The 288,358-nt window shown below is 47.2% G+C and overlaps 1 protein-coding gene and 1 long non-coding RNA gene across 2 annotated transcripts; one reads left to right on the top strand and one right to left on the bottom strand.

Moving 5' to 3' along the window:
• Positions 1-106,965: 106,965 nt before the first annotated feature.
• On the top strand, positions 106,966-221,418 carry TLCD3A (TLC domain containing 3A). The gene is made up of 5 exons (XM_075334217.1): positions 106,966-107,144; positions 193,931-194,014; positions 204,532-204,748; positions 214,212-214,307; positions 220,107-221,418. Exons 1-5 carry the CDS (start codon positions 107,023-107,025, stop codon positions 220,374-220,376), a joined length of 789 nt encoding a protein of 262 aa, XP_075190332.1. The 5' UTR covers positions 106,966-107,022; the 3' UTR covers positions 220,377-221,418.
• On the bottom strand, positions 193,912-200,327 carry LOC142290264 (uncharacterized). The gene is made up of 4 exons (XR_012750254.1): positions 200,161-200,327; positions 195,863-195,928; positions 194,262-194,436; positions 193,912-193,990 (listed from the first exon to the last, which is right to left on the bottom strand). It is a non-coding gene; the product is annotated as an uncharacterized LOC142290264 (long non-coding RNA).
• Positions 221,419-288,358: the final 66,940 nt, after the last annotated feature.

Here is a 288,358-nt window from a genome sequence, read left to right as displayed (position 1 = left end):
AAGGATCAGATTTCACCAGATTTAACTTCAGTCTTTAATGCGATCCTGGGAGGAGCAGAAATACCTAAAATTGCTAATATAGCATACATTAAATTAATACCTAAGGGAACTAATGATCTGGACGACCCTTCGAGTTATCGGCCCATCTCGCTCATCAACCAGGACTTAAAAATAATGTCTAAAATTATGGCTGACAGATTGGCCACAGTCTTACCTAGGATAATTTCAGAACACCAGGTAGGGTTTATAAAAGGGAGAAATGCAGTGAACAACATTAGGAAGACAATTTTAGTGGTTGATGCAGTTAGATTGGGGCGTACGGAGGGAAAGGCAAGCCCTGCGTTAGTCACACTCGACGCTGAGAAAGCGTTCGATAATGTTAACTGGAGCTGGTTGGACAAGGTGATGGAGGCCGCAGGGATCTTAGGTAGGATGAGACTCTACATTAACAATCTATATGCCAACTCGGGAGCAAGGATCCACACCCCGGGATTTTTGTCTGACGTGTTTCCCCTGATGAAAGGGACGAGGCAGGGATGCCCGCTATCCCCCTTACAATTTAACCTGGCAATTGAACCCCTATCAAGAGTGCTGCAGGGTAACAATAGTTTCAAAGGGATCAACATAAGGGGAATAGAGATGAAGTTAGCGCTTTTCGCCGATGACGTGATTTTATATATGGGGGACCCTGTTGCGGACCTGCCCTGGACACTTGACATGATTGAAAAATTTGGTGCCTTTTCAGGCTTTAAGTTAAACAAAAAGAAATGCGAGCTCTTATTTCTGAGCGGAGGTAAAGGGCCAACTGGGGGAAACCCAAGTGAGGGTCATGTAAATGGGATCCCTATAGCGCACTCATCGGTAAAGTATCTGGGAGTGTATATAGGGAGGACGGCGGAATCAATTTATAAACTGAACTATGGTCCACTGATCAGAAAAATCATTAATCAGTTGAGGGGCTGGAAGGGACTACCCCTGCCATTACTGGCAAGATGCCATCTCATAAAAATGATGAGCTTTCCTAGGCTGCTGTACCCCTTCCAAACGATCCCTCTATTGATAACATTAAAGGACGTTAACAGACTCAATTCAGCGTATGCAGATTTTGTTTGGAGGGGAAGGAAACCCAGAATAAAACTGCGCACGCTGATGAAGTCAGTGGAGGAGGGAGGAATAAATTTCCAGGATGTCAGAGGGTATAACATTGTGTGCATCATGAGACACGTAATTGACTGGTTGAGAGGAACGAGCAGGCACTCAGATTATGAAACGGAACTCAAGTATGCAGAACCATGGGACCTGAAGTCTATTCTACACTCCCCACTGTCCAAGGTTGAAGGTCATATAAGAAACTCGGTTATACTCCGAGACACAATGTTGGCCTGGAGATTGGTTAGACGGAAATTGGGACTTTCATGGAAGGTATCAAAATACCTAAATCCCTGGGCGTCACCAAACTTTCCCCAGGGGAGAGAGAATAAACTATTCCTCAAATGGAAAGAGAAGGGCATTAGGAGAATGATAGATGTCATGAATGTGGAAGAGAGAAGATGGATGACAGGTCGGGAAGTGCTTGATAAATACAATCTCAACGGCCTCCACATCATTCAGTACGAACAATTGAAGCATGGAATAATGAGAGAGCTTGGTGAGATTGGAAGGGAACTGAACAAGAGCATGATTGACGAGCTTATGGGATGTAGTGTAGCAAATGTAAATGTTTCTCGAATATACCAGACATTTAGAGGTGTGCTAATATCCAGGGAAGATAGTCGTACACTTCTAGCATGGGAAAAACAACTGAAAGGGCAAGAAGTGGTGGAGGTCATACTGAAAGGATGGGTTCAGATGAGGAAACAAGTCACTAACGAGAGCTGGAGAGACACCCAATTTAGGATATTACACAGGGCTGTTTTGGGCTTCAACATACCGGGCAGAGTGGCACAGTGTCCTAAGTGCCACAAAGAAAAAACAGACATGCTGCATGGTTTGTGGGAATGCAGGTCAATAAAGAGGTTTTGGAATCAAGTCAGCGCTTTAGTTCAGACAACATGGAGAATTTCCTGCAAACCAGAGTTAATGGTGTGGATCTTCCATTTTTTTGAGGGTGGAGTCAGAGGGGGATTGAACACTCAGGACAAAAAGACATTTGCAATCATACATGACATAGCCATGATAGCTAAAAGATGCATCCTAAGGCACTGGATACAGGAGGAGGCACCATCCACTGGGGAAGTCATTGGTGAACTACATAATCTTTTGAGGCTGGAGAAATTAGAAACAGAAAGGGACAAGGATAATATGACAACCAAGTTTTTTGGGAGGTGGAAAGCTTTTATAGAAGTTTATTTCAAACAGGAAGACATAAATCATTTAGTGACACCTTTCAGGCATACGGAGTGGTACCTCCTAAATGAAATCCAGGATAGCTTGGGAAAGCTGAGGATTACCTAGCGGGGACCCAGGTGAAGGACAAAGGTGAGATGGTATGGCATCATCAAGGCACGGCATCGACATTAGAAATATTAAAGAATGGCACAGGGGTTCAAGGGTTTGTTTCATGCATGTTACGTTCGGATTTTCTAATTCTAATTTACTATTTGTCAATGTAATCTGAAATGTGATTTGAGATAGAGAGGGGATTTTACCCCTTTCTTTGGTGCATATTGACAGCTGAATTCTTGTCTTTTGTAAATCATACTACTTTTGATACGATATTGAATAGAATCTGTAAAATCAATAAAAATTGTTTGGGAAAAAAAAAAAAAAATGGCACCGGAGTCTGCACATGCTCATACTGTGATCTCTGGCACCATTTTATTGAATATACTGCGGTGAAGACCATGAGAAGTATTGGCACTTGCACAGATAAATTTTTTTTACATCTGCGCACGCGCCAATGCTTCTCAGTTTTCACTGCAGTGTGTTCAATAAAATGGTGCCGGAGATCGCAGCACACGCATGCACAGACTCTGGCACCATTTTAATGAAGACCTGAGTGTTGTGGCAATGCTCACGTGTCGCCAACAACAGTAATGACGGTGAAATATTCAAATAAAGAAAAGAGGGCATGCCAGAGGATGCCAAAGGAAGAGGAATAAATGTGAGGACCGACCCACAAAGACCCACCCATGTTGCACATATCAATCAAAGTGCAATTTCTGCAACTTTGATTAAAGATATTTAATCAACCAAGCATGCGATATTTCTATAACAGGTATGCCTGGATTCAGCATCTTAGTGCCAGTATGGCACTGCCTTTACCTCATATAGCAAAATCCTGCTGATTGGTCCTCTTTAAAGGGGTTGTCCAGTTTTCTGATAAAAGCCTCCAGCCACTTCACGTGATAGCAGACTTATGAATCCTTACAGCATGTGCACATCGCACTCAATGGCCGAGCAAGTCTAGTTTCTATGTGGTTAGAAGTATGCAAATCATATATCTGAGTGTTCATTCACTCTGGTAGTACATAGAGTGATGGTGAACTTTTATCGGAAGACTGGACAACCCCTTTACTCTAAAATTCAGCTTACAAGTTGGAGACCATAAACACAAAACAGATCCATTGTTTTCTTTCATACCATAAGCAGAATGAGAGCTATCATAAAATATTGACTGCCAGCACATTTATACAATAATAAGGGAGATTTCGGGAAATTTCCCACTCTCTATTATAGTTTACTGATTAATATATGAAAGTGAACAAAAAATACTAAACAGGTTATCCATTATTTTCATATTATTTTCATATTCATCATTTCATATCCTTAGAAGTAGTGATCAATATCAGATTGGTGGACGTTTTGACATCCCGCAATCTTACTAATCAACTGTTATCACCTCCAGTGGCAATCTATCTGTCATGTGAAAAAATGCTATTAACCTGCAGATATGGGGTTAATCTGCAGGATGATAACGTTTGGAACCTGCCCAGTGCCTCCACTTCGAACTTCATAGCCAGGAGGAATAAAACTGAAACCCTCACGGTAGCATTCAGGTTTCAATCATAAGGGGGCCGCTGATGCAGGTACAGTCACCGCTCTGTGTATCAAGAGCAGCGGATGTAACCACACCCCCTGCACTGACTGACAGCCACTCAGTATTAGAGGAGAATATTATTCAGTGCGGTGGGCGTGGTTATAGCCACCGCTTTCCATACACAGAGCGATGACTGAACCCACGCCAGCGCCCCCCCTATGACTGAAACCCAAACGCTGCTGTAAGGATTAAAGTTCTTTTCCTCATGGCAGTGGGGTTAGAAGTGCAGGAGGTGGGCAGCTTCCAAACGCTATTAACCTACAGATTAACCTCATATCTTCAGGTTAATAGCATTTTTTCACGTGACAGGTTCCCGTTAGAGAGCATAACAGTTAATCTGCATTCACTTTTACACATTCAACAGAGCTGTGCTGTTGAGCTCTATTCACATTTACACACGGCCGCCACCTAAATTTGTCTGATTTGGCAAGATTTTTTTTTGCAAATTATGGCAGAAAATAAGTATTTGGTCAATAACAAAAGTTCATCTCAATATTTTGTTATATACCCTTTGTTGGCAATGACAGAGGTCAAATGTTTTCTATTAGTCTTCATAAGGTTGGCGCACACTTTTGGTGGCATGTTGGCCAATTGATCCATGCAGATCTCCTCTAGAGCAATGATGTTCTGGGCCTGTCACTGGGCAACAGGACTTTAAACTTCCTCCAAAGGTTTTCAATGGGGTTGAGATCTGGAGACTGGCTAGGCCACTCCAGAATTTTGATATGCTTCTTACGAAGCCACTCCTGGTGGTGTGTTTGTGATCATTATCATGCTGGAAGAACCAGCCATGTTTCATCTTCAATGCCCTTTCTGATGGAAGGAGGTTTGCACTCAAAATCTCACAATACATGGCCCCATTCATTCATGTACTGTACATGGATGTGTCGTCCTGGTCCTTTTGCAGAGAAACAACCCCACAGCATGATGTTGCCACTCCTATGCTTCACAATAGGTATAGTGTTTTTTGGATGGAACTCAGCATTCTGTCTCCTCCAAACACAACAAGTTGTGTTTCTACCAAACAGTTCTACTTTGGTTTCATCAGACCATATGACATTCTCCCAATACTCTTCTGGATAATCCAAATGCTCTCTAGCAAACTTCAGATGGGCACAGACATATACTGGCTTAAGCAGGGGGACACATCTGGCACTGCAGGATCTGAGTCCCTGGCGGCGTAGTGTGTTACTGATGGAAGCCTTTGTTACAGTGGACCCAGCTCTATGCAGGTCATTCACTAGGTCCCCCCATGTGGTTCTAGGATTTTTGTTCACTGTTCTTGGGATCATTTTGACCCCATGAGGTGAGTTCTTGCATAGAGCCCCAGAACAATGGAGATTATCAGTGGTCTTGCATGTCTTCCATTTTCTTATTATTACTCCCACAGTTGATTTCATCACACCAAGCTGCTTGCCTATTGCATATTCAATCTTCCCAGCCGGGTGCAGGACTACAATTTTGTTTCTGGTGTCCTTCGACAGCTCTTTGGTCTTCACCATAGTGGAGTTTGGAGTGTGACTGTTTGAGGTTATGGACATGTGTCTTTTATACTGATAACAAGTTCAAAAAGGTGCCATTACTACAGGTAATGAGTGGAGGACAGAGGAGCCTCTTAAAGAAGAAGTTACAGGTCTGTGAGAGCAAGAAATCTTGCATGTTTTTAGATGACTAAATATTTATTTTCCACCATAATTTAAAAAAAAATAAAAATCTTGCCATATCAGACAAGGTGATTTTTTGGATTTGTTTTCTCACTTTGTCTCTCATAGTTGTGCTCTACCTATGATGTCAGTTACAGGCCTCTCTCATCTTTTTAAGCAGGAGAACTTGCACAATTGGTGGCTGACTAAATACTTTTTTCCCCACTGTACCTGTCCCTGCTCCATTAAGGTCTGCTTTTCTTACCAATACATTTCTATGTGACATGGAAGATACGGCCAGAGCTTTCAACTTCATTTTTTTTTTTTTTAAATAATGGACAACCAACATATTTTACAGACTTATTGGAAAACCACAGTAAATCATGAAGATTTTAAGTGAAATACGTCTGTTGCCCATATTTCTTAAAGTAAGACATTACCTGCCTTCACCATCCAAGCTGACATGAGCATTTATAATAAATGATAATCAATCGTGTTTGATGTGTGCTTCTGTGCCAGTTGGGGTGCAGTTCCTTCATTTGTCTTTATATTTTTGTGGGAGCTAAGTGATCAGCTCAAGGCATCTATGAGAGTGCTGCCTATGCTGGTCTTGTCTATTGACTGCCTTTACTATGACCTGTAATGATGATAATTTCAGTAACAGTAACCGATACAAGTTGTGTCACCTTTAAAAAAAGTCACGCAAGTGTGGTGCCCCTGAGGCTTCAGTCGCCACAGGGTACTGCACCTCACTTAAGGTGCAGTATTCATCTTGGATGCAGAGGAGGTCGTCCCCGGTAACAACCACAACCAACACATAACACGGGGGTTCTGTCACTGGGACCAAGCTAGGGTAGGAGCTGGGGTAGCTATCATGAGGTATGTGACCTCATGCCCACTAGTCAAGAACCCAGGAGGCAGGGCTTCCACAAGAAGACGTTAGGAGCCATCCAACACACAATAGGCAGTCAGCACTGGACAGTGTCTGTGTGAGGTCGCAATTGGGAGGAACAGCAAACAACGAACAGTTCGGGGCTCGTGGTCTGGAGCTGGAGGCTCGACCCAGGTTCGTAGGAAAAGAAGGGGACTCCCAGGGTTCGTGGGAAGTGCAGCAGGCATCCATGACCCATTCCATGGCCCAGGAGCTGGGGTGGAGGGAGACCACAAAAAGGAGACTAACAAAAGTGACCGCAGGGTCACGACCACCGAAGTATCCAGGATCGGCTGGTGTCTATCACAGCGGGGATTGGCACTTTCCAACTGCTGCAGGAGTGAGCAGTGAGTAAAGAGACCTTGAACTGCACCACTTGTGTCGACCCGTTATTGCCGGCGCCCACACTATTGTGCCCCCAGCACTATCAGCGTCTGAGAGACTACCACCACCATCATCCTCCCTGGGGCACAGCTCTGCTTGTGGAGGGCTAAACTATCCGAGCTGCGCAGTCATCCTCCCTAGCTGGGAGAAGTCCCGCAGCGGCGGCTTATATTGGCCGCACACCACAGGTCGCTTCACAAACAATTACTACCCCCATCGTCCCCATCCCCAGCTATTTTATTGACACCCGGGGTCACGGAACTGGGCGAAGCCACCGTGGCGTCCCAGGAGATGCACCACGGCCGGGCGACAAGTAACTCCCGACCCCGTGGGCATGTCAAAAGCATCAAATGTTTTTTACGGACAGAGCAAAAATGTGCTCTATTTTACAGACTGTTGGGATGTTCGATAAATCTATGATTTATGTAAATGTAGGGAAGAGGGAATTGAGTTTCTGTCTATTACTTGTAATAAAACAAACTGAATTTTACTTATCCTCTATGGGTCCAGTGCTTGTGTAGGAGCTGGCGAACTACGTCCACGCCTACGTAAAATATATATATATATATATATATATATATATATATATATATGTATATATATATATACAGTACAGACCAAAAGTTTGGACATACCTTCTCATTCAAAGAGTTTTCTTTATTTTCATGACTCTAAAAATTGTAGATTCACATTGAAGACATCAAAACTATGAATGAAAACATGTGGAATGAAATACTTAAAAAAGTGTGAAACAACTGAAAATATGTCTTACATTCTAGGTTCTTCAAAGTAGCCACCTTTTGCTTTGAATACTGCTTTGCACACTCTTGGCATTCTCTTGATGAGCTTCAAGAGGTAGTCACCGGAAATGTTTTTCCAACAGTCTTGAAGGAGTTTCCAGAAATGCTTAGCACTTGTTGGCCCTTTTGTCTTCACTCTGCGGTACAGCTCACCCCAAACCATCTCGATTGGGTCCAGGTCTGGTGACTGTGGAGGCCAGGTCATCTGGCGTAACACCCCATCACTCTCCTTCTTAGTCAAATAGCCCTTACACAGCCTGGAGGTGTGTTTGGGGTCATTGTCCTGTTGAAAAATAAATGATGGTCCAACTAAACGCAAACCGGATGGAAAAGCATGCCGCTGCAAGATGCTGTGGTAGCCATGCTGGTTCAGTATGCCTTCAATTTTGAATAAATCCCCAACAGTGTCCCCAGCAAAGCACCCCCACACCGTCACACCTCCTCCTCCATGCTTCACAGTGGGAACCAGGCATGTAAAGTCCATCCGTTCACCTTTTCTACAAAGACACGGTGATTGGATCCAAAGATCTCAAATTTGGACTCATCAGACCAAAGCACAGATTTCCACTGGTCTAATGTCCATTCCTTGTGTTCTTTAGCCCAAACAAGTCTCTTCTGCTTGTTGCCTGTCCTTAGTAGTGGTTTACTAGCAGCTATTTTACCATGAAGGCCTGCTGCACAAAGTCTCCTCTTAATAGTTTAATAGTTGTTCTAGAGATGAGAAGGTGTGTCCAAACATTTGGTCTGTACTATATATATATAAATATATATATAAAATATAAGAGTAAAATATATATGTATATAACAGTGTATTGTATATAATGCAGGATGTAGCAGAGCTGAACATATTATCAGAGATGATGCTGTTCATAGGAGTGTTTCTGGACTCCGTCCGGTGACTAGTGCTGATTCTGCATCTGTCACTTAGACATGTGTTGGAGATGATTGCTGTTTCAGGAAGCCTATGGAGTCTAGCCTGGGGGGATATAGGAAGGCAGTCTCTGTCTAACCTTTGCCGGTGCTAATTGTTTCTGCTTCATGTGAAGATCTCCTGAATTTTGTCCTCCTGCCTTTAGGTTTTTGCCTTTTCCTTTAGGTTTTTGTTTTGCCTTTTTTGCGCCTTTTTGTATTCTCCAGGAATGATTTCTACAGCAGTTTTTCGTTCCTTTGCATCGGTTTGTTCCCATGTCATCCTGAGTCTGCAGCTATGTCTGATAAATATTTTGTTCTCTTAGTCTGGGCTTGGTTAAAGGCTGAATTTGCACTGAAGGGCGTTTCTGCTAAATCTATGTCTTTTTCTAAATCAGTGTTTGAGAATATTCCTTTTTGTTTCTTGTACGTGAATAAGTGCTCTTCCTGCTCTATTTTTGGAGGGTGATTTATTCCCAGCAAGAAAGGGAGTTTTTACTCCCTGTTTGATCAGGAGTTTTGTATTTTTGTATCTCATGTGTTTTTGTAGTTATCTTTTCTATTGTATTTGCATTTTCTATTTAAATGTATTTGCACAAGAGTTCTTGATATAGTGGAAGGAAAGATCGTGTGATCTTTAAGGGAATTTTTGATTATCAGGTGTTGGTAATATTCAGGGTTTTAACTGGCTGCAACCAGCAATCTATCCTATACTTTTGTATCCAGCTAGCAGGGTCTCACTTTGCTCATTTCTATATCTACCATCTGTGTGTTGTTTTTTCTTACATCACCGTCATTATATGTTGGGGGCTTTGACTTTCCTTTGGGGCTGCTCTGAGGCAAGTCAGGATTCCTCATTCCATCTTTGAGGTTAGTTATTTCTCCGGCGGTGACAAGGCATCTAGGTTTGTTAGGAACACTCCACCACTACTTCTAGTTGTGTTTGTGTAGTCAGTGGATTGCAGCCAACTAAGTTTCCAACTACTCTTGTGTATTATCATCAACCTTTTTTATGGGATTTTTGCAAGATCTTTTGCAGTCTTCTGACCATAACACGCGGTGTTCGGTTTCACCTAGCGGCCACAGGTATTATATGCGTTATAGTAAGAAAGTGTTTTTGATAATATACATGCTTAGAGTACTGTAAATAGTGTGTAAGGTGTAATTTAAGATGCTGGTCCCTCGTGCTGTGTCAGGTGGGGGACATGACGTGCAGAGCCAGGAGTATGGTAGAAAAAGGGTTAAGGATAAGATAGATATGGTATTAATAAGGTAGGATGCTTTAGTGTAGTGTAACTAGGGACCAAGTTTGCAGGAGTGGGGTGCAGTGGTAGTTACTTAGTTTGCTAGGATAGAGTAGGAACAGTGGAAAGTAGCAAAGTGGTTACCAGGGAGATGGAGACAAGAAGGGAGGAGTGAGCAGAACAGGATGAGAAACACAGGGAAGTGAGAAGTCAGCAAAGTGGCAGAAGTTCTTGTGTGCAGACAGGGCCAAGAGCTATGACCTGTCCAGGAAGGGAGGAATCATCCCCTGTGTCAAGACCTCACCTTGTGGACTGGCTGTAGATTGGTGGGACGTCGAAGTATAGAAACACTGCCGGTAGGACCCTGAACTGGTCGGGAACTGCTAAGTCGTTCAAGAGCCCGAGTGAGACATGGCAGCCACAAGGAAAGGTTACAGGGGGAGGAAGCATGTAGTGGACTCAGCTGCTGGAGGATAGTTCCTATCGTGAGTGCCAGCAAGATAACCCCCCCACACACACTCCCAGGAGAGGAGCAACAGCATGAGCAGCCTGAAGTAAGGGTACCTTCACACTTTAGCGATGCAGCAGCGATCCGACCAGCGATCTGACCTGGTCAGGATCGCTGCTGCATCGCTACATGGTCGCTGGTGAGCTGTCAAACAGGCAGATCTCACCAGTGACCAGCCCCCAGCCAGCAGCGACGTGCAAGCGACGCTGCGCTTGCACGGAGCCGGCGTCTGGAAGCTGCGGACACTGGTAACTAAGGTAAACATTGGGTATGGTTACCCGATGTTTACCTTAGTTACCAGCTCACACCGCTTAACTTAGCGTGTGCAGGGAGCAGGAGCCGGCACTGGCAGCGTGAGAGCTGCGGAGGCTGGTAACGAAGGTAAATATCGGGTAACCACCTTGGTTACCCGATGTTTACCTTGGTTACAGCTTACCGCAGGCTGTCAGACGCCGGCTCCTGCTCCCTGCACATTCAGGATTGTTGCTCTCTCGCTGTCACACACAGCGATGTGTGCTTATCAGCGGGAGAGCAACAATAAAAAAAGAAACCAGGGCTGTGTGTAACGAGCAGGGATCTCACAGCAGGGGCCAGTATCTCAGTAGCGATCTCGCTGTGTGTGAAGCACCCCTAAGAAAGAGGTGGTGACCTTCAATAAACTGGTTCCTGATTGTTTTACAAGAGACTTGTGTGTGCTTTGTGTCGTCCTCCCCGTCTATGACGAGGACCCAGCAAGTCAAGACGGAGGTAACACCAGATGTAATTAAAAGTGTTTCACGCTCTAATGGGAGCATCACACGGACATACTCATTTAATGAAGCAAGGGGAAGCGTTGCCGGCCATCACCTGGCTCCTCTCTTCACTTGTGTCTGCACCGCTGTCACTGTCGTTTGGTTGCAGGGGTGACATTACTTCAAATGTGCTGCATCCAATCACTAAGATCAACGGCTCTACTGTATATACATATAGTAGTACATAAAGTATATATAGAATAACCAACTGCAACTGAACCATAAGTCATCAATCTGCTCATCAAAAAAGATCAAAACAACCTCCTTATTGACTGGTCTGAGACAATAGAAGCCTCCCGAGAAAGAATAAATTAAAAGAAAAATAATCCATGAACAATAAAGCATAGCATGCAATATATTGTACAAAAGATAGTAAGGCTGAAGAAAGACAGCTGTGAGGCAAATCCCGGGATATGAAGATGAATTATGACTTCCAGTCATAATCGCTCATCACTCCCTGGCAGTGCCCCCCTCCCTTCTTGTTCTCAATGTCCAGCATCTGTGAAGGTGTTACACCTCCATGGCCATCTCCTGTGATATGGAGATGAGATGATGTGGGAACAATGGACACAGGAGGACTCCCTGCCGTGACCCTGTGGTAGGAGCTGCTATCTAATTAGCAAGCTTGGAAGTATCCAGACAGAACGACTCCAGTAAAAAATGGTTCATATCTCGCAAGCCATATTTCCGATAAATATGGCAACCATAAAAATGGTGTCTCCGCATGCGGACGATGCTGGCACACCCTTTTTATGGGAGCGGGAGCTTGGGAAATACCCCAGGCGTGATATCAGCCAATGTGGAACTAGTAGACAAGTCACGAGTCCTCTCATTCTGTAGCTAAATTCATAGCTGTCACAATGAGAGCGTTGGCGTCCGCCTACGACGCTCCCAGGCCAAGTTATGGCCATATTCCATGTTGTGGATTTTGTCCATAACTCCAGCCAGGGGTGGAGCAGTGCTCCCTCTGAGGTCACTAAGGTAGGAGGGGACCTGGATTTGCCCAGGTTGATAACCCTACTTCGGCCATTTTCCAGTGTTCTTTCGCTGGGGGTCACGTGCAGGAAACATCTGTGGGAGTTCCTAGAAACCTGGTCTACAGCGCCCCCCTGTGGCCAGACGCACAAGGTAACTGATTGAATTGCATACCTGTTTGTAAACCATGCTTTATCTGTAACTGTACTCTGACATATGTATATTCTGTAGATTCCCTATTGTATATATTGTAGTTTCTAGTGTGCTTTAGGCTGATTAAATTATATAATTAATCTTGGGCTGTTCTGTTATCTCGATCTTGAATCCCACGTCTGTGTGTTCGGCTAATAGTTACCGTAAATCGGTTGGTGGCAGCGAGTTTGTGCCAAGGATTATTGTGGGGAGGCCAGTGAGATTCGGGGAGGTTTTATATATTCCGCCCGCGGAGGTCGGGGGAATATATACCCTACTCTCACCGGGGACCCTTCAATAATCGGCATAAGTAGTATAGCGGCCTCCTTGCTTATTGTCGGGCAATTCCATAATTGGCCTGACTATAAGAGGGGCGCTAGAGAGCGCGTCACGTGCTCTGTCTGTCGGTCGGGAGGTATAAAGGAGGGGTGACCCCACTTGTTACCCCCCGATTGTGACGTACTGGTAGCCAGCGCGGGGGATTTCTGAGTGACCCCCCCGGTGGTTTGTGACATATTGGTGACATAGCGGTGGGATCGAGATAATAGTGTGTGTGAGTGTGAGACCCATACTCCCAGACACTAAAGACTGCCTGCAGCAGCTGTGGCTGCTGGGGTCTTCAGACTAGCTCAACACTAGAGTGTCAGAGTGCAGATACTGTAAGGTGTGTGGAGGCATCAGGTGTCAGTTCTGTGTCAGTGACCAAAAGTCTGCAAGAATGGCTGAGAGCACCAGGAGCAAAGCCAAAGGAATGGCCGATGCTAAGGCCAGAGACGATGAGGAGGTTGTCCACGAGTCCTCCAGGAGCCAGACGCCAGAGAACAGCTCTGCAGAGGACATCGCACAACCTGGCACTGCTGGACAAAATGAGGAGGAGCTCGCCCAAGGGTCCTCAACGAGCCAGATGCCAGCCCTCCGCTCTGAAATGGACAGTGAATCACCTGGCTCTGCAGCGTGCCGCAGATCACCACTTGCCAATCCCTCCGGCCTGAGAGGTGCAGAGGCCCTCCTTCAAGCTGCCTTGGCCAGGCTTATGGCTGGAGACCGGGATACCTACGAGATACTCATGGCCGAGCGTGGGCGACAGGCAGCGCGTGACGCTGAGGCTGCGGAGCGGCAAGCAGCGCGTGAGGCTGCGGAGCGGCAGGCAGCGTGTGAAGAGCGAGAGCGACAGGCAGACCGTGACTACCAGCTGCAGCTAGCTCAGCTCCGGCCCTCATCAGCCACATGTGACCTTCAAAACACCAAACTTCCAAAGGTCCGTGTTGAGGACTTCCCAGTGCTGGAGAAGGATGGAGACTTGGACTCTTTCCTGACTGCTTTTGAACGGACTTGCTTGCAGCACCATCTGGACAAGGATCAGTGGGCCAAATACCTGACCCCCCGTCTAAGGGGTAAGGCCCTGGATATCCTTGGGGACTTGCCTGCTGAGGCAGATCAGGGCTACGACACCATCAAGCGGGCCCTGATCCAACAGTACAACCTCACTCCAGAGTCCTACCGCAAGAAGTTCCGGACCCTGCAAAAGGGACCAAAGGACTCCTGGGCTGACCACCGGCGGGCACTTGCCCGAGCTGCCGACCACTGGACCCAAGGCCTGCAGCTTTCCACCGGACCGGAGATCCTGGACTTGTTCATCACGGAGCAATTCTTGTGGAACTGCCCTGAGGATCTCCGCCAGTTCATCCGAGACCAGAAGCCAAAGAGGTCCACGGCTACAGCTGCCCTGGCCGATGACTACACCAACAATCGGGCTCCTGAGGCCAGGAGAGCGGCCACCAGCAGCACCTGGAGAGGGGGTAAGATGAACTCTGCGACTGCCCCACCTGCCCCTAGACTGCAGGGGGTGTCCCCCTCAACTCCCCTCTCCAGGCCCGTGGCAGAACCAAGACGGTGCCACCAGTGCAACTTACCTGGACACTTCAAGGCCATGTGCCCTCAGCGTCCCAAGGCCCCGGCTCCGTCCCCGTCCCAAGGGCCGCCCAAGGTGTATTGTGTGGGTGGGGGTGGTGGTAGGTCCCTGGACAGCTTCCAACCTGTCACCGTCGGCCGGTCTGTGACCATAGGACTGCGAGACAGCGCCTCGGAGGTGACTCTGGTGCGGCCTGAGATGGTGTCCCCCCAAGACTTGATCCCTGGAAAAACCCTCGCTGTCTCCGGGATTGGAGGCATTGACCCGGCGCTGCCTGTTGCTGACATTTATGTGGACTGGGGCGCAGGGCGAGGGGTGAGGGAGGTGGGGGTAACTGATCGGATCCCCGCAAACGTGCTACTTGGGACAGATTTGGGGCAGATAACCTCCCAGTTTGGGCCCCCACCAAGGGCTGAACCTTCAGCCAGTACGGACATGACTCCTGACAATGTTAATGTGTTATCTATGAATGATGTGAGAGAGGGGGGAGTGAACTCTGATATTTCTGCTTGCACAGACACCATAGACACACACACAGCTGCAGCTGTGACAGGGGAGGGGGTCAGAGAAAGGTGTGACAATGCCTCTACAAGTAATCAGCCTGTGAGCTGGGATCTGTTGCCCTCTGCAGGGATAAGCAGAGAGCAGGGTGCTGCAGGGGGAGGACCAGTGTGTGGGGTGGGGGCTACCACAGCAAATGTGGGGTCCCCAGAGATTTCACAGCGGGGTTCTGTTGCTGCAGGAGGGGAACAGGCAGGTGAGATTGGGGCCAGTCCAGGAGCGGAAGTGCTCCCAGGTAAGATCTCGGTGCATGGTTCCCCCACAACCGGGGTGTCAGGAAGCCAGGTCGGTCTGCCTGAACCGGCGACTTGGTCAGGAACGGAGGAGGAGCAGGCACGACCCACGGTCGCAGCGGCTGTGGCCGCTGTCACCCGCAGTGGGAGTGCTGGAAGCCAAGGGGCCTCCCGGAGGTCCGATAGCTCTTCCCCTTCTGACCAAGTGGCAGCCGAGTCAGGTGGAGGCCAGGACACAGGTCCCGGGGTACTGACCGAAGATGTGACAGTCTCGTCGATTCTGGCCACATCTAGTCAGGGGTTTCAGGCAGCGTTAGAAGCTGACGACAGCCTGAAAGCTCTTAAGGAGCAGGCGGCACAGGCTCCCTCGGACTCGGACCCGGAGCGAGTGGTCTGGGACCAAGGACGGCTGTACCGGGCCACGGTCCAGCAGGGTTCACCGGAGGCGTGGCCCAGGGACCGACAGTTGGTGGTACCCTATCCGTTCCGGACGGAGTTGTTGCGGATCGCACATGAGATTCCGATGGCCGGACACCTAGGGATCGCTAAGACCAAGGCCAGGTTAAACCAGCATTTCTACTGGCCAAAAATGGGGGCCGATGTGGCTGCCTACTGCCGTTCGTGTGAAACCTGTCAGAGAGTGGGGAAGGCGGGGCCACGCCCCAAAGCCCCACTGGTATCTCTGCCCATCATCGATGAGCCTTTCAGGAGGGTGGCTGTGGATCTGGTCGGCCCGCTGGCCATCCCCAGCAGCTCCGGGAAACGCTTCATACTGACGGTAGTGGACTATGCCACCCGGTACCCAGAAGCAGTGGCCTTGTCGTCCATTCGGGCTGACAAGGTGGCCACCGCATTGCTGGAGATTTTCTCCCGAGTGGGTTTTCCCCAGGAAATGCTCACTGACCGGGGGACCCAATTCATGTCCCAGCTGATGGAGGCCCTCTGTAAGCAAGTCCAGGTGCGACATCTGGTGGCCAGCCCGTACCATCCACAGACTAATGGCCTGTGCGAGCGGTTTAATGGCACCTTAAAGCAGATGCTTAAGATGTTGGTCGACTCCCATGGGCGTGACTGGGAGCGGTATCTCCCACACCTGTTATTTGCTTACCGGGAGGTTCCACAGGCCTCAACAGGATTCTCACCGTTTGAGCTCCTGTACGGGCGACGTGTGCGGGGCCCCCTGGCTCTGGTGAAAGAGGCTTGGGAAGGGGATTTGGCCACCCCTGGAGTGTCGGTTATCGAGTATGTCATGCGCTTCCGGGACAAAATGCAGGCCTTGACGCAACTGGTACGCGACCATATGGCTCAAGCCCAGGCCGATCAGAAGCGTTGGTACGACCAGAACGCTTGTGAGAGGACCTACCAAGTGGGTCAAAAGGTGTGGGTACTGGTCCCCGTACCACAGGACAAGCTTCAGGCAGCCTGGGAAGGCCCATACCTCGTGTACCAGCAGCTCAACCCTGTGACGTACCTGGTCACCCTGGACCCTGCCCGTGGAAGGCGGAAGCCCTTCCATGTGAACATGATGAAGGCACATCATGAGCGGGAGGCATGTGCGCTCCCCGTGTGCAACCTGCCCGAGGAGGGAGAAGCGGAAACCCTCTTGGATATGCTAGCCCAGGTTAGGGCAGGCGGATCCATTGAGGATGTGGAGGTTGGCCACCAGCTCTTGGAGGACCAACGGTCCCAGCTGTGGGCCACCCTACACCCCTTCCGGGGGTTGTTTACCAACCAGCCCGGAAGGACTGACTTGGCTGTCCATCACGTGGACACTGGGGATCATCCCCCGATCCGGCGTTCAGCATATCGGGTCTCCCTGGAGGTGCAGCAACACATGCGCCAGGAGATTGACGAGATGCTGAAGCTGGGGGTGATCCAGGCATCCAACAGCGCTTGGGCCTCGCCTGTAGTCCTCGTCCCTAAGAAGGACCGAACCACTCGGTTCTGCGTGGACTACAGGGGGCTCAATGCTGTCACGGTCGCCGATGCGTACCCAATGCCACGCATCGATGACCTGCTCGATCAGTTGGCCGGGGCTCAGTACCTGACCATCATGGACCTGAGCCGAGGATATTGGCAGATCCCCCTGACTCGCAAGGCCAGGGAACGCTCTGCCTTTATTACCCCATTTGGACTATACGAGTCCACGGTGATGCCATTCGGGATGAGGAATGCCCCTGCCACTTTCCAGCGGATGGTCAACACCCTGCTCAAGGGACTTGAAGGGTACGCGGCCGCGTACCTGGATGACATTGCCGTCTTCAGTCCCACCTGGGAGGACCACCTAGAGCATCTAGCACAGGTGCTCAGGCGGATCCACTGGGCAGGTTTGACCATCAAGCCGGGAAAGTGTCAGCTGGCCATGAGCGAGGTCCAGTACCTCGGTCACCGGGTAGGCGGGAGAACACTGAAGCCCGAGCCTGAGAAAGTGGAGGCCATCGCATCCTGGCCCACCCCCAGGACCAAGAAGCAGGTGATGTCCTTCTTGGGGACCGCCGGGTACTATAGGAGGTTTGTTCCACGCTATAGTAGCCTGGCAAAGCCCTTGACGGACCTCACCAAGAAGAAGCTGCCCTCTGCAGTCGATTGGACAATGGACTGCGAGACAGCCTTCCAGGCCCTAAAGGACGCCCTGTCCAGCCCGCCCGTGCTACAGGCAGCCGACTTCACGCGGCCGTTTGTAGTACAGACCGACGCCAGTGACTTCGGCCTCGGTGCGGTGCTCAGCCAGGTGGACTCTGCGAGCCAAGAGCACCCAGTCTTGTACCTGAGCAGGAAGCTGTTACCAAGGGAAGTGGCCTATTCCACGATGGAGAAGGAGTGCCTGGCCATAGTGTGGGCCCTGCAGCGTCTGCAACCCTATCTATACGGGCGCCACTTCATCGTGGAGACGGACCACAATCCCCTCAGCTGGTTGCACACCGTCTCTGGGACGAATGGGCGATTGTTGCGATGGAGCCTTGCGCTCCAGCAATACAACTTCACCATTCGCCACAAAAGGGGCCGTGACCACGGTAACGCAGACGGGCTGTCCCGACAAGGAGAGGTCGCGGACGGGCGCACGGGGGAACACCGGAGTGTGCTGCCCCCTAGCGCCCTCAAAAGGGGGGAGGTGTGAGGCAAATCCCGGGATATGAAGATGAATTATGACTTCCAGTCATAATCGCTCATCACTCCCTGGCAGTGCCCCCCTCCCTTCTTGTTCTCAATGTCCAGCATCTGTGAAGGTGTTACACCTCCATGGCCATCTCCTGTGATATGGAGATGAGATGATGTGGGAACAATGGACACAGGAGGACTCCCTGCCGTGACCCTGTGGTAGGAGCTGCTATCTAATTAGCAAGCTTGGAAGTATCCAGACAGAACGACTCCAGTAAAAAATGGTTCATATCTCGCAAGCCATATTTCCGATAAATATGGCAACCATAAAAATGGTGTCTCCGCATGCGGACGATGCTGGCACACCCTTTTTATGGGAGCGGGAGCTTGGGAAATACCCCAGGCGTGATATCAGCCAATGTGGAACTAGTAGACAAGTCACGAGTCCTCTCATTCTGTAGCTAAATTCATAGCTGTCACAATGAGAGCGTTGGCGTCCGCCTACGACGCTCCCAGGCCAAGTTATGGCCATATTCCATGTTGTGGATTTTGTCCATAACTCCAGCCAGGGGTGGAGCAGTGCTCCCTCTGAGGTCACTAAGGTAGGAGGGGACCTGGATTTGCCCAGGTTGATAACCCTACTTCGGCCATTTTCCAGTGTTCTTTCGCTGGGGGTCACGTGCAGGAAACATCTGTGGGAGTTCCTAGAAACCTGGTCTACAGCGCCCCCCTGTGGCCAGACGCACAAGGTAACTGATTGAATTGCATACCTGTTTGTAAACCATGCTTTATCTGTAACTGTACTCTGACATATGTATATTCTGTAGATTCCCTATTGTATATATTGTAGTTTCTAGTGTGCTTTAGGCTGATTAAATTATATAATTAATCTTGGGCTGTTCTGTTATCTCGATCTTGAATCCCACGTCTGTGTGTTCGGCTAATAGTTACCGTAAATCGGTTGGTGGCAGCGAGTTTGTGCCAAGGATTATTGTGGGGAGGCCAGTGAGATTCGGGGAGGTTTTATATATTCCGCCCGCGGAGGTCGGGGGAATATATACCCTACTCTCACCGGGGACCCTTCAATAATCGGCATAAGTAGTATAGCGGCCTCCTTGCTTATTGTCGGGCAATTCCATAATTGGCCTGACTATAAGAGGGGCGCTAGAGAGCGCGTCACGTGCTCTGTCTGTCGGTCGGGAGGTATAAAGGAGGGGTGACCCCACTTGTTACCCCCCGATTGTGACGTACTGGTAGCCAGCGCGGGGGATTTCTGAGTGACCCCCCCGGTGGTTTGTGACAACAGCTAATTCACAAATACAACAGTGATAAAATAAAGCTGTATTAAAATCTTATGATAATCCTTGTACTTTGTTACTGCGGGAGTGCCACAAGGGACATGACAATAAATTCACACACTGTCCGTCCACTCAAGTATGTGTGGGGGATGAGAAATATTTGGACTGCACATTCCTAATGTAATGAGGGAGACTTGATTATAAGACAGTTATGCATATTTTGTTTCGCTGCACTGTATATCATCCTACATACATCTCTTCAGGCTCACAACACACAACACAAAAACAAAAGGAATAATAATATTCCTTGTTAAGCTTTATTTATCTTTTATAAAAAAATATCCTGGTACATATGAAGCATGGGCTGGTCACCCAGCAAGTATTTAAAGGGAAGGTATCGCAGTTTTTTATTTTTGTATTAAAAATAGTGATTATGAAATCAAGTATTTCTAATAGAAAATGAAAATCGCAGCTTATTTAGTTTTTATGTAATTCTTATTTTACTGGAGGCACTGGGGGCTGCCATGCTGGATTTGCTGTCTGTGTAACGACAGTAACTCCTTCCTTTATGGCAGCTGAGCTGTGTATCTAATCCTATCCTGTGTGATGTCTGCAAAGCTGTGTATCTAATCCTCTCCTGTGTGATACTGTCTGCTGAGCTGTGTATCTAATCCTATCGTGTAATACTGTCTGCAGGGCTGTGTATCTAATCCTTTCGTGTAATACTGTCTGCAGGGCTGTGTATCTAATCCTATTGTGTAATACTGTCTGCAGGGCTGTGTATCTAATCCTATGTTGTGTGATACTGTCTGCTGAGCCGTGTATCTAATCCTATGTTGTTTGATACTGTCTGCTGAGCCGTGTATCTAATCCTATCCTGTGTGATACTGTCTGCTGAGCTGTGTATCTAATTCTCTCCTGTGTGATACTCCTGCTGTCCTTGGTGACACTTTAGACATTTCTGGTCACCAGGAAAATGGCTCCGCACTGTGTCCCTACATGTCATTCTCTGTTATCTGTTGTAAACACTCAGATTGGCAGGGGGGAGGCGTGCCATCACACACAGGAGAGCAGACTCTGCCCACTTTTACTGCAAGCTGTAATCTGAGCTTTTTATACAGTGGAATTTCTGTAGGATTTCAGGAGCTGCTCCCCCTAATGTTTAACAATGGAAAATATCAAACTTTTTTATTTTTTTTTTATATTTTGCACAATTTAAAAAAAAAATTATATTTAAACAAAACATTTAAACATTAGTACTTTACATTTTTTCAGTTATTATTTTTATTTTATGACGATACCTTCCCTTTAAGTATTTGTGTATGTGCGGAAAAGTACAAGAAGTCTGGGAGATTCTGATGAATGAAATAATTAGCCTCTGAGGTATAATGTAGAAGAAAAGGAGTAAAAGGAGAAGTCTGGGAATGTCATATGTCTGCCTAAAAGATGTGTTTTTTAGATCACTCCTAAAACTGGATGTTGGGAATTAGCTTGATTCTCTAGGGTAGTGGATTTTAGTAAAGTATGCAAAAAATCTTGAATTACAGAAAATTTAAAGGGCCCTTCAAATTTTTTATCTGGCACACATTTGACAAAATGTGTGTACAATCAGCAGATATTTAACATGCAACCTATTCTAATGAATAGAACACAAGCAAGATTTCTACTGTACCGATCGTAAACTTGTCTCAGCGGTTGTGGGCGTTATAATGTAATTCTCACTGCTTGCCTCCAATGGGGAATTAAGCATATCCAGAAATTCCTTTTAAAAGGAGTTATAAGTATCCTCCCCAATCTCTACAGCTTCCATGTTGTTGCTTGTCTATTCCCCATGATCCTTGCTTTCTTCTCCCCTTCTTGACACACTATAAGTGGTCATAATTGCCTGCTTAGCCACCCATTGTTGTCAGCTCTGACTAACCAGTGGCATTGCTGGACATTTCCCATGTGGGCGAGGAAACAGAGACCAGGAAAGATCAGAATAGGAAATGTGGGGCATTGGGCCAGTATCAATGAACCAATAGCAATTTTGTATCTTTTTTCTTAAAGAATCTTTTCTTTGGCTTCTATACATGGCAGAATGAGTGCTTTGGAAGGCCTACAAATGCCATAGTTACCCACCGGCATGCTGAGATTGTGGCAATCGAGATGCTTAGATGACAAGGTTGAAATTGACGACAGAACATAAGAGGTTGAATTTCCAACAGCCGTCTCTCTTTGTTAATGGTCAACACTTGGGCCTGAGCCATGTGACCACCATAAATATAGGGCAGCAAGCGTGAAAGACTTTACCTTCTAGGACAAAAAGTATGAGATTGCTACTAGATAGTAGCGCATGAGTAGAAATGGAAAGAGCCACAAAGCAATAGTGTATGTAATGAACTTTGTAAGGGAATGTATAACATGGAATGCACAGTATTTTTCAAACAAGCGTTTTTAAATGCTAAATAAAAAAAAAATGTGAGTGCAGCGAATACAATTCTAGAATAAAATTGTGCATCATTTTTGTCTCTGGTGCCTCCGAGAAACTAATTGCAGTCATTGGTTTCTCTATGGAATGGAGGCAACAGTCTGGCTCATAACAGTTGACAAGCTGTAGGGAATCCCATGTGGCTTTTTAGCTTTTTATTCATATCTCTCCGATGGTTTGGGGCAGAGAGACACCTGCAATTACCATACAGTACATGCCAACCTTCAGATCCCTAAACGTAAGTTCAACATACTGTTTAGCAGCAGTAGTAGCGCACTGTGGCATTTTATAATTAAAGTATATTACAACTCATCATTATAGATTTGCTAAAGGGCTTCCATCCTAAACAAGTAGCCTGGGATTCTAAAATTGACAGCCATTTGTAAGACTGTGAGCATCTGTCAACCCATTGGCATCCCTGAGGAGAAAAGGTGGGGAGTCAATGGTTGTCATGACAACCACAGGTCAAATAATGAGGTCCAGGTCCGCCAAGTATGGTGGCCTAGGCTCCCCTTAAGCAGGGTCTAACAGGCGTTCTGTCAGTGAAATTGTGAAAAAAATTGCACTGAAAAATGCACATGTATTTGGAAAAATAGATTGTCACATTATTTAACCCCTCCAGTAAAACAAAAATGGCAAAACTGATGTATTTTCATCATCCCAACAAACAAAAAGCGAACTAAAACACTGTCAATTAGTTGTCTGGGAAAAAAAAATGGTATAACTGAAAACAACATATTGTGCCGCATAACACAAACCCCAACTCAGCTCTGTCAGTAGAAAAGTAAAAAAATGATAGGTCTTAGAATATAAGAATTAAAAACATTTTTTTCCCATAACATTGTTTTTAGTGTGCAACAATTGCAAAACATAAAAAAAAACTAACGTATTTTTCGGACTATAAGACGCTCCAGACTATAAGACGCACCCTTGTTTTAGAGGAGGAAAAAATAACAAGAAAAATTAAAGTAAAAAAATGTGGTCACGACACACTGTTATGGGGAGGGGGGGGTCTGCTGCTGACACTATTATGGAGGTAATAATATCCTCAAATTCTGTACTCATATCCCACATTCTGGGTCACTTCCAGGTATATATGGCCCCCATCGTGGAATATGTATGTTCCCCATCCTTATATGTGTGATCCTCCAACGTGTGTGTATATAAATACATATATGATCCAACCCCATCCAGGTGTACAGTAATGCCTTTATATACTATACTTATTTATTGCCTTAATTTTACAGATGTAATGCTCACCATGCTTCAGTTTGGCCTGCCTCTGCACTAGAAACAGTCTTCCATATCTCGAGGATCTGCAGTGATGTAATGAAGAGGTGGGGCACAGTGCTGTTCTATGCTGCTCTTGCCCATCTCTCTTCATTACATCACTACAGGTCCTGCTGTTACGGGAGACTTTGTTTCTAGAGCAGAGGCAGGAGTAAAGCAACGTGAGCACTCAGCACAGAGACTGCGGGCTGTGCTGTCATGGTATGCCATGCTCTGGCCCAGACACTGCAGTGATCTGCACTTCCTCCGGGCCAGACATGACTGCAGCAGCACCCTGATCCTGCCTCCTAAACAGCTGACACAGTCTTCTCAGCCGCTGCAGGAAGCCGGCGGCTGGAGCACCCACTGTTTAAATTAAACAAGCATTGATTTGCTGCTCCTCACACCCGCTTCTAGTCACTGACTGTAGAGAGCGGTGGGCGGGGAGCAGCTAATGAATATTCCTTTACTTGAAACAGCGGGCACACATGGTTTCTCCAGCCACCGGCTTCCTGCAGCTGCGACCCTCACTGCCTCTTGTGATCCCACTTCACAGCCGCTCCCTCCCCACAGCTCCGTAACCCGACATTCGGACTATAAGACGCACCCCACACTTTCCTCCCAAATTTGATGGAAAAAAAAGTGTGTCTAATAGTCCGAAAAATACGGTATATAAATGTGGTATCATTGTAATCGCACTGACCTGAAGAATAAAGCCGTCATGTGACTTTTATGACATAGTGAACGGTGTTTGAAAAAAATAAATTCCTAAATTGTTGCTTTTTGTTCATTCTGTCTTTCAAAAACCAGAATATAATAATTTCAGGAGAAGGAACCGGGTGTTATCACAACCAAGATGTAACTGAATTATTCCATGTCTTTATTCTTCATGCACAGGTCAACGCGTTTCTGAGGTCGCAGTCTCCTTCTTCAGGACAACAGGCAAGGACATAAATAATTGAGATTATTTACACTACAGTTCAAAAGTTTATGGTCACTTAGATATTTCCTTATTTTTTAATAAAAAGCACATTTTTTTTCAATGAAGCTAACATTAAATTAAACAGAAATACACTCTATACATTGCTAATGTGGTAAATGACTATTCTAGTTGCAGACGTCTGGTTTTGACTGTAATATCTACATAGGTGTATAGAGGCCCATTTCCAGCAACCACCACTCCAGTGTTGTAATGGTACGTTGTGTTTGCCAACTCTGTTAGAAGGATAATGGATGTTTAGAAATCCGCTTGAAAACCCTTGTACAAGTATGATAGCACAGCTGAAAACAGTTTTGCTGATTAGAGAAGCTATAAAACTGACCTTTCTTTGAGCTAGTTGAGAATCTGGAGCATTATATTTTTTGGTTCCATTAAACTCTCAAAATGGCTAGAAAAAGAGAACTTTCATGTGAAACTCGACAGTCTATTCTTGTTCTTAGAAATGAAGGATATTCCATGCAAGAAATTGCCAAGAAACTGAAGATTTCCTACAATGGTGTGTACTACTCCCTTCAGAGAAAAGCACAAACAGGCTCTAACCAGAGTAGAAAGAGAAGTGGGAGGCCCTGCTGCCCAACTGAGCAACAAGAAAAGTACATTAGAGTCTAGTTTGAGAAATCGACTCCTCACATGTCCTCAACTGGTAGCTTCTTTAAATAGTACCCGCAAAACGCCAGGGTCAACGTCTACAGTGAAGAGGTGACTCCGGGATACTGGCCTTCAGGGCAGAGTGGCAAAGAAAAAGCCATATCTGAGACGAATCAAAGTTTGAGGTGTTTGAATCACACAGAAAAACATTTGTGAGACACAGAACTACTGAAAAGATGCTGGAAGAGTTCCTGACACCATCTGTCAAGCATGGTGGAGGTAATGTAATGGTCTGGGGTTGCTTTGATGCTGGTAAAGTGGGAGATTTGTACAATGTAAAAGGCATTTTGAATAAGGAAGGCTATCACTCCATTTTGCAACACCACGCCATACCCTGTGGAAAGCGAATGATTGGAACCAATTTCATCCTACAACAGGACAATGACCCAAAGCACACCTCCAAATTATGCATGAACTATTTAGGGAAGAAGCAGACAGCTAGTATTCTATCTGTAATGGAGTGGCTAGCCCAGTCACCAGATCTCAACCCTATTGAGCTGTTGTGGGAGCAGTTTGACCGTATGGTACGCAAAAAGTGCCCATAAGCCAATCCACTCTCTCCCATGTAATGTGTAAACACCATCTGATGGAATGCATGCACCAGCCCCAGTGTCTCCCATGTAATCTATGCACCAGCTCCAGTGTCTCCCATGTAATATATGCACCAGTCCCAGTGTCTCCCATGTAATGTATGCACCAGTCCCAGTGTCTTTTACGTGATAGTATATGCACCAATCCCAGTGTCTACAATGTGATGTATACAGCAGTTTTGGTGTCTCCTTTGTGATATATACACCTGTCTCAGTGAATCATATGGGATGTATACACTGTATACCTCCCACTGCTTGAGTTCTACAATTGTTACTTGAACAATCATGAATTTCCCACTGGGAGGAGACATCCGGAGTAATATACATCTTTGTTTGAAACAACTTACTGCTGTGAGTTCTTTAAACCACTTATAGCAAAGAGTTGATTGTGTTCCAGACCAATGCAAAACTGGAATAGCAATTGTTAGTAGCGACATCATCAATACCACCTAACATTACACGCCTCCTGAAAGAAAAGCAGCACCAGCCATGACATTAGGAATGAGTTAGTTAATTGTTTGAGCAAATATAGCAGGGCAGGATCATTTTCAAGTTGATAATTTTGTATGGTCCCTGAATAATTTTAAAAATATCCATATGGCCCTTGGCAGAAAAAAGGTTCCCCACTACTGGAATATACAGAACTCCTGTGTATAATATTACTAGTATTCATTGCATTTATATACCTGTAAATTGTATATTATTTACAGCGCTCTTGTGTATAATATCACCAGTGGTAATATTAGTCTTATTAGTATTTTTTTTTATTCATGATCAATATAGTAGTAATATTCGTTCATTATGTGGTGGTAATATGTGGTCCAGTCATGGTGTGGCGGAATTTATCTCTTGTATGTGTTATTATTCAGTCACTGTGTGGTGATAATGTGGAGTCTGAACATGGTATGGTGGTATTTTGATATTATTTGGTTCCCAAATGGTGGTAGTCTGGTCATGGTGTAACTGTATTTATCCATTGTATGTAGCATTATTTTTTTTGGTATAGGGGATTGTGTTGCGTATGGCGTTAACTTGTTCTATGTGATATAAATAAGGAGAAGATTCTTTATTTCCATTTCAGATAAAATACTTGGAAGTTAAATCTCTCCCTGTCCTGGAACATACTGTTACACAGTGGCAGAGATGCATTTTTAAGCGTTCTCCGGTAAAAATAAATAATCACCTAACCATAAGATAAGTGATATTTTTTTGATTGGTGGGGGTCTGACTTCTGGGACCTGCACTGATCATTAAATGTGGAATTTTTATCCCCATTATAATGAAGCGGCATGTTTGACCACTTATCCATTAATATCCTAAATGGCTGCACTTGGCTTTTTCTGGCTCCCCAAAGAGGATGAATGGAGCTGCATTCAGACATCTGACCTGACACTCCATTTTAAAATGGTGATAAAAATCCCCTGTATGGATAAAAGTTTCCCATTGTTCTGTTTGGGGCAGTTTCCATTAATCGGATCCCTTCAATTAATTAGTTATTACCAAAGAATCCCTTTAATGCAAACTACCGTAATTGTACATTACAGTTGTGATGTGCGCACAGTAGATGTGCAGGGGCTACCTGTACTTTACAGTCTTAGCTCCAGGGATAATAGGGAACAGGGGTGCCCCTAGTGTTTATTCCTCCTTTCGTCCTCAGACACCCCAGTCCGACCCTGAAAACAATCCAGAGTTAGCACAGGGGCCCAATATGCACCACTTGCAAACAGACACTTAAAAATATTTATTATATTAGACTGCAAAGGGCTTATTTACAGTTCTTGCACAGGGGCATTTTCTGTCAGTGTCAGCCCTTGAATGTACATGTGGTGCGCAAACAAAGCTTAGGAGCTGGGTACTATCCATATTGTTCATTGTGAAACAACATCAATTTGTGTTTAAAAACCAATGTGTAACAGCTGCTAAGACGTCTGCAATTTATTCAGAATAAATTATTCTAAGTAAGGGAGGAGGTCTTACCCCCATTAAACACGATACAAAGACTTTTATTCTAAGACTATATGTGGCATACATATATTTTTGAAATATATATAGGCCCAGATTGATCAAAGCAATTTTGCCAGAATTCTGGTGTAAACTGCCATGAAAAGTTGCAAAACATTTGTGCAACTCCAAGTTGCTCAAAAATGTTTCAGCTTTTGACATTTCTTCACCACTTTCTCACAACCAAAATGGGTGGTAATAGGGCTCGATGGCGGCTCTGCAGAGTGTGATGCAGCAGATCTTCTAATTCATAATTAGTGAGGAGTGTCTGACTCCTACATGCGCCCTCATCAAGGCAAGCAAAATAAAATCTGTTGGTCTTGATGAATCTCGGCTATAGTGTATTCAGGATGCTAGATCACTAAGGAACTATAAAATGGACAACCATCTTTAGCATAGATGTCAAGACCATTGGACCCTATGTGTTCCAGGAAGGGGTAGAGTCGATATACAACTCCCAGCCACCAATAGTACAATAATTTGTCCTTTGGATTTTACTGTTATTCCATGACCTTACTTGTATTCTATCTCTGGGTGCTGGATTACTTTTTCTTCATATTCCTTTGATGTTCTGTTCATCCCAATCAAGCACCTTTTAAAACTAAGTCTACACCAGCGATCTCCAGTTTTGGTTGTTAGATTGTTTGAAAGTCAAACTGACCCCTAGGTATGATAGTCTACATGGCGTCTACAATCTATTCCAGCCAAATTTGTGGTCCAAGGGTCAAATAGTATCCAAGTTCTGCTGTGTGGTCAAACAGAAGTTTCTGACCACTGTGAAGTAGCAGCGTTGCTTGGGCAAAAACGTGAGGCAGTGAGGCAGCAGCGTGTTCACGCCAACAGTCTATTTATTGTTGCAGCATAAATAGATCCAATTTCTCACAGTCAATTAAAGTCTCTTCCGGATAACAGCCAGTGCATATAGACAAATCCTTTGTATCAAAAGTCTTGTTACCTTAGGACCCCGTTAACGGCAGGGATCTGTTTAGGTTCTCCTAGGCTCACACTCTTGGCCTGTGTTCACTGCACACAGAGCCAGCTCAGCTCACACAGCATGTGTTAGCTTCAACAAGCCTGGCTCTCAACTGAGACACACCCTGATGTGCTCTGCAAGTGTTGCGGGCGGGGAGGGCGCCGCCGCTGCTGGTCGCTCGCCAACGCTCGGGTCCGGCGCTGCTGCGCTCCTCGCCTGTGAGTGAAAGGGGTGGTTGGTTTGGGGGATTTAGTCCGTGACGCCACCCACGGGTTGTGGTGAAGATGGGCACCACCGCTGCTGGTGACGGGGATCCCGGGAGCGATGGTAGGGAGCAGCTGGGATGTTGTTTTCCCCCTCCGTGGGTAGGAGTCGGTGGTCCTGGGGCCCGGTGGAGTGACGGGGAGGCAGGGTCGGTGAGGTGCAGGGTTGCAGGGACAGCGCTGCGCGGTGCCGGATGGCACGGGTGTACTCACTCAGTAAGAGATGCACAAACTCCTCGGTAAACCAAACGGCTGGATGAACGGGTCCTGCAGCTGGCTGCAGTGTCTCTCCCCGGACAGGTGATGGCGGCTGTCTTTCCCTGCACCTTGATGTACTTGTTTAACTACTATGGATCCCCAACAGTAGTCCGCTCCCCGGTGTATGGATGCCGGAGGAGCCAGTTTGCCCGCAGGCTAGGCCCTTGGGTCTCTAGCCTTAGGCGGTAGCTGTATACCCTCACGGTGTGGGCGGTTGCCTTCTATCGGGTCTTTGGTTATTAGAAAACCCCTGGGGTTCCGGTCACACTGGGATTTGACTATTGTCGGCGGCTCCAAGCCTGGTTGGGGTCTGATGGCCCTGCCTGTGTGTGCTGGCTTCACTTCGCTCCCCGGTCGGTACCGGCGGGCCAACGACCGACCCCGGTCCTATGGTTCCGCGTTTCTTCACCACTCCTGCAGACGGCCACCACCGTCTGCCAACCTTGCTGTCAGTGCCTGGGCCACAAACCCAGACACCCAAGTGTTTACTCCTCACTCTTCAAACTCCAACACTTAACTGCGACTTTTCCCGCCTCCAGGCCTGTGAACTCCTCGGTGGGTGGGGCCAACCACTTGGCTCCGCCCCACCTGGTGTGGACATCAGACCCTGGAGGGAGGCAACAAGGGTTTTGTGTTTGGCTAATGTTACTGTCTAATGGGGGTGGTGGGTGTTTGTGTGTTATCTGTGACGACCTGGCTAGTCCAGGGCGCCACATTCCCCCTTGGTGAAATGCAGACCGTCCGCGGGCTGCCCGTCCATCACTGGTTTTATTTTTTTTTTTCAAAAGCTGTAGAAATATAAATAACATGTAAACATTTTAAACATATAAGCATTTTTGTTAGGACACTTGAACGTTGCACATATAAAACAATTTTAATAATGACGGACGGACGGATGTCTTCCGCTCTCCCACCCAAGCAACCTAGCCCTGATGCTGCCCCTAAGAAGTGGGCAGCACCCCTTGACCCCAGTCCAGGTTCAGGCTGCCCGAGCGGGAACCGGTACGGTTACTCGCACCAGGCTGTCACTTCAGGGGACCCCACGTCCAGGGGGACCCCTGACCCCCGGAGGATGGCCACCGGTCCTGGCGGTGGCCGGGACCCAGCCTCCTCTGCTGCGGGCCCTTCCTCCAACCTGCCTCTCCGGAGGCGGCAACGGTTTCCATCCCATAAAACTATTTACATGCCCACCAGTTCGTGGGTGGCCTGCCAGTTCTCGGGCCATGTTCATGAGTAGATCATCATGTGGGTAGTAAAACACACAGAGTCCCTCCGGGGACAACTTGCCGGCAACGGCCGGTATAATCACTGTCGCTAATCAGATGATCTTCGGTTGATTTTTGTCATTCATTTAAACTGCTGAAGGTCCCAACGGGGGACAACTTGCTTGCAACGGAGGACTGCTGCCATTATTGCTCACTTCCGTACTCCTCACCTGGCTCCAGGTGAAGAAGCACGGGTTCCAGCCCCTCCAGCGCATGGCAGGCGCGACAAGGGAGAGCTCCCCGGTATCCATTATTTCTGCTCCGAGGGATGTAAGTGGCCTCCATGTCATACAAGCCGAAGACTCCCTCCTCCTCCGAGACAGGCTCCGTGTCAGCCCCTGAGCCGCTGTCATCTGACTCCAGGGGGTTAATGGTGGGACCTGGAAGGTCGGTAACAGTTTCTAGCTGAGCCCAGACTCGTGGCTCCTCAGTGGCAGGTGACCCATTGTCAGCCGGGGTACAGAAGCCTACCCTCGGTATTTCCAAGTCAACCGCTCCAGCCATTGGTGGGCGGGCGTCGTCTCTGGCCTCTGGGCACTGGCGGGGCAACACGGACTCCGACACCTCCATCGGGGACGGCGGTCTGAGCGGGGTTGTACGGGCGGTCAGCACAGGCGATGGGTCGGGCCCTGCTGGGCCAGGGGTAGACCAGATCCTTCAGCTGCAGCGGACGGTCCTTTAGGGACACAAGGGCGTGGGTCACTCACCAGCTCCTCTAGCATGGCCTCTATTTCATGCGCCCGCACGACCGCAGCCAGCTCCTCCATCTCAGCGGTCTAGCGATCCAGCAGGTCCCGTACTTGGGCCCGGGTACGGCAGCACAGCAGCATCACTTGGGTATTCAGCCAAGCTGCCGTCCCGGGGGCAGGCTCCGGTGACTCGGGCCTCTCAGGTGGTGCGGACATGTTGCAAGCTGCTTTCAGGAACCGGGTATATTTGCAGAGTCCTGGCGTCCCCGCTTCTTTAGCCACGGCTACATTAGGCAGACATACACCCGCCCCCCCTTGGTTCTCTTCAGCACTTCCGTTTGTTGGGGACGGGGCTTCGCTTTCGTGCCTTCCCTGCTCGGAGAAGACGCTCGAGCGGGAGATTTTCGCGCCAAGATGGCGGCGCTTCAAAATTTTTGGCCGGACACCGCCGGCGGAGATCACAAGGCGCACTTCTACTAGTAAGTAGATGGGTTCAATCCTGTTCGTGACGCCAAGTTGTCGCGGGCGGGGAGGGCGCCGCCGCTGCTGGTCGCTCGCCAACGCTTGGGTCCGGCGCTGCTGCGGCTGCTTGTTGGCTCAAGCGGTGGGCCGGATCCGGGAACTCGAGCGGCGCTCCTCGCCCGTTAGTGAAAGGGGTGGTTGGTTTGGGGAATTTAGTCCGTGACACCACCCACGGGTTGTGGTGAAGATGGGCACCACCGCTGCTGGTGACGGGGATCCCGGGAGCGATGGTAGGGAGCAGCTGGGATGTTGTTTTCCCCCTCCGTGGGTAGGGGTCCGGTGGAGTGACGGGGAGGCAGGGTTAGTGAGGTGCAGGGTTGCAGGGACAGTGCAGCGCGGTGCCGGATGGCACGGGTATACTCACTCAGTAAGAGATGCACAAAGTCCTCGGTAAACCAAACGGCTGGATGGACGGGTCCTGCAGCTGGCTGCAGTGTCTCTCCCCGGACAGGTGATGGCGGCTGTCTTTCCCTGCACCTTGATGTACTTGTTTGACTACTATGGATCCCCAACGGTAGTCCGCTCCCCGGTGTATGGATGCCGGAGGAGCCCGTTTACCCGCAGGCGCTGGCCCTTGGGTCTCTAGCCTTAGGCGGTAGCTGTATACCCTCACGGTGTGGGCGGTTGCCTTCTATCGGGTCTTTGGTTGTTAGGAAACCCCTGGGCTTCCGGTCACACTCGGATTTGACTATTATCGGCGGCTCCAAGCCTGGTCGGGGTCCGATGGCCCTGCCTGTGTGTGCTGGCTTCACTTCGCTCCCCGGTCGGTACCGGCGGGCCAACGCCCGACCCCGGTCCTACGGTTCCGCGTTGCTTCACCACTCCTGCAGACAGCCACCACCATGTGCCAACCTTGCTGTCAGTGCCTGGGCCACAAACCCAGACACCCAAGTGTTTACTCCTCACTCTTCAAACTCCAACACTCAACTGCCACTTTTCCCGCCTCCAGGCCTGTGAACTCCTCGGTGGGTGGGGCCAACCACTTGGCTCCGTCCCACCTGGTGTGGACATCAAATCAAACCCTGGAGGGAGGCAACAAGGGTTTTGTGTTTGGCTAATGTTACTGTCTAATGGGGGTGGAGGGTGTTTGTGTGTTATCTGTGACGACCTGGCTAGTCCAGGGCACCACACAAGATTTAAACTAAAATGCTGGACATGAGGATTGCTACAAAACCTGGACTGGGAGGAGGGATCTGTCTCCCTGTTACCCTTTGTGCTATACTCCCCGTAATAGCTATAGCAAACGCAGAGGGTTTCCAGACACATTCTGGGGGACACATAGCGGTCTTCAAATATTTACCCCTGTCACTGCCTCACACCACATAAAAAGTATTTACATATTTAAGAGAATTTATAAAACAAATTGTGGGTTTCATTTTCTCATTTTACCCCTTGTGAAAATGAGAAACTAATTGCAGATAAATTTAATTAACATTTTAATGGAAAAAAAACAAAATTTTTAATTTTTTCATTCCACTTTATGCTATCCCCTGTGAAGTACCCGAAGGGTTAAAAATGTTTTGAAAGTAATTTTGGATACTTTGACGTTTGTAGTTTTTAAAATGGTGTCACTTTTGCTGTTTTTCAATATATAGGCCCATCAAAGTCACATTAAAAGTGAATAGGTCCCTAATAAAATTGATTAAAACATTCTCACAAATTAAAATGTTTGAAAAATTATGCTGGCGTAGAGTAAACATATGGTTAATGTTATCTGTTAACTATTTTCTGTGGAATTACTTTATTTTAAGGGCATAAAAATTAAAAATTTGAAAATTGCTAGTTTTTTTACATTTTCTTCAAATTTCAGATATTTTTACAAGTGCAAATCATATTAACCTAAATTTACCACTAACAGAGTAAAACATGTCACAAAAAGAAAAAAAAAGTCTCAGAATTGTTGGGATCAGAAGGATTCTAAAGTAAAAGGTAATCTGTCAGTAGGATTTCATATCCAAAACTAATCCAGTAATACCTTTACATAGCCAGTCTAACCTCTGTTAATGAAAAATCAGTGTTTGAATTGCTATCCAAATGAGTCTGAAATACTAATTGCAGATCTGAAACCTCTGTCACTCCAGCTCTATTTCTCTCCCAGTGCAGCCTCTTCCTGCTTGACTGACACGGATTCCTTTGCCTGAAGTCACATAGCATAGAGGGTGTCACTAAAGTAGGAGATGGTGGGCATAGAGCTGGAGTGACAGATGCTTTAGCTCTACAAAGCAATCTTCAAGTCTCATTTGAATATCAATTCAATTGCTGATTTCTCAAGGTGTTACTGGATTTGTCTTTGAAAAAGCTACATGCCCATTTAACACTAGAAGTCCCAGAAATTTCGAGCTCCCCCTGAAGTCCCGAAAGAGGGTCAAATGACCTACAATAAACTGAATAGAACTAACTAGAAACTAAATGGCTAAACTCAATGGAAAACAGCAACCTCCTGTGGTGCAACAGTAATGGCCTTAATTACAGAACAAAAGACGGTGATTATAGGATGTTAGCTAAAATCCTTCAGGTTATTCGACCCGTCTCTGGGTTCCAAAGGTAGAAATATTAAATGAACCCTCTCTGGCACTTCTAGTGTTAAATCATTCCTTTTAATATCACATAAACTGACATATCAGATATGAAAAATGGGGCTTAGTCAAGGAGGTCAAAATTGTCTAAAGGCCACTTTACACGCTGCGATCTCGCTAGCGAGATCGCTAGTGTGCGTACCCGCCCCCGTCGGTTGTGGGTCACGGGCAAATCACTGCCCGTGGCGCACAACATCGCTCTAACCCGTCACACTTTTTACCTGCCTAGCGATGTCGCTGTGACCGGCGAACCGCCTCCTTTCTAAGGGGGTGATTCGTTCGGCGCCACAGCGACGTCACTATGCGGCCGCCCAATCGAAGCAGAGGGGCGAAGATGAGCGGGACGAACATCCCGCCCACCTCCTTCCTTCCTCATTGCGGGCGGCCACAGGTAAGGTGAGGTTCCTCGTTCCTGCGGTGTCACACATAGTGATGTGTGCTGCCACAGGAACGACGAACAACCTGTGTCCTGCAACAGCAACGATATTTGGGAATGGAGCACCGTGTCAACGAGCAATGATAAGGTGAGTATTTTTGCTCGTTAGCGGTCGCTCGTATGTTTCACACGCAACAACGTCGCTAACGAGGCCAGATGTGCGTCACGAATTCCGTGACCCCAACGACATCGCTTTAGCGATGTTGCTGCGTGTAAAGCGGCCTTTAGACTGTAAAGGACTAAGAAATTATTCACAAACCCTTTATTCACTTTAACAAGGGGAGATCCTAAAACCCTTGGAAAGTGGTACTCAAAAGGCCGCTTTACACGCAACGACATCGCTAACGCGATGTCGTTGGGGTCACAGAATTCGCGACACACATCCGTTCTCGTTAGCGACGTTGTTGCATGTGACACGTACGAGCCACCGCTAACAATCAAAAATACTTGTCGCGGGCGGAGGAGGGAACGCTGCGCTCTCCCACTGCTCGGGTCCGGCTGCTGCTGCTACTGCTGCTCAGTGGTGGCTCGAGCGGTGGGCCGGATCCTGGGGACTCGAGTGGCGTTCCTCGCCCGTGAGTGAAAAGGGGTTTGGTTTTGGGGATTTATTGTCCGTGACGCCACCCACGGTTGTGGTGAGATTGGTGACACCACCGCTGCTCTGGACGGGGATCCCGGGAGCGATGACAGGGAGCAGCCTGGATGTTAGTTCTCCCCTCCGTGGGTAGGGGGTTGGTTGTCCCGGGGCCCGGTGAGGGGGTAGGAATGGATTGCAGGCGGGTTACGGGGCCTGGTGAGGTGCAGGGTCGCGGGGGCAGCGCTGTGCCGCACGGCACGGTGGTACTCACTCGGCCAATGATGAACACAGAGTCTCCGGTAAAACAAATGGCTGGATGGACGGGTCCCACAGACGGCTGTGGTGTTTCTCCTCCCGGCAGGTTGATGGTGACTACCTTTCCCTGCACCTGTGTAGTGTGTACGGTTCCAATGGGTTCCCACCGGTAACCCGCTCCCCAGCTTGGATATGTGCTGAAGGAGCCCCTTTTGCCCGCAGGCTCTGGCCCTGGGAACTTTAGCCTTGGCGGTGACTGTGTTTCCCTCTCTCGGTTGGACTGTTGCCTTCTGTCGGGACTTGGCTGCTGGGAAACCCAGGAGGTTCCCTTCGCTAACGGATTTGACAAATTGCACGGCGACTCCTAGCCTTGTCGGGGTCCGTAAGCCCCTGCCAGATGGTGCTGGCTTCTCTTTGCGTACCGGTCCGGTACCGCCGGGCCACCGCCTGTCCACGGTCCTTATGGCTAGCTCCAATAGGCCTCTCCTGCAGACGGTCACCACCGTCTGCCAACCTTGCTGTTCCGTCCGGGCCACACACCCGGACCAACTTCAGACTCCTCAACTGCCACTTCACTTCTCCTTCCACTTCAAACTCTAAAACTAATCTCTGAACTCTTTTCCCACCTCCAGGACTGTGAACTCCTCGGTGGGCGGGACCAACCGCCTGGCCCGCCCCCTGGTGTGAACATCAGCCCCTGAAGGGAGGCAACAAGGGTTTTTGTTTGACTTAGGTGTGCCTGACCGGGGCTGTGGGGTGTGTTGGTGTAGTGCTTGTGACGTCCTGGCTTGTCCAGGGCACCACATTCCCCCTTAGTAAAATGCAGACCGTCCGCGGGCTGCCCGTCCATCACCGGTTTTATTTTCACAACTGAAAAAGATAAACGGTAAAACATATAAAAACATTTTGCAATCTTCCCACATCGGGAGGCACATTCTTAAACGTCGCTAACGGTAACGGCTTCCGCTCTCTCCCACCCAAGCAACCTGGCCCTGATGCTGCCCCTAAGCAAATGGGCAGCACCCCTTGACCCCAGTCCAGCACAAGTTACCCAAGCGGGTTCTGTCCTTTTCAGGGAACCCACGTCTATGGGGAACCCCTGAAACCCCCGGAGGATCGCCACCGGTTGCGGTAGTGGCGGGCCTGGGTCATCACTTCCCTCCAGGCCCATCCTCCAAATCAGCCTCTCCGGAGGCGGTAACGGTTCAGCCATAAAACATTTTCATTTACACACCACAAGTTCGTGGTTGCCCTGCCAGTTCTCGGGCTTGTCTGTAGTAGTTTCTACGCATAACTTTTAAACAGTCCCCACGGGGACAACAGTTGCCGGCAACGACCGGTTCTAATCAGGGTTTGTCAATTAGGTGAACTTCTCGGTTAATTCTTTTCTTATCATTCTTTAAAACTTTCACAACGGTACTTTGGTAGTCCCAACGGGGACAACTTGCAGCGGGGCTCCACTGACTTTGGAGCGGCTACCACCGCAGGGGGTCGGCCCAATTGGGGACCGGTCGGTACATCGGGTTCTCCTTCCACAGGCAGTTCAGTCCAGAACCACTGACGGCCGTTAAGAACGGTGGCGGGGGCAGCGTGGTCGGAACCCCCTCCTCCATCAGCAACATTCTCTCTGGACCTCCGGCTGCGGTGCCGGCCCCCGGCTCCCATGCAATAAGGGCTGGTTCTGGGGTTTGGGTGGACTGGTCGCGACGCGGCACGGCCGCAGCGGCCCCTTGCTCACGGGCCCCCACTACGGCAACCATCCTGCGCATCTCCGCCTTCCAGTCCAGCAGCTGCTGCAGGCTCTGCGCCCTCACCTTCAAGCAGAACCGGCCCAGCTCCCGTTCCAGCCATGCAGCGGTCCCGGCGGGGAGCTCACCCGGGCCGCAGTCTTCAAAGGCTACTCCTCCTCGGTTCCCCCAGAGCTTGGACGCTCCAGTAGCGGGTACTCCCGCGCTCCAATTTGAGGACGCCACCATCTCTCCATCCGTGTCCCCCTTAGTCTCTTTCCGGCTCCTCTTCTACAGGGGCGGGGTTTTGGCCTTCGCGCCTCTACTGCTCGAGGAGACGCTCGAGCGGGAATTTTTCGCGCCCAAGATGGCGGCTTCTCAAATTTTTCGGCCGGACACCTCTGGCGGTCACAAGGCGCACCTCTACCAGACGGCAGAGCGGTAAGATCCTGTTCGTGACGCCGAGTTGTCGCGGGCGGAGGAGGGGACGCAGCTCTCTCCCACTGCTTGGGTCCGGCTGCTGCTGCTACTGCTGCTCGGTGGTGGGCTCCTCAACTGCCACTTCACTTCTCCTTCCACTTCAAACTCTAAAACTAATCTCTGAACTCTTTTCCCGCCTCCAGGACTGTGAACTCCTCGGTGGGCGGGACCAACCGCCTGGCCCACCCCCTCGTGTGAACATCAGCCCCTGGAGGGAGGCAACAAGGGTTTTTGTTTGACTTAGGTGTGCCTGACCGAGGGTGTGGGGTGTGTTGGTGTAGTGCTTGTGACGTCCTGGCTTGTCCAGGGCGCCACATACTCACCTTATCGTTGATTGTTGACACGCTGTCCAGTTCCCAAATATCGTTGTTGTTGCAGGACGCTGGTTGTTCGTCGTTCCTGCGGCAGCACACATTGCTATGTGTGACACCGAAGGAACGAGGAACCACATTTTACCTGCGGCCACCCGCAATGAGGAAGGAAGAGGGTGGGCGGGATGTTCGTCCCGCTCATCTCCGCCCACTCCACTTCTATTGGGCGGCCGCTTAATGACGTCGCTGTGACGCCGAACGAACCGCCCCCTTAGAGAGGAGGCGGTTCGCCGGTCACAGCGACGTCACTAGGCAGGTAAGAAGTGTGACGGGTCCGACCGATGTTGTGCACCACGGGCGGCGATTTGCCCGTGACGCTCAACCGACAGGGGCGGGTACGCACGCTAGCGATCTCGCAAGCGAGATCGCAGCATGTAAAGCAGCCTAAAGTGTAATAGAAGGTTATAAAAGTTTTCACTATACAAAGAATATATTAGAGTTATTTGTCTATCAGCAGTCTCAAAGCCTCGAGGAAGAAGCCGTGATAAAACGTGTGCCTTCTTGCTTAGATGTTCAATACTATGGTGAGCTCTTCTACATTCAAAACTATGTCTGTTATAGAAAATGTCATTAGTGCGTGAGATAAATCCTCAATATTGATGACTGTTATATATATTTTTTTTTAAACAATGTCAACCTCAACCAGTTACCGTATTTTTCGGACCATAAGACGCACTTTTTTTCCCCCCAAATGTTGGGGGAAAGTGGGGGGTGCATCTTATGGTCTGAATGTGGCTGCGGGGAATGTGGGTGCTGCTGTGGAGCGGGTCATCGGGGGCACGAGCAGGCTGTAGCAGCCTGCCATTACCACGTGGACCCGCTCATTTAATATGCACGCCCATCCCCCGCCCATCATCCCTCAGCGCTGAAGCCGGCACTGACAGGTGGGCGGGATGATGGGCGGGGGATAAACAGCCGGCTCGTATGATCACCCTTGGCAACTACGGCCTGGAGTGATCATGTGCGGCTGTATTCACTGCACCCCGTGCATCATCATCAGCGCGGGGAGCAGTGAATCCGTGTACAGTACTCACCGTTCCCCTGCAGCATCGCTTGTCCTCCCGTCTGTGTCAGCGGCAGCGCCGCTGATTGAAGCCGTCCCCATTACCCTGCTGGATCGCGATAATCTCCTGTGTTTGTGCCGGCGGCCGAGTGGAGACTAGTGGCGCGCACAGCGATGACGTCATCGCTGTGCGCACGTGTCCACACGCAGCCGCCGGGACACTGGCACAGACACAGGAGATGATCGCGATCCAGCAGGGTAATGGGGACGGCTTCAATCAGCGGCGCTGCCGCTGACACAGACGGGAGGACGAGCGATGCTGCAGGGAGTGAGGTAAAGTGAGGTGAGTATGAACGTTTATTTTTTTTATGTGCCACAGGATGCGGCCATACACCAGGATGGGGGCATATTATGAGCCGGATGGGGGCATATTATGAGCCGGATGGGGGCATATTATGAACCGGATGGGGGCATATTATGAGCCAGATGGGGGCATATTATGAGCCAGATGGGGGCATATTATGAGCCAGATGGGGGCATATTATGAGCCAGATGGGGGCATATTATGAGCCAGATGGGGGCATATTATGAACCAGATGGGGGCATATTATGAGCCAGATGGGGGCATATTATGAGCCGGATGGGGGCATATTATGAGCCAGATGGGGGCATATTATGAACCAGATGGGGGCATATTATGAGCCGGATGGGGGCATATTATGAGCCAGATGGGGGCATATTATGAGCCAGATGGGGGCATATTATGAGCCGGATGGGGGCATATTATGAGCCAGATGGGGGCATATTATGAACCAGATGGGGGCATATTATGAACTAGATGGGGGCATATTATGAGCCAGATGGGGCCATATGCCATGATGGGTTATATAGCAGGATGCGGCCACATGCCAGTATATAGCAGGATGCGGCCATATGGCAGGATTACGGCATATAGCAGGATGAGGGACATATACTGTATATACCAGGCAGGGAGGATCATTACCAGGATGCGGCACCTTAGTAGAGAATTTGGGGACATTACCCCCATAACAGTGTAAGCAGCAGATCCTCGCCCCATGACAGTGTGTCATGACCACATTTTTTGCTTAAAATTTTATTTTCCTATTTTCCTCCTCTAAAACCAGGGTGCGTCTTATAGTCCGGTGCGTCTTATAGTCCGAAAAATACGGTATGTAGGAAGAAGAGGATATAGCTATGTTTCAGTCCTTACAATAGAACATTATTATAACAAAAAAAGTTATAATCAGTCCTGGAATTCGAAACATCATAGGCCCTCATGTTTGAGGTGGTGCAGTGGTTAATCTGCTACTTATGAGATCATGAATGTTATGAATGTTTATTCTCTGTGCTGTGACTCCTTGTTATCTCTTTTCTGGTGTATCACTATGCGGCTTTTTTTTTTTTTTAATTATTATTATTATTTAAAAAGGTTCTCAAGGCCTCAGACATTTCTCTTCTCCTCTTTCTGTTCTCTATGCTTAGTGTGGTACACACAGACACACAATGAAAAGATTGAGTCAACTTCTCTCCTTTTATCTTTCAGGTGTGATTTTCATATTGCCCACACCTGTTACCGTACTTGCCGCATTTGAGTTTGAACGAGCATCTCATGCTTGAAACAAAGTTGTTTATCCATAATTTTGTCAAAGTGCCAACAATTTTGCAATTTTGAAGATTTTGTGCGAGATTATGTCCAATTTGCCTTTTTTCCCCCCCTCTGTTTTTTTCTGTTGTACCAATACATACATAGGAAAGAGAAATATTTAATTTTCTGTAAGAATTTCAAGGGTGCCAAAACTTTTGGCCATGACAGAATATTTTTTACACTTTCATAAACAACAGTTGATGCACTTCCCCCCATAAATGCAATTAAAAACCATGACTGCCCTACTGCAGAGGCTTCCCCAACCGGCTTGTTAAACCCCCAAACCATAAAACTCCCTTTCCTCATCCGATAATAAACACTTAACACCATTAGTTGGATAAATTGGGCAGATTGGCCCCTTTTATTAACAAACAACACAAATAAATAACCATTTGTATAAACGCAAGGGAGGTTCACCGTTGCCGGAAAACCTTGTCCCTAACCGACACTCAGGGGACCCCACCCTGGAGAGCCCCCTAGTCCGTCAGGCAATTACCATTCCAGAATAAATGAAGGGGGTGGTCCCCATCTATCCGATGTACCAACCCCCCCACCCCAACATTTCCACCAACTCCAAGAACCCCCCTCGCCACCACTTGCCGAAATGACCCGAACACAACACAGTAAATTACAGTTACCCCAACTCCTTCCCCCCCCCACAAAAGATGGAGCATAGGGCGGGAAAGTGGGACTTTGCACTATTGGTACCTCGCGCCGAAGTGGTGGCCCCCCCTCTTCCAGGACATATATTTGTCATCCCACCCCTTTTAGCCTTCCCTTGCCCTATTAACTCACCCACTAAACTTTTGACCCCACAAAAAAAACACCCTTTCCCTGCAGCTAGAATTAACCCCTTGGTTGCCCTGCAAAGGAGAGTCATCTGTCACTATGCCCATGGCTCTGCCTTGGCTCTGCTCTGCTTATATTAGCACTAAATGGTAACAATGACAACTAGAGCTCAACACTTATAAAACAAGCCCTCGTAAAGCTCCGCCATCTAAAAAATAGAAAAGCTACAGTTCTTTCAAAAGTTTTTTTTACAATTTTTTTCATTAACTTTTTTGTAAAACACTACAAGTTTGTTATCGCTATATTTATAATAACCTGAAGAATCATGCTACTGAGTAAATTTTACCGACTGTGAATGCCGTTAAAACGAAATAAAAAAAAAACAATGACTTTTCTTAGCAGTTTCATTGTATTTTAGAAAGTTAAAATGTATAATAATAACATCAGCAAATAGTTCAATTAGAAAAATAGTATAGTTCTCTTGATTAGCTTTGTTGCTTACCTCATATTCAGGGCATTGCAGTAGCTTAGGTATCTATGATATGACCAAACACAAAGGGGTATTAGTTAATACTATTCTTATTACACCTACGGTACTACACAATTGAGATAGGTTAGGTTAGGTTTTTGGAGATAGTAAAACCCTTTTAACCCCTTTTACCACCCGTCGATTTTCTGTTTTTCATTTTCATTTTTTTCCTCCGCTTCTTCCAAGAACCATAACTTTTTTAGTTTTTCATTCCATATAGTCATATGAGGGCTTGTTTTTTGTGGGATGACTTGTACTTTTGAATGACATTAATCATTCTGCCCCATAATGTACTGGAAAACATGAAAAAAAAATTCCAAGTGCGACGAAATTGCAAAAAAGTACAATTCCACGATTGTTTTGGGGAATCTTTATTTACCATGTTCACTATATGGTAAAACTGACCGGCAATATGATTCCTCAGGTCAGTGCAAGTTTGGAGATACCAAACATACAGTTTTTTTAAAATGAAATTTTTAAATGAAAAAAATTATTGTGCTTTTGTTGTCATATTTCGAGACCCATAGCGTTATCATTTTTCAGGATCTGGAACTCAGTTACAGCTAATTTTTTGGGTCCTGAGATGATGTTTTTAACCATACTATTCCTGGGTAGATGTGATGTTTTGATCGCCTGTTATTCTGTTATTGCATTTTATTACAATGTTACAACAAGTAAAAAAACTTAATTCAGGCATTTCCGAACTGGGCGACATCAATTATGTCCATTTTTTTAATTGTTTTATTTTCAATGTTGGAATAGGGGGATAATTTGAAATTTTGTGTTTTTTTATGTTTTTAAAAACTTTATTTTTTCACTTTATCTTGTTTTCACTTGTCCTCTTATGGGATTTGAAACTCATCCACTCTCATCGCTTCTGCTGTACAGAGTAGTGCTTCAGCTTCGCTCTAAGGCTGAACTCACACGAAAATATAGCATCCGATGCAACAGTATCGGATGCGATATGCTAATGACCCCCGGCTCAGGCTCTACTGCGAGCGTGATCCGAGTGTCATGCGACTGTGACCCGATCTTGCAATCAGGTCACAGCTGCGAAGGAGAGGGAGGAGTTAATCCCCGCATCTCCTCCATTGTCAGCCTGTGCGTATATCACACTGCACTGGGATAACAGCCAAGTACAGTCCAATGTTTCTCTTGCACCCATACACTTGAATGGGTGTGAGAGATACGTTTCTCACATAAAATCGCAGCATGCTGCTACTTTTCTCGCATCCAGAATTTGGATGTGAGAAAAGCTGACCAACTGCTCTCCCTCATTGACTAAAATTGATCAGATTGCAATGCGAGATTTTCTTGCATTGCACTCATCCGATTTCAGTGCTCGTGTGACCGTACCCTAATGCTGATCTTCTGTGAACGCTGGAAGTTCGTCATGATAGTGACAGGGGTCATCAGAGGACCCCCAGCTTTCATGATAACCCATTGGTTATCGCTGTCCCTCCCATGTGGCTCCACAGTCTGCCTGATGTGACACTGTGGATGGAAGGGATCAGCTGCTCAGCTCTTGGCTTCGCTGTTGACTGCAGGGCCGGGGTGAGGACTTCTGCACCTAACCTGCCTGCAGTTCAGCGCCCATTGCTATCTCATAGGAGTCAGCGTTCCTGCTGCAGGAGCATAGTGGTGCCCTCTCGGAGACAATACCGGATCAGGGCACTTCTTTATGCAGGTCTTATAACCCAGCTATGATTTCAACAATCAGTTCGAGAGACCGATAAGAACTGTCTGAATCCCACCATTGAGTCATATGCCTCTCAATGATGCTGGTTCCTATCAAAAACTTTTGTTCAACTAATTCATGAACCTCATTTACTTAACACCCGCCATGTTTTATTTCTTTTAGGCTATGTGCGCACGTTGCGTTCAATTCTGCAGCGTGTGCGTCTCAGAACGCAGCCGAAAAAGCTGCATTCTGAGACGCATTGAAAAACATCCAGAACGCACATTATTGACAGTGCAGTCCCACTCGGCTCTGCTGCTTCCCAATAGACTTTCAGCTGAGCCGAGTGGGACCGCACTGTCAAAAAGAGCATGGCTGGCTGCGAGACAGTGCCGTGCGATCAGAATGAACTCGGATGAACTTCACCCGACATAATTGTGATCGCGCGACTCTGTGCACCGCGGCTTGATTTGCGATCACAGGTGAAGGACTCACCTGTGATCGCAAATCCCCTGAGTGACTGCAGTGAGCCGTGCGATCAGCTGTGCTTTCACTCCGGTTACTCGCGGCCACAGCTGCACTCCTCCACCTGAGAGCGGTGGCCGCGAGTAACCTCATTGACAGCACAGCTGATTGAGCGACTCACTTCAGTTGCTACATGGAGCTGACAGGAGCGGCGGTGTTCTACTGCCGCTCCTGTCAGCTTCCGATGTAGCAGAGCTGAAAGTGTCGTGGGACCTTGCATGGATTACATCGGACCTGGAGGTGTTTTTGAGGGGTTAATAAAGTGGTTAAAGACAGTGTTTTTTTGTCTTTCATTACAAATAAAGGATTTTTTGGGTGTATGTGTTTATTTTCTTTAACTTACAGGTTAATCATGGAAGGTATCTCGGGTGACACCTACCATGATTAACCTAGGACTTAGTGGCAGCTATGGGCTGCGTCCATTAACTCCTTATTACCCCATTTGCCACCGCACCAGGGCTATTCGGGATGAGCCGGGTAGAGTCCTGGGACTGTCGCATCTAATGAATGTGGCAATTCCGGGCGGCTGCTGGCTGATATTGTTAGGCTGGGGGCTCCCCATAAAGTGGAGCTCCCCATCCTGAGAATACCAGCCTTCAGCCATGTGGCGTTATCCTGGCTGGTATCCAAATTGGGGGGACCGCACGTCGTTTTTTTTAACTATTTATTTTTTTTACTGCTCGATATAGACCCGCCCACCGGCGGCTGTGATTGGTTGCAGTGAGACAGCTGTTACTCGGCGTGGGGGCGTGTCTGACTGAAACCAATCATAGGCGCCGGTGGGCAGGGGAAGCAGGGAATACGAGATGGATTAATGAGTGGGAAAAAAGAGGAGAAGCCGCCACAGTGTGAACGCCGTGCAGCGCCGCGCCGGTGATCGGGGATCGGTGAGTATGAGAGAGGGGGTGGGAGGGAGAGACCGACATGGACAGAGAGAGAGACCGAAAGACCTGCATTTGTTATGTCAAAAAAACATGCGGATCGCAACCAAAAAGCAGTGCAAACGCACTGTTTAGCATTTTGGTAGCGTTTTACAACAACTCATTGATTTCAATGGGTGTAGAACGTTGCCAAAACGCTCAAAAGAATTGACATGCTGCTTTTCTAAATGCAGAGATTTTGTCAAATTTTTGACAATCAAAATGCTGCGTTTTAAAAATGCATTGTGCGCACGGATTTTGCATGATTCTCATAGACTTTGCTGGGGAAGAAGAACGCATGAATTTTGACACTGTAACACTGCAGCTCAAAACGCTGCAAATACGCAAAAAAACAACGCACCGTGCGCACACAGCCTTACTGTTATTTCCCTTTATCTACCTTCCCTAAGCATCCAGTATGATAATATTGTACAAGTGCTTGAGCAAACAATGTTTTTCATATCTGCTTCTTCTTTATATTGTTTATTATGGTGAAATAGGAACACATTGGTATTGTTAACCTCTAATCATTTCTTACTTTAACACTAAACTGTAATAATATTACCAGATTTTTAATAGGCATGCTTAGATGTTACATGCACCCTGAGGCTATGCATATTTAGTATATTTGAAATACCACAGAGTCCCCTGCATTTTACTATGAGAATATTTCTACATTGAGCATTACAGATAACAAGACATTAGGGAATGAATATATGGATATGGATCTTTGGAGGCATTACGTTTTCTGATTGCAAGGTCAGAAGTAGTCAGTTTATTACTCTTAAGGCCCCGTTACATGCAACGACATCGCTAACGAGATATCGCTGGGGTCACGGAATTCGTGGCGCACATCTGGCCTCGTTAGCGACATTGTTGCGTGTGACACTTACGACTGACCGCTAACGATCCCAAATACTCACCAAATCGTTGATTGTTGACACGTCATTCATTTTTAAAATATCGTTGCTCGTTTGGGACGCAGGTTGTTCGTCGTTCCTGAGGCAGCACACACCGCTACGTGTGACACCCCGGGAACTACAAACAGCAGCATTCCTGCCTCCTCCGGCAACGAGGTGGGAGTGACGTTTATTCGGCTGCTCTCCGCCCCTCCGCTTCTATTGGTGGCCTGCTGTGTGACGTCGCTGTGACTCCGCACGAACCGCCCCCTTAAAAGAGAGGTTGTTCGCCGGCCACAGTGATGTCGTTAGGAAGGCAAGTTCATGTGATGCGTACCGGCGATATTGTTAGCCACGGGCAGCGATTTGCCCATGACGCGCAAACGACGGGGGTGGGTGCTATCGCTAGCGACATTGCTAGCGATGTCGCTGCGTGTAAAGCAGCCTTTAAGCTATGTGCGCACGTTGTGTAGTGTTCATGTTGAAAGATCTGCAGCAATTTGGCAGTGCATATGTGCTTCAAATCGCTGCAGAAACACTGCATAATGGATGCAGTGTTTCTACAGAATAGATGTCGATGTCATGCGCTCTGGATGCTGCCTCTCCCATAGACAGATTGGGAGCAGCTTCCAAAGCGCACCAAATAAGGGACATGTAACTTTTTTGAGCACAGCGATTTGGATCAAAATTTCAGCATGCAAATCGCTGCACTCTCAAACTCAACGTGCGGATGAATTATGTACAATCTTCATAGATTGTGCTGGGGACGCAGGACACATGTGTTTACGTTGCAGTACAATATGCAGTGTAAACGCATGAAATTACGCAACGCGCGCACACGGCCTTAAATGGAACCAGTTATGTCCACAAACACTATTAGGCTATGTGCGCATGTTGCGTAATTTAATGCGTTTACGCTGTGTCTAGCACTGCAACATAAACGCATGCGTGCGGTGTTTTAGAACGCTATTAACCTGTAGATTAATCCCATAGTGTTTGGGGATATGACTTAATTGCTTTAATTAATTTTCACTCCTTCCATGAGTATATTGCTGCATTTTCCTTTTTTTAAATATACCATATAGTTCCAAAGATATGGGCTTTTTTTTAATTCAGTGCAAATTTTTATGGTCTTTACCAAAGGGGTGTTACTCACAGGGTTATTTTGCAGAGCAGCCTAGAGACATACCTCCAAAGAATTCTTTGTACAACGGCCCCTTTATAAAGACCATACAAATTAGCATATTGGGTGGACTAAAAAAGAAAGGCCTACGGCTTTGGATTCGTATGGCAGTTTTGGAAAAGAAAAACAATGGAAAATAAGAGCAACACTTGCCATTTTTGGCATAGTGAGAGGTCCTCTTCAAATGCATGTATTTTTTTTAATAAAAATTATTTTTGCAATTGAGTTTTTTTTTTATTTAAATAGTTTGCCTTGTAGCCTGAGTGTTGTATTTTCTATTGCTGGTTGTACAATTACTTAAAGGCAGGGCTGTGGAGCTATTTAGATAGAACATAAAATATATTTATTGGAATACAACTTTAGAACACAGAAAATACATTGTAAATATGCAATACACTATTTCAACAACAACAATAACAGATTTCAACAAAAACATACTGAATAACAATTGTTCAGTCTATGACTTTGTTCCAAGAAAGCAGTAGCAGTTCTAAGCTGAGTGCTGGCATTCCTTCCTTCCCAATGCCTCTGATCTGTAGAGGAGGCTACTGAGCTTGTACATAAAGTGCAGGAGCACACCGGTTCATCTCGACTAAAAGCATAGATCCTAAACAGGAATAGAAGAGACATTTATAGGACATTTCATAACTTTTTCAAATTCTTATGAAAAATATTCAGCATATACTACATTAAACTACTATACTTAACCCCTTCACGACCACGGGCAGTAAAGTTACGTCCTATTTTTACGTGACTTAACGACCAGGGACGTAACTTTACTGCCTAAAGTTCATTTGATTGCCATGGCCTTAGCAACGGCTTCAAATGATGTTCCCTGCTGTTTCTTACAGCAGGGGACCTTTGCTTGACCTCAGGGGCGGTGGCATCGCCACCCCCCATCGACGATTGTTGTGATTGGCTGTTCAAATCTGAACTGCCAACCACATCGATCGTACTGCTTTCGGCTAAAACAATGCCTGAATCCGTGCGATCCTGTGAGATCCTGCCATGAGGTGCTGCAGCAGCTGCAGCAGATCATAGCAGGAGATCAAACATGGCGCCCCCGAATCCCTGCAGCACTGATTGGAGGGATCGTGCTATGACAGACAATCGCTCCAATCAGCATGCAGTGGGGCAGTCTGATCTGGAGGTGACCGCCCTCCCCAGGCTTGTGTTGGCCTGGGGAGCCCTCCCACAGCATGTCTGCAGTGTGAACCGGCGCTGCTGCCACCGATGCTGCTGCTGCTTTCTGGTTGCCGCTCCTGCTCCCCCACTGAGTATTGCGCACTCCCCTGATGCCCGTGCGCGCTTCCGTGATGCCCCTGCCCATGCCGATGTGTCCCCTGCCGATGTGCCCCCCCCCTCACGATCTGCCCTCCTGCGATCTCCATTCTGCTTCCATTCTTTTGCCTCTGCTTTTCCGGTTTCCCCGCCCCCTCTCCATCTGCTTTTCCTATGACGTCCCCTACCTGCTGTCACCGGGTCGTCCGAGATCTTCATTGGTTCGATCACATCTGCCTTCATCGCTGGGTCCTTCCTGGATCCTTCCTAGGTCTTCAGACATAAGCTGTCCAACTTCCTGCCTGCTGCTCCTGTAATAAGCTGTCCACTTGTTGCCTTCTATTCCTCCTGCAGTTCCTCTGGTGAGTGATCCTCCTGCTAATCCTCTGGGTACTGTTAGAATAACTTTTTTTTGTGTATCCCCTGTCCCTTTATACACCTCATTTGTCCGTGCGTCCCGCCGAGCGCTGATCAGTGATGCAGATAACGAATCTGCATCTGTGCTCAATTTTCAGCGGGACTTTTTTTTTTGTCCGTATCTTGCGTAGTTTTTTTGCACCTCATCCGTGTGTACGTCCTGCAGCGGCCGAGCGCTGATCAAGGATGCACATAACGGATCTGCATTCGTGCTCAATTTTCGGCGTGACTTTTTTTTTACGTATTCCCGGTCGCTTTTCATATCTCATCCGTCTGTGCATCCTGCAGCAGCCAATCAGTGATGCACGGCGTCTGTGCATTTGAAAAGTCAAATGGCGCTCAATCTCTTCCAAGCCCTGCCGTGCGCCCAAACAATTGATTTCAACCAAGATATGAGGTATCTGCGTACTCAGGAGAAATTGTACAATACGTTTTATGGTGCATTTTTTCCTCATACCCTTGTAGAAAAAAAAGCTACCTGGTTGAAGGAAAAAGTTTGTGTTAAAAAAATAATGATTTTCATGGCTCAACATTATCAACTTCTGTGGAGCCCCTGGGGGCTCAAGGGGTCACCAAACATCTAGATAAATTCCTTGAGGGGTCTAGTTTCCAAAATGGGGTCACTTGTGGGGGAGCTCCACTGTTTAGGCAACTCAGGGGGTCTCCAAATGAAACATAACGTCCGCTAATGATTCCAACCAATTTTGCTGTCAAATGGTGCTCCTTCCCTTCTGAGCCCTGCCATGTGCCCAAACAGTTACTTTCCACCACATAAGAGGTATCTGCGTACTCAGGAGAAATTGCACCATACGTTTTATGGTTTATTTTTTCCTGATATCCTTGTGAAAAAAAAGCTACCTAGTTCAAGTAACAGTTTTGTGGTAAAAAAAAATAAATATATATATATATATATATATTTTCATGGCTCAATATTATCAGCTTCTTTGAAGCCCCCGGGGGTTCAAAAGGCTCACCAACATCTAGATAAATTTCTTGAGGGGTCTAGTTTCCAAAATGGGGTCACTTGTGGGGGAGTGCCATTGTTTAGGTGCCTCAAGGGGGTCTCCAAACCTGACATGGCGTCCACTAATGAGGCCAGCTAATTTTGCGTTCAAAAATTCGAATGGCACTCCTTCCCTTCCGAGCCCTGCCGTGAGCCCAAACAATTGATTTTTACCACATATAGGGTATTGTCGTATCAGGAGAAAATGCACAATACATTTTATGTTGCTTTTTTTCCTGATACCCTTGTGAAAAAAAAGCTAACTGGTTGAAGCAACAGTTTTGTGGTAATTTTTTTTTTTCTTTTCGTGGCTCAACATTATAACCATCTGTGAAGCCCCCAGGGGTTCAAAGTGCTCAACAAACATCTAGATAAATTCTTTGAGGGGTCTAGTTTCCAAAATGGGATCACTTGTGGGGGAGCTCTATTGTTTAGGTACCTCAAGGGGTCTCCAAACTCGACATGGTGTCTGCTAATGAGTCCAGCTAATTTTGCGTTCAAAAATTATCTTCCGAGCTCTGCCGTGCGCCCAAACAATTAATTTATAACATGTATGAGGTATCAGCGTACTCAGGAGAAATTGCACAATAAATTGTATAGTGCACTTTCTCTTTTCTCTCTTGTGAAAATGTAAAGTTTTATGGCTAAAGTAACATTTTTGTGTAAAAAAGTAAAATTTTCATTTTTTCCTTCCACATGGCTTTGGTTCCTGTGAAGCACCTAAAGGGTTAATAAACTTCTTAGATTTGTTTTTTAGCAGTGTGAGGGGTGCAGTTTTTAGAATGGGTCACTTTTGGATATTTTCTGTCCCTTAGGCCTCTCAAAGTCACTTCAAATGTGATGTGGTCCCTAAAAAAATGGTTTTGTAAATTTTATTGGAAAAATGAGAAATTGCTGATGACATTTGACCTCTTCTAACTTCCTAACGAAAAAAATGTTTCAAAAATTGCGCTGGTGTAAAGTAGACAAGTGAGAAATGTTATTTAGCAATTATTTTGCGTGACATATCTCTCAGATTTATAGGCATAAAATTTCAAAGTTTAAAAATTGCAAAATTTTCAAACTTTTCGCCAAATTTCCGAAATTTTTACAAATAAAACGCAAAAACTATGGGCCTAAATTTACCACTATCACAAAGTACAATATGTCACGAAAAAACAATGTCAGAATTGCCGAGATCTGTGGAAGCGTTCCAGAGTTATAACTTGTCATCAAAGTGACACTGGTCAGAATTGCAAAAAATGGCCCGGTCATTAGGGTGTTTTAACGGCCGGGGGTGAAGGAGTTAATTTAGTATATATTTTAAGGGTCGGGCTATCTTATACCGACTCCGACTTCACATTTCTGTTTCACAGGACTGCTTAAAGGGACTCTGTCAGCACAAAATGACAGTTCAAATCAAGTACAGGCGCTGGGTACATCATGGCGTGGACAAACATTTAAATACACCTTCTCACCTGCTAAGTTTTCTTCTATCTTCTCTCTTCTCTGGCTCTATGGAGCCAGAGCTATCAGTAAAAGTAGAGGGGAAGATGCAGATTGAGGGAAAACAAGCAAGTGAGAAGGTGCACTTAAATGTTTGGCCACGTCATGATGCAATTAGGGCCTGTACTTGGTTTGAACAGACATTTTGTGCTGACAGTGTCCCTTTAACTGAAAATCTGTCAATGAATTAATTCTGGGGGGAGAGTTTATAGCTCATAAGGCCACGTGCACACATTAAGTCAGGGGTCTAAAACTCGGCTGGGTATATGGGCCACACATAGAAAAAATAATAATTTGGGGTCCACATTATTTGCAGGTCAAAGTGACATTTTTAGTGATACAATATTTTTTCTATACGCCTTTGGATCACCTTTTTTTTTTACATTTTTCGCTATTTATTTAAATAATATTCTTAATATTTATTCATAGAGCACCATTGATTCCATGGTGCTGTACATGAGAGGGGGTTAGATACAAAATACATATTCAAGTTACAATAGACTGGTGCAGAGGGGAAAGGACCCTGGACTTGCGGGCTTACATTCTATAGGATAATGGGGAGGAGACAGTAAGTGGGGTGGTGGTGAGGCGGCAGCTCCGGCGGTGGTGAGGTGGCAGCTGTGGCAGTGGTGGGGTGGCGGGGTCTTGGAAACCGTAGGCACTTTTGAACAGATGGGTTTTCAAGTTCCGTTTGAACTTGCAATTGTAGCAGATAATCTGATATGTTGAGGCAGCGAATTCCAGAACACAGGGGATACTCGGGAGACGTCTTGGAGGCGGTTGGGTGAGAAGCGGATAAGTGTGGAGGAGATAAGTAGATCTTGAGAGGACCAGGGATTACGTGTTGGAGTATGGATTTCATTGTATGGGTTATGGTACTGTCTTATAGCTTGGGTTGTTATTTGTTACATATGTGGAGATAACAAACTTGCATTTTTTATGTTTATTTTAGTTTATATATTAAAAGCATTTTTCATAGTAAAAAAAGTCATGCTTTATTTTGAGGTTTGTTTTTTTTAATTTTTTTTTTCATTTTATCCCATTCTTGTAAGTAATATTGTCTTACCATTAGAACCACATAGTAATTTTGGCAAACATTCTGTAGTGATGTGCTCCATCCTGGTCCTCATCTTGTAGTAATGTGCCCATCCTTGTCCCCATCCTGTAGTAATGTGCTCCATCCTTGTCCCTATCCTATAGAAATGTACCCATCCTGGTCCTCATCCTGTAGTAATGTGCCCATCTTTGTCCCCATCCTTCAGTAATGTGCCCTATTCTTGTCCCCATCGCATAGTATTTTGTCCATCCTTGTCCCTTTCCTGTAGTAATGTGCACTCTTTCCTGTCTGGCTGCTGTCTACAGCTTTACTCTCAGGTGCAACTCTTTTGCTGTCGCTCCCTTTGCTATATAAAGTCACGAGTCGTATCATCTGATGCCGGTAATAAAATCTGAATCCTCATTTTGATGCAGTCCACTTTGGAAGATGCCAGGCTCTGGAAGAAGATTTTGTTTAATGTTGTTTGCAGCTGTGGTGTTAGCTGTATTGTAGCTGCTTGAAGTGTTTTCCTTTTTATTTTTAATTTTTTTCCACTGTCTGTTATACTACCGTTGTATTCTCACTGGCCTGCTCACTGGCCAGGGAGAATTTAGGGCAAGCAATGGCTTAGGTATGTGATCGGCGACGGGGTGACATAACCCGTATAGGGAGTGCAGGGTACAGCCTCAAGTAAGTGCAGGTAGTGACCTTGTTCCCCTCCCCTAGTGCCATGGTCTTCTGTTGTATTGTGGCCCTTGAGTACCCTGTGTGTTGCTGCACCTGCTTGGAGTTTTCCTGGTACCTGGCAAAACCCCGTTTTTCACTACGTGTTGTAATGTCATCCTGGTGTAATGTGCCCATCCTTGTCCCCATCCTGTAGTAATTTGCCCCATCTTGGTCCTCATCCTGTAGTAATGTTCCCATCCTTGTCCCCATCATGTAGTAATGTGCACATCCTTGTCCCCATGCTGTAGTAATGTGCCTATCCTTGTCCCCTTGTAGTAATGTCCCCTTTCCTAGTTCCCTTCTTGTAGCAATGTCCCATCCCTGTTGTGCCATTCTTCACATTAGAAAAGATTCTTCTTACCTGTCCTCCATTTGCTCGGTGTCCTCTTTTCTGCTTCTTGCAGCCTGCAGGCATGTAGACCGCCTGATGATCGTGACCAGTGCAGTAGGCCGCCGCAGTCAGCATTTTATTGCGGTTGAAAGAATTGCAGGTGCTGTGCAGAGAAGCTCTCAGCACAGCTATACCAATAGAAACTGCTGGCCAATCAGAGGCCGACAGTTGACGTCATACACTGACGTCAGCTGCCGGCCTCTGATTGGTTGGTGTCTGCCATTGGTATAGCTGTGCAGAGAGCTTCTCTGTGCAACGCTGCCAATACATTCAACTGAAGTAAAGCGCTGATGGCGGTGACCCTCTGCATCGACTGCAATCGTCAGGAGATTTATGTGCCTGTGGGCCACAAGAAGCAGCTTCAGGGGTCAGCAGCCCATGTGTTTGAGACCCCTATGTTAAGTATTTGGTCAGTATTTTACCTCAGTATATGTAAGCTAAAATGAAAAGTGGAACAGTCAGAGGAAAAGTATAATAGAAACACAAGCACCTCTTCTGCATGTTTTACCCACTCCTAGCATTAAGCTTACAAATACTGAGGGAAAACACTCACCAAATACTCAATGTATGCACATGGCCTAAGGGGCACTTTGCACACTACGACATCGCAAGCCGATGCTGCGATGCCAAGCGCGATAGTCCCCGCCCTCATCGCAGCTGCGATATCATGGTGGTAGCTGCCGTACCGAACATTATCGCTACGGCAGCTTCACATGCAGTCACCTGCCCTGCGACGTCGCTCTGGCCGGCGAACTGCCTCCTTATTAAGGGGGCGAGTCGTGCGGCGTCGTGTCGACATCACACGGCAGGCGGCCAATAGAAGCAGAGGGGCGGAGATGAGCGAGACGTAAATATCCCGCCCACCTCCTTCCTTCCTCATTGCAGCCATGACGCAGGTAGGAGATGTTCCTCGCTCCTGCGGCTTCACACACAGCGATGTGTGCTGCCGCAGGAATAAGGAACAACATCGTAACATCGGTCTTTCCCAATTCATGGAAATGACCGACGCTACACCGATGATACGATTACGACGCTTTTGCGCTCGTTAATCGTATCAAAAAGGCTTTACACACTACGATGTCGACAGCGATGCCAGATGTGCGTCACTTTCGATTTGACCCCACCGACATCGCACCTACGATGTCGTAGTGTGCAAAGTGTCCCTTAGACTCATTCAATCATCAGTGAATGAAGTAGCCACAGATGTCATGACCCAAACTCACCAGCCTCATATATGTCTATCAGGCTCCAAATATGAAAAGGATTGTAGGCACTCACCATCATAGCAAGTAGATGCCTTAATCAGACTTCAGACTCCATGGACCCGTTGAAGCACCACAGCTGGTGCAAATCGGCATGCGTAGTCCGGATGTGCTTTGCACTCCCTCCCTCCCTCCCCTGATGAATAAAGTGTGAATAAAGCATCTACTTGCTATGACGGTGAGTGCCTCCAATCCTTTTCATATTTGTAATTTATCGTTTGCTAGTGGTGGGAAGAGCACCGCCTGTCTTTGCATACTACAAAAAATAGAGCGATTTAATTATACTACTCCCGCTAACATTGCGGTGAAAAATACTCTGTCATATGAGAGGACAGTGAGAAAAGTGAGGTGCCCAAAACTTCACGCTTTATATATGGACATTATGTCTATCAGGCTGCCGAGTTCAGGTCCAGAGACCTATAGCCAATCTGTGCATCGTGGTTTGTGCGCAAACCAATTTATTTTTAACGGACGGCAAAATGGTCCATTAATTTAAAGGCCAACTAAGCCACATCGCTAGCGACATCGCTGCTGAGTCACGTTTTTTGTGACGCAACAGCGATCTTGCTAGTGATGTCGCTGTGTGTGACATCCAGCAAAGACCTGGCCCCTGCTGTGAGGTCGCCGGTCGTTGCTGAATGTCCTGGACCATTTTTTGGTCGTTTCTCTCCCGCTGTGAAGCACACATTGCTCTGTTTGACAGCGAGAGAGCAACGATCTGAATGTGCAGGGAGCAGGGAGCCGGCTTCTGTGCTTTGCTTGGTTACCCGATATTTATCTTGGTTACCAGCATCCGCAGCTTCTAGAAGCCGGCTCCCTGCTCCCTGTACACATAGCCAAGGTACACATCGGGTAACTATAAGCAAAGCGCTTTGCTTAGTAACCCGATGAGTACTATGGTTACCAAGCACAGCGTCGTTACACGGGTCGCTGGTGGCTGGTGGCTGATCTCTGATCGCTGTGGAGATCTGCCTGATTGACAGCTCACCAGCAATCCCTGCCAGGTCAGATCACTGGTGGGATCGCTGGAGCGTCGCTAAGTGTGACGGCACCTTTAGTTTCTACAATGAGTTTTCGACACTGTATATTGCCTGCGCAAAAAAATGCAGCATCTTACAGGTACCTCGCCGCCTTACAGATACCACCGAAGGCCAAGCTAGCAGAGAAGATCCAGCTCGCCGACAGTCCGGAAGACGTCCCCTGGATGCAGCGGAGAAGAAACAACAACAACCGGTATGGACAGCCTGTCTGCTACAAGTGCAACAAGACTGGTCATTATTCCCGCCGGTGTCCTTTAAACGAGCAACCCCTGAGGCCACGGGCCAATCCTCAGGAATAGATCCTCAAGGCCCAGCTGATTGGCGTGATCGGTATGTTGGAGGTCGCCCCATCATCTCCCTTGCTGTGGATGGTATCCCGACATCCACCCTCCTGGGCACCGGCTCGCAGGTAACAACTATGCCTTGTGTATTGTACAAACGTTATTGGTCTGACAGTGAGCTCACCCCACCTGATGCCAGCTTTACCATCATTGCGGCCAATGGACTCCCTATGACCCAAGTAGGGTTTAAGGAGGTAACCTTGAAGGTGGGACGTGTAGAGCTGAAGCATCAAGGACTTATTGTAGTACAGAATGACCCCAGTGACCGTAACCCAAAGATGGTCCTAGGGACAAACGTGATTGAAAATTGCATGGGCGAAGTGCTGCTTCCATTGCAGCAACTTTCTTCCACCGCAGGAGTAGGCCGACAAAGGGCTCTGCAACGTGAGATCTGGGCTCTCCTGCAGCGGCAACAGGTGAATATGTCACGTGGAGAAATTGGTAGCGTGCGGGTGATGGATGTAGCGCCTCTTGTGGTGCCTCCGTGGAGTGAGATGATGATTTGGTGCAGGGCAGCAGTAGGTCCCCGTGGAAAGGATTACCCGGCAGTGGTGGAGCCTCTGCCTTCAGAACATTGTCCCACAGTAATGGCATCCAGAGGGGTGATTGATGTCAAGAAGGGGAGCGTGCCTGTGAGAGTGATCAATTGCAGAGAGGAAGAGGTTAGGCTAGCCTGTTACGCCACCATTGCTAAACTATTCACCGTAGACACTAATGCCATCCAAGCAGTAGCCTCCACTATCACTGCATTACAGCCAAACAGTGACAACTCACCAAAGCAGTTAGAAGAATGGTGTCAAGAATTACACGTAGGCACCGACTCCACACCTGCACACCGCAAGGGAGGGGTGTACAGGGTAGTGCGAGAGTATGAGCAGGTATTCAGTAAACACCCGTTAGATTTCGGGAGCATCAAGGTGGTCCAACACCACATTCTCACCGGTACACATCAACCCATCAAGGAAAGATACAGGCCGATTCCACCTGCGCATTACCAGTGCGCCAAGGACATGTTGAGGAGCATGAAGGAGGCAGGGGTCATTTGTGATAGTTGCAGTCCCTGGGCAGCTCCGTTGGTCCTAGTGAAGAAAAAGGACGGCACTATGAGGATGTGTGTGGATTATCGAAAAATTAACCAGATAACTCACAAGGATGCATACCCTCTTCCCCGTATTGAGAGTCGTTAGCTGCACTGAGAACAGCAAATTACTTCTCAACTCTTGACCTTACCAGCGGTTACTGGCAGGTGTCCGTCGCAGAAGAAGACCAGGAGAAGACTGCTTTCGCTACCCCGATGGGTCTCTGCGAGTTCAACAGCATGCCTTTTGGGCTGTGCAATGTGCCAGGAACCTTCCAAAGGCTGATGCAGTGCTGTTTGGGGCATCGGAATTTTGAAACTGTCCTGTTATATTTGGATGACGTCATCGTCTACTCCAGGACATATGAGGCCCATTTGGAACACCTTGCTGAAGTGTTTGAAGCTCTCTCCAAATACGGGATGAAACTGAAGCCCACTGTAAGGTCCAGGAGGTGGATCCACTGGACCGTGCACCCCACCGGAGGTCTGGGTACACGGTAGCCGGAGCACTAGCGTGGCCGGGACGGGGACAGCGTCCCACAGGGGACGGGTAGAACAAAGTCAACGGGGTCACGGAGTTCCTTAGGACAATACGGAATACTGGTACAGGTGCCGGGTAGTAATGGCAAGCAGTAGTACTGGTAACGGAACACGGCACAAGGGGACCTGAGCACCTAGCTTTCAAAACTAAGCTTCTAAACACGTTGATCAGGCCCTGCCCACATGGAAAGGCCAGTCTTATATACCCAGCACAGCCTTATGTCATATCCTGCTTCAGGTGTGCTGGGCCTATAAGACCAGAAGAGTGGGCGCGGCCCGGTCCTATACAGAAGCATGAGCCTCAGAATCAGAGCCAAACAACTCAGAGTCAGACCACTCAGAGTCAGACACAAGGGAGCAGGACGCAGGAGAGCACGAGCGGGGGCGGCAGCCGTGACCGGTGGGCACGTGGACTGGATCAGTGGTTAAGGAGCGGTGCCGCAACGGCGAGATCGGATCAGTGGGTACAGAGCGGTGTCGGGATGGTGCGACTGGATCAGTGGGTAAGGAGCGGTGCTGGGACATTGGGAGCGTGACACCCTCCAAGTGCCATCTGTTGAAGCCCAAAGTGCAGTACCTCGGGCATGTGGTGAGTGCTGAAGGTGTGGCACCGGACGCCGAGAAAATCACAGCCATCCAGAGTTGGCCGAAGCCTACCACAGCTAAAGAAGTGAGGCAGTTCCTGGGCCCCCATACAAGAGCTCCTAGTGGGGCAAACTAAGAATGGCAGGACTCCTGGGCCCCCGCTTGCCTGGGGTGAGAAGCACGAAGAGTCCTTTTAGCAGCTGAAGTTGGTCTTAACCGGAGAAGAGATCCTGGCCTACCCTGACTATGGTCTCCCGTTCATTCTTTACACGGACGCCAGCAATGTGGGCTTGGGTGCTGTCCTGTCCCAGACGCAAGATGGCAGGGAGAAGGTGATTGCTTATGCAAGCAGGAAGCTCTGGCCGAAGGAAAGAAATCCCGAGAATTACAGCTCCTTCAAGTTGGAGTTCTTGGCACTCATCTGGGCGATAACGGAGAGGTTTACGCATTACCTAGCATCCACGAAGTTCACGACCTATACGGACAATAACCCTCTGACTCACCTCGACACGGTGAAGCTAGGAGCCCTGGTACAATGCTGGGTCACCCGACTAGCGAACTATGACTTCACCATCAAGTACAGAGCCGGCCGCAAGAATACCAATGCGGACGCGTTGTCCCGGATGCCGCACCTACCTGATGGAGGGTTGGATGAAGATGAACTGGAAGAAATCGAACTACCCACGTTCCATCAGTTTGAGGACAGAAAAGATGAAAAAACGTACGTTGGCCAGCAGCAAGCAACCTTCGACCCGTTACCCCGCCATGGGTGGCAAGAGGCCCAAGACCAGGAGCCTGCGGTCCATTAGTCAAGATGATGATCTCTCAAAATGGTTCCAGGTTAGCACCCACTGCCCCTGCGGAAGCACAGCGGCTGTGGAAGGAAAGAGACCGCCTGTACCTGCAACAGGGCAAGCTGTACAGAGGGCTAACTAACCCGAAGACACACGAGAAAGTCTGCCAGCTCGTGGTACCACAAGCGTATGTACCTGTGGTCTTGAAGGCTTATCACGATGGGGCTGGACATTTTGGCTGGAAGAAGTTGGAGATGATACTGAGGGAGCGCTTCTACGCACACTCGAGGCGTGGTGCAGGGAGTGTGGTCCCTGCGCGTTAAGAAGACAGGATGGAACCAGTCAGAAGGCCCCGTTACAGCCAATCGTTACCCGTCAGCTGTTGGAGCTGGTTGACTTGGACCAAGTCAAGCTCACACCCAGCCGGAGCGGCTACACGTATGCCCTTACCAAAGGTTCACCATTACTCCAGGTTCATGGTAGTGGTGTCCGTCAAGGACTTAACAGCTCATACCGCAGCAAGGGTCTTTCATGCATACTTCTGCCGACCGCATGGTTAACTGAAGAAGGTGCTTACAGACCGGGGCCCTGCCTTTGAAGTGGAGATCTTCCAAGAATTCTGCAACTTATATGGATGTAAGAAGATCCGGACCACGCCCCATCATACTCAGACTAATGGGATGTGCGAGAAAATGAACCATCTGGTCCTCAACCTTTTCAAGACCCTGCCCCTTGAGAAGCGGAACCTGTGGCCTGAAAAGCTGCCCGACTTGGTGGACATGTACAACAATATGCCTAGCAGTTCCACTAAATGCACACCTGCATACTTGATGAGGGCAAGGCCCGGGAGGTTGCCGGTGCATCAGGAATTGGATGTTGAAGTGACTGAGACTATTTCCCCAACTGCCAATTGGGATGCCAAGCGCCAGAAACAGTACCGGCAGATCCAAGAATACATAGAAAGGAACCTGCGCCAGAGCAGGGAGAGGCAGGAGCAGCGTGTCAACAAACGGGCCCAGGCTGCCCCCTTTGAACCTGGAGATGTAATACTGAAGAGGTAGAGAAGACTGCACAAGCTGGATGACCAGTGGGAGAACACCATCCTCACCTAGGTTACATACAGCCGACCTGAAACCCTAGTCATCCAACTCAGGGCAAGACAGGCACACCAGTGAGCGGGACCAGGCGGTTAGGGAACGCCCACCTAGGGGTCTAGACAGCCCGGGGCGGGAAAGCAAGTAGTCAAGTTGAAGTCAAGTCGGAGTTCAGTTGAGTGGAGTTGAGAGGAGTGAGGCTGGGGCTAGGTGTAGCTCCAGCGGAGGAGAAGCTCAAGTTGAACGGTGCCAGGGTTGGATCCCTGGTACCTTGGCTAGGTGGCAGACGGTGGTCCCTGTCAGCAGTCGACGGGAAGATGGCAGCCGGAGCTCCAAGGTGGACCAGGACAGGGTTGTAGCCCACCGGTACCGACACCAGAGACCCGACCCGGAAACCGTGCACAGAGTGGGTACTCGGACCCTGAAGCCAGGACCGGAACCAACGGCCTAGGTAATCAACCGATTGAGGGCAGGATTTTAGGTCCTGTCCCAACCAAAGTCCCACAAGCAGACAACCACCCACAGAGAGGGATAGGGCAACCACCAGGGCCCATAGATCCCACGAGTCAGCGTCAGCAGGCACGGCTCCTCAGGTACACAAAAAAAGCCGGGAGCAGACTCCTGTGTTCCATACCAGGAAGTCCAAACAAACAACTAAACTAGTGCAGAGGAAAAGACGGCTACTACCAGCCCGGCCGCGGCGGCCGGCCACCAGCACCTTGTTTACCAAAAGACTTGTGTTATTCATTTAATTGTGAGTAAGCAAACACCCCCTGGTACGTTCGGGCGCGCAGGCCCCCTGCCATTGCCATACCCTGCACAGAGACACTAGGTCCCGGGGCAACCATCCCTACCCACGGAGGGGTTAACATCCAGCTGCCACTACATCTCCCCCGGGTGTCCCACAACAGCAGCGGTGGTGTCGCACTTCACCACACACTGTGGGTGGCGTCACTGACTGAATACGGCCAAGCCCATACAACTACGTTCCCTTTTTATTTGGCGTTTCCGCGTGACCCCCGGGTCCGGAGGATCCCTCGAGCCACACAGCGGGTCCGAATCCGAGCAGCTCAGCTGCTACAGGCGTGGGGGCGGCACATCCACAACCCGTTTCCTCCATACATCTGTGCCCTTGTCTCCCAGTACCTACCTGCACGCAACCTCCGATCCTCACAAGATCTCCTTCTCTCCTCTCCTCTTATCTCCTCTTCCTACAGTCACATACAAGATTTCTCCTGTGCCTCCTCCATACTGTGGAACTCTCTACCACAACATATCAGACTCTCACTTACCATGGAAACCTTGAAAAGGAACCTGAAGACCCACTTCTTCCAACAAGCCTACAACCCACAATAACCCTCAGTCCACTATATCACTGCACAACCAGCTCTATCTTCAACTTCTTTATTCGCACCCATCCCCTGTACACTGTGAGCCCTTGTGGGCAGGGTCCTCTCTCCTCTTGTACTGATCAGTGTTTTGTATTGTTCATGATTATTGTACTTTTCTCTATTATAAGTATCAAAAAGCCTTTAAAAGAGAAGCCAAAACTGGTTCAAAATAAAGGGGATTGTGATCATTTCATGATAAAATAATATTTTTTTTAAATTGTTAAAAATAACATATATTGCATATTCATAGAAAATATAAGACTGGATCAGACTCCCAAAACTGTTAGCAGCGATTTGTCAGGTTACAAAAGTGCCCAGTGCAATGACCAATTATATATAAATATCAGTTGATTATATATAACATATAAATAATAAAGTGCCAAGTGCAAAATTATATTACAATAAGGCGTAGTTATATATAATATTAGATGAAAGGTATAAAAAAATATAGTCTAATAGTATAAAGTGCTTATGAAGTGCAAATTTGATTAGGGATTTAGTATACCTTTAAATTGAGCAGAGGTGTCCTGCGTGCCGCTATGCCCCGATGCGCGTTTCAAGCGTTCTTTACCTCATGGGGTGCTGAAGCTGAGTGAAGTTGATGGCTCTTTAATACCCTGTATGATTTTAAAATTACCACCCTTGATTACAATCATGTGTTATTTCCGGTCACGGAGTTCTCGGCGCATATATCAAATGACAACCTTCACTTCATGTGACACCCGCCCGCCAGTCACAAGGCGCAGAACAAACCACGTCGTTATAGTAACAGACGCCACGGAGTGTCAGCGTGTCGATTCGCTGGCAGCAAGCGGAGGTCAGTGAATGGAGCATGTGGATAATGCGCTCCTCTGCGTTTAGAAATAAAGTGCATTAGTAGTTCGTATTCTATGTGTTGCCCATATAAAATTAGTAATGTGATGAGGTCATGATATTTTAAAATGAATCTTGGTGTAGTGAAAATATGATATTATTGAAGCGCATGCGAATTATTAAGAATAGTGTAAAAGTAAAAGAATGATATTATGAATAAATACTATTGAAAAATAACACTGAGTGCAATGATTATATACGATGGTAAAAAGTGAACTAACATTAATTAATAGTGTATGATCATATGAAATTAATATATAATATATATAATAAATATAATTCTAAATATTAAATATGAAAACAATGTGCAGAGAAAGGGAAAAAAAAATTATAATGAATAAAGTGGTGTGTAAATATCCATAAAAAAATATACAAATCCAATTTAATATGGAATATCAAAGAATACGAATGAGAAGAGGGAGATATATATATATATATATATATATATATATATATATTTATACAGTTAGGTCCAGAAATATTTGGACAGTGACACAAGTTTTGTTATTTTAGCTGTTTACAAAAACATGTTCAGAAATACAATTATATATATATAATATGGGCTGAAAGTGCACACTCCCAGCTGCAATATGAGAGTTTTCACATCCAAATCGGAGAAAGGGTTTAGGAATCATAGCTCTGTAATGCATAGCCTCCTCTTTTTAAAGGGACCAAAAGTAATTGGACAAGGGACTCTAAGGGCTGCAATTAACTCTGAAGGCGTCTCCCTCGTTAACCTGTAATCAATGAAGTAGTTAAAAGGTCTGGGGTTGATTACAGGTGTGTGGTTTTGCATTTGGAAGCTGTTGCTGTGACCAGACAACATGCGGTCTAAGGAACTCTCAATTGAGGTGAAGCAGAACATCCTGAGGCTGAAAAAAAAGAAAAAATCCATCAGAGAGATAGCAGACATGCTTGGAGTAGCAAAATCAACAGTCGGGTACATTCTGAGAAAAAAGGAATTGACTGGTGAGCTTGCGAACTCAAAAAGGCCTGGGCGTCCACGGATGACAACAGTGGTGGATGATCGCCGCATACTTTCTTTGGTGAAGAAGAACCCGTTCACAACATCAACTGAAGTCCAGAACACTCTCAGTGAAGTAGGTGTATCTGTCTCTAAGTCAACAGTAAAGAGAAGACTCCATGAAAGTAAATACAAAGGGTTCACATCTAGATGCAAACCATTCATCAATTCCAAAAATAGACAGGCCAGAGTTAAATTTGCTGAAAGACACCTCATGAAGCCAGCTCAGTTCTGGAAAAGTATTCTATGGACAGATGAGACAAAGATCAACCTGTACCAGAATGATGGGAAGAAAAAAGTTTGGAGAAGAAAGGGAACGGCACATGATCCAAGGCACACCACATCCTCTGTAAAACATGGTGGAGGCAACGTGATGGCATGGGCATGCAGGGCTTTCAATGGCACTGGGTCACTTGTGTTTATTGATGACATAACTGCAGACAAGAGTAGCCAGATGAATTCTGAAGTGTACCGGGATATACTTTCAGCCCAGATTCAGCCAAATGCCGCAAAGTTGATCGGACGGCGCTTCATAGTACAGATGGACAATGACCCCAAGCATACAGCCAAAGCTACCCAGGAGTTCATGAGTGCAAAAAAGTGGAACATTCTGCAATGGCCAAGTCAATCACCAGATCTTAACCCAATTGAGCATGCATTTCACTTGCTCAAATCCAGACTTAAGACGGAAAGACCCACAAACAAGCAAGACCTGAAGGTTGCGGCTGTAAAGGCCTGGCAAAGCATTAAGAAGGAGGAAACCCAGCGTTTGGTGATGTCCATGGGTTCCAGACTTAAGGCAGTGATTGCCTCCCAAGGATTCGCAAGAAAATATTGAAAATAAAAATATTTTGTTTGGGTTTGGTTTATTTGTCCAATTACTTTTGACCTCCTAAAATGTGGAGTGTTTGTAAAGAAATGTGTACAATTCCTACAATTTCTATCAGATATTTTTGTTCAAACCTTCAAATTAAACGTTACAATCTGCACTTGAATTCTATTGTAGAGGTTTCATTTCAAATCCAATGTGGTGGCATGCAGAGCCCAACTCACGAAAATTGTGTCACTGTCCAAATATTTCTGGACCTAACTGTATATATATATATATATATATATATATATTGCCTTATTCTGTCTGTCTGTCTGTCTTGCTCCAAAATTATGTCGTTACAGTGACAACCGTCGCATTGGCCGCTCGCCTCGGCTCCGCCCCCCGCATGGATTGGCCGCTCGAAAAGGTTATGCCCCCGCACGGATTGGCCGCTCGCCCCGGCCCCCTGCACGCGTTGGCCGCTTGCCCTGGCCCCGCCCCCCTTACGCATTCCCCGAACCGACACGCAGTCCCGACTCCCAAGTGCCTGCTGAGAAGCCGGATGTGTGAAACCACTAGCTTACCCCGGCTCCCGGCACACGTGTGCCGGAGCCGGCGTAGGCTGGTAACCATGGTACACATCGGGTAACTATAGAAACCGCTTTCCTAGTTACCCGATGTGTAACATGGTTACTAACTTACCCCGCCTCCCGGCACACGTCAGCACTGTCGCTTTGAATAGTTACTTACCTTTTCTCCACTTTGTGGGATCCGGCGCGCTCCCGTGCACTGTATACACTACAGTGGCCGCGCAACAAGCTCCGATCACGTGTTGTCATGTGACTGGAGCATGTGACCAGAAGGTTGCGGCACGGCCACTGTACTGTACTGTACTGTACACAGTGTATGGCTGATTTCAGACGTCCGTGTTTAATCAGGTACCAGTCACACGCATGGTTATGGTCATACGTGTGACATCCGTGTTTGCATGCAAGTGACAGGTACCGGAGGAAACACGGGTCTATGAAATAAAAATATTTTTCATATTTACCTGCTTTCTCCGGCTCTGCTGCCTCCCGCTCCTGACTGGATATCAACACACACACACACACACACTGAGCACATATACACACATAGCAGACACACATGGATACACCGTGCGCATACACACATAGCGCACATGCATGTATACACACAGCGCACATGCATGTACACACACACACACACATAGCAGACACACATGGATACACCGAGTGCATACACACATAGCGCACATGCATGTATACACACACACACACTGAGCACATATACACACATAGCAGACACACATGGATACACCGAGTGCATACACACATAGCGCACATGCATGTACACACACACACACACCGAGGACATATATACACCGAGCACACACACACTGAGCACACACACATAGCAGACAGACAGACAGACACACATAGCAAACACACATGGATACACCGTGCGCATACACACATAGTGCACGTGCATGTATACACACAAACACACACACACACACACACTGAGCACATATACACACACATAGCAGACACACATGGATACACCGAGCGCATACACACATAGTGCACATGCATGTATACACACACACACACACTGAGCACATATACACACATAGCAGACACACATGGATACACCGAGCGCATACACACATAGCGCACATGCATGTACGTACACACACACACACACACACACACTGCTGTATACTCACCCAGCGATGCGGTCCCCGGCACTGAAGTCCCCAGCGCTGCTCCCGCTTCCAGCTCGACAGGGCACTGAATATTCAGTGAGTATAATGAGCGGCGATAAGGAGCGGGAGGCAGCAGAGCCGGAGACAGCATCACTGAAGAGAAGTAAATATAGAAAATATTTTTATTAAAAAGACCCATATTTTCTCCGGTATGTTTTACACTGATGTCACACGGATCACATCAGTGTGCGATCCGTGTGACATCGGTGCTGCCGGAGATGCCTGCGTGTGTGCATGCGGGGTCATGCAAAGTCACACGGTCCATGTGCAAACATGGACGTGTGAGGCACATCATAGAATAACATGGGTACATGTGACATCCGTGTTAAAAACGTTTGTCACACGTACCTAAAACACGGACGTCTGAAACCAGCCTACGGCAGCGCGCCGAATCCGACAAAGTGGAGAAAAGCCGGATGTGTGAAACCACTAGCTTACCCCGGCTCCCGGCACACGGGTGCCGGAGCCGGCGTAGGCTGGTAACCATGGTACACATCGGGTAACTATAGAAACCACTTTGCTTAGTTACCCAATGTGTAACATGGTTACTAGCTTACCCCGGCTTTCGGCACACGTGTGCCGGAGCCGGCGTACGCTGTTAACCAGCGAACACATCGGGTAACTATGGAAACCACTTTGCATAGTTACTCGATGTGTACCATGGTTACTAGCTTACCCCGGCTCCCTGCCCGTTCAGATCGTTGGTCTCCCACTGTCAAACACGCCGATGCGTGCTGCACAGCAGGAGACCAACGAGCAAAAAAAGAACCATCATTATTCAAGACTTACTGATTATCTGATTATATTATTATTCAATCTGCTAACCTACGTACACATTCTAGACTACCCGATACGTTAGAATCGGGCCACCTTCTAGTATATATATATATACTAGAAGGTGGCCCGATATATATTTAATAAAATTGGTTTCTGAAAGTTCATAAAATATTTTACTTTACTTTTCTTTTTGTTCCCCTTTTCTCTTAATCACTTTTCTTCTTATTTTTTTCTTTTTTTGTTTCTCTATTTTTTATAGCCGGAACGAAAACATTTTTGATGGGGTCATCCATCTTGGAAGGGCGGAAATACCATCTCAGGATCCAAGGCATCAATAACCGGGTTAAGAAAGTGAGTAACACCTGTAAGTGAATGTAAAATAATTAATTTTTATTCAAAACAATTTTTTCTTTTTTTTTTTTTTTTATTAAATCTTCAAATTAAAAACAATAAGACGTTTAGACCAGCTAACTTTGACAGAAAACATGATTTTGGTTACAGCTGATATTGAGGCACTTTACACCTCTATACAACATCATGATGGCCTCAAAGCAATTGCTTGGTTCCTTAACAGTAGCAACATGGATCCTGGTATGTCAGAACTGATTCTATTACTTTTGGAGTTCATTCTGACACACAATTGTTTTTATTTTCACAAACAGGTTTATTTACAAAAACAGGGTACCGCGATGGGTGCTGCATGTGCATCGTCATATGCAAATTTGTTTTGGGGGGCCTGGAAAAGAGAAATCTTTGCCAGTGAACCTATACAGGGCATTGAACAAGTTCATCAATGGATGATATACATTGATGACGTTCTATTTGTCTGGGAGGGCACAGTCTTTGATTTGGAGAAATTAATGAAAAATCTAAATAACAATACTATCAACATGAAACTCACTTATAGTTTTGGAAAGAAAATTGATTTTTTGGATATAGGTATATTCATTATGGATAATGGTGATATCTATACTGAGATATTTTGTAAGCCAACAGCCACTAACTCCTTCAGATTCCTGACATCCTTCGGCCACCATTAGAGGAATACCTACCGGACAGTTTTTATGGGCTAGAAGAATCTGCTCAAATTATCAATCTTTTGAACAACATTCAGAGTCATTGCAACAAAGATTTGAAGAAAGAGGTTATGGTAAAAAATGCATCAAAGAGGCATATTTCAGAGCAAAAAGAACAAACAGAAATGATTTATTATACAAGCAAATCCATAAAGCCAAAACACCCGGAAATGAAGTAAGACTGATAATGGATTATAACAAACAATGGAGGGATTTCAGCTCAATAATCAAAAAGCACTGGCCTATTCTACTCAGTGATCCCACACTGAACAAATGTCTTTCTCATTATCCACAGATCACGGGACGTAGATCTAAAAACTTTCGCAACATTTTGGTACATAGCCATTTTGATTCCAAACAAAAGTAAGAAACAGGATAATTGGTTGGCAACAAAAGGTTTCTATCCTTGTGGCCATTGTAAAGCCTGCCCTAATATGATGAAAAGTAATGAATTTTTCAACGCTGACCATTCTAAAACCTTTCAAATCAGACACTTGCTCAATTGTTCTTCAAAGGGTGTGATTTATATGGCAGAATGCCCTTGCCAAAAGATTTATATTGGCCTCACTTCCAGAGAGCTTCGAATTCGTATACGGGAGCATATAAGAGACATCGAGAAAGGTAGAACATCAGAAGATCCATCCCAGCTAAAAACAATTGCCAAACATTTTTTCTATCATCAGAATTCGGACTCTAGTCTCCTCAAAGCAAGAGGGATTGACCAGGTCAATGTGGGAATCAGAGGGGGCTGTTTGAAATTTTTTTTAGCCCGCACTGAAAGCAAATGTATCTATAGGCTTGGTAGCATAGCCCCTTCCGGCTTAAATGAAAACTTTGGATTTGGGGCTTTTCTATAATATAAGGTTATATATGCCACTATTTTCCTTTTTATATGCATAAATAGATTTTTTAAGATTTAAAGTATATTTTACTATAAATAAAAATAGGAGCAATTAATCTTAATATAATATTTTTTCCTTAAGATGAGACATTCTTTTAGGGGGGGTTTAGTTGTTGTGGTTTTTCATTTTTTCTTATTGTTTTTAATTTGAAGATTTAAAAAAAAAATTAGTTTTGAATAAAAATTAATTCTTTTACATTCACTTATAGATGTTACTCACTTTCTTAACCCGGTTATTGATGCCTTGGGTCCTGAGATGGTATTTCCGCCCTTCCAAGATGGATGACCCCATCTTTCCGAAAAAAAATAAATAATTTCAGCTATAAAAAATAGAGAAACAAAAAAAGAAAAAAATAAGAAGAAAAGTGATTAAGAGAAAAAAGGAACAAAAAGAAAAGAAAGTAAAGAGGAAAATATTTTATGAACTTTCAGAAACAAATTTGATTAATTATATATATTAATTATATCTATATCTAATTGCCTTATTCTGTCTGTCTGTCTGGCTCCAAAATGACGTCATTACAGTGACAACTGTCTCATTGGCCGCTCGGCTCGGCCCGGCCCCGCCCCTCGCACGGATTGGCCGCTCGGCTTGGCCTGGCCCCCCGCACGCATTGGCCGCTCGGCCTAGCCCCGCCCCTCGCACGCATTCCCCGAACCCACATGGAGCCCCGACTCCCAGGTGACTGCTGCACCCCCGGGAGCCCACACCGGCAACCCAGCCGACACATACCCTTGCGTTGCTGGGATCGTGCCGGAGCCGGCGTACACTAGTAACCATGGTACACATCGGGTAACTATGGAAACCACTTTGCTTAGTTACCCGATTGTGTACCATGGTTACCAGCGTATGCCGGCTCCCTGCCTATTCAGATAGTTGGTCTCCCGCTGTCAAACACGCTGATGTGTGCTGCACAGCAGGAGACCAACAAGCAAAAAATGAACCAGCACTGTCGCTTTGCATAGTTACCCGATGTGTACCATGGTTACTAGCTTACCCTGGCTCCCAGCACACGTGTGCTGTAGCCGGCGTACACTGGTAACCATGGTACACATTGGGTAACTATGGAAACCGCTTTGCATAGTTACTCAAGGTGTACCACGGTTACTAGCTTACCCCGGCTCCCGACACACGTGTGCCGGGAGCTGGCGTGCGCTGGTAACCATGGTACACAATTGGGTAACTATGGAAAGAGATTTCCATAGGTACCCAATGTGTACCATAGTTACTAGCCTACCCCGGCTCCTGGCACATGTGTGCCGGGACCCGGCATACGCTGGTAACCATGGTACACAATCGTGTAACTATGGAAACAGCTTTGCTTAGTTACCTGATGTGTACCATGTTAAAACAGAAAGGCAGAAGTGTGCGAACAGGAGGGATACACCAAATTATATGAAAAAGGCAATCTTTATTACAAAAAGGACACGGGATCACACACAATTAAAATCATTTAAAAGGCATACAGCCACATATTCAAACCAATCCAATCCTCTGTTAAGGTTGGATAACCCCTTTGTTATAAATGTATAAATTTAATCAATAAACCACACCAAAGACAAGTGCAAAATTAAAATACATTGATACATATGTTATGGTTGGAGGAGGGTTTTTGGGTTTTTCCCTATTCTCCCCCTTCCTAACCATGGGGGTCGGCACCCTATGACGTCACGCCAAGGTGCCCCCACTCTACGTCGACTGGCCCTTTATAGCCCTCTGCTTCACACTAATTAGTGCTGCTATTCTAAATGAGGGGCTCTTTCAGGTTACAGTGATTCCCATTCATGCCTAAACAGTGAGATAATGTTGACCTGCATTTGGCCAACAATCTCTCTTATTTATTAATTCCAGTATTCACAGTTAATCTGGAACAAACTAATTTCTATACTCAAAGAGGGTTTAGGACACAGTCTTGGGTTTATGCATCAATTCCAGGATATTATCAAAAAAATGGATGGATCGACATAGTAGCCCGTCCTTATTTTTGCCCAACGCGTTTCCCCTCCAGGACTTGCAATCAAAGGAGGTTCTTCAGGGGCTTGTCCAGATTAGAATCACATATATGGTGAACTGTAACAACAATTTGTCTCAATTAATCAAAAAACCTAGTCATAATTCCACCAGCCCTATACATGACTAAAACTCCCTAATCAGTCCATACTTACTAAATATTCCACACATCAAGATATACATCCATCCTTCAAGGAGGAATCCTTGATTGCTGAAAAATATACATATATATGTAGACATTTTATTCCAGGGTCTCCTCTCTATATTCCAACATTTCTCACCCTCAATAGTACTTACTTGCAGACAAGGGTGCGTGGATGAAAAGGGCATCTGTCTATGAACCACCAATGGATAGGCGCTTGCTTAAGCTAATCACCCATAGGGTATACTCTTCCCTCCAATGTGGGGTTGTTAGTGACTGCAAAACATATACACATATCAGTTTTTAGTGTCCCTCCAACATTACAAAAATGGGATTAGTTCCCCATCAGATGAAAGTACTTACTATTGGGTGAAGCGGCATCAATATGCTGGACGTTTTGCTGGGAATGCAGGTAGTACACGCCTGCTTGTTATGGCCACCCGTGGGGTTTAAATATCCCTCCAGCCACCCGTAGTTTCCGGTACCTCATGTGGGAGTATTGATTGTCACTCCCCCCAGCCTATCGGGCTGTAAGGTTCCCATGAGGTCACTTCCGGTTACCATATTTGGTTCTCCGGGACTGAAGCGACACGTCACTTCCGTTTCGGTATTTCATACTATTCTATATCAAACGGAGTCTAATAGTTAAAAATAGCATATTCCACCAGTTATTCGGGGTCTATAATATAAGTGGCCACTTGTATCGATTGTCTCCTATGCACTCATATGCGGTAACAGGTAGCGATACGTCACTTCCGGTCCTGATCGTATCTAATGAAGTTTATATACCAGTGCGTCGTTTCCTGTTTCTATGGTAACTGCTGTTTACCCATATGTTATGAGTGGGGCGGTGTGTCCATGTGACTCCACTGGGCTACATCCATCCATATTTAGTATGTATAGGCAATTATTGTTTGGCTGTCAAAAACAACTTTCTATAACTCCACCTCCACTCATATATCTTCCGAATAGATCGCATAAAGGTACCTGGAATCCCAGTACTATGGATTTTAAATTAATAAATCAACAAGGATGGTTTGATATTATTAATCATTTAGGACTAAATAATGGAGTGTTTTATTAAAGGGAGACTTTGGTGGATTAGATCATGGTTTTATGTACAATTTCTTGAATTTCACTCCCACCTTATTTGTTATGGTAATCAATCTCAATCACATTGTTAAACTGCTATACAGTCTTTAGCAGCCCCTATTTTCCGACACTCTCCTTCTCTTGGAAGGTACCTTATGTGTCTGCTGGATTTTTCTAGCATTTTGACCTATATAAAGCTCACAAAGCTGAGCTGCTCATTCAACCCCTTTGGATGGGTGGACTGTAGCCAAAAAATCCATCGTGTCTCCCTCTGTAAGATGATCTTATCCCAATCCCCCCTCCTTATAGATTTTGGCACTGTTTCAATGATTCTGAATTGCATTGCTATTGCATATCTAATTTCAGCTGTATGCCTTATGTACCATCTCTATTTGTATTTTTGTATGACTCTGCATGGTGTATATCTTATATCTAAAAACTGTTTGGTTTAATCCCTACATATATTATGTTGCCCTGTTTCACACCATTGCCTTCCCTTTGGGGAGCAGGGGTTATCCAACCTTAACAGAGGATTGGATTGGTTTGGATATGTGGCTGTATGCCTTTTAAATGATTTTAATTGTGTGTGATCCCGTGTCCTTTTTGTAATAAAGATTGCCTTTTTTCATATAATTTGGTGTATCCCTCTTGTTCGCACACTTCTGCCTTTCTGTTTTAATGTTGTATTAAGTGTGCTGAGGTGAACCCATTGACTCATATAGGGTATAATTAACCCTGATAGGTGGTGCCCTCCCAATTCTTTGCTACCTGATGTGTACCATGGTTACTAGCTTACCCCGCCTCCTGGCACACGTGTGCTGGGAGCCGGCGTGCGCTGGTATCAATGGTACACAATCGGGTAACTATGGAAACCGCTTTGCTTAGTTATCCGATTGTGTACCATGGTTACCAGCGTATGCTGACTCCCTGCCCATTCAGATCGTTGGTCTCCCGCTGTCAAACACGCCGATGCGTGCTGCACAGCAGGAGACCAACAAGCAAAAAATGAACCAGCACTGTCGCTTTGCATAGTTACCCGATGTGTACTATGGTTACCAGCTTACCGACGTACGCTGATAGCCATGGTACACAATCCTGTAACTATGGAAAGTGCTTTGCTTAGTTACCCAATGTGTACCATGGTTACCAGCTTACCCCGGCCCCCCGCACACTTTGGCCGCTCGGCCCCGCCCCCGCACACTTTGGTCACTTGGCCACACCCCCTGCACACTTTGCCCGCTCGGCGCCCTGCCCCCGCACACGTTGGCCTCTTGACCCCGCCCCCCGCACACGTTGGTCGCTCGACCCCGCCCCCCGCACACATTGAGCACCTATACACCTCCCCCCGCACACATTGGGCACCTATACACCTCCCCCCACGACTACTCCACCTATTAGACACCTCCCCCAGGACTACTCCACCTATTAGACACCTCCCCCCCAGGACTACTCCACCTATTAGACACCTCCCCCCCAGGACTACTCCTCCTATTATACTCCTCTTCTCACCCCAGGACTACTCCTCCTATTATCCTCCTCTCCCCCCAGGACTACTCCTCAAACACACACACTGCACAAAACATACCACCCCCCAAAACACACACACGCATCCCACACACACTCGCACCCCACACACACGCACCCACACAAACCGCGCAATACACACAGCACAACACATACACAACGCTACAGACACACATCGCTCCACAAACAACGCAATACACACAACACCGCTCTCACACACCCAGACAATACCCAGAACATTTACAGCGCCCTACACAAACACTTGGCAACTACACACAACAACATCTATATATACATATATATACGATATATATATATATATATATATATATATATATATATATTTATATATATATATATATAAAGCAAAAATCATACATTAACTACACAATAAATTCTAGAATACCCGATGCGTTAGAATCGGGCCACCTTCTAGCATACATATACAGTATTTTCTCTGCTCTCATTCATATTCTTTGATATTCAACATGAATTGGATTTGTATACTTTTTTATGGATATTTATACACCAATTTATTCATTGTAATTTTATTTTTTTTCACTTTCTCTGTACATTGTTTTCATATTTAATATTTAGAATTATATTTAGTATATTTATTATATATTTATTTCATATGATCATACACTATATTAATGTTAGTTCACTTTTATCAACATATATTACCATTGCACTCAGTGTTATTTTTCATATTTTTCAATAGGATTTATTCATAATATCATTATTTTACTTTTACACTATTCTTAATAATTTGCATGCACTTCAATAATATCATATTTTCACTACACCAAGATTCTTTTTAAAATATCATGACCCCATCACATTACTAAATTTATATGGGCAACACAGAATACGAACTACTAATGCACTTTATTTCTAAGCGCAGAGCAGCGCATTATCCACATGCTCCATTCACTGACCTCCACTTGGAAATAGACACGCTAAAGGCCGCTTTACACACTGCGATATCGGTACCGATGCCAGCGTGCGTTCCCGCCCCCATCGGTTGTGCGACACGGGCCAATCGCTGCCCGTGTCGCACAACATCGCCCAGACCCGTCACATGGACTTACCTTCCCTGCTACGTCGGTGTGACCGGCGAACCGCCTCCTTTCTAAGGGGGCGGTTCGTTCAGTGTCACAGCGACATCACAGCAGCGTCACTGAACCGCCACCCTATAGAAGCGGAAGGGCGGAGATGAGCGGAACATAACATCCCGCCCACCTCCTTCCTTCCGCATTGTGGCCGGGACGTAGGTAAGGTGAGGTTCCTCGTTCCTGTGGTGTCACACAGAGCGATGTGTGCTGCCGCAGGAACGAGGAACAACTTCGTTACTGCTGCTGTAACGATATTTGAGAATGGACCCCCATGTCACCGATGAGCGATTTTTCACGTCTTTGCGAAAATGAAAAATTGCTCATAGGTGTCACATGCAACGGCATCGCTACAGCGACCGGATGTGCGTCACAAATTCCGTGACCCCAACGAGATCACTTGAGCGATGTCGTAGCGTGTAAAGCCCGCTTAACACTCTGTGGCGTCTGTTACTATGATGACGCAGTCTGTTATGCGTCTCGTGATCGGTGGGCAGGGGTCACATAAAGTGAAGGTTGTCATGTGATATATGCACCGAGAACTCCGTGACCAGAAATAACACATGATTGTAATCATGGGCGGTAATTTTAAAATCAGACAGGGTATTAAAGGGCCATCAACTTCACTCCCCTTCAGCACCCCCTGAGGAATAGAATGCTTGAAACGCGCGTCGGGGCATAGCGGCACACAGGACACCTCTGACCAATTTACAGGTACACTAAATTCCTAATCAAATTTGCACTTTATAAGCACTTTATACTATTAGGCTATATTTTTTATACCTTTCATCTAATATTATATATAACTACACCTTATTTTAATATAATTTTGCACTTGGCACTTTATTATTTATATGTTATATATAATCAACTGATATTTATATATGATTGGTCATTGCACTAGGCATTTTTATAATTTTGTAACCTGACAAATGGCCCTTTTCACTTGAAAAATGGCATGGAATAAATGGCGCTATAACAATAATAATTAGATGCAGATATTTGCAGGTATAAAATGCATGTGTTTTTAGTGAGTTTCTTCTACTGAAACACACTAAAAACACGTGAGCACATATGACTATCAATAAAGTTTTGTCAAAGCCAAATACCAGAAGTATCACAAACAATGCAGCTTTATTTAAACATGAGATACATGAGACAAAAAACGCATTTAAAAAAAACAAAAAACATTGAAAAACATCATGAAAAAAAATGCAGCCCAATTTAACTTATAGATGCAGATATGCTGCAACATCAAATACTCACCAAACACTCATTATGGGAACATAGCCTTAGGTTATGTGCACGCGGTGCTTTTTTGCGGCGGTACGCACCGGTACGGCGTACCAGAAAATATGAAGAGCACCTCTGGCTCTGTCCACATGGCTAATTTGTAAAGTATACAAATTAGCCATGTGTGGAGCAGAGGCACAAGCCAGAGGCGTATGTAGGAAGGAGCTGGTGGGGCGTTGTCGGGCTGCATGATACGGCGGTGTGGAAGGCTGCCGGGGTGGGAGTCGACTATTCTCTGAGCATGGCTGTCACGCTGACAGCCGCACTCATAGAAAGTGCAGCGCGCGGCTCCCACTGCTCAATTGTCCTTGTATCTGTCTGACGCGAAGACAATTGAAGCGGTGATCCCTGGCGCTGACTTCCGGGTCAGTGCGACGGATTTCATGTGATCAGGTCAGCTGATCACACTGCTGACCCGGAAGCCAGCGCTGCAGCGCGAAGGCGGTAGAGAAACACTGATATGTGCTCCACTGTGGAGCTGAAGAAGACACGGAGGAGGAACATTATGGGGTGAGAGGGGAGAATTTATGAAACAGTATGGGGGAGAAAGGGTAGGGGAGGGAACTATCTGTGGACACACTATGAGGGGGACAGAGGGTGGGGAATGGGAAACATCTGTGGACACACTTTAGGGGGACACAGGGTGGGGAGGGGCAATATCTATGTACACAGTATGGGTGGGGGAGGGAACTATCTGTGAACACAGTATGGTGGGAAGAGAGGATGGGGAGGGGGAAGTATCTTTGGACACAGTATGGGGAGAGAGAGGATGAGGTTTCATGCATGGGGAGAGAGAGGATGAGGTTTCATGCATGGGGAGAGAGAGGATGAGGTTTCATGCATGGGGACAGAGAGGATGAGGGGTGATGAATGGGGACAGAGAGGATGAGGGGTGATGCATGGGACAGAGAGGATGAGGGGTGATGCATGGGAACAGAGAGGATGAGGGGTGATGCATGGGGACAGAGAGGATGTGGAGCGAACTGGAAAGAAATTTTGAGGGCACAGAATAAAGAGTGACATGGTATGAGGAGCAAGTGGGCAGGATGGGGAGTGAGGTGGAAAAGTATATGGACTGACAGGAGGTAGTGAGGAGACAGTAAGGGATGAGAAGAATGTGAGGGGCACAGAATAAAGACTGGGTAGTGGAGGGGGATGGTATGGAGAGGGGGCAGAATGGGAGGACAGTGTGAGGTTATAGCAAGGAAGGGGAGTGTGATGAAGGCACAGTATAAAGACTGGGCAGTATAAGGGGACACAGTGTAAAGGACACTGTAAACAGTAGGCTCAGTTTGGAAAGAGGGAATATGAAGGGCATGTACCATAAGAGGGACAGTGTGGGTCATATTTTGTGCAGAGAATACTGTGAGGGGCCATTATTTATTCTGGGGCACAGTGTAGGGCAGATATTTATAAGTAGAAGTATTATAATCATTCTGCTGCTTTTAGGGGCATCGTGTCGGGATGTGCTGCAGAAGACCGGAGAAGATGGAAATCTGCAGAGACGAGATGTGAATGTGAAAAAGCATCATTGCATCAGGACAAGATGAAGAATAGAAAGAAATGACTAGAGACAACATCATCTATAAGGTACCTGAATGTAAATGTTTATTTGTGATACTGACAATGTCTTATCATAAGGCCTTGGTCCCACTTGCGCATTGCTTCTGATGTGAGCACACTGGGACCCCCACTGATCAGCTGATTATGGTGCAGGTGGCCGGAAATGCTTATTTCTGGATCTGCTCCGTCCTCTGATGGTGTCCGCGGCCGGGTACTGCACATCCACCTCATTGATTTTAATAGGAGAAACTCTTTAATAGTTGCCACTATTAAAAGACGGAGCAGATCCAGAACTGAGTACTTCCGGCCACCTGCCACCACTGACACCTAAAGTAAGGAATTGGTGGGGTTGCCAGGTGCCGGACCCTGGCCAGTCAGACATTGGTGACCTATCCTAAGGAAAGATCATTAATGTTAAAGTAGTGGACAATACCTTTAATAAAGTCTTGTGCCGTCTGACAAGTTAAGGGTTACTATGTTTTTATTTAAGTTGTTAGGCGCATTAAAGAGGTTGTCCAAATTTGTGATGAGTCTGCAGCCACTCTGTGTCACTCTTTGACTGCAGCCTTCTGGATTCTCACAGTGTGCACACTGCATGCGGTCAGGATTCTCTGTTGCCGACAGTGAGAGTGGGAGGTTATGAAGCTGCAAGTATGCGATTTACATAGATGTGGTCACGTGCTGAACAGACATGCTCAATGAAAATGAATTGACTGAGGCTGGACACATCAAATCAGAATGTAGCCAGAAGTGTACAAATCTCATACTTGTGCTCACATGATTGTCCACTCTCTCCACTGGCACAGACACCCCCCCCTCCTCAATGTCGGCCGGCAGCGCCTGACAGCACCCCCCCCCCCCGCTACAAAAAAGCACTGTGTGCACACAATGTCTTTTTTAGGCGGGTTCATTGTGAGGAGCCGTACATACTGCCCCATTCCCTTTTGAAGACACCAATCATGTTCTGATTGCATAATGTGTATTGTCTGCTATGTTAATGTGTAATGTGAATTGTGATAAGGGTTTTGCCAGAGAAAAAGGCAAGAGAGAGTTAAATGTTGGGACTAGCCCACACTGGGAGGGTTTAGAATGCAGAAACAGTGACTCTTTCCTGTTAGAACATCATAGGGCCTAATGTGTTACAGAGTGCAGAACCCAGGAGGGATAGAACGACATTCCGGAATGTACTTTAATGTTGAACTGGGTGGTGGTGAAACAAATGTGACGCCCTGGCAAAACCAGGTAGTCACACAGTTAAGGCCCCCGCATAACACCATCCCACACAGGGTTAAACACAGCCGACCAGAAACCCTAGTCACCCCCCCAGGGAAAGGAAAGACACACCAGTGGGTGGGACCAGGTGGATGGAGAATGCCCACCTAGGGGTCTGGAGAACCCGGGGCGGGACAAACAGTTAGTGAAGCTTTGGTAGTCCAAGTTGAAGTTCAAGGAAAGTGGAGTGGAGTAGTTGAGGAGGAGAAACTTAAGACTGAAACAGAAAGGAAAGGCATCGGGGTTGGAGCCCCGGCATGCTGGCTAGGTGGCAGACGGTGGTCCGTGTCTGTCAAGAGACGGGAAGACGGCTGCTGGAGATCCGAGGTGGATCGAGACAGGGTTGGAGCCCGCCGGTACTAACACCGGAGAACCGACCCGGAAACCGTGCACAGAGGGGGTACTTGGACCCTGAAGCCAGGACTGGAACCAACGGCCTAGCTAATTAACCAATTGAGGGCAGGATTATAGGTCCTGTCCCAACAAAGTCCCAAAAGCAGACAACCACACACCGCAGGGGATGGGGCATCCGCCAGGTCCCAGTAGATACCACGGGCCAGCGTCAGCGAGCTGGCTCCCAACAAAAGGACCGGGAGCGGACTCCCGTGTTTCACACCGGGAAGTCCACCACACCAAACACAGAGTGCAGAGGAAAGTGATACAGACCACCAGCCCGGGTGTGGGACCAGATACACCCGAACACGGTGGCTGGCCACCAGCACCTTGGTTTACCATTGAACTTGTGTGATTCATTTAATCGTGAGTAAACGAACATCCCCCGATCTGACCGGGCGCGCCGGCCCCTGCAGTCATCATCCTCAGCATAAGAGACACTGGACCCCGGGGCATCCAACCCTACTCACAGAGGGGTTAACATGCAGCTGCCATCCCATCATCCCCCGGGTGCCCCACAACAGCAGCGGTGGTGCCACATCTCACCACACACTGTGAGTGGCGTCACAGACAGTTTACAGCAAATCCCGTACAAATACGTCCTCTTTTATTTGAAGTGTACGCGACCCCCAGGTCCGGTAGCATCCCTCGAGCCACACTGCGGATCCGTATCCGAGCCGCCCAACTGCTGGCACGTGGGCGGCACACCTCAAAAACTGGTGTCACAAACAAGATTGTAACCCATCCACCTACCTGGTGGAAGTGCGCCTTGTTCCGGACTGTCAGCGGTGCTCCGCTGCAAAATTTTGAAAAGCTGCAATTTTTGCCTCCATTTTTGGGCGCAAAAAAACCGACAACCCAGGGTCTTCTTCCCCGAGAAAGGGCACAAAGTTGAAGTCCCGTCCCCTGGGAACATGGCCGGAAGGAAGTAACACCCTGAGGCCGAGAATGAAACTAGAGAGCCGTGTCTGCAGACTGCTCCCGAAAAACCAGGGGGGCGGGCGAAAAACTGCGGCATGTGACCCAAGGAGATAAGAGGCAGGGACACCAGGACACTGACATCTTCTGTTCCTGGACACCACCTCGAGAGGATGTCTGACCGGTCCGGCAACCCGAAGATGGAGGAACCTGCTCCCGGGACTGCCGACTGGGTGGAAGCCCAGACCGCGAAAATGTGGCGCAAGATCCAGGCCCAAGCAAATTTCCTGCTGGCAAGATGGACGTTCGAGATGAGGGAACTGGCTGCAGCCGTCCGGGCGCGCGAAGAGGAAATGGCCTCGGAGGAGCGGGTAAGCGACCCATGCCCCTATGTTCCACCGGAACCGGCCCAACTGGCTGAGGAGCTTGGTCTGCCCCCGTCCGCCACGTCGCCTCCCTCGCTGCCCGTACCTGTAGCTAGTGCCCCACTCGGTCCGCTGCCCCAAGTAACGGCAGCGGTACCTGTTACATCTGCCTGCGAGGACCCAGCAACGAAGTCCTCGGGCCATGAGCACGCCACCGCTCCGGCCCCCGTACCAGCCCCGCGCCAGACCAAAGCCTGGAAGAAATCCACTCCGGCGCCGAGCCCGGCCGCACCTAAGATAACATCATCCCCGGTCCCGAAGATGGCTGCGCACTTGATGACGTTGGCCGCGGCAGTCCACCTGGACGCACCAGAGGTGACGCCCGACCGGAAGTCGGCCCCAGCAAAGACGCCGACCGCTCCCCAGTACCCGGTCCCGGCTGAGGCGCAGCCGGGAAGCACCTGTAGGGCGGCAGAGCAGGCCGCGGAACATCGGAGCCCTCCACTTCAAAGGGGGCCGGTTGTAGCCGCCAGCAAAGGTATCCAGATGGGCCAAGCCCCTGCACAGGAAGAAGCGGAGCATGAAACCAGTGCCCCGTACTGGGAGCGGCAATGGCAGCAGCTGAAGACCGAGATCGCTGCCCGCTAAAAGCAGAAGACAAAGGTGTTAACCCGTACCTACCGGGAAAAGGACAATCTCCGGCAGTCAACCTTCCGGGTGCGGGGCCCGACCTACCAAGGACAGGTCCGGCATTTCAATGCCCAAAAAGGATGGGGCTTCATCTATGACCCGGGCATGGATGCCGAGATATTTGTTTCCTGGAAATGAAACCCCACACCTGCCCCACACCTGTCTACGGGCCACCCGGATCGAGACCTGGAGCCCGGAGAGCTGGTCTCTTACACCCGACACTGCGGAGAGAGGGGTGGTTCGCCCTTAATGTGAGAAAGTGGGTGAACATTGATGGGAAGTTGTGCCTCCACCCCCCTCCGCCATTTCCAACCACAGAAGATGAGTAAGGTAGCGGTTCCCGGCTACCCCAGTTGTTGACCCCGTTGGAGTTTCTTCAGTTTTAAAAATGGACCACGGCCGAGAACTGGCAGGCCAACCCAAAAACATTTGGGCTTCGTAAATACCCCTCAACCTACCTTCTTGTTGCTCGCCGCAGTCTCTGGAGAGGCTGATTGGAGGAAGGGCCTGCGGTAGAGTAGGCCGAGGCCCAGTCACCACTGCAACCGGTGACAACCCTCTAGGCCAGGGGTCCCCAGACGTGGGGCCCATGATAAGGACTGCCAGGTAAGGAACTTTTTACCTGGCCCGTGTGGGCATCACCCGGACCCGTTCCTGGACTTGGGAAAAGGGGTGTGCACCAGTGTTAGCGGTGGCACCAGTGAACATGTTGTTTTGGGTGGGGGCGATGAGAAGGTGGTCCGTCCTGTTCCGGTTTGCAACATTTAAGAATTGTGCCTCCCGTAAAGGGAAGAAATATGTTTTTACTTGTTTGAAATGTTATTATTGTTACGCCTTTTCTATTTTCATAGTTTCGGTTACAATAAATGTTGCTGGTCGGATAGCCCACGGACAGTCTGTATTTAACAAAGGGGGAATGTGACGCCCTGGCAAAACCAGGTAGTCACACAGTTAAGGCCCCCGCATAACACCATCCCACACAGGGTTACACACAGCCGACCAGAAACCCTAGTCACCCCCCACCAGGGTGGAAAAGACACACCAGTGGGTGGGACCAGGCAGATGGAGAATGCCCACCTAGGGGTCTGGAGAACCCGAGGCGGGAAAAACAGTTAGTGAAGCTTTGGTAGTCTAAGTTGAAGTTCAAGGAGAGTGGAGTGGAGTAGTTGAGGAGGAGAAACTTAAGACTGAAACAGAAAGGAAAGGCGTCGGGGTTGGAGCCCTGGCGTGCTGGCTAAGTGGCAGATGGTGGTCCGTGTCTGTCAGGAGATGGGAAGATGGCTGCCGGAGATCCAAGGTGGACCGGGACAGGGTTGGAGCCCGCCGGTACCGACACCGGAGAACTGACCCGGAAACTGTGCACAGAGGGGGTACCTGGACCCTGAAGCCAGGACTGGAACCAACAGCCTAGCTAATTAACCAATTCAGGGCAGGATTATAGGTCCTGTCCCAACCAAAGTCCCAAAAGCAGACAACAACCCACCGCTGGGGATAGGGCATCCACCAGGGCCCGGTAGATACCACAAGCCAGCGTCAACGGGCAGGCTCCCAACAAAAGGACACACCGAGAAGTCCACCACACCAAACACAGAGTGCAGAGGAAAGTGATACAGACCACCAGCCCGGGTGTGGGATCAGATACACCCGACCGCGGCGGCCGGCCACCAGCACCTTGGTTTACCATTGGACTTGTGTGATTCATTTAATCGTGAGTAAACTAACATCCCCCGGTCTGACCGGGCGCACCGGCCCCTGCAGTCATCATCCTCAGCATAAGAGACACTTCGGCCTCCAGGCCCGGTTCATATATAAACCCATAGCCCCGGCGGACAACAAACCACCTCACCTGCCCCTCGTACAGCGGGCCCCGGACACGGAATGTGGCCTGGCGGAGATTCTCCTTCTCCCTAATTGCTCGGGCCACCAGCTCGGCCTTCTTCCTCTCTCTTTCACCGATCTCCAGGCCCAGCGGTACCGGCTCCCTATCCCAATACGGCGCTGCTGCGAGCTCCGGCGCACGGGTTGGGCCCCGCGGGACATTCTGGACGCTGCCCACTGTCAGGGATCTGGGCGGCGGGTCCCGCGGTGTCTTGGCCTTGGGCGCCGCCTTGCAGCGACAACCCGGCGCTACCTCAGTCGAGGTGTGGGGGATGGGCACAGGGGCTTTCCGCAGCTGGGCCTTCGGCTCGGAACGGGTCATCAGCTCCGGCTCAGGGGACTTCTCGGGGGATGCCTCCGGTGCAGACTTTGGGGGCTTCCATGGCAGCACCTCCGACTTGCTACAGGCTCTGGCTACAGGTCGGCCCGCCGGGGCGGGCATGCTGGGTATCGCTACCGGTTGCGGTGGTAGCGGACCTAGTGGCGGGGTCACGGCTTCCGAGACGGGTGGCGAGGGAGGCAGCGGGGGGAGAGGGCTTGGACCGGGTCCCGCAGCCGCGATGACCGGCCCTTCAAGGGCATCGGGGCGTGGGTCACTCACCCTCCCTTCCTCCGCTTCCTCCTCGCGTCTCCGCACGGCTGCTATAACGTCCGCCATGTCGGCCTCCCACTCCTCCATGAGGAGCTGCATCCTGACCTGCAGCCGTTGGTAGAGCTGCGCGGTCCGGATCTCCACCCACGCCGCGGTTCCAGACGCGGGGGCTACGGTGTCGCGGGACGGCATCCACATGCTGCTGGCGGCTTTTCCCAGGAACAAGATGTCTGCAGAGTCCTGGCGTCCCTGCTTTTATAGCTGCGCTCACATGCAGCCAGCCGCCATCGCGTCCCCCTTAGCTTCTTTCCGGCCCCTCCTCTATTGGGGCGGGGTTTTTGGCCTTCGCGCCTTTGCTACTCGAGAAGACGCTCGAGCGGGAACTTTTCGCGCCAAAGATGGCGACTTCTGAAATTTTTCAGCCGGATACCTCCGGCGGTCACAAGGCGCACCTCTACCCAACGGCAGAGCGGTAAGATCCTGTTCGTGACGAGAAGTTGTCGCGGGCGGAGGAGGGGACGCCGCGCTCTCCCTACTGCTCGGGTCCGGCTGCCGCGGCTGCTGCGGCCTGCTGCTGCTCGGTGGCTCGAGCGATGAGCCGGATCCCGGGGACTCTAGCGGCGCTCCTCGCCCGTGAGTGAAAGGGGATTGGGTTTTGGGATATAGTTTATTGTCCGTGACGCCACCCACGGTTGTGGTGATTTGTTGACACCACCGCTGCTCTGTATGGGGATTCCGGGAATGATGGTATGGAGCAGCAAGTTGTTGTGTTGCCCCTCCGTGGGTAGGGGTTGGTGATCCCGGGGCCCAGTGATGAGGTGGGAGATGCAGGGCTTGATGGGCGCAGGGATGCGGGGGCAGCGCTGTGCCTTGCGGCACTGTGGTACTCACTCAGCCTGAGACGATGACACAGTTCTCGGTAAAACACACGGCTGGAAAGACGGTTCCCACGGACGGCTGCACTTGCTTTTCCCCAGTAGTTGACGGTGACGGTCCCTTTGTCCTGCACCTAAGATGATGATGGTTGCGATGGGTTCCCACCGGTAACCCGCTCCCCGGCTTGGATATGGGCCGGAGGAGCCCTACTTTGCCCGCAGGCGCTGGCCCTGAGAAACTGGTGCCCTGGCGGTGGCGGTGTCTCTCCGTTACGGTTGGACTGTTGCCTTCTATCGGGACTTGGTTGTTGGGAGACAGTCGTCCCCTTCACTGACGGATTTGGCAAATTATGGCGACTCCTAGCCTTGCCGGGATCCGAAAGGCCCCTGCCCTGGTGCTGACTGTTCCTTGTACACTGCTCCAGACCGCCGAGTCACCACCCGTCCGCGGTCCTTCCAGCAACCTCCGAGCAGTCACCCCTGCGGACAATCACCGCCGTCTGCTGACCTTGCTGTCTCTCAGCCCGGGGCACACACCCAGACCAACTTCAGGCTTTACAAACTGTCACTTTTCACTTTACTTCAGCTTCTCTCCTAAGCTCCACTACTACTTCACTTCCTTCTACTTTCACTTCCTTAACTGTTCTCTAGCTCTTCCCTGAGCTGACTGCCTGGTTCTTCCCGCCTCCAGGGCTGTGAACTCCTCAGTGGGCGGAGCCAACCGCCTGGCCCACCCCCTGGTGTGAACACCAGCTCCTGGAGGAAGGCAACAAGGATTTTTGGTTAGCTTAGATGTTCCTAACTGGGGTGTAGGGTGTGGTGGTGTGATGACCTGTGACCCCTGGCTTGCCCAGGGCGTCACATTAGTATTCCAGACACTTTTAGGATGGCAAAAAAAGTGTCAGCTCTTTGGGCAAATAAAATAGAGTGGCAAAAATGGGCAGGTGGGTAGAATGCAGGGGTGCTGTGGGTCAGTGGACAGCAAAGGAACACTAACTTAGTATTCCAGACACTTTTAGGATGGCACAAAAAGTGTCAGCTATTGGGGCAAATAAAATAGAGTGGCAAAAATGGGCAGGTGGGTATAATGCACGGGTGCTGTGGGTCAGTGGACAGCAAAGGAACACTAACTTAGTATTCCAGACACTTTTAGGATGGCACAAAAAGTGTCAGCTATTGGGGCAAATAAAATAGAGTGGCAACAATGGGCAGGTGGGTACAATGCCCAGGTGCTGTTGGTCAGTGGACAGCAAAGGAAGCCTCACTTTCTATCCCTGCTAATGAAAAAATGCAGCAAGGAATTTCCTGAGCTGAGGTAGGCAGACGCTGTTATCTAAAGCCCTACACAGCGTTTGCACGGACCTGCCTAGCAGCTATGGCTATGAACGCCTATAAATCAGCTCTAAAAAGGGCTGAAATAACCAGCAGTTCCTAATCCCTAAAGCGCTGTGTAGATTGCACTGTATCTCTATAGCGCACACAGCAGGAGCAGCAGCAACAGCGTGAGCGGTGACTGTCACCCACACGCAGAAGACAGATAATGGCGGCGAAGGGGAAAATGGCCGCATCTTATAAGGCAAGGACATGTGACATGCACAGCCTATGACACATGCCCTTGCTTGTCTGGAAAAAAAATCACTTAGCTGTGTGTGTGTCTGTGATTGGCTGACATCCTGGCCTGCCCCACTGCACGCGCGGTTAGGGGAAAAAAAAAAATGGCGATCGGCATTATCTCAGCACTCAGCAGCAGCACAGATCTAAACCCCATCCCCCCCGCACACTATACACTGAAATTTGGTAATAGCGTGATTCACATTGACTCACACTATTACAGTAAAAAGCCAGCTAGTAACTAGCTAGGCTTTTTGGTGATCAAACCGTTCTCGAACGCAACTCGAACTGTCAAGCTTTTAGCAAAACGCTCGAGTTCGAGCTCGAGCTCAAACACCCCCCAAAATCACTCGAACATGAAATTGTCAAACCTCGAACCTCGAACATCGCTCAACTCTAATTGTAATGCACTAAAAGGTGCTAAGAAGATTAGGATAAAAGGTCCATGCATGTGACTTCTTTTTCAGGTGGGCAAACCTGCCAAATTTTTAAGAAGGGGCTTTTACTTAATGAACTTAAGTCTACCATCAACCTTAAAAAACTATGCAACTATGAAACAACCTTCGTAAAATGAAATGCTGACGCTTTTTCCTGAAGTATCTTTTTTTTAACATATTTTTTTAGTATCCTGAGTGTTTTTTTCAACATTTTTTAGCACCTGTGTTTTATTTCTTTTGAGCATTTTTCAGTATTTTTGTGGCATTTTTTGTACTGCCATTTTCTGGATTTTTTTTTTTTGTTAAATATATCTAATAATGAAGAAACCTGTAGTGGGTTTTCAAACAAAAATGCTGGCAAAACACTGAAAAATTTGCCCGGGCAGCTTCTTGGTGTCTTTTGAGCCTTCCTACTGACTTCTACTGTAAAGTATAGAGTGTCATCAGAGCTGAAAACACTGAAGAATGGTCAGCTCACGTCTTTTAACCTTTTCACATCTTTGGAAGCCTGAAGAGGTTAAAAACCTATCAAAAGACTGAATATACTGTATGCGCTATAAGTCATTTAAAATAGAAATGCATGCGCTTATTTTCAGCATTTTCTGGGCCCTTTTTAACAGTGGTGTAGCATGGCATGAGGTTGTAGTCGTGGGCTTGGAACAGTTTTCTTACGCCCCAGCATGATACATGAAACATAGGGCTTTGGCTGGTTGTGTGGACTTTCATGCAGGAGGCAATACGCCTTGGCAGGCTGTGTGCTGCCATTGACCTCAGCTGGCCAGGACCAGATGTTAACCAGTTCACTGAAGGATACCACCAGTTCTTTAAAATAATGCCTTTACTTAACAACCAAACTATATAAATGATCATCATTTTTCGCACATACCTTCACCAGCACAGAATATCTCCATAAACAGTATCTCTACTCCTTCCATCTCACTTGTCCTATCTTTACAAGTCCTGCTTGTCTCACCACCAGTCAGCTCAACAGCACAATATTGTCTGTGAGAGTCTCTCTTTCCATCCTGTGGTACCACATTCTCTTCTCCTTGTAAAGGAGCTGTATTGCCAATATGGCTGGACTTTAGCTTGAAGCTTACTGACGACTATAGAATTTCGGCTCAGTACAACCCACTTCGTCTCACATTCTATTCCGTCTGGGAGTTGTATACTGCTTAGGGCTGTGGTGCAAGGCATCCTGTCTCAGGACTCATCTCCACTCCACCCCTGGTCAGTGCTCTGACCCGTTTCCAATAGATAACTCTGCAACTCGGTAACACCTCGTTACTTGTCGCCAATAGATAACTCTGCAACTCGGTAACATCTCGTTACTCCGGATCTCGCTATCTCTGGCTTTAGGTCTCACTCTGTCACATGCTGGGCCCTATCTGATGTTCCAACAGGAAACAGTCATTGTCCCTGCATTCTAGCCCCTCCCACTGTCAGGTAGTCCCAACACTTAACTCTTTCACTTTTGTCTTACAAAACCTATTCAACACTTCACAATTCACATTACACAATACATTACACTTCTCGCTGGGGCTGCACTGCTGCAGGAGATATTCCAGTCTCTGGTCTTCTTCTGGTGATCACTACCACGAGCCACCCTCTTGGCCCATCATCCTCAAGGAACTGAACCCACTCTCCAGGCTGTAAACTGAGATTACGGCAAAGAGAGTTGACGTTTATATAGACTTTTTTCCAGGTGCTCTTCTTTACCCAGAAGCCAAAGCCCCTTCCATGGTCATTGAAGATCTCCTGAGTCATCCACAGTACAAACTATACTCCTTAGAACCTGTTCATCTGGGACCGTACCCACTCTTCTTTCCTCTTCTTATTTTGAACCACGCCCATGATCCATTCTGCCCTAGTGATAAAGGGCTCCCCTTTGGGGGTAGGTGTCTCCCTAAAAGTTAGGACCTCCAGTGCAATCAGGACTTGTATTGGGGTCGGAACCTCCAGGTTTTCAGTCGCTTTTCCTTTCCATTGACCATGGACCTGGCCAACGTCCACAGGTTGGCTTCCATGCCACTTCTGGCCCCTCCTACAGGGGGCCTAGTTACTTTCTAAACCAAGCAACGTGGCCTCTCCTTTTCCTCTTTTAAGGCAGCCAACCACAGCACCTTCGCACGCCCTATCTTAGGGCCTCATTGAGCCATCGTCAACTCCTTCCTGCGTCATCATGTATCTCTGCTCCTTCCTCATCCTCCTACAGGAAAATAGCACCATCTAACTCAACCCTTGGCGTTTTGCAACACCATTCTGCCTCACACTGGGTGGGGCCCTCTTCTGGCTCAGCATTCTGTTTATCCAGCATTTCAACCTGTTCTCTAGTGTCACTGCAATGGGCAGGTCTTCTCCTTCTAGTTCATGCTAGGAGAGCAGGCACCTCTTATAGCGGGCTGGCATTTCCAGGTTTGACACTCCTTCCAATAGGTGTAATATTACGTCACCACCGGAGTCCGCTCCAGCGACTTCTACTCCGATCGCCAGGCGATGCCGTATTCCTGCCGTGGATGGTGCTGGTGATGGGAGAGGAGTCGATGCCAGCGGCATCGGTGGGCGCAGGCTCCGATCATCCACTGGGCTGGGTTATCTTTGGATCTGCAGTACCACTGGCTGACTAAAGGTGGCATGTGTCTTCCAGCTGAAGTTGCCATCATTCAGCTACAGCTAATGGGAAGACACCACACCCTTCTTAATTCCCCTCCTGTCTGCTGACCTCTGCCAGAGATAGTTCTGATATTCTGGCTCCTGTTCTGTTTTGTGATTCTGGTGTTCTGACTTTTGCTTGTGTTCTGACTACATCTCCTGCCTGCTGTTTTTGTACCTCACTGCCCAATCCGGTTTTAACCTCTGCTTGTTTCTGATTACGTCCTACCGATTCTGTCCCTGTTCTGCAATTCCTGGTTTGACTCTGCCTGTCGACTACTCTCTTGGACTGCTGCCTTCTACAGGTAGTGAACTCTAGGGCCCTGTGTAATTCCAAATCCCTGTAAAGGGTTTCAGGGTTCTGGGGGTCCTGCTTGGTGAGTGGCTTCCCTCGATCCTGTCCATTACAGCCCATCTGAGTCTGTGGATCCAGGCAGGCGTTACATGTAACCTCTGGAGGGCTGAACTTATCTTTGCGCCCATTTGTGTTGTTGTCGATGCCAATGATGGGCGGAACTTTCTTCTGTAGCCTCACAACTAACCACCATTTTAAAATTCTTGCTATGTGCCAGTTTAGACCGCATAAGGGTCGCTGTCTTTCACATAACGTGACCCTTCCCCACATCATTTAGATCTTATGGTGGCAAGATTTAATCTTCCCGACTATGCCACGTGTATAGTGGCATGGCGCAGTAGTCATGGATAGGGTGTAGTTCTATAAAACCCCAGTATGCTACATGGAAGATGGGGTCCTGGCTGCGTGTTCGGACTTTCGTTCAGGAGGCGATACACCTTGAAATGCCACGTACTGTCGTTGACCTTAGATGGCCAGGACCAGATGTTAGCCAGTTCACTGAAGGAGACCACCAGTTATTTAAAAATATTTCTTTACTCAACAGCCTTTTGATGACAACTATGTATATAACAGGTACATACTGTAACATCTTGCACATTTCTTCACCAACACAGATTATCTGTGATGCTAGGTATGGGGAAGTACCAAGTGAATGGTGAAAGGGAATGGAAGGCCTGTGTCTAGGGAAGGGGGAGATGGTGACCCCTGACTAAACCTACCACTGGGCCCTGGGTTCTCTCACTGCGATAGATAGGTTCCGACACTGTGCGACGAGCTGGATACCTGGCCCTAGGCTGACCCTGATCTAGACCCTAGGTAGGAATCAGATGGGATGAACTCTTCATCAACTTCACTAAGCGCTAAAGGCAACACAGGGATAACTAATAGGGTTGATCGAATATCACAAATATTCGGCAATATTCGGCTTCGCAAATATCCGACGAATAGGTCGCCGCTATGCGAATATTCGATGTGCGATGTAAGTCTATGGGAAGCAACTATTCAGGTTTCCCATAGACTTACATTGCGCATCGAATATTCGCAAATAGTCGAATAACGGCAACCTATTCGGCGAATATGGGCGTTGCCGAATATTTGCGGTATTCGATCATCCCTAATAACTAACAAGGGAAATTAACAAATAACTTATCTCCAAGAAGATACAGGCAGAGGGACTGCAAAATGCAACAATGTTACTCCAGATAATTGCAAGCCAACTGCTTGCACTCTGGATCTGTAGGTAGTTAGAGCTATCACCAGAACAGATCAGAAAGAAATTAGGGAATTTAAGAACACATATGGAAGTACTGATGGAAACAGCTGAAAGGATGAGGAACTCCGCAGGGTCGTAAAGGGAAAAAGATGAACCCTAAGCAGAGGAGAGACATATGGTTCAATATACATAAAGCAGAAAAAATAGAAAGTCAGGGAGCAGATTGCACAGGCAAACGCTACGACCATCTATGGCCGGACACCACATGACTGCCTGTCACCGGTGACAGTATCTCCATAAATAGTCTTTCTTGAGGCCATACTGGTATTATTAGTGGGGAAAGAATGGGCCATACTGGTGTTATTAGTGCGGAAAGAATGGGTCATACTGCTATTAATACCAGCATGGCCCATTCCTTCCCGAGTAGTAACACCAGTGTGACCCTTTTCTTACTTAGTAGTAACACCAGTATAGCCATTCCTTCCCCAGTAGTAACACCAGTATGGCACATTCTTTCTAACACCAGTATGGCACATTCCTTTCCCAGTAATAACACCAGTATGGCACATTCTTTCTAACACCAGTATGGCTCATTCTTTTCCCAGTGGTAATACCAGTATGGCTCATTCCTTCTCCAGTAGTAACACCAGTGTGGCGCCCTGGACTAGCCAGGTCGTCACAGGTAACATACACAAACCCCCACCCACACTAGACAGTAACATTAGCCAAACACAAAACCCTTGTTGCCTCCCTCTAGGGTCTGATGTCCACACCTGGTGGGGCGGAGCCAAGCGGTTGGCCCCACCCACCGAGGAGTTCACAGGCCTGGAGGCGGGAAAAAGAGCAGAACAGTTGAGGAGGTTGAAGTGAGAGGAGTGAAGTGGAGAGTGTCTGGGTTTGTGGCTCAGGCACTGACAACAAGGTTGGCAGACGGTGGTGGCTGTCTGCAGGAGTGGTGAATCAACGTGGAACCGTAGGACCGGGGTCGGGCAGTGGCCCGCCGGTACCGACCGGGGAGCGAAGTGAAGCCAGCACACACAGGCAGGGCCATCGGACCCCGACTAGGCTTGGAGTCGCCGTCAACAGTCAAATCCGAGTGTGACAGGAACCCCAGGGGTTTCCTAACAGCCAAAGACCCGTTAGAAGGCAACCGTCTGCACCGTGAGGGTATACAGCTACCGCCTAAGGCTAGAGACCCAAGGGCCAGCACCTGCGGGCAAACGGGCTCCTCCGGCATCCATACACTGGGGAGCGGACTACCGTTGGGGACCCATCGTAGTCAAAACAGTACACAAAGGTGCAGGGAAAGACAGCCGCCATCACCTGTCCGGGGAGAGACACTGCAGCCGGCTGTGCCATCCAGCTGTTTGGTTTACCGAGGACTTTGTGCATCTCTTGCTGAGTGAGTACACCCGTGCCATCCGGCACCGTGCCGCGCTGTCCCTGCAACCCTGCACCTCACCTACCCTGCCTCCCCGTCACACCACCGGACCCCGGGAACACCAACCCCTACCCACGGAGGGGGAAAACAACATCCCAGCTGCTCCCTACCATCGCTCCCGGGATCCCCGTCACCAGCAGCGGTGGTGCCCATCTTCACCACAACCCGTGGGTGGCGTCACGGACTAAATCCCCAAACAAACCAACCACCCTTTTCACTCACGGGCGAGGAGCGCCACTCGAGTCCCCGGATCCGGCCCACCGCTCAAGCCACCGAGCAGCAGCCGCAGCAGCGCCGGACCCGAGTGTTAGCGAGCGCAGCGGCGTCCCCTCTGCCCGCGGCAACTTGGCGTCACGAACAGGATTGAACCCATCTACTTATCAGTAGAAGTGCGCCTTGTGGTCCCCGCCGGCGGCGTCCGGCCGAAAATTTTGAAGCGCCGCCATCTTTGGCGCGAAAATCTCCCGCTCGAGCGTCTTCCCCGAGCAGGGAAGGCGCGAACACGAAGCCCCGCCCCCAACAAGCGGAAGTGCTGAAGAAAACCAAGGGGGACGGGAAAAAGATGTCTGCGCCCGACGGAGCTGTTGGAGGAGCGCAACTAGCGCTGCAGCGTGCAGGGACGCCAGGGAACACGATCCTGGATCCAGCTGCAAGATGTGCCAGGAGCTCCAGGCCCAAGTCCACTTCATGCTGGCGAAGTGGACGTCGGAGATGAAGGGCCTGGCCGCAACCGTTTGGGCATCCGAAGTGGAGGTGGTCTCAGAGGAGCGGGTAAGCGAGCCACGCCCCTATGTCCCCGAGGGATCGGTCGATACGGCTGAGGGGCCCGGCCTGCTGCCGTCCACCACGCTACCTCCCTCACTGCCCATGCCCGCGGCCAACGCCCCGATCGACCAGTTACCCCTGTCACTGGTAGTGGAGCACGCAGTTTCTGAGGGAGAGGGCCCGGACCTGCGACCCCTGGGCCTTACCTTTGTCATCGCCCTGGCACCCGTCCCGGCTTCCATCCCGACTGCGACGGAGATGACGACGGCCCCGGCAGTCCGCCCGGCCGCAGCGGAGGCAATCCTCGACCAGAGGCCAGCACCGCAAGTCCCGTCAACCGCTCCCAGACTCCGGGCCTCGGCTAAGGCACAGCGGGGATGCAGCTGCCAGGAGGCAGTGCAGGCCACGTCACAGCTGGGTCCCTCATTATCGAAGGTACCGGTCGTAGCCGGCATGGAGGGACTCTGTCTGGGCCCATCTCCCACACCACCTGAACCGGAGCAAGCAGAAGGTGCTCCACACCGGGAGCGGCAGCAACGGCAGCTGTGCCGCGGGATTGCTGTTTAAAGATGAGGAAAAGAGCAGTTGTTCCCGTTGGGACCTTTAGCACTGTTACTGATGTGAGTGAATGAAAATTAATCAATCCGAAAAATCACCAGATTACTGACTTTGTGCATCTCTTGCTGAGTACACCCATGCCATCCGGCACCGCGCCGCGCTGTCCCTGCAACCCTGCACCTCACCTACCCTGCCTCCCCGTCACAACACCGGGCCCCGGGACCACCAACCCCTACCCACGGAGGGGGAAAACAACATCCCAGCTGCTTCCTACCATCGCTCCCGGGATCCCCATCACCAGCAGCGGTGGTGCCCATCTTCACCACAACCCGTGGGTGGTGTCACGGACTAAATCCCCAAACAAACCAACCACCCTTTTCACTCATGGGCGAGGAGCGCCGCTTGAGTCCCTGAATCCGGCCACCGCTCGAGCCACCGAGCAGCAGCCGCAGCAGCACCGGACCCGAGCGTTAGCGAGCGCAGCGGCGTCCCCTCCACCCGTGACACCAGTATGGCTCATTCTTTCCCCAGTGGTAACACCAGTATGGCCCCCATCTCCACATGTATTTCTGCTCTATTATTTGGACATGACATGTATCCAACCTACACACATCATATGGCGTACTATCCGGTGACAATATGGAGCCACTGTTGCCGGGATTATACTGCTGCCCATGGACTCTTATGGCAGCATTATTTCCAGGTACACTATTGGGTAAAAATTTTAATGCCTTTACCAAATGACTTGCAGATAGAGGTAATGTGCAAATCCTGATAAGCCCATTCTGCCTCACACTCATGCTCTGCCTCACAGACATCCTCCGCCTCACAGACATCCTCCGCCTCACAGACATCCTCCGCCTCACAGACATCCTCCGCCTCACAGACATCCTCCGCCTCACAGACATCCTCCACCTCACAGACATCCTCCACCTCACAGACATCCTCCGCCTCACAGACATCCTCCGCCGCGGCCTCACAGACATCCTCCGCCCCACAGACATCCTCCGCCTCACAGACATCCTCCGCCTCACAGACATCCTCCGCCCCACAGACCGCCTCACAGACATCCTCCGCCCCACAGACATCCTCCGCCTCACAGACATCCTCCGCCTCACAGACATCCTCCGCCCCACAGACATCCTCCGCCTCACAGACATCCTCCACCTCACAGACATCCTCCACCTCACAGACATCCTCTGCCTCACAGACATCCTCCGCCTCACAGACATCCTCCGCCTCACAGACATCCTCCGCCTCACAGACATCCTCCGCCTCACAGATATTTTCCGCCCCACAGACATCCTCCGCCTCACAGACATCCTCCGCCTCACAGACATCCTCTGCCTCACAGACATCCTCCGCCTCACAGACATCCTCCGCCTCACAGACATCCTCCGCCTCACAGATATTTTCCGCCCCACAGACATCCTCCGCCTTAGACTGCTTTCACATATCCGTATTTTGCAGTGCAACTCAATCTGGCTCAAAAACCTATGCAACGGATGCGGTGAAAAAACGGATCCGTTGCAGAAGTTTTTCCATGCAGCCCGTCCGTTTTTTGACGGATGCGGCTTGATACTAAGCATGCGCAGTTCAAAAAAACGCATCCGGCGTCCATAGGCTTGCATTGTAAATCGCACCGCATCGGCGCAATGCATTTATTTCGCCGCACAAAAAAACATGCCAGGCAACGATCCATCCGGCCGCCGCATCCGGCAAAAAACGGACGCAACACAAGGCCATGCGGCACAATATGGCGCTAATGCAAGTCTATGCAGAAAAACCGCAACCGGCGGCAAACAAAAACGGTTGCGTTTTTTTCTGCAAAGAGCCGTATTGTGCCGCTCAGCAAAAATCGGATGTGTGAAAGTAGCCATACAGACATCCTCTGCCTCACACTCATCCTCTGCCCACACACTCATCCTCTGCTTCACACACATCCTCTGCCCTTACACTCGTCCTCTGCCCTCACACTCGTCCTCTGCCCTCACACTCGTCCTCTGCCCTCATTCTCATCCTCTACTCTGGATGTGTGTGAGGCAGAGGATATGTGTGAAAGCAGAGGATGAGTATGAGGCAGAGGATGAGTGTGAGGGCAGAGGATGAGAGTGAGGGCAGAGGATGAGAGTGAGGGCAGAGGATGCGTGTGAGGCAGAGGATGCGCGTGAGGGCAGAGGATGAGAGTGAGGCAGAGGATGAGTGTGAGGGCAGACAATGAGTGTGAGGGCAGAGGATGTGTGTGAGGGTAGACAATGAGTGTGAGGGCAGAGGATGTGTGTGAGGCAGAGGATGTGTGTGAGGCAGAGGATGTGTGTGAGGCAGAGGATAAGTGTGAGGGCAGAGGATGAGTGTGAGGGCAGAGGATGAGTGTGAGGGCAGAGATTGAGTGTGAGAGCAGAGGATGAGTGTGAGTGCAGAGGATGAGAGTAAAGGCAGAGGATGAGTGTGAGGCAGATGATGTGTGTGACTGAGGGCAGAGATTGAGTGTGAGGTAAAGGATGAGTGTGAGACAGAAGATGTGTGTGAGGTAGAGGATGCGTGTGAGGCAGAGGATGAGAGTGAGGGCAGAGGATGTGTGTGAGGCAGAGGATGAGAGTGAGGGCAGAGGATGAGAGTGAGGGCAGAGGATGAGAGTGAGGGCAGAGGAAGAGAGTGAGGCAGAGGATGCACGTGAGGCAGAGGATGCGCGTGAGGCAGAGGATGCGCATGGGGCAGAAGATGCGTGTGAGGGCAGATGATGAGTGTGAGGGCAGAGGACGAGAGTGAGGCCCTCACACACATCCTTTGCCTCATACACATCCTTGGCCCTCACACAAATCCTCTGCTCTCACACACATCCTCTGCCTCACACACAGCCTTTGCCTCACACACATCCACTGCCCTCGCACTCATCCTCTGTCCTCGCACTCATCCTCTGTCTCACACGCATCCTCTGCCTCATACGCATCCTCTACCTCACACTCATCCTTTGCCTCACACTCAATCTCTGCCTTTACTCTCATCCTCTGCCTTTACTCTCATCCTCTGCCTCACTCTCATCATCTGCCCTCACACTCATCCTCTGCCCTCACACTCATCCACTGCCCTCACACTCATCCTCTGCCCTCACACTCATCCTCTGCCCTCACACTCATCCTCTGCCCTCACACTCATCCTCTGCCCTCACACTCATCCTCTGTCCTCACACTCATCCTCTGTCCTCACACTCATCCTCTGCCCTCACACTCATCCTCTGCCCTCACACTCATCCTCTGTTCTCAAACTCATCCTCTGCCCTCACACTCATCCTCTGCCCTCACACTCATCCTCTGCCCTCACACTCATCCTCTGCCTCACACACATCCTCTGCCTCACACACATCCTCTACCTCACTCTCATCCTCTGCCCTCACACGCATCTTCTGCCTCACAAGCATCCTCTGCCTCACACGCATCCTCTACCTCACACTCATTCTTTGCCTCACACTCAATCTCTGCCCTCAGTCACACACATCATCTGCCTCACACTCATCCTCTACCTTTACTCTTATCCTCTGCCTTTACTCTCATCCTCTGCCTCACTCTCATCCTCTGCCTTTACTCTCATCCTCTGCTTTTACTCTCATCCTCTGCCTTTACTCTCATCCTCTGCCTTTACTCTCATCCTTTGCCTTTACTCTCATCCTCTGCCCTCACACTCATCCTCTGCCTCATACTCATCCTCTGCCCTCACACACATCCTCTGCCTCACACACATCCTCTGCCTCACACACATCCTCTGCCTCACACACATCCTCTGCGTCACATACATTCCCTGCCTCACACACATCCTCTACCTCACACACATCCTCTGCCTCACACACATCCTCTGCCCTCAAACACATCCTCTGCCCTCACACACATCCTCTGCCCTCACACACATCCTCTGCCTCACACACATCCTCTGCCCTCGCACTCATCCTCTGTCCTCACACAAATCCTCTGCCCTCTCTCTCATCCTCTGCCCTCACACTCATCCTCTGCCCTCACACTCATCCTCTGCCCTCACACACATCCTTTGCCCTCACACACATCCTTTGCCCTCACACACATCCTCTGCCCTCACACAAATCCTCTGCCCTCACACAAATCCTCTGCCCTCTCTCTCATCCTCTGCCCTCACACTGATCCTCTGCCCTCACACTCATCCTCTGCCCTCACACTCATCCTCTGCCCTCACTCATCCTCTGACTTCACTCATCCTCTGCCCTCACACTCATCCTCTGCCTCATACTCATCCTCTGCCCTCACACACATCCTCTGCCCTCACACACATCCTCTGCCCTCACACACATCCCTCACCCTCACACACATCCTTTGCCCTCAAACACATCCTCTGCCCTCACACAAATCCTCTGCCCTCACACAAATTCTCTGCCCTCACAAAAATCCTCTGCCCTCTCTCTCATCCTCTGCCCTCACACTCATCCTCTGCCCTCACTCATCCTCTGCCCTCACACACATCCTCTGCCCTCACACACATCCTCTGCCCTCACACACATCCTCTGCCTCACTCATATCCTCTGCCTCACACACATCCTCTGCCTCACACACATCCTCTACCTCACACACATCCTCTACCTCACACACATCCTCTACCTCACACACATCCTCTGCCTCACACACATCCTCTGCACTCACACACATCCTCTGCCCTCACACTCATCCTCTGCCCTCACACACATCCTCTGCCCTCACACACATCGTCTGCCCTCACACACATCCTCTGCCCTCACACACATCCTCTGCCCTCACACACATCCTTTGCCCTCACACACATCCTCTGCCCTCACACACATCCTCTGCCCTCACACACATCCTCTGCCCTCACACACATCCTCTGCCCTTACACAAATCCTCTGCCCTCACACAAATCCTCTGCCCTCTCTCTCATCCTCTGCCCTCACACTCATCCTCTGCCCTCACACAAATCCTCTGCCCTCTCTCTCATCCTCTGCCCTCACACTCATCCTCTGCCCTCACACTCATCCTCTGCCTCATAGTCATCCTCTGCCCTCACACACATCCTCTGCCCTCACACACATCCTCTGCCTCACACACATCCTCTGCCTCACACACATCCTCTGCCTCACACATCGTCTGCCTCACACTCATCCTCTGCCTCACACTCATCCTCTGCCTCACACTCATCCTCTGCCTCACACTCATCCTCTGCCTCACACACATCCTCATACTCATTTTCTACCCTCACACTCGTCCATTGCCCTCACACGCATCCTCTGCCCTCACGCGCATCCTCTGCCCTCACGCGCATCCTCTGCCCTCACGCGCATCCTCTTGCCTCACACACATCCTCTGCCCTCACACTCATCCTCTGCCCTTACACACATCCTCTGCCCTTACACACATCCTCTGCCCTTACACACATCCTCTGCCCTTACACACATCCTCTGCCCTTACACACATCCTCTGCCCTTACACACATCCTCTGCCCTTACACACATCCTCTGCCCTCACACAAATCCTCTGCCCTCACACAAATCCTCTGCCCTCACACAAATCCTCTGCCCTCACACAAATCCTCTGCCCTCACACGCATTCTCTGCCTCACACGCATCCTCTGCCTCACACGCATCCTCTGCCTCACACGCATCCTCTGCCTCATACGCATCCTCTGCCTCATACGCATCCTCTACCTCACACTCAATCTCTGCCTTTACTCTCATCCTCTGCTTTTACTCTAATCCTCTGCCTTTACTCTCATCCTCTGCCTTTACTCTCATTCTCTGCCTTTACTCTCAGCCTCTGCCTTTACTCTCATCCTCTGCCCTCACACTCATCCTCTGCCCTCACACTCATCCTCTGCCTCATACTCATCATCTGCCCTTACACACATCCTCTGCCTCACTCATATCCTCTGCCTCACTCATATCCTCTGCCTCACATACATCCTCGGCCTCACACATCCTCTACCACACACTCATCCTCTGCCCTCACACTCATCCTCTGCCCTCACACTCATCCTCTGCCCTCACACTCATCCTCTGCCCTCACACAAATCCTCTGCTTCACACACATCCTCTGCCCTCACACACATCCTCTGCCCTCACACACATCTTCTGCCCTCACACACATCCTCTGCCCTCACACACATCCTTTGCCCTCACACACATCCTTTGCCCTCACACACATCCTTTGCCCTCACACAAGTCTTCTGCCCTCACACAAATCCTCTGCCCTCTCTCTTATCCTCTGCCCTCACACTCATCCTCTGCCCTCACACTCATCCTCTGCCCTCACATTCATCCTCTGCCCTCACATTCATCCTCTGCCCTCACTCATCCTCTGCCCTCACACTCATCCTCTGCCTCATACTCATCCTCTGCCCTCACACACAACCTCTGCCCTCACACACATCCTCTGCCCTCACACACATCCTCTGCCCTCACACACATCCTCTGCCCTCACACACATCCTCTGCCCTCACACACATCCTTTGCCCTCACACACATCCTCTGCCCTCACACAAATCCTCTGCCCTCTCTCTCATCCTCTGCCCTCACACACATCCTCTGCCCTCGCACACATCCTCTGCCCTCACACACATCCTCTGCCCTCGCACACATACTCTGCCCTCACACTCATCCTCTGCCCTCACTCATCCTCTGCTCTCACACTCATCCTCTGCTCTCACTCATCCTCTGCCTCATACTCTGCCCTCACACACATCCTCTGCCCTCACATACATCCTCTGCCTCACTCATATCCTCTGCCTAACACACATCCTCTGCCTCACATACATCCTCTGCCTCACACACATCCTCTACCTCACACACATCCTCTGCCTCACACACATCCTCTGCCCCCACACACATCCTCTGCCCTCACACACATCCTCTGCCCTCACACACATCCTCTGCCCTCACACACATCCTCTGCCCTCAGTCACACACATCATCTGGCTCACACTCATCCTCTGCCTTTACTCTCATCCTCTGCCTTTACTCTCATCCTCTGCCTTTACTCTCATCCTCTGCCTTTACACTCATCCTCTGCCCTCACACTCATCCTCTGCCCTCACACTCATCCTCTTCCCTCTCTCTCATCCTCGGCCTCACACACATCCTCTGCCTCACACACATCCTTTGCCTCACACACATCCTCTGCCCTCGCACTCATCCTCTGCCCTCACACAAATCCTCTGCCCTCACACAAATCCTCTGCCCTCACACACATTCTCTGCCTCACACGCATCATCTGCCTCACACGCATCCTCTGCCTCATACGCATCCTCTACCTCACACTCAATCTCTGCCTTTACTCTCATCCTCTGCTTTTACTCTCATCCGCTGCCTTTACTCTCATCCTCTGCCTTTACTCTCATCCTCTGCCTTTACTCTCATCCTCTGCCTTTACTCTCATCCTCTGCCTTTACTCTCATCCTCTGCCTTTACTCTCATCCTCTGCCCTCACACTCATCCTCTGCCTCACACACATCCTCTGCCTCACACACATCCTCTGCCTCACACACATCCCCTGCCTCACACACATCCTCTACCTCACACACATCCTCTGCCTCAGACACATCCTCTGCCCTCACACACATCCTCTGCCCTCACACACATCCTCTGCCCTCACACACATCCTCTGCTCTCACACACATCCTCTGCCTCACACACATCCTCTGCCCTCGCACTCATCCTCTGTCCTCACACAAATCCTCTGCCCTCACACACATCCTCTGCCCTCACACACATCCTCTGCCCTCACACACATCCTCTGCCCTCACACTCATCCTCTGCCCTCAAAACACATCCTTTGCCCTCACACACATCCTCTGCCCTCACACACATCCTCTGCCCTCACACAAATCCTCTGCCCTCTCTCTCATCCTCTGCCCTCACACTCATCCTCTGCTCTCACACTCATCCTCTGCCCTCACACTCATCCTCTGCCCTCACACTCATCCTCTGCCCTCACACTCATCTTCTGCCCTCACACTCATCCTCTGCCCTCACTCATCCTCTGCCTTCACTCATCCTCTGCCTTCACTCATCCTCTGCCCTCACACTCATCTTCCGCCTCATACTCATCCTCTGCCCTCACACACATCCTCTGCCCTCACACACATCCTCTGCCCTCTCTCTCATCCTCTGCCCTCACACTCATCCTCTGCCCTCACACTCATCCTCTGCCCTCACACTCATCCTCTGCCCTCACACTCATCTTCTGCCCTCACACTCATCCTCTGCCCTCACTCATCCTCTGCCTTCACTCATCCTCTGCCTTCACTCATCCTCTGCCCTCACACTCATCTTCCGCCTCATACTCATCCTCTGCCCTCACACACATCCTCTGCCCTCACACACATCCTCTGCCCTCACACACATCCTTTGCCCTCACACACATCCTTTGCCCTCACACACATCCTTTGCCCTCACACACATCTGCCCTCACACAAATCCTCTGCCCTCACACAAGTCCTCTGCCCTCACACAAATCCTCTGCCCTCTCTCTCATCCTCTGCCCTCACACTCATCCTCTGCCCTCACACTCATCCTCTGCCCTCACTCATCCTCTGCTCTCACACTCATCCTCTGCTCTCACACTCATCCTCTGCCTCATCCTCTGGCCTCACACACATCCTCTGCCTCACACACATCCTCTGCCTCACATACATCCTCTGCCTCACACACATCCTCTGCCTCACACACATCCTCTGCACTCACACACATCCTCTGCCCTCACACTCATCCCCTGCCCTCAAACTCATCCTCTGCCCTCACACAAATCCTCTGCTCTCACACACATCCTCTGCCTCACACACATCCTCTGCCCTCACACACATCCTCTGCCCCCACACACATCCTCTGCCCTCACACACATCCTTTGCCCTCACACACATCCTCTGCCCTCACAAACATCCTCTGCCCTCACATACATCCTCTTCCCTTACACAAATCCTCTGCCCTCTCTCATCCTCTGCCCTCACACTCATCCTCTGCCCTCACACTCATCCTCTGCCCTCACTCATCCTCTGCCTCATAGTCATCCTCTGCCCTCACACACATCCTCTGCCCTCACACACATCCTCTGCCCTCACACACATCCTCTGCCCTCACACACATCCTCTGCCCTCACACACATCCTCTGCCTCACACTCATCGTCTGCCTCACACACATCCTCTGCCCTCACAAACATCCTCTGACCTCACATACATCCTCTTCCCTTACACAAATCCTCTGCCCTCACACAAATCTTCTGCCCTCTCTCTCATCCTCTGCCCTCACACTCATCCTCTGCCCTCACACTCATCCTCTGCCCTCACTCATCCTCTGCTCTCACTCATCCTCTGCCTCATAGTCATCCTCTGCCCTCACACACATCCTCTGCCCTCACACACATCCTCTGCCTCACACACATCCTCTGCCCCACACATCCTCTGCCCCACACACATCCTCTGCCTCACACACATCCTCTGCCTCACTCATATCCTCTGCCTCACACACATCCTCTGCCTCACATACATCCTCTGCCTCCCACACATCCTCTGCACTCACACACATCCTCTGCCCTCACACTCATCCTCTGCCCTCACACTCATCCTCTGCCCTCACACTCATCCTCTGCCCTCACACTCATCCTCTGCCCTCACACAAATCCTCTGCTCTCACACACATCCTCTGCCTCACACACATCCTTTGCCTCACACACATCCTCTGCCCTCACACACATCCTCTGCCCTCACACACATCCTCTGCCCTCACATACATCCTCTGCCCTCACATACATCCTCTGCCCTCACACACATCCTCTGCCCTCACACACATCCTTTGCCCTCACACACATCCTCTGCCCTCACACACATCCTCTGCCCTCACACACATCCTCTGCCCTTAGACAAATCCTCTGCCCTCTCTCTCATCCTCTGCCCTCACACTCATCCTCTGCCCTCACACTCATCCTCTGCCCTCACACTCATCCTCTGCCCTCACACTCATCCTCTGCCCTCACTCATCCTCTGCCCTCACTCATCCTCTGCCTCATAGTCATCCTCTACCCTCACACACATCCTCTGCCCTCACACACATCCTCTGCCCTCACATACATCCTCTGCCCTCACATACATCCTCTGCCCTCACACACATCCTCTGCCCTCACACACATCCTTTGCCCTCACACACATCCTCTGCCCTCACACACATCCTCTGCCCTCACACACATCCTCTGCCCTTAGACAAATCCTCTGCCCTCTCTCTCATCCTCTGCCCTCACACTCATCCTCTGCCCTCACACTCATCCTCTGCCCTCACACTCATCCTCTGCCCTCACACTCATCCTCTGCCCTCACTCATCCTCTGCCCTCACTCATCCTCTGCCTCATAGTCATCCTCTACCCTCACACACATCCTCTGCCCTCACACACATCCTCTGCCTCACACACATCCTCTGCCTCACACACATCCTCTGCCTCACACACATCCTCTGCCTCACACTCATCTTCTGCCTTTATACACATCCTCTGCCCTTACACACATCATCTACCCTCACACACATCCTCTGCCCTTACACACATCCTCTGCCCCCACACACATCCTCTGCCCTCACACACATCCTTTGCCCTCACGCACATCCTCTGCCCTCACGCGCATCCTCTGCCCTCACGCGCATCCTCTTGCCTTACACGCATCCTCTTGCCTTACACACATCCTCTGCCCTTACACACATCCTCTGCCCTTACACACATCCTCTGCCCTTACACACATCCTCTGCCCTTACACACATCCTCTGCCCTTACACACATCCTCTGCCCTTACAAACATCCTCTGCCCTTACACACATCCTCTGCCCTTACACACATCCTCTGCCCTTACACACATCCTCTGCCCTTACACACATCCTCTGCCCTTACACACATCCTCTGCCCTTACACACATCCTCTGCCCTTACACACATCCTCTGCCCTTACACACATCCTCTGCCCTTACACACATCCTCTGCCCTTACACACATCCTCTGCCCTCACACACATCCTCTGCCCTCACACACATCCTCTGCCCTCACACATCCTCTGCCTCACTCATATCCTCTGCCTCACACACATCCTCTGCCTCACATACATCCTCTGCCTCACACACATCCTCTGCCTCACACACATCCTCTGCCTCACACACATCCTCTGCCCTCACACACATCCTCTGCCCTCACACTCATCCTCTGCACTCACACTCATCCTCTGCCCTCACACAAATCCTCTGCTCTCACACACATCCTCTGCCTCACACACATCCATTGCCTCACACACATCCTCTGCCCTCATACACATCCTCTGCCCTCGCCCTTACACACATCCTCTGCCCTTACACATATCCTCTGCCCTTACACACATCCTCTGCCCTTACACACATCCTCTGCCCTTACACACATCCTTTTGCCTTACACACATCCTCTGCCCTCACACTCATCCTCTGCCCTCACACACATCCTCTGCCCTCACACACATCCTCTGCCCTCACACACACCCCCTGCCCTCACACACACCCCCTGCCCTCACACACATCCTCAGCCCTCCCACTCATCCTCTGCCCTCACACACATCCTCTGCCCTCACACACATCCTCTGCCCTCACACACACCCCCTGCCCTCACACACATCCTCAGCCCTCCCACACATCCTCTGCCCTCACACACATCCTTTGCCCTCACACACATCATCTACCCTCACACACATCCTCTGCCCTTACACACATCCTCTGCCCCCACACACATCCTCTGCCCCCACACACATCCTCTGCCCTCACACTCATCCTCTGCCCTCACACACATCCTCTGCCCTCATACACATCCTCTGCTCTCACACTCGTCCTCTGCCCTTACACACATCCTCTGCCCTTACACACATCCTCTGCCCTCACACACATCCTCTGCCCTCACACACATCCTCTGCCCTCACACACACCCCCTGCCCTCACACACATCCTCAGCCCTCCCACACATCCTCTGCCCTCACACACATCCTTTGCCCTCACACACATCCTCTACCCTCACACACATCCTCTGCCCTTACACACATCCTCTGCCCCCACACACATCCTCTGCCCCCACACACATCCTCTGCCCTCACACTCATCCTCTGCCCTCACACTCATCCTCTGCCCTCATACACATCCTCTGCTCTCACACTCGTCCTCTGCCCTTACACACATCCTCTGCCCTTACACACATCCTCTGCCCTTACACACATCCTCTGCCCTTACACACATCCTCTGCCCTTACACACATCCTCTGCCCTTACACACATCCTCTGCCCTTACACACATCCTCTGCCCTTACACACATCCTCTGCCCTTACACACATCCTCTGCCCTTACACACATCCTCTGCCCTCACACACATCCTCTGCCCTCACACACATCCTCTGCCCTCACACACATCCTCTGCCCTCACACACATCCTCTGCCCTCACACACATCCTCTGCCCTCACACACATCCTCTGCCTCACTCATATCCTCTGCCTCACACACATCCTCTGCCTCACATACATCCTCTGCCTCACACACATCCTCTGCCTCACACAAATCCTCTGCTCTCACACACATCCTCTGCCTCACACACATCCATTACCTCACACACATCCTCTGCCCTCATACACATCCTCTGCCCTCGCCCTTACACACATCCTCTGCCCTTACACACATCCTCTGCCCTTACACACATCCTCTGCCCTTACACACATCCTTTTGCCTTTAACACATCCTCTGCCCTCACACTCATCCTCTGCCCTCACACACATCCTCTGCCCTCACACACATCCTCTGCCCTCACACACACCCCCTGCCCTCACACACATCCTCAGCCCTCACACACATCCTCTGCCCTCACACACATCCTTTGCCCTCACACACATCCTCTGTCCTCACACACATCTACCCTCACACACATCCTCTGCCCTCACACTCATCCTCTGTCCTCACACACATCTACCCTCATACACATCCTCTGCTCTCACACTCGTCCTCTGCCTCACACGCATCCTCTGCCCTCACACGCATCCTCTGCCCTCACACGCATCCTCTGCCCCAATCTCATCCTCTGCCCCACTCTCATCCTCTGCCCTCAGTCACACTCATCCTCTGCTGTGCCGGGTCACTAGCTTGTTTCTAGATTCTGAGGGCTATTCTAACACACGGATCTGTATAAACTTGATTTGTTTCCCTCGGAATCTACTTCACCGCCATTAGTCATACAGATACGTCATAGGTGAGCATACGAGGCGACTGCCTGCACCGTGGCGTGAACTGATGCAAAAGATAAAGCACTATAGTTGGTGAGTGGGCGTGGCCGCAGACTGGAGGCCGGTGATTGACAATTTGTGGGCGTGACCAAATACTATGTATGGGCGGTGCCTTAGGCTGGTGACGTCGGTGTAGGCGGGCTTTGGCGTTGGCAGGCGGCTCCCGGACTTGGGCATTAGTCGAGGTATTAGCGGGCACGATGTGGCACGTCGTGACCGCCGGATTTCTCTTCTTCCCCGGGCTTTACCACCTGTGTGCTCGGTGTGCCCGCGGCGTCCTGCCGGGATGGTCGGAGGCTGATTACTCCCTCATCAGCTCCAGGTAAGTGACTGACGAAACAACTGTCTCCTCAGGGAGCGAACATCTGGAGCTTGTCATGTGTGCAGCTGGGGAAGGGATGGAGGAGGCCGTCATGTATCATCACCTCCTGCAGTCCTAGAGCTGTCTGCCCCCATCATGTATCATCACCTCCCGCAGTCCTAGAGCTGTCTGCCCCCATCATGTATCATCACCTCCTGCAGTCCTAGAGCTGTCTGCCCCCATCATGTATCATCACCTCCTGCAGTCCTAGAGCTGTCTGCCCCCATCATGTATCATCACCTCCTGCAGTCCTAGAGCTGTCTGCCCCCATCATGTATCATCACCTCCCGCAGTCCTAGAGCTGTCTGCCCCCATCATGTATCATCACCTCCCGCAGTTCTAGAGCTGTCTGCCCCCATCATGTATCATCACCTCCCGCAGTTCTTGGGCTGTCTGCCCCCATCATGTATCATCACCTCCCGCAGTCCTAGAGCTGTCTGCCCCCATCATGTATCATCACCTCCTGCAGTTCTAGGGCTGTCTGCCCCCATCATGTATCATCACCTCCTGCAGTCCTAGAGCTGTCTGCCCCCATCATGTATCATCACCTCCCGCAGTCCTAGAGCTGTCTGCCCCCATCATGTATCATCACCTCCTGCAGTCCTAGAGCTGTCTGCCCCCATCATGTATCATCACCTCCTGCAGTCCTAGAGCTGTCTGCCCCCATCATGTATCATCACCTCCTGCAGTCCTAGAGCTGTCTGCCCCCATCATGTATCATCACCTCCTGCAGTCCTAGAGCTGTCTGCCCCCATCATGTATCATCACCTCCCGCAGTTCTAGAGCTGTCTGCCCCCATCATGTATCATCACCTCCCGCAGTTCTTGGGCTGTCTGCCCCCATCATGTATCATCACCTCCCGCAGTCCTAGAGCTGTCTGCCCCCATCATGTATCATCACCTCCTGCAGTTCTAGGGCTGTCTGCCCCCATCATGTATCATCACCTCCTGCAGTCCTAGAGCTGTCTGCCCCCATCATGTATCATCACCTCCTGCAGTCCTAGAGCTGTCTGCCCCCATCATGTATCATCACCTCCTGCAGTCCTAGAGCTGTCTGCCCCCATCATGTATCATCACCTCCCGCAGTCCTAGAGCTGTCTGCCCCCATCATGTATCATCACCTCCTGCAGTCCTAGAGCTGTCTGCCCCCATCATGTATCATCACCTCCCGCAGTTCTAGAGCTGTCTGCCCCCATCATGTATCATCACCTCCCGCAGTTCTTGGGCTGTCTGCCCCCATCATGTATCATCACCTCCCGCAGTCCTAGAGCTGTCTGCCCCCATCATGTATCATCACCTCCTGCAGTTCTAGGGCTGTCTGCCCCCATCATGTATCATCACCTCCTGCAGTCCTAGAGCTGTCTGCCCCCATCATGTATCATCACCTCCTGCAGTCCTAGAGCTGTCTGCCCCCATCATGTATCATCACCTCCTGCAGTCCTAGAGCTGTCTGCCCCCATCATGTATCATCACCTCCCGCAGTTCTTGGGCTGTCTGCCCCCATCATGTATCATCACCTCCCGCAGTCCTAGAGCTGTCTGCCCCCATCATGTATCATCACCTCCTGCAGTTCTAGAGCTGTCTGCCCCCATCATGTATCATCACCTCCTGCAGTCCTAGAGCTGTCTGCCCCCATCATGTATCATCACCTCCTGCAGTCCTAGAGCTGTCTGCCCCCATCATGTATCATCACCTCCTGCAGTTCTAGAGCTGTCTGCCCCCATCATGTATCATCACCTCCTGCAGTCCTAGAGCTGTCTGCCCCCATCATGTATCATCACCTCCCGCAGTTCTAGAGCTGTCTGCCCCCATCATGTATCATCACCTCCTGCAGTTCTAGAGCTGTCTGCCCCCATCATGTATCATCACCTCCTGCAGTCCTAGAGCTGTCTGCCCCCATCATGTATCATCACCTCCCGCAGTTCTAGAGCTGTCTGCCCCCATCATGTATCATCACCTCCTGCAGTCCTAGAGCTGTCTGCCCCCATCATGTATCATCACCTCCCGCAGTCCTAGAGCTGTCTGCCCCCATCATGTATCATCACCTCCTGCAGTCCTAGAGCTGTCTGCCCCCATCATGTATCATCACCTCCTGCAGTCCTAGAGCTGTCTGCCCCCATCATGTATCATCACCTCCTGCAGTCCTAGAGCTGTCTGCCCCCATCATGTATCATCACCTCCCGCAGTTCTTGGGCTGTCTGCCCCCATCATGTATCATCACCTCCCGCAGTCCTAGAGCTGTCTGCCCCCATCATGTATCATCACCTCCTGCAGTCCTAGAGCTGTCTGCCCCCATCATGTATCATCACCTCCCGCAGTTCTTGGGCTGTCTGCCCCCATCATGTATCATCACCTCCTGCAGTCCTAGAGCTGTCTGCCCCCATCATGTATCATCACCTCCCGCAGTTCTTGGGCTGTCTGCCCCCATCATGTATCATCACCTCCTGCAGTCCTAGAGCTGTCTGCCCCCATCATGTATCATCACTCCCTGCAGTCCTAGAGCTGTCTGCCCTCATCATGTATCATCACCTCCTGCAGTCCTAGAGCTGTCTGCCCCCATCATGTATCATCACCTCCCGCAGTTCTAGGGCTGTCTGCCCCCATCATGTATCATCACCTCCCGCAGTTCTAGAGCTGTCTTCCCCCATCATGTATCATCACCTCCCGCAGTTCTAGAGCTGTCTTCCCCCATCATGTATCATCACCTCCCGCAGTCCTAGAGCTGTCTGCCCCCATCATGTATCATCACCTCCTGCAGTCCTAGAGCTGTCTGCCCCCATCATGTATCATCACATCCAACAGTTCTAGAGCTGTCTGCCCCCATCATGTATCATCACCTCCTGCAGTTCTAGAGCTGTCTGCCCCCATCATGTATCATCACCTCCTGCAGTCCTAGAGCTGTCTGCCCCCATCATGTATCATCACCTCTTGCAGTCCTAGAGCTGTCTGCCCCCATCATGTATCATCACCTCCTGCAGTCCTAGAGCTGTCTGCCCCCATCATGTATCATCACCTCCCGCAGTCCTAGAGCTGTCTGCCCCCATCATGTATCATCACCTCCCGCAGTCCTAGAGCTGTCTACCCCATCATGTATCATCACCTCTTGCAGTCCTAGAGCTGTCTACCCCATCATGTATCATCACCTCTTGCAGTCCTAGAGCTGTCTGCCCCCATCATGTATCATCACCTCCTGCAGTCCTAGAGCTGTCTACCCCATCATGTATCATCACCTCTTGCAGTCCTAGAGCTGTCTGCCCCCATCATGTATCATCACCTCCTGCAGTCCTAGAGCTGTCTGCCCCCATCATGTATCATCACCTCCCGCAGTCCTAGAGCTGTCTGCCCCCATCATGTATCATCACCTCCCGCAGTCCTAGAGCTGTCTGCCCCCATCATGTATCATCACCTCCTGCAGTCCTAGAGCTGTCTGCCCCCATCATGTATCATCACTCTCAGCAGTCCTAGAGCTGTCTGCCCCCATCATGTATCATCACCTCCCGCAGTCCTAGGGCTGTCTGCCCCCATCATGTATCATCACCTCCTGCAGTTCTAGAGCTGTCTGCCCCCATCATGTATCATCACCTCCCGCAGTCCTAGAGCTGTCTGCCCCCATCATGTATCATCACCTCCTGCAGTCCTAGAGCTGTCTGCCCCCATCATGTATCATCACCTCCTGCAGTCCTAGAGCTGTCTGCCCCCATCATGTATCATCACCTCCCGCAGTTCTAGAGCTGTCTTCCCCCATCATGTATCATCACCTCCCGCAGTTCTAGGGCTGTCTGTCCCATCATGTATCATCACATCCAACAGTTCTAGAGCTGTCTGCCCCCATCATGTATCATCACCTCCCGCAGTTCTAGAGCTGTCTTCCCCCATCATGTATCATCACCTCCCGCAGTTCTAGAGCTGTCTTCCCCCATCATGTATCATCACCTCCCGCAGTCCTAGAGCTGTCTGCCCCCATCATGTATCATCACCTCCCGCAGTCCTAGAGCTGTCTGCCCCCATCATGTATCATCACCTCCCGCAGTTCTAGGGCTGTCTGCCCCCATCATGTATCATCACATCCAACAGTTCTAGAGCTGTCTTCCCCCATCATGTATCATCACCTCCCGCAGTTCTTGGGCTGTCTGCCCCCATCATGTATCATCACCTCCTGCAGTTCTAGAGCTGTCTTCCCCCATCATGTATCATCACCTCCTGCAGTTCTTGGGCTGTCTGCCCCCATCATGTATCATCACCTCCCGCAGTTCTAGAGCTGTCTTCCCCCATCATGTATCATCACCTCCCGCAGTTCTAGAGCTGTCTTCCCCCATCATGTATCATCACCTCCCGCAGTCCTAGAGCTGTCTGCCCCCATCATGTATCATCACATCCAACAGTTCTAGAGCTGTCTGCCCCCATCATGTATCATCACCTCCTGCAGTTCTAGAGCTGTCTGCCCCCATCATGTATCATCACCTCCTGCAGTCCTAGAGCTGTCTGCCCCCATCATGTATCATCACCTCTTGCAGTCCTAGAGCTGTCTGCCCCCATCATGTATCATCACCTCCTGCAGTCCTAGAGCTGTCTGCCCCCATCATGTATCATCACCTCCCGCAGTCCTAGAGCTGTCTGCCCCCATCATGTATCATCACCTCCCGCAGTCCTAGAGCTGTCTACCCCATCATGTATCATCACCTCTTGCAGTCCTAGAGCTGTCTACCCCATCATGTATCATCACCTCTTGCAGTCCTAGAGCTGTCTGCCCCCATCATGTATCATCACCTCCTGCAGTCCTAGAGCTGTCTACCCCATCATGTATCATCACCTCTTGCAGTCCTAGAGCTGTCTGCCCCCATCATGTATCATCACCTCCTGCAGTCCTAGAGCTGTCTGCCCCCATCATGTATCATCACCTCCCGCAGTCCTAGAGCTGTCTGCCCCCATCATGTATCATCACCTCCTGCAGTCCTAGAGCTGTCTGCCCCCATCATGTATCATCACCTCCCGCAGTTCTAGAGCTGTCTGCCCCCATCATGTATCATCACCTCCCGCAGTTCTTGGGCTGTCTGCCCCCATCATGTATCATCACCTCCCGCAGTCCTAGAGCTGTCTGCCCCCATCATGTATCATCACCTCCTGCAGTTCTAGGGCTGTCTGCCCCCATCATGTATCATCACCTCCTGCAGTCCTAGAGCTGTCTGCCCCCATCATGTATCATCACCTCCTGCAGTCCTAGAGCTGTCTGCCCCCATCATGTATCATCACCTCCTGCAGTCCTAGAGCTGTCTGCCCCCATCATGTATCATCACCTCCCGCAGTTCTTGGGCTGTCTGCCCCCATCATGTATCATCACCTCCCGCAGTCCTAGAGCTGTCTGCCCCCATCATGTATCATCACCTCCTGCAGTTCTAGAGCTGTCTGCCCCCATCATGTATCATCACCTCCTGCAGTCCTAGAGCTGTCTGCCCCCATCATGTATCATCACCTCCTGCAGTCCTAGAGCTGTCTGCCCCCATCATGTATCATCACCTCCTGCAGTTCTAGAGCTGTCTGCCCCCATCATGTATCATCACCTCCTGCAGTCCTAGAGCTGTCTGCCCCCATCATGTATCATCACCTCCCGCAGTTCTAGAGCTGTCTGCCCCCATCATGTATCATCACCTCCTGCAGTTCTAGAGCTGTCTGCCCCCATCATGTATCATCACCTCCTGCAGTCCTAGAGCTGTCTGCCCCCATCATGTATCATCACCTCCCGCAGTTCTAGAGCTGTCTGCCCCCATCATGTATCATCACCTCCTGCAGTCCTAGAGCTGTCTGCCCCCATCATGTATCATCACCTCCCGCAGTCCTAGAGCTGTCTGCCCCCATCATGTATCATCACCTCCTGCAGTCCTAGAGCTGTCTGCCCCCATCATGTATCATCACCTCCTGCAGTCCTAGAGCTGTCTGCCCCCATCATGTATCATCACCTCCTGCAGTCCTAGAGCTGTCTGCCCCCATCATGTATCATCACCTCCCGCAGTTCTTGGGCTGTCTGCCCCCATCATGTATCATCACCTCCCGCAGTCCTAGAGCTGTCTGCCCCCATCATGTATCATCACCTCCTGCAGTCCTAGAGCTGTCTGCCCCCATCATGTATCATCACCTCCCGCAGTTCTTGGGCTGTCTGCCCCCATCATGTATCATCACCTCCTGCAGTCCTAGAGCTGTCTGCCCCCATCATGTATCATCACCTCCCGCAGTTCTTGGGCTGTCTGCCCCCATCATGTATCATCACCTCCTGCAGTCCTAGAGCTGTCTGCCCCCATCATGTATCATCACCCCCTGCAGTCCTAGAGCTGTCTGCCCTCATCATGTATCATCACCTCCTGCAGTCCTAGAGCTGTCTGCCCCCATCATGTATCATCACCTCCCGCAGTTCTAGGGCTGTCTGCCCCCATCATGTATCATCACCTCCCGCAGTTCTAGAGCTGTCTTCCCCCATCATGTATCATCACCTCCCGCAGTTCTAGAGCTGTCTTCCCCCATCATGTATCATCACCTCCCGCAGTCCTAGAGCTGTCTGCCCCCATCATGTATCATCACCTCCTGCAGTCCTAGAGCTGTCTGCCCCCATCATGTATCATCACATCCAACAGTTCTAGAGCTGTCTGCCCCCATCATGTATCATCACCTCCTGCAGTTCTAGAGCTGTCTGCCCCCATCATGTATCATCACCTCCTGCAGTCCTAGAGCTGTCTGCCCCCATCATGTATCATCACCTCTTGCAGTCCTAGAGCTGTCTGCCCCCATCATGTATCATCACCTCCTGCAGTCCTAGAGCTGTCTGCCCCCATCATGTATCATCACCTCCCGCAGTCCTAGAGCTGTCTGCCCCCATCATGTATCATCACCTCCCGCAGTCCTAGAGCTGTCTACCCCATCATGTATCATCACCTCTTGCAGTCCTAGAGCTGTCTACCCCATCATGTATCATCACCTCTTGCAGTCCTAGAGCTGTCTGCCCCCATCATGTATCATCACCTCCTGCAGTCCTAGAGCTGTCTACCCCATCATGTATCATCACCTCTTGCAGTCCTAGAGCTGTCTGCCCCCATCATGTATCATCACCTCCTGCAGTCCTAGAGCTGTCTGCCCCCATCATGTATCATCACCTCCCGCAGTCCTAGAGCTGTCTGCCCCCATCATGTATCATCACCTCCCGCAGTCCTAGAGCTGTCTGCCCCCATCATGTATCATCACCTCCTGCAGTCCTAGAGCTGTCTGCCCCCATCATGTATCATCACTCTCAGCAGTCCTAGAGCTGTCTGCCCCCATCATGTATCATCACCTCCCGCAGTCCTAGGGCTGTCTGCCCCCATCATGTATCATCACCTCCTGCAGTTCTAGAGCTGTCTGCCCCCATCATGTATCATCACCTCCCGCAGTCCTAGAGCTGTCTGCCCCCATCATGTATCATCACCTCCTGCAGTCCTAGAGCTGTCTGCCCCCATCATGTATCATCACCTCCTGCAGTCCTAGAGCTGTCTGCCCCCATCATGTATCATCACCTCCCGCAGTTCTAGAGCTGTCTTCCCCCATCATGTATCATCACCTCCCGCAGTTCTAGGGCTGTCTGTCCCATCATGTATCATCACATCCAACAGTTCTAGAGCTGTCTGCCCCCATCATGTATCATCACCTCCCGCAGTTCTAGAGCTGTCTTCCCCCATCATGTATCATCACCTCCCGCAGTTCTAGAGCTGTCTTCCCCCATCATGTATCATCACCTCCCGCAGTCCTAGAGCTGTCTGCCCCCATCATGTATCATCACCTCCCGCAGTCCTAGAGCTGTCTGCCCCCATCATGTATCATCACCTCCCGCAGTTCTAGGGCTGTCTGCCCCCATCATGTATCATCACATCCAACAGTTCTAGAGCTGTCTTCCCCCATCATGTATCATCACCTCCCGCAGTTCTTGGGCTGTCTGCCCCCATCATGTATCATCACCTCCTGCAGTTCTAGAGCTGTCTTCCCCCATCATGTATCATCACCTCCTGCAGTTCTTGGGCTGTCTGCCCCCATCATGTATCATCACCTCCCGCAGTTCTAGAGCTGTCTTCCCCCATCATGTATCATCACCTCCCGCAGTTCTAGAGCTGTCTTCCCCCATCATGTATCATCACCTCCCGCAGTCCTAGAGCTGTCTGCCCCCATCATGTATCATCACATCCAACAGTTCTAGAGCTGTCTGCCGCCATCATGTATCATCACCTCCTGCAGTTCTAGAGCTGTCTGCCCCCATCATGTATCATCACCTCCTGCAGTCCTAGAGCTGTCTGCCCCCATCATGTATCATCACCTCTTGCAGTCCTAGAGCTGTCTGCCCCCATCATGTATCATCACCTCCTGCAGTCCTAGAGCTGTCTGCCCCCATCATGTATCATCACCTCCCGCAGTCCTAGAGCTGTCTGCCCCCATCATGTATCATCACCTCCCGCAGTCCTAGAGCTGTCTACCCCATCATGTATCATCACCTCTTGCAGTCCTAGAGCTGTCTACCCCATCATGTATCATCACCTCTTGCAGTCCTAGAGCTGTCTGCCCCCATCATGTATCATCACCTCCTGCAGTCCTAGAGCTGTCTACCCCATCATGTATCATCACCTCTTGCAGTCCTAGAGCTGTCTGCCCCCATCATGTATCATCACCTCCTGCAGTCCTAGAGCTGTCTGCCCCCATCATGTATCATCACCTCCCGCAGTCCTAGAGCTGTCTGCCCCCATCATGTATCATCACCTCCCGCAGTCCTAGAGCTGTCTGCCCCCATCATGTATCATCACCTCCTGCAGTCCTAGAGCTGTCTGCCCCCATCATGTATCATCACTCTCAGCAGTCCTAGAGCTGTCTGCCCCCATCATGTATCATCACCTCCCGCAGTCCTAGGGCTGTCTGCCCCCATCATGTATCATCACCTCCTGCAGTTCTAGAGCTGTCTGCCCCCATCATGTATCATCACCTCCCGCAGTCCTAGAGCTGTCTGCCCCCATCATGTATCATCACCTCCTGCAGTCCTAGAGCTGTCTGCCCCCATCATGTATCATCACCTCCTGCAGTCCTAGAGCTGTCTGCCCCCATCATGTATCATCACCTCCCGCAGTTCTAGAGCTGTCTTCCCCCATCATGTATCATCACCTCCCGCAGTTCTAGGGCTGTCTGTCCCATCATGTATCATCACATCCAACAGTTCTAGAGCTGTCTGCCCCCATCATGTATCATCACCTCCCGCAGTTCTAGAGCTGTCTTCCCCCATCATGTATCATCACCTCCCGCAGTTCTAGAGCTGTCTTCCCCCATCATGTATCATCACCTCCCGCAGTCCTAGAGCTGTCTGCCCCCATCATGTATCATCACCTCCCGCAGTCCTAGAGCTGTCTGCCCCCATCATGTATCATCACCTCCCGCAGTTCTAGGGCTGTCTGCCCCCATCATGTATCATCACATCCAACAGTTCTAGAGCTGTCTTCCCCCATCATGTATCATCACCTCCCGCAGTTCTTGGGCTGTCTGCCCCCATCATGTATCATCACCTCCTGCAGTTCTAGAGCTGTCTTCCCCCATCATGTATCATCACCTCCTGCAGTTCTTGGGCTGTCTGCCCCCATCATGTATCATCACCTCCCGCAGTTCTAGAGCTGTCTTCCCCCATCATGTATCATCACCTCCCGCAGTTCTAGAGCTGTCTTCCCCCATCATGTATCATCACCTCCCGCAGTCCTAGAGCTGTCTGCCCCCATCATGTATCATCACATCCAACAGTTCTAGAGCTGTCTGCCCCCATCATGTATCATCACCTCCTGCAGTTCTAGAGCTGTCTGCCCCCATCATGTATCATCACCTCCTGCAGTCCTAGAGCTGTCTGCCCCCATCATGTATCATCACCTCTTGCAGTCCTAGAGCTGTCTGCCCCCATCATGTATCATCACCTCCTGCAGTCCTAGAGCTGTCTGCCCCCATCATGTATCATCACCTCCCGCAGTCCTAGAGCTGTCTGCCCCCATCATGTATCATCACCTCCCGCAGTCCTAGAGCTGTCTGCCCCCATCATGTATCATCACCTCCTGCAGTCCTAGAGCTGTCTGCCCCCATCATGTATCATCACTCTCAGCAGTCCTAGAGCTGTCTGCCCCCATCATGTATCATCACCTCCCGCAGTCCTAGGGCTGTCTGCCCCCATCATGTATCATCACCTCCTGCAGTTCTAGAGCTGTCTGCCCCCATCATGTATCATCACCTCCCGCAGTCCTAGAGCTGTCTGCCCCCATCATGTATCATCACCTCCTGCAGTCCTAGAGCTGTCTGCCCCCATCATGTATCATCACCTCCTGCAGTCCTAGAGCTGTCTGCCCCCATCATGTATCATCACCTCCCGCAGTTCTAGAGCTGTCTTCCCCCATCATGTATCATCACCTCCCGCAGTTCTAGGGCTGTCTGTCCCATCATGTATCATCACATCCAACAGTTCTAGAGCTGTCTGCCCCCATCATGTATCATCACCTCCCGCAGTTCTAGAGCTGTCTTCCCCCATCATGTATCATCACCTCCCGCAGTTCTAGAGCTGTCTTCCCCCATCATGTATCATCACCTCCCGCAGTCCTAGAGCTGTCTGCCCCCATCATGTATCATCACCTCCCGCAGTCCTAGAGCTGTCTGCCCCCATCATGTATCATCACCTCCCGCAGTTCTAGGGCTGTCTGCCCCCATCATGTATCATCACATCCAACAGTTCTAGAGCTGTCTTCCCCCATCATGTATCATCACCTCCCGCAGTTCTTGGGCTGTCTGCCCCCATCATGTATCATCACCTCCTGCAGTTCTAGAGCTGTCTTCCCCCATCATGTATCATCACCTCCTGCAGTTCTTGGGCTGTCTGCCCCCATCATGTATCATCACATCCAACAGTTCTAGAGCTGTCTGCCCCCATCATGTATCATCACCTCCAGCAGTCCTAGAGCTGTCTGCCCCCATCATGTATCATCACCTCCTGCAGTCCTAGAGCTGTCTGCCCCATCTTGTATCATCACCTCCCGCAGTTCTAGAGCTGTCTGCCCCCATCATGTATCGTCACCTCCCGCAGTCCTAGAGCTGTCTGCCCCCATCATGTATCATCACTCTCAGCAGTCCTAGAGCTGTCTGCCCCCATCATGTATCATCACCTCCTGCAGTCCTAGAGCTGTCTGCCCCCATCATGTATCATCACCTTCAGCAGTCCTAGAGCTTTCTGCCCCCATCATGTATCATCACCTCCTGCAGTCCTAGAGCTGTCTGCCCCCATCATGTATCATCACCTCCCGCAGTCCTAGAGCTGTCTGCCCCCATCATGTATCATCACCTCCTGCAGTCCTAGAGCTGTCTGCCCCCATCATGTATCGTCACCTCCCGCAGTCCTAGAGCTGTCTGCCCCCATCATGTATCATCACTCTCAGCAGTCCTAGAGCTGTCTGCCCCCATCATGTATCATCACCTCCCGCAGTCCTAGGGCTGTCTGCCCCCATCATGTATCATCACCTCCCGCAGTTCTAGAGCTGTCTGCCCCCATCATGTATCATCACCTCCCGCAGTCCTAGTGCTGTCTGCCCCCATCATGTATCATCACCTCCCGCAGTCCTAGAGCTGTCTGCCCCCATCATGTATCATCACCTCCTGCAGTCCTAGAGCTGTCTGCCCCCATCATGTATCATCACCTCCCGCAGTCCTAGAGCTGTCTGCCCCCATCATGTATCATCACCTCTTGCAGTCCTAGAGCTGTCTGCCCCCATCATGTATCATCACCTCCTGCAGTCCTAGAGCTGTCTGCCCCCATCATGTATCATCACCTCCCGCAGTCCTAGAGCTGTCTGCCCCCATCATGTATCATCACCTCCCGCAGTCCTAGAGCTGTCTGCCCCCATCATGTATCATCACCTCCTGCAGTCCTAGAGCTGTCTGCCCCCATCATGTATCATCACTCTCAGCAGTCCTAGAGCTGTCTGCCCCCATCATGTATCATCACCTCCCGCAGTCCTAGGGCTGTCTGCCCCCATCATGTATCATCACCTCCTGCAGTTCTAGAGCTGTCTGCCCCCATCATGTATCATCACCTCCCGCAGTCCTAGAGCTGTCTGCCCCCATCATGTATCATCACCTCCTGCAGTCCTAGAGCTGTCTGCCCCCATCATGTATCATCACCTCCTGCAGTCCTAGAGCTGTCTGCCCCCATCATGTATCATCACCTCCCGCAGTTCTAGAGCTGTCTGCCCCCATCATGTATCGTCACCTCCCGCAGTCCTAGAGCTGTCTGCCCCCATCATGTATCATCACTCTCAGCAGTCCTAGAGCTGTCTGCCCCCATCATGTATCATCACCTCCTGCAGTCCTAGAGCTGTCTGCCCCCATCATGTATCATCACCTTCAGCAGTCCTAGAGCTTTCTGCCCCCATCATGTATCATCACCTCCTGCAGTCCTAGAGCTGTCTGCCCCCATCATGTATCATCACCTCCCGCAGTCCTAGAGCTGTCTGCCCCCATCATGTATCATCACCTCCTGCAGTCCTAGAGCTGTCTTCCCCCATCATGTATCATCACCTCCCGCAGTTCTAGGGCTGTCTGTCCCATCATGTATCATCACATCCAACAGTTCTAGAGCTGTCTGCCCCCATCATGTATCATCACCTCCCGCAGTTCTAGAGCTGTCTTCCCCCATCATGTATCATCACCTCCCGCAGTTCTAGAGCTGTCTTCCCCCATCATGTATCATCACCTCCCGCAGTCCTAGAGCTGTCTGCCCCCATCATGTATCATCACCTCCCGCAGTCCTAGAGCTGTCTGCCCCCATCATGTATCATCACCTCCCGCAGTTCTAGGGCTGTCTGCCCCCATCATGTATCATCACATCCAACAGTTCTAGAGCTGTCTTCCCCCATCATGTATCATCACCTCCCGCAGTTCTTGGGCTGTCTGCCCCCATCATGTATCATCACCTCCTGCAGTTCTAGAGCTGTCTTCCCCCATCATGTATCATCACCTCCTGCAGTTCTTGGGCTGTCTGCCCCCATCATGTATCATCACATCCAACAGTTCTAGAGCTGTCTGCCCCCATCATGTATCATCACCTCCAGCAGTCCTAGAGCTGTCTGCCCCCATCATGTATCATCACCTCCTGCAGTCCTAGAGCTGTCTGCCCCATCATGTATCATCACCTCCCGCAGTTCTAGAGCTGTCTGCCCCCATCATGTATCGTCACCTCCCGCAGTCCTAGAGCTGTCTGCCCCCATCATGTATCATCACTCTCAGCAGTCCTAGAGCTGTCTGCCCCCATCATGTATCATCACCTCCTGCAGTCCTAGAGCTGTCTGCCCCCATCATGTATCATCACCTTCAGCAGTCCTAGAGCTTTCTGCCCCCATCATGTATCATCACCTCCTGCAGTCCTAGAGCTGTCTGCCCCCATCATGTATCATCACCTCCCGCAGTCCTAGAGCTGTCTGCCCCCATCATGTATCATCACCTCCTGCAGTCCTAGAGCTGTCTGCCCCCATCATGTATCGTCACCTCCCGCAGTCCTAGAGCTGTCTGCCCCCATCATGTATCATCACCTCCCGCAGTCCTAGGGCTGTCTGCCCCCATCATGTATCATCACCTCCCGCAGTTCTAGAGCTGTCTGCCCCCATCATGTATCATCACCTCCCGCAGTCCTAGAGCTGTCTGCCCCCATCATGTATCATCACCTCCCGCAGTCCTAGAGCTGTCTGCCCCCATCATGTATCATCACCTCCTGCAGTCCTAGAGCTGTCTGCCCCCATCATGTATCATCACCTCCCGCAGTCCTAGAGCTGTCTGCCCCCATCATGTATCATCACCTCCTGCAGTCCTAGAGCTGTCTGCCCCCATCATGTATCATCACCTCCCGCAGTTCTAGAGCTGTCTGCCCCCATCATGTATCATCACATCCAACAGTTCTAGAGCTGTCTGCCCCCATCATGTATCATCACCTCCCGCAGTTCTAGAGCTGTCTTCCCCCATCATGTATCATCACCTCCCGCAGTTCTAGAGCTGTCTTCCCCCATCATGTATCATCACCTCCCGCAGTCCTAGAGCTGTCTGCCCCCATCATGTATCATCACCTCCCGCAGTCCTAGAGCTGTCTGCCCCCATCATGTATCATCACATCCAACAGTTCTAGAGCTGTCTGCCCCCATCATGTATCATCACCTCCCGCAGTTCTAGAGCTGTCTTCCCCCATCATGTATCATCACCTCCCGCAGTTCTAGGGCTGTCTGCCCCCATCATGTATCATCACATCCAACAGTTCTAGAGCTGTCTGCCCCCATCATGTATCATCACCTCCCGCAGTTCTAGAGCTGTCTTCCCCCATCATGTATCATCACCTCCCGCAGTCCTAGAGCTGTCTGCCCCCATCATGTATCATCACCTCCCGCAGTCCTAGAGCTGTCTGCCCCCATCATGTATCATCACCTCCCGCAGTTCTAGGGCTGTCTGCCCCATCATGTATCATCACATCCAACAGTTCTAGAGCTGTCTTCCCCCATCATGTATCATCACCTCCCGCAGTTCTAGAGCTGTCTTCCCCCATCATGTATCATCACCTCCCGCAGTTCTAGAGCTGTCTTCCCCCATCATGTATCATCACCTCCCGCAGTTCTAGAGCTGTCTTCCCCCATCATGTATCATCACCTCCCGCAGTCCTAGAGCTGTCTGCCCCCATCATGTATCATCACCTCCCGCAGTCCTAGAGCTGTCTGCCCCCATCATGTATCATCACCTCCCGCAGTTCTAGGGCTGTCTGCCCCCATCATGTATCATCACATCCAACAGTTCTAGAGCTGTCTTCCCCCATCATGTATCATCACCTCCCGCAGTTCTTGGGCTGTCTGCCCCCATCATGTATCATCACCTCCTGCAGTCCTAGAGCTGTCTGCTCCATCATGTATCATCACCTCCAGCAGTCCTAGAGCTGTCTGCCCCCATCATGTATCATCACCTCCTGCAGTCCTAGAGCTGTCTGCCCCCATCATGTATCATCACCTCCTGCAGTCCTAGAGCTGTCTGCCCCCATCATGTATCATCACCTTCAGCAGCTCCAGAGGTGTCTGCCCCCATCATGTATCATCACCTCCTGCAGTCCTAGAGCTGTCTGCCCCCATCATGTATCATCACCTCCTGCAGTCCTAGGGCTGTCTGCCCCCATCATGTATCATCACCCTCAGCAGTCCTAGAGCTGTCTGCCCTCATCATGTATCATCACATCCAACAGTTCTGGAGCTGTCTGCCCCCATCATGTATTATCACCTCCTGCAGTTCTAGAGCTGTCTACCCCCATCATGTATCATCACCTCCTGCAGTTCTAGAGCTGTCTGCCCCCATCATGTATCATCACCTCCTGCAGTCTTAGAGCTGTCTGCCCCCATCATGTATCATCACCTCCCGCAGTTCTAGAGCTGTCTGCCCCCATCATGTATCATCACCTCCCGCAGTCCTAGAGCTGTCTGCCCCCATCATGTATCATCACCTTCAGCAGTCCTAGAGCTGTCTGCCCCCATCATGTATCATCACCTTCAGCAGTCCTAGAGCTGTCTGCCCCATCAAGTATCATCACCTTCAGCAGTCCTAGAGCTGTCTGCCCCCCACATATATCATCACCTCCTGCAGTTCTAGGGCTGTCTGCCCCCATCATGTATCATCACCTCCTGCAGTCCTAGAGCTGTCTGCCCCCATCATGTATCATCACCTCCTGCAGTTCTAGAGCTGTCTGCCCTCATCATGTATCATCACCTCCCGCAGTTCTTGGGCTGTCTGCCCCCATCATGTATCATCACCTCCTGCAGTTCTAGAGCTGTCTGCCCTCATCATGTATCATCACCTCCTGCAGTTCTTGGGCTGTCTGCCCCCATCATGTGTCATCACCTCCTGCAGTTCTAGAGCTGTCTGCCCCCATCATGTATCATCACCTCCTGCAGTCCTAGAGCTGTCTACCCCTATCATGTATCATCACCTCCCGCAGTTCTGGGGCTGTCTGCCCCCATCATGTATCATCACCTCCTGCAGTTCTAGAGCTGTCTGCCCCCATCATGTATCATCACCTCCTGCAGTCCTAGAGCTGTCTGCCCCCATCATGTATCATCACCTCCTGCAGTTCTAGAGCTGTCTGCCCTCATCATGTATCATCACCTCCCGCAGTTCTTGGGCTGTCTGCCCCCATCATGTATCATCACCTCCTGCAGTTCTAGAGCTGTCTGCCCTCATCATGTATCATCACCTCCTGCAGTTCTTGGGCTGTCTGCCCCCATCATGTGTCATCACCTCCTGCAGTTCTAGAGCTGTCTGCCCCCATCATGTATCATCACCTCCTGCAGTCCTAGAGCTGTCTACCCCTATCATGTATCATCACCTCCCGCAGTTCTGGGGCTGTCTGCCCCCATCTTGTATCATCACCTCCTGCAGTTCTAGAGCTGTCTGCCCCCATCATGTATCATCACCTCCTGCAGTCCTAGAGCTGTCTGCCCCCATCATGTATCATCACCTCCTGCAGTTCTAGAGCTGTCTGCCCTCATCATGTATCATCACCTCCTGCAGTCCTAGAGCTGTCTGCCCCCATCATGTATCATCACCTCCTGCAGTTCTAGGGCTGTCTGCCCCCATCATGTATCATCACCTCCAGCAGCTCCAGAGCTGTCTGCCCCCATCATGTATCATCACCTCCTGCAGTTCTAGAGCTGTCTGCCCCCATCATGTATCATCACCTCCTGCAGTCCTAGAGCTGTCTACCCCCATCATGTATCATCACCTCCTGCAGTTCTAGAGCTGTCTGCCCCCATCATGTATCATCACCTCCCGCAGTTCTGGGGCTGTCTGCCCCCATCATGTATCATCACCTCCTGCAGTTCTAGAGCTGTCTGCCCCCATCATGTATCATCACCTCCTGCAGTTCTAGAGCTGTCTGCCCCCATCATGTATCATCACCTCCAGCAGCTCCAGAGGTGTCTGCCCCCATCATGTATCATCACCTCCTGCAGTTCTAGGGCTGTCTGCCCCCATCATGTATCATCACCTCCAGCAGCTCCAGAGCTGTCTGCCCCCATCATGTATCATCACCTCCCGCAGTTCTAGAACTGTCTGCCCCCATCATGTATCATCACCTCCCGCAGTTCTAGAACTGTCTGCCCCCATCATGTATCATCACCTTCAGCAGTCCTAGGGCTGTCGGAAAGAACTCCGGCACTCTTAGTAACCCCATAAGAGACTTAAGCAGTAGTGATGTTCAAATAGAATTTTTTATTCAGAGAAAAAGTCCATAAATAAACGTTTTCGACCTAATTCGGTCTTCCTCAGAAAGGACTTATCTATGGAGATGCAGGGTAAAATTATGATCTTCCTTTGTAAGATCCTCCTTTATGGATCCACAGATTCAGAACAGACCTGTTAGGGTATGTGCGCACGTTGCTTTTTACCTGCTTTTTACCTGCTTTTTTGCTGCTTTTTCTTCTGCGCTGTTTAATGCCATAATGGATGTGTTCTTCTATTCAAGCAAAGTCTATGGGAATTTGGGTTTCTTGTTCACACTATGTTGTTCAAAATGCAGCCTTTTTGTGGCAGAACTTTGGTCAAAAACTCAGCTTTTCAAAGAAGCAACATGTCAATTGTTTTTGCCATTTGGGTTTTGCACTGCAAAGCTGAGTTTTTGACCAAAGTTCTGCCACAAAAAGGCTGCATTTTGAACAACATAGTGTGAACAAGAAACCCAAATTCCCATAGACTTTGCTTGAATAGAAGAACACATCCATTTTGGCATTAAACAGCGCAGAAGAAAAAGCAGCAAAAAAGCAGGTAAAAAGCAGGTAAAAAGCAACGTGCGCACATACCCTTATAATGAAAAAGCGTTCTTTGAATAAGGGTTTTTTTAATATTTCTATCTGACGTCTTAATAGTTTCACGGGGAAATGACCTTACCACGTGTTTAGGCCGATCAGTTCATCATTACGGTATGAAAACAGATGTAAAAATCAGCTGCCTATAGGACCATTCAATAGCATATATTCAGAATATCGTCCTATAAATTGGATATCTTAAATGAGGTTGGATTGGACAATATACTGAACAAAAGAGGAAAGCCCTCACGATTATGTTACAAAGTGGACATATGTGTGTGGGGAACCGCTCCGTGGACTTCACAGTGAAGTCCACGGAGCGGTTCCCCACACACATATGTCCACTTTGTAACATAATCGTGAGGGCTTTCCTCTTTTGTTCAGTATATTGTCCAATCCAACCTCATTTAAGATATCCAATTTATAGGACGATATTCTGAATATATGCTATTGAATGGTCCTATAGGCAGCTGATTTTTACATCTGTTTTCATACCGTAATGATGAACTGATCGGCCTAAACACGTGGTAAGGTCATTTCCCCGTGAAACTATTAAGACGTCAGATAGAAATATTAAAAAAACCCTTATTCAAAGAACGCTTTTTCATTATAACAGGTCTGTTCTGAATCTGTGGATCCATAAAGGAGGATCTTACAAAGGAAGATCATAATTTTACCCTGCATCTCCATAGATAAGTCCTTTCTGAGGAAGACCGAATTAGGTCGAAAACGTTTATTTATGGACTTTTTCTCTGAATAAAAAATTCTATTTGAACATCACTACTGCTTAAGTCTCTTATTGGGGTTACTAAGAGTGCCGGAGTTCTTTCCTACATATATATATTTTTCTCCAGAGCACCTAATTGGTGAAGCAGGGTCCTAACCTACTTGTCCTAGGGCTGTCTGCCCCCATCATGTATCATCACCTCCCGCAGTTCTTGGGCTGTCTGCCCCCATCATGTATCATCACCTCCTGCAGTCCTAGAGCTGTATGCCCCCATCATGTATCATCACCTCCCGCAGTTCTAGGGCTGTCTGCCCCCATCATGTATCATCACCCTCAGCAGTCCTAGAGCTGTCTGCCCCATCATGTATCATCACCTCCTGCAGTCCTAGAGCTGTCTGCCCCATCATGTATCATCACCTCCTGCAGTCCTAGAGCTGTCTGCCCCCATCATGTATCATCACCTCCTGCAGTTCTTGGGCTGTCTGCCCCCATCATGTGTCATCACCTCCTGCAGTCCTAGAGCTGTATGCCCCCATCATGTATCATCACCTCCCGCAGTTCTAGGGCTGTCTGCCCCCATCATGTATCATCACCCTCAGCAGTCCTAGAGCTGTCTGCCCCATCATGTATCATCACCTCCCGCAGTTCTTGGGCTGTCTGCCCCCATCATGTATCATCACCTCCTGCAGTCCTAGAGCTGTCTGCCCCCATCATGTATCATCACCTCCTGCAGTTCTAGAGCTGTCTGCCCTCATCATGTATCATCACCTCCCGCAGTTCTTGGGCTGTCTGCCCCCATCATGTATCATCACCTCCTGCAGTCCTAGAGCTGTCTGCCCCCATCATGTATCATCACCTCCTGCAGTTCTTGGGCTGTCTGCCCCCATCATGTGTCATCACCTCCTGCAGTTCTAGAGCTGTCTGCCCCCATCATGTATCATCACTCTCAGCAGTCCTAGAGCTGTCTGCCCCCATCATGTATCATCACCTCCCGCAGTTCTTGGGCTGTCTGCCCCCATCATGTATCATCACCTCCTGCAGTTCTAGAGCTGTCTGCCCCCCATCATGTATCATCACCTCCTGCAGTCCAAGAGCTGTCTGCCCCCATCATGTATCATCACTTCCTGCAGTTCTAGAGCTGTCTGCCCTCATCATGTATCATCACCTCCCGCAGTTCTTGGGCTGTCTGCCCCCATCATGTATCATCACCTCCTGCAGTTCTAGGGCTGTCTGCCCCCATCATGTATCATCACCTCCTGCAGTCCTAGAGCTGTCTGCCCCCATCATGTATCATCACCTCCAGCAGCTCCAGAGCTGTCTGCCCCCATCATGTATCATCACCTCCCGCAGTTCTAGAACTGTCTGCCCCCATCATGTATCATCACCTTCAGCAGTCCTAGGGCTGTCTGCCCCCATCATGTATCATCACCTCCCGCAGTTCTTGGGCTGTCTGCCCCATCATGTATTATCACCTCCTGCAGTTCTAGAGCTGTCTGCCCCCATCATGTATCATCACCTCCTGCAGTCCTAGAGCTGTATGCCCCCATCATGTATCATCACCTCCCGCAGTTCTAGGGCTGTCTGCCCCCATCATGTATCATCACCCTCAACAGTCCTAGAGCTGTCTGCCCTCATCATGTATCATCACATCCAACAGTTCTGGAGCTGTCTGCCCCATCATGTATCATCACCTCCTGTAGTTCTAGAGCCGTCTACCCCCATCATGTATCATCACCTCCTGCAGTTCTAGAGCTGTCTGCCCCCATCATGTATCATCACCTCCTGCAGTCCTAGAGCTGTCTGCCCCCATCATGTATCATCACCTCCCGCAGTTCTAGAGCTGTCTTCCCCCATCATGTATCATCACCTCCCACAGTTCTTGGGCTGTCTGCCCCCATCATGTATCATCACCTCCTGCAGTTCTAGAGCTGTCTACCCCCATCATGTATCATCACCTCCTGCAGTCCTAGAGCTGTCTGCCCCCATCATGTATCATCACCTCCCGCAGTTCTAGAGCTGTCTACCCCCATCATGTATCATCACCTCCTGCAGTCCTAGAGCTGTCTGCCCCCATCATGTATCATCACCTCCCGCAGTTCTAGGGCTGTCTGCCCCCATCATGTATCATCACCTCCTTCAGTTCTAGAGCTGTCTGCCCCCATCGTGTATCATCACCTCCTGCAGTTCTAGAGCTGTCTACCCCCATCATGTATCATCACCTCCCGCAGTTCTTGGGCTGTCTGCCCCCATCATGTATCATCACCCCCCACAGTTCTAGGGCTGTCTGCCCCCATCATGTATCATCACCTCCCGCAGTTCTAGAGCTGTCTACCCCCATCATGTATCATCACCTCCTGCAGTTCTAGAGCTGTCTTCCCCCATCATGTATCATCACCTCCTGCAGTTCTAGAGCTGTCTTCCCCCATCATGTATCATCACCTCCTGCAGTTCTAGAGCTGTCTTCCCCCATCATGTATCATCACCTCCTGCAGTTCTAGAGCCGTCTACCCCCATCATGTATCATCACCTCCTGCAGTTCTAGAGCTGTCTTCCCCCATCATGTATCATCACCTCCTGCAGTCCTAGAGCTGTCTACCCCCATCATGTATCATCACCTCCTGCAGTTCTAGAGCTGTCTTCCCCCATCATGTATCATCACCTCCTGCAGTTCTAGAGCTGTCTGCCCTCATCATGTATCATCACCTCCTGCAGTTCTAGAGCTGTCTGCCCTCATCATGTATCATCACCTCCTGCAGTTCTAGAGCTGTCTTCCCCCATCATGTATCATCACCTCCTGCAGTTCTAGAGCTGTCTTCCCCCATCATGTATCATCACCTCCTGCAGTTCTAGAGCTGTCTACCCCCATCATGTATCATCACCTCCCACAGTTCTAGGGCTGTCTGCCCCCATCATGTAATGTTCTAGAGCTGTCTGCCCCCATCATGTATCATCACCCTCAGCAGTCCTAGAGCTGTCTACCCCCATCATGTATCATCACCTCCTGCAGTCCTAGAGCTGTCTACCCCCATCATGTATCATCACCTCCTGCAGTCCTAGAGCTGTCTGCCCCCATCATGTATCATCACCTCCCGCAGTTCTAGGGCTGTCTGCCCCCATCATGTATCATCACCTCCTTCAGTTCTAGAGCTGTCTGCCCCCATCATGTATCATCACCTCCTGCAGTTCTAGAGCTGTCTACCCCCATCATGTATCATCACCTCCCGCAGTTCTTGGGCTGTCTGCCCCCATCATGTATCATCACCCCCCACAGTTCTAGGGCTGTCTGCCCCCATCATGTATCATCACCTCCCGCAGTTCTAGAGCTGTCTACCCCCATCATGTATCATCACCTCCTGCAGTTCTTGAGCTGTCTTCCCCCATCATGTATCATCACCTCCTGCAGTTCTAGAGCTGTCTTCCCCCATCATGTATCATCACCTCCTGCAGTTCTAGAGCTGTCTTCCCCCATCATGTATCATCACCTCCTGCAGTTCTAGAGCCGTCTACCCCCATCATGTATCGTCACCTCCTGCAGTTCTAGAGCTGTCTTCCCCCATCATGTATCATCACCTCCTGCAGTCCTAGAGCTGTCTACCCCCATCATGTATCATCACCTCCTGCAGTTCTAGAGTGGTCTGCCCCCATCATGTATCATCACCCCCCACAGTTCTAGGGCTGTCTGCCCCCATCATGTATCATCACCTCCTGCAGTTCTAGAGCTGTCTACCCCCATCATGTATCATCACCTCCTGCAGTTCTAGAGCTGTTTTCCCCCATCATGTATCATCACCTCCTGCAGTTCTAGAGCTGTCTTCCCCCATCATGTATCATCACCTCCTGCAGTTCTAGAGCAGTCTGCCCTCATCATGTATCATCACCTCCTGCAGTTCTAGAGCTGTCTACCCCCATCATGTATCATCACCTCCTGCAGTTCTAGAGCTGTCTACCCCCATCATGTATCATCACCTCCCACAGTTCTAGGGCTGTCTGCCCCCATCATGTAATGTTCTAGAGCTGTCTGCCCCCATCATGTATCATCACCCTCAGCAGTCCTAGAGCTGTCTACCCCCATCATTTATCATCACCTCCTGCAGTTCTAGAGCTGTCTACCCCCATCATGTATCATCACCTCCCACAGTTCTAGGGCTGTCTGCCCCCATCATGTAATGTTCTAGAGCTGTCTGCCCCCATCATGTATCATCACCCTCAGCAGTCCTAGAGCTGTCTACCCCATCATGTATCATCACCTCCTGCAGTTCTAGGGCTGTCTACCCCCATCATGTATCTTGTCCGCACATCCAGCGGCATCATCAGATGAATAATTGTTTGTCACCTCGTATGAATACATAGACATATATATATATATATATGTGTCTGTACATCCAGCAAGCAGTGTCCATTCATGTAATTCCAGGTATGTAAGTAACACTACTCATAAAAAGTTGGGGATATTTGGCTTTTGGATGAAATTTATGTAAAACGTATGCTCACCCTACAGTGATATTTTATCATGAGTAGGGCATTTAAAGGGAAGGTGTCAAAAAAGAAAAATTTCAATAAGTGAAAAAATGTAAAGTATTAATGTTTTGGTTAAATATTATTATTTGTTTTTAATTGAGCAAAATTTTAAAAAATAAATTAAAAAGTTGATATTTTCCTCTCTTAAACACTAGGAGAAGCAGCTGCTGAAATCCTACTGTAGAACTAGCCTGGATTACAGCTGCAGTAAAATGGGCAGAATCTGCTCTCCTGTGTGCGATGTCACAGCTCCCCCTCCCAATCTGGGTGTTTCCAAAAAGATAAGGGAAGATGAAATGTAGGGACACAGTGCAAAGCCATTTTGATGGTGACCACAAAGTGATCCTAATGTCTAAAGTGTCCCCAAGAACAGCTGCATAGTGCTCCCCACATTGTGCTCTGCACACCCTGGTCCAGCAATGCTCTGCCGCATGCACGCCCACCCGCATGCTCTGCTGCATGCACGCACGCCCGCATGCAATGCTCTGCCTCACGCCCGCCCGCCATGCTTTACCACGCACACACACAATGCTCTGCCGCACGCACACAAAGCTCTGCCGCACGCACACCTGCCTGCAATGCTCTGCCACATGCACGCCCGCAATGCTCTGCCACATGCACGCCCGCAATGCTCTGCCACATACACGCCCGCAATGCTCTGCCACATACACGCTCGCAATGCTCTGCCACATACACGCTCGCAATGCTCTGCCACATACACGCTCGCAATGCTCTGCCACATACACGCTCGCAATGCTCTGCCACATAAACGCTCGCAATGCTCTGCCACATATACGCTCGCAATGCTCTGCCACATGCATGCTCGCAATGCTCTGCCACACGCACACACACACAATGTTCTGCTGCATGCACGCCCGCAGTGGTGGAGGTAGGGAGAGCAGGGGGGAGGATAGCGGTGTGGGGGGGGTAGTGGGGGGTGAGAGTAGGGGTGTCATTTGAGACAGTAGTGGTGGCCCGGCGCCAGTACTCACATGCCGAATGGGTGACAGGGGGAAAGTTCAGCACACAGCATATGCTGTGAGCTCCACAAAAATGGCGCCGATCTCCTCCCTCTGCTGTGATCTGGACAGCCCAGGGGGCAGGTCCAGATGACAGCAGGGAGCTGTCCTGTGTTAAGTCTAGGTGTCGGAGTCCGTCTATCGGACCCAATGCCCTGGGCTCTGCCATAAAGGAGGTGAGTAACTGTTAGGGCTCATGCGCACGCAACTGCTGAATATTCTGCAGCGATTTGACAGCACATGTGCTCGTCAAATCGCTGCAGAAACACTGCGTAATGAATGCAGTTTGTTTGTTTGTTAAAAAAGCCGATTTCATGCGCTCTGGCTGCTGCCCCCACCATAGACAGAGTGGGAGCTGCATCTATAGCGCACAAATAATTGACATGCTCATTTTATGAATGCACGGATTTGTGTCAAAATTTTAGCACCCAAATCGCTGCGTTCATAAAAGCAACGTGCGCACGTCTCATGCACAATCTTCATAGACTGTGCAAGGGACGCAGGACGCATGCATTTATGCTGCAGTGCTAGACGCAGCGTAAATACATGTAAGTACGCAACGTGCGCATGAGCCCTTACACACAGCAAATCCAAGATGGCAGCGCCCAGTATTTCAGTAAAACTATAATTAAATAAAAACTAAATACGCAGTGAGTTTAATTTTGTATTAAAAATACTTGATTTCATAATCACTAGTACCATATTAATACAAAAATAAAAAAATGCGACACCTTCCCTAGTATTGGTGATTTCCTTATCTCAAACAATTTATTGAAACAAAAGCAAACAGCAGTGGTTATTCCCCCCAAAAAATGTCAGTGTCTCAATAACTTGTCATGTGGCCTTGAGCATCAACTAGTGCTTGACAACGACGTCACCTGTTGTTCACCAGCGGAGTTGCCTGCTGAGGTATGGTATCCCACTCTTCTTGAAGGGCGGCCCTCAGATCATTGAGGTTCTGGTGTACAGAGTTATGAGCCTCTACACTGCAACTCATCTAATCCCATATAGGTTTTCTATGGGATTCAGGTCTGGAGAAAGTGCAGACCGCTACATTGGAGGTGCCTCAGCCTCTAGCATTCATTCCCTAATGATGCGACCTCAATGAGCTGGAGCATTCTCATCCATGAAGATGGAATTAGGCCTGTGTTCATGGAGAGCCACAATAAGTAGGTTAATGATGTTATTCAAGTACTAAGGGCTTGTCATTGTACCATTCACAAAGTGTAGGCAGCTCTGTACTGACTAGACACATCTACCCACACTGTTATACCACCAAAGGCTCATCTGGTGACAACATTGGCTGATGCACAGTGCTCGACTTGACGTCTCCAACATCATTGGCTGCCTTCATTTCTGCTCAGTGTGAATTGACTTTCATCAGTGAACAGCACTGAGCTCCACTGGTGCCTTGTCCAGAAAAACAATGGCACCTGTGACTGATGGTGTGGTCAGGTAGCCTTGCAGGTCATTAGCACGCAGACCACACTGATGTAAACAGTTTTAGGCTGGTTTTAGACGTCCGTGTTTAATCAGGTACCAGTCACATGCATGGTTATGGTCATACGTGTGTCATACGTGTGTCATACGTGTGTTACGTGTGTGTCACATGTGTTACGTCCGTGTTTAAATACGTGTGACACGTACCGGGTAAAATACATGTCTCTGTAATGAAAAGATGTTCTATATTTACCTGTATCCAGCGATGCTGTCTCCGGCTCTGCTGCGTCCCGCTCCTGATCCCCGCCCATTATTTTCATTAATTATTCACTGCCTGAGGATCTGGAAGCCGGTACATCGCGGGGACAGGCTGGGTACAGCACAGGCGAGGACAGCATCGCCGGGGACATCGCCGGTGACAGGTGAGTATACAGCAGTTTGTGCAGTGACATCCAGGGACTCATCAGGGTTCCCAATGAACTCTCATGAACCCCTGGAAGTCACCATCGTGATACTTGCTGTAGCGCAGTTGTCGCAGGGGTGTCATCAGGAGGTCATCAGAGTTCATTGGGAAATCCGATGACCTCCTGGACGTCCCTGCACACACTGCTGGCAGGATACTCACCTGTCACTAGCGATGTCCCCAGCGATGCTGTCCTCGGCAATGCTGTCTCCAGCGCTGTCACCGCGATGCCCCTGCTCTCAGCTGCTCAACGCGGTGAATAATAATCAATGAAAATAATGAGCGGGGGTCAGGAGCGGGACGCAGCAGAGCCGGAGACAGCATCGCTGGATACAGGTAAATATAGAAAATCTTTTTATTTAAAAACCCGTGTTTTCTCCGGTCCGTGTCACACTGATGTCACACGGATCACATCAGTGTGCGGTTCGTGTGACACTCGTGCTGCCGGAGAAAAAACGGACATGTCGCCGTGTGAAATAGCAGGGCCACACGGTCCGTGTGAAAACACGGCCGTGTGAGAGTGCACAATAGGGTAACATGGGTACGTGTGACATCCGTGTAAAATACGGATGTCACACGTACCTAAAACACGGACGTCTGAAACCTGCCTTAAATTGTCTGACTTGACACTTTGGTGCCTCTCACCTGGCTCAAATGTACCTGGAGTTGTGTGGCATTCATCATTCAGTTCCAAAGGGCATTGTTCATGCTGAAGCAGTAATCAGAGTGGGATGTGGATGGACAATGGACATCCACTTTTCTGCCTTTCTGTATCTCTGTTGCAACCTGCTGATGACACTCTAAGCTCAGTTTCCAGTTCTGAGAACATCCTACTTGAAGCCTCACAATGGCGAGGTACTGCTGATTAATTGTTAGGTGTTGTCTTGGTCTCATGATGTCAGAATGTGAACAGCATGATGAGGACTGTGTAATACCAATTCTAATTAAACCTTGAAATGTATTGGGCAATTCATGGAGCAAAAACCTGTTGTGAATTTTGCCCTTATGCTCCTTGTTAGAGAACAGCAAGTTGTGCAAAAAGTCCTGAAACACTGAAAGGTTGGACATGTTCATTCAAAATATTAGAGAAGGTGACATTACGTTCTCCTGAAAAGGATAGAGGGCATTTTAGGATCATGCTGAAATTTCACCCAAAAGCCAAATGTCCCTAAGTTTTGTGAGTACTGTAGTATATATTGATGGACATGCATTTCTTATTAAATATTTGTTATTGTTAGACGGAAATTACCTTTGAAACAAATCTCATTGCATTGCTATACAGACTACTTAAAGGGATTGCCTGGAACTTTTACATTGTTGACCTATTCTTTTTCTTAAAAGGGTATACTGATAACGTGTTTATTTTCTATTGTGAGTATATGAATGAACAGGGAAATAGCTTGTGAAGTCAAGAAAGTCCTACACAGATAGTGAAACCTCTTACAAGTGTGTATTGTCCTACTAACAAGGTCAAACATAGTCTGACCTTACAATGACTACCCCAATCTGTATGTTATCATGGCAAAGTAACAGCCCCTGCCCAAACAATGTGATAACAGTCCAACTGCAAACAAGATACTAGCATACATAAAAGTATGTGATCTACCACATTACAAATCCCAACTGTGATGATCCATACACAGTGTACAGGGGGTAAGGGGTGCTTCACACACAGCGAGCTCACTGCCGAGATCGCTGCTGAGTCACGCTTTTTGTGACGCAGCAGTGACCTCATTAGCGATCTCGCTGTGTGTGACAATGAGCAGCGATCTGGCCCCTGCTGCGAGATCGCTGCTCGTTACACACAGCCCTGGTTCGTTTTCTTCAAAGGCGCTCTCCCACTGTGACACACAGATCGCTGTGTGTGACAGCGAGAGAGCGACAAATGAAGCGAGCAGGGAGCAGGAGCCGGCGTCTGACAGCTGAGGTAAGCTGTAACCAAGATAAACATCGGGTAACCAAGGTGGTTACCCGATATTTACCTTAGTTACCAGCCTCTGCAGCTCTCACGCTGCCTGTGCTGCCGGCTCCAGCTCTCTGCACATGTAGCTGCTGTACACATCGGGTTAATTAACCCGATGTGTACAGCAGCTAGGAGAGCAAGGAGCCAGCGCTCAGTGTGCGCGGCTCCCTGCTCCCTGCACACACAGCTAAGCGGTGTGCGCTGGTAACTAATGTAAACATCGGGTAACCATACCCGATGTTTACCTTAGTTACCAGTCTCCGCAGCTTCCAGACGGCGGCTCCGTGCAAGCGCAGCGTCGCTTGCACGTCGCTGCTGGCTGGGGGCTGTTCACTGGTCGCTGGTGAGATCTGCCTGTTTGACAGCTCACCAGCGACCATGTAGCGATGCAGCAGCGATCCTGACCAGGTCAGATCGCTGGTCGGATCGCTGCTGCATCGCTAAAGTGTGAAGGTACCCTAAGCACTAAAGGCCCAGTCACACACAACGACTTACCAGCGATCCCGAAAACGATGCGACCTGATAGGGATCGCAGGTAAAGGCCCAGTCACACTAAACAACTTACCAGCGATCCCAACAACGATCCAACCTGATAGGGATCGCTGGTAAGTTGCTAGGAGGTTGCTGGTGAGATGTCACACTGCGACGCTCCAGCAATCCCACCAGCAACCTGCCCTGGCAGGGATCGCTGGAGCGTGGCTGCACGAGTTGCTGGTGAGCTCACCAGCAACCAGTGACCAACCCCCAGCCAGCAGCGCCGCGTGGAAGCGATGCTGCGCTTGGTAACTAAGGTAAATATCGGGTAACCAACCCGATATTTACCTTGGTTACCAGCTCACACCGCTTAGCGCTGGCTCCCTGCTCTCCTAGCTACAGTACACATGGGGTTAATTATCCGATGTGTACTGCAGCTACATGTGCAGAGAGCAGGGAGCCGCGCACACTGCTTAGCGCTGGCTCCCTGCTCTCCTAGCTACAGTACACATGAGGTTAATTACCCGATGTGTACTGCAGCTACATGTGCACAGAGCAGGAGCCGGCACTGGCAGCGTGAGAGCAGCAGGAGCCAGGTTGTTGCTGGATGTCACACACAGCAACATCGCTAGCAACATCGCTGTTACGTCACAAAAGTTGTTCGTTAGCAGCGATGTTGTTTAGTGTGACTGGGCCTTTAGTCGCTGGGAGGTCGCAAGGGAGATGTCACACAGTCAGATCTTACCAGCGATGCAGGAACAATACAGGTCGCAGTAGCGACCTGTATAACGATCTCAGCAGTCACTGTGACCCTGTCACACAGTGTCAAACACAGCGATGTGTCCTGCCCAGCAGGACATCGCCTTTGAAGAAAATGGCCTGGACCATTCTGCAATGACTAGAGATATCACAGCAGGGGCCTGATCGCTGGTAGGTGTCACACATAACAAGATCGCTAACTGGAAACCATGACTCAGCTGCGATCTTGCTAGCGATCTCGTTATGTGTGACGGTACCTTAATAGGGTAAGTTCACACATTTTTTTTGACGCTGCGTTTTTGTGCGTTTTTTGCGGCAAAAACGCCCAGAAACACACCTGCGGCAAAAACGCATGCGTTTTACCGAGTTTTTGTGCGTTTTTTGCTGCGTTTTTGCTCCCTGCGTTTTTATGCGTTTTTTTTATCAGTGAACAATACCATTAAAGATTGATGAAAAAAAAAGGTCTGATGTAATTTCCTCCTTCAATATGTTCTTCATTCTCCACTAGTGTATGCAGGACAGCAGACAGCTGCAGAACTACAAGGCTCAGCATGCTCCATCCAGGACTGTATGCTGGAGGGAGAGGCAGGGGGAGAAGAACTACAAGGCTCAGCATACTTCATCCAATAGTGTATGCAGGAGAGCAGACAGCAGCTGCAGAATTACAAGGCTCAGCATCCTCCATCCAGGACTGTATGCAGGAGTTTTTTGCCCCCCCCCCCCAAAAAATGACGTGGGCTTCGCCATATTTTTTTATGCTAGCCAGGTACAGCAGGCAGGTACGGGCTGCCCCCAACCCCCAGCTGCCTGTTTGTACCCGGCTGTTAACCAAAAATATAGGGAAGCCCTTTTTTTTTTTTTTTTAATTATTTCATGAATTTCATGAAATAATAGAAAAAAAAAAAATTACATGGTTTTCGCCCAATTTTTGAGTCCAGCCAGGTACAACTATGCAGCTGGGGATTGGAATCCGCAGTGCAGAGTGCCCAAGCTTTCTGGGCACCCCCGCTGCGAATTGCAGTCTGCAGCCAACCCAGAAAATGGCACTTTCATAGAAGCGCCATCTTCTGGCGCTGTATCCAACTCTTCCAGCTGCCCTGATGACGGGTGGCTCGCTGGGTAATGATGGGGTTAGGGCTAGCTGTATATTATCAGCTGGCCCTAAGCCCGAAATTCATGGTGTCACGCCAATATTAGACATGGCCACCATGAATTTCTAGTAAAGATAAAAAAAACACAGCACACAGAAAAATATTTTTATTAGAAATAAAACACAACACAATTAGTGACTTCATCTTTATTGAAATAAAGAAACACCCCTCTACAGTAATCCTGGGTCAAGGGTCCCGCGCCGTCCAATCCAAATCCAATATCATCTGATTGGTTTGCTGGAAGGCATACCGATCAATTGATGTGTCAGGTTCAAGGGCCTGAATCACATCACACATCAGCTGATTGTATAAACTGCGTTTATACAATCAGCTGATGCATCAGTGAAAAAAAAAAAACTACACACGTCTGTGCTAATTCCTGTCCGATCGCTGCAAGAGCTGCTGGTAATCAGCTGATGAAGTCTCCTGACGGCATCAGCTGATCGATTAAGCTGGCCGGGCAGTAAAAAGCCGGCGTCACCGCGAGACTTACGATCAGCTGATGCGTCAGGTGCTGCATCAGGTTATCACCGCCAGGTCCTGCAGCCATTGGACGTGTCCTGGAAGTCTGCACACAGCCGGAGCAGGGGTGGCGGTACCGGGAAGAGGAGCTGGGAGCGGACATGGCATCGGGAGTCTGCAGACAGGTGAGTATGACATTTTTTTTTCTCTACTGTTCACTTTTGATTTCGCAGCTGCTTCCACCTCCCGGGCTGGGTGGGAGGTGGCAGCAGCGGTGGCGGTACCGGGAGGATTCACGCTTCTGTGTTGACTGACAGAAGGAATCCTCTTCCTGTATATGTCACTTTACTACCCACCCCTTGCGTTTATAGCTGCATTTTTAGTCAGAAACGCACTAAAACGCAGCTATATTTGCAATTTGCTGTTTTCATTGCGTTTTTGAACATCTCATTGAACTCAATGGGTGGAAAACGCAGTGAAAAACGCAAAAATAATTGACATGCTGCGTTTTTGTGGGCACCACAAAAACGCAGCTAGAAAAAAATGCTGTGTGCAGACAGCAAAAATGAAAACTCATAGACTTTGCTGGGGAAGCAAAGTCATGCAGTTTCTGAGCAAAAACGCACGCGAAAAACTCGCAAAAACGCACTGTGTGCACATAGCCATACTGTGTTCTGTAGTTCTCAGAGCTACATATTAATAAGCTCATAGTAAAATTTAAAATCATAAAGTGAAATTACATCTGATAATAAAGCCATGAAGCAGCTGTAGCAGCCAAGGGTTTGGATCATTTTGCATTGCAAATTAATTGCGTTCATTGATTAAAACCAACTAACTCATAGCCTGCATTTATAATGCTTCCTTGTGTGTATCTTCAATTGATAATGAATCCCTAAGCAATTTTATTTTGTTTTATCTTTGAGCAAATTCATTCAATAAGATGTTCCCTACTAGGACAACCCCTTCTGATTCCACTTGTTTCCTCCAGTTAAAGGACCCTGCACTGTCCTCCTGTTCTGGCAAAAATCCAGCGCTGGTGGTAATTGCTCTTCGGTACTCATGTGACATTGTGACATCACGGGAGCCCCACATCCAATCACCGCCAGCCTCTCCCCGCCTTCAGACCAAATGAGCAATCAACAGGAAGTGAGTGGCAGCCGCAGGGTCACTTTCTGTTGATTAACTCATGTGAGCCCCAAACCGTGATAACCGACAGTGCTGGAATGGCGCCAGAACTGGAAGTGAGTATAGGTTTTTTTATTTTAACTGGGGGAAACAAGTCAAATCAGATGGAGTTGTCCTAATAGTGGACAACACCTTTAAAGCACAACTTCGGAATTTTTTTTATTGCGCCACTGGAGTGGCGCTTTAAATGTATGTCCCCTCATCTTCCAGTGGCTTTACTTCTATCTTTTCTGTCCCTGTCGGTCTCCTGCAGTATCATAGAATCAGAGACTGGTAAGGGTTGGAAGGGACCTCTAGAACCATTGGGTCTAACCCCTTGTGAGTGCAGGTTTTCTTAAATCATCCCATCTATATGTTTATCCAGCTTCCCATTGAAGATTTCCATTGATGGAGAGCTCACCACCTCCCGTGGTAGCCTGTTTCACTCTCTGACTGCCCTCATTGTCAGAAAGTTTTTCCAAATGTCTAATCTGAATTTCCTTCCTTTTAGTTTCATCCCATTGCTTCTTGTACTTCCTTGTGCTAATAAGAATAGGGTCGTTCCTTCTGCACTGTGACTTAGCTTACATTCACACGACCGTCCCGTTTTTGCAGTCCGCAGAAAACAGTCCTGTTTTTCCACAGATGCATCTGTGTGATATCCGTATCCGTTCCATTCCGTTCCGTATACGGTCTGTGTGTCATCCGTGTGCCTTCCATTTTTTTTGCGGACTGCAGAATAAACGGAAGCAGTTGGATAGATAGAGAGATAGATAGATAGATAGATAGAGGGATAGATAGATAGATAGAGGGATAGATAGATCTATAGATAGAGAGATAAGCGGGCTTTACACGCTACAACAAATCTAACGATGTGTCGGCGGGGTCACGTCGTAAGTGACGCACATCCGGCATCGTTAGTGGTGTTGTAGCGTGTGACAGCTACGTGCGATTGAACGTAAAACCGTTAATCGCATACACGTCGTTCATTTCCTTAAAATTGCACGTCGGGTTGTTCAATGTTCCCGAGGCAGCACACATCGCAGTGTGTGACACCCCAGGAACGATGAACAGATCTTACCTGCGTCCTGCGGCTCCCGCCGACAATGCGGAAGGAAGGAGGTGGGCGGGATGTTTACGTCCCGCTCATCTCCGCCCCTCCGCTTCTATTGGCCGGCTGCTGTGTGACGTCGATGTGACGCCAAATGTCCCTCCCACTCCAGGAAGTGGATGTTCGCCGCCCACATCGAGGTCGTATGGAAGGGTAAGTACGTGTGACGGGAAATAATCGTTTGTGCGACACGGTCAACAAATTGAACGCGCCGCACATACGATGGGGGCGGGTACGATCGCATACGATATCGTATGCTTAATTGTAAGGTGTAAAGCAGGCTTTAGATAGAGAGATTGATAGATAGAGGGATAGATAGATAGATAGATAGAGGGATAGAAGGATGGATAGATAGATGGAGGGATAGATAGATAATGAGAATGACATATATAATGTCCCACTCCCCAGCATTTTGTAATCTTGCACCCTTTAGTGCCTTTCATGTGGCATTAAAGGGTGTTTAGCCTTATATTTAGCCAAAAAATGAATAATTTAAAAAAACAACGTGGTGTCCCCCTTATTTTTTGTAGCCAACTCGGGTAAAGCAGACGGCTGCAGCCTGCAGATGATCAAAGCTGGCAGCTTCACCTTGGCTGGTAATCCAAAACAGAGGGCACCCCACCCTGTTATTTTAAAGGAAATAAATAATTTAAAACAAAAACGTGGGGTCCCCTCCAAATTGGATAACCAGCCAAGGTAAAGCATATTGCATTGAGCATTGCAGGGGACTATAGAAACCAAGTAAACAATTGCCATGCTGCTTCTATTTCCGCAACAAAACCTGCAAGGAAAAAAGAAGCAGCGTGTGCACAGCAAGTCCGCATTCTCATAGACTTTGCTGGGATGCTTTTTCCTTGCTTTTAATTATTAAAATAAGCAGGGAAAAACACAAGATAAACCACCACGTATGCACATAGACTAAAGGCCACTTTAGGCCTCTGCCACACATCCGTGCCTCCGGCACGTGTTTGGCATTTTTTACACGTACCGGCGGCACGGAGACATGTACAGCAATGCTACCCTATGGTAGCAGGCACACACACGTAAAACCACACGGAACGTGTGTCCGTGTGCGTTTGTACGTGTGTGCGATTTTCAAAGCGCTGACATGTCAGTGTTTTCTCCGGCAGCACGGGTGTTACACGGCCCGCACCCGTACCACACGGGTGTAGTGTGGATGCGGTCCCGTGTGACACGCGCCGGAGTAAACACACATGTCAGGGAAAAAAATAAAAAACATTAACTCACCTTCTCCAGCCCTCCTGTCTCTGCCGCTGCTGCCTCTTGCTGCCGACCGCCGCTCATTATTCTCATTGAATATTCACTTGACTGCCTGGCAGCAGCAGCAGCGGGGAGACGGGAGGGCTGGAGACCGAGGATCAGCACCGCGGACATCAGGAAGGACCAGGTGAGTATAATAATTACTGATTCTACGTGTGCTATCGCGGATAGCACACGTAGAACACACGTGTCACGCACGTACCAGAGACACGTACTTACCTGCACGCAACACGCAGGGAAAATACGTGTCTCTCGGCACGTGCGTGAAATTCACGTGAGTGTGGCAGAGGCCTTACACACAGAGATAAATCTTTGGCAGATCTGTGGTTGCAGTGAAATCATGGACATATTGTTCCATTTGTACACAGCCACAAACCTGGCACTGATTGTCCACAATTCACTGCAACCACAGATCTGCCAAAGATTTATCTCTGTGTGTGACAGGGCCTTTAGTTTTTGTTTGTTGTTTTTTTTTGCTTAAAAATAATGTCATTTCCAAAATCACACATTCCTTTAAGGCTGGTTTCACACTACGTCTTTTTAACATCCGCTGAAAACGTTTTTTTAGCGGAAGTACGGATCCTGCTTTTACAGCAAATAACGTATGCAAACGCATATGTTATTTTGCAGGATCCTGCACTGGATGTTTAGGGGCGGGCATTGGAGTCATGTGATCGGGAGTGAGGGGAACTAGACTGGGAGGAGGCTTCTGACAGCTGCAGACACTGGTAACCAAGGTAAACATCGGCCTTGGATACCCGATATTTATCTTGGTTACGAGTGTCTGCAGCTGCTAGGAGCAGGGCTGCCTGCACGCGTAACCAACGTAAACATCGGGTAACTAAGATAAGTGGTTACCCGATATTTACCTTGGTTACGAGTGTCCGCAGCTCTCAGGTGGGAGAGAGAGGAAGGGGGAAAGACAGAGATAGAGAGAGAGAGGGTGAGGGAGGGAGTAGAGAGATAGACAGATCACGCGAGACTGGTTCTGGGCATGCTCAGTACTTTCTGGGCATGCTCAGTACAAAAGCAGGATCCTGTCTATCAGCACGCCAGCGTTCACCTGCGTTTGCGTGCGTTATAGTCAGGATCCAGCAATTTGCAGTATTTGGACGGAGCTCAAAAACGCTACAAGTAGCGTTTTTGAAACATGTTAAAAAACTGCAAGTCACTGGATCCTCACTATAATGCAGGCAAACGCAGGTGAACGGATGTTAACGCGAGTCCATTGCAAATGCATTGAAATGAAAACGCATTTGCACTGGATCCGCTTGTCCGCTAAAATAACGTTAAGGACGGATGTTAAAAAGACGTAGTGTGAAACCAGCCTAAGTATCACTGTAGCTGGAGATTTCCCCAGTGGATCAGTAGTAAAATACTATTGCCATAATGGGACATTTTTCCACGTCACTTTCAGATATTTGTGAAATGCAAACTGCCGTGGACTGGATTTGAAGTACAGCAATACAAAAATGTAACTTGTGGTCGCTAATGATTGTTTTCATGAGGATGTGATTTGTTTAATGGTTTTTCTGGTTTTTATCAATTTTACTTAGATGATATTTACTTGTTACGGTCAAACTGTCGTAGAAAACACAGGTTTCCAACTTAGTATCTAGTCTACAAAAAGAAATATCTAATAGTTTAAACGTTACAAGTAAATATCATCTAAGATTATGCTCAAAGTCTGGTTATGAATATATCCAAGATTAGCGGTATAACTTCTAATATGCAGTTGCATTGTTTATTATCACAAATATACAACTTTTGTTCTTTCCATATCTATATGATCATTTCCACAGACTACTGAGAAAAAACAATGGGTGATTTATACCAGCAGAGTGATAAATGGAACCAAATAATAAAAATGCTGCCTCTGGATGTTTGACTGCATGGCTCATTTACATGACAACATTGAAAGCGTACCTGTAACAGTATACATGCCGCTCTCATCTACAGGCAGCAAGTTATAGGCACGAGGAACTGAGCAGATGGAAAGAAAGGTATGGGAAAACCAGCCACCAAGTTACATCTCTGTACCCTGTGGGCTCAGAATCTAATGGTGGTCTGACTCAGTGTTTGACAGTAATATCTGTGTGAGCATGACCACCTAAGGTTGCTTTCACACATCCGGTTTTAGCAGTGCGGCACAATACGGGTTTTTTTTGCCGCCGGTTGCGTTTTTTTTGCATAGACTTACATTAGTGCCGTATTGTGCCGCATGGGCTTGCATTCCGTTCGTTTTTTGCCGGATGCGGCATATTTAGCCGATGCGGCGGCCGGATGGAACGTTGCCTGGCACGTTTTTTTGTCCGGCAAAAAAAAAAACGCATCGCGCTGCATCCGGACGATGCGGTGCAATTTGCAATGCATGCCTATGGACGCCGCATGCGGCGTCCTGCCGCAAACACCGCATCCGGCTGCCACATACGGTTTTTTCCACTGCGCATGCTCAGTAGCGTGCCGCAAGCGGCAAAAACTGGACGGGACGCATGTCAAAAAGTTATGCAAACGATGCGGTTTTGTCGCCGCACCCATTGCATAGGTTTTAGAGCCGGATTGGCCGGCTCTGCTAAAACCGGATGTGTGAAAGCAGCCTTAATGGCCTCTACTTAATTGCCATAATATGTCATGTCTTTCCTTACAAAATATTCACTTAAAGAGGTTGTCCACTACAAAGCATAGTGGCCACATCGATGTAAAGCTCAAACAGAAGGCTTTTTCTAAATACCTTCTGTTGTCAATTCTGCCTCTGAGGGGCGCTATCGCTGTCCTCTCACCTCCCATCACATGACCCCCAGCTGCAGTGACCTCTGATGTGCGGTGATGTCACGCCAACTTCCAGAATTGGAAGTTGACCTGGCATCACAGAGGTGGGACTCTGTGCCCGTGACTGGGCTGTGGGCAGAGTTTCATCACACATCACAGCCCAGCGTTGTTCTTACTTGCGGCCCCCTGTGCTGATGGAGACAATGCGTGAAATTATGGGGCTGTGACGTGCGATGAAACTCCGCATGTCGCAGCCCATAACGCAGATTTAGAAGGTGTCTCTTTTTGTTTTGGGTAAATAGAGTAATAAAAGTCATGTAGAGTAGTGATTCCTAAAATTCTTTTTAGCCCTAAATATATAAGGGCAGTAGCTAAGTATTTTCAGCCCCAGCACAGCTACATAGAGTTAAGGCCAGAAATATTTGGAGAGTGACACAATTTTTGGCTTTTTAGCGGTTACCAAAACATATTTAAGATACAGTTATATAATCATTATGGGCTTAAAGTGCAGACTGTCAGCTTTAATTTAGGTTATTCACATCCTAATTGGAGGAAGAGTTTAGGCATTACAGCTCTTTAATATGTAGCTGCCTCAAGGGACCTAAAGTAATTGGACAATTATCTCAAAAGCTCTTTAATTGGTTGGATATTCTCTCTTTAATTCATCATCAATTTAGCAGGGAAAAGGTCTGGAGCTGATTTCAGGTGTTGCATTTGTATTTGGAAGCCGTTGCTGTGAACTCACAATATGCGGTCAAAGGAACTCAATGGAAGAGAAACAGAGCATCATTAGACTGAAAACCTGAAGAAATCCATCAGAGAGATAGCAGTTTTGTTCATTCTGCAAAAAGAAAAGGAATGGGCACTGGTGAGCTTGGGAAATCAAAAAGGCTTAGATGTCCATGGAAGACAGCAGTGGTGGATGATCACAGAATCCTTTCCATGGTGAAGAAAACGTCTTCACAACATCCACCCAGGTGAAGAACACTCTCCCGGAAGTAGGTGTTTCAGTGTCTAAGTCTACCCTAAAGAGAATACTTAATGAGAGCAAATACAGAGGGTTCACCACAAAGTGCAAACCATTAATTAGCCTTAAAAATAGACAGATTAGCCTTTGTAAAAATAAAAACCCAAAACATCTAAAGAAGCAAGCCCAGTTCTGGAAAAGCAGACAGGACAAATGAAACTAAGACCAACCTGTACCAGAATAATGGGAAGAAGAAAGTATGGAGAAGGCTTGGAACAGCTCATGATCCAAAGCACACCACATCCTCTATAAAACATGGTAGAGGCAGTGTGATGGTAAGGATATGCATGGCTTCCAATTGTAGTGGATCTCTAGTGATTATTGATGATGTGACTGAAGACAGAAGCAGCTGGATGAATTCTGAAGTGTACAGGGCTATACTTTCTGCTCAGATTCAAGCAAACGTAGCAAAATTAATTGGATGGCGCTTCACAGCATAGATGGACAATGACCCAAAACATAAAGAGAATACAACCAAGGAGTTTTTGAAGTCAAGAAGTGGAGTTTTCGGCAATAACCAAATCAGTCACCAGATCTCACCGCCATGGAGCTGCATGTCACATGCTTAAAGGGAACCTATCAGGTCAAAAAGCGTTATAACCTACAAGCAGGAGCATGTGTGAGCTAGTAACCCCTTCCTACCCATCCCTGTGTTGTAATATTGTTGAATATGAAAGTAATAAAATATGTTTTATTACTTTCATATGTCCTATGTAAATGAGCAGGTCTCTAGCCCCATGGGTGTCGCATCGCCCTGTGGGCGTTTGCATGCTTTCCATGGTATCACTCCCCTGTGGGCGCGATACCATGGATTTACATGAGCGACGGTAACGTCTGCTCCTTCAGAATCCCACGTGTGTACGCTTACCATTCTCGCCGCCTTCTAATCCTGGTGTTTGCTTGTTGGCTTCAGACGCTCACTGCACATGCTCAGAAGACTTCTGCGGTTCCGGTCATGCGCAGTGCGTGTCTGAATCCGGCAAGTCAACACCAGGATGAGAAGAAAAAAAAAAGCATAAAGCTATCCCACCAAACGTCAAGGTGTACCCAGTTGGGATAGTACCTACACTCTCTAATATTAAAACCTTACCATGGGTCTAAAATAGGCCTCAGTGTGGCTAAGGGCTGAGAGCGACCGAGTCCCAACAGGACACACACAGTCAGGGGGATTCACAGAATGAAATGTCCAGCTCGCTGAGAAGGGGGCCACTCCCTGTTTGTACTGAATACAAAAAAACTACATAAAAACAAAAAAGTGAGCCGGAGTATGAGATGGTATACATGGAACTTGTGAGACCATGTTCACACTGGCCATGAGACAAAGAGAAACCAAGGAAAAAATTGTGAAAACATACCCTGCTGTAACTAAATAAAAGCATAGTGCATATAAACATAGGGTACTTAGTAAACACTGTTTTTGATCAAAAAAAGCATAAAGCTATCCCACCAAACGTCAAGGTGTACCCAGTTGGGATAGTACCTACACTCTCTAATATTAAAACCTTACCATGGGTCTAAAATAGGCCTCAATGTGGCTAAGGGCAGAGAGCGACCGGGTCCCAACAGGACACACAGTCAGGGGGATTCACAGAATGAAATGTCCAGCTCGCTGAGAAGGGATGAGAAGGCAGCGAAAATGGTAAGTGTGCACGCGCAAGATTCTGAAGGAGCAGACGTGACATCGCTCATGTAAATCAATGGTATCACACCCAGAGGGGTGTGATACCATAGAAAGCATGCATACGACCACGGGGTGATACGACGCCCATGGGGCTAGAGACCTGCTCATTTACATAGGGAATATGTAAGTAATAAAACGTATTTTATTACTTTAATATTACACAATATTACAACACAGGGATGGGTAGGAAGGGCTTACTAGCTCACACATGTTCCTGCTTATAGGTTATAATACTTTTTTGACCTGACAGGTTCCCTTTAAGACAAACCTTAAGGCAGAAAAATCCACAAACAAGCAACAACTGAAGTCAGCTACAGTAAGGCTATGTGCGCACGTTGCGTATTTGCATGCAGTTACACTGAGATGTGCACCGCAGCGTAACTGCATGCGTCCTGCGTCCCCAGCATAATCTATGAAGATTATGCAGGAGACGTGTGCACGTGGCGTCTTAGAGCGCAGCGCTTTGGCTGCTGCCCGAAGCACGCATTCTAAGAAGTGACAGGTCACTTCTTTCTTGCGCTCTGCATGCAGTCCCCGCTCTGTCTATGGGAGGGGCTGCAGTCAGAGCGCATGGAATCGGCTTTTTTTTTTTTTCACTACAGACTCTTTCTACAGCGATTTGAAGCGCACGTGTGCTGTTCAAATCGCTGCAGAGGTTTCTGCAGGGCCAGTATGCAACGTGCGCCCATAGCCTAAAGGACGGACAAAGCATCACAAAGGAGGAAACCCAGTGTTTGGTAACGTCCATGGCTTCCAGACTTCAGACAGTCATTGTCTACAAAGGATTCCCTATAAAGTATTAAAAATGAACATTTTATTTATGATAAATTAAATTTGTCCAATTAGGTTTGAGCCCCTTAAATGATAAGGCTTTGTAGAAAAATGGTTGTTTCATATTTTTCAAACTTATCTTTATTAATTTGCAAAGGAAACAACACACCTGTATGTGTCGATATTAAAAGATAACCAAAAGCAAGAAAGTATCAATGTAGTCTGTCATGTAGTGTAAGGAAAGGAGTACTGACTTCCATGACGACATAATCTGAATAAAATATCAGATTCATAATATGAAAAGAAAGAAAAAGGACATAGACTCACAAGGGAAAGAGGGGGAAGGGAGGAGAAAAGGAGGGAAAAATGTTCATGCCAGGGGTCCTATGATTACAGACTCTGTTTTCCCCAATTAGAGCCCAGTATTCAGTTGATCTAAATTCCAACCAGTAGAACCGAGTTTTATAAAAACGGTCATAGGAATTATTCACGGTGGAGGAGAGTTCCTCCATTAACATTACTTCATTCATTTTGGAAAACCAGAGGCAGTTGCGATTAAGTACCTAAGTATAGAATGCCTGTATATTTTTAGGGGAATGTCGCAGAGAAGGACAAGGGTTCAAGTCATATGTGGGATCTGTGATCTTACGTATCACTTGTTGCACTTTTTTCCAAAAAGGGTGAAAAGTCTGCAGGACCAAAAAATATGTGACAGGTACTTATCTCTACATCTCCAACACATGGGATTGGCTTCAGGGAAAATTGAGTGTAAGCGAGTTGGGACTATGTACCACTGAGATAGCAATTTATCACTTACCTCATGGAAACGAGAGAAAATCGTTGCTTTATGTGTTAAAGTGAAAATGTGCCTCCACTGAACTTTTGATAGGGAGAGAGACAAATCACCCCCGCGTTGGGTTTGGAAATAATGGCTGTTTCATAGGCAATAAGAAATAGTGTCATGCTGAGCCCAAATCACAAAGATTTGGTCACTGTCCAAACAGTTCTGGACCTTCTTGTACAGTGCCTTGCGAAAGTATTCGGCCCCCTTCAATTTTTCAACCTTTTCCCACATTTAGGCTTCAAACATAAAGATAAAAATTTTAATGTTATGGTAAAGAATCAACAACAAGTGGGACACAATTGTGAAGTTGAATGAAATTTATTGCTTATTTTAAACTTTTGTAAAAAATAAAAAACTGAAAAGTGGGGCGTGCAATATTATTCGTCCCCTTTACGGTACTTTCAGTGCAGCAAACTCACTCCAGACGTTCATTAACCCCTTAACGACCGCCGATACGCCTTTTAACGGCGACAAATTAGGGTACTTCTTCCAAACCGCCGCTTTTTAACAGCGGTCGGAAAAATGGGTCTAGCGCCCCCCAGAGTCAGAAAATTTCCTGGGTCTCAGCTGCCGGGGGTAGCTGAGACCCTGGAGATCATGATTCTGGACGTTTTTTCCGGTCTCCGCTCACGTGATCACCGGTACACACCGTTTACCGATGATCACCTTACAGTAAATGACCGCGCCGGTAAAAAATCATTTATCTCCCATCTGGCATAAACAAACATGTCAGATGGGAGATAAATCTCATCCCCCGGTCCTCTCCGGTCCCCCGGTGTCGCCAAAGTGTCCCCCCACCCCCCTTCCTCCCGAAAATCTAACATGGCGCCGCGCACACCGGCGCGCACAGCAGCGCGCCGGCCGCATTTACCCTGTTCCTCTGGTTTCTGTCGCATGTGCTATGACACATACGACAGAAACCTGCTCCCCAGGCCCTGCCAGGTCACCCCCTATTCCCACCCCGGTGTTCCCCGGTGTCCCCGTACCTGTCTCAGCTCTGATCCCCCGCGGACCCCTCCTCCTTCACAGTGCACGCCGGTCACACGTGCAGAGCGCGGCTGTCAGCTCAGCTTCCTGGTTTGCTTTCAGAGACGCTGGCTCACTGCTCGCACTCTACAGCTGTGACCCGGGGAGGGTGGGTGCAAATTCTTTGCACCCACTTTCCTCAAATGGAGGGTCTGCACTCCTAGAAAATGGGGGATACGTTCCCTGAATGTGCCCCCCATATTCTAGACGGTCCAGAATTGCCGTGGGACTTTCGCAATGGATTACAGCAGGGACCCGATTTTTTTTTTTTTTTTTTTTTTTTTTTTCTTTTCAATAAATTGGTCAAAGAGGGAATGCTTTTGGGGAGTGTTTTTTCAAATACATTTTTTTTTTGTTGTCAATTTTTTTTTTTATTACTGTCAATTAGTTATGTCTGGTATCAAATAGACGCCGTGACATAACTAATTGCTGGGCTTGATGCAGGTGACATTACACATCTGGTATCAACCCCATTTATTACCCCGTTTGCCACCGCACCAGGGCAACGGGATGAGTTGGGGCGAAGCACCAGGATTGGCACATCTAATGGATGCGCCACTTCTGGGGCGGCTGCGGCCTGCTATTTTTAGGCTGGGAAGAGTCCAATAACCATGGCTCTTCCCACCCTGAGAATACCAGACCCCAGCTGTCAGCTTCACCTTGGCTGGTGATCTAATTTGGGGGGACCCTACGTTTGTTTGTTTTTTTTTAATTATTTATAAATAATTAAAAAAAAAAAACAGCTTGGGGAGCCCACCAAATTGATCACCAGCCAAGGTGAAGCTGTCAGCTGTGGTTTGCAGGCTACAGCTGTCTGCTTTACCCTAGCTGGCTATCAAAAATAGGGGGGACCCCACGCCATTTATTTTAATTATTTTTTTTTCTTTTTGGGCTAAATACAAGGCTAGGTATCCTTTAGTGCCACATGAAAGGCACTAAAGGGCGCCAGCTTAGAATATGCAGGGGGTGGGACGTTATATATGTTTGACATCTATCCATTCATCCATTGTAGCATTTTACGCTGTGTGCCCACAATCATGGTTTGCAGTGTTTTGGGCGCAGAGTGTTTTCCCTGCATCCATAACGCTGCGTTGTGCAGTAGAAGCACAGTGGAAGGATTTTTAGAAATCCCATGCCCACTGGGCTTCTTTTCTCCGCAGCATAAACCGACCTGTGGTGCAGCTTCCCGAGCCTCAGCATGTCAATTTATGCTGCGGAGATGAGTGTTCTCTGCAGGTAGAATAGAACTAAAGTCCACAGCAGCCTGAACCCAAATCGTGGGCATGGGCAGCTGCGTTCTCCCGTGGACAACACTCACATCTCTGCAGGAAGGCTGACACTGTGTACTAGACGCCGTTTCGCTGGATCATGGCCACATAGCCTAAAGGGGGCTTTACACGCTGCGACATCGCTAATGCGGAGTCATTGGGGTCACGGAATTTGTGACGCACATCCGGCCGCATTAGCGATGTTGCTGCGTGTGACACCGATGAGCGATTTTGCACCGTTGCAAAAACGTGCAAAATCACTCATCGGTGACATGGGGGTCCATTCTCGATTATCGTTACTGCAGCAGTAACGATGTAGTTCGTCGCTCCTGCGGCAGCACACATCGCTATGTGTGACGCCGCAGGAGCGCGGAAGCTCTCCTTACCTGCCTCCCGGCCGCTATGAGGAAGGAAGGAGTTGGGCGGGATGTTCCAGCCACTCATCTCCGCCCCTCCGCTTCTATTGGGCAGCCGCTCAGTGACGTCGCTGTGACGCCGCACGGACCGCCCCCTTAGAGAGGAGGCGGTTCGCCGGTCACAGCGACGTCGCCGGGCAGGTAAGTATGTGTGACGGGTCTGCGCGATGTTGTGCGGCACGGGCAGCAACTTGCCCGTGTCGCACAACAGATGGGGGCGGGTACCCACGCTAGCGATATCGGCACCGATATCGCAGCATGTAAAGTAGCCTTAACAGTGAGAATATTGTTGCTACAGCAACATTTTTGTGAAGTACCTGTGGATTCAAAATGCTTACTATACTCTTGAATAAAATCCTTGAGGGGTCCAGTTTCCAAATGGGGTCACTTGTGGGGGGTTTCTAATGTATAGGTACCCAAGAGGCCCTGCTAATGTGACATGGTGCGCGCAATTTATTTCAACTTTTCCAAAATTCAAATGGTGCTCCTTCCATTCCAAGCCCTCCCATTTATCCAAACAGAGGTTTTTGGCCACATATGGGGTATCCCTGCGCTCACAAGAAATTGGATAACAACCTGTGGGGTCCACGTTTTGTTGTTGCCTCTTGAAAAAGTGAGAAATGTGATGCCAAAGAAATATTTTTGTGAAAAAAATGAAAATTTTCAATATGGCAACCTAAGCTTATCAAATTCTGTGAAGTATTCGTGGATTTAAAATGCTCAATATACACCTAGATAAAAGCCTTGAGGAGTCTTGTTTCCAGAATGGGGTCACTTGTGGGGGACGTCCACTGTTTAGGCACTTTAGGGGCTTTCCAAATGCTACATAGTGTCCACTAATTATTCCAGCCAAATGTTCAGTCAAATGGCACTTTTTCCCTTCTGAGCCCTGCTGTACACCCAAACAGTTGATTTCCACCACACATAAGGTATCAGCATACTCAGGAGAAATTGCACAATACATTTTATGCTGCTTTTTTTCCTTTTACTCTTGTTAAAAAAAAAGCTATGTGGTTGAAGTAACAATTTTGTGGTAAAAATGTATTTTTTTTTATTTTTACAGCTCAACATTATAAACTTCTGTGAAGCACCTGGGGGTTCAGGGTACTCACCAAACATCTAGATAAATTCCTTGAGGGGTCTATTTTCCAGAATGGGGTCACTTGTGGGGGACCTCCACTGCTTAGGCACCTCGGGGGCTCTCCTAATGCAACATGGTGTCCGCTATTGATTCCAGCCAATTTTGCAGTCAAATTGCACTCCTTCCCTTCCAAGACCTGCCGTGTGCCCAAACAGTTGATTTCCACCACATATAAGATATCACCAAACTCAGGAGAAATTGCACAATAAATTTCATGGTGATTTTTTTCCTGTTACCCTTGTGAAAAAAAAGCTACCTGGTTGAAGTAACAATTTTGTGGTAAAATTGTATTTTTTTATTTTCATGGCTCAACGTTATAAACTTCTGCAAAGCACCTGGGGGTTCAGGGTACTCACCAAACATCTAGATAAATTCCTTGAGAGGCCTAGTTTCCAATATGGGGTCACTTGTGGTGGTTTTTTGCTGTTTACGTACCTTAGGGGTCCTCCAAATGCGACAATCTTTTTCAGCCAAATTTCCTTTCCAAAATTCAAATATTGCTCCTTTTGTTCCAAGCCCTCCCATTTGTCCATACAAAGGTTTCAGACCACATGTGAGGTATCACCGTGCTCATAAAAAAGTGGGTAACAAACATTTGGGTCAAATTTTTGGAATTACCTCTTGAAAAAGTGAGAGAATTGATGCTAAAGCAACATTTTTGAGAAAAAAACGACAATTTTCAATATGACAACATAACGTTATCAAAATCTGTGAAGTACCTGTGGGTCCAAAATGCTCACTATACCCCTAGATAGAAGCCTTAAGGGGTCTAGTTTCCAAAATGGGGTCACTTGAGGGGGGTTTCTGCTGTTTAGGTATCTTAGGGGATCTGTAAAAGCAACATGGTGCCCGCAATCTGTTTCAGCCAACTTTGCTTTCCAAAATTCAAATATTGCTCCTTTCGTTCCAAGCCCTCCCATTTACCCAAACAAATGTTTCTGACCACATGTGGGGTATCGGCAGGGCCGTATTTGCCATTAGGCACTTGAGGGCACGTGCCTAGGGCGGCGCCTTCCAGGGGGGCGGCGCCCAAACCAAAATTTAAAAAAAAAAAAAAAAAAAAAATTTTTTTAAATCTTCCTCCCTCCCTCCTCCAAACTCTTTATTAAATCCGGCGGCTTTTTGGAGGAGGGAGGGAGCACACAGTCATTTATAGTCACGTCTATAACACGCGAATATAAATGACACTGTGAGCGTGCCGGCACTTACTTCCGGGGTCAGAGGAGCTGTAATCAGCTCCCCGCCCCGACGTGCTGCCGTGCGCTCACTGTGCAGAGGTCACAGCAGCGTGAGGCCGCGCAGAGGAGGACGGGAGCCGCCGCCGGAGATGGAGCCGCCGCTGGAGATGGAACCGCCGCCGAGCAAGATGTCAGATGCCGCCACCGCCACCGCCACCGTGGAGAACGGGAGATGCAGCCTGGAGCAGGTAAGCGCTTTACAGCCGAAGACAGCGCCGAACAAGCAACCCGGGGGGGCGCAACATGGAGGATGGGGGGATGGAACATGATATGGGGGCGCAACATGGAGGATGGGGGGATGGAACATGATATGGGGGCGCAACATGGAGGATGGGGGGGGATGGAACATGATATGGGGGCGCAACATGGAGGATGGGGGGGATGGAACATGATATGGGGGCGCAACATGGAGGATGGGGGGGATGGAACATGATATGGGGGCGCAACATGGAGGATGGGGGGATGGAACATGATATGGGGGCGCAACATGGAGGATGGGGGGGGATGCAGCATGATGTGGGGGCGCAACATGGAGGATGGAGGGGATGCAGCATGATGTGGGGGCGCAACATGGAGGATGGAGGGGATGCAGCATGATGTGGGGGTGCAACATGGAGGCTGGGGGGGGATGCCGCATGATATGGGGGCGCAACATGGAGGATGGGGGATGGAACATGATATGGGGGCGCAACATGGAGGATGGGGGAATGGAACATGATATGGGGGCGCAACATGGAGGATGGGGGAATGGAACATGATATGGGGGCGCAACATGGAGGATGGGGGGATGGAACATGATATGGGGGCGCAACATGGAGGATGGGGGGATGGAACATGATATGGGGGCGCAACATGGAGGATGGGGGGGATGGAACATGATATGGGGGCGCAACATGGAGGATGGGGGGGATGGAACATGATGTGGGGCGCAACATGGAGGATGGGGGGGATGGAACATGATGTGGGGGCGCAACATGGAGGATGGGGGGGGATGCAGCATGATGTGGGGGCGCAACATGGAGGATGGGGGGGGATGCAGCATGATGTGGGGGCGCAACATGGAGGATGGGGGGGGATGCAGCATGATGTGGGGGTGCAACATGGAGGATGGGGGGATGGAACATGATGTGGGGGTGCAACATGGAGGATGGGGGGATGGAACATGATGTGGGGGTGCAACATGGAGGATGGGGGGATGGAACATGATGTGGGGGCGCAACATGGAGGATGGGGGGATGGAACATGATGTGGGGGCGCAACATGGAGGATGGGGGGATGCAGCATGATGTGGGGGTGCAACATGGAGGCTGGGGGGGATGCCGCATGATATGGGGGCGCAACATGGGGGATGGAACATGATGTGGGGGCGCAACATGGAGGATGTGGGGGCGCAACATGGAGGATGGGGGGGATGTAGCATGATGTGGGGCGCAACATGGAGGATGGGGGGGATGAAGCATGATGTGGGGGCGCAGCATGGAGGATGGGGGGGATGAAGCATGATGTAGGGGCGCAGCATGGAGGATGGGGGGGATGAAGCATGATGTGGGGGCGCAACATGGAGGATGGGGGGGATGAAGCATGATGTGGGGGCGCAACATGGAGGATGTGGGGGCGCAACATGGGGATGGAGCATGATGTGGGGGCGCAGCATGGGGGATGGAGCAGAATGGGAAAATGAGGGAGGGTGGTGGACAGTATAGCAAATGGGAGTTACAGTATGGAGAATGAGAGGCATGGTATGGAGAATGGGGTAGCACGGGGGGAGGCATGGTATGGAGAATGGGGTAGCACGGGGGGAGGCATGGTATGGTGAATGGGGTAGAATGGGGGGGAGGCATGGTATGGTGAATGGGGTAGCACGGGGGGGGGGCATGGTATGGAGAATGGGAAAGCATGGGGGGTACTCTGTATGGAAGGGGAACCATGGTGGGCTTGGTATGGAGGGGGCTTGATATGGAGAAGGGGCAGCATGGGGAGCGCTCAGTTAGGAGCCTGGGAGGGCTCGGTATACATAATGCGAAGCATAAGGCTCATTATAGAGTGGGGACATCATGAGGGGGACAGTGAAGTGGGGGCTGCATGGAGAGGTGGGGACAGTGGAGGTCATAGTTCATAAGTGAGGAAGGTCTGGAGGGTATAATTCAGTGGGGAGGACAGTGGGGGTTTCATGTGAGGGGGCAGTGTAGTGGAAATGTTATAGGAGAGAATGTGGAGGCTGTATACTGTAAGTGACACGGTGTGGGGTCATTCTTTGTGCTGTGAGCTCAGTGATGGGCAGTTATTTATTCTTGGGCTTACTTAGGGTGGTTACTCTTTAGTGAGAATTATGAGTCTGTCACCAGGTTTTTGCCACCTAATTTGAGAGCAGCATAATGTAGGGGCAGAGATCCTGATTCCAGTGTTGTCACTTACTGGGCTGCTTAGTGTAGTTTTGATAACATCACTGTTTAATCAGCAGTAGTTATCATTACAGGACTACTTGGTGTGCTGCAGGTAGTCCAGCATATTCATGTATAAGGGTACGCTCACACGAGCGTATAACTCGCATGAGTATCGGACCGCATCACCCGGCGCGCCTAGCTTCTCTGCTGACAGGAGCGGCTCAGCTGCATGTATTTCTATGCGGCTGACATGCTCCTGTCCAGAGAGTGTGCGGCCGCACCGAGTGATGCGGTCCGATACTCATGCGAGTTATACGCTCGTGTGAGCGTACCCTAACTGCGAGATCTGCAGCAGAGAAAACGACAGCAAACAGCTCAGTAAGTGACACATCGCTGGAATCAGGGGCTCTGTCTCTACATTATGCTGCTCTCAGATGGGGGAGCAAAACCTGGTGACAGATTCCCTATACGGGCACCATTGCAGTATGTGCTGCAGCAGACCAGACAAGAGGGGAGTCTTGGGAGACGCAGGACAATGTGTTGCTAAGAGCGATGACATTTTACTTTTACTCCCAAAATGGCAATTAATCTGCAGACACATTTATATAGGGGACGTCGCTCTGGCATGTACAGTTTTACCTTAATATTATATATATGCAAACTGTTCTGTCCCCCCTGGTGCGGCCGATGTCTTGGTGCAGATGTGCACCGTCCTATTTGCATATTAAAGACAGTCCCTCGTCCTTAGGTGAGAGTCAGTGCTGTTTAAAATCACTTAGCAATTCTGCACGTGTCCTGACACTGGAGGAGCAGAGTAGCACTCCAAGTGTCAGTGTGTGCGCACGCAATGTGACTGCAGTGTCCGCGTGGGTGCGCCTGCAATGTGACTGCAGTGTCCGCGTGGGTGCGCCTGCAATGTGACTGCAGTGTCCGCGTGGGTGCGCCTGCAATGTGACTGCAGTGTCCGCGTGGGTGCGCCTGCAATGTGACTGCAGTGTCCGCGTGGGTGCGCCTGCAATGTGACTGCAGTGTCCGCGTGGGTGCGCCTGCAATGTGACTGCAGTGTCCGCGTGGGTGCGCCTGCAATGTGACTGCAGGTACGTTCTGACACCTGGTTGCTGCCTGTATTTGACTGCCGATTCAATGAGGAAGGTTGTTGAAGTGAGCAGACAGCACATCACAGCGCCGTGTGCCCCTCCTCACTGTGCTCCTCCTGTGTTGGATGCACACATGCACTGACGCTTGGTGTGTGCCGCTGTGCTCCTCCTGTGTTGGATGCACACATGCACTGACGCTTGGAGTGTGCCGCTGTGCTCCTCCTGTGTTGGATGCACACATGCACTGACGCTTGGCGTGTGCCGCTGTGCTCCTCCTGTGTTGGATGCACACATGCACTGACGCTTGGTGTGTGCCGCTGTGCTCCTCCTGTGTTGGATGCACACATGCACTGACGCTTGGTGTGTGCCGCTGTGCTCCTCCTGTGTTGGATGCACACATGCACTGATGCTTGGAGTGTGCCACTGTGCTCCTTCTGTTTTGTGTGCACACCCGCACTGACGCTTGGAGTGTGCCGCTGTGCTCCTCCTGTGTTGTGTGCACACCCGCACTGACGCTTGGAGTGTGCCGCAGTGTTGGGTGCGGTGCAGTCAGGAGATCTGGTGTTACGGTGCTCACTCTCACCAATGGATCACTATTAATCAAGACAAAGGCCTGGCTAGTATTTTCCTATATTAGGTGGTAATGGTGCACCCAGGCTTAGGCCGCGCAGAAATGTCCTCATTTTCATATCAAATGTGGCTTTTTCAGTGAACATTAAAGGGAACCTGTTACACCCTTTTTCAATTTTAAACTGCCCCCCCCTCTTGTTAGTGATGCAATGTAAGTGATGCACATTTTCTGACTAACAAGACAATGGAGCAGTTTAATATTAAAGGTCGTGACCAGTTCCTTTTAAGCTGAACTATATGGGGGGATTATTTCTCCACAGATCATGTCCCCCATATAAATATTTCCGCAGTCTAGGTGTCATTTTGGGGTGACAGATTCCCTTTAAGTCAGCTTAAAAATCATCTCACATGACGAATGAAAGTTTTTTGCTCAGGCATCGGGTGATGGACACTGTTTAGATAAATCAGGTTCCCATCTTTGGCTGCAGTGTGAATGCTGCTTTTAAAGGGGTTTTCTCACATTGGGAACTTGCCCCCTATCCTTGGGATGGGGAATAACTTTCCAATCGCTGGGGGTCCGACTACCGTGGCCCCGAGTGTTTCCCAGAACCAGAACATGCAGACAGAATGGATTCCGGGAGTAAAATTTCATAGTCCTGTCTCCTGAGCTGTGCACTTAAGAGGTCTTTTGAGCAATTGGTGGGGGTCTCAAGTCCCACCCCATGATGCCCCTTCTCCCTACTGAGCCCACCTCTGCCCTACTAATCTCCTCAGAATTAATGGACCTAAACCTATAAGATCTCGTCCAAAAGTTAAGTCTACTGCCTGGGACTAATCAGTATTGTGGTTCTTATATGGTCCACAGTCTAATGATGGCTGGTAACAACTACCAGCATCTCCTTACCATTGTTAAGGACATACTGAGAGTTGTACGTTAATGCAATACATAGATGTATATGGGTCTAACCTGACACTGCACTTGATTGCTGTGTGAATTTGGCATTGTATTCATGTACTGATGGTGGTTTTGGCGATGTATTGTCTTCAGGGTGGGTTTGGTGATGTTATTGTGTTTAGGGTGGTTTTGGTGATATTACTGTATTGACAGTAGTTCTGTTGATGTATTACTGTACTAACTGTGGTTTTGGTTACGTATTATAGTATGTAGTGTGGTTTTAGTTATGTATTACTGTACTGATGGTGGTTCTGGTGATAGTCATGTGGCTGTTGTAATCTTTACCTTATCAGTCTTGATCCTAAAACATAGGGTCAGCGTGCTGGACTAAAAATACAGCTATCTGCATGTCTGTCAGCCGAATAAGTAATAGACTAAAGCCCCCATACACTATAGTCTGATTTTTAGGCCGGCAGCTATCTTGCTCGGCTCTCCCATATACAGGAGCACTCATTCTGCCAATTGTTTCTGTGTTCTTTATTAGAGCCGCTGCTGGACATCTCCGACAGCAGCTTATCATTTAGAGGATAATAGGATCTACACTCCGTAATTGGACATGCTGGATCCTTATTCCCCTGACAATCAGAATTGAGAGCCCCTGTTCACATTGGGCTATCAGCAGAACCTGTCGATATTGGCGGGTTTAGACCACTTTAGGTTAATGTGTATGGAGGTCTTAACTACTATCTGAAGGCTATGGGCTCTATCAGGGAATGTGCACACGTCTTGTAGATGTCTGTGAACCCCCGGAATTATTCAGACAGAATACACTTCAGGACAGTCATCATTTTATCCTGAAGCAAATATTTATTTTTTTTGCTGTGGCTTCTTGGTTGTTTTTTCCAACATCTTTTAGCTACTGGATTTTACTTATTTTTTTAAATGAATTAGTAAGCGGCATCCAAGCAGCAGGCGCCATATAATGGCCGGTCACAACTAGTAAGCGGCATCCAAGCAGCAGGCGCCATATAATGGACCGGTCACAACTAGTAACCAGCATCCAAGCAGCAGCCGCCATATAATGGCCGGTCACAACTAGTAAGCGGCATCCAAGCAGCAGGCGCCATATAATGGCCGGTCACAACTAGTAAGCGGCATCCAAGCAGCAGGCGCCATATAATGGCCGGTCACAACTAGTAACCAGCATCCAAGCAGCAGGCGCCATATAATGGCCGGTCACAACTAGTAAGCGGCATCCAAGCAGCAGCCGCCATATAATGGCCGGTCACAACTAGTAACCAGCATCCAAGCAGCAGCCGCCATATAATGGACCGGTCACTGTCAGCCGCTTCATGTCTGAGGAAACCTGACGCGCTTAAAAAAACTCCAAAGACTGAACATATGGACAGCAAGTCGTTTTACATTGCAGTGTATGAGTTCATTTCTTTAATATTTAGAGTTTGGGTTTTTTGGGCGGGTTATAGGGCGGATCTGTCTGAAAAAAAAAAAAAGCTGTGTGCATATAACCGTAATCTGACTGATCAGAAGGGGGCGCCACCACTGACAGTGCCTAGGGCAGCAAAAACCCCAAATACGGCCCTGGGTATCGGCGCGCTCATAAGAAAGTGGGTAACAAAGTGTGAGGTCCAATTTTTGCTGTTACCTCTTGAAAAAGTAAGAAAATTAGTGCTAAAGCAACATTTTTAGGTAAAATGTTAATTTTTATTTTTTTTCATTCCACATTTCTTTAGTTCCTGTGAAGCACCTGAAGGGTTAATAAACTTCTTGGATGTGGTTTTGAGTATCTTGAGGGGTGCAGGTTTTAGAATGGTGTCACTTTTGGGTATTTTCTGTCACCTAGGCCTCTCAAAGTCACTTCAAATGGGATGTGGTCCCTAAAAAAATGGTTTTGTAAATTTTGTTGAAAAAATGGGAAATTGCTGATGAACTTTGAACCCTTCTAACTTCCTAACCCCAAAAAAATTTGTTTCAAAAATTGTGCTAATCTAAAGTAGACAAGTGGGAAATGTTATTTATTAACTATTTTGTGTGACGTAACTCTCTGGTTTATGGGCATAAAAATTAAAAGTTTGAAAATTGCAAAAATTTTAATTTTTTTTGTCAAATTTCAGATTTTTTCACAAATAAAATAAAAAAAATCATCCTAAATTTACCTCTAACATAAAGCCCAATATGTCACGAAAAAACAGTCTCAGAATCACCGGGATCCATTGAAGCATTCCAGAGATATAACTTTATAAAGTGACACTGGTCAAAATTGCAAAAAATGGCCTGGGCATTAAGTGGCTTCGTCCTTAAGGGGTTAAGAATCTCTGAATGATCCAATGTTGTCCTAAATGACTGATGATGATAAATATAAGCCACCTGTGTGTAATCAAGTCTCCATATACAGTCATATGAAAAAGTTTGGGCACCCCTATTAATGTTAACCTTTTTTCTTTATAACAATTTGGGTTTTTGCAACAGCTATTTCAGTTTCATATATCTAATAACTGATGGACTCAGTAATATTTCTGGATTGAAATGAGGTTTATTGTACTAACAGAAAATGTGCAATCTGCATTTAAACAAAAATTGACCAATGCCAAAGTATGGGCACCCTTATCAATTTCTTGATTTGAACACTCCTAACTACTTTTTATAGACTTACTAAAGCACTAAATTGGTTTTGTAACCTCATTGAGCTTTGAACTTCATAGGCAGGTGTATCCAATTATGAGAAAAGGTATTTAAGGTGGCCACTTGCAAGTAGTTCTCCTATTTGAATCTCCTATGAAGAGTGGCATCATGGGCTCCACAAAACAACTCTCAAATGATCTGAAAACAATGATTATTCAACATAGTTGTTCAGGGGAAGGATACAAAAAGTTGTCTCAGAGATTTAAACTGTCAGTTTCCACTGTGAGGAACATAGTAAGGAAATGGAAGAACACAGGTACAGTTCTTGTTAAGCCCACACGTGGCAGGCCAAGAAAAATATCAGAAAGGCAGAGAAGAAGAATGGTGAGAACAGTCAAGGACAATCCACAGACCACCTCCAAAGACCTGCAGTATCATCTTGCTGCAGATGGTGTCAATGTGCATCGGTCAACAATACAGCGCACGTTGCACAAGGAGAAGCTGTATGGGAGAGTGATGCGAAAGAAGCCGTTTCTGCAAGCACACCACAAACAGAGTCGCCTGAGGTATGCAAAAGCACATTTGGACAATCCAGTTACATTTTGGAAGAAGATCCTGTGGACTGATGAAACAAAGATTGAGTTGTTTGGTCATGCAAAAAGGTGTTATGCATGGAGGCAAAAGAACACGGCATTCCAAGAAAAGCACTTGCTACCCACAGTAACATTTGGTGGAGGTTCCATCATGCTTTGGGGCTGTGTGGCCAATGCCGGCACCGGGAATCTTGTTAAAGTTGAGGGTCGCATGGATTCAACTCAGTATCAGCAGATTCTTGAAAATAATGTGCAAGAATCAGTGACGAAGTTGAAGTTACGCAGGGGATGGATATTTCAGCAAGACAATGATCCAAAACACTGCTCCAAATCTACTCAGGCATTCATGCAGAGGAACAACTACAATGTTCTGGAATGGCCATCCTAGTCCCCAGACCTGAATATCATTGAAAATCTGTGGGATGATTTGAAGCGTGCTGTCCATGCTCGGCGACCATCAAACTTAACTGAACTGGAATTGTTTTGTAAACAGGAATGTCAAATATTCCTTCATCCAGGATCCATGAACTCATTAAAAGCTACAGGAAGCGACTAGAGGCTGTTATTTTTGCAAAAGGAGGATCTACAAAATATTAATGTCACTGTTATGTTGAGGTGCCCATACTTTTGCAGCGGTCAAATTTAGTTTAAATGCGGATTGCACATTTTCTGTTAGTACAATAAACCTCATTTCAATCCAGAAATATTACTCAGTCCATCAGTTATTAGATATATGAAACTGAAATAGCTGTTGCAAAAACCCAAATTGTTATAAAGAAAAAAGGTTAACATTAATAGGGGTGCCCAAACATTTTCATATGACTGTAAATGCACCTGTTCTTTGATAGTCTCAGTGTTCTGTTTAAACTGCAGATAGCATCAAGAAGACCAAGGAACACAACAGGCAGGTCCGTGATACTGTTGTGAAGACGTTTAAAGCCGGATTTGGTTGCAAAAAGATTTCCAAGACTTTAAACATCCCAAGAAGCACTGTGCAAGTGATCATATTGAAATGGAAGGAGTATCATGCCACTGCAAATCTACCAAGACCCGTCCATCCCTCAAAACTTTCACCTCAAACAAGGAAAAGATCACTCTGGATGAACTGCAGAGATCTACAGCTGAGGTGGGAGAGTCTGTCCATAGGACAACAATCAGTCGTACACTGCACAAATCTGGCCTTTATGGAAGAGTGGTAAGAAGAAAGCCATTTCTCAAAGATATCCATAAAAGGTGTCATTTAAAGTTTGCCACAAGCCACCTGGGAGACACACCAAACATCTGGAAGACGTTGCTCTGGTCAGATGAAACCAAAATCGAACTTTTTGGGCACAATGCCAAACGATATGTTTGGCGTAAAAGCAACACAGCTCATCACCCTGAACACACCATCCCCACTGTTAAACATGGTGGTGGCAGCATAATGGTTTGGGCCTGCTTTTCTTCAGCAGGGACAGGTAAGAAGGTTAAAATTGATGGGAAGATGGATGGAGCCAAATACAGGACCATTCTTGAAGAAAACCTGTTGGAGTCTGCAAAAGACCTGAGACTGGGACAGAGATTTGTCTTTCAACAAGACAATGATCCCAAATATTAATCAAAATCTACAATGGAATGGTTCACAAATAAACGTATCTAGGTGTTAGAATGGGCAAGTCAAAGTCCAGACCTGAATCCAATCGAGAATCTGTGGAAAGAGCTGAAAACTGCTGTTCACAAACGCTCTCCATCCAACCTCACTCAGCTCCAGCTATTTGCAAAGGAAGAATGGGCAAGAATTTCAGTCTCTCGATGTGCAAAACTGATAGACACATACCCCAAGCGACTTGCAGCTGTAATCGCAGCAAAAGGTGGCACTACAAAGTATTAACTTAAAAAGGAGGAATAATATTGCACGCCCCAATTTTCAGTTTATTATTAAATTTAAAATTTTTACCTTTATTCTTGAAGCCTGAAATGTGGGAAAAAGTTGAAAAAGTCAAGGGGGCCGAATACTTTCGCAAGGCACGGTATATTTACTGTACTGTCAATAGCACTATGAGCTAAATAAACATGAACATACTTTTTTTTTTGTTTCATACCCACATGATGCCAACCTCATCACCAGATCAGTCTGTATTTTGAACTTTCACCAAGTACTCTTGGTGATTATATACGAGGGGGTGCTGAAAAGTCTTTGGCTTTACCGAGAAAGAAATGAGATAGGGTGATGAAACTTTACATTTATTCCACATACTCTCCACTGATGTCAAACACTTCTTATACGGATCGGTATTCCAAGTTCTGTAAGTCTAGCACAAAAACTGATTTCGGGGTTGTACCTCAAACCAGACATCCGTAGCAGCCATGGCATCAGAAATGGTGTGAAATTTGGTACCCTTGAGGTGTTTCTTCAGGTTTGGAAACAGATGATAGTCGGAAGGTGCTAGATCAGGTGAATAACGTGGGTGGTCAACCAGCTGGAAGCCCAGCTCTGCTAGTTTTGCCATTGTCGCTTGTGCAGTGCGAGCAGAGGCATTGTCTTGCCGGAACAAGATTCCTTTTGACAGCTTGCTGCGCCTTTTGGCCTTCAGAGCTACCTTCAATTGGTCCAGAAGTTCAATGTAATATCTTGCATTGATGGTGGAACCCTTTTGACGGTAGTCCACTAGCAGCTCACCCTCCTTATCCCAGAACAAAGACGCCATCACCTTAGTGGCTGATTTTTGCACCCTGAACTTTTTTGGACGAGGAGAACCAGTGTGCCTCCACTCTTTTGACTGCTCCTTGTTTTCAGGGTCATACAAATAATTCCAGGTCTCATCCATAGTGACCAGTCCATCCAGGAAGTTCTTATCAGTTCAAAAATGCTGACAAATAGACTGGGAAGATTTCACTCACATGCTTCTTTGATCAATCAAACATTTGGGGACGCGCTTTGCAGATAGCTTCTTTATGTCCAAATGTTCATGGATAATGACACAATCACGTTCACGGGAAATACCCATGATGTCTGCTATTGCTTTAGCTGAAAATCATCGATTCTCCAGTATGAGGTTGTGCACAACATCGACGATCTCCGGAACAATAACCACTCTCGGTCATCCAGGACGGTTCTCATCATTGGTGCTGAAGTGGCCCGTTTTAAATTCGGCAACCTAGTTCTTAACTGTGGAATATGAAGGGCATTGATCCTCCAATGTCTGCGACATATAACCATGAATATCCTTTGCGGACTTTCCTTATAGAAACAAGAATTTTATAACTCCTCTGCTCTCAGTTGCTGTGAATATCGCATTAGACTCCTCCATTTTCTTTTCTCGTGTGCATAGAACACTGTTGCCATAAGCAACAACACAACATTTTGAAAACATATATCAGACACATAAGGCTTTCATGTGATGTAACATTCGTTACCATAGAAACAAAAAAGATCAGGAAGCCAAAGACTTATCAGCAGCCCTTTGTGTATATGTGTTTGTGTGTGTGTGTGTGTGTGTGTGTGTGTTTGTGTGTGTGTGTGTGTGTCTATATATATATATATATATATATATATATATATATATATATATATATATATATATATATAGTGCAGACCAAAAGTTTGGACACACCTCATTCAATGAGGGGTTTTTTTTTCCATGCCTCTGAAAATTGTAGATTCACATTGAAGGCATCAGAACTATGAATTACCACATGTGGAATGAAATACTTAACAAAAAAGTGTGAAACAACTGAGAATATGTCTTATATTCTAGGTTCTTCAAAGTAGTCACCTTTTGCTTTGATTACTGCTTTGCACACTCTTGGCATTCTCTTGATGAGCTTCAAGGTGTAGTCACTGGAAATGGTCTTCCAACAGTCTTGAAGGAGTTCCCAGAGATGCTTAGCACTTGTTGGCCCTTTTGCCTTCACTCTGCGGTCCAGCTCACCCCAAACCATCTCGATTGGGTTCAGGTCTGGTGACTGTGGAGGCCAGGTCATCTGGTGTAGCACCCCATCACTCTCCTTTAGTCAAATAGCCCTTACACAGCCTAGAGGTGTGTTTGGGGTCATTGTCCTGTTGAAAAATAAATGATGGTCCAACTAAACGCAAACCGCATGGAATAGCATGCCGCTGCAAGATGCTGTGGTAGCCATGCTGGTTCAGTATGCCTTTAATTTTGAATAAATCCCCAACAGTGTCACCAGCAAAGCACCCCCACACCATCACACCTCCTCCTCAATGCTTCACGGTGGGAACCAGCCATGTATAGTCCATCCGTTCACCTTTTCTGCGTCGCACAAAGACACGGTGGTTGGATCCAAAGATCTCAAATTTGGACTCATCAGACCAAAGCACAGATTTCCACTGGTCTAATGTCCATTCCTTGTGTTCTTTAGCCCAAACAAGTCTCTTCTGCTTGTTGCCTGTCCTTAGCAGTGGTTTCCTAGCAGCTATTTTACCATGAAGGCCTGCTGCACAAAGTCTCCTCTTAGCAGTTGTTCTAGAGATGTGTCTGCTGCTAGAACTCTGAGATGCTGTTAACCTGTGATTTCTAAGGCTTGTGACTTGGATAAACTTATCCTCCGCAGCAGAGGTGACTCTTGGTCTTCCTTTCCTGGGGCGGTCCTCATGTGAGACAGTTTCTTTGTAGCATTTGATGGTTTTTGCCACTGCACTTGGGGACACTTTCAAAGTTTTCCCAATTTTTTGGACTGACTGACCTTCATTTCTTAAAGTAATTTCTTTACTTAGCTGCTTTTTTCTTGCCATAATAAAAATTCTAACAGTCTATTCAGTAGGACTATCAGCTGTGTATCCACCAGACGTCTGCACAACACAATTGATGGTCCCTACCCCATTTATAGGGCAAGAAATCCCACTTATTAAACCTGACAGGGCACACAAGTGAAGTGAAAACCATTTCCGGTGACTACCTCTTGAAGCCCATCAAGAGAATGCCAACAGTGTGCAAAGCAGTAATAAAAGCAAAAGGTGGCTACTTTGAAGAACCTAGAATATCAGACATATTTTCAGTTGTTTCACACTTTTTTGTTATTTCATTCCACATGTGCTAATTCATAGTGTTGATGCCCTCAATGTGAATCTATAATTTGAAAACTCTTTGAAGGAGAAGGTGTGTCCAAACTTTTGGTCTGTACTGTATGTGTATATATATATATATATATATATATATATATATATATACTTATATTTAGTACTGCGCAAACGTTCTAATTGGGCATTAGAAAAATTGCTGCAAAACTAAAATGCTCTAATGCACCACTCCTGTGTTTTGTTTTTATTCTACCGCTGGAGTGGTGCTTTGAACCTGAGGTTCCTGCCCTTTCTCTTATACTCGCCTGCCACCGTCTTCACATTCTGCCCGCATCAGTCATCTGCAGTTTGTAACCTACCAACTTGTACCAGTGTATCATGAAGCAAGTTGGAGGTCCCTCTTCAGTGCAAGTCTATAAGAGCCTTGTTCTGGCTTTCATAGACTTGCATTGGGAGCTTGTAACGTAACTTCTGACTTCCAGACAGTCGGAAATTGCAGTCACAAGATGGTGCTACAGGATCGGAGCGGCGGAAAAAAGTGCAGATGCCGAAAGGGGGAATATAAGACCAGGAGCAAGGGATTTAGATTAAAAGCACCACGAGATGCCGAAGGGTGAGTATAAGACCGGGGGCACGGGACTTAGATTAAAAGCACCACTCTAGCGGTGAATAAATAAGCTGGCGTGGTGCTTTAAAAAAAGATGTTAATAGCTTATTTTTATTAGCAAACAAAATATAAAACGAATGACCGATCCCAGACAGACTCAATGTTGTTGAGATCAGGGCTCTGTGGTGGCCATACCATCACTTTCAATTCTTCTTTTCACTGAAGATAGTTATTATTGACATTGACTGTATGTTTGGGGCTGTCCTGCTGCAGAATACATTTGGAGCCAATCAGACGTCTCCCTGATAATACTGTATTAATCTTGACAAAATCCCCAACTCCATTTAGTTAAATGCTACTCCATGCTTCACTGTTACCTGCAGACACTTCTTATTGTACTGCTCCTGAGCTCTTTATCAAAAATGGAAAAAACAACCAAGTGTTACAGGCAAATATTTAGTATTTTGTCTCATCAGCCCATAGTAGATGCTGTCATTTCTCTGTACCCTGCTTGCCATGTTTTTGTATGTTGTCTAGTCACTTGGTCTTTTTTACATGTCGAAGGTATAGTTTTTGACTGCATTTCTTCCATCCAGACCATTTCTGGTCAGACTTTTCCCAATATTAGATGGGTGTAGCTGGTTCCCACTGTTTGCCAGTTCTAAAATGATGGCACTGCTGATGTGCCTCATCTACTGCAGTTTCCTTCGCTGACTATTATGTCTACAGTCTTGAAAATTGCCATTTGTTGGTGTCCTGAATACTGCAATATACAGGCAGATACTTCTCAATCATGCATTACCATCAGGGAGGCGTCTGATTGGATCCAAATTTATTGTGCAGCAGGAGAACGACCCCAAACACACAAGCAATGTCATTAAGAGCTATCTTCAGTGAAAGGAAGGACAAGGAGTCCTGGAAGTTATGATACAGCCTACATAGAGCCCTGATCTCAATATCATCGATTTACCCAAACCTTTCCTTACCTTTGACTCTACAAAAACTTTTATGGTTGCTCTTAGTGATTCTCGTCTGGACTATTGCAACTTACTATTAGCCGGTCTCCTTTCTAAACAATCTTCTCACCAATCCATCCTAAATCAACAGCTAGGACCATATTCCTGTGCAACAGCTACATCAATGCCTCCACCAGTCATTGCACTGGCTGTCCATGCACTACAGAGTACAATACATACCGTACTTATCACGCTAACCCACAAAGCTCTCCACAGTTCTGCACTGCCCTAGATCTCATCCCTCATTAATGTTTATCCCCCTCAATGCTCTCCATTCCACTAGTGACCGAAGACTAACATCCTCAATAAACAGAACCTCCCACTCCCATCTCCAAGACTTTTCTCGTGCTGCAGCAGTTCCTTGAAATGCACTACCTTGGACCATTCCATTAATTCTCAGTATCCACAGTTTTAATTGTGCCCTCAAAGAGCATTTCTTTATACTGGCCTATTACCTACCCTCAATAATCTAACTGTTCCCTTTTTGCACTTCCTAAATTTTCCCCAGAATCTGGTCCCTTATATCATCTGTTTACACCCTCTATGTACTTCGTAGCCCTTTGTACCTGTACGTGTACACATACTGGCTCGCGACCGGCTCATGCAGAGTTATTTGAATTCCCTATTTATTATTTTGATGGCCAGACAGGTACCTTTTACCATTTCCCTTTTGTGTTAACCCTGTTTCCTCATAGATTGTAATGTGAGTAGAGCCTTTACTCCTCTTGGCATGTCTTGAATTACATGGTGCACTGTAATGTCTCATTTTGTCTGTACATGTCACCTCTGAATTGTAAAGTGATGTGGAATATGTTACCACAATATAAAAACTTATTATTATTATTATTATTATTATTATTATTATTCATAAGCCAACATTTAAAGAAGATCTGTGTTTACCTCTCCAAGAGGTTTGGAACAACCTTTCTGCAGATTTCCTTCAAAAACTGTTCTGTTTTAAAGGCAAAGTGTGATCACATCAAATATCGACTTGATTTAGTTCTCTCTGTGCACTCACCTAGCATTATGTAAAAGTATTCACACTTCTATTTTTGAAAGTTTTCTTACTTTTGCAGCCTCTTGCCACAAAGTAGCATATCAGTGTATAGGTGGAAACAAGTATTAAATACCACTCCAGCGTTTTTTTGTTGTTTTTTTTCAGCACTGGAGTGGCTTTTTAAATGTAAGCCCCCTGTCATATACTCACCTTCCAGCAGCTTCATTGTTTTACAGCGCCGCTCTGGGACATGGTGCCATCTTGTGCCCGTAACTTCTGACTGGCCAAAAGTTACATCACAATCGCGCAACACAAGTCTATGAGAACCAGAACGAGGCTCTCATAGAGATGTATTGAGTTGTGATCTCCGGCACGCTCCGTGAAATCACAGGAAACTGTCCGGGGCAACATTGGAAATACACTGTGTGCAGAATTATTAGGCAAGTTGTACTTTAGAGGATTTTTTTTATTATTGATCATCAACTATGTTCTCAATCAACCCAAAAGACTCATAAATATCAAAGTTTAATATTTTTGGAAGTTGGAGTGGGTTTTTTTTAGATTTGGCTATTAACGTTACATGCTGCGTTCCTTCCGCTTGGCAGAAGCAACCCAGCATCGGCCAGCGGAAGCAACGCAGGTACTTTTGGCACAATCTGTCATCCATACAAGTCTATGGGAAACAGCGGAATCAGTTAACGGATTCCACTGTTTTCCAAAAGGACGGAATGCGCCAGAAGGTAATTAACGCAAGTGTGAAACTAGCCTAAAGGCCACGTCTCACTAAGCAACATCGCTAGCAACATCGCTGCTGAGGCACAACTTTTGTGACACAACAGCGATGTTGCTGTGTGTGACATCCAGCAACAACCTGGCCCCTGCTGTGAGGTCGCTGGTTGTTGCTGAATGTCCTGGACCATTTTTTAGTTGTTGCTCTCCCGCTGTGAGCACACATCGCTGTGTGTGACAGCGAGAGAGCAACAACTGAATGTGCAGGCAGCAGGAGCCTGCTTCTGCGGACGCTGGTAACCAATGTAAATATCGGGTAACCAAGAAGCCCTTCCCTTGGTTACCCGATATTTACCTAGGTTACCAGCGTCCGCCGCTCTCACGCTGCCAGTGCCGGCTCCCTGCACACATAGCCAGACTGCACATCGGGTAATTAACCCGATGTGTACTGTGGCTAGGAGTGCAGGGAGCCGGCGCTAAGCGTTGTGCGCTGGTAACCATGGTAAATATCGGGTTGGTTACCCGATATTTACCTTAGTTACCAAGCGCAGCATCGCTTCCACGCGTCGCTGCTGGCTGGGGGCTGGTCACTGGTTGCTGGTGAGATCTGCCTGTTTGACAGCTCACCAGCAACCCGTGTAGCGACGCCCAGCGATCCCTGCCAGGTCAGGTTGCTGGTGGAATCGCTGGAGCATCGCTTAGTGTGACGGTACCTTTAGGAGGATATGTTTGTGCAGGTAACTATTACTGTGCAGAATTATTAGGCAACTTAATAAAAACCAAATGTATTCCCATCTCACTTGTTTATCTTCACCATGTAAAACAATAAAACTGCACAAAATTTAGAAATAAACATTTATGACATGCAAAAACAAAACCCCCAAAAATTAGCGACCAATATAGCCACCTTTCTTTATGATGACACTCAACAGCCTACCATCCATAGGTTCTGTCAGCTGCTTGTTTACGATCAACATTGCGTGCAGCAGCCACCACAGCCTCCTAGACACTGTTCTGAGAGGTGTACTGTTTTCCCTCCCTGTAGATCTTACATTTTATGAGGGACCACAGGTTCTCTTTGGGGTTCAGATCAGGTGAACAAGGGGACCATGTCATTATTTTTTCATCTTTTAGACCTTTACTGGCCAGCCACGCTGTGGAGTAGTTTGATGCATGTGATGGAGTTGTCTTCCAGAAATTGGCAGTAGGTTTGGGAGTTGAGCTTCACTCCTTCCTCAACCCAAAAAGGTCCCACAAGTTCATCTTTGATGACACCAGCCCATACAAGTACCCCACCTCCACCTTGCTGGCGTCTGAGTTGGAGTGGAGTTCTCTGCCCTTTACTGATCCAGCCTCTGGCCCGTCCATCTGGCCCATCAAGAGTCACTGTCATTTCATCAGTCCATAAAACCTTTGAAAAATCAGTCTTAAGATATTTCTTGGCCCTGTCTTGACGTTTTATCTTGTTTCTTGTTCAAAGGTGGTCGTTTTAAGCCTTCCTTACCTTGACCATGTCCCTGAGTATGGCATACCTTGTGCTTTTTGATACTCCAGTAACGTTGCAGCTCTGAAATATGGCCAAACTGGTGGCAAATGGCATCTTGGCAGCTTCACGCTTGATTTTCCTCAATTCATGGGCAGTGATTTTGCGCCTTTTTTACCCAACACGCTTCTTGCGACCCTGTTGGCTATTTGCCATGAAATGCTTACGGTACCTTCACACATAACGACTTACCTGCGATCCCAAAAACGATGCGACCTGATAGGGATCGCAGGTAAGTCGCTGGGAGGTCGCAGGTGAGATGTCACACAGTGAGATCTTACCAGCGATGCAGAACAATACAGATCGCAGTAGCGACCTGTATAACGATCTCAGCAGTCACTGTGATCCTGTTACACAGTGTCAAACACAGCGATGTGTCCTGCCCAGCAGGACATCGCCTTTGAAGAAAATGGCCTGGACCATTCTGCAACGACTAGAGATCTCACAGCAGGGGCCTGATCGCTGGTAAGTGTCACACATAACGAGATCGCTAATGGGATCGCAACTGCGTCACCAAAACGGTGACTCAGCTGCGATCTCGCTAGCGATCTCGTTATGTGTGACAGTACCTTTAATTGTTTGCTGATCATGCTTCAAAAGTTTGTCAATTTCAAGACTGCTGCATCCCTCTGCAAGACATCTCACAATTTTGGACTTTTCAGAGCCCGTCAAATCTCTCTTCTGACCCATTTTGCCAAAGGAAAGGAAGTTGCCTAATAATTAAGCACACCTTATATAGGGTGTTGATGTCATTACACCACACCCCTCCTCATTAGAGAGATGCACATCACCTGATTTATTTAATTGGTAGTTGGCTCTCAAGCCTATACAGCTTGGAGTAGGACATGTATAAAAAGTATCATGTGATCAAAATACTCATTTGCCTAATAATTCTGCACACAGTAGATGAAGATGGCGGCAGGTGGCTGGAAACAGATGATGACCAGAGGCAGGGGACTTTTATTTAAAGCACCCAGTATTAAAGTGAGACTTAACCTTCACAATTTCCTGCACCCGAGCTTGGCAATTCAGTAAAAGGAAGTACAATTGTCTTGGGCAACAAAAGGCAGACAGTGATTGACATACATGGGAACTATTCTTGGCTGTTCTATAGTCTTGTGAGTTTCCCTTCTCACTCATTCACTTTGGGTAGCGCCGCTGTACTACAGTTCCAATATTAATTCCACGCGGAGTTAATATGTCTACCCTCCAGCTTCCACAGGGGTTGCCACTTTTCCAGACTCCTAAATATCAAAGCTTCTTTGTTATAACGTCAAGATCTGATCACTGTATCTACGAAGATTGAAAGGTCAGGAGTTATTTAGGAGTAACTAACATTTCTTGAATATATTCTAGGATCTTCAGTTACCTGCAGATCAGTGGAGGTCTGGGCTAAACGTTTAGTTAGTCTAACATAAAAATACATGTTAGTGCCTTATTCTTTCACATGTAAATATCTCACAATTGTATTAGGTATTTTATACATTCGTTAGAATGGATTTCACATATTAACGATCATCAGCTATTCAAGGTATTCAATGCTTCTATGGAAGAAATGCACTATATATACAACATTTAGTTGTGCATTGCTGAATGGGGCATCTCTGCACTCACTAAAAAATAATGCCAACTGTCAGGTTGGGACGTTGCTGTACTTGACTATTTGCTGTGTGTTCACATTGCGTTTTCTTTTTTATGTGTTTTTGAGTTCAGATTTGTCAGACCTCAAGGGAATCCTGATGCCAGAAAAGACATGAAGAACCTGACGTCTCAAGCACACGTTGCGTATTATGTCCTTGCAGATTTGATGCAGAAATAAATCAATTCTTTGGCTTTGTGCGCACTAGAAATGTGAAGTTTCTCATGAAAATTTCTTGAGAAACTTCTGGGAGTGGAAGATTTCCGGACCTCCGGAAAAAATCCGCACCAAATCCACGGTAAATCCACATGCGGATTTGCCGCGGATTAGCCGCGAATTTGCCGCGATTTTCCCTGCGGATTTTGCAGGCTGTACTGCAGAAATCCGCAGGGCACCTGCGGAAAAGAATTGACATGCTCATTTTCTCAAGAAATTTTCTCAAGAAAATCCTCTCAAGGAAATTTCTTGCGAAAAATCCGCAGCGTGTGCACAGCTATTTTTTTTTTCTCATAGGATTTGCTGGGAAATGTCTGCACAAAGATTGCAGACATTTCTCAAGAAATTTCCACAGCAAATCCGCGGGTAAATCCGCGGGTAAAACGGCCTAGTGCGCACATAGCCTTTCTGCGTTTTTACTGCAGATTTTAGCCGTTGTAATAAATGGGAAAAATGTGCATCCAAAATGCGTTTTTTTTTGCCACCACTGCCTTTTTCCTGCCAAGAGATGCTTAAATGGTGCAGAAATTTTTGCACCAAATCCTAGTACGTGTGCACATAGCTTTGGCTGACTGTGCCATAGACAATCAATAGAGTGGCAGGGGTCATACAGTCCAGCATGCAGTGAGAAAGAATAAGTGGCACAGTACACCAACTCCAGCGATCGCCTGCTCTAGAGGTAGAATCCCAATGATCTGATATCATCCTGTTGACAGGAGACAGATGTCATTTGTGGGAAAACATAACACGAATCTGTCACCAGGTTTTTGCAATGTTATCTGTGAGCAGTGTGATATAGTGGGAGAGACCTTGATTCCAGTGATGTTACACTTACCAGTTTGCATGTTGTATGTTGATACAAATCACTGCTTTATCTGCTGGCGATATAGCAGTTCCCTGAATACTGAGCTGTGTATAACCCTGCGCACACCACTGACTGGCAGCTTTCTGTGTACACTCTGCATAGGCAGAAAGCTGCCATTTGGTGTTAGGGCGAGTTATATAGAGCTCATAAATATGGAGAACTACTTTGCGGCAGGTTTACTAGTCCTCCAGTGCTAATAAAACAGTGCTGGAATCAGTGTCTCTATCTCTACATGTTCTGCTCTGAGATTAGAAACTTGCTGACAGATTCCCTTTAAGGTTTTTTTCTCATTTCTTAGCCATAGACCTGAATTTCTATTATCCCAGAACATCCCTTTAACGAGTGCAGCAGCAAGGGAAATGTGGGTGATCATGTGAGAATCCAGACCAAATGTATACCCAACCCAGTAATAAATAAGGTTCTGTTCACATTAACTTTGTGGCTTTCATGTCTAGCGACTGAAATAGTTACCGGTATGTGCCTGACAAAACTCAGGGACACCCAACAGACGCCACTGGCATATAATTGGGTCAGTCAGATTCCACAGGGGTGACCATTCTTTTGAGAGGATAATTAGAGCTGCATTGCTATTTACAAAATCACAGAATCTGCAACAGAGATGAGCATAAGAATATTTTCTATGCACATAACATATTGAATTTACTATAAGTAAAAATATCAGAAAGGTAATAAAGATCTAATACCATAATTATACATTTTACATGTTTTTACTATTTAGCAAACACTAGTCGATGCTTTACTACTATCTATACTTGGCCTCTGTAGGCCATAGGTTTTCATCTGTTAGGGGTACTTTACACGTTGCGACATCGTATCCGAAATATCGTCAGAGTCACGTCGTTAGTGACGCACATCCGGCGCCAGTAACGACATTGCAACGTGTAAATCCTAGATGCACCAATAAACGATCGCAAAAGCGTCGTAAATCGGTGATCTGTCATTTCCATAATGTCGGGTCGACCGCAGGTACGATGTTGTTTGTCGTTCCTGCAGCTCCACACATCGCTGTGTGTAAACCCGCAGGAGCGACAAACATCTCCTTACCTGCGTCCCGAAGGCAATGCGGAAGGGAGAAGGTGGGCGGGATGTTATGTCCCTCTAATCTCCGCCCCTCCGCTTCTATTGGCCGTCCAATTAGTGACGTCGCTGTAACGCCGAACGCACCTCCCCCTTGAAGGAGGGATAGTTCGGCAGTCACAGCAACGTCGCCGACCAGGTTTGTGCGTGTAAAGTTGCCGTAGTGATAATGTTCGTTACGGCAGCAATCACCACATATCGCATGTGCGACGGGGGCGGGTGCTTTCGCGCTCGGCATCGCTAGCCGATGCTAGCGATGTCGCAACGTGCAAAGTACCCCTTAGTACAGCTATCAATCTTTAATGTTGGTCACCGTAATTATAATCTCGTATAAAATTAGTGATATGAGCCAAATGTGGACAGATGTCTGTATTCTGGCTGTTGTGGGTTTTTTTTATCATTGTAGCCGTAGATAGCCATCTAAAGAGAACCTGACAGGATTTTGTAATGTAAAGACATGGCTGTAATCTGTAATACTGATTTAATTGATATCTTTTGTAAATAAATTTGTGCTGTGGTCCTTCTTTAATTACTATGTGGAGTTTTCTGCTAATTAGATTTCTGTGCACAGGAGCCAGACTATACACTGGGTCTTCTCCTCCCTGTCTGTGATTCTCTGACCCCTCTGTCTGCCTGCCGGCTTTAAATGACAGGTCACTGCTGAGATTTCAAGGACAGCAGACAGGTCATTCAAAGACCATAGGCATGCAGAAGGGCTGGGAAATCACAGACAGGGAGGAGAAGACCCAGTGTACAGTCCATGCCCTGTGTACTGAAATCTAAATAGTACCAAAGTAAACAGTATTACAGCACCATTACAACCATGTATTTACTGTAAATTACAAAAGTGAGCTGACAGGTCCTCTAAGAGTCTTACATCAAGGACCTGTATATGTATGTATGAATATATATACAGTACGGACCAAAAGTTTGGACACACCTTCTCATCTCTAGAACAACTGTTAAGAAGAGACTTTGTGCAGCAGGCCTTCATGGTAAAATAGCTGCTAGGAAACCACTGCTAAGGACAGGCAACAAGCAGAAGAGACTTGTTTGGGCTAAAAAACACAAGGAATGGACATTAGACCAGTGGAAATCTGTGCTTTGGTCTGATGAGTCCAAATTTGAGATCTTTGGAGCCAACCATCGTGTCTTTGTAGAAAAGGTGAACGGATGGACTCTACATGCCTGGTTCCCACCGTGAAGCATGGAGGAGGAGGTGTGACAGTGTGGGGGTGTTTTGCTGGTGACACTGTTGGGGATGTATTCAAAACTGAAGGCATACAGAACCAGCATGGCTACCACTGCATCTTGCAGCGGTGTGCTATTCCATCCAGTTTGCGTTTAGTTGGACCATCCTTTACTTTTCAACAGGACAATGACCCCAAACACACCTCCAGGGTGTGAAAGGGCTATTTGACTAAGAAGGAGAGTGATGGGGTGCTACCCCAGATGACCTGGCCTCCACAGTCACCAGACCTGAACCCAATCAAGATGGTTTGGGGTGAGCTGGACCGCAGAGTGAAGGCAAAAGGGCCAACAAGTGCTAAGCATCTCTGGGAACTCCTTCAAGACTGTTGGAAAACTATTTCCGGTGACTACCTCTTGAAGCTCATCAAGAGAATGCCAAGAGTGTGCAAAGCAGTAATCAAAGCAAAAGGTGGCTACTTTGAAGAACCTGGAATATAAGACATATTTTCAGTTGTTTCACACTTTTTTGTTAAGTATTTCATGCCACATGTTTCCATTCCTAGTTTTGATGCCTTCAATGTGAATATACAATTTTCAGAGTCATGAAAATAAATAAAACTCTTTGAATGAGAAGGTGTGTCCAAACTTTTGGTCTGTACTGTGTGTATATATATATATATATATATATATATATATATATATACATATATATTTATTTATATATGCTGTATGTATTCTATTACTCTATCCCTAAGTTTCCCCCAACAAAACAAAAAGACCTATGCTCATCTCCAGTGCTGGCGCTGTTCCGGCGGTGTTATGGGGACTCTTATGGGGCTCACATGACATTGTTATGTCGCGCAATCAGTGCCGTCAATCAGCGCAAGCTTCACTCTCCGTTCCTTCGGACAAATGAAGATGTCTGGAGGACGTGAGAGAGCAGTCGCAGCTTTCATTTCCTCCGGATGTCAGTTAAGCCCTAGTGGGTGTAGTGTGGCCAATGCTGGTTGACCTCAGAGATCGCATGACATAACAATGTCATGTGAGCCCCGTAAGAGTCAGTGGCAACACCGCTGGAACGGCGCCAGCACTAGAGATGAGCATAGGTCTTGTGGATTTGTTGGGAGGAAGCATAAAAAGATGTTGTCCAAGTAATGGGTAACTCCTTTAATTATATATATGTATGTGTGGTGTGTGTATAAAATATATATATGCATGGGGGATGGAGCACGATGGGAGGTGCACACCTCCCCCCAACACACAACACACCACACACACACTGGGAACCACAAACACCGCCATACACAGACACCCACACACACAGACAACGCCGCACACACACAACACACAAACACCGCGGCATACATAAATATACGCACATACCGCACAACACACACACATTGCACAAAACATACCTCCCCCCAAAACACACCACACCCACACAAACCGCGCAACACACACACACACAACACTACAGACACACAGCGCTCCACAAACAACGCAACACACGCAACACACATACAACACCGCTCTCACCCCCCGCCACACCCAGACAACACCCAGAACATGTACAGCGCCCTACACAAACACTTGGTAACTACACACAACAACATCTATATATATATATATATATATATATATAGAACAAAAATCATACATGAACTACACAATACGTAAGATCTAGAATACCCGATGCGTAGAATCGGGCCACCTTCTAGTATATATATATATATATATATATATATATATATATATATATACTGTATATAGGAATTTAGATGTAGGTGATAATCTGAGTCAATAAATCAGGCTCACAACAAGCACCCGGGATAGTCCAGATATACTCATCACACTACCAGGTGCTCATTAGCATACATTTAAAGTTTCTTTTTGAGGTTTGCTGGGTTACAGGGGTATAAGGGACACTTTTGTCCTTAAGCTAGATAAATGTGATGGCATGGTTTACATGGAGAAATCAGATGTCAGGTTCCATTTAAATATACTATTATCAGCTACACTTATGAGTGTTCTGTTATTTTAGGAACCATCTCTTTTCAGGATAAAGATACAGATCAGAGAGAAGAGATTTGAAATGTTCATCATAAACACAAGCTAAATAATATCCTAGAAATTTTAGGGACTTTTTTAATTGCTCAATGCTAATTATACATTCTTACTACAAGCAGTGATTGTGAAGGCAGGATTCTAGGGAAGCAGTGTAAAAAAAACTGTTGGAACTACCGTTACATACAGTACAGACCAAAAGTTTGGACACACCTTCTCATTCAAAGAGTTTTCTTTATTTTTAGGACTCTGAAAATTGTAGATTCACATTGAAGGCATCAAAACTATGAATTAAAACATGTGGAATGAAATACTTAAAGTGTGAAACAACTGAAAATATGTCTTATATTCTAGGTTCTTCAAAGTAGCCACCTTTTGCTTTCATTAGTACTTTGCACACTCTTGGCATTCTCTTGATGAGCTTCAAGAGGTAGTCACCGGAAATGGTTTTCCAACAGTCTTGAAGTAGTTCCCAGAGATGTTTAGCACTTGTTGGCCCTTTTGCCTTCACTCTGCGGTCCAGCTCACCCCAAACCATCTCGATTGGGTTCAGGTCTCGTGACTGTGGAGACCAGGTCATCTGGTGTAGCACCCCATCACTCTCCTTCTTAGTCAAATAGCCCTTACACAGCCTGGAGGTGTGTGTTGGGGTCATTGTCCTACTGAAAAGTAAATGATGGTCCAACTAAACACAAACCGGATGGAATAGCACGCCGCTGCAAGATGCTGTGGAAGTCATGCTGGTTCTGTATGCCTTCAATTTTGAATAAATCCCCAACAGTGTCACCAGCAAAGCACCCCCACACCATTACACCTCCTCCTCCATGCTTCACGGTGGGAACCAGCCATGTAGAGTCCATCCGTTCACCTTTTCAACAAAGACACGGTAGTTGGATCCAAAGATCTCAAATTTGGACTCATCAGACCAAAGAACAGATTTCCACTGGTCTAATGTCCATTCCTTGTATTCTTTAGCCCAAACAAGTCTCGTCTGCTTGTTGCCTGTCCTTAGCAGTGGTTTCCTAGCAGCTATTTTACCATGAAGGCCTGCTGCACAAAGTCGCCTCTTAACAGTTGTTCTAGAGATGAGAAGGTGTGTCTAAACTTTTGGTCTGTACTGTACATCTAGAACAGTGGGCAGATTTACTAATCCAGCTAAGTAAACAGACTGGGGACTCTGAAAATGTGTCTGTGGCTCACAGAGGATGATACATTTTGCACATCTTCAGACACTTATTTAAAAAGGTTATTGTTACGGGGGCTGTCGGATAATGAGGGAATGGAAGGCTATCCGACAGTCAGGGTCCACCGTGACAGAGAATTATTAAGGGCAAACTCTGCCCAGGGTAGGAGGGAGGAACAGTTATCGTGGTTCTCAGCAACAAAGTGTCGAAGGTATATAATCATGGATTGATTGGTACGCTCAACCAAACCATTGGTCTTCGGATGGTATGCCGAAGAGAGATTCAACTCAATTTGCAGAAGGCTACAAAGATCTCGCCAGAAACGGGAAGCAAATTGCGGACCTCTATCACAAATTATACGATCTGGCATCCCGTGAAGCCTAAAGACATGCTTGAGGAATAGTTTGGCTAGTACCCTGGAAGATGGGATTCTTGCTAACGGTACGAGCTGAACCATCCGGGAGAAATGGTCCGTAATGACCCACACAAATCGATGTCCCTGTGAACACGGAAGATCACCCACAAAGTCCATGCCTACCACCTCCCATGGTCTATCTGGCACTGGCAAAGGATGCAAGAGCCCAGCCGGTCTCTGCCGTAACGGACGGTTGCGAGCACATGAGTAGCAGGAACCGACATATCTTTTGACGTGGCTGGCTAAGTGTGGTCACCAATACCACCTCTCGAGTAACTCTCGTGTCCGTCTAATACCAAAATGCCCACCCACCTTTGAGGTGTGGGCCCACGACAATATATAATTTTGTCGATTAGGCGGAACAAAGGTCTTGCCCGGTATGATTTGGTCTAACGTTACAGGAGAGAGTGTGTGAAAAACCCTAGATGGAAGAATGAGACGAGGGTCCTCATTCTCTTCATGAGATGATTCCATAGAGCGAGAGAGTGCATCGGCCTTATTATTCTTACTCCCGGTAAGATAATTAATGGAGAAGTTAAACCGAGAGAAAAACAAGGACCAGCAAGCTTGCCGAGGATTCAAACGTTGTGCAGTTTGCAAATATGTCAGGTTCTTATGGTCTGTAAAGACCTGAAAGGGCTGCCTGGCTCCCTCGAGCAAGTGACGCTACTCTTCCAATGCTAATTTTAGGGCAAGTAGTTCCCTGTCACCAATAGTGTAGTTCCTCTCAGCAGGAGAGAACGTCTTTGCAAAGAAAAGTCACGGTCTTTTTCTACCTGAGCTGTTCTTTTGATATAGAACTGCTCCAGCTCCTACAGAGGATGCGTCCACCTCCATGAGAAAGGACTTATTCTCGTCAGGTCTTTGGAGGACAGGAGCAGATGAAAAGTGTTCTTTAACTGCCTTAAAAGCCTGGGATGTCTCAGTAGACCAGACCTTAGGATTGGTGCCCTTTTTAGTCAAAGCCACTAACTGAGCTACCAAGGTAAAAAAGTGTGGTATAAATTGCCAGTAATAATTTATGAATCCCAGGAAGCGTTGTACTGCTTTCAAGGAATGAGGTTCAGCCCATTCCATAACTGCAGAAAGCTTCGCAGGATCCATTGCCAATCCCTCATGAGAAATGATATAGCCTAAGAAGGGTAGAGAGGCTTGCTCAAATATACATTTCTCGAGTTTGGCAAACAGAGAGTGCTCCCTTAGACGTGACAGAACCCTGATCACATCCAACCGATGTGTCTCCAGGTCGGGAGAAAAAATTAGTATATCATCCAGGTATACCACCACCGATGATAACAGTAAATCCCTAAACATGTCATTTACGAAGTCCTGGAACACTGCAGGTGCATTACACAGACCGAAAGGCATGACGAGGTATTCATAGTGACCGTCTCTGGTGTTAAAAGCGGTCTTCCATTCGTCACCCTCTCGAATTCGCACTAAGTTATAAGCACCTTCCAACTTCGTAAATACCTTAGCTCCCCGTAGTCTGTCAAACAGTTCATAAATTAGGGGCAAGGGGTATCTATTCTTTACAGTAATGGCGTTAAGACCCCTGTAGTCTATGCAGGGACGCAGATCACCCTCTTTTTTCCGCACAAAGAAAAAACCAGCCCCTGCAGGTGAGACAGACTTGCGGATGAAGCCCCTCTCCAGACTATCCTTTATATAGGCCGACATAGCCTCGGATTCTGGGATAGACAAGGGATAGACCCTGCCCTTTGGTGGAACAGAACCCGGCAAGAGGTCTATAGCACAGTCATAAGGCCTATGAGGTGGAAGAGTCTCAGCACCCTGCTTGGAAAACACATCAGCGAAATCCACATAGGGTGTAGGTAAGGGAGAGAGATCAGTTGATGCAACCGCAACGACCTTAGGTGGTAAGGGAAGACATCGGGACTGACATTTCGAACCCCAACTAATAATGCTGTCGGACTCCCAGTCAATTAAAGGAGCACGAGTCCGAAGCCATGGGAGACCCAGAAGTACGTCGTCTATACCATCAGGCAAAACAAGAAAAGAAATCTCCTCTATGTGACCATGAGACAGGGAAAGGCGCAAGGGAACTGTCCTCAATGTAATGGAGTCAGACAACATAGTCCCATTAACAACCTGGACAGGAATAGGCGCCTCTAACATGATAGAGGGAATATTGTGTCTCTTTACAAATCCTGAGGACACAAAAGTCCCGTCAGCTCCGGAATCCACAAAAGCCATAATAGGCCATGTATTCTCAGAGAATGAGAGCTGACCTGGGACACTACACTTAGAGGGTGCAGAAGGCGTCTCTAGTAACCCCCCTCTAATGGTTACTAGGCCTGGGAGTTTCCCTGACGGCTAGGACACTTGTTGGCATAGTGCCCAGCCTGACGACATATGTAACAGATAAGAGAGCCCGCCTTACGAGGTCGGGAAGTAGTATAACCCAACTCCATAGGAGTAGGAGATGTCTCAGATGCTGAGGAAGATGGAGAAGGAACCACAGCATCTGAACCAACTCGACGCTTGGGACGTGACAAGGTAACCTCGAGTCTACGTTCCTTATGGCGTACATCGATCCTAGTTGCTACCGTAATTAAGTCCTCCAGAGAAGGAGGAACTTCCCGAATAGCAAGAGCTTCTTTGACATAGCCTGCAAGACCCCTCCAGAAGTTAGGAATTAACACCTTCTCTGCTACCAAGGTACGAAAAGCAATGGCATAAGAGCTGGTAGATAACGAACCTTGAGACAGATCTAGCAGTCTCAAAGCCGCATCATGCGGTCCCATGAACACCGCTTTAAGAGCATCAAGGAAGTCTTGATGTCTCTGAGTAACCAAATCAGAGCGCTCCCATAAGGGAGTAGCCCACTCTAAGTCTTTCGTGAAGCAGGGATATAATAAAGCCTACTTTGGACCTCTCCGTAGAGAAGTGAGAGGAATTAACCTCAAGGTGAATCTGACACTGGCTTATGAACCCACGACAAGACCTGGCATCGCCAGAGTATCTGTTGGGTAGAGCAAGTCGTGGGTCATGTAGCGAAGACACCAAAGTTTGAGGTTTATCCTCTACAGTCTTGAGCTTTGCTTCAAGAACCTGTATATACTGATGTAATTGTTGATACTCTGCCATCTCTGCCAGACCCTTGGCTCAGTCCTAATGTTACGGGGGCTGTCGGATAATAAGGGAATGGAAGGCTATCCGACAGTCAGGGTCCACCGTGCAGAGCTCTGCTGCAGAGTATGACAGAGGATAGGGGAAACCTGTACCACCAAAGCGGTACTGACACTGTTGCGTCACAGTGTCACCAAGACCAATAGCGGCGTATACCGTTTAAGTCACAGCGACTACTTTATTAGAATAACATAGGAGTGGAGATGCAAAAGAGTGAGGAATACAACATAAAAGTGCATAGAAGTCTCACAGTCTGTGAGCGTGAAAGCACCTGTCTCAGTTAACAGTCACAGAGACTAGGTGTAGTGTGTGCAATATGGCACCTACCTATGTCCGCTCCACTTGTGGTGCAAGGATACGGACAGCAGCAAGGCTGCTAGCTTGAAACTCCTGCCTATGACCGCTCCCCTAGTGTGCGAGGATACGGACTGCTACAGGAGGCAGCGTAGTGGCGCGTTACCCTAGAAGGCAACGACCACCTAACCTACCTATGTCCGCTCCACTAAGGTGCGAGGACACGGACAACAGTACAGCTGAAAGGTACAGGAGCGCTACCATACCGATAGCGCTCACCTCAGAGTAGAACCACAAGGCCCAGTCAGACCATGTGCAGCAAGCACCTGCCTATGTCCGCTCCACTAAGGTGCGATGATACGGACCACAGCATAAGCTGCAAGGTACAAGAGCGTTACCCTACCGATAACGCTCACCTAGATAGAATAGGTGCCGCAAGGGACATGCACAGAGCGTCTACTCCTATGCAGGAACCAAGAGGACTGAGCGCCGGGCGGCGTGCGTCAGGGTCTTATATAGACTCTGTGCCTCATCCAAGATAGAGGACACCAGAGCCAATCCGCTGCCAGAATGACAGCAATGACGTCACGCTGGCCTATCACCGAGCAAAGCGTCACAAGCACATGACCTGCGACCAATCGGCATAGAAGGTGTCAGAGACATGTAACCACGTGTCACAAGCACATGACCAGCGGCCAATCAGCTTAGAAAGTGTCAGAGACATGTGACCTCGTGTCAGCGATGATGTCACCCGCACATGTGCAATGGCTCCAAGATAGGACTTAGTCTCCAGCGCTTGCACATGTGCAGTAGCAAGAAATCCGAACATAGTCTCCAGTGCTCGCACATGTGCAGTAGCAAGAAATGCGAACATAGTCTCCAGTGCCACAGCAACCGTAACAGTTATCCATTACTACCGTACTATGGAAGTCCATTCTGGGGAAATCGTAAAAGCCTGCAGCAGTCACATGATATTGATAGTGATTGTGTCTCTGCAAGAACAACACAGGCCTAATTTAAAGGGAACCTGTCACCAGATTTGGGCCGGACCTCAATACAGGCCTGTGTACATGATGTAGGACGCGTCATGCACGTCGGCTTCAGAAGAAGGAGGACTAAGATGGCCAAAAGAGGAGGTGCTGGTCCCGAAGAACAGCGCCACCGATCTGACCAGTTTGCACCACAACGCCCCCTAGGTGAGTATTATAAAGTGTTTTTTATGTTCTACACAGCGGCCTGTTAGAATGCTGTATATAAGAGTCCACTGGTGGTGGCCACAGCTCATAGGGCCCAAATCTGGTGACAGATTCCCTTTAATCTTCCTGGTTGACAATGCTCAAGATAATCAAGGTCACATCATTAGAGAATGGCTGCTAGAGACTGGAGTGCCTCAAATTGAGAGGCCTGTACTTTCTCAACATCACAATCCCATAGAAAACCTATGGGATCAGCTGAGTTGCCGTGTAGAGGCTCGTAACTCCATACCCATGCATCTTAATGCGCTGAGGGCCACCCTTCAAGTAGAGTGGGATGTCATGCCTTAGCAGATAACTCCACTTGTGAACAGCAGGAGACATCGTTGTCAATCTGTAATTGATGCTCAAGACCACATGACAAGTTATTGAGACACTGACATTTTTGGGGGGTATACCCACTGCTGTTGTTGGCTTTTGTTTCAATAAATTGTTTCAGATAAGGAAATCACCATTGAAAGCTTACACTTAAAACTTTTTATGCTTTATATAAATTTCACCCAAAAGCCAAATTTGTGTAACGATTTGTGAGTAGTATATGTGCCTGTACTATAGTTGAGACCACTAGATTTTCCAGTCTGTTCTATATCATATGCTTTCTGTTTGAGGTTCAAGATGTAGTTTAGAATGATGCCATTCACTTTACCTTATAATGTACTGAAAAGAGGGAGGAAAAATCCCAAGTGGGGTGAAATGTTGGAAAAAACATTATTCTGCCTTTTTGTTTTTTGAGGTTTTGTTTTTATGGGATAAAAATGTCCTGGTAGCTTGGCTTCGGTGATACCAAATATCTTGTTTTAGTATTATTACGGTAGTTTATAGGCATCCCAAAATTATTAAGTTTGGAAAGAAAAAAAACCTAATAATTAGTAAAAACATTTTTTATGTGCACTTTTGCGAAATGAGCTTTAGTTTTTATTGGTAAATTTTGGAGATTCATATGATGTGTTGATAGGCTTTTGTTGCATTTCTTGGGGGAGGTACAGCAACTGAAAAACGCCAATGCTGCTGTTGCAAGAGCTAAAACAATGTCATCCCGCGATCTGGCCACAGGGGATTTGGGGGACGGGAGCTCCCATCACAACCATTTCAATGTTTAAAGAGCAGTGATCCGGGCCAGCTCTGGTTGCTGCTCTTAAAGGCATCTGCCACATGCAGGCTCGGTCTGGCCCGCTGGGGTACCGGGGAATCCCCCGGTAGGCCCCGGGCCCTCAGTGGGCCCCTGTGCCTTATATAGTGCAGGGGCGGGGCAGTGTATAGCGCCGTCCGGCCGCCGGTTTTTCGGGGCCAGCGGTATGTGCGGGCAGACTGGGCAGGGCCCCCACGCTGTGATGGGCCCCCCTCCCACACTCTCATAGGCCCCCAGCTTTTCAATCACAAATTGCAGCGATAGCGCAAGTTCTGTTCTATCGCTGCAATTTGCTCGGCTGCAGAAGGACCTATGGTGACATCACAGTCATGTGATGTGATGTGATGTCACCACAGGTCCTGCACTGCGGAAGTCCCAGACCTGTCCTGCAGACCACGCCGCTATTCAAATGTACGCGCATCTCTCAGACACGCGTACATGTGAACAGTGCGGCCGGTGTCAGGACTGAGGTGGAGGAGCTGCAGGTAAGCGCTGAGCAGAGCCGAAGAAAAAAACAAAAACAAAACGTTCTCACCTCTTCTCCTCGTTCCTTCCATCCGCTTCTTCCAGACCGCAGGGCACAGCCCCCTCAGTGATCCCGTCCTCTTCACGGAGCCGCCGCTGCAGGTGACTTCATAGCTTTACTGTAGTTAAATGCTTTACGGCGCCGCAAAGCCATTTAACTGCAGTAACACCATGATGGCATCCTGCGGCGGCGGCACCGTGCACCGGACGAGATCATGGAGGGGTCTGTGAGCCTGCGGACTGGTAAGGTAAGAACAGCGCAGGAAGGGTGAGTTCACACAGTGCGTTTTTCGCGGCGTTTTTGCGTGTTTTTCGGGTGCGTTTTTTGCTCAGAAAACTGCATGACTTCGCTTCCCCAGCAAAGTCTATGAGTTTTCGTTTTTGCTGTCTGCACACAGTGTTTTTTTTTAGCTGCGTTTTGTTGTGCCCACAAAAACGCAGCATGTCAATTGTTTCTGCGTTTTTCACTGTATTTTCCACCCATTGAGTTCAATGAGACGTTCAAAAACGCAATGAAAAACGCAAATTGCAAATATAGCTGCGTTTTAGTGCGTTTCTATGACTAAAAACACAGCTATAAGCGCCGGGGGTGGGCAGTAAAGTGACATGTACAGGAAGAGGATTCCTTCTGTCAGTAAACACAGAAGCGTGAATCCTCCCAGTACCGCCACCGCTGTTTCCAACTCCCGCCCGGCGCCATGTCCGCTCCCGTGCGGCGCCATGTCCGGGCGGGAGATAGAAGCGGCTGAAAATCAAAAGTGAACAGTAGAAAAAAAGATGTCATACTCCCCTGTCCGGGCACATGTCCACTACCAGCTCCTCTTCCCGGTACCGCCACCCCTGCTCCGGCTATGTGCAGACTCCCATGCACGTCCGATGGATGCAGGACCTGCCGCTGATCAGCTGATACGGTCACCTGAGCTCCGGAGTGCAGCCTAGACTGTACCGCGAGCGCCGAGTGACTGATTCCCCAACGCTTGCAGTCAGTTCATGACAGCTGCAGACAGGCCGGGGCGATCTCCGGAGTTCAGGTGACAGCACCAGAGATCACACTGGCCTGTCTGCAGCTGACATGAACTGAGCCGCAAGCGTCGGGGAATCAATCACTCGGCGCTCGCTGTACAGTCTCGGCTGCACTCCAGAGCTCAGGTGAGGGCTTCGGAGTGTAATGCAAGGTACCTGAATCCAGGCCTGGCATTACTGGAGTTTATTCCGGTAGTTAGTCCGACGCTGCGTGACAGAAGTGAGTAGTTTTTTGGGTTTTTTTGCACTGATGCATCAGCTGATTGTATAAACAGCTTTTATACAATCAGCTGATGTGTCATGTGATTCAGGCCCTTGAACCTGACACATCATCTGATCGCTTTGCCTTCCAGCAAACCGATCAGATGATATTGGATCCGAATTGGACGGCGCGGGACCCTTAACACAGGATTACTGCGGAGGTGGGTTCTTTATTTCAATAAAGATGGAGTCTCTAATTGTGTTTGTGTTTTATTTCTAATAAAAATATTTTTCTGTGTGTTGTGTTTTTTTTATCTTTACTAGAAATTCATGGTGGCCATGTCTAATATTGGCGTGACACCATGAATTTCGGGCTTAGGGCCAGTTGATAATATACAGCTAGCCCTAACCCCATTATTACCCAGCGAGCCACCCGGCATCAAGGCAGCTGGAAGAGTTGGATAGCGTCAGAAGATGGCGCTTCTATGAAAGCACCATTTTCTGGGGTGGCTGCAGACTGCAATTCTCAGCGGGGGTGCCCAGAAAGCTTAGGCACCCTGCACTGCGGATTCCAATCCCCAGCTGCCTAGTTGTACCTGGCTGGACACAAAAATTGGGCGAAGCCCACGTCATTTTTTTTTTTTATTCATGAAATTCATGAAATAAAAAAGGGCTTCCCTATATTTTTTTGGTTCCCAGCCGGGTAAAAATAGGCAGCTGGGAGTTGGGGACAGCTCTTACCTGCCTGCTGTACCCGGCTAGCATACAAAAATATGGCGAAGCCCACGTCATTTTTTGGGGGGGGGGCAAAAAACTCCTGCATACAGTCCTGGATGGAGGATGCTGAGCCTTGTAGTTCTGCAGCTGCTGTCTGCTCTCCTTCATACACTAGTGGATGAAATATGCTGAGCCTTGTAGTTCTGCTTCCCCTGCCTCTCCCTCCAGCATACAGTCCTGAATGGAGCATGCTGAGCCTTGTAGTTCTGCAGCTGTCTGCTCTCCTGCATACACTAGTGGAGAATGAAGAACATATTGAAGAAAGAAATTACATCAGACCTTTTTTCTTTTTCTGTCAACAATCTTTAATGGCATTGTTCATTGATAAAAAAACGTGCAAAAACGCAGCAAAACGCGGTAAAAACGCATGCGTATTTTTGTCGCGGGTGCGGTTTTGTGCGGTTTTTGCCGCAAAAACGCACAAACGCAGCATCAAAAAAACGCAGTGTGTGAACTTATGCTAACGTGTGTGTGTGTGTGTGTGCGAACAACGGCATAATAGGGGACAGGAAGGGGACTGGAATCAGGACATTACTAAAGGATGGGGGGCCCATTCATACACTGCACAAGGATGGGGGGACATTGGTACACAGCACACGGATGGGGGGGCCCGTTACCTATATACAGATCTCTTGTTTATAAAGTCATCTGTGATCACTGTATTACCTGTACACTAACACTATATACAGAGCTCCTGTGTGTAATGCCACTGATGGTAATATTAGTATTGTGGTTTTTATTCATGATCATTTATTGTAGTATTCGTCATCGTGTAGTAGTAATATGTGGTCTTGTCATGGTTTGGTTGTATTTGTCTCTTGTATTTAGTATTATTTAGTAGTCTGGTCATGGTGTCGTGGTATTTCTCCCTTGTATGTGGTAATATTTGGTTACTATGTGGTCTAATTATGGTGTGGCGGTATTACTCTCTTATATGTGGTTGTGTTTAATCACTATGTATTGGTAATATGTTATCTGGTCACGGTGTGGCGGTATTTCTCTCTTGTATGTGATTGTATTCGGTCACTATGTGGTGGTAATATGTTGTCTGGTCATGGGTTGGCGGTATTTCCCCTTGTATGTGATATTATTGGTCTTGGTATAGTGGATTGTGTTGTGTCTGGAGGTCACTTTCTCTCTATCAATATGGGGAAGATTCTTTATTTCCAATAGTTTAAATACTTGAATGTTTAACCCCTTGCTGTCCTGTGACTATTGCACTGCAGCAAATATGCAGTTACAGAGGTTCTCCAGTGTAAACAAGTAATCTCCTTTACTAAGGCCACGTGCACAAAGTATTTGTGAGTTTTTTACCTCAGTATTTGAAGCCAAAACCAGGAATTGTAAAATCAGTAAAATGAGAGGAAAACTATAATAGAAAGACGGGCACCGCTTCTGCATTTTTCACCCACTCCTGATTTTGGCTACAAATACTGATGTAAGATACTGACCAAATAGTGAAAGTGTGAACGTGGCCTAAGTATGTGATAACTTATTCATCAGTGGGGTCTGATTGCTGGTACCCGAACTGATCGGCAAAATGTGCAACTTTTATCCCCATTACACAAGCTCATGTCTGACTCGACCCCTGATCCATTCATTCCTCAGTGGCTGCGAGCGCTGCGCTTGTTTTTATCTGACTGCTCCACAGAGGGTCAATGGAGCTGCGGTCACACATCCCACCCCACAGAGGATAAATGGAGCTGCGGTCACACATCCCACCCCACAGAGGATGAATGGAGCTGCGGTCACACATCCCACCCCACAGAGGATGAATGGAGCTGCGGTCACACATCCCACCCCACAGAGGATGAATGGAGCTGCGGTCACACATCCCACCCCACAGAGGATGAATGGAGCTGCGGTCACACATCCCACCCCACAGAGGATGAATGGAGCTGCGGTCACACATCCCACCTGCTAACTGCATTGTATAATGGGCATATAAGTGCCCTGTCAGGGATAAAAGGTCCTAATTCTTCCGATCGGTGCGGTTTCCACTGGTCTGGTTCCACCAGTCAATAAGTTATCACCTACCTACCCTGTGGATCGGTGATAACTTCTCACCAAAGATCCCATTACTGCAAACTACTGTAATTGTACAGTTATTGTGTGTGTGCACAGGAGATGTGCAGGAGCCGCCTGTGCTTTACAGTCAGCGCTAAACTATAGCGGGCATAGCAGCTAATAGATATTTGCATGTAGCTGTAGGGTGGTGGGCCCCTAGAGTTATTTCCCCTGGTAGGCCCCAGACACCCCAGTCCGACCCTGGCCACATATGAAGTAGGCTCATTTGTCCTGTGAATGTGACCTGTGATGATAATTATCTCTTTAACCGGTTTTGCCTTTAGGGTACCTGTATCAGTGTAAAGTGCCTATTATAATACTTGCCATATTACAAGGTTATACCTATCTTTTAAAGTGATCACCAGGAGCAGACACAGAACAGAAAATGAGCTATTTGCCGTCCAATAATTTTTCACAATGTACCCGTTTATGTATCAGTGACAAAATCTGTTTGCAGCTTTGCGGTGGATGTTGGCATCTTTACTTCTTGGGCCCCTGGTTGCACAAATGGAATGGCCACCCTTGGTGATCGCATATTTCACCATTGCCGCAACATGAAAACCACCTGCCTAGGATGGTGATGAACTGCCTCATGCTACCAAATTCTCTTTACCCTTTGGCATGGACTCCACAGACTTCTGGAGGTGTCCTATAGTATTTGGCATGAAGATGTTACCCGCAGATCCTTTATAAGGATTGTCCAATTTTTCTTATTATTTTACAAATGAGCTGTAAATGGCATAATCAGCAGCTCACTAATTCTCTGCTGTCAACAGCTCAGCCGCACAGTCATGGTTTGTGACCCGCCATCACCTTGTAAGTACATTCTGCTCCACAGACCATACAGAGCTCCATTACTAAAAGTGATTAGAGCTGGAGGGGCATGTGACCGGACAAGACACTAGGAGTGCACTAATGTCCCATCCCGTGTTTTTCAATGGAGGCCCCTGATGGAGATATGTACTGTATATAGTAAATCTGAGGTTGTAGACAGCACTTTCCTTGGAGTATACATAGCAGTGTGTATCAGGCCAGGGCGAACAGTGGACTTTTGGCACTGACAACACTGTAAGAAAACTAGCACTGGATTAAATGCTTTGACTATTGTGTCAGAGTTTAAGTAACAGAGATCTCTGTGAGGTGCCAATTGGGTTACATTGTGAGTATTGATGCTGGTTTGAAATCACAGTCTTTGCTACTGTGATTTTCTCACATATACCTATGAACACAATGTCACACAATTTGCTTGGATTTACTCCTTCTCATTTGTACCTGTGTCTTTTTTCAACCATACTAACAATGTCACAATTCAAAACTTAAAGGGAATCTGTCACAAGGTATTTGCTACCTCATCAGAGAAGCAAGGAGAATCTAATGATGTATCACTTAGATTACAGGGTGCAACCATTCTGACACGCACTCAGAATTTTTAGTTTTAGCAATCTAGCAGAGCTGACTGAGCTTTCTGCCCACACCACCCTCTTAATGGAGGTTGTACATTGACAGTGAGGTGCCAATCCCAGCAGGGGTGTGTCAGACTGGCATGCATGTGAATTTGTAGTTCTGCAATGATAAGGGACCAGCTGCTTAAACAAACAGAAAATGAACAACAGATTGGACTGTGATAAGACAGGCATCCCTTAAATTTCTGTGTTAACCCCTACAGCATCCTATCTTCAGCTTACATAGGGAATTTTTCAGCAGGTTTTTGCTATCAAATGTTTCTTCAGTTATCTCTGTCACCCATATGAGCATTGACCACAGGGTTGCCACTAATTCGCTGGTAACAGGTGACACTGGCTCCTATATGGTGGTGATTAAGGGGAACCTGTTACCACTTTTTTGGCCTATAAGCTGCGGCCGCCACCACCGGGCTCTTATATACAGCATTCTAACATGCTGTATATAAGAGCCCAGGCTGGGGGTATAACATAAAAAACACTTTATAATACTTACCTAACAGTCACGCTGTAGGCCTAATGGGCGTCTCCGCTGTCCAGTGCCGGCGCCTCCTCTTTCGGCCATCTTCGTCCTCTTTCTGAAGCCTGTGTGCATGACGCGGCTACGTCATACACACTCGCCGGTCCTGCGCAGGCACACTACAATATTTTGATCTGCCCTGCTCAGGACCTGAATGCCGGCGAGTGTGTATTACGTCGGACCCGTCATGCACTGCGGCTAGAAAAGAAGGAGAGCAAAGATAGGCAAAAGAGGTGGCGCCAGCACCGGACAATGGAGACGCCCATATGGCCAACTGCGCGACTGTTAGGTAAGTATTATAAAGTGTTTTTTATGTTATACTCCCGGCCCGGGCTCTTATATACAGTATGTTAGAATGCTGTATATAAGAGCCCGGTGGTGGTGGTTGCAGCTTATAGGCCGAAAAAGTGGTGACAGGTTCCCTTTAAGTAGACTTCTCTGACAGCAGCTAAAGCAACAATATACCAGAGTTTACCTCCTATTTTTGCACACATTGTAATCCTCAGGTTTGGTGAAGATCTGCTGTCAAAATGAAATGTCACTTCTATACCATCTATACTTGCCAAGCACTGTATGGCTAATTCAGTCAGAGGTATGGATAACGCTGCAGTGTATAGGAGCCCAACAAACCATTACCATATCTCAGCTTTATGGACCGTGTAAGTGGGGAGAAAAGTCTTTGGTATTTTCAGCACCCCTCCATTTTTATTTCTAGTCCATAGTTTGGCTTGAAACATTACAGATATGTTCCTTTAGACAAAGTTGTTTGAGCACTATGGTGCTTCTGCCTGCAGCATCCGAATGTGGACAGCTGAAGCCAACAGCAGCAGCATACTACTGCTATGAAAGGTCAATCAGGAAAGCACTGCCCCTTCCCCCATCAAACAGGAAGTCAGAAAGTAGGACAGTAGTGCGTTCCTGACTGGGAACTTAAGACAACCCCTTTAAGAGATATTTCGCCATATTTTTTTTTATTTTGCAGAATTGTTTCCTCTGTTCACGGAGTTCTTGCTGCTGTTTCTGGGATAATTGTTGTAACTTCCTGCAAAGATGTGAAATATAGCAGGTAAGTGCAAGGGAACAGGGGCGCAGAATATATTCTATGTGCACATTGTTATACTTTAACATTTCTCTTTTTATCAGAAGTGTGTATGGATAGATAGATAGATAGATAGATAGATAGATAGTATATAGTTAGATAGATACAGATAGTTAGATAGATCGTTAGACATAGATAGATAGATACTGAACAAAACTATGAACACAACACTTTTAGTTTTTGCTCCCATTTATCATGAGCTTAACTGAAATACCTAAAGATTTTTTCTATACACAAAAGGCCTTTTTCTTTCAAATATTTCACAAATATGTGTAAATCTGTGTTAGGCCTCCTTCACATGTCCGTTGAAAAAAATGCACGCGTTGCACAGTCCGTTTTGTCCATCTGTTTGTCATCCATTTGCTGTTCATGTGACAGTGTGACATGTCCTGAAAAAAAAAAGCATGACATCGAGATGAATGTTTTTTTGTGTTAAAGATGTAGAGACACATTGATAGAGATCGATGAATGGATGGATAGATAGAGACTAGTGATGGGCAATCCCAAACTAAAGTTCGGGGTTCGTACCGAACACATAGTGTTCGTGCACATGATCCCGAACACAAGCTTTCCTGGGAAACTGGTGTGGTGTTACAGTTCGGGTCCAGGGGCTGTAAAAAAGCACATTATTAAAAATATTCTGATTATACTTACTGGTCCCGCAACACGTCCTGCAGACTCTGTCTCCTGGCCGCTTCTGCTTCCGCATCCGATCATTGCTGTCCCCCCCGGTAATCACCACTGAATAAAGGACCGTCCATGATGTCATAGCTATATGACCAGTCTGGTGTGAATGTTGTACAGACATTGGCTTACAGACTGGTCACATGGCTATGACGTCATTGAAGGTGCTGTTAACTGAACTTTGACTGTCACTGTGCGAGTGTCGCATCGGCATCACCGGTATGGCCGCACACTCTCCTGACAGGAGCGGTCGGCTGCATGTATTTCCATGCAGCTGAGGCGCTCGTGTCCAGAGAGTGTCAGTCTATGCAGGGTGATGCCGATGCGAGACTGCATGAGTCATACGCAAGCGGCCGGGAAACAGAGTCTGCATGACAATGACAATCTTTATTATTAACTATATTCATTATTTTACATCCCGCCCCATCCCATAACTGTAAGCCCCGAGTTCGGTGTTCAGACGCAAGTTCGTATTATCACGATTCCGATCTCAATCTTTACAAAATGTTCGGACAAGGCTCACGATCCTGAACATCGGGGGGATCACCCATCTCTAAAAGAGACAGATAGATAGATAATACGTACATAGCTGCATAGATTGTAAAGCTATTTAGCCAAATAAATAAATAATGAAATGAAAAAAAATTACTTGTGGTTTCCCCTATTTTGATAACCACCTCAGGTAAAGCAGACAACTGCAGGCTGTAACCCTTAGCTTTCTGCTTTACCTTGGCTGGTTATCAAAAATAAAGGGAAAATCAGACTGTTTTTTGTTTTTATAAAAAAACAACATTGGGTCCCCCTCATTTTCAGAACCAGCCAAGGTACTGTAGACAGCTGGGAGTTTGTAGTATTAGTGTAGGAAGGCCCTCAGCTGCCCCAGAAGTAGCGCCTCCATTAGATGCCCCAATTCTTTTACTTTACGCATCTCTTCCTGATTGCCCTGGTACAGTAGAAATCAAGGTAACACGTGGGGTCGATGTCAGTGACAGCTGGCATCAAGCCCTGCTGTTAGTAATTGAGAGGCATTTATCAGACATCCCCATTACTAATCCACTAGATATAAAAAGAAAAAAAAAACAAAAAATATTTCATTTTATAAAACACCCGATGACTCATGCCCTCATTCACCAATTTGCTAAAAAAAAAAAAAGCCATGAAGATCCAACGAATCAGAAGTAGGTCACAAAAGCGAACCTGAAAGACATAAAAAGAGAATTAAAGACATAAAGACCGGACACAGTCCCTCATTCACCAATTTATTCTCATAAGAAGTCCCATGCAGCTCCAATGTAATTCACATGGAGGTCCCATAATGTTCCTCGACTCAGTTGCCCAGCGTATGGAGAACGTTCAAAGCACAAGCCCCATAAGCTGTAGCAGCAGCCACTAACAGGTCTCATTCTGCGCTCCACGAGAGCTGGCGGCTGGCACAAGCGGTGATGTCTTAATGTCTTATGTTACTGCAGTTCACAGCAGCCGAGCCACACAAAGAGTAGCACATGAGCTGGTGGCTACTACTGTAACCTTATGATGTCACCACTCGTCACTATACTCGGCTCTCGCAGAGCACAGCCCCCAGGTGTCTGCTGTACTTTGGCTGGTCATGAAAACTGGGGGTCCCCATGCCGTTTTTTAAATTGTCGGGTTTTTTTTGTATTTATTTTTACTCATGTTCATTTTTATTAACCAACGTAATTACACAATCTAAATAATATAGATTTTTCCCCAGCAAAAACAATACGGAGAAAAAGGAAAGAACACATTTAGTCACAAAAAATACACCTGAGTTGTATAGTGAGTCCATACCCAACATCAATATAGGTCACAAATTAAATATTCCATTTCAGTATGCTACCCATGACGTAAAATAGCCCACATTGTTTCCAGCAATTACATTTTATGTTTAAATAATTTATTTTTAATTAAAAAAAACTGTGTGGGATCCCCTCTATTTTTGATAACCAGCCAAAATACAACAGATATCTGAGGGTTGCAGCCCGCATCCATTGCTTTAGCTATGCTGGCTATCAAAAATAGGGGAAACCACACATCTTTTTTTCTTATTTAATTATTTATTCAGCTAAATAGCTGTGCAAGCTATGTAGCTATCTATCTACCATGTATCTATACTTTATCTAGACTTTCACATCTTTTACATATTAGAAAACATTAATTTCAGTATGATCTGTTATTTTCCTTTATGTGTCACACAGATGACATCCGTGTGCTGTACATATTTCTGCTGTCAGAAAAAAAGTGGACATGTCTCCGTGTGGATCACATGGACAACCTTGTGGTTCAGATGGACACATGGTCCATGTGAAAACAAAGAGATGTGAAGATGCCCATTGATTTTAATTAGTATGGGTGTGAACGTGTCTCTGATATGTGTGTAAATGGACAACACATGTACCGGAAACACAGACGTGTGAAGGAGGCCTTAGTGAGCACTTCTCCTTTGCCGAGATGATCCATCCACCTCACAGGTGTGGCATATCAGGATGCTGAAGAAACAGCATAAGTATTGCACAGGTGTGCCTTAGCGTGGGCACAATAAAAGGCAACTCTAAAATGTGCACTTTTACAGTATTGGGAGGCTGCAGGGGATCATTAGCCAGTCTGCTATCTTCCCTGTACAGTGAAAACTGAGATTCATCCATGAAGAGAACACCTGTACAACCGACCAGACACCATCAAATGTGAGCATTTGCCCACTCAAGTTGGTTATGACTACAAACTGCAGTCAGGTGGAGACCCAGATGAGGATGACGAGCAGCAGATGAGCTTCCCTGAGACAGTTTATGACAATTTTTGCAGAAATTCTTTGGTTATGCATACCGATGCTAATTGTACACGCCTCAAAACTTGCGACATCCGTGGCATTGAGCTGTGTGATAAAACTGCACATTTCAGTGTGGCCTTTTATTGTGAGCAGCCTAAGGCACACCTTTGTAATAATCATGATGTCTAATCATCTTTATATGTCACACCTGTGAGGTGGATGGATTATCTCAGCAAAGTAAAAATGCTCACTAAGGCCTCCTTCACACGTCCATGTCTCCGGCACGTTTGGTCCATTCCCTCACGTGCCTGAGACACGGGCACACATAGACCCATTAAAGTCAATGGATCTGTGCTCACGTGCGTGTTTTGCCATGGACCGTGTGTCCGTGTGGAGCATACGTGTTCCCGTGTGCTCCACACATAGACATGTCCGTTTTTCTCCAGCATCATGGGTGTCACACGGACCGCACAGATGTGATCCGTGTGACACGCACCGGAGAAAACACACGTGTCGGAAATAAAAAGAATTTCTATACTCACCTTCTTCAGCGTTGCTGTCTCTGCCGCTGCTGTCACTTGCTTCCGACCCCCGCTCATTATGCTCATCGCATATTCACTCCACTGCGGGCGGAAGCAGCATCGGGGAGTTGGCAGGATCGGAGACCGAAGATCAGCACCACGGACAGTGACCACAAAGATGCAGCATGTCAATTCTTTTTGCGTTTTTCACCCTTTGAATGCATTGGACAAGAACGCATCAAAAAACGCATGTGGTTTTTTTATGTGTTTGTCCTGTGGGTGCTTTTTGTGAGTTTTTTTGGGACCAAAAATGCTGAAAAAGATGTGGCCTGCGGACATAGCCTAAAGGCCCCGTTACACGGAACGACATCGCTAACGAGATGTCGTTGGGGTCACAGAATTCGTGACGCACATCCGGCCTCGTTAGCAACGTCGTTGCGTGTGACACGTACGAGCGACCGCTAACGATGCAAAATACTTACCAAATCGTTGATTGTTGACACATCGTCCATTTCCAAAATATCGTTGCTGCTTTTGGACGCAGGTTGTTCGTCGTTCCTGAGGCAGCACACATCGCTAAGTGTGACACCCCAGGAACAACGAACACCACCGTACCTGCGTCCTCCGACAACGAGGTGGGCGTGATTTTCATGCGGCTGCTCTCCACCCCTTCGCTTCCATTGGACGCCTGCCGTGTGACGTTGCTGTGACGCCGCACGAACCGCCCCCTTAGAAAAGGGGCTGTTCGCCGGCCACAGCGACGTCGCTAGGAAGGTAAGTATGTGTCACAGGTACTAGCGATATTGTGCGCCACAGGCAGCGATTTGCCCGTGACGCACAAACGACAGGGGCGGGTGCTTTCACGAGCGACATCGCTAGCTGTGTCGCTGGGTGTAAAGCACCCTTTAGTGATCTATGGAGGAACTTGGTAGCAAGCATTAATTTGGCATACAGCGCCAAGACAGGAGATAATTATGTAGAACATGTTTCTTGTTGAAATCAATGAATGTCCATATAATGCATGGACATGGCTAGGCCCAGAGTGATGATCTAGAGGGACTACTCTAAATAAATGTAAATTGCCTGTCATCTTTACAAACCTAAATAAGAGATTTAAGGGTATGTTCACACAGGGCTTTTTTGGTACTTACTGCGTTTTTTAGCTGCAGATTTGCCTTGGTTTTAAGCAAATCCATGCTAATAAAAAGCTGCTTTTTACAGTACCAGCAAAGTCTATGAGATTTCTGAAATCACACTCACACACACACACACACACCAACACCTGCAGATTTTATCCTGACTGTTTTGTCAAATACCTGCATTTTTGCTGCAGATTTCAAAGAATGAGCATGTCAATTCTTTGCAATGTTTTTGGAACGTTTTTTCATTGATACAACCCATTTTGTAAAAAAAAGCCACCAAAATCACCACTAAAAACTCACCAAAAACGCAGATTACTCAAAGGAGATTTCCTGCCACAAGCTCGGTTTTGGTCAGGAAACAAACTTACCAAAAAAGCTGTGTGTGAACATAGCCTAAGGATTCACTGTGGCTAAAAGGACAAGAATGGAAGTAGTCAGAGATCATGCACTAATCCTTAAAAGATAATGTGTAAGGAATGTGTACACATGCTCCTCTTTTTGCAGGATTAGCCCACTTAATGGTCTCAAAATGTATGAAAATGAGCTTTCCAGAACATTTTGTAGGTATTTTGTGGCCATGCTACTTAAAAATTTCTCACTAGCAGAGATACAAATGTTATATGTTAGGATTTATATGTTAATCTAGTTATTTATTATCAAGGACCTGTCCCACAGAGCTAATGACAGATGTGTAGACACCATGAGCAAAGGATTCCTGGGCCAAGAAAGTTTATGCACTAGTTTGTCCATCTCTGAGCTTTACTAACTGAAGCTAGTTATGAGGTCATAGGAGATAAACTGCCAGGAACAAGCTTGTGATGTAACAGAATTTTTTTTACTATAATCTACATATCTCACAGCAGCTTTTCTGATGGGATTTTTTATGTCACATTGTATCATGAGCTGTCTGAAAACCATTTATAATGTTACTATAGCTTACCACAAGGACTAAGATACACTTGTGAAATCATAATAACTTACCAGGCTGAAACTGTCGTGATGTTACAGCAGGTCAACTGACAACTCATTTGTGAGGTCAAAGCAGCTCAGCTGAAAACTCAGTTGTGATATCACAGCAGGTCAACTGACAAAAACTCACTTGTGAGGTCACAGTAACGCAACTGACAAAAACTCACTTGTGAGGTCACAGCAGGTCAACTCACAAATAACTCACTTGTGAGGTCAACGCTGCTCATCTGACAAAAACTCACTTGTGAGGTCACAGCAGGTCAACTCACAAATAACTCACTTGTGAGGTCAACGCTGCTCAACTGACAAAAACTCACTTGTGAGGTCACCACAGCTCAACTTGCAAAAACTCAATTGTGAGGTCACCACAGCTCAACTTGCAAAAAGTCAATTGTGAGGTCACCGCAGCTCAACTGGCAAAAACTCACTTGTGAGGTCACCACGGATCAACTGGCAAAAACTCACTTGTGAGGTCACCACGGATCAACTGGCAAAAACTCATCTATGAAATAACCCCTTTAATATATTTAAAATAAATATATCTTTTTTTTTTAAGATTCTGGTAATATTCTTTTTCATGTTTTTCATCGTATAAACAATTTTCCCCAGGCCTGTATAGAGGAAATGGGTGATGGATATGACTTTCCTAGGAGATTCAGCTGTTTGCCAGGGGTACAAGGAACAGGACTCAGGGTGATTAGCTAGTCACCAGTGTCTGCTTCCTGAGAGGGGCTGACTGATGAAACAGCCCCTTTAAAGTGGTTTTAATTCTAGAGGACTATGCTCAGCCATTTGTCTTGCTGACTTATTTCCAAATTTAATCAGCACATAGTAATACATTTTTGGAAATTGACAATGCAGAGTGTCCAGTTATTTCCTCAGTGGTTAGCACTGTTGCTTTGCAGTGCTCGGATTCTGGGTTCAAATCCCACCAAAGACAAAATCTGCGAGGACTTTGTATCATCTCCTTGTGTTTACGCAGGTTGCATCTGTTATTCCAGTTTAACCCAACATTCAAAAAAAGATACTAATATTCTATTAGATGGAGTCCCAGTAGGTACACAGATAATTATGACTGTAATGTATTTTGGAATATGATAGAACTTTTTATATATGCAAAATAAATAAAAATGAAGACTCACAGTAATCAAGTTAACTCCAGTTTACTAGGCGGTTAGAGAGAGAGCTTTACATGAACCAGTGCTGCTACCTACCCCAAACTAAGCATTTATCCTAATTAGAGATATTATAATTAGTTGCGATTAAGTGTCCATGTGCTGAGTCTGTCTCTGTCTCTGTCTTTTTAGCATTCTAGCAGACAAGACTCTAAAAACCTGAATTCTACAGGCATTCAGTATTAGCGTAAGTTCACACTGCGTCTTGTTGTGCTTGAAAATACAAAAAAATGCTAAAAAGCTTATACTCGCTTCTATGGAAAAATATCATGTTCAGGCTTTTGAGCTTATTTTAAACACTTTGAAAGGAAGCCTAGTGTTTAAAAGAGGTAACCTGTATACTCTTCAGGTGTTTTCTGCTCTGAAGACGCTCAATACTTTACAATAGAAGTCAATGTAAAACTCAAAGAACCCCCAGAAAACACCCAAGCTTTTTTACTGTTTCCGCTATAAACATTTTCTTTATTGCTTTATGTATTTAAGGGTAAGACCGCACTTTGCGTTTCCACCTGCGTTTCAGGTGCTTTTTAGGTCCGTTTTGAGAAGCACCTTTTTCATGCCAAAAGGCATGCGTTTTGATTTTCCAGCAAAGTCAATGGAAAATGGTGATTTTCTGACCGCACTTTGCGTTTCTAAACGCTGCGTTTAATTTGCATATTTTGTGGCAAAAACCATGCGTTCAAAGAAGCAGCATGTCAGTTGTTTTTGCCTTTTTGGGTGCGTTTTGCTAACATTGAAGTCAATGAGAAATGGCAAAAACCAAGATTCCAGCAAATTCCTGCGTTTTACCTGCTTTTTCAGTGCAGAAAACATGCGTTTTGGACTTCCAAAACGCATGCTTTTAGGACATCAAAATAGTGATTTGATATGTCCCTTTACACACACACATAATCCGACAATTAAATTAAAGAAAAATAGGCATTTATTGCTTTTTTTCTATAAAATGTATATTACCTCTATAATTTTATGAAATATATCTATTTTCATTATTTTTCCCATTAATATAGATTTGATCCTTTTTTTTCTCTTTTTTCATTGTGTTTGACTGTTTAAATTTTATTAAGCTGTGTCTTGATGTTCAAAACGCATCTGTCAAAATGCAGGTGAAAAAGCATGCAAAAAGCGCTGAAAACGCATCTAAAACGCGGTAAATACGCATGCGTTTTCAGCACTAAAGTTCAGAAAAAGGCAACTTTGGTCAAATCAATTAAGCCCAAAACGTGCGTTTAGAACTGCAAGTAGGTGAATGCAAAGTGCGGTCTTACCCTAAAAGAAAAACATCAGGAAAAACCCCAAAGAAAAATGCAGATAAAAGGGCACCAAAATAACCGTAGCAAAAGATGTTTGACGATTACAAAACACCAGAGCAAAAGGGAGTTTACTGGTTTAACTGCTTGAAAAATGGAAAAAGATTTGTAGAATCAGGAATGCTTAGGGATTTTTACAAGGTATTTGTTTTAGGGGGGTTTTTTAAGCAAGTGACAGATCCTCTTTAATATAGTCTTGTGAACAATAAAAGTAAAAAAATAAACTGCAGAAATTAAAAAGATATATTTAACATAACAAACTGATTTAAATAATCATTTTCTGCTGACACATTCTCTTTAATGTTAAGTCATCGTGTAATTATATAGTGGATGCGCCAGTCATCATCGAAAATATAGGCCATGAAATTCCTTCTTGCGGGTGGAGAGGAAGTTGTCCTGATAAGCAAAAGTTTTTATGGATCATTCCTGATGTTATAAAGTTAATTAGTGACACATAATTATAACCCTCATTAGAGATGGTGACGAGTCATTGCAGCATTTGCTTAGGATAATGTGCTATGCAGTGACCAGGAGAAATTCCAAGAGTGAAGAAACAAGCAATTTTCATTGACCTGGTTTCTGTGTCGGGTATGAAAGAAGCCCTGCTTGTTCAGATTACATTACTTATTTCAGTTTTTATATTATGTAAAGCGTTTAAAGAGGTTATCCGGGACTATTTTATTTTTTCGTTTTTGGAATAAGAACTTACAGGCAGGTAGCTGCCAACCGGCGACAGCTCACAGTGGCAGAGTAGTCACAGTCCACTCCTGCCTAAAATTCTGAAGCTTTTGTTGACCTCACATTGACGGAGCAGCTGCTTCTCTTCCACTCTGTTCTATTGATGGGGCATCACTACTGGTGTCTTGCTGAATGACAGATGGGTCTCTGCTGTGGGGAGTCAATCAGCATGACGTGAGGTGTCACACCTCGTTGACAGAGCAGCCCCTGAAGAGAAAACTGCTCTGTTGACATGAGGTCAAATGAAGCAGCCAGAGTAGTCCCTTACCATTCTAACCTGTTGCCGGTTAGCAACTACCTGCCTGTAAGTTCTTAGCTCCATGAGAAAAAATAAAATAGCCCCGGATAATTCCCTTTAGTATTTTCAGCAAGAAAAAGGATATTAATTGAATGTGTATATAATATCAAAATTTCTAATACATCTTATGTAACAACATCTCTTCCTGCAGTTACTGAATATATCAATACTTGAAACATTAATACTCCATCGATCTGTTTTTACTCAGGAGTCAGGACCGTATAGTTCTATTATTACCAAGCATCCCTTGCATTCGGAAGAAAGCTGGAACTGTCTGCTAGAGGAACTTGTGGGGGGTAAATCCCACTCTGGAGTGTGATCACATCCTCTAGGAGTTAGGACTTTTTAAGAACTAATGCAGAAACTATATTGAAAAATTGTTAAACTTTTCAAAATGTCATGAAATACTTTTTACATCTTGAAGTTGGAAAGTCAATTTATATCTCCAAATGAAAGGGTTTTTCTAATGTTCCCTTTTCATGAGTGCACCGATTTTTGGCCTCCTGGCTTCCTACTTGCCAAGGGCGGGTTTGTTTCTTTAGAGTTAAATTTTGTCCCTCTGGTATGGTTGTGCCATTAGTCCAAACTCAGCACTCTTCCAGGCGGCTGGCACATGCAGCTTTACCTTTCCAGCATGGGAGAAGCAGCGGTGGATTAAAGCTGCCCGGATCCAGCAATAAAGTAGGCTTCAGAGCGCTGTGAGCAGGCACTAAATTCCAGAGCTTAAATGTGGCGTACATTCCTTACCTAGCTAATGGATTTTCTACAAAGAAGTACAAAATGATAAGACATCTTACAAAACTGGAAACAAGTGACTGAATACATAAGTATAAGTGTTTACTGATGCTGTATTTTTTTTCCACAGACACTGGCTGGCTACAGCATATATGTGGTTTGTAATCCCGTACATGGTGTATGACACATATGCAATGTATCTGCGCCATTGGTTTAAGTGTAAAGACAGCAAAATCTTAAATGGGAAAGATCACTTTTCTGCAGCAATGAACAGCCTTCTAAAGAAAGAATTTCTAATGCTTGTTCATCACATATCTATCCTGACCATCCTTGTGCCAATTGGACTGGTAAGTGCATGAAGCAGTAGAACTGAATGTAAGGCCTCTTTCCACGTCGTGTCTCCGGTACGTGTTTGATCCGTTTCCTCACGTACCGGAGACACGGGCACACGTATACCAATTAAAATCAATGGTTCTACGCTCACATGCGTGTTCTGCCTTGGACCGTGTGTCTGTGTGGAGCATCCGTGTGTCCGTGTGCTCCACACGCCAACATGTCCGTTTTTCACCGGCATCACGGGTGTCACACGGAATGCAAACGGACCACACGGAGGTGTTCCGTGTGACACGCACCGGAGAAAACACACGTTTTTGAGTAAAAAAAAAACACTTTACTCACCTTCTCCAGCCCTGCTGTCTCTGCCGCTGCTGTCACTTGCTTCCGACCACCGCTCATTATGCTCATGGAATATTCACTTCACTACGGCCGGAAGCAGCAGCAGCGGGGAGTCGGCAGGACCGGAGACCGAAGATCAGCACCACGGACAACAACGCCAGGGACAGGTGAGCAGAAAGTTCACGTTCTCCGTGTGTTATCACAGATAACACACGGAGAAAATACGTGTGCCATAAACACTGCTCATGGAAGGCAAAACGCACCTCTGACACGTCCGTGAAAAACGTGCGAGGTTTTTCACGGACGTGTGAAAGAGGCCTAAAAGACAAACATTTCATTGTATAATTCCCCCCAGAATCACCATCACTCTTATACATTGGCTGTATGTGGTACTAAATAGAACTGAGCTAAAACACCAGACACAAACCCTGGACATTTGTGGTGGGGGGAAAAAAAGATGACTTTTTTTTTCAGCTGTAGTTAAAGGGTTTGTCCGCTACTTGGACAGCCTCTTCTCAATCACTATATTTTTCCTATGTAAAATAACAAAAGCTATACTCACCTCAAGTGTGGGCGCCATTATAGATATGTCAGCACCTGGTTTCCCGAGGCTCAGGTGATGTTATGTCGTCACGCGAGCCCTGCAGCCAACCAGTGGCTACTTCACTCTCATCTTCTTTTGACGAAACTGACACGCAGAAGAAGTGAAGGCTACTGTTGCTCTCGTACTTCCTCTGGACATCGGTTTTCCCTGAAGGAGCCAGAGTCAAAATGTCACATAAACCCTGGGAAACCAGACTACGAACTTACTGGAAAGGCATTCCTACTGGCAGAAAGTATAGGTATTGTTATTTTGCATGGGGGAAAATATAGTCCCAAGTAGTGGAGAACCGCTCTAAGACTTGTCAAGGGGTTTGCCATGCTTGCAAAAAATCTGCAGTCATTCTATGTGACGGTCAGGGCCGGATTATAGGCGGGGCAGGCGGGGCTGGAGCCCAGGGGCCCCCACCAAAAGAGCTTCTAAGGGGGCCCCCACCATACTTGGCACTAGGCAGCTGTCAGCATTTTTTTTTTCACACCCTCTCCCCCTCCGTAAAGACAGTCTAATAAATCAGCTGTGTTTTCGGGGGGGAGCACCGCTATTTATTTTCATCTGCGTCTTTAAGACGCAAAAACAAACTGCGGGCACAGGACGCTGATTGACCTCGGAAGTACCAGCGGCCGCTTGAACTTCCGGGGTCAGAGGTGTGCTAATGCTCCCTGCTATGTGCTGCGGCCGTACCTAGAAGCAGGGGCACGGTGTGGTGGGCCGCTGTCTGCTGTCCCCGCTGCGCTCCTTACATGCCAGGCACACTAGCAGGAGCAGGAGGCTCTGCTGTGTGCCGGCTCTGCTGTGTGCCGGCTCTGCTGTGTGCCGGCTCTGCTGTGTGCCGGCATGTACACTGCAGAGGAGCGCAGCAGAGCCGATGACCGCAGCTTCCTGTTTCTGTTCCTATTCAAATGTATTTGCGTCTTTCAGACGTAAATACATTTGAACAGCGCACCGGGACTGGGCCCCGCCCCCGACGTGCAGCAACGTGATGAGATCAGCACCTTGCTGACGTCATCACAGTGCTGCCGGCGACACACTGGGGACATGAGGAAGCGAGCGCTCCATGAAGGAGCTGAAGACACAGGTGTAATTAATGGGGATGAGTGAGGAGGGGCAGAGGACACATAACGGGGAACATTTGTGAAGGAACACAGCTCTGTGACAGGCAGAGGAGGAGTACTGTATTCCGAGGAAGGGGGGGAGGCAGGAGTGTGTAGGGATGGAGCAGTGTAATTTGTGTGTGTAGGGGGTGATGAGGGTTGTATTGTGTGTGGGGGGAGGGGTAATGGAGGGTGCATTGTATTGTGTGTGGAGGGAGGGGTAATGGAGGGTGCACTGTATTGTGTGTGGGGGGGAGGGGTAATGGAGGGTGTATTGTGTGTGGGGGGAGAGGTCATGAGGGGTGCATTGTGTTTGTGTGTGGGGAGAGGTAATGAGGGGTGCATTGTATTGTGTGTGTGTGTGTGGGGAGAGGGGTAATGGGTGCATTGTATTGTGTGTGGGGAGAGGGGTAATGGGGGGTGCATTGTATTGTGTGTGGGGAGAGGGGTAATGGGGGGTGCATTGTATTGTGTGTGGGGAGAGGGGTAATGGGGGGTGCATTGTATTGTGTGTGGGGAGAGGGGTAATGGGGGTTGCATTGTATTGTGTGTGGGGAGAGGGGTAATGGGGGGTGCATTGTATTGTGTGTGGGGAGAGGGGTAATGGGGGGTGCATTGTATTGTGTGTGTGGGGGGAGGGGTAATGTGTGTGGGGGGAGGGGTAATGGGGGTGCATTGTATTGTGTGTGGGGGAGGGGTAATGGGGGTGCATTGTATTGTGTGTGTGTGTGTGTGTGTGTGTGTGTAGGGGGAGGGGTAATGGGGGGTGTATTGTATTGTGTGTGTGTGTGGGGAGGGGTAATGGGGGGTGCATTGTATTGTGTGTGGGGAGGGGTAATGGGGGGTGCATTGTATTGTGTGTGGGGAGGGGTAATGGGGGGTGCATTGTATTGTGTGTGTGGGGGTAATGGGGGGTGCATTGTATTGTGTGTGTGTGTGTGTGTGTGTGTGTAGGGGTAATGGGGGGTGCATTGTATTGTGTGTGTGTGTGTGTGGGTAATGGGGGGTGCATTGTATTTGTGTGTGTGTGTGTAGGGGTAATGGGGGGTGCATTGTATTGTGTGTGTGTGTGTGTGTGTGTGTGTAGGGGTAATGGGGGCTGTATTGTCTGTGTGTGTGTGTGTAGGGGTAATGGGGGGTGTATTGTGTGTGTGTGTGTGTGTGTGTGTGTAGGGGTAATGGGGGGTGTATTGTGTGTGTGTGTGTGTGTGTGTGTGTAGGGGTAATGGGGGGTGCATTGTATTGTGTGTGTGTGTAGGGGTAATGGGGGGTGCATTGTATTGTGTGTGCGTGTGTATGTAGGGGTAATGGGGGGTGCATTGTATTGTGTGTGTGTAGGGGTAATGGGGGGTGCATTGTATTGTGTGTGGGGAGAGGGGTAATGGGGGTTGCATTGTATTGTGTGTGGGGAGAGGGGTAATGGGGGGTGCATTGTATTGTGTGTGAGGAGAGGGGTAATGGGGGGTGCATTGTATTGTGTGTGGGGGGAGGGGTAATGTGTGTGTTGGGGGAGGGGTAATGTGTGTGTGTAGGGGGAGGGGTAATGGGGGGTGCATTGTATTGTGTGTGTGTGGGGAGGGGTAATGGGGGGTGCATTGTATTGTGTGTGGGGAGGGGTAATGGGGGGTGCATTGTATTGTGTGTGGGAAGGGGTAATGGGGGGTGCATTGTATTGTGTGTGTAGGGGTAATGGGGGGTGCATTGTATTGTGTGTGTGTAGGGGTAATGGGGGGTGCATTGTATTGTGTGTGTGTGTAGGGGTAATGGGGGGTGCATTGTATTGTGTGTGTGTGGGGGGGGTAATGGGGGGTGCATTGTATTATATGTGTGTGTGTGTGTGTGTGTGTGTGTGTGGGGGGGGGTAATGGGGGGTGCATTGTATTGTGTGTGTGTGTGTGTGTGTGTGTGTGTGTAGGGGTAATGGGGGGTGTATTGTGTGTGTGCGTGTGTGTAGGGGTAATGGGGGTTGTATTGTGTGTGTGTGTGTGTGTGTGTGTGTGTGTGTAGGGGTAATGGGGGGTGCATTGTATTGTGTGTGTGTAGGGGTAATGGGGGGTGCATTGTATTGTGTGTGCGTGTGTGTGTAGGGGTAATGGGGGTGCATTGTATTGTGTGTGTGTGTAGGGGTAATGGGGGGTGCATTGTATTGTGTGTGTGTGTGTGTAGGGGATGATGGGGGGTGCATTGTAGTGTGTGTGTGTGTGTGTGTGTGTGTGTGTGTGTGTGTGTCAGAGATGTGTGTGTAAGAAGCAGTACTGTGTGTGTATATATGAATTAGAGCAGTCTGTGCGCCCCCCCCCAGAACTATATGGGTTCCCCAGAGCGCTATGTCACCCATCGCAGTGATGAGTACACCACCAGAGCTGTTTGCCACTCCAGTAACGTCTATGCCCCCTGCCCCTCCTGTAATGTATATATCGTAGCCCCCAGCCCCTCCTGTGATGTATATACAGCAGTGCTGTCAGTGTGCAGTCATGTGTGTTAGTGACAGCCATCGTGAAACAGCCACATGTCCTGAAGGAGCTGGACGGAAACAAGCGGGAGAGGTGAGTGAGGCTGCTGGCGACTTTCCCATATTAATACCTGTAAGGGCTCATGCGCACGTAACTGCTGAATATTCTGCAGCGATTTGACAGCAAATGTGCGCGTCAAATCGCTGCAGAAACACTGCATAATGGATGCAGTTTTTCTGTACAAAAAAAGACGATTTCATGCGCTCTGGCTGCTGCCCCCACCATAGACAGAGCGGGAGCTGCATCCATAGCGCACGGAATAATTGACATGCTCATTTTATGAACGCACGGATTTGGGTCAACATTTTAGCACCCAAATCGCTGCGTTCATAAAAGCAATGGGTGCACGTATCATGCACAATCTACATAGATTGTATAGGGGACGCAGGACGCATGCATTTACACTGCAGTGCTATACGCAGCGTAAATGCATGTAATTACGCAACGTGCGCACGAGCCCTAATGTGTCTGTGTCTGCATGTATGTCAGTGTATATAACTGTGCATATATTTGTCTGTTTATATGTATTTTTCTGAATTTGTCTTCAAATATGTATATACGCATGCCTGTATGTGTGTGTGCGTGTCTGTGTGTGGATGGGGCCCACTGAGACTCACCCGGAGGCCACAAAACCCTGGAGCTGGCCCTGGCTGCCTTAACATTGGGATCAATAAAAAATATGTGACAAAAGCGGGCTTTACACGCTACAATATATCTAACGATGTCTCGGCGGGGTCACGTCATAAGTGACGCACATCCGGCATCGTTAGTGATATTGTAGTGTGTGACAGCTACGTGCAACCCTGATTGTGCGTTAAAACGTTGATTGCATACACGTCGTTCATTTTCTAAAAATTGAACGTCTCTTTGTTCATCGTTCTTGAGGCAGCACACATCGCTCCATGTGACACCCCGGGAACGATGAACTGCAGCTTACCTGCGTCCCGCCGGCAATGCGGAAGGAAGGAGGTGGGCGGGATGTTTACGTCCCGCTCATCTCCGCCCCTCCGCTTCTATTGGCCGGCCGCTGTGTGACGTCCCTTTCACTTCAGGAAGTGGATGTTCGCCGCCCACAGCGAGGTCATTTGGAAGGTAAGTACGTGTGACGGGGGTTAATCGTTTATGCGACACGGGCAACAAATTGCCTGTTCCGCACATACGATGGGGGAGTGTGCGATCGCATACGAGATCGAAATGTGTAAAGCAGCCTTAACTCTACTTTCTGTGTGTAAGTGGACAGCTGTGATTTATCCTGGACTGTATCTGTATTGTAGTACTGTAAATCTGAATGTGGCAGAACAGGATAAGATAAATGTTCATTGGATTTATATCTAAATGCTACGGTTCGTGCTCTACTGTTATGGCTAAAAATGTTAACGTTATGGGGCCCCTACCAGATTTTCTGCCCAGGGGCCCCCACCAACCTTAATCTGGCCCTGGTGACGGTAGACTGCCGAATTGAGACCACGTGCACTGGACACATTGTCTTGATTTCCCAGTATCCTCGCTGCAAACAGGTAGCCACATGACCACATGTATGCGAATTTTCATGTACTGACTAGACTCATCTGGCTTTTTTCCCCAGATGTGACTTGAAACAAGTTGCTTATGTCTAGTTGGCATGTGAAAGCAAGGATGCAAATCGGATTCATGACAGTGTATACATCGAATGCTCTCACCACAAATCTGCTGTCACATAGTGATTGTAGGCTTTTGTCCCAACCCCTTTAAGGCTACATTCACATGACCATTTCGTTTTTGCGGTCCTCAAAAAACGGTCCGTTTTTTTTTCATGGATACATCCGTGTGACATCCGTGTGACATCCGTTCCATTCCGCATCCATGTGCCTTCCGTTTGTTTGCGGACCTCAAAACATGGAAGCAGCTAGATAGATAAGTAGATGGATAGCTAGATATAGATAGAGGGATAGATAGATAGATAGATAGATAGAGGGATAGAGGGATATATATAGAGACAGAGAGATAGAGGGATAAATAGAGGGATGAATGAATCAATGGAGGGATAGCTAGAGGGATAGATAGATAATGAGAAAGACATATATAATGTCCCATTCCCCAGCATTTTGTAATGTTGCACCCTTTAGTGCTTTTCATGTGGCACTAAAGGGTGCTTAGGCTTGTATTTAGCCAAAAAATAAATAAATAATTAAAAAAACGACGTGGGTCACCCTTATTTTTTATAGCCAGCTCGGGTAAAGCAGATGGTTGCAGCCTGTAGACCACAGCTGACAGCTTCACCTTGGCTGGTAATCCAAAACAGAGGGCACCCCATGCTGTTATTTTAAATTAAATAAATAATTTAAAACAAAAAACGTGGGGTCCCCCCCCAAATTGGATAACCACCCAAGGTAAAGCGGACAGCTGTGGTCTGGTATTCTCAGACTAGGGAGGTCCGCGGTTATTGGACCCTCCCCAGCCTAAGAATATCAGTCCGCGGCCGCCCCAGAAGTGGCGCATCCATTAGATGTGCCAATCCTGGTGCTTTTTCCCAGCTCATCCCGATGCCCTGGTGCGGTATCAAATAAGGTAATATATGGGGTTGATACCAGATGTGTAATGTCACCGGGCATCAATTCCCGGGGTTACGGATGTCACGGCGTCTATCAGATACCCGACATCAGTAACCCAGTCAGTAATTTAAAAAAAATAGACGACAAACTAATTTTTATTTGAAAAAAAAACTCCCTAAAACATTCCCTCTTTCACCAATTTATAGAAAAGAAAAACAAATCTGGGTCCAGCATAATCCAATAAGGGGGTCCTACAACGATCCATATCATACTCATTGTCTCAGTCAATGAAGAACATCATGAGGTCAGCCCAGGTCACTGCAGGGCATGACCAGCGGTGACTTCAGGAGGTTAGCGAGGTACATTACCTGCGGTGATGGAAGCCGCTGCACTCTTGACGTCAGCGCTGGTCACTGAGATCAATGACCGCCGCGTTCTCAGATCACCTCTCGTGAGTGACCCGTGACGTCACCACTAGTCAGTCTCGGGCCACCTGCGAGAGGTGATGTTAGAACACGTCTGTCAGTGACGAGTGCTGACGTCAGGAGTGCAGGAGTTCATCACCGCAGGAAATGAACTTTACTAACCTCCTGACGGCAACACTCCTCATCCCCGCAGCTGCTCGCACTGCAGTGTGGGCAGATGCTGACACAGTGCAGTGTGTGGGCAGATGCTGACACAGTGCAGTGTGTGGGCAGATGCTGACACAGTGCAGTGCGGGCAGATGCTGACACAGTGCAGTGCGGGCAGATGCTGACACAGTGCAGTGCGGGCAGATGCTGACACACTCCAGTGCGGGCAGATGCGGACACACTGCAGTGCGGGAATATGCGGACACACTGCAGTGCGGGCATATGCGGACACACTGCAGTGCGGGAATATGCGGACACACTGCAGTGCGGGCAAATGCTCAGACACTGCAGTGCAGGCATATGCTGACATTGCAGTGCAGGCATATGCGGACACACAGTGCAGTGCCAGCAAATGCTCAGACACTGCAGTGCGAGCAGCCGCGGGGCGGGAGTGGGACACAGACTGCACAGGCACCCGACGGAGGTCACATAGAAGTGCTTCCATACGGCTTCCAGGGATTTTGCGGGCCCATTGACTTGTATTGAGTCACGGTCCGTTATTCTGGAACAGAATAGGACATGTTCCAAAATAAAGGAACGGACATACGGCACCCGATGTGGTTTTTTTGTAGGAACTGATGCACAAGGAAGTGCTACCGTGTGCCATCCGACCCTACACAAAAGACATTAATAAAAAACAGGAGAAAATTGTAGAAAAAATACCCTGACTATAAATAAATAAATTGCAAGTGCTTAATAAACAGGGTACTTAGTATATACATTTTTGCAAAAAGGTAAGAAGCTGTCTCACCTCGTCACGGTGTACCCATCTGAGACAGTCCTTAACCTACTAAAGTTAAAAACATATTCTGTACCTGACTAGTGTCATGTCAAAACTTCAATATGGATGGTAAAGTGGTCAGCTGGGTCCCAGATTAAATACACAGCAAAAAGTGAGAAGCAGGTAATTGTTTTTAACTTTAGTAGGTTAGGGACTGTCTCAGATGGGTACACCATGACGAGGTGAGACAGCTTCTTACCTTTTTGCAAAAATGTATATACTAAGTACCCTGTTTATTAAGCACTTGCAATTTATTTATTTATAGTCAGGGTATTTTTTCTACAATTTTCTCCTGGTTTTTTTCTAGTCTTGAGGCTGCAATTCACATGCTTGTAATGTTGCATGTTTATTGAACAATTGTCACAGCTCAGTTTTTTTGGTGTTTTACAAAAGACATTAAAAAGATGGTCCTGTCCGTGGGTCCGCAAAAAAACAGACACTGACCAGGACAGAAGGAACGGTCATGTGAATGAGCCCTAAGTTACATTCGAAGTTGTGTGATTATTTTGTGTTGCCAGAGAGCAAATCATTGTATTAGTTCATGGCAATCAATAGAATTGATACTAGTTTGCTTGTATTTTTAATTCTTAGTTCTTTATTAATTTCCTAATTCCTATATAATAATACTATCTATATTATCAGGATGTACTTTGTAGATAACAGTGAAGCCATTAGCATGTCCAGGATCTTCGTTCTGGTCCATAGAAGGGTCTTGTAATGTATACATGTATTATTTTGTGTACTATTGTGATGGGAATTATGGTAACATTGAGGAGTGAGTGCATTTGTCTGATACAAGCTATAATCACAGGTTTGTCCTCACTACACAAATCACCATGTAAATATCACATACCTCAAGCTATGCTAGCTTTAGTCTACTACTTGTATCAACACGAGCTGTCATACCATGCATTTCTTCCCGCCAGGTTTTATAGACTGCATATGCTCATCTTAATGGTCTTTACTTTTTTGCTTCTATTTTGCAGTTTATTAGAGGAGATATTGGAGATTTTTATGTTGGCTGTCTCCTAGTTGCAGAACTGAGCACACCATTTGTATCACTTGGCAAACTTTTAATACAGGTATGTGGCAGGGTTCAGTGAGTTAATTATACAATGTCTACAGTCTTTTGAGCTATGTAAAAACCTAAAATACTTGCGGAGTCCTATGCTTGAGGGGCATTAGCCTGGCTCTAAACTTTTATCCCATAAATGACCTGGCCTGGGAAGGCCTTAAACAGAACCACAGCACAAATTTGAATTGTAAAGAAAAGACATGGCTGTAATGTCGCTGTAATACTGATTACACTGATATCTTTGGTGTCGAAATCCTCTATGTGGTTCTTCTTTAATCATCATTTGATGTTTTCTACTAATTAGATTTTGGTGCACAAGATTTATCTTCCCTGTCTGTGATTCCCCAACAATTTTGCTTTCCTATGCTTTGTGAATGACCTGCCTCTTCTGTTTGAAATCTCAGTAGTGACCTGTCATTCAGAGACTAGGGGCAGGCGGAGGGGCTAGGGAATCACTGGCAGGGAGAAAGAGACCTAATTAGTAGGGATGATCGAATACCTCAAATATTCGGCTACACCCATATTCGACGAATAGGTCTCTGCTATTCGACTATTTACGAATATTCGATGCGCAATGTAAGTCTATGGGAAACCCGAATAGTTGCCGAATAGCAACTATTCGGGCTTCTCATAGACTTACATTGCGCATCGAATATTCGCATAGCGGCGACCTATTCGTCGAATATTCGCGAAGCCGAATATTTGGGATATTCGATCATCCCTACTAATTAGTAGTAAACTACTTAAAGAAGAACCACAAATCTGATTTTTTTTTTTCCCAAAGATATCAATGTAATCAGAATAACAATGCCATTACACCCTGTGTTTAGTTTACATTACAAAATTGTGCTTGCAGGTTCTTTAATGATGAGCCATAACTTTTTTTTTCTTAAAGGGAATCTGTCACCAGATTTTTAACACCTAATCTGAGAGCAGCATAATGTAGGGGCAGAGATCCTGATTAGAGATCCGTGAGCTCCAAGTTTGGTGTTCGTACCAGACTTTACACAAAATAACGGTGTTCGGATTCGGAGTTTGGATGCTTTACGTATGAACACGACTCACACAAGCATTGCTGTGCTTGGGTACACTCAGTGCTCAGCCCTGTGCGAATCGCTTGCACTGTTCAAACGGCACACACTGGGGGTAACAACAGCGTGATTGGATGTAGTATGCACCAAGTAAAAAAAAATTGAAAAACCCCACTCACCCGCCCCCGGAAGTGATCTGTTTATGGCCGGCTGCATGTGAGTGGAGACTCGAACTGGCCAATTAGTGACTTCCATTGAGGTTCAGGTCAAGTTTGGGTCCCAAATCGATTTTAGTTTAAAGTTTGGCTGGCCCGCCGAACCGAACTTCCATGGGTTCGCTCATCTCTAATCCTGATTCCAGCTATGTATCACTTACTGGGCTGCTTAGTATAGTTTTGATTAAAATCACTATTTAATCAGCAGTAGATTATCTTTGCAGGACTACTTGACGTGCTGCCAGGTAGTCCAGCATACTCATTAGCTCTGTATTACTGTTAGATCTGCAGCAGAGAAAACATTGATTTTATCAAAATGACAGCAAACAGCCCAGTAAGTGACACATCGCTGGAATCATGGTATCTGTCGATACATTATCCTGCTGTCAGATGGAGAGCAAAAGCCTGGTGACAGATTCCCTTTAACACTAGAAGTCCCAGAAATTTCGAGCTCCCCCTGAAATCTCGAAAGAGGGTCAAATGACCCTTAAGGGGGCTTTACACGCTACAATATCGCTAATGCGGAGTCGTTGGGGTCACGGAATTTGTGACGCACATCCGGCCACATTAGCGATGTTGTTGCGTGTGACACCGATGAGCGATTTTGCATTGTCGCAAAAACGTGCAAAATCGCTCATCGGTGACATGGGGGTCCATTCTCAATTATCGTTACTGCAGCAGTAACGATGTTGTTCCTCGTTGCTACGGCAGCACACAGTGCTATGTGTGACGCCGCAGGAACAAGGAAGCTCTCCTTACCTGCCTCCCGGCCGCTATGAGGAAGGAAGGAGGTGGGCGGGATGTTACATCCCGCTCATCTCCGCCCATCCGCTTCTATTGGGCGGCCGCTCAGTGACGTCGCTGTGATGCCGCACGGACCTCCCCCTTAGAAAGGAGGCGGTTCGCCGGTCACAGCGACGTCGCCGGGCAGGTAAGTATGTGTGACGGGTCTGGGCGATGTTGTGCGGCATGGGCAGCGATTTTTCCCGTGTCGCACAACAGATGGGGGCAGGTACCCACACTAGCGATATCGGGACCGATATCGCAGTGTGTAAAGCGGCCTTTAGTCAATTATATTATCAAATACAATTAACTGAATAGAACTAACTAGAAACTAAATGGCTAAACTCAATGGAAAACAACAACCTCCTGTAGTGCAACAGTAATGGCCTTATTTACAGAACAAAAGACGGTGATTATAGGATGTTAGCTAAAATCCTTCAGGTCATTCGACCCGTCTCTGGGTTCCAAAGGTAGAAATGTTAAATGACCCCTCCCTGGGACTTCTAGTGTTAAATGGCTGTATAATGCCTTGTTATATGCACAAGAAATATTAGTTTTTACACTATTTGAAGGTACATATAAAGTATTGTAATAGCATAATTTTTTTGTGAAATCTAATATATAAAGCTGAGTGTGTGTGTGTATATGTATGTATGTATGTATGTATGTATTTATGTATTTATGTATGTATGTATGTATGTATGTGTGTGTATGTCCGCTAAAGGAATCCGCACCGTCACATTCACAATCACAAAATTTTGCACAGACACTCCATGTGACTCAGGGAACATCATAGACTACGTTTTCACGGGAAAATTTAACTCCGCGCTTTACAGTTACTCTCCAACAAACCTTCCTCCATTAAAGTCAATGGAGCTACAAGCTATAGGTTATTAATAGCAGCTGTGAGTGGTTTCTATAGAAACGAAAGACATTAATAGTATAACAAGCTTATGTGTGAGGTAATAAAATGTCAGTAGAGAAACAGAGAGAGACAGACAGACATAGGCACAGACAGAGTAAGAGGCAGACAGGGAAAGAGACAGAGACACAGACAGGGAAAGAGACAGACAGTCAAAGAGACAGAGGCAGACAGACACAGACAGACAGGGAAAGAGACAGATAGAGAGAGACAGACTGACAGACATAGATACAGACAGAGTAAGAGGCAGGGAAAGAGACAGAGAGATAGTCAGACAGATAGAGATAGTCAAAGAGACATAGGCAGACAGGGAAAGAGACAGACAGGGAAAGAGACAGAGACAAGGAAAAAGACGGGGAAAGAGACAGACACAGCTAGAGAGAGACAGACAGATACAGAGAGAGATAGACAGACAGACAGAGACTGATACAGAGACAGACAGAGATAGATACAGACACACATAGATAGAGACAGAGACACACATGGATAGTGACAGAGACACACATGGATAGAGACAGACACACAGAGACAGACACACAGACAAAGAGACAGTTACTATCCCAGGCAACGCCCCGGGTACTACAACTAGTAACTGTATAAAATTGATCTTTAGCGTTTTGTGTATAAAATTCCATGTTACACACTAAACCTATTGAGTGAATTATCCAGGTTATTATGGTTTTCTAGATATCTAATATGTGTAAAGGCCCAGTCACACACAACGACTTACCAGCGATCCCAAAAATGATGCGACCTGATAGGGATCGCAGGTAAGTCGCCGGGAGGTCGCAGGTGAGATGTCACACAGTCAGACCTTACCAACGATGCAGGAATGGTACAGGTCGCAGTAGCGACCTGTATAACGATCTCAGTAGTCACTGTGACCCTGTCACACAGTGTCAAACACAGCGATGGGTCCTGCCCAGCAGGACATCGCCTTTGAAGAAAATGGCCTGGACCATTCTGCAACGACTAGAGATCTCACAGCAGGGGCCTGATTGCTGGTAGGTGTCACACATAACAAGATCGCTAACGGGATCGCTACTGCGTCACAGAAACCATGACTCAGCAGCGATCTCGCTAGCGATCTCGTTATGTGTGACGGTACCTTTAGTCTTTTGTTTTTATGTATTTTATGTGTATGAAAAATGTGTTTATACTGTTTTTTTCCTATGGGGGAGAAAGAACTTTTGTTTGTAATTCTTCCATTACACATTTTTATGTTTTTATATCATATTTGTTAAATAATATGCCTCCTAAGAGTTTATCAAAGGATAAAGGATAAATTACATTTTACAGTAAAGTTGTTACTGTAACTGAGGCATCCATGGGAACCCCAATTACAGTGGAAAATACCACTTACGTGACAGAAGTCACTCCCATAGATGATCTGGATCTGCCAGGATGTAGCAGCTGTGCCATAAAGCGCAGACATTCGCATTCATGTGTTCACTGAACCTATCAGATTCTTCGGAATAGCAATTATTGTAGCTATGACTTGAAAAGAGCAGGCAGGATTTGTAATAAACTCCTTCTGTCTTCTCCTTAAGGTTCTTCCCTGACTGTCTATGACAGATGAGCACCCATGCTGCTCCTGATAAATTGCAGGAGCATTAAGGTGCATTTACATTGCAAGATTATTGCAAACGCATTCTCCTAGAACCAATCATTTTGCGATAATCTTAAGCAAAACGCTTGTTCATCTGGTGATATGAGCTTTTGTGCAGCAGTGTTCTTGGCAGCACATCGTTCTGTGTAAATAGTACCTGTGCTACAAGAACATTGGCAATCTATGTGCACTGAACAAGCTATTACAGATCGTACTGTGTACATCAGGAATGCTTTTACCTTTTGTAAACAGTGGCACTGTTTATGTGGCATAATCCATTTACAGGTGGGTTTAAATTATATATGATTTACTAATTGACAAATTGTCTTTTCAGGGAGGAAGGAGACAAACTAGTGCCACCTATTGAAAGTAGCAATCCTAAAAGTCAAAAGTGGCCCTTTAATGAGCCTTTTCATATGACTTAGGATTTATGCCAAATCAGAACCTCAATTAGCAGACATGGTGTTTCGGGATGATTGCCCCTTGTCAGTGCAAAGTATGAGGTCTGATCTGGCTGTATGAGAAGCTATAGTGGGGTCTAAGGTGAGAACTTTTCTCCTTGCGAAGACTGACAAACCAAGCTGGCTGTTGGTGACTAATTGACAGGAATCGTTAAATAATTTTCTTTATTTACCTATAGTAAAAAAAAAATAATCAGATTTTCTTTTTATTAGCAAGAAACAGATCCTGCGTTAAGATGTCTCCGTCGGATGTTATCAAGCCCCGTCAGTCTCTGTCCCCCTAGCCAACACGTTTCACTGATGGGAGGCATTCCCTCCATATTATTCCTTGCTAGCTTCCTCTGTCTGGCAGCTCATAGTACGGGGAGGATAGTCTGGGTCTGGATTACATGCTACTGTGATGTCTCAACATAGGATCTGCTCCCTCTATGTCAAGACTGAAGAAAGTTCAATACTTCTGGTCCTTTACTAAGAACATTTTAAAACTAATCAGCATTTTTCATAAATGTAAATTGCAAAGATATTTTTGAGAAATGTCGGTTTTAAAAAATGATTGTTCTAGTTAATCAGCTACTTGATTCTGCTTACGGGATCAGTTGACATCACCAATCACACCATCAGCTATGCTAAGGAAGTGCCCTTTAATTACCATATGTAATCTACCCAACAATTAATACCAATGGTTATAGCAGTGCAGATACAGAGCAGGGTTAGTTATGCTGTAATATGGTCCCTTTTAATTACGTTTGCATTCACACTAATCCTGTGTGTTTTATTTCCTACAGATGAACTTACAGAACTCCTTATTGCACAAAGTGAACGGTGCTTTTGTCCTGCTGACCTTTTTTGCCTGCCGTATCCTGCTGTTTCCATTTATGTACCATGCCTACGGGAAGCAGTATGGGATTCCACTATACCAAGTGCCTTTCAACATCCCCCTGCACTGCAACATTACAATGGGCACCATTATGGCTCCACAGATATACTGGTTTTGGCTTATTTGCCGAAAGGCCATGAGACTATACAGTAATTCGGCCTCCAGCAAGGACAGATAACATTCAGTATATAAGCTGCAGTCATGCTATGTGGCTGGGTTTTACTTGGAGTCAGTAGAAGGGACTGGGCTACTATTCGCCAATTGTGTTACAGCCTCATTACACGAGGAGCTGTGGTCCAAGTCACGGACGTCATATGTATGGAGCCTTGTTACAAGCTTCCACGTTACAAAAACACTACAATTCTAGATTTTAGATGGTTGTTTAATAAATCACAATGTGATTTTCTACAGAATTGCACTAAATTTCTAATGGGTAATCCGAAGAGCCTCTCATTGTGTAATGATAATGAAATGACGTTTTACCGGAGAAGAGCACTGCATTTTTCTGAAGATATAGTTTGCTGTCTATTTAACAGAATGAAAGGGGACGGTTAGTCATCTAGGACAGTTAATAGGTTCGGATGGTAAATAATTTACAATTGTCATTGGGAGAAAACTAAACAAATCCTGTCCGTTTCTATGTCGGATGAGTTTGGACGTGATTTGGGGGATTTCTAGCCGGTGACCATATAGCTTACTTGTTTTTATTCGGTGCTGCGGTGGTGATCAAATTTATACGGCGGGCTTTGGGCAATAATCTAGTGGTTTTGTTAAAATGTGACTTCATTAATATATTACTTTGTAAACCTGTTTTATTGTAATATGAACCGATGAACTTTGGTCAGAAACTAAAATGACCATATGCTTTGCGTTACATTTACCAGAGGTAGCAGTATGTTGAAAAAAATCTTAATACGTTACTGTTTTATCATCTAAAAATAATCTGATACTGAAGACTGAGTTATAGATACAGTTCAGCCGTTTCAGGCTAATCTATAGGAAACACTATCATACACTGCCCCCTCAGGCCTGCACTGAGCATTGCAGCTTATCAAGGGGAAAAGCTGATGGAAACCCCTTCTCATTCTGTTTTAAAATCCATGTAAAAAGAAAACCACCATGGATCAGATTTACTAATGTTTAGAAAGTCATTAAATGGGCCAGCTTTATCACTAAGGCTCCTGTAGGATATTTTGGGGCATCTTAAAGGGAACCTGTCACCTAGAATATGCGTTCTGACCTATCAGCAGACGCATGTGTGCCCTAATTACACCTCCCTACCCATCCTTGTGTTGTAAAATTGTGTAATATGAAAGTAATAAAAAACATTTTATTACTTTCATATTTCCTATGTAAATTAGAGAGCCGCTGGCCACATGGGCGGCGCCTTGCCCTATGAACGTCTGCATCACAGGGACGTGATACCACGGAGTCACATGAGCAACGTCCCCGTCGCTCATTCTATCCTGCACGCATTGCAGCAGGCTTCTTTTCCGGGTGTTCACTCGCCAGCTTCAGACGCGCACTGCACATGCGCAGTACGCGTCTGAAACTGACAAGGAGAACCCGGAAGAGAAGCCTGCCGCAATGGTAAGTATAAACGCGCGCAGGATAGAATGTGCGATGGGGACGTCGCTCATGTGACTTCATGGTATCACGGCCACAGGGGCGTGATACAACGGAAAGTATGCAGACGTTCATAGGGCAAGGCGCCGCCCATGTGGCCAGCGGCTCTCTAATTTACATAGGAAATGTGAAAGTAATAAAACGTTTTTTATTACTTTCATATTACACAATTTTACAACACAAGGATGGGTAGGGAGGTGTAATTGGGGCACACATGCGTCTGCTGATAGGTCAGAACGCATATTCTAGGTGACAGGTTCCCTTTAAGACAGCACTTATTGGTTAGTTTCCATCGCACTAATATAGCTCAAATTACCTCTTGCAAAAAGTATCCAAAAAACATCTTGAGCTTTGTAAATGTCCTCATTTGTTTTAAGGCAGGTTGGTGGCATTTTTTTTTTAATTTTTAACATTTCGCAGTTTTACAGACAAAATCTAAGTCATTTAGAAAAGATGTTGCTAATAATGGCAAATGTAAAAATGATAAAATGTTTGTAGGCTTTTTAACATTTTACCATAAAGTTCGAAACAAGATTTAGTACCAGCATTTTTTAACAAAAAAAACTTGCAAAAATATTCAGCCTTAAATGGCAGTAAAACTGTGGTAATGCTGTGTAGTGTAAAGGTATGGGAGGCATGTCCTAAACCAGAAACTCAGAGATGGTTCCTGGACTTGGGCAAAAATGATGCTGTCCATAGATATAAAAAAAATCACTCCTCCAAAATGTATATCTAGTAAGTGTTCAGATATATTTAACCACAAAAATGCTTCCTGGGAAGGTGCGTACTTACAATGTTAAATGGAGCATTGGAAAGGTTTTTGTTAAAGGTTTTGTTATGTTTTTTAAAGCACCTGTCTAGCGTTTTATTGTTTATTGCAGTGCTGGAGTGGTGCCACTAATCTAAGTTCCCTGCACTTAAGGGGGCTTTACACACTACGATATCGTTAATGTTTTATCGTCGCGGTCACGTTGTTAGTGATGCACATCCGGCATCATTACCGATATCGCAGCATGTGACACTTACCAGCGACCTTAAGCGACCTCAAAAATGGTGAAAATCGTTCACCATGGAGAGGTCATCCCAAAACAAAAAATCGGTAATGGTTGATTATCGATGTGGTTCATCGTTCCTGCGGCAGCACACGTCGCTGTGTGTGACACCGCAGGAGCGAGGAACGTCTCCTTACCTGCCGCCGACCGCAATGCGGAAGGAAGGAGGTGGGTGGGATGTTACGTCCGGCTCATCTACGCCCCTCCGCTTTGATTGGCCGGCCGCTTAGTGATGTCGCTGTGATGCCGAACGTCCCTCCCCCTTGAGGGAGGGATTGTTCGGCAGTCACGGCGACGACGACGACCAGGTAAGTGCGTGTGACGCTGCCGTAGCAATAATGTTCACTAAGGCAGCGAACATACGATATCACACACACGACGGGGGCGGGTGCTTACACGCTCGATATCGCTAGCAATTGCTAGCGATGTCGTAGTGTGTAAAGCCCGCTTAAGTCTCATACTTATTAGCTGCCATCTTCATCTGTTATTTTCACCGCTCTGTTTAGTCTCCAGCAGTTTGTTACTTGCTGGATCGCTCCAGTGTTTGCTGGGCAATCCGGAGATCACACAACTCAATTTAAGTCTATGAGAGCCAGAACGAGGCTCTCATAGACTTATATTGAGAGCTTGTGTGTGTTACTTCTGACTTCTGGTAAGTCAGAAGTCACGGTCAAAAGTTAGTGGCGCTGGAGATGGCGGCTGGTGAGTATAACAGTAGGGGCAGGGAGCTCAAGTTAGCAGCATCACTCCAGCACTACAATGAAATAAACACTGAAGTGGTGCTTTAAAACATGGCCTATGTCACGATATCAGACTGATGGACCTGATTTACAGCAGTTAAAAATAATTATTTTATTACAGTGGTCCTAACAATTGTAATTAATGAGTATTATTTATCTTAGAACAAAATTTTACACTTGAAGGGAATCTGTCAGCAGGTTTTTGCTATGTAATCTGAGAGCAGCATAATGTAAGGGCAGCTACCCTGATACCAGTGATGTGTCACTTATTAGACTGTGTGCTGCTATTTCAATAAAATAAGTTTTTCTTTATCAGTAGGAGATTATCACTACAGAACAACTGTCCTGATACCTCCTTGTCCAACCACACCCCCATCATTAATTAGCAGATGTCAATCAGTGGAGGGGCGAGATTATACAGGGCCCAGTATTTTGAGCGCTACTACATCTGTCCAAAGAAACAGTGATTGTACCAAAAAAAAGACAGCAACCAGACCAGCAAGTGACATCAGTGGAATCAGGGTCTAAGCCCCTATATTATGCTGCTCTTGGATTACATGGCAAAAACCTGGTAACTGATTCCCTTTAATATATTATCTACATATAATTTGAGCACCTCTTGTATTACTTTTTTTGCATTGATTCTAGATTAAAGCTTGTAGAGTATGTCTGAGCTACTTTCATGCATCTGCTGGTTTTCATTAGAATCAGGGGATCGTGGACACACCCCCTATAATGAAATGGAGCAGGTAGCTTTCCCACATCATTACAGTACTGTACGACGTCTGGTGTAAAGCTGACATTCTCCAGAATGCAAATCACTAACGCAAGCTATGGGCAGACATTCAGCCAGGAAGAATTCTGGGAGATTTCAGCTTCCAAGCTTGCGGAATTGTGAATGCAGCTGTGAACTGTCATACCGGTGGTGGATCAGGATCAGTAGAGGATAAGTAATTCAATATATGTACTAAGTTACTCAATTACATGTAAGATGTAACTGTACGTGGTATATAGTAGGATAGCCATAATAGTTATACTTGTAGCCATCTTTAGAATAAGGGGTACTTTGCACACTACGACATCGCAAGCCGATGGTAGCGATGCCGAGCGCGATAGTCCCCGTCGCAGCTGCGATATCTTGTGATAGCTGCCGCAGCGAAAATTATCGCTACGGCAGCTTCACATGCACTGCCCTGCGACGTCGCTCTGGCCGGTGAACCGCCTCCTTCCTAAGGGGGCGGGTCGTGCGGCATCACAGCGACATCACACGGCAGGTGGCCAATAGAATCAAGGGGGCGGAGATGAGCGGGACGTAAACATCCCGCCCACCTCCTTCCTTCTCATTGCAGCCGGGACGCAGGTAAGGGGATGTTCCTCGCTCCTGCGGCTTCACACACAGCGATGTGTGCTGCCGCAGGAACGAGGAACAACATCGTAATTCGTAACATCGGTCCTTCCGAAATTATGGAAATGACCGACGCTACACTGATCATACGATAACGACGCTTTTGCGCTCGTTAATCGTAGTAAAAAGGATTCACATACTCCGATGTCGACAGCGACGCCGGATGTGCGTCACTTTCGATTTGACCCCACCGACATCGCACCTGCGATGTCGTAGTGTGCAAAGTACCCCTAAGGGTTTAGGGTAATAGATTTTAAGCCAATGTTTTATCCACATTTTTTTCCTCCCAAAATGGAAAATGTGTGATACCTAATCTTGTCTGTTTTTGGCATAATAAATACAAATAAATGTGAGTGAATGTGCTGTAGATCACACACAACCAGTAGCTTGTGACAATAAGATAAAAGGTTGGTGTTTGGCCCAAGGGTCAATAATCCTGAATAATATTGACTTGCCCACTGTATTCTTTGATGTACTAATATATATGGACTACCGTAATATATTTTTGATAGGGGAATATGTATATTTAGATATTTATGATATACAAATATCAATTTATTTATAGGTGATGTGTACTTATTACGTTTTTGATACCATTGACCGCACGGAATGCAGTAAACTAGTTGTGATTGCCTGAGTAGACGGTAATGCAGCACATCTCAGGAAATAAATCCTAGAAGGCATATTTCATTTTCTGAAGCTGTCTTTTAGGCATCTAATAGTGATATTTTTTCAGAAATAGATAAAAAAGCGTACCAATATAGGAATTCTGTTCCTCTAAACCCTCAGAAAGCATAAGGAGAGTTTCTTTAAGGTGTTGCTACCTCTGCTTAAAGGGAACTGATCAGTAACATTAATCCTGCGCAAAACAATACAAGAGTACTACAGTGCCATCGGTTCCACTGAAATTGATGTAGGAGACAGAGGCTCTGCTGCGTAATGTCACCTGTGCTCTTCACTGTCAATCAAGGAGCACAGGGCAGCCCTGGTGTGGAGATGTGAAGAAGGGCCATAGACTGCACAGGCGCTCTGCCATATAAATAATAGCCGAATAACGGCACTATAATATGTATCTATTATAATATTTTAGACTACCCTATTCAGCACTACCTGTTCTTGTGGAGGGGTGGTGTGAATGACAAGTTCCCTTTGTACCAACAGTCTGTATATGATTGACCCCAATCCGCTAATTCATACTTAACACGTCATCATTTTTTTATTGTTCCCAGATTGCGTTTTACATTGTCTTTTTATGGCAGCTGCTTTTCAGGTTTTACGTTACGCACAGTTTTGAGTGGCACATATGACTACTCGCTCTGCCATAATCTTATCGTTACATCCAATCTGTTGTGTAATAACTGTTGTAATATTTTTGCTGTGCTCTAATGTGGAGTTATAGAACTGTATTTTTAATATATAGCTTTATTTTGTCTATTATCCTGTGGAAAAGGGCAGTCAGCTCTACACTTTATTCAGTGGTACTGCACTTCTAATGGAACACAGTGGGCAAAGCTGGTGGTTTCACTAGTGCACTTCGCTTCATTGAAGTCCTTGGTGACCGCTTGACATAGAATCAGCAAATGGGACCCCTTTCCTCACTATAACGGAGTATCCTAGAGTTAGGTCCTCCAATAATCATAAATTTATGGAAAATCCTGTGGATAAGCCATCAATGTGTAATATGACTGTACTACTTTAAGGCCTTATTAACGCAAATAAAAAACACTTTCATTAACGCTCTGAATCCATTTTTGATTTGTTCTGTTGTTTGAATGGTTCTCATGAGTATAAAACTCACAGCTAGAGTAAAAGCTTCTCTTCACAACGAGTCAGTAAAAAAGTGGCAGCATATGAATCCCATTGCGTACTGATGGTTATTGGTGATGAGCGAATAGTAACATATTCGGGTTCAAGTTATTCGTATCAAATACCTAGTACTATTCCAGTATTCATCACAAATAAGGTACCTGCACCCGAATATAAGACATCCCCAAAAATAAAATCTAGCAGGAGTTTTCTGCAAGGCCTAAATATAAGACATTCCCCCGAAAATAAGACCTAATTGAGGTTCAATAATGACGTGTCCATGCAGCTAAAAAAGTAAAAAAATACTGCAGGACACTTCATTATAGAAAGCAGCCCCAGAAGAAAGAAGACCCTGCAGTCATACTCCTCAGATGTCGACCGGGAGCAGTGGAACGCATCAAGGACCTGCGGCGGAACACACACATCAGATCACCCACACATCAGATCACACACACAATCACATACACTCACCACATCTTGCGATATCAATTACTTCTCGGCGGCTTAAGGACCTGTGACGCTGTGCACTGCACAATGGAGCTTCCAGGACCTGTGGATGGAACGCATAATAGAGACACGAGAGCAGAGAGTCCCCTTCTGGCCGTAAGCAAGTGGTATCACCGGATGTGGCAAGTGTGCGCGTGCACGATTGTATGTGCGATATGTGGTATGTGAGTGTATGCAGCCTGATGTGTGAGTGTGCATGTGTGTGTGATCTAATGTGTGTGTCGGTCAGAAGCAGGGGAGGACGGCATGCAGCATACCTGCTGATAGCACCCGCCGAGAATCACAGAAGGACCTGGGAGCCACACAGATGTCTGGGGTCTGGTAAGATGATCCTGGGAAGGGGGATCTGCAGTTTTTTGGGAGGTAAACTTACCCCAAACCATTCTTTCCCTGATAATAGCTCCCCCCTCTGAAAATAAGACCTAGTGCATTTTTGGAGCAAAAAAAATATAAGACAGTGTGTTATTTTCGGGGAAATTGTCAAGAAAAATGTTCAAGTTCGCCATTAGGTTTGTTACTCGTGACGAATACTGGAGTAGTACTAGGTATTCAGTATGAATAATTTGAACCGAAAAATTTTAGTTTTCGCTCATCACTACTGGTTATATTTCAGTCCTGTCTGCAAATCGGACTAAAATAGCATGTCTTTTTTTATGCAGACCCTTCAATCAGGAAAAAAAACACAAAACAAACCTGACCTGTCAGTAGCACCATAGAGCATAAAGTGTCAGTGCCGCATGGAGTATAAACACTGATTTGTGAATAAAGCCTAAATATATTCCATCTACGGAAGTGATAGATATTTCTGTTAAAGATCAAAGAGATTGTAAAAAGTGGTTTCACCATGTTTTTAGGTTATCTTTTATTGGTAGGATAAAGCAGAGGTCAAGTATTCACACCTCCACTACACTCATTCTTTATTGGACTGCGGAACATAGCCAAGAACAGCGCTCACCTGTGTGACAGTCCCTTAAAGAATGAATGGAGCAGTAGTGCACATGATTACCCTCCATTTCATTCAGACAGATCTTTCTAAAGCCCCATTCTTAAGGCCACTTTACACGCAACGACATCGCTAACGAGATGACGTTGGGGTCACGGAATTCGTGACGCACATCTGGCCTCGTTAGCAACATTGTTGCGTGTCAAACGCAGGAATGACCGTTAACGATCAAAAATACTCACCATATCGTCGATCGTTGACACGTCGTTCTAATCTCAAATATCGTTGCTGTTGCAGGTACGACGTTGTTCGTCGTTCCTGCGGCAGCACGCATCGCTATGTGTGACTCCGCAGGAACGAGGAACAACATCGTACCTGCGGCCGCTGCCAATGAGGAGGGAAGGAGGTGGGCGGGATGTTACGCCTGCTCATCTCCGCCCCTCCGCTAATATTGGGTGGCCGCTTAGTGACGCAGCTGTGACGCCACACGAACCGCCCCGTTAGAAAGGAGGTGTTTCGCCGGCCACAGCGATGTCGCTAGGCAGGTAAGTATAGTGTGACGGGCAACGATTTGCCTTTGACGCACAACCAACGGGAGCGGGTGCTTTCACTAGCGACATCGCTAGCGAAGTCGCTGTGTGTAAAGTGGCCTTTAGGGTCATTGTGGTTCTGGCTGTTACACCCCCAGCAATTCGCAAATTATTCCCTATGCTATAGAGAATAAAATGGCCCTGATTCAATAAGATTGGCGTGGTGAAGTCTGAAGCTCCGGATTCATGAAGAGGTGCATGCCTCTTCATGAATCAGGAGCGTCTGATGAGATGTGTGCACCTCCTTGAGCCACCACAGGTTAGCCAGTAATCTTACTCCAGTCCCTAATTCTAAATTTGTACTTATTATAATCTTTTTTTTTTTTTTAGGTGACTGTTTTATTGTCATAATTTCTAGCCATAATGCAACAAAATTATCTTTGTTCATAGGGTTTAAAAAGTGGGACTATTACCAGTACATCTTACCTATGATTTATAGTTGCATGTATTGTGTTTGTTGCAAATTTTTTGCTGCAGTTTCCACAAAAATAAAACTCAGGTCAATATTCTCTTAAAGGGTTGTTTCTCGTCAAGAATCTCCATTCTAAGGCCTGTTTCACATGTCAGTGAAAAACACAGACGTTCTTCACTGACGTGTAAAACACGCACATGTCCCTTCGTGTTCCGTGATTCACGGCACACGTGGGTTGTCCATGTGCAATCCGTGATCCGTGATTGCATATGGACATTACTCACCTGCCTTCACTGCTACTGTCCATGGTGCTGAACTCCTCGGGTCTGCAGCGTCCGCCCACCGCTCTCAGCACCTACTTCCTGGTCGGGTTTTCCTGCTCTCATGAATATTCATGAGCCAGGCAGAAGCTGCCGAGAACGGAGGCTCCAGAGCGAATCGCTGGAAAGGTTAGTTGAAAATGTTTAATATGTCCATGATTTTCTGGTACGTTTTTCACGGATCACACACGGATCACACCATAGTGTGGTCCGTGGGTCATCAGTGATGCCAGAAAAAAACTGACTTGTCTCCGTGCAGAATCACGGCCATGCATGCACGCTGCACGGAGACACGTTCAGTGAAACATCACTGATGTGTGAGCAGACCCATTGATTGTAATAGGTCTGCGTATGTCAGTGATTCTGGTACATTTAAAAAAAAGCACAAACGTACCAGAATCACTGACGTGTGAAAGGGGCCTTATGCCCAGTCACATCATGTGTCTGTCAAAGTCACTTGAATATGATGACTATCTGTATGCCATAACTGAGAGCTCCATTGTGACTTGACGGGTTATTTGAATGTTCACAAAAGATGACAACAAAATCTAATAAATGCCAGTGGCACATCTTTCTTAAGAATGCATTTCCATCTTGTGTCACTGCGGTTGGAGAGTAGGCTGTGCATGTTTGGCTTTTTCCTTCCCCTACTGTGGTAGTTAAAGGGAATCTGTTGCCAGGTTTTTTGCTACCTCATCTGAGAGCAGCATGATGGAGGAAATTAGACTCTGATTCTAACATAGTCTCATTTAGTTAGTTGGTGCAGAATTTGGTACACAATCAACGTTTTTAGATGTAGTAGAACTCAGAAAGTTAACCCCGCCCACACCACAGCTTGCTGTGTACATTGTATATTGACAGTAAGATACTAATTAGTACGGGGGGGGTGTGGTTAGACTAATATTCACCTGTAGTGCGTAGTCCGGCAGTAATGATCTCCTTCTGATTGTACTGAAACAACAGAACACAGCCTAATAAGTGACAAATCACTGATATCAATCTCAGCCCCTACCTGATAGCAAAAACCTGCCGAAAGATTCCCTTTAAAAATAAGCCAAGCAAGTGTGCATCTATCATTAATGGCATATGCTGTGGATATTCCAATTGTTTGAGATGTGAAAACTCCTTTAACATAAAGGATCTTTTTTTGTAGAAAATGTTCAAGATGTTCGATACACCATTTTCTTTCCTGTTACCATAGTGCATTGTAATTGTGTTACAATTATTCCTCATGCCATTAAGTAATTACAGTGAAATCCCATGTACCTTTTAGCCCCACCCTTGGTTCTTTCTTTAATACTCAAGTAATCTTTTGTTCTTGTTTGCATTATCGCAATATAAACAAGTCGCTGGCGCTGTCTCACTAAAGAATGACCCAGGGTGTAATACATGTTCGCTTAGCGAAGCCTTGTTTGAAAAGCTATGATTCCAGTACCACGTATGTGTAGATTATTTGGCACCTTTGCCAACTTTCTGTGCTTTGTGCAACATGAATTGTATATTTGCACTTCTGAGCTGAAACAGTGTGACAATGTATGAATCATAATGTAACTCAAGGACCTTTGACAATCAAGACAAGACTTCAAATAAAGTGCTTCTGTAATGACCACATTAGATGGGGGATCCAGGATGTTAAAAAGCCGCCAATCATTAAAAGACCACCTATTTAACCCCTTCACGACTGTCCAATTTTGCGCTTTCGGTTTTTTTTTTCGCCACCCTACTTCTAACTTCTAATTGTATTTGAGATATTTTATTTACTGTGTTTGCTATATAATGTAAAACTGAAGTGTTGCTGTGATGCCCCAGGTCGGTGCGAGTTCGTAGACACCAAACATGAATAGGTTTACTTTTATCTTAGGGGTTAAAAAAAATTAGAAGTTTGTCCAAAAAAAGTGGCGTATGTTTTGTGCCATTTTCCGTAACCCGTAGCATTCTCATTTTTCAGGATCTATAGCTCCGTGACGGCTTATTTTTTGCATCTCAAGATGACATTTTTACACAGATCCTACGTTTTGATTGCCTGTTATTGCACTTTGCGCAAAATTTGTGGCGACCGAAAAAACATAATTTTAGATTTTGGAATTTTTTTTGATGCTACGCCATTTACCGATCAGATTCATTGATTTTATATTTTGATAGATCGGGTATTTCTGAACGCGGCAATACCAAATGTGTGTATATTTTTTATTTCCAGGATGCCGCATGACAGCACCACAGGAGTTGCTTCCTCCAACCTCTACAGGGACAGGACACAAGAGGTTAAAAGTCCCTCCCCTACCCACCTCTCCAGTGTTTTTCCTGTCCTTGTACAGGATGGACGCAAGAGCTTACCGGTAATGTACGGGGTCCAGGCGGATCGGGGGGGGCCTCGCTTTTTCCTTCCAGCCTGTCAAGACGCCCCAGGCCAACACCTCTCGAGGAGAAGTCCCTCAGCCATGCCAGTAGAGCTGGAGATCCCGGCAAAGGCCGTTTCCTAATCCGGAAGGCTCTCAGCATCCTGCTGGAGGCGCGGTATGCGTTCCAGGCTGGAACATATTATTGCGAATGTGCAAAGGTTGCATTTCTGGTTTCCGGTAAAGTGCAACTCCCGAAGGACAGCAAGAATTCTAGAACTCGGAAGGCAGGACAAGGACCTGGAGTCACCTGCAGACAGGTAATAAAAACCTGAGGGGGGGGGATTGTACGCCGTAATATCCTCACGCAGGCTGGGTGCAGTTGTGCTGTTAGAAGCTTGCAATGGACGAGGGTGAACGTTCAGATGGCAAATTCCCTGATGAACCCCAGGTCCACATAAGTGTCACCCTGTTTGGGATCGGCCCTTTTAATAGAGTGGTTTACTGAATAGTCTGAGCCTTGTATGTTTGCAGGGTGGAAGTTCCTCTATGGGCTCTGGCACCATCCCCAAAAAGGAATCTAAGCATCAGTAAAATCTAAACGATGCGCAGTAAGCAATACAAAGTTGCCTGACCCCTATATCAAAAAGCTCTGCCAGGCCTGTATCACAAAACTTGTCTCAGAAGAGCAAACAACCCTCCTGTCTGAAATGAGGTCTATGATACGGGAGGAGGTACAGGCAGCAATGGCTACCACAGTTCCACAACAAGAACCCTCAGCAGTCCCTAAGAAGCGACAGCGTTACACATTAGATGAATCCTCAGACGAGGAGGACAATGTGACTCTGAATCACAGAACTTCTCCAGGCAGTCCGTAAAACCATGATGATAGAGGAGACAAAGAAACCAAGGTCCATACAAGATGAGATGTTCGGAAGTCTGAGATCTCAGATACACAGGGTCTTTCCCATTAACCAGGACGTTCGGGCAATGATAATGGAAGCATGAGAAGAAGCCAAGAAAAAGCTTGTGATCCCACGAGACTTCAAAGCTCGTCTTCCGTTTGAAACAGAGGACATTAAGGAGTAGGAGGACGTTCCCAAGATTGACGTCCTGGTTGCGAAGGTCACAAGGACGAAATCTATCCCATTCGAGGATTCCTCGGGTCTTAGGGACCCCATGGACAGAAAGGCGGATTGTCTCCTCAAAAGAGCTTGGGAGGCTTCGGCAGCCACCATTAAAGCCAATATAGCTTCTACATCCGTAGCCAGATGAATGTCTCGATGGTTATATGACCTAGAGACTCAGATTAGGGACAAGGCCCCTAAAGAAGCCATCTTAGACTCCATTCCCATGTTAAAAATAGTGACAGGGTTAATGGCGGATTCTTCGGCAGAGTCAGTTAGATTTTCAGCCAGGAATGAGGCCCTAAATAATTTGGCTCACCGAGCAATATGGATAAAAACGTGGTCAGAGGACGAAGCTTCAAAGAATAAGCTTTGTTCCATCCCCTTCTCATGTACCCGGGTTTTTGGACCTGTTCTAGATGAAATTCTAGAAAAGGCTTCTGATAAGAAAGGAGGGTTTCCGGAGGACAGACCTCATCGTTCCATCCCTGCCCGTAGATTTCGGTCCTCTAGAATGCAGTAATACAGGGGTAAGGGAAAATCTAGAAGATGGAGCTATCATAAAGGGGGAAAAGATAAAAATCCCCACTTCGACCCCAGAAAAAGATCAGATAGATCCTGATGCCAGGGCTATAGGTGGGAGGCTTAGCAGCTTCCTGGAGGAGTGGAGAAAAATAACCTCCAATCCGTGTGTCCTCCAGGTAGTATGGAAAGGTCTCCAAATCGAGTTCTCTCCAGTCCAGGTCCCTTTAAACCCGCCTCTGGTCAGACATAGATACCTTATTACTAGAGATGAGCGAACCGGTCCCGGTTCGGCTCGAGGTCGGCTCGACGAACGGGGGTCCCGTTCGAGTTCGGTTCGTCGAACGTTCGACGAACCGAACTCGAACGTATAGGCTAGAATGGGAGGCAATCACAAACACATAAAAATGCATGATAAATGTACACAAACAGTTAATAAACATTGCCATAACACTTACCGGTCCTCACGATCCCTTCTGCACTCTGTCTCCTGCCGCTATTCCATCCGATGATCGCTGAATCCTCCCGGTGACGGCACTGCCAGCAGAGATGCAGGACCTATCGTGACGTCAAAATAGCCATGTGACCAGTCACGTGGCTATTATCTCATTGGCTACAGACTGGTCACATGACTATGACACGTCATGTAGGACCTGCGAGTGCATCTATCCGGTACACGGTGCACATATGTGTATCGCCGTGTACCGGCGACATGCTCTAGCACACGGTCGACTCCCCGTTCCGTTAGGGACCGGCTGACACAGCCGGTCATTAACGGAGATCACCGTTGCCATAGCAACGCAGTTAGCGGTGATGTCACCGCTAACCGCGGCTCCGAGAGCACCGTTGCTATGGTAACGCGTCTGTCAGCGTTACCGCTGTTATCGCTGACAGCCAGCAGTGATCACTCACGGAGTGAAGGCTGCACGCTGCTTCCCGATTGTAGTGATGATTGTAGTGAGGATGGAGGTTCCCCAGCCCCAAGTGATGAGCTGGTGAATCTCATCCTTCCTCACTACAATCGTCACTACTACTACACTAGTGAGGATTGTAGTGAGGATGGAGGTTCCCCAGCCCCAAGTGATGAGCTGGTGAATCTCATCCTCACTACAATCGTCACTACTACTACACTAGAAAGAAAGAAGACAGAAGAGCAGGATCGTGGAGGGCTGACAGGGGTAATAAAGATGGAGTCTCTAATGTGTCTGTGTATTTATTTCTATTAAAGTATTTTTTCTCTGTGTGGTGTTTTTTTTTAACCCTTTATTGGAGATTCTTAATGGCCGGGTCAAACGTGCCTGACATTAAGAATCTCTGGCTTAATACTGGCTAGTAAAACAAAGCCAGTATTAACTCATGATTACCCAACAAGCCACCCGGCTCCAGGGCTGTTGGAAGAGTTGGATACAGCGCCAGATGATGGCGCTTCTATGAGAGCGCCATTTTCTGGGACGGCTGCGGACTGAAATCCGCAGCAGAGGCGCCCAGAAACCTCGGGCTAACCTGTGCTGCGGATTCCAATCCCCAGCTGCCTAGTTGTACCCGGCTGGACACAAAAATGGGGCGAAGCCCACGTCATTTGTTTTTTAATTATTTCATGAAATAAGTGAAATAATTAAAAAAAAACGGGCTTCCCTATATTTTTGGTTCCCAGCCGGGTACAAATAGGCAACTGGGGGTTGGAGGCAGCCCGTGGCTGCCTGCTGTACCTGGCTAGCATACAAAAATATGGCGAAGCTCACGTCCTTTTTTTTGTAGTTTTTTGGCAAAAAAAATAAAAAATGCTTCCCTGGATTTTCCATTGCCAGTGAAGGTAACACCAAGCAGTGGGGGTTAGCAGCCAGTAGCTGCTTGGATTACCCTTAGCTAGCAATACAAAAAATGCAGCGGGAGCCCATATATATTTTTTTTAATTATTTATTTAAATAACTAAAAATAAAATGGGCTTCCCTGTATTTTGATTGCTGGACATCACAGTGCTGTAAAAATAAATCTTTAAAAAAATGACGTAGCGCTCCGCGGTATTTTTGATTCTCAGCGCAGATAAAGCAGACAGCTATGGGTTGCCACCCCCATCTGCCTGCCGTTACCTTGGTTGTCAATCAAAATACAGGGAAGCCCATTAATTTTTTCTATTTAAAAAATAGTTAAAAAAAATGACGGTAAGTCACAACGGATAGTAATGCAAAATCACTCTTTATTGGTCCGTATTAAGAAAAAAATTTTTTTCATAAGCATATATGTTTTTGTCCAAAACAAGTTACAAATGACGTTTCGGCCGGAGCCTTCGTCAGATTGGACTTATCTGCATGTAATCATGAAAAATGACAATAATCAGTATCACATAAGAGTGAGAGAACAATAACATAAACTAGAACAATGTAGAGGTACAATTGGGATGCAGCAAAAAAATTGCAACACAGCAAGAAATGAAACACATGATACAAATGTCATAATACAGTACAAGGACAATATAGTAATGACAAATATGGGGTCAGAGTAGACTTAGACAGCTCTGGTACGAAAGAGATGTCAATCATAAAGTAACATGTGCAGTAGGTGTAGAGCTACAGTATGCATGGCAGAGCTAATGGGTAGACCGACCATAGAAAAAGAACAGAGAAAAAGTGGAGAAAAAGTGGAGAAAAAGTGGAGAAAAAGTGGAGAAAAAAGTGGAGAAAAAGTGGAGAAAAAAATGGAGAAAAAGTGGAGAAAAAATGGAGAAAAAGTGGAGCAAAAGTGGAGAAAAAGTGGAGAAAAAAATGGAGAAAAAGTGGAGAAAAAGTGGAGAAAAAAAATGGAGAAAAAGTGGAGAAAAAGTGGAGAAAAAATGGAGAAAAAAATGGAAAAAAAGTGGAGAAAAAGTGGAGAAAAAGTGGAGAAAAAAAATGGAGAAAAAGTGGAGAAAAAGTGGAGAAAAAGTGGAGAAAAAATGGAGAAAAAGTGGAGAAAAAGTGAAGAAAAAGTGGAGAAAAAAGTGGAGAAAAAGTGGAGAAAAAGTGGAGAAAAAAATGGAAAAAAAGTGGAGAAAAAGTGGAGAAAAAAATGGAAAAAAAAAGTGGAGAAAAAGTGGAGAAAAAAATGGAGAAAAAGTGGAGAAAAAGTGGAGAAAAATTGGAGAAAAAAAATGGAGAAAAAGTGGAGAAAAAATGGAAAAAAAGTGGAGAAAAAGTGGAGAAAAAGTGGAGAAAAAGTGGAGAAAAAAATGGAGAAAAAGTGGAGAAAAAATGGAAAAAAAGTGGAGAAAAAGTGGAGAAAAAGTGGAGAAAAAGTGGAGAAAAAAATGGAGAAAAAGTGGAGAAAAAATGGAGAAAAAGTGGAGCAAAAGTGGAGAAAAAGTGGAGAAAAAAATGGAGAAAAAGTGGAGAAAAAGTGGAGAAAAAAAATGGAGAAAAAGTGGAGAAAAAGTGGAGAAAAAATGGAGAAAAAAATGGAAAAAAAGTGGAGAAAAAGTGGAGAAAAAGTGGAGAAAAAAAATGGAGAAAAAGTGGAGAAAAAGTGGAGAAAAAGTGGAGAAAAAATGGAGAAAAAGTGGAGAAAAAGTGAAGAAAAAGTGGAGAAAAAAGTGGAGAAAAAGTGGAGAAAAAGTGGAGAAAAAAATGGAAAAAAAGTGGAGAAAAAGTGGAGAAAAAAATGGAAAAAAAAAGTGGAGAAAAAGTGGAGAAAAAAATGGAGAAAAAGTGGAGAAAAAATGGAAAAAAAGTGGAGAAAAAGTGGAGAAAAAAGTGGAGAAAAAGTGGAGAAAAAAATGGAGAAAAAGTGGAGAAAAAATGGAGAAAAAGTGGAGCAAAAGTGGAGAAAAAGTGGAGAAAAAAATGGAGAAAAAGTGGAGAAAAAGTGGAGAAAAAAAATGGAGAAAAAGTGGAGAAAAAGTGGAGAAAAAATGGAGAAAAAAATGGAAAAAAAGTGGAGAAAAAGTGGAGAAAAAGTGGAGAAAAAGTGGAGAAAAAAATGGAGAAAAAGTGGAGAAAAAATGGAGAAAAAGTGGAGCAAAAGTGGAGAAAAAGTGGAGAAAAAAATGGAGAAAAAGTGGAGAAAAAGTGGAGAAAAAAAATGGAGAAAAAGTGGAGAAAAAGTGGAGAAAAAATGGAGAAAAAAATGGAAAAAAAGTGGAGAAAAAAAATGGAGAAAAAGTGGAGAAAAAGTGGAGAAAAAGTGGAGAAAAAATGGAGAAAAAGTGGAGAAAAAGTGAAGAAAAAGTGGAGAAAAAAGTGGAGAAAAAGTGGAGAAAAAGTGGAGAAAAAAATGGAAAAAAAGTGGAGAAAAAGTGGAGAAAAAAATGGAGAAAAAGTGGAGAAAAAATGGAAAAAAAGTGGAGAAAAAGTGGAGAAAAAAGTGGAGAAAAAGTGGAGAAAAAAATGGAGAAAAAGTGGAGAAAAAATGGAGAAAAAGTGGAGCAAAAGTGGAGAAAAAGTGGAGAAAAAAATGGAGAAAAAGTGGAGAAAAAGTGGAGAAAAAAAATGGAGAAAAAGTGGAGAAAAAGTGGAGAAAAAATGGAGAAAAAAATGGAAAAAAAGTGGAGAAAAAGTGGAGAAAAAAAATGGAGAAAAAGTGGAGAAAAAGTGGAGAAAAAGTGGAGAAAAAATGGAGAAAAAGTGGAGAAAAAGTGAAGAAAAAGTGGAGAAAAAAGTGGAGAAAAAGTGGAGAAAAAGTGGAGAAAAAAATGGAAAAAAAGTGGAGAAAAAGTGGAGAAAAAAATGGAAAAAAAAAGTGGAGAAAAAGTGGAGAAAAAAATGGAGAAAAAGTGGAGAAAAAGTGGAGAAAAATTGGAGAAAAAAAATGGAGAAAAAGTGGAGAAAAAATGGAAAAAAAGTGGAGAAAAAGTGGAGAAAAAGTGGAGAAAAAGTGGAGAAAAAAATGGAGAAAAAGTGGAGAAAAAATGGAAAAAAAGTGGAGAAAAAGTGGAGAAAAAGTGGAGAAAAAGTGGAGAAAAAGTGGAGAAAAAGTGGAGAAAAAAATGGAGAAAAAGTGGAGAAAAAGTGGAGAAAAAGTGGAGAAAAAATGGAAAAAAAGTGGAGAAAAAGTGGAGAAAAAGTGGAGCAAAAGTCGAGAAAAAAATGGAAAAAAAGTGGAGAAAAAGTGGAGAAAAAGTGGAGAAAAAGTGGAGAAAAAGTTGGAAAAAATGGAGAAAAAAATGTAGAAAAAGTGGAGAAAAAAATGGAGAAAAAGTGGAGAAAAAGTGGAGAAAAAGTGGAGCACCCTTTGGTGCCTTTCATGTGGCACTAAGGGGTGCTTAGCTTTGTATTTAGCCAAAAAAATGAAAAAAAAAATGACGTAGGGTTCCCCCTAGTTTTGTAGCCAGCTAGGGTAAAGCAGACGGCTGCAGCCTGCAGACCACAGCTGGCAACCTCACCTTGGCTGGTAATCCAAAACTGAGGGCACTCCACGCTGTTATTTTAAATTAAATAAATAATTTAAAAAAAAAAACACGTAGGGGTCCCCCAAAACTGGATCACCAGCCAAGGTAAAGCAGACAACTGGGGCCTGATATTCTCAGACTAGGGAGGTCCATGGTTATTGGACTCTCCCCAGCCTAAAAATAGCAGGCCGCAGCCACCCCAGAAGTGGCGCATCCATTAGATGCGCCAATCCTGGTGCTTCGCCCCAGCTCATCCCGCGCCCTGGTGCGGTGGCAAACGGGGTAATATATGGGGTTAATACCAGATGTGTAATGTCACCTGGCATCAAGCCCTGGGGTTGGTGAGGTCAGGCGTCTATCAGATACCCGACATCACCAACCCAGTCAGGAATAAAAAAAAATAGACGACAAACACATTTTATTTGAAAAAACACTCCCCAAAACATTCCCTCTTTAACCAATTTATTAGATTGAAAAACAAATCCAGGTCTGCTGTAATCCAAGGGGTTGCCATGACGATCCACACTGTCCCAGTCAATGAAGAGCAGGATGTTCCCCATTGGCTGGGAGAGCAGTGCAGTGACCTGAGCTAACATCAATGGGTCAGCCCAGGTCACTGCAGGGGGGTGACAAGTGCTGCTGTCAGCGAGGTACATTACCTGCGCTGATCTCCAGCACTGCCGACAGCCCCTGTCACTGAGTTCAATGACCGGCGCCTTCCCCTCAAGTATCGCGAGAGGTCCGTGACGTCACCGCTAGTCAGTCTCGGGTCGGAAGCGAGAGAAGGTGATGTGACAAGTGGGCGGCGGCCATGGACCATGGGGGAAAGTGACAGCGCTGAGGTCAGGATGGCGGGACTTCATCACCGCAGGTAAGCCGAGCAGGGGGGGGGGGGTTTGTGTGTGTGTGTGTGTGTGTGTATATGTATGTATACATGCCGCGGGCAGGAGGGGGTGGAGCGAGCTGAGCGGGAAAGTGTGGGCTTCCTGCACGTAACTAAGATAAACATCGGGTTACTAACCAAAGCGCTTTGCTTGGATACCCGATGTTTATCTTGGTTACCAGCTTGTGGCAGGCTGCCAGCGATGGCTCTTGCTCACTGTAGCTGTAAAAAGCCCTGCTTTTTGCTGCTAGAACCGTTCTCGAACGCATCTAGAACTATCGAGCTTTTGCAAAAAGCTCGAGTTCTAGTTCGATCTCGAACAGCCCCAAAAATCACTCGAGCTTAGAACTGGAGAACCTCGAACCGCGAACCGCGCTCAACTCTACTTATTACACACCCAGGCAATCCGTCTGGTTCCAGTTTCAGAACAGTTCCAGGGCCACTATTCATGCCTATTCTGTCACAAAACCCTCAGGCGAATTTCGTACGATTATAAATTTAAAACCCCTCAATCACTGGGTCCGCCACAAGAGGTTCCGCATGGAGTCCATTAAATCCACCATTCCGCTCCTCAACACACGCAGTCATGGCCACGGTAGACCTGAAAAGTGCTTACTACCACATAGCCATTCACCCACAGTATCAGAAATACCTAAGATTTGCACTAGAAAGAGAAGGGAGAATATATAATTTCCAGTTCCGGTGCCTACCATTCAGCCTCTCATCTGCTCGCAGAGTGTTTACCAATGTGATGGCGGAAGTAGTCGCCCATCTCAGAAGATCCAACATCTCTATAGTCCCATACTTAAGGTGGCTTTACATGCTACGAGATCGCTAAAGCGATCTCGTTGGGGGTCACGGAATTTGTGACGCATATCCGGCCGCTTTAGCGATGTCATTGCGTGCGACACCTATGAGCGATTTTGAATCGTCGCAAAAACGTTCAAAATCGCTCATCGGTGACATGGAGGTCCCTTCCCAATTATCATTGCTGCTGCAGTAACGATGTTGTTTGTCGTTCCTGCGGCAGCACACATCGCTATGTGTGACGCCGCTGGAACGACAAACATCTCCTTACCTGCGTCCACCGGTAAAGGAGGAAGGAAGGAGGTAAGCGGCATGTTCCGGCCGCTCATCTCCTCCCCTCCTTTTCTATTGGGCGGCGGTTCAGTGACACTGCTGTGATGTCGCTGTGACGCTGAACGAACCGCCCCCTTAGAAAGGAGGCAGTTCGCTGGTCACAGTGACGTCGCTGCACAGGTATGTGCGTGTGACGCTGCCGTAGCGATAATGTTCGCTACGGCAGCGATCACTACATATCGTTACAACGACGGGGGCGGGTGCTATCGCGCTCGACATCGCTAGCAATTGCTAGCGATGTCGTAGCGTGTAAACCGGCCCTTAGAGGATCTTCTAGTAGCAGATTCACTGGAGGAGCTGTCACAGAAAACTGCCACCACATTGAACTTACTACAGACCCTCAGCTGGATAATAAACGAACAAAAATCCAATCTCAGGGTGGAAACAAGGAAGCTATCTGGGCATCCTGCTGGACTCAGATACGCGAACCTCCTTCTTGCCATCTCAAAAGATAGAGGCGATCCCGTGTGTATGATGGAATCAGTTTCATTCCAGGGTTCTCCAGAAGCTGGTTTTGACCTCCACTGTCGGGTCCCGGTGGTCCTTAAACACCAAGATCACATACATAATTATATAGTTACATAGGTTGAAAAAAGACCTAGGTCCATCTAGTTCAACCATCCTCCATCAATTCTACATTTTGTCCCTAAGTCACTTATAACCCACAATCTTGTGTGTACTGAGGAAATCATCCAGCCCTTTTTTAAAAGCTGTTATAGTATCTGCCATTACTACCTCTTGTGGTAGGGCATTCCACAGTCTGACTGCTCTAACTGTAAAGAACCCTTTCCCATTTAGCTGCCGGAATCGCTTTTCTTCCACTTGCAGTGTATGCCCCCTGGTCCTTAGTATTGTCTTTGGAAGAAATAAGTCATGTGCCAGTCCTTTATATTGACCACACATGTAGCTAATATATAAAGCTGTGTGTGTGTGTGTGTGTGTGTGTGTGTGTGTATGTCCGCTAAAGGAATCCGCACCATTGCATTTACAATCATGAAATTTTGCACAGATGCCCCATGTGACTCAGGGAACGTCATAGACTATGTTTTGACGGGAAAATTTAACTCCGCGCTTTACAGTTACTCTCCAAAAAACCTGCCTCCATTAAAGTTAATGGACCTGCGAGCTAAAGGTTATTAATAGCAGCTGTGATTGGTTGCTATAGAAACAAAGGACATTCATAATATAAGAAGCTTATGAGTGAACTAATAAGATGTCGGGGAGACGGATAGAGAGAGACAGACAGACATAGGCACAGACAGAGTAAGAGGCAGACAGAGAAAGAGACAGACAGGGAAAGGGAGAAAGAGAGAGAGAGAGAGACACAGACAATCAAAGAGACAGACAGAGGCAGACAGGCACAGACAGGGAAAGAGACAGACAGAGGCAGACAGACGGAGACAGACAGGGAAAGAGACAGACAGACAGTCAAAGAGACAGAGGCAGACAGATACAGACAGGAAAAGAGACAGGCACAGTAAGACAGGGAAAGAGACAGACAGGGAAAGAGACAGACTGGGAAAGAGACAAAAACAGTGAAAGACAGGAAAAGAGACAGAGAGACAGATGAGGACAGGGAAAGAGACAGAGCTAGAAAGAGACAGAGCTGGAAAGAGACGGAGCTGGAACGAGACGGAGCTGGAACGAGACAGAGCTGGAACGAGACAGAGCTGGAACGAGACAGATGGGGAAAGAGACAGACTGGGAAAGAGACAGACGTGGGAAAGACACAGACCTGGAAAGACATAGACCTGGAAAGACACAGACCTGGAAAGAGACAGCCGGGGAAAGAGACAGACGGGGACACTGACTGACAGACACAGAGATAGAGAGAGACAGACAGACACAGAGAAAGAGAGAGACAGAAAGACAGACAGAGATAGAGGGAGTCAGACAGAGATAGAGGGAGTCAGACAGAGATAGAGAGACAGACACAGAGATAGAGAGAGACACACATGGATAGAGACAGACACACAGACAGACAGGAAAAGTGACACACAGAGACAGACACACAGAGACAGAGAGACAGACACACAGACAGGAACACAGAGACAGACAAAAAGAGACAAACCGATAGAAAGAGACAGACAGAGACATAGACAGAAAGAGACATAGACAGACAGACAGAGACTGGGAGAGAGACAGAGACAGTTACTATCCCAGGCAATGCCCGGGTAATACAGCTAGTTTATACATATAAATGAGATCTTCTCTGAGACGTCTTTTTCCTAAGCTAAACATATCTCACTTTTTCAACGTCTCATCATATGGAAGGCCTTCCATCACCTTGACCCCCACATCATAAAGGATCTAAAATGGTGGATAGATAGGAACAATCTTCGGCTATGTGTTCTGTGGGACTCCTCGCCCTGTGTAACACTGCCGATGTCAGACAGGCTGGGGCGCCCATGTGGGCTCCCACTACTTCCAGGGAAGCTGGCCAACACAAATAACAGATCAATCTTCAAGTTTCAGGGAAATGAATGCGGTTTAGCAAGCCCTGAAGAGAGGTCGACACCGATTCCTGAAACAACATATTCGGGTACAGTCCAACAATGTCACGACAGTGTCCTTTCTGCATTCGACATCAAGGAGGCTCGCAACATCCCCCTCTACAAGCCCTGGCAAACAAAATTTTTCGTTAGGCTGAACAGTCAATCCTATCCATTTCTGCAGTTCATCTGAAGAGCTCAGAAAATCACCTGGCAGATTTCCTCAGCAGGCGCACGGTTGATCCCTCATAGTGGGAACTAAAAGAAAGTGAGTTTCAGGGTCTGATCGACAAATGGAGCAGATCCAAAGTGGACTTGTACGCATCCAGAAGAAATGCAAAGATGAGGGTTTTCATCTCCCTGAATCCACGGGCAACCCAGCTGCAGTAGATGCCATAGCCCAAACCTGGAATATGGGTCTAGAATACGCCTTTCCACCTCTGCCGTTAAGCTCCAGAGTGCTCAGGAAGATACAGTACGACGGAGCGAAAGTAATCCTTATACTGGCCAAAGAGAATCTGGTTCTCCCTACTGAAGAGCCTTGCCATAGCAGACCCGGTACTACTTCCCCCGACAGAAGATCTCCTCAGCCAGGGACTAGTTCTTCACCAGGACTTACATCACTTACAGCTATTGGCCTGGATCCTGAAGGGAGATTTTTGAAGAAAAAAGGCCTGTTGGATGAGGTTATTTCCACTCTCCAGGCGAGTAGGAAACCAGTGACGAGAACAATATATAGGAAGGTCTGGAGAAAATTCTGCTTGCTTCTAGGAGAAGAACCTGGGAACAGTGCTCATCCAAACATTCCAAAAATCTTGGATTTTATTCAAATGGGGTTCCGCAAAGGACTGAAACCTAGTACACTGAAAGTCCAGATCTCGGCTTTGAGTGTTTTCTTTGATGCACTGCTGTCCTCCAATCCGTGGGTCGCACAATTTGTAAAAGGCACCCAGCGGCTGAGACCTACAATCTGAACTACAGTGCCTCCCTGGGATCTGGCATTGGTCCTGAATGGACTTTGTGATCATCCCTTTGAACCATTGGCTGAAATATCTATAGAGGAGTTATCCTTCAAAAATTATTCTTGGTGGCATTAACAACTGCTAAAACAATTGGGGACATCCGGGCATTGTCTATCAGAGATTCATATCTGCAGATTTTAGACGACAGGATAATCCTGAAGATGGATCCCACATTTCGCCCCAAGGTGGTGTCTCCGTGTAATCTAGAGCAGGAAGTTGTCTTGCCCTTATTTTGTCACGACTACAAGAACCAGAAAGAACAGCTCATGTATTCCTTAGATGTGACACGAGCTGTGTTGGGCTATTTGGAGGCTACCAGGAACTGGAGGATAGACCATATCCTGTTCATCCAATTTGGGGGAAAAAATTGCAGTAGGACAGTCTCAAAGGCAACCCTATCTCGGTGGGTTAAGATAGCCATAACCTCTACCTATCAGCAGGGAAGGACCCTCCAGAACGACTAAGGGCCCACTCAACTAGATCACTGTCCACCTCGTGGGCGGAAAGGGCAGGGGCCTCGCTAGACCAAATTTGCAGGACAGCCACAGGGTCAGGCCTAAACACTTTCTGTCGACATTACAAGTTAGACATTTTTACTTCCTATCAGACCTCATTTGGTAGGAAGGTACTTCAGGCTGACAGCACCCTAATTTCCCTCTCTTACGTTCTTCTGCATAATGTGCATTAACATTGTATGTAGCAAACAAGAACAAATAAAATTGCGTTATAGCCATCCTGGTGTGGTACTTGAAAAAGCCACTGGAGAGGTGGGGAAGGAAGGGGCTTTTAACCTCTTCTGTTTCCTGTCCCTGTAGAGGTTGGAGGAAGCAACTCCTGTGGTGCTGTCATGATGGGCTCCTGCAAACATCATTACCGGTAGGTTGTAATTCCTATTTTTTTAACCCTTTCATTTTCAATGGGACGAAAGGGGAGTGATTTGAACTTTTATTTATTTATTTATTTATTTTAATTTTTCAAAACTTTTTTTTAATGTTTTTATTTTACTAGTCCCCCTATAACGATCAGCAGTCTTATCGCTCTTCCATATCTGTTGATCACAGCTACACTACTGTGAACACCAGATATGCTCATCTATCTCACACAGTTCTCAACCATGTGAGACAAGAAGTGGGTCATGTAAGCTACAGGAGTCATCACCATGACCCTGTGCTACCATGACAACCATCGGATCCACGTGATCACATCATGTGACTTCCAGTGTCGGGCGGTGAGTAAACGGAACACCGCTACCACTATTATAATGCTGCTGTGACAGTTTCAGAGCGGCATTGAAGGGGTTAACAGGTACGGGTGGATCACGGGTCTGCTCGTACCTGGTAGGCATACATGTCAGCTGTATAAATCAGCTAACATGTACGCTTCCCCCCCCCCTCCCGCGGTCGTTAAGGGGTTAAAGAGGCCGCCAAACTTTCACTAGCACAGAATATCATGTTATCAGTGGCATATCTGTTTTTATGGGGGAATGTGCTGGCGATAGACTGGCATAAAAATCATCACTCCAGACTCTCAGAATTTTGCTCATTCGTGGGTTGATTGCTGGCCGGCTATAAATGTTTACTATAACCGTTATCACTTATAGGGCTCGCTCATACTAGCGTATAACTCAGACTAGTACAATGCGACAATCAATGGATTGCACTCGGACCCTGTTATTTAATGAGGCAGAGCAGGTCTGCAATTTTTTTCTCAGCTGTATTCACCCTCAAGGAAAAAATCACAGCATGCTGCGAGTGGACACATAAGTTGGATAAGACTCACCTATTCAAGTCTATAGGTGCCAGAAAAAAATCAGATGCCACACGGATCATCCTAGTGGCATCCGATTTTTACGGATACATTACCATTCTATAGCACAGGACACTATAAATGGTCCTGTAAATGAATAATAGCTGCGAGAAATAAAAATAAGTGAGAAATAAATGGTCCTACTTTTCTAGATGCAAATCAACTGATTTTTTTTATACGCTAGTGACTGTGTACCCATAATCTGATGGAAAAAAAACATGATACACTTCTCAATATTGAAATTGCAACATTAAGATTGAAAAGTCATGGAGTTCTGAAATTCTTATTATTGATAGACGTGTTCATGATATGCAAATGATTTAAAAATGAAAACAAAATTTTCAAAACATCTTAATTTATACAATAGTTAGAAATATATGCACTTACACACCTTGGCATGCTATCAATGAGGTTATTAACGCCTTTATGACCATTGTGCTATGTACGCCATCAGTCATTTTCCTGTCTTTGATGCAGGCCGAGCCCCTATCTTTCCCTGCAGATGAAGGCTGAATCATTCAGCCCTCATCTGCCTTTTAACAGCAGTGGGTGGGGTGGTTCTCGACTCACAACTGTTAACCTGTTACATGCCATTGTCAACCTCTGAAAGCGGTATTTAACATGCCCTGGCAGGGGAGTGTATTTTTGCTAACCCTCATCGGCATGCTTGCGATGCGATTCTGGGATACCAATGCACTGCCATGAAAGCCAGGGGTCAGCTGATGACCCTGTGTCTGTCATCACACTGATGACCCTGTGTCTATCATCACAGTACTCCTGTGAATGCCAGCCTGTGGCCGGCGTTCGAAGGAGACTGTGATTTCTGCTATTTCCTGCAATGCTGTGGCATTGCAGTATATAGAACAAGTGGTCAGATTTAAGTCCCCTAAGGGGGATTATTTAATGCAGTGAAAGTAGAACAAATATAAAAATATAAAATAAAAAGTTCAAAATCACCCCTCTTTTACCAGGTTAAAAATGAAGAAATTAAAAAACCAACACATTATATATACAGTGCCTTGTGAAAGTATTCGGCCCCTGGAATTTTTCAACCTTTTCCCCATTTCAGGTTTCAAACATAAAGATAAAAAGTTTAATGTTATGGTGAAGAATCGACAACAAGTGGGACACAATTGAAGTTTAACAACATTTATTGCATATTTCAAACTTTTGTAAAAAAGAATAAACTGAAAATTGGCGCGTGCAATATTATTCGACCCCTTTACTTTCAGTGCAACAAACTCACTCCAGAAGTTCATTGAGGATCTCTGAATGATCCAATGTTGTCCAAAATTATTGATGATGATAAATATAAGCCACCTGTGTGTAATCAAGTCTCCGTATAAATGCACTTGCTCTGTGATAGTCTCAGTGTTCTGTTTAAAGCACAGAGCATCATGAATACCAAGAAACACAACAGGCAGGTCCGTGATACTGTTGTGGGGAAGTTTTAAAGCCGGATTTGGCTACAAGAAGATTTCCAAAACTTTAAACATCCCAAGGAGCACAAGCAATCATTTTGAAATGGAAGGAATATCATACCACTGCAAATCTACCAAGACCCGGCCGTCCATCCAAACTTTCATCTCAAACAAGGAGAAGACTGATCAGAGATGCAGCCAAGAGGCCCATGATTACTCTGGATGAACTACAGAGATCTACAGCTGATGTGGGAGAGTCTGTCCATAGGACAACAATCAGTTGTACACTGCACAAATCTGGCCTTTATGGAAGAGTGGCATGGAGAAAGCCATTTCTCAAAGATATCCATAAAAAGTGTTGTTTAAAGTTTGCCACAAACCACCTGGGAGACACACCAAACATGTGACAGATGGTGCTCTGGTCAGATGAAACTAAATTCGAATTATTTGGGTACAATGTCAAACGATATGTTCGGCGTAAAAGCAACACAGCTCATCACCCTGAACACACAATCCCCACTGTCAAACATGGTGGTGGCAGCATCATGGTTTGGGCCTGCTTTTCTTCAGCGGCGACAGGGAAGATGGTTAAAATTGATGGGAAGATGCATAAAGCCAAATACAGGACCATTCTTGAAGAAAACCTGTTGGGAGTCTACAAAAGACCTGAGACTGGGATGGAGATTTGTTTTCCAACAAGACAATGATTCCCAACATAAAGCAAAATCTACAATGGAATGGTTCACAAATAAATGTATCCAGGTGTTAGAATGGCCAAGTCGAAGTTCAGACCTGAATCCAATCGAGAATCTGTGGAAAGAGCTGAAAACTGCTGTTCACAAATGCTCTCCATCCAACCTCACTCAGCTCGAGCTGTTTGCAAAGGAAGAATGGGCAAGAATTTCAGTCTCTCGATGTGCAAAACTGATAGACACATACCCCAAGCGACTTGTAGCTGTAATCGCAGCAAAAGGTAGCGCTACAAAGTATTAACTTAAAGGGGCCTAATAATATTGCACGCCCCAATTTCAATTCAGTTATTTATTTTTAAAAAAGTTAAAAATAAGCAATACATTTCGTTCAACTTCACAATTGTGTCCCACTTGTTGTTTATTCTTCATCATAACATTAAAATTTTTATCTTTATGTTTGAAGCCTGAAATGTGGGAAAAGGTTGAAAAATTCAAAGGGGTCGAATACTTATCATAAGGCACTGTATGTATTTCCTACTGCTATGATGTGTGGACATCATGGATAATTGCATTAATAGTTGGTACCGAATACTTTTGCAAGGCACTGTATATATATATATATATATATATATATATATATACAGTGCCTACAAGTAGTATTCAACCCCCTGCAGATTTAGCTGGTTTACACATTCGGAATTAACTTGGCATTGTGACATTTGGACTGTAGATCAGCTTGGAAGTGTGAAATGCACTGCAGCAAAAAAGAATGTTATTTCTTTTTTTTTTTTTTTTTTTTTTAAATTGTGAAAAGTTTATTCAGAGGGTCATTTATTATTCAACCCCTCAAACCACAAGAATTCTGTTTGGTTCCCCTAAAGTATTAAGAAGTATTTCAGGCACAAAGAACAATGAGCTTCACATGTTTGGATTAATTATCTCTTTTCCCAGCCTTTTCTGACTAATTAAGACCCTCCCCAAACTTGTGAACAGCACTCATGCTTGGTCAACATGGGAAAGACAAAAGAGCATTCCAAGGCCATCAGAGACAAGATCGTGGAGGGTCACAAGGCTGGCAAGGGGTACAAAACCCTTTCCGAGGAGTCGGGCCTACCTGTCTCCACTGTTGGGAGCATCATCCGGAAGTGGAAGGCTTATGGAACTACTGTTAGCCTTCCATGGCCTGGACAGCCTTTGAAAGTTTCCACCCGTGCCGAGGCCAGGCTTGTCCGAAGAGTCAAGGCTAACCCAAGGACAACAAGGAAGGAGCTCCGGGAAGATCTCATGGCAGTGGGGACATTGGTTTCAGTCAATACCATAAGTAACGTACTCCACCGCAATGGTCTCAGTTCCAGACGAGCCCGTAAGGTACCTTTACTTTCAAAGCGTCATGTCAAGGCTCGTCTACAGTTTGCTCATGATCACTTGGAGGACTCTGAGACAGACTGGTTCAAGGTTCTCTGGTCTCATGAGACCAAGATCGAGATCTTTGGTGCCAACCACACACGTGACGTTTGGAGACTGGATGGCACTGCATATGACCCCAAGAATACCATCCCTACAGTCAAGCATGGTGGTGGCAGCATAATGCTGTGGGGCTGTTTCTCAACCAAGGGCCCTGGCCACCTGGTCCGCATCCATGGGAAGATGGATAGCACGGCCTACCTGGAGATTTTGGCCAAGAACCTCCGCTCCTCCATCAAGGATCTTAAGATGGGTCGTCATTTCATCTTCCAACAAGACAACGACCCAAAGCACACAGCCAAGAAAACCAAGGCCTGGTTCAAGAGGAAAAAAATCAAGGTGTTGCAGTGGCCTAATCAGTCTCCTGACAACCCAATTGAAAACTTGTGGAAGGAGCTCAAGATTAAAGTACACATGAGACACCCAAAGAACCTAGATAATTTGGAGAAGATCTGCATGGAGGAGTGGGCCAAGATAACTCCAGAGACCTGTGCCGCCCTGATCAGGTCTTATAAAAGACGATTATTAGCTGTAATTGCAAACAAGGGTTATTCCACAAAATATTAAACCTAGGGGTTGAATAATAATTGACCCACACTTTTATGTTGAAAATTTTTTGCAAATCCTGCTCTTGTTTGAAGTTTGCAGGCTCTAACTTATTTGCATCTTATCAAACCTGTTAAATCTGCAGGGGGTTGAATACTACTTGTAGGCACTGTACGTACGTGTGTGTGTGTGTGTGTGTGTGTGTGTGTGTGTGTGTGTGTGTGTATATATATATATATATATATATATATATATATATATATATGTGTGTGTGTGTGTATATATATATATATATATATATATATATATATACAGCGCTGTCATTAATTAAGAGACCACTGCAAAATTGTCAGTTTCTCTGATTTTTCTCTTTATAGGTATATTTTTGAGTAAAATGTAAATTATTTTATTCTATAAACTACTGACAACATGTCTCTGAATTTCCAAGCAATAAATTTTGTATTTATTTCGTGAAAATGAGCAATGGTCAAAATAACAAAACAATACATTGCTTTCAGACCTCACATAATGCTAAGAAAACAGGTTCATAATCATTTAGAAACAACAATACTAAGGGCTCATGCGCACGTTGCATACTGACATGCATTTACTCTGCGTATTGCACTGCAGTGTAAATGCATGCGTCCTGCGTCCCCTGCACAATCTATGTAGATTCTGCATGAGACGTGTGCACGTTGCTTTTTTAAATGCAGCGATTTGGTTGCTAAAATTTTGACCCAAATCCGTGCGTTCATGAAAGCAGCATGTCAATTATTCCATGCGCTATGGATGCAGCTCCCACTCTGTCTATGGTGAGGGCAGCATCCAGAGCGCATGAAAACGGCTTTTGTTAACAAAAATACTGCATTGATTATGCAGTGTTTCTGCAGCGATTTGAAGCGCACATGTGCTGTCAAATCGCTGCAGAATATTCTGCACTTACGTGCGCATGAGCCCTTATAATGTTTTAACTCAGGAAGAGTTCAGAAATCAATATATTGTGGAATAACCATGATTGGTGAAGAAGAAAAAAAAAAGATCTGATGTCACTTCCTTCTTCAATCTGTTCTCCTTCATTCTCTAGCCCTGCCGGCACTGGAGTCAGCTGATCGGGAGGTTAACAGCAGTCACTGCCTGCTGTCGATCACATGTGACCTTGTGCGAGCTGTCTGGTTAGGAGTTCAGCTGAGTTCAGATCAGCTGACTCCTGTATCGGCCGATTACTTGTTCTGTTTCCCCATTGCAGCGTGTGTGGGGCTCTGAGGTCAGCTGAGTTCGTCCAGCAGTGGAGATGAGGGATGGAGCTGGCAGCTGCTGCAGAACTACAAGGATCAGCATACTACATCCACTACTGTATGGTGGAGAAAGAGGCAGGGGGAGCAAACTACAAGAATCAGCATGCTCCATCCAGGACTGTATGCTGGAGGGTGAGGCAGGGGGAGCAGAACTACAAGGCTCAGTATACTCCGTCCACTAGTGTATGCAGGAGAGTAGACAGCAGCTGCAGAACTACAAGGCTCAGCATCCTTCATCCAGGACTGTATGCAGGAATTTTTGCCCAAAAACGTTAAAAAAAAGTGACGTTAGTCTTTGCCATATTTTTGTATGCTAGCCAGGTACAGCAGACAGGTACGGCTGTCCTCAACCCCCAGCTGGCTATTTGTACCTGGGTGGGAACTACAAATATAGGGAAGCCCTTTTTTTAATTATTTCATGAATTTCATGAAATAATTAAAAAAAAAGACGTGGGCTTCGCCCAATTTTTGTGTCTAGCCGGGTACAATTAGGCAGCTGGGGATTGGAATCCACAGCACAGGGTGCCCGAGCTTTCTGGGCACCCCCAGTGCGATTTGCAGTCCGCAGCCGCCCCTGAAAATGACGCTTTCAAAGAAGTGCCATCTTCTGGCCCTGTATCCAACTCTTTCAGCGGTCCTGGTGCCAGGTGGCATGCTGGTTAATAAGGGGTTAATACCAGCTTTGTGTTACCAGCTGGTATAAAGCCCAAGATTCTTAATGTCAGGCCAAGTTTGACCCGGCCATTAAGAATCTCCAATAAAGGGTTAAAAAAAAACCATGACATAGAGAAAAATACTTTATTAGAAAGAAATACACAGACACACTTAAAGACTCCATCTTTATTACTCTCTTTCACCCTTCCACGATCCTGGTCTTCTGTCTGAGAGAGAGAGGGAGAGACAGAGACAGAAGAGACAGAGATTTCTCCGTACCCAGCATGAGGATTGTTTTAGATGACATCACTGCAGCAGTGTGACATTAATTGACCCGCCTTCAGCAAGAACAATCCTCATGCTGGGTCCTTTGTCCACAAGTGTTGGGATGAACAAAGGACCCAACATGAGGATTATTCTTGCTCAAGCTGAATCAATGGGAGGTCACACTGCTCTCTGGCAGTGACGTCATCTAAAACAATGCCCATGCTGGATCACTTAAGTTCATACCAACGCTCGGCCACTGACATCACTCCTGTGTCGTCACTCCTGTGTCTTGCAGCAGAAGGACGACGCAGGAATTACGGCGCAGCTGAGCGCTGGAGAGAACATGACAGCAGGAGTTGACATTGTGCTGGACGGTGGGTGCAAGCAGGGGTGGCGGTACCGGGAGAGGAGCTGGGAGTGGACATTGTGCCGGACAGGAGGTGGAAGCAGGGGTGGCGGTACCAGGAGAGGAGCTAGGAGCAGACATGGCACCGGACGGTAGGTGCAAACAGGGGTGGCGGTACCGGGAGAGAAGCTAGGAGCGGACATGGCACCGGACGGGAGGTGGAAGCAGGGGTGGCGGTATCGGGAGAGGAGCTGGGAGCGGACATGGCACCGGACAGGAGGTGGAAGCAGGGGTGGCGGTATCAGCAGAGGAGCTGGGAGTGGACATGGCACCGGAGCAGGGGTGGCGGTACTGGAAGAGGAGCTAAGAGCAGACATGGCGCCGGATGGGAGGTGGAACCAGGGGTGGCGGTTCTGGGAGGATGTGATTCGCCATCTTCACTCTTCTGTGTTTACCAACACAAGGAATGCTGGCTGAGTACAATCCTATTCCTGTACATGTGACTGTACTACCCACCCCTTGCGTTTATAGCTGTGCTTGTAGTCATATAAATGCACTAAAACGCAGCTATATTTGCAATTTGCGTTTTTCATTGCGTTTCTCATTGAAGTCAATAGGTGAAAAACACAGGGAAAAACGCAAGAATAATTGACATGCTGCGTTTTTGTGGGCACCACAAAAACACAGCTAAAAAAAACGCTGAGTGCAGCAGTAAAAATGAAAACTTAAGGATAGATTGTGGAGGGCGGTACCCTGTAATAAACTATCTTTAAGAAGGATAAGGTAGTGTGGCTGATAACCTGACCTTATAGAGGAAGTTTACTTGTGCGCCATACCCGGGATTTCTGGTCCGTTTGAGCTTAGTGACCCAGAACCGGGTAATACATTTTATATCCACGGTTTTATTGATTATATTGTTTTAACTAGTATTAATAAAGTTTTAGATTTTAATATGAAAATATTTTTTCATGTCACAACATGAATGGTCCACTTCTGCTATAAAATATAATTGACATTTTGAAGGGGTAAGCAATACGTTTTTCTCAAAGTATCGTGCTAAATTAACCAAAAATGAAAACTCATAGACTTTGCTGGTGAAGCAAAGTCATGCTGTTTTCTGAACAAAAATGCACCGTTTTTACCGCGTTTTGGTGCGTTTTTGGCTACGTCTTGCTGCGTTTTTGTTCACTGCGTTTTTTATGCGTTTTTTTTTATCAGTGAATAATGCCATTAAAGATTGGTGAATTAAAAAAAAAAAAAAAAAAAGATCCGATATAATTTCCTTCTTCAATCTGTTCTTCATTCTCCGGCCCTGCCGGCACTGGAGTCAGCTGTGCTCCTGATCTGTATAATAATTATTCTGTATTTGCCATTTTCTATGAGTTTGTGTGTAACAGGAAAAAAAATTTAAATAAGAAAAAAGATCCTGTACACACTATAGTCAAAAGGCAAAAGAGGTTTCCAAGAAAAATCGTATTTATTATGGTACATTCAAAGAAAACTTCAAAACTGACATTTCAGCAAAATGCTTTCATCAAAGTTTTTTATCTGTATATACAAAAAAATATGTATAAATATTACAATGAGAAACCTTCCCATATACAGCCAAATAAAAAAAGATATATGTTTCATAATGATTATACAAGAATCAAAATATCAATATGGATAATAAACAAAAAGCGAAACAAATGTATACGTAAAAATGTAAGCCAAAAAACAAATGCGATAAGTCACAGAAAACTTGCTAGGGCGATATAGGGACAAAGTCCATCCAAATGACTGCAGAAAAAAATAAAAAAATCAGTATATAAAGTCATATACTATTTCAATTCATTATAGTCTATCCTGACCAGCGGTACCTTTTAAGGATATATGATAAATCTAGCAGAAGTGAGAGCAAAACACAAAATAATCTAACAGGGCTTTAGGGCAGAATAACATACCGTAGTGAAAGAGAGGAACGATGTGGACCATGACACAATCAAGATGAATGTGACACTTGAGCAGAAAAGCTCCACATTTAAAGGTTGGCGCCCTGAAATGTCACTGTTCAATTAACCAGAATGAGGCCGTAAGGATCGTTCGGTATAATCACGGAAAGAGCCGAAAGTTCAGGTATCACAACGTAACGTAGCGCGACTATGTGCGCATACGTGAAAACTTAGAAAAAGTTCCGAGCAGAGAAAAAAAGAAAAAGAAAACTATAACGCTTTCAGCGCTAGCGTCCTGGTAATTATACTGCAGTAAACGACCATACATTGATAACTATCCCATATTACTGTGAAGATTATATGTATAAAAAGGATATAACTAGAAAAATATCTGTATATGAATAACACAAAGAGAAACATAGAAAAAAGAAAAAACGTAATGCTAGGGTCATGCCTAAATATGTATTCATACAACGAAAAAACGATCTCCAAGAGCTATCTAATATATATGAAAAAAATAAATAAATAGATGATATTTTAGTAGTCATATAAAAAAGAAAATGGTGAAAAAAAGGGGATTTCTTACCAGATTAAGAGACCTGAAAAATAAACATAAAGAAATTTGAATGAACCAAAAAAATATATTTAAATGAACAAAAAATTCTCATCCTGTCAATGATCCAGAAAGAGTACTTATCCTATTAATAATCCAAAAAGGTACCACAATCATGACTTATACTGCAAGAATATATAAAAAATATGAAATATGTATTATGTGATCAGAGAACAACATACAAACAGATCACACACATAGAAATATGAATATTTGTGATATTACTCCAGGAATACTTCATACTCCCTATTCATCCCTGTGGGCTCCAATGTTTGTAAAGTATGAATCCAGTAGGATTCTCGATTTTTTAACAACTGTAGTCAATTGCCACCCCATGGTGGCATATCGATATGTTCTAACACCTGAAACCGTAGTTGTGCAACAGAATGACCAGAGTTCAAGAAGTGGAATGGAATGGGAAGCATGGTCTTCTTACACCTAATTGTAGACTTGTGTTTTGAGATCCGGTCTCGGATATGTTGGGTAGTTTCACCAACATATCCGAGACCGCAGGGACACTTATTAAGATATACCACATAGGATGATAAACAAGTATAAAAACCCTTTATGGGAAACCTTTTACCGGACCAGGGATGGGTGAAATATTCCTCCTTAGTGATGTTTGAGCATTGAAGGCACCCCAAACAAGGAAAATTACCCTTACGTGTTGGGGCCAAAGTGCCCTGGATCATTGGTTTACTCATTGATCCGATATCCGCTCTAACTAATGAATCCCTTAGATTTTTAGGCCATCTATTGCACATCATGGGTAATACAGAAAACACAGATATTATTGGATAAGCTTCATGGAGGAGCCTCCAATGTTTTTTGATACATTGATTAAAAATAGTCATGAAAGGATGATAGGTAGTAATAAATACCAAACATTTATCTTTTGAAGAGGAAGATGTTGATTCAACTGTCTCACTATCAAATTTCAAAAACTTGTCAGGATATCCCCTGACTGTGAACTTCAAACTCATCTCCTGTAAACGATTGCTACGAACTTCTTCATTGGTGACAATACAGTTAACTCTCCAGAATTGAGATTTTGGTAAAGACCTCTTAATATGGCACGGATGACAACTAGAAAAATGTAACAGACTATTGCGGTCTGTAGGTTTAATGTAGAGATCAATATCAATTAACCCACCTTCAAGAATAGAGACCTGTGTATCCAGAAAATTAATGGAAAGTGGATCAAAAGGTAATGTAAACGTTAGACTGGGTAAACATGTATTTATATCGTGAAAAAATTGATGTAGCGACATAGTGTCACCTTTCCAGATTAAAAAGATGTCATCTATATAACGTTTATACATCACCAAATGTCAAAAGAAGTCATAAATATGTTGGCATTTGTTGGGGCCATGTTAGATCCCATAGCTGTACCGCATTTTTGAAGATAGAATTGGTCGCCAAATAAAAAGACATTTTTAGATAAAACCATATTAAGAAGGTCCATACAAAACTCAATCATGTCATCATTATAAGATGTTTTCTCTTTCAAAAATTCCCTCACAGCCTTGCAACCAGCTAAATGTTGAATACTTGTATACAAGTTAGTGACATCTAATGTCACCAGAAGACACCCCTCAGGTACTAGACCAATAGATTTAATAACAGTCAAAAAATGTGATGTGTCTTTTAAGTATGATGGAATAGTCAATATTAAAGGAGTTAGGATTTTTTCTAATACGATGGCCAATGGTGACAGAATGGAATTAGTCGAGGCAACTATGGGTCGACCTGGTGGATGATACAAGTCTTTATGAACTTTCGGTAAGGTATAAAACACTGGTATGGAAGAATGATGATTAATCAGGAACTCGGCCATCTTGTTGTCGATGATTTTTTTATTGAGATATTTATTACCTAACATTTTAATGGATCTTGCAATGTCAAAAGTGGAATTATGTAAAATTAATTCAGAATTTAATCTATTATCCAATTGGGACATTCAGAAACATAATAGGACCGGTCCATGACCACCACCGAACCGCCTTATCTTATCGGCGGGTTTCAAGATCAGATTATGAATATTTTGTAAGTCCCGCAGAGCTCTAGACTCTATAGTTGATAAGTTGTGTTTTAAGGCCATTTTACCCTGATTGATATCTCTAATCCTAGCCTCAACATCCCATTGGACCATAGAAATAAAAGTTTCTACCGATGATAATTTCTAGGTGGTACAAAGTTGCTCTTCACATGTAAACCCAATTTCTGAAGAGCAAACATATTTATAGCATCACCATCGGCCACAGATAAAACATCCTGACAAGAAAAATGTACTCTCAATCTTAACAACCGAAAAAAAAGTGCCAAGTCTTGATTCAATTTAAATGAATCAAACGTGGGAGTGGGGCAGAACGACAACCCCTTTTGAAGAACCTGCAATTCTACAGGGGATAAGTACACTGAAGAAATATTGTAAACAATACTCTGGGTATTTACCTGGGAACAGGTGACTACATTAGAACGATTGCTATCTGTATTCAATCGACCACGTTGTTTTCTTTTAGACGTACGATTACTGATATTCAGTATTACGTGATGTGGTGGTGAAGTCACTTTCCGAACTAGTAGAAGTGGCGGAAATGTAATAATAGTTCCTTCTTTGCGAGCGACCTCCTCTTGAAAAGTCTGAATATCGCCATCTGTAGACTCGGTTGGACTTATAGTCCTCCATATCACGTTGAAATTTTAGTTTTTTGCATTGCTGTAGGGTTTCACAAAATTATTTAATCATTGTATCCATCTTGGTCTTCATAGTTGAAAAAGCTTCAGCATTCATGGCATCATGCAATTGCTGTTCTCCTGATCTCCTGATCTGACAGCCTGCACACGCTGTAGATGCAGGTTAACAGCAGTTACTGCCTGCTGCCGATCAAATGTGACCGTGTGCGGGCTGTGTGGTTAGGAGTTCAGATCAGTTGACTCCTGTATTGGCCGATTACTTATTCTGTGTCCCCATTGCAGCGTGTGCGGGGCTGTGAGGTCAGCTGAGTTCGGCCGGCAGAGGAGATAAGGGATGGAGCAGGTAGCTGCTGCAGAACTAAATTATAAATAATATTATCCCAAAACACACAATACCTGGTTGTAGAGCCTCATCTTAAAGGCTCCCTGACTCCCACGTAGCACGGTGTCCTCTCTGCATTTCAGCTGGATATGCGCCCTTGGACACACATCCAGCTGATGCAGGGGCTGGGGTTGGCCGGCCCCTGTGATCATCATTCCCCTGTTGTGGAACACTCATGGAGTGCTTACCTTTCCTCGCCATCTGCTGCGTCCTCACCACCTCCGTGGTATCTGCAGCAGTGTGATGAAGTCACTGAGTGATGACCTCATCATGCTGCTACATGCTGGGCCACGGGATGATGCACCCCGCTCTGCCCCACTGCCCCTGTGTTACAAATTGGCGCCGCTGTATCCGCAAGCAGCCTGCTGCAGTACCTGCTGCACCCAGGCGCCGGGCGACATTTTTAGCCGTGCTTTGGGTCGTCCAGCTTGCTGCTTCTTCCTCTACATCTAAGTGTGGAGAGGTGACTAGGGTGCATGCGCGTGCCGATTAGCCCCAGCCAGAGCTGATGTCCAGTGTTTCGCCTAGTGAGCATGCTCAGCCTGACAGTGCCATTTCTGAGGCTTAAGGCCCCGTCAAACACAGAGATATATCTTTGGCAGATCTGTGGTTGCAGTGAAATCATGGACATATTGTTCCATTTGTACACAGCCAGAAACCTGGCACTGATTGTCCACAATTTCACTGCAACCACAGATCTGTTGCAGATTTATCTTTGTGTGTGACAGGGCCTTAAGTCCTCATTTCAGGCTACTGAGCATCTTCCCACACTTAGTGTGAAAAACCTCTTTGCTCAGGTACTTGGACTCCGTTCTATGTCCAAGTCCTCTGTTGTGCCTACTGAGCCAAAGTCTGTGGTTCAGGCTACTGAGCATGCTCAGGCACTTGGTAAGGATTTCACTGGGCATGGGAGGTGGCTGGCCCTGATAGGCTGAAAAGCGTCAGGAGTCCTGATGATGTGGCCACATTGGACTAGCTAGCGGAGATCCGCCCCTATGACTTGGCACCCCATCACTGGTCGTCAGACGATGCCTGGTAGGGTGGTTGGGGCGGTGCTGCCAGTTCCGGATAGGCCACTGGTGACTTCACTGATGACATGGCACTCAGCTATTGGCCCCTGGAGGCGCCATTGTGGCTCACCCTGGGTTTGGGGCGGACCCTAGGTGATAAAATGGCATGGAGACTGCATGGAGGGGCGTAGTCTTCACATATGCTCTGAGCACACGCATGAGCTCATGTTTAGAGCCCATTTTGGCTATAGCTTTTGTGTAGGAGCGGTAAACAGAGCTAGGCGATCGGTGCTTGTCGTGCCAAAACACCTGTGGCTCAGCACACACAGGATCAGATTTCCCGCTCCAGTCCTACCTCCAGTCCTACCCTATGGTGCTAACAGGGGAGTTCCTGCCTGGGGTGCGTGGACCCTATGGCGTGAACAGGGTTCACATTTATCCTGATCCGAGTAACATTTAATTCAGGTCAGGTTCATATTATTTTGGAGACACCCAGCTCTGTATTATCCGCCTGACCTACAGGTTGCCAGCAGCTTCTTTACCATCTGGGAGTATGGTGGACCCCAACTGGTGATTGGGATGTACACTACCTTATACTAATCCACCAGTCCCCCCGTAACACCCTGGCTCCACCACATGGCTAATTTGCATGTGATTCACCTGAAGCACTTTGCATGCAAATTAGCTATCTGTAGTGGCTCAAGCGACATGGCCGGCCCCCTCTTCTGCGGTTGTGACAGGGGCCCGGTGAAGAGAGGAGCCCGTCCCAGGGCTTAATAAGGTGAAGAAATTACCCTGGATCCCCTTTTCACTAGGCCCCATACACCAGTAAGGGTTGTGATGACCTGATAGCGGTCCTGACCTCTAATAAGTGCCAGACCGTATTTTTTGGACTATAAGACGCACTTTTTTCCTCCCAAATATTGGGGAAAGTGTCTTAGCGTCTTATAGTCTGAATGTAGGGCTGTGGGAATGAGGGTGCTGCAGTGGAGCGGGTCATCGGTGGCACGAGCAGGCTGTAGCAGCGCCTGCCGTGACCACGTGGACTGCTCATTTCATATGCATGTATCCTCCCGCCCATCATCTCTCACCACTGAAGCCGGCAGAATGATGGGCGGGGGATGCGCGCATAATAAACAGCCGGCCCGCATGATCACCCCTGGCAATGTCGCGGGCGGGGAGGACGCCGCCGCTGCTGCGCTCTCGCTAACGATCGGGTCCGGCGCTGCTGCGGCTGCTGCTGCTCGGTGGCTCGAGCGGTGGGCCGGATCCGGGGACTCGAGCGGCGCTCCTCGCCCGTGAGTGAAAAGGGTGGTTGGTTTGGGGGATTTAGTCCGTGACGCCACCCACGGGTCGTGGTGAAGATGGGCACCACCGCTGCTGGTGACGGGGATCCCGGGAGCGATGGTAGGGAGCAGCTGGGATGTTGTTTTCCCCCTCTGTGGGTAGGGGTCGGTGGTCCCGGGGCCCGATGATGTGACGGGGAGGCAGGGTTGGTGAGGTGCAGGGTTGCAGGGACAGCGCGGCGCGGTGCCGGATGGCACGGGTGTACTCACTCAGTAAGAAATGTACAAAGTCCTCGGTAAATCAAACGGCTGGATGGACGGGTCCCGCAGCCGGCTGCCGTGTCTCTCCCCGGACAGGTGATGGCGGCTGTCTTTCCCTGCACCTTGATGTTCTCGTTTGACTACTATGGATCCCCAACAGTAGTCCGCTCCCCGGTGTATGGGTACCGGAGGAGCCCGTTTGCCTGCAGGCGCTGGCCCTTGGGTCTCTAGCCTTAGGCGGTAGCTGTATACCCTCACGGTGTGGGCGGTTGCCTTCAATCGGGACTTTTGCTGTTAGGAAACCCCTGGGGTTCCGGTCACATTCGGATTTGATTATTGTCGGCGTCTCCAAGCCTGGTCGGGGTCCGATGGCCCTGCCTGTGTGTGCTGGCTTCACTTCGCTCCCCGGTCGGTACCGGCGGGCCAACGCCCGACCCCGGTCCTACAGTTCCGCGTTGCTTCACCACTCCTGCAGACGGCCACCACCGTCTGCCAACCTTGCTGTCAGTGCCTGGGCCACAAACCCAGACACCCAAGTGTTTACTCCTCTCACTTCCACCTCCTGGACTAAACTGTCACTTTTCCCACCTCCAGGACTGTGAACTCCTCGGTGTGTGGGACCAACCACTTGGCTCCGCCCCACCTGGTGTGGACATCAGACACTGGAGGGAGGCAACAAGGGTTTTTGTTTGGCTGGTGTCCCTGTCTAATGGGGGTGGGAGTGTTTGTGTGTTATCTGTGACGACCTGGCTAGTCCAGGGCGCCACATTACCCCTTGGTGAAATGCAGACCCTCCGCGGGCTACCCGTCCATCACCGGTTTTATTTTTTAACTGTAAAATATAAATAACATGTAAACATTTTGAACATATAAGCATTTCTTGTGAGGACACTTAAACGTTGCACATATAAACAAAAACATTTTTAATAATAACTGACGGACGGACGGATGTCTTCCGCTCTCCCACCCAAGCAACCTAGCCCTGATGCTGCCCCTAAGAAGTGGGCAGCACCCCTTGACCCCAGTCCAGGTTCAGGCTGCCCGAGCGGGAATGGGTACGGTAACTCGCACCCGGCTGTCATTTCAGGGGACCCCACGTCCTTGGGGGACCCCTGACCACCGGAGGATGGCTACCGGTCCTGGTGGTGGCCGGGCCCCAGCCTGCTCTGCTGTGGTCCCTTCCTCCAATCTGCCTCTCCGGAGGTGGCAACGGTTTCATCCCACAAAATTATTTACATGCCCACCAGTTCGTGGGTGGCCTGCTAGTTCTCGGCCATGTCCATGAGTAGTCTCTCATGCAGGTGGTACAAACACACAGAGAGTCCCTCCGGGGACAACTTGCCGGCAACGGCCGGGATAATCAGGTAGACAATCAGATGAAGATCATGGTTGATTAGTGTCATTCATTTAAACTGCTGAGGGTCCCAACGGGGGACAACTGCTTGCAACGGCGGACAGCTGCCTATTCCACCTCTTCCTCCGAGGTGGCCTCACCCTCCGCTGTTAATATTGCAAACATTCGGTGGCAGGCCTGGTGGGAGAGGGCCGCCCGGTATCCGTTCCCTCCACCACGCGGGACATAGAAAGCTACTGGCGCATTGCCGTTGGGAAGACTCTCACCCGCTTCCTCGGACTCCGAGACCGGTTCTGTTTCAGCCCCCGAGCTGCTGTCATTCGACTCCAGGGAACTAATGGTGGGGCTTGGCAGGTCGGTAACGGTTTCCAGCTGAGCCCAGACTCGTGGCGAGTAGCCCGTCATTGGCCGGTGTATGGAGGTCTGCCATCGGTTCTTCTAAGTCACACCCTCCGGCTGTTGATTGGCTGGCTTCCTCTTGGGCCTCCGGGCCCTGGCGGGGCAACACGGACTCCGCCACCTCCATCGGGGACGGCGGTCTGAGCGGGGTTGTACGGGCGGTCAGCACAAGCGATGGGTCGGGCCCTGCTGGGGCTAGGGGTAGACCGAGTCCCTCAGCCGCAGCGACCGGTCCTCTAGGGACACAAGGGTGTGGGTCTCTCACCAGCTCCTCTAGCATGGTCTCTATTTCATGTGCCCGCACGACCGCAGCCAGCTCCTCCATCTCAGCGGTCCAGCGATCTAGCAGGTCCCGTACTTGGGCCCGGTTACGGCAGCACAACAGCATCACTTGGGTGTTCAGCCAAGCCGCCGTCCCGGGGGCAGGCTCCGGAGACTCAGGACTCTCAGATGGTGCGGACATGTTGCAAGCTGCTTCCAGGAACCGGGTATATTTGCAGAGTCCTGGCGTCCCCGCTCTTATAGCCTCGGCTATATTAGGCAGACACACACCCGCCCCCCCTTGGTTTTCTTCAGCACTTCCGTTTGTTGGGGGCGGGGCTTCGCTTTCGCGCCTTCCCTGCTCGGAGAAGACGCTCGAGCGGGAGATTTTCGCGCCAAGATGGCGGCGCTTCAAAATTTCGGCCGGACACCGCCGGCGGAGATCACAAGGCACACTACTACTGGTAAGTAGAGGGGTTCAATCCTGTTCGTGACGTCAAGTTGTCGCGGGCGGAGAGGACGCCGACGCTGCTGCGCTCTCGCTAACACTCGGGTCTGGCGCTGCTGCGGCTGCTGCTGCTCGGTGGCTCAAGCGGTGGGCCGGATCCGGGGACTCGAGCGGCGCTCCTCGCCCGTGAGTGAAAAGGGTGGTTGGTTTGGGGGATTTAGTCCGTGGCGCCACCCACGGGTCGTGGTGAAGATGGGCACCACTGCTGCTGGTGACGGGGATCCCGCGAGCGATGGTAGGGAGCAGCTGGGATGTTGTTTTCCCCCTCCGTGGGTAGGAATCGGTGGTCCCGGGGCCCGATGATGTGACGGGGAGGCAGGGTTGGTGAGGTGCAGGGTTGCAGAGACAGCAGGGTTGGCACAGTGCCGCATGGCACGGGTGTACTCACTCAGTAAGAAATGTACAAAGTCCTCGGTAAACCAAACGGCTGGATGGATGGGTCCCGCAGCCGGCTGCCGTGTCTCTCCCCGGACAGGTGATGGCGACTGTCTTTCCCTGCACCTTGATGTTCTCGTTTGACTACTATGGATCCCCAACGGTAGTCCGCTCCCCGGTGTATGGGTACCGGAGGAGCCCGTTTGCCCGCAGGCGCTGGCCCTTGGGTCTCTAGCCTTAGACGGTAGCTGTATACCCTCACGGTGTGGGCGGTTGCCTTCAATCGGGACTTTTGCTGTTAGGAAACCCCTGGGGTTCCGGACACATTCAGATTTGACTATTGTCGGCGTCTCCAAGCCTGGTCTGGGTCCAATGGCCCTGCCTGTGTGCTGGCTTCACTTCGCTCCCCGGTCGGTACCGGCGGGCCAACGCCCGACCCCGGTCCTACGGTTCCGCGTTACTTCACCACTCCTGCAGACGGCCACCACCGTCTGCCAACCTTGCTGTCAGTGCCTGGGCCATAAACCCAGACACCCAAGTGTTTACTCCTCTCACTTCCACCTCCTGGACTAAACTGTCACTTTTCCCGCCTCCAGGCCTGTGAACTCCTCGGTGGGTGGGGCCAACCAATTGGCTCCGCCCCACCTGGTGTGGACATCAGACACTGGAGGAAGGCAACAAGGGTTTTTGTTTGGCTGGTGTCCCTGTCTAATGGGGGTGGGGGTGTTTGTGTGTTATCTGTGACGGCCTGGCTAGTCCAGGGCGCCACAGCAACTACAGCCTAGAGTGATCATGTGCGGCTATATTCACTGCCCCCCGCGCATCATCATCAGTGCGGGGGGCAGTGAATAAGTACGGTATACTCACCGGTCCCTGCAGCTTCGCGATGTCCTCCTGTCTGCCGGCCAGCTGATCTGTGTAGAGAGCGGTGAGCACAGCGATGACGTCATCGCTGTGCGCATATGGCTCCACACACATGGCTTCATGCTTCATATGCATCAGCGGGCCGCAGACAGGAGGACATCTTGATGCTGCAGGGGAACGGCTCCACACAGGTGAGCGGCGCTGCTACTGACACAGAGAGGAAGATGATTGATGCTGCAGGGAGTGAGGAAAGGTGAATATAAACGTTTATTTTTTTCTGTGCCATAGGATACAGGCCATATAGCGGCACGGTGGCTCAGTGGTTAGCACTGCAGTCTTGCAGCGCTAGGGTCCTGGGTTCAATTCCCATCATGGACACCATTTGCAAGGAGTTTGTATGTTCTCACCGTGTTTGCGTGGGTTTTCTCTGGGTACTCCGATTTCTTCCCACACTCCAAAAACATACGATAGGGACCTTAGAATGTGAGCCCCAATGGGGACAGTGTTGCCAATATATGTAAAGTGCTGTGGAATTAATAGCGCTATATAAATGAATAAATATTATTATTATTATTATATAGCAGGATGGGGGCACATACCAGGATGAAGGTATATTATGAGCAGAATGGGGGTATATTATGAGCAGGATGGGGGTATATAGCAAGATGGGGGTATATAGCAGGATGGGGCTATATATCAGGATGGGGCTATATATCAGGATGGGGGTATATATCAGGATGGGGGTATATAACAGGATGGGGTAGTAGATCCTCGCCCCATAACAGTGTGTTATGACCACATTTTTTGCTTAAAATTTTATTTTCCTATTTTCCTCCTCTAAAACCAGGGTGCGTCTTATGGTCCGAAAAATACGGTACCTGGGAATTGAAGGAAAACTGCTTTCTCGACTCAGATCTCTGGTCTCATGGACAACAGAGTAAACCTGTAAAAAATTAAAATCTGCTGCAATCTCCACCTGAGCAACCCAGAGATTTAGGTCTCCTTCCAGTAACAGGAAACCAGATTAAAGTGTATGGAGAGGTTCCGCCATTATCTTATGTTCTCAGTTTCTGGGACCAAATTCTTTCTCTTTCTCTCTACTGTACTGTCAGGGTGCAGAGAAAAATGTATTATGATAATCACTACCTCAAGCAATGGCAAATAGCCAATAGAAAATAATTAAATTGCATTGATTTACAAGTACGCTCAAATTACATTTGCAAAAAAAGAAATATGAAGCCCAGGGTTATTCTTCCTTGGTATTATAGAAATATGTAATGAAAAAAAAAAAAGATTTTTACTCCATAGTTAGTCATCAGCACTCAAGCTACCTCAGAACTTGTGCTTGGAATCAAAACTATCCATAAGGAAACAAAATTATCCATAAGTAGCTCTCCAATCAAAGAATTCATTAACATGATTATGAATCTCTAAGTTTTACTTCTTAAAAAGGCTCCATATGTTATACGACTAGGTCCACAAATATTTGGACAGTGACTAAATATTCGTGATTTGGCCTCTGCATGCCACTAGTTTTTATTTTAAATGAAACAAATGAGATATAATTGAAGTGTAGACTTTCAGGTCTAATTAAAGGGAATAAACAAAAATAACCTGTGAAATATATAAGATTTGCAATCATTTTTCAACAAAGCCTCCTCATTTCAGGGGTTCAAAAGTAATTGGACCAGGTCTGCCATCAGGGCATTGCTGCCCTTACTGTTGTATGGATATAGTGAGACAAAGCAAAGTGGGGGGCCCTGCCGCTCACAGAGAGCTGCCCTATCCCCTCCTGCTCTGCACTGATCTATGTGACCGATGCATAGCAGGAGAGGAAGCTTACCGAACCGGAGGCTGACGTAGCTATGCAGATAAGGGACCTTCTGCACGAAGAAATCCAGGACAATTCAAGTCATGTGACTAATCATGTGCCTGATCAAATTGAACATTCTTGCAGCTGCTCAACTGTGGCAGCCTCAGTGAAGGTCCCAGTGGCTAACTCTCCTGCCCTGCACCAATCAGGAACTGCAAGATGGGGTAATGTATAGTGTGTGTAAGTAAATGTGCTTGTAGCAGAGCTGTGTGTCTATATGTGCATGCAATAGAGTTGTGGTGTGTCTATATCTGCATGTAGTGACCATGTAGCAGGGCTGTGTGTGTCTATAGGTGCATGTAGTAGAGTTATGTGTCTATATGTGAATGTTGTGTGCATGTAGTATAGCTGTAGAGCTGTGTGTCTATAGTTGCATGTAGTATGCATATAGCAGAGCTATGTTTGTCTATATGTGCATGTGGCAGAGGCGTGTATGTCTATGGGCATATAGCAGAGCCGTGTACATCTATGGGAATGTAGCAGAGCTGTGTATGTCTATTGCCATCTATCAGAGGTGTGTGTATAATATATACACTGCAGAAAGACACTAACAATAGATTTATTGCCTCCCTATTCTACCATAGTACATTGGAATTAGTGATAATGACCCCTCCCCTTTACAACGCTCTGGAAGTTTAATTAATAGGGGGAAAAAAAATCTGTTTTCTGCTGTCTAAACCTGGAGGGTGTCTTAGGCCCTGTGCGCACTGGAAAACGGAATTTTCTGAAAGATAACCGCACCCGCGGTAAAAAACGTGGCAAACCGCACCCGAAAACCGCATGTGGTTTGCTGCGGTTTTACCGCGGTATTGTTCGCGGCATTGCCGCGGTTTTGCCGCATGCGGGTTGGCACATGTGCTTTAATGCATTCAATGCAATAAAGCACATTGAAAAAAAAAAAAGTAATTTTCTTCTTAGATAGATAGCAGACATATAAATAGATAAATAGACAGATAGAAGAATAGATAGAAGGATAGATAGAGGGATAGATAGATAGAGTCCCTGTGAGCACACGCTGCATTTCTCCCGAGCGGTAATGTGTGTTCACATTACCGGTCGTGGGAAGTGACCTGTGGTTACCTCTGCTGTCTCTGTGCAAGGCTGCATTCAGCAGTGTCAGTCGCGGCTGGATGCAAGCATCGGAGGACGTGGATTACGCCGAAACTGTGTGTTTCGGGGGGGTTAATAAAGGGGTGAACCAGGGTTTTTTTTTGTGTTTTATTTAAAATAAAGGATTTTTCGGTGTGTGTGTTTTTTCACTTTACTTACGGGTTGATCATGTCAGCTGTCTCATAGACGCTGCCATGATCAAGCCTGGACTTAGTGGCGGCGATCCGCCACCATTAACTCCTTCTATTACCCTGATTGCCACCGCATCATGGCAACAGGAAGAGCCGGGGACACTCTGGGACTGCCGCATAATGGATGCGACAGTCTCGGGGCAGCTGCGGGCTGATATTCTCGGCTGCGGGAGGGGGGGGCATTAACCCTGCCCCTCGCCCTCCCCAGCCTGAGAATACTGGGCCGCCGCTGTGTGCTTACCTCGGCTGGACGGTAAAAATACAGCAGAGCCCACGTGTTTTTTTTCTATATGTCCGTTTGCTTTCTATGTGTATTCTATATGTCTGTGTGTGAGTGCGATGTGTGTGTGTTCTATGTCTGTGTCTGTGATTTGTGTGTTTACTCTCTGCTCCGCTTCCTCTTCCTGTCATAATATCACTCCCCTGCAAACCGCAGGGCAGCGATTAACATTACCGCAGGTAAACCGAGAAATACCGGAGGGAATAACGCAGGAAAATGCAATGAACCGCACAGAATTTGCTGCCTGCGTTATTCCCTGCGGGATTTCACGATTACATGGCAGTCAATGGAGTGAAATCCCACAGCGACGTGCGGAAAAGAAGTGACACGCAATTGTTTTTGCTGCGGGAATCCCGCAGCAAAACATGCAGCTGTCAAAATCTGCATAGTGCGCACAGCATTTTTTTTCCCATAGGTTTTGCTGGTGAATCACTGTAGAGATGTTATGAACATAACATGCAGCGAAACATGCAGCAAAACCGCAGGAAATCCGAGGCCAAAACCGGCAAGTGCGCACAGGGCCTTACACCGGTTTCCGACGTCCGTGTTTAATCAGGTACCAGTCACACGCATGATTATGTTCACACGTGTGACATCCGTGTTTGCATACGTGTGACACGTACCGGGTAAAACACATGTCTGCAATCAAAAGATGTTCTATATTTACCTGTATCCAGCGATGCTGTCTTCTGCTCTCCTCTCGCTCCTGACCCCCGCTCATTATTTTCATTGATTATTCATTGCCCGAGGATCTGGAAGCCGGAGTATCGCGGGGACAGGCTGGGTACAGCACCGCCGAGGACAGCATCGACGAGGACATCACCGGGGACAGGTGAGTATACAGCACTTTGTGCAGTGACAGCCAGGGGGTCATCGGAGTTCCCAATTTACTCTTATGAACCCCTGGAAGTCACCATCGTGACACTCGCTGTAGTGCATTTGTCGCAGGGGTGTCCTCAGAGTTCATTGAGAAATCCGATGACATTCTTGACATCCCTGCACACACACTGCTGGCAGGATACTCACCTGTCACTAGCGATGTCCCCAGGGATGCTGTCCTGGGCGATACTGTCGTCGGCGGTGCTGTCAGGGGTCAGAAGCATGAGGCAGCAGAGTCGGAGACAGCATCGCTGGATACAGGTAAATATAGAAAATCTTTTTATCTAAAAACCTGCTTTTTCTCCAGTCCGTGTCACACTGATGTCATCAGATCACATCAGTGTGCTGTCCATGTGACACCCGTGCTGACAGAGAAAAAACGGACATGTCTGCCTGTGTGCGTGCGAGGAATAGCGGGATCACACGGTCCATGTGAAAACACGACCGTGTGAGTACAGCGTAGAATAACATGGGTACGTGTGACATCCGTGTTAAAAACGGATGTCACACGTACCTAAAACACGGACGTCTGAAACCATCCATATAGTCCAAAAAATATGTAATAGAGGTAAAAAAGTTTTTTCAGCTCACCCGGTAATCAGTAGAACTGGTTCCTCTGTCCAGGACGGTGCAAGGAGGTGGGCTCCATGTTCAGGAGTGGAATGGCAATAGGTTTTGGAAAGGTGTTTCCTGTCCAGCAACACGTCCAGAGATGGTTTGATTAAAATTTCATTTTATTTTAGAAAAAACTTAAAACTAACATGACGTTAGATGGACATCGAGAGCAGATAAAAAAACGTCTTACGCGTTTCAAGCCAGTGTGACTTTTTTTTATCTGCTCTGGATGTCCATCTAACATCATGTTAGTTTTATGTTTTTTCCAAAAAATATGGTATTTAGATTTACTAAGCCCCGATGCCCCAGCCATGGCTGCAACTACTTAAAAGTATGGCCGGAGCAGAGGGGGACAGCTGTGTCTGACATGATCAGTGATGACAGATGCTGCCGGTCCGCCTTCTGCTCATTATTGTGAAGTTTGTACTGTGCATGTGTGGCGCCCCTAAGGCTCCAGTTGCCACAGAGTATTGCACTTTATTTAAGGAGCGATATTTGCCTCGGGTAAGGAGGGGGTTAATCACCGGTGTTCCACATTCACACTTTACATATAGCTTAGGAGCCTTCTCACAGCGGGGGATGGCTCAGGGTAGATAGGGTGGTGGCCATCACGAGTCATGGGACTTCCCCGGTCACTGAAGCCAGCCACCTGGGGGACGGGTTCCACTTGGGGTAGATTTAGGAGCCAACTCACACTTCCTCTTCAGTCAGTCTACCCGGAACACCAGTTCTGGTACACGACACCATCACCACTTTCTTCTCTTCTCTTCACGGGGCCTGCAGCTTGGAGCGAAGCGCTCAGCCCAGGTTCCTCATGGCTGGAAGGGCAACTCTGAAAAAGGACTTTCTTCTTTCAAACACTGGTGACTGCTTCTAACTTGTTCGAGGTCGACGGGGCACATCCCAGCGGGTGACCAGTACTACCCGGGCGTGCGGCACAAAGAGTGGGTAAAGACACTTGGAACCGCAGCATTTGACTCGGACTCTTATTACCGGCGCCCCGAATTTTGGCGCCAAAGGCCATCGCCATCACTACTCCCCTCATCATCCTTCCCAGGGCCCGCTCCGCCTGTTGGTAGCGATACCATCTTCGGATACCATCATCTTAACATCATTAAATTAAAATGCAATAACAGGGGTGTGTGTCCAGGATGCAGAGCTGAGAGGACGTGGGGAAGAGGAGCTCCCGCTGACCCGCAGCTAAATCAGCATTTTCCATAAGCATAAACTCATCCACCGGCTCTCAGGATGGGACCCCGGAGGATTAAACCGACGCAGCAGGCACCGGTTGCCCCCCCCCGCAGCACACCACGGCGCTGGATGCCTTCCTGGGCCTGGAACAGGGTCCAGGGGAGGCCCGGACGCCATCTTGCCAGGAGCGTGGAGGAGAAATGGAGGTAGCGGCCCATCCCGCTAAGCAGCAGCAGCAGGAGGAGGAGGAGGAGGAGATGGTGAGCGGGGATGCAGGGGGGAATGGAGGAGACGCTGCAGCAGTTCCGCCGAGGGATGCCTTGGCCCGGTGGCCCTGCGCTGCATTGGATTCTCAGGCACCGCAGCAACAGGCACAGGAGCATGTAATGGGAGATAAGGTGGGGGTCGGGTGACAACCCCCTTCCCCAGCCGGGTGAAGAAGGGACTGCAGCTGCAGCTGGAGATCCCATGGGATGGGGCAGCCTGCTTTCCCCCTCAGGGCCACAGTGTGGAGATCACCCTCCCCAGCTTCCCTAGCGCCAGATTAAAGCTCCAGCGTCTATCACTGCAGGAGCACAATTTAAATGCATGATCTCCGATAAGGACATGCATGACATCATCAGTAAACTTCCTTCTAAAGAGGACTTTCAATGCCTCATGAGGTCAAAGCAACTTGCAGGTCAGAAATAACTGAAGTGAGGAGAGATTTGCAGCAATTGTCTGGCAGAATTGAATTTGTGGAGAAAGAACATGACATCACCAGATCCCATGTATCAGAGTTACACAAGCTGGCAACATCTCAACAAAAAATTATGGGGGACATGCAGTATCACATAGAGGATCTTGACAATAGAGGGCGCCGTTGCAATGTTTGTGTGAGGGTGATCCTCGGAGTCAGATGGACCCGAGGACACAGGTTCCATACTACAATCCATCTTCAATGAAATATTGGCCGCTCCCCGTTCTAACATAATCAAACTGGACAGAGCACACAGGGCTTTACAACTGAAGAATTTATCCACCCAACCCCGGGACATCATTTGTTGCGTTCACGACTTCTCCACAAAAGAACTGATCATGGCTAAGGCTAGAATTAGGCTAGAATTAGATGCAAGGCACCTGTGTTCAATGGAAAGGAGATCCAGCTTTTCCTGGACCTCTCTCGCATCACACTCCAGAAATGAAGGCACCTTAAACCCCTCCTCACGAGCCTGATGGAGCACCAGGTTCCATACCGCTGGGGTTACCCGTTTGCGCTAGCGCGCAGAGGGGGTAAATCCACCCTGTTCTATGAAGCACTGGACATTCCGGCGGTCCGTATCCCAGATTGGGATTTGCAAAAGGTTGTAGGGGCCACCTCCGGTGGGGGGGTGGAGGCCGGGGGGCTTCGGGGGGAGAGGAGGTAGGGACCGCGGGTAGCTCTCCTCCCCGGGTCACCGTTGAGGACACTCCTTAGCCTGGTTGGTGCCTGTTCCTTCTATCCTCTGAGTTCCAGTGGTACGATATGTCTACTGCAAGCCTCTGACTGTCCATTTTGTCATTTGCAGCCCTCAGAGCCCTTCGGGCTGCGTCGGGGGGGGGGGGGGGTAGCCACAATAGTGCCGTGGGGGGCACGGGGGTTGGCGGAGGTTTGGTCCCCTAGTTGGAGCTAGTGGTTGATGGTTTTTCTCCTTTTTTCCTTGACCACCCCTCTTGGGAGGGCTACTGGGGAGTGAGGTGGGTGGCTCTCTTGGGCTGAGGAGCTTCCCTCCAGGTCTCTCCCTTCCAGATTGACCCCCCGGTTATCTATGACTAAAGCCTGCTTTACATGTTACGATTCTGCATACGATATCGTATGCGATCGTAACCTCCCCCATCGTATGTGTGGCACGTTCAATTTTGTTAAATGTGCCGCACAAACGATTAACCCCCGTCACACGTACTTACCCGTCCATACGACCTCGATGTGGGCGGCGAACGTCCACTTCCTGGAGTGGGAGGGACGTTCGGCGTCACATCGACGTCACATCGACGTCACGCGGCAGCCGGCCAATAGAAGCAGAGGGGCGGAGATGAGCGGGACGTAAACATCCCGCCCACCTCCTTCCTTCCGCATAGTGGGCCAGGAGCTGCAGGACGCTGGTAAGATCTGTTCATCGTTCCCAGGGTGTCACACACTGCGATGTGTGTTACCCCGGGTACGATGAACAACCTGACGTTCAATCCATGAGGAATGAACGACATGCGTGCGATGAACGTTTTACCGTTCATTCGCAATCGCACGGAGCTGTTACACACTACAATGTACCTTACGATGCCAGATGTGCGTCACTTACGACGTGACCCCGCCAAAACATCGTAAGATACATTGTAGTGTGTAAAGCGGGCTTTAGGTTAATGCATTTTGGTTAATGTTCTCAATTCATGTTTATTTTAATGTTTGTCCTTGTCCTCCCCTCTCCCCGATGTCTTTTCCTTATGTGTCCTTTCAGGTACCGCCTCTTCTAGAGTCCTTGGGAGCTGTGGCCCTCTGTCGCATGGACCGTCTTCTCTGGCGGCTACACAGGGGAGGTCATGTCCCCGATGGTATGGTTGTTCCGCTGGCTTTTTCTCCTTTCTATGTTTTAGATATGGCCCGCATTATCTCTCTTAACGTAAAGGGTCTGAACTCACCCCGTAAGAGGAAACTGCTGTTACAGGAACTGAAAATATCAGGTGCGGACATACCCTTTATACAAGAAACACACTTTGTGGAATCAAACACGTTCAAATTTGCGTCCCACCACTTTTCCACCCATTACTCGGCTCACTCAGGCTCCAAGAGGGGGGGAGTTGCTATTTTAATATCCTCTAGTTGTCCTCTACAAATTACGGGTTCTCATTGCGATCCAGAGGGTAGATATGTGATACTAGAGGGCCAACTGGGGGATCCCCGCACATACTGGCAAACATTTACGCACCTAATGAAGGGCAGATACGCTTTCTTAAGAAAATACTAAAAGTGATAGGCGGACTAGCACCGGTCTCGACAGTGTTGGGGGGCAACTTGAACATCCCTTTTTCGGAGGTAGCCGACGTCCTCCATCGGGTACTCTGAGAAATTTGTCCTGGGACTTTCGTAGGCTCATTAGATCAGAGGCTTTATACGACGCTTGGAGGGTGGACAACCCGAGAGAGAGGGCCTTTTCCTTTTATTCGCATCCACATCAGACGCACACCAGAATTGACTATTTATTCATTGACTCACAGCTGCTGGGGCGCCTTGAGAGGGTGGAAATGGGCTCTATTACGTGGTCAGATCATTCCCCTCTCATAGTGGATTTCAAGAAGGATGGTCCTCGACCTAGGCCCCATCATTGGCACCTTAATTAATCTCTAATCAAAGATCCCGGCATTAGGGCCTCTTTAAATAAGCAGCTGGTCGAATTCTTTCAGCTGAACATGGGCACGGTCACGTCACCGGCAACACTGTGGGAGGCTCACAAGGTGGTGATGAGGGGACTCTGCATTAGGGAGGGCGCCAGGGCTAAGAGGAGTGCCACAAGCCAGCGGGACGCTATAATGGCCCATCTTAAGGAACAGGAGAGGAGACTGGCGGCCGTCCCTTCACTGACTGTTCTTAGGAGAGTCATCAGCCTCAGGGAAAAGTTGAGAGACTTGGCAATTGGTAGAGCAGAAAAATTACTAACCTTTTCCAAACAAAGATATTATGAAAGGGGTAATAAGGCTCACACTTTACTCGCTTGGCAACTTAAGGAGCGCGCTATATCCTCATGCTCTCAGGCTCTGCACGACGAAAAGGGCATTATCCATTATCACCCCGCTTCAATAGCTGACATTTTTTCAATTATTACAACAAACTTTATAATCTTCCGGTCCCCACGGGCATGGCTTCACATGGGGCTGGGGCACTGGGGGACTATTTTTCGACCCTTGAGCTCCCTTCATTGCTTTGCGGAGCAGCCGCGGTTTTGAATGAGGCGATTACTATAGAGGAACTGGAGCAAGTTCTGGAGGCCCTGCATCACGGGAAGTCACCGGGCCGGACGGTTTTACTTATTTTTATTACAAGGTGTTTGCGGCGGACCTCCTCCCACACATGGCTGCCTTGTTTAATTCCTTCCTACAGGGAGACCCTATCCCTTCATCCATGCTACACTCCCATTTAATCCTCCTGCCCAAGCCACCCAGGGACCCACTGGACTGTGCTAATTATAGAACAATAGCCCTTTTGAACTCCGATTTGAAGATGTTCACCAAGCTCTTGGCGACCAGGCTTAATCGTTGGTTGCCCCAACTCGTGCATAAAGACCAGGTGGGTTTTGTCCCTTGCCGTTAGCAGGGGAACAACACCAGGAAGGTCATAGACTTGGTGGATGTGGCAAATCGGACGAAGCAACGGGCGCTGGTGTTGAGTCTTGATGCGGAGAAGGCTTTTGATCGCCTTTTCTCTTTAAGACACTGGAGATCTTTGGGATCTCGGGTGGCTTTATGCGGGCCTTAAAGTCCCTGTATAGCGCCCCTACTGCCTCTATCAAACTTCCCCTCCATATCTCTAAGCCTTTTATCATCTCCAACGGCACCAGACAGGGGTGCCCCCTGTCCCCCCTTCTTTTTGCGCTATGCATAGAGCCCCTTGTGGCCTCGGTCAGGAGGAACCCAGACATCTTGGGGGTCCTGGTCAGGAAAAAACTGTTTAAAATCTCGCTTTTTGCCAACAATGTGCTCATCACACTTACTAACATCCATGTCTCCCTTCCAATTTTAATGAGCACCTTGGGTAGGTAGGGGAGCCTTTCAGGGTATAAGATCAATTCTAGTAAAACGGAAGCAATGCCCTTGAACCTCGACCCGGTGGCCCTGGATTATCTGAGTTTGAATTTTAAGTTCCGTTTGAAGTCAGATGCGATCAGGTACCTAGGGGGAAACTTAACATCTTATTATGATTCCCTCTACAACCCTAACTCCCCCCCCCTGTTTTACGAGAGCTGAGAACCCTTTTGAGCAAATGGTTACCCCTACCTCTCTCGTGGTTGGGGCGCATTGCGGCGGTCAAAATGAGCTTGCTCCCCAAATTATTATATTTCTTTGAAACCCTCCCGGTCAAGGTGCCAATGAAGGAGCTAAAGTCCCTTCAAGCAGCTATCCTTAGATTCATTTGGTGTAACAAACTCCATAGGGTGGCCAGTGAGGTGTTGATGGCTCGTAGAAACAGGGGTGGGCTTTCTGTCCCGGACATTCTAAAATACTACGGGGTGGCTCATCTTAGGAGGATCCCCTGTTAGGTGTTCCTCTGGGCATACAACAGGTGGAATGAGATTGAAAAACTTTGGCTGGTGCCTATACACCCAAATGCGCTCCTGTGGCCCCCGGCCCGGTACGATTCGCTTCCCCCTCTTCTTGGACCGATGCAGTTCACTAAGGACCTCTGGGCATTTTGTATTAGATTTCCTCTGGGGTCCTCCTGCTCTCCTCTGGTGTCCTTCATATACCAACCCTTGCTCCCGAGTAGCCTGGAGCCGGATATGGTGCACCCCTGGCTCAAGGCAGGTCTATTCAGATTTGCAGATATTATAGATGGAAGCACAATGCAGATCCATTCCTTTGAGTATCTCAGAGATAAAATTTCTCTCTCTAATCGAGTTTTTTCAATATCTGCAGATCAGAGACTTGGCTGGCTCCTTGTTTGGCAGGGCGGGGGCCTCGATTCCCACAGACTTTGCGAAAATTTGCAGAAGGGGCACTGACACTAAGGGACTGATTTCGGAAATTTACATATTGCTTTCTGAGCCACGGTAGGGGCCTGAGGGGTCTTTCCATACATGCGGAAATGGGAGTCTCTATTGGGAAGGCGGGTACTTCCTCAGGAATGGGCAGTAATCTGGGGCATCGCTGCCAAGACATCAATATGCACACTATATAAGGAAAATATCTATAAAATGTTGCTATTTTGGTACCACACTCCAGACTTCCTTCATGGCATAGACCCCTCCATACCGGCTTGTTGCTGGAGATGCGGGGGAGGCAGGGGCACCATTCTACACATATTCTGGTCCTGTCCAGGGATAGTTCCCTTCTGGGAGCAAGTTAGAGGGTTTATTCACAAAGTACTTTATATATAGATCTATGTTCTTGGTCTTGGGAATGGGAAAAAACGGCCTCTAGGCTTTTGTCCCACATCCTTACGGCGGCCAGATGCTTAAAGGGGTGGTTCACCCATTTTTTTTATTTTCTGTCGAAGTTCTACTTACAATTCTAGGTATTTTCTCCATTGGCTTGTATTTCCATTTCTGGCACTGAGCGGCAGCATAGCGCTCATAGCCCCCCCCTGTCACATGACCCCCCTGGAGCTGTGGCCGCCGGCATCCTCTGACGTCCCGGCATTTCCGGGCTCTCAAACAAGACGGGTACGTCACAGGATGCCGGCGCAACTCAGATTGAGTGACAGGGCTGTGGGCGGTGACTACCGCACGTCACAGCTCAGCATCGAGGGGAGGATCCGGAGGACGTCAGTGTGGCGTCCTGCAGATGGTGAGGCACGGGGCGCCAGTGTGCAGTACAGGGGGGGGTTCTTCAGCTGAATCCCCCCCTGCACGTAAGTATGTGATCACACTGTCCACCCGCCCGCTCTGCTGCGATGTCAGGAGAGCGGCCGGTGTCGGGCAGTGTGATCATGGGCTCCTCCCAGCAGCAAGACACTGACAGGCATGTCACCGCTGTGCTCTGCCATCTGTCCTGCTGCATGGGACCAACTGTCTGCACTCTGTCACCTGCACCACAAGTCACAGAGTGGAGACAGTTGGTGACAGAGCACCTCTGCCCCCCCTCTTCTTTCCCCACTCTCTTCTCCCCCCCTCTCTCTCTCTTCTCCCTCCCCTCTCTCTCTTCTCCCCCCTTCTCTCTTCTCCCCCCTCTCTCTCTCTTCTCCCTCCCCTCTCTCTCTTCTCCCCTCTTCTCTCTTCTCCCCCCTCTCTCTCTCTTCTCCCCCTCTCTCTCTTCTCCCCCCCTCTCTCTCTCTTCTCCCCCTCTCTCTTCTTCCCCCCCTCTCTTCTCCCCCCCTCGCTCTCTTCTCCCCCCTCGCTCTCTTCTCCCCCCTCTCTCTCTCTTCTCCCCCCCTCTCTCTCTCTTCTCCCCCCTCTCTCTCTTCTCCCCCCCTCTCTCTCTTCTCCCCCCCTCTCTCTCTTCTCCCCCCCTCTCTCTCTCTTCTCCCCCCCTCTCTCTCTTCTCCCCCCCTCTCTCTCTCTTCTCCCCCCTCTCTCTCTTCTCCCCCCTCTCTCTCTTCTCCCCCCCTCTCTCTCTTCTCCCCCCCTCTCTCTCTTCCCCCCCTCTCTCTTCTCCCCCCCACTCTCTCTTCTCCCCCCCACTCTCTCTTCTCCCCCCCTCTCTCTCTCTTCTCCCCCCTCTCTCTCTTCTCCCCCCCCTCTCTCTCTTCTCCCCCCTCTCTCTCTTCTCCCCCCCGCTCACTCTCTTTTCCTCGCTCTCTCCTGGCATGGTCAGTACAGAAATCTCTCCATCGTGGAGGGGTGAGAGGGAGTAATAAACATGGAGTCCCTACCTGTGTCTGTGTATTTATTTCTAATAAAGTATTTTTCTCTGTGTGATGTCTTTTTTTTTTTTAAAAAAAAAAAAACCTTTGTTGGAGATTCTTAATGGCCAGGTTAAACTTGGCCTGACATTAAGAATCTCGGGCTTTATACCAGCTGGTAAAACATAGCTAGCCACCCGGCATCAGGGCAGCTGGAAGAGTTGGATACAGCTCCAGAAGATGGCGCTTCTATGAAAGCGCCATTTTCTGGGGTGGCTGCGGACTGCAATTCGCAGTGGGGGTGCCCAGAAAGTTTGGGCACCCTGCACTGTGGATTCCAATCCCCAGCTGCCTAGTTGTACCTGGCTGGACTCAAAAATTTGGTGAAGCCCACATCATTTTTTTTTTTTTTTAATTATTTCATGAAATTCATGAAAAAAAAGGGGCTTCTCTATATTTTTGGTTCCCAGCCGGGTACAACTAGGCAGCTGGGGGTTGGGGGCAGCCCGTAGCTGCCTGCTGTACCTGGCTAGCATACAAAAATATGGCGAAGCCCACGTCATTTTCTTAAAAACGTTTTCAGGGAAAAACCTTTATAAAAAAAAAATGCTTCCCTGCATTTCTATTGCCAGTGAAAGTAACACCAAGCAGCGGGGGCTAGCAGCCAGTAGCTGCTTTGGTTACCCTTAGCAATAGAAAATGCAGAGGGGAGTCCACAAACAATGTGATTTTTTTTGTTTTTTTATTTTTAATGAATTTTTTTTAAAAAAAATCGGCATGAGCTTCGCCCATCGAGCACCAGAGCATTTTACTGCTCAATTCATCCCAAGTAATCAGATGACTCCAGTGTCGGCCGATTACTTGTTCTGTGTCCCCCTGCATCCATCGCAGCGTGTACGGGCTGTGAGGTCAGCGGAGTGGAGACAGTGACATGCTCTGCTCTGACACGTAGTGTGCTGCATGTCACTATCTTTCTCCACTCTGGTACTTGTTGTGCAGGTGACCGGATGCTACATGTCACTAACTGTCTCCACTATGGGACTTGTTGTGCAGGTGAGAGTGTATACAGTTGGTACTATGCAGCAGAAATCACAGAGTGGGGCAGTTAGTGACATGTATCATCCGGTCACCTGCACAACAAGTCCCAGAGTGGATACAGTGACATGCAGCACACTATGTGTCAGAGCAGAGCATGTCACCAACTTGCTCTGCTCTGTCACCTGTGGTGCTGCATGTCACGTTTTTGCCGCGATTTGGTGCCTTTTTGCTGCGTTTTTGCTCACTGCGTTTTTAATCAGTGCACAATGCCATTAAAGATTGTTGATGAAAAAAAAAAAAAAAAGGTCTGATGTCATTTCCTTATTCAAAATGTTCATTGTATGCAGGAGAGCAGACAGCAGCTGCAGAACTACAAGGCTCAGCATCCTCCATTCACTAGTGTATGCAGGAGAGCAGACAGCAGATGCAGAACTACAAGGCTCAGCATCCTCCATCCAGGACTGTATGCAGTTTTTTACCCAAAAAGAAAAAAAAAATGACATGGGCTTCACCATATTTTTGTATGCTAGCCGGGTACAGCAGGCAGGTACGGGCTGCCCCCAACCCCCAGCTGCCTAATTGTACCCAGCTAGGAACCAAAAATATAGAGAAGCCCTTTTTTTTTTAATTATTTCATGAATTTCATGAAATAATTTTAAAAAAAAAATGACGTGAGCTTCGCCTAATTTTAGTGTCCAGCCGGGTACAACTAGGCAGCTGGGGATTGGAATCCACAGTGAAGGGTGCCCAAGCTTTCTGGGCACCCCCACTGCGAATTGCAGTCCGCAGCCACCCCAGAAAATGGCGCTTTCATAGAAGCGCCATCTTCTGGAGCTGTATCCAACTCTTCCAGCTGCCCTGATGCCGGGTGGCTAGCTAGGTAATAATGGAGTTAGGGCTAGCTGTATCTTATCAGCTAGCCCTAAGCCCGAAATTCATGGTGTCACGCCAATATTAGACATGGCCACCATGAATTTCTAGTAATGATAAAAAAAAAAAACACAACACAGAAAAATATTTTTATTAGAAATAAAACACAACACAATTAGTGACTCCATCTTTATTGAAATAAACCCCCCTCCGCAGTAATCCTGGGTTAGGGTCCCGCGCCGTCCAATCCGGATCCAATATCATCTGATCGGTTTGCTGGAAGGCAGAGCGATCAGATGATGTGTCAGGTTAAACTACGTGAATCACATGACACATCAGCTGATTGTATAAAAGCCGATTATACAATCAGCTGAAGCATCAGTGCAAAAAATAAATAAATAAATAAATAAATACTCACGTCTGTGCTGATTACCGGTAGCTCCTGCAGGGGAGTCTGATCCTGGCCCATCACTGCAGCAGCTGCCGGTAATCAGCTGATGAAGTCCCCTGACGGCAGGATCAGCTGATCGCCGGCCGGGCGCGAAAAAGCCGGCGACACCACGAGAATCGATCAGCTGATGCGTCAGGTGACTGCATCAGGTGATCCACCGCGAGGTCCTGCAAGCTTCGTACGTGCCCCGGGGAGACTGCACACAGCCAGAGCGGCGGTACCCAGACAGGGGCTGGAAGCAGGCATGGCACCGGGACCCTGCAGACAGGTGAGTATGACATACACACACACATACACACTGTATATATACACACACACACTGTATATACGCACACACACTGTATATACACATACACTGTATATACGCACACACACTTTCTTCCCCTGGCTGTGTAGAGCTGCTGCTGTCTCTGTATGATTGATCTCAGTGCATCCACAGGGAAGAGGCAGGGAGGAGGGTTTGGGTGGGAGCAGAGTGGGTGTATTAGACACAGTGGGTGTGTTAGATAAGCCAGACACCGCCCTAGAGCCACAAAGAATTCTGGGACTTGTAGGAACTGAACACAGGAAGTCAGAGGAGAGATTAACCCCATCAGAGCTGGAGCCAGCAATGACCGTGTGCTGCTAGTGCACAATAAAAGGTAATTTTGCTGAAAAAACATAATAGATGTGTTGAGGGGCACATATTAGCAAGATTTGTCAGAAAAAAAAAATCAGTTTTGGTAACTGGACAACTTCTTTAATTGCAAAGAATTGGAGGCAGCCAGGGACACCCTCACTCCAGTGCCTCAAGTATAGATTACTGGATGTTAGACGCATGGAACATCTCACAGCACTATTGAACGACACAGTAGACCCTTTACAGGCTGTATGGGCACCATGGCACTACTTTGCGGGTCAGGAGGATCTGTGAGACTGGAGCCTATGGGCCCTATGGAAGGGGTGTGGACTTCTGAAACCCCTTCCTCTTCCCCCCTACTTCTCCTCTCCCCTCTTAACCCTCCTCACCTGTCTTGTCACTGTTTGTCTAGTTTTGAAGTTTATTGATTCATATTGGTATTATCTGGCAATCACTACCATTAGTAAGATGTCCCTCGGGTCGCAGCGGCTCCACCCTACAGCTTGGGGTCACTCACGGTTGTGGGGTAGGAGTGGTAGCATGGTATACTATCACTAGGTATTGCAACATAATTTGTGGTTTTTATCTTCTTTGGGGACATGTGTCTTAAGAATTGTGAATTTTACATTTTATTTTATGTATGTAAAATGAAAATTTCAATAAAAATTCAAAGTTTGTAAAAAAAAAAAAAAATGCAATAACAGGTGATACATTACATCTATGCAAAAATAGCAATTCAAAACAGCAGCTCAAGATGTAAAAAAATAAGCCATCATGCAGCCCCAGATCTCAAAAAAGTGAGAACGCTACAGGTCTTGGAAAAAGACAACAAAAGCGATATTCTTTTTTTTTTTTTTTTTTACAATCTTCTGAATTTTTTTTCACCACTCAGATAAAAGTAAAACTATGTATGTTTGGTACAGTGCCTTGCAAAATTATTTGGCCCCCTTGAATCTTTCAACCTTTTCCCACATTTCAGGCTTCAAACATAAAGATAAAAATGTTAATGTTATGGTGAAGAATCAACAAGTGGGACACAATTGTGAAGTTGAACGAAATTTTTTGCTTATTTTAAACTTTTTAAAAAAATAAATAACTGAAAAGTGGGGCGTGCAATATTATTTGTACCCTTTTACTTTCAGTGCAGCAAACTCACTTCAGAAATTCATTGAGGATAAATATAATCCACCTGTGTGTAATCAAGTCTCTGTATAAATGCATCTGCTCTGTGATAGTCTCAGTGTTCTGTTTAAAGCACTGATAGCATCATGAACACCAAGGAACACAACAGTCAGGTCCGTGATACTGTTGTGGAGAAGTTTAAAACCGGATTTGGTTACAAAAAGATTTCCAAAACTTTAAACATCCCAAGGAGCATGATGCAAGTGATCATATTGAAATGGAAGGAGTATCAGACCACTGCAAATCTACCAAGAAACGTAAAAACAAAAAAACATAAAAACAAACAAAAAAAAACAAAAACAAAAAAAAAAATACAAAAAAACCCCAAAAAAGTGAGCTGGAGTATGAGATGGTATACATGGTACTTAGTAAACACTGTTTTTTGATCATAAAAAGCATAAAGCTATCGCACCAACGCCAAGGTGTACCCAGTTGGGATAGTACCTACACTCTCTAATATTAAAACCTTACCATGGGTCTAAAATAGGCCTCAATGTGGCTAAGGTCTAATCTACCAAGAAACGGCCATCCATCCAAACTTTCATCTCAAACAAGGAGAAAACTGATCAGAAATGCAGCCAAGAGGCCCATGATCACTCTGGATGAACTGCAGAGATCTACAGCTGAGGTGGGAGAGTCTGTCCATCAGACAACAATCAGTCGTACACTACACAAATCTGGCCTTTATGGAAGAGTGGCAAGGAGAAAGCCATTTCTCAAAGATATCCATAAAAAGTGTTGTTTAAAGTTTCCCACAAGCCACCTGAGAGACACACCAAATATGTGGAAGAAGGTGCTCTGGTCAGATGAAACCAAAATCAAACTATTTGGGCACAATGCCAAATGATATGTTTGGCGTAAAAGCAACGCAGCTCATCACCCTAAACACAAAATCCCCACTGTCAAACATGGCGGTGGCAGCATCATGGTTTGGGCCTGCTTTTCTTCAGCAGGGACAGGGAAGATGGTTAAAATTGATGGGAAGATGGATGAAGCCAAATACCGGACCATTCTTGAAGAAAACCTGTTGGAGTCTGCAAAAGACCTGAGACTGGGACGGTCTCTCGATGTGCAAAACTGATAGAGACATACCCCAAGCGACTTGCAGCTGTAATTGCAACAAAAGGTGGCGCTACAAAGTATTAACTTAAAGGGGACGAATAATATTGCACGCCCCAATTTTCAGTTTATTATTGTTTATAAAAGTTTAAAATAAGCAATACATTTCGTTCAACTTCACAATTGTGTCCCACTTGTTGTTGATTCTTCACCATAACATTAACATTTTTATCTTTATGTTTGAAGCCTGAAATGTGGTGAAAAATTGAAGGGGGGTGAATACTTTCGCAAGGCACTGTATTTACGAACCTGTACTGACCTGCGGAATCATAATGCCAGTTCACTTTTACCAAGTTTTGACCATAGTAAATAGAACCCCCAAAATAATAGTGGAATTGCACTTTGTTTTTGCAATTTCGTCGCACTTGGATTTTTTCCCCCCGTTTTACAGTACACTATATGGTAAAACTAAAGGTTTCAGTCAAAAGTACAGCTTGTCCCACAAAAATCAAGTCCTCATATGGCAAAATTGATAGAAAAATAAAAAATGTATGGCTCTTGGAATAACGGGAAAAAAAAGCGAAAATGATAAACAGTGTTAAAGTGGTTAACATTTTTTTTCAATGGTATAAAAATATATTTAAAAAGATTGATATTTTACACTGTTAAAACACCAGAGGGAGCAGCTGCTAATAATTGCCATGGAAAACAGGTATATACTAATACTTCACATTACGAGTGCAGTAAAAGTGGGCAGGGTCTGCTCACGTGTGTGATGTCACGCCTTCCCTCCCCTTCTCCATCACTGTGCAGAGCCATTTTTTTGGTAACTGCGAAGTCATACTCAGATGTAGATAGCGTCCTGAAGGATGGTGGACAACAACGAAACTGTTAGTTGGTGCTGCTCGCTGTATGATACATTGGGGTTAGATACGCGTCCTGTATCACATATCATGGGATTTGATACAGGATTCAGTGTTGTGCATGACATATGATGGGAACAGTAGTGTGATCCCTGCTCCACTTCTATGGGAGCACTAGTGAATGTTTGGTTCAACTCCACCCACTTCTATGGGAGCACTAGTGAATGTTTGGTTCAACTCCACCCACTTCTATGGGAGCACTAGTGAATGTTTGGTTCAACTCCACCCACTTCTATGGGAGCACTAGTGAATATTTGGTTCAACTCCACCCACTTCTATGAAAGTAGTATAATGTGTGCCCCCACTTCTATGGGAGAAGTAGTTTTGTGTGTGATTCCTGCTCCATCAACTTCTCGCGCTGGAATTAGATATACGTTTCTGTGGGCTGTAACACATGATGTGCATTAGATACGTTACACTGCAGGCTGTATCACACATGATGGTCATTTGATACGTGGCTGTGGGCTGTATTACATATGGTGGCATTACATACTCAATAGGGAGGTTGTTCCACACATGTTGGAAACGTAACCACAGATCTTCTGTAAATAGGCTTTGTGCAAACTTACATCTCATATAATCCCAGTCATACTTGAAGATGTTACTACAACAAAGAAAAAAAAAAGCTTTTGCGCTTTGATCTTTTTGATCAAAAAACGCTAAGTATTTTGGAATTTAAATGTTTAAAGCGATATTGGAAATCATGTATTCATTAGTTGCAGTGTGCTGCTGCACCATGTATGTATACTCGATGATTTTGTGATAAGGGCTCTATGTGGGCCATATGATCATTTACAGGAATCCTGCATTGCAACTCAGACCAATGTTAGTAAACGAGGAAGAGCAGATCTGTGAGTTTCTCCTCAACTCTAAGCAGACAGAGAAAAAACCTGCAGCATGCTGAGATTGCACTCATCTATCGGACGAGACTCCCCATTGCAAGTCTATGGGTGTGTGGGGAAAAAATGGATGGCACATCCATGTGCTGTCTTTTACAAAAAATTATCATTCTGTAGCATATGACACTGTAAATGGTCCAGTAACTAATTGTAGCATTCAACACTGTAAATAACTGTAGAATAATAGCTGCTGAGAAAAAAAATGCATGTCATACAGATATTAGGCGAGAAAAAAAAAAAAATCTCACACACACTCGTATTGCACTCCCATCGCACACGGACCATACGGACAGCAATCGTCCTACTCTCCTGGATGAAAATAGGTACGATTTTGCATATGCAATGTGACACTGAGCAGCGATCTGGCCCCTGCTGTGAAATCACTGCTCGTTACACACAGTGCTGGTTCATTTTTTGGACGTTGCTCTCCCGCTGTGAAGCACACATCGCTGTGTTTGACAGCGAGAGAGCAATAATCTGAATGTGCAGGGAGCAGGGAGCCGGCTTCTGACAGCCTGCGGTAAGCTGTAACCAAGGTAAATATCGGGTAACCAAGCGAAGTGCTTTGCTTGCTTACCCGATATTTACCTTGTTTACTAGCGTCCGCTGCTCTCAGGCTGCCAGTGCCGGCTCCCTGCACACGTAGCCGGAGTACACATCGGGTAAATAAGCAAAGCGGTTTTCTTATTAACCTGATGTGTACTCTGGCTAGGAGTGTAGGGAGCCAGCGCTAAGCGATGTGCGCTGGTAACCAAGGTAAATATCGGGTAACCAAGCGAAGTGCTTTGCTTGGTTACCCGATATTTACCTTAGTTACCAAACGCAGCATCGCTTCCACGCTCACTGCTGGCTGGGGGCTGGTCACTGGTGAGATCTACCTGATTGACAGCTCACCAGCGACCATGTAGCGACGCACCAGCGATCCTGACCAGGTCAGATCGCTGGTGGGATTGCTGGAGCATCGCTAAAGTGTGACGGTACCCTATTTCTCAGCACCATTAATCCTAACCAAAAATCATCAACTCCATTTGTTGAAATGAAGCAACAAACTTGCAAAGAATCTCCATCATTCTTCAATGTTGCCTGCAATCATTATTATAAAGCACCCCAGCCCTTCAGCAAACAAGCTGCCTTCTGTAAAAAAAAAACAAATACTTCACATCACATAGTGACTCGTCAGTCTAAACCACCTGCTGCCATTTTTGTGCAAAAGATGAGCAATTTTGCATTAATGTACCACACTACTTATTGTTCCACCTTAAGTAACACCAAGATCATTTTTTTTAAAGTAAATTTACGTTTTTGCATCTCAATGCAAATTTTCTCAAAATCAATGTTAGAAGTTCAATTTCTCCCATTAAGTAACATTTGCACTTATCAAGAGAAACAGAAGAAGAACTCATGTCCAGATCTTTTCAGATGAAGGCTGCGCTCATACCGGTGTATACATTGGACTGAGTGCTAGCTGTTTTTTGTATTTTTTTTTTTTTTTAATATTTATTATTTTGTCCAATGTTATACCATAGGGCAGTGCCGATCTGCAAGAGAAAAAAAAATTCCAGCATGCTGCGATTGTTAGTGTACATCGGATGGCGCACACCCATTCAAGCCTATGAGTGAGTGGAAATCGTCGGATTGCAAACATTTTTGTTTGCTCTTTAAACTATAGCATTTGTAACTTGGAGGAGGAAGCTTCTGAAGAAAGAATGATGAGGACTGAACCATGAATTCCCTAGATGACTGCCAAATACCTGACATTTGTATGGATCATGCATCTGCTGAGCCAAAGTACAAAACACTGCTGGACCATTCAAACTTCATCTTTCAATTTTGGAATAAATGCCCAAAAGGAAATTAAAATGACAGACATGATCAAAAATGAATTGAGAAAAGAAAGAATTGTACAATTATATAAACTAACAGAGAAGAGCCTTTTATTAAGAAAAAAAAATAAGCATTAGAATTAAGAGCTATGGACTATTCTGGAGGCAATAATATAGTTTTTATTTCAAAGAATTGGCTGAAAAATATCTTAGGCTTCATTCAATGGCTTTTAATTGAGCACCGATCTTCTGTAGCCATTCAAGCTCAAGGAAAAACGGAGAACGATCGCTTGGGTGATAGCAAACTATTATTTTATCATACTAATTTTCAGACCAGGAAACTAAGTTAAAGGGAATCTGTTACTAGGATTAACGTTCCTAAGCAGCCTACATAGCATGTAAGGTCATAGAAAGTGGAATTAAATGATGACTTGATATCTGCGGTCCAAAGTTTTATTCCAGAAAAATTATTTTATATATAAATAAATCAGCTGTTGGGATCTATGGGCAGGGCAGAGATCTCCCTGAAAATCTGCCACCAGAGCTTATTTTATATGAAAAGGGACTTTAACAATGTAATGACCAACAGTCTGCGCTCATAATCACACACAGCTCTGCAATGAGATCAGAACTGTACAGCAGAGATATCATAGTACCACAGTACAGCCGAGTTTAACTTTGTCTCATTACAAACACAGTTGCAGTTGTCTTCTCCTAGTGATGTCAGCTCCGCTGTACTGCCCTACCCCTCTCCCCACTCCCGATGGCTGCCTATCAGATGGAAGCTAAAGGACAATACAATAGTAGGTTGCATTTCTGCTGAACAGTGTTAGCTGAACTGTGTGTAGTTATAAGTGATTATGAAAGCAAAGTGTCAGTCATTACTTGGATCATACTGGTAATGTAGTCTTCTCACGCAGATCTGTGTTTGGGCCCATA

Source organism: Anomaloglossus baeobatrachus, chromosome 2 (assembly GCF_048569485.1).
Source record: "Anomaloglossus baeobatrachus isolate aAnoBae1 chromosome 2, aAnoBae1.hap1, whole genome shotgun sequence".
Taxonomy (NCBI): Eukaryota; Metazoa; Chordata; class Amphibia; order Anura; family Aromobatidae; genus Anomaloglossus; species Anomaloglossus baeobatrachus.
The sequence above is the reverse complement of the archived record's forward strand: the minus strand, read 5'-3'. Positions and strand labels throughout refer to the sequence as shown.

Bases quoted from the DNA above. Each gene is read 5' to 3' on its own strand.
- TLCD3A (XM_075334217.1), top strand. From the start codon at position 107,023: ATGTGGCACGTCGTGACCGCCGGATTTCTCTTCTTCCCCGGGCTTTAC. The intron at 194,015-204,531 runs GTAAGTGCAAGG...TTTTTTCCACAG, and splicing joins AAAGATGTGAAATATAGCAG to ACACTGGCTGGCTACAGCAT. The intron at 204,749-214,211 runs GTAAGTGCATGA...TCTATTTTGCAG, and splicing joins TCCTTGTGCCAATTGGACTG to TTTATTAGAGGAGATATTGG.